Source organism: Salvelinus namaycush, chromosome 19 (genome assembly GCF_016432855.1).
Source record: "Salvelinus namaycush isolate Seneca chromosome 19, SaNama_1.0, whole genome shotgun sequence".
In the NCBI taxonomy this organism is placed as follows: domain Eukaryota; kingdom Metazoa; phylum Chordata; class Actinopteri; order Salmoniformes; family Salmonidae; genus Salvelinus; species Salvelinus namaycush.
Window position 1 is genome coordinate 6,580,513 of NC_052325.1, and position 288,358 is coordinate 6,868,870.

Consider the following 288,358-nt stretch of genomic DNA (forward strand, 5'->3'; position numbering starts at 1 on the left):
ATGTTTCTACAAAATGATTGAATTTGGCTCCTGAATGGCGGAGTGGTCTAAGGCACTGCATCTCAGTGTTAGACGTGTCACCACAGACACCCTGGTTCAAAACCAGCTGTATCACAACTGGCTGTGATTGGAAGTCCCATAGGACGGCGCACAACTGGCCAAGCGTTGTCTGGGTTTGGCCAATGTAGGCTGTCATTTGTAAATAACAATTTATTTTTAACTGACTTTCCTAGTTAAAATGTTTTTTTTTACCAATAACCAAGCCATGCTCCGAGACAGAATTGTGCCAAAGCACCGATCTGGGGAAGGGTACGAAAAATGTTAACAACTCAGTGGACTCCAATCTTAAATGGAAGAAGTTTGGAACCACAAAGACTCTTCCTAGAGCTGGTAGCCCGGCCAGAAGGGCCTTGGTCATGGAGGTGACCAAGAACACGCGCAAGTTCCTCTGTGGAGATGGGAGAACCTTCCAGAAGGACAAATCTCTGCAGCACTCCAACAATAAGGATTTTATTGTATAGTTGTCAGATGGAAGCCACGCCACAGTAAAAGGCACATGACAGCCTTGGAGTTTGCTTAAAGGACTCTCAGACCATGGAAAATTCTCTGGTCTGAAGAAACCAAGTTTGAACTATTTGGCCTGAATGCCAAGTGTCACGTCTGGAGGAAACCTGGCACCATCCCTACGGTGAAGCATGGTGGTGTCAGCATCATGCTGTAGGGATGTTTATCAGCAGCAGGGACTGGGGGACTGCTAGTCCGGATTGAGGGAAAGCTGAACGGAGCAAAGTACAGAGACCCTTGATGAAAACCTGCTCCAGAACTATCAGGACCTCAGACTGGGTCGAAAGTTCACCTTCCACCAGAACAACGACCCTAAAACACAGCCAAGGCAACGCAGGATTGGCTTCGGGACAAGTCTCTGAATGTCTGAGTGGCCCGGACTTAAACCCGATCGAACATCTCTGGAGAGACCTGAAAATAGCTGTGCAGTGACGCTCCCCATCCAACCTGACTGGATCTGCAGAGAAGAATTGGACAAACTCCCCAAATACAGCTTGTAGCGTCATACCCTAAAATCACTGGCAAAGGTGCTTCAACAAGGTACTGAGTAAAGGGTCTGAATACTTAGGAATCTCCAGAGTTTGGTGCGGTCTGCCCAACGCATCATCGGGGGCACACTGCCTGTCCTCCAGGACATCTACAATACCTGATGTCACAGGAAGGCCAAAAAGATCATCAAGGACATCCACCACCCGAGCCACGCCATCATCCAGAAGGCGAGGTCAGTACAGGTGCATCAAAGCTGGGACACAAGGCCCTCAGACTGTTAAATAGCCAGCACAAGCAGACTACCACCCAGTTATTCAACTCTGCACCTTAGAGGATGCTGCCCTACAGTCTGTACATAGTCATGGATTCCCTGGTCAGTTTAATAATGGAACACTAGTCACTTTAATAATGTTCACATACTGCTTTACTCATTTCATATCTATAAACTGTATTCAACTGTATTTTTTTTGTCAATACCACTCAGACATTGCTTGTCAAAATATTTATATTTTTTAATTCCCTTCTTTTACTTTTAGATGCGTGTGTATCATTGTGAATTGTTAGATACTACTGCACTGTTGGAGATAGGAACAAAAGTACTTTGCTTCGGCTGCAACATCTGCTGAGTATTTGTATGTGACCAATAAAATGTGATTTGTTTTTGATTTTGTAGTGCATTAAAGGTAGTAACCCTTTAAATGTAATGTTCAGTTAAATTATGTATTTAGATATTGGTTCCCTGACCCTGTAAGCAGTCTATGAACTAGTCTTAGTCTATGCCTCTCTGACATTGCTCATCCATATATTCATATATTCTTAATTCCAGTCTTTACTTAGATTTGTGTGTATTAGGTATTTGTTGTGTAATTGTTAGATATTGCTGCACTGTCAGAACTAGATGCATAAACAGTTCTCTACACCCGCAATAACATCTGATAAACAAATGTTTTTGACCAAAACAATTTTATTTGATTTCTAATGAGTGACTGCAATCAGTCAGTGCCAAGAAACAATAATGTTATCATTTTCAGACAAACACATTACTTCCTTCAGCACACTATTACAACAGTGTGACTGTGTTGGAATAAAATGTTCAATATATTTCCTTTAACGTCCTCTGTGTTGTGTGCTTATTGTTTAACCATTGATTTGTTCTAGGTCATTTATAGAACTTAAGGAGCATCAGGTACTGCTGGAATGTCTACCAATAGCATGTCCATCTTATTGTGATAAATTACACTGGTCACTGTTCAAAACATTTATAAAGTATTTAGAAAGTATGAATAGTCCTCACTTTAGATTAGGGACTGCAAAACTACTTTACTAATCATCAGTAAATGAGAATATTTATTAAACATCTTATGAATGATCTTCTGAATCATTATTACAGACTATAAAAGTTGTTAATAAATGTGTGAATAACCAGCTCATTAAAACAAATGTGGGAGTAATGATACATGAATGATGAATAAACTATTTACTATTCCATTATACATTCTTCATTACAAAGTGTTATTATAAAGGGTTGCCTATCTCTATTTGAATTCTGACTCCACAGCATCTGAGAGCTGCTCTGGTGTGACCCCTGACCTGGCAACATTTATGTAGTGGTGGTGAGATTAGTGGTAGAGTTCATACCCAGTATGTTGAGGTTGAACTGTCTGCTGTTGTCTCCTGCCCTTTTGTGCTTAATCATTAATTCATGTAGTAGTTTTTTTTATACATTTAGAATACCTATCTGACTAAATTTTAACAAATGTGGGAGTAATGATTAATAAATGGTGAGCAAACTGTAAATACCTTAGAAATGGTTTATTACTGAACGCTATTGTAAAGTGTTACCCATAATTGCATATTCTTACATTTGACCATCAACTACTTACACAATTCACTATTGAGTTATACTTGGGCGTTATCTGATACCGTGCATATTGTACATTTAAATTTTACTGCACTTGTTGAAGGTTTGCGCCCCAAATGAGCCACTAGACTCGAGCAGGGCAATTCCAGACCTCGGGGGCCTGATTGGTGTCACACTTTTCCCCCATCCCTCGCAAACACAGGTAATATGAAAACAATGGTACTATGAACGCCTTAAGTTCAGAGTTAAAATATGTTTAGCCGTCACTTTGAACCATGGATAAAAGAAAGCATAAATTATTGGATTAATTAAGGAATTAACAAGAGGCAGAAAGCCGATGATAACTGATAATAAATTAACAATTAAAAAAGAAAAAAAGAAAACAAATAGAAATGGAATCCAACAACAGAAATAGTTGACAATAACAATAGCTAGAGTTTTTGTTGCTTTTCTCTCAGACTTATTTGCCCGTACAGTTTTAACACCAGACACACTGGCAGCCTCTTTAGAAAATACATTTCTGGCCTGTGATCTGGCCACCACAAAGATTTTCATATAAAGTGTTATAATAATAGAGCATGGGACAATCATTGTAATTACAAGGTCAATAATATTAACCCAGATTGACCCTTCAGCAATAAAACATTCATTTAAACACCGACTGGGTACCTGTACATTTACAAAGTTTTTTATAATAGTAGCACGGTATATGATACAACAGCACCAGGTAATGGATATACAACACATAATTCTTGTTATTGTTATTTTAGAGTGGTACAATAAGGGATCACACACAGCAACATAGCGGTCAATAGATATCAAGACCAAATTGCCCAGAGATAAAGTAGTACATAAAAAAGTAACGTAGATCTGAAACACACAGAAATATTCCCCAAAATCCCAGCACTGTTCCATTACTGCTTCAGTCGTTACTGGTATCACAATCAGTCCCACGAGGAGATCTGACACAGCCAGAGAGAGGATGAGCAGGTTGGTTGGAGTATGGAGCTGCTTGAAGTGAGAGATGGAGATGATCACCAGTAGGTTCAAAAATACTGTAACTGCTGAAATCAATGAGAAGAAGATGTACAGTGTTATGTAGATAGATGTCGATAGCAAAGCCTTTCTGCAAGAAGAATTTCCGTCTTGAAAACAGTATTGAACATCTTCATGTTTCTCCATTTGTAATAAAATGTAAAAATGTTGAGGTCCTTCTCCTGCTTGGTCCTGTGTGTGACCCTGTCAGGTCCGCCTTCTGACAAACTCTGAGCTCTGCCTCTCTATTTATCCCTGAGTTACTGACAGAAACTCCCCTCTGCGGAGTCTCTCTGCACACACACACACACACACACACACACACACACACACACACACACACACACACACACACACACACACACACACACACACACACACACACACACACACAAACGTGAGCACACAAATGAACAAACGGTTGGATAAACAAATAATTAATGAAAGCATGATGTAATGTAATACGGGATTGGATGTTACTGTGCCCAGCTAGCCTGTCCTTCAGCCTTACTGATAGTTAGAGATGAGAGAAAAGGTACATTTCTCCAATTCAATTCAAATCAAATCAAATGTTATTTGTCACAAGCGACGATCAGGTGTGGACCTTACAATGAAATGCTTACTTACAAGCCGTTAACCAACGATGCAGTTTTAAGAAAAAATAAATGTTAAGTGAAAAATAGATAAGTAAAAAATAATAGTAACAAATAATTAGAGCAGCAGTAAATTAACAATAGCAAGGCTATATACAGGGTGTACCGGTACAGAGTCAATGGGCGGGGGCACCGGTTAGTCGAGGTAATTGAGGTAATACGTACATGTAGGTCGAGTTAAAGTGACTATGCATAGATAATAAACAGAGAGTAGCAGCACCGTAAAAGAGGAGGGGGGCAATGCAAATAATCTGGGTAGCAATTTGATTAGCTGTTCAGCAGTCTTATTGCTTGGGGGTAGAAGCTGTTAAGCAGTCTTTTGGACCTAGTCTTGGCAGTCCGGTACAGCTTGCCGTGCGGTAGGAGAGAGAACAGTCTATGACTAGGTTGGCTGGAGTCTTTGACAATTTTTAGGGCCTTCCCCTAACACAGCCTGGTATAGAGATCCTGGACGGCAGGAAGCTTGGCCCCGGTGATGTACTGATGTACTCATTACCCTCTGTAGTGGCTTGCGGTCGGAGGCCGAGCAATTACAAATACCAGGTAGTGATGCAACCAGTCAGGATGCTCTCGATGGTGCAGCTGTAGAACTTTTTGAGGATCTGAAGACCCATGCTAAATCTTTTCAGTCTCCTGAGGTGGAATAGGCTTTGTCGTGCCGTCTTCATGACTGTCTCAGTGTGCTTCGACCATGATAGTTTGTTTGTGATGTGGACACCAAGGAACTTGAAGCTCTCAACCTTTTTATTATTTTTTTTTATTTCAACTTTATTTAACCAGGTAGGCTAGTTGAGAACAAGTTCTCATTTGCAACTGCGACCTGGCCAAGATAAAGCATAGCAGTGTGAACAGACAACAACACAGAGTTACACATGGAGTAAACAATAAACAAGTCAATAACATAGTAGGAAAAAAGAAAAAAAAAGAGAATCTATATACAATGTGTGCAAAAGGCATGAGGAGGTAGGCAATAAATAGGCCATAGGAGCGAATAATTACAATTTAGCAGATTAACACTGGGGTGATAAATCATCAGATGATCATGTGCAAATAGAGATACTGGTGTGCAAAAGAGCAGAAAAGTAAATAAATGAAAACAGTATGGGGATGAGGTAGGTAAATTGTATGGGGATGAGGTAGGTAAACCTGCTCCACTACAGCCACGTCGATGAGAACGGGGGCGTGCTCGCTCCTCCTTTTCCTGTAGTCCACAATCATCTCCTTTGTCTTGATCACTGGCACCATACGTCCAGGTCTCTGACCTCCTCCCTATAGGCTATCTCATCTTTGTAGGTGATCAGGCCTACCACTGTTGTGTCATCGGCAAATTTAATGATAGTGTTGGAGTCGTGCCTGGTCATATGGTCATGCAGTCATGAGTGAACAGGGAGTACAGGAGGGGACTGAGCGCGCACTCCTGAGGGGCTGTGTTGAGGAGCAGCGTTGCGGATGTGTTGTTACCTATCCTTACCACCTGGGGGCAGCCTGTCAGGAAGACCATTCTATGCATTATTAATGGGAAAATATAGTAGGGGTGATGATTTGGCCACTTAAAGGTTTTTAAACATGGGAAATAGGATAACTATGCAGACTAACTGGTTTAGGTGATGTCAGTGCTCAGTTTAGAACATAATCCACAACCTCAGGAAACGAGATGGCACGTCACATGTCAGCTGGCTTGTGTAGGAAAGCTGACAGTAGGAAACTTGATGAGAGGGCATGACTTCATGGTGTAGACGCTTATAGCACATTCAATCAGAATTAATAGTGGAATTCCATAGGAACATTCCATAGACGTTTAGAAATGTCCATCTGAACTGAATTATGAACCATCAAGTCCAGGGACACGTTGTCTCAGTTACATCATGGGGACAAGTACTTTTTGTCAGACATCAGAACAACCAAAATGTATTCTGACCCAATCACCCATTGATGTTTTTTTAATGTGACTAGAAATGTGATTTCCAGTTCGGTTCAGTTGTATCGATCAGTGATCTCAAAAGCACTTCAAGTAATTAGGGGCAGTTCAAAATGTACTGGGAATATTTTCATTGAACTTCCCCTTGTACTGTAAAAACAAATGTACACACCCTCCCCCCTCATAGAGTTAACTCTAGATAATGCTTAGAAACGTGGTTATCGACATTGCCACTTCAGCATACTTTGTGGCACAGTCGATGCCACGAAGGGCTACGGGCCAGAAGTTTGAGGGATCACTGACCACCAAGGACGAGCTCAATCTCCTTGCATGTTTCATTAGGCCTACAACACGATGAGAGCTGGCAATTATAATCTAGGGGGATATTAGATATCCAACATTTTGATGCCAATCATATAAAATACATGGAACGCAACATAAGTTTTCACCAATAGTTTTCTTTGCCAATGCATGTGAAGGACCTCGGCGTTACTCTGGACCCTGATCTCTCTTTTGACAAACATATCAAGACTGTTTCAAGGACAGCTTTTTTCCATCTACGTAACATTGCAAAAATCAGAACCTTTCTGTCCAAAAATGATGCAGAAAAATGGGTGCGTCACATGCTTTTGTTACTTCTAGGTTAGACTACTGCAATGCTCTACTTTCCGGCTACCCGGATAAAGCACTAAATAAACTTCAGTTAGTTCTAAATACGGCTGCTAGAATCCTGACTAGAACCAAAAAATTTGATCATATTACTCCAGTGCTAGCCTCCCTACACTGGCTTCCTGTTAAGGCAAGGGCTGATTTCAAGGTTTTACTGCTAACCTACAAAGCATTACATGGGCTTGCTCCTACCTATCTTCCCGATTTGGTCCTGCCGTACATACCTACACGTACGCTACGGTCACAAGACGCAGGCCTCCTAATTGTCCCTAGAATTTCTAAGCAAACAGCTGGAGGCAGGGCTTTCTCCTACAGATCTCCATTTTTATGGAATGGTCTGCCTACCCATGTGAGAGACGCAGACTCGGTCTCAACTTTTAAGTCTTTACTGAAGACTCATCTCCTCAGTGGGTCATATGATTGAGTTTAGTCTGGCCCAGGAGTGTGAAGGTGAACGGAAAGGCTCTGGAGCAACGAACCGCCCTTGCTGTCTCTGCCTGGCCGGTTCCCCTCTCTCCACTGGGATTCTCTGCCTCTAACCCTATTACAGGGGCTGAGTCACTGGCTTACTGGTGCTCTTTCATGCCGTCTCTAGGAGGGGTGCGTCACTTGAGTGGGTTGAGTCACTGACGTGATCTTCCTGTCTGGGTTGGCACCCCCCCTTGGGTTGTGCCGTGGCGGAGATCTTTGTGGGCTATACTCGGCCTTGTCTCAGGATGGTAAGTTGGTGGTTGAAGATATCCCTCTAGTGGTGTGGGGGCTGTGCTTTGGCAAAGTGGGTGGGGTTATATCCTTCCTGTTTGGCCCTGTCCGGGGGTATCATCGGATGGGGCCACAGTGTCTCCTGACCCCTCCTGTCTCAGCCTCCAGTATTTATGCTGTAGTAGTTTACGTGTCGGGGGGCTAGGGTCAGTTTGTTATATCTGGAGTACTTCTCCTGTCTTATCCGGTGTCCTGTGAGAATTTAAATATGCTCTCTCTAATTCTCTCTTTCTTTCTTTCTCTCTCTCGGAGGACCTTAGCCCTAGGACCATGCCTCGGGACTACCTGGCATGATGACTCCTTGCTGTCCCCAGTCCATGGCCGTGTAGCCGCACACAGGCCTGAAATCACCATGCGCAATGCCAAGTGTTGGCTCGAGTGGTGTAAAGCACGCCACCGTTGGACTCTGGAGCAGTGAAAAACGCCTTCCCTGGAGTGACAAATCTGGATTTGGCTGATGCCATGGCTGATACCTGCCCCAATGCATGTTGCCAACTGTAAAGTTTGGTGGTGGAGGAATAATGGTCTGGGGCTGTTTTTCATGATTTGAGCTAGACCCCTTAGTTCCAGTGAAGGGAAATCTTAACACTACAGCATACAATGACATTCTAGACTTTGTGACAACAGTTTGAGGAAAGCCCTTTCCTGTTCCAGCATGAAAATGCTCCCATGCACAAATTGAGGTCCAGTTAGAAATAGGTTTGTTGAGATCTGTGTGGAAGAACCTGACTGGCCTGCACAGAGCTCTGACCTCGACCCCATTGAACACCTTTGGGAGGAATTGGAACGCCGACTTCGAGCCAGGCCTAATCGTCCAACATCAATGACAAACTTCACTAATGGTCTTGTGGCTGAATGGAAGCTGAATGAAAGTCCCAGCAGCAATTAGCCATCATCTACGACCAACTCCGTATTATTGCCCATGATTGTAATGCCCGGGGTGTATTGGAGGAAAGAGTCAGTAGCAGCTAGTAGGCCGGTGACGACGACCGCCGAGCACCACCCGAACAGGAAGGGGAGCCACCTTCGGTGGGAGTCGTTACAGTACCCCCCCCCTGACGCGCGGCTCCCGCAGCGCGCCGACACCTTCCTAGAGGGAAGTTACAACCCCTCCCCGTTCCACAACGGCCTTGGTCACATCTATCCGTAGATTTCCTGACCGACCTTCCCCCGTCTCAAGGGAATACTACGGTGCTGGTGATTGTGGATCGGTTTTCTAAGTCCTGCCGTCTCCTCCCGTTGCCCGGTATCCCTACAGCCCTGCAGACTGCGGAGGCATTATTCACCCACGTCTTCCGGCACTACGGGGTGCCGGAGGACATCGTTTCTGATCGGGGCCCCCAGTTCACGTCCAGAGTATGGAGGGCGTTTATGGAGCGTTTGGGGGTCTCGGTCAGCCTTACCTCCGGTTATCACCCTGAGAGTAATGGGCAGGTGGAGAGAGTGAACCAGGAGGTGGGTAGGTTTCTGCGGTCGTATTGCTAGGACCGGCAGGGGAGTGGGCGAGATATATCCCTTGGGCCGAAATGGCCCAGAACTCTCTACGCCACTCCTCTACTAACATGTCCCCCTTTCAGTGTGTATTGGGGTACCAGCCGGTCCTGGCACCATGGCATCCGAGCCAGACCGAGGCTCCTGCAGTGGAGGAATGGGTGCAGCGCTCCAAGGAGACATGGAGGGCCGTCCAGGAATCACTTCAACAAGCTAGTGGACGGCAGAAGAGGAGTGCTGACCGCCACCGCAGTGAGGCCCCCGTGTTTGTGCCGGGGGACAGGGTCTGGCTCTCGACCCGAAACCTGCCCCTCCGCTTGCCCTGCCGGAAGCTGGGTCCGCAGTGTGTAGGGCCCTTCAAAGTCCTGAGGAGAATAAACGAGGTGTGTTATCGATTACAACTCCCTTCCTATTATCGTATTAACCCCTCGTTTCATGTGTCTCTCCTCAGGCCGGTGGTAGCTGGTCCCCTGCAGGACGGTGAGGTACCGGAGGTCCCTCCTCCCCCTCTCGACATCGAGGGGTCCCCGGCGTATAGGATACGAGCCATTCTGGACTCAAGACGCCGGGTGAGGGGCCTGCAGTACCTCGTGGACTGGGAGGGGTACGGTCCGGAGGAGCGGTGCTGGGTCCCGGTGGGGGACATTCTGGATCCATCGATGTTGAGGGATTTCCATCGCCTCCATCCGGATCGCCCTGCGCCTCGCCCTCCGGGTCGTCCTCGAGGCCGGTGTCGGCGCGCTGCGGGAGCCGCGCGTCAGGGGGGGGTACTGTAACGACTCCCACCGAAGGTGGCTCCCCTTCCTGTTCGGGTGGTGCTCGGCGGTCGTCGTCATCGGCCTACTAGCTGCTACTGACTTTTCCTCCCCCTCCCTTTTTGTGAATTATTGACACCTGTTTGTGGTTAGGGTGATTTGTGGGGCTTTATTACCCAGCAGCCCGGCCTGCTGGGTGTGCGGGATTGTTTTGTGTACAGGTTGTACATGCTTGTGTGTCACGGTTCGTGTACGTTGTCTCATGGTATTTCGTGTTCTCGTTTATGTGGTGGAGCATTCATTTTAGAGTGGCGTCGTGTTCACCTGTTTGTGGTATTAAATTAGAACGCTACTCTGAACTCTCTGTCTCCTGTGTCCGTATATGTTTCCACACGGGACTGTATCGTTTGTTTGTAGTCGTGTACCTGTTCGTGCGTTCTTCGTTATATGTAAGTTCACATGTTTTAGGTCAGTCTACGTTCGTTTGTTGTTTTGTATTTTCCAAGTGTTTTTCGTGTTCGTCTTTGACTTCAGTTAATAAATCATTATGTCAAATTACCACGCTGCATATTGGTCCTCTGATCCTTCTCGCCTCTCCTCGTCTGAGGAGGAGGACGAAGTAGACGATCGTTACAATGATTTTGGAATGAGATGTTCAATGAGCAACTGTCCACATACTTTTGGCAATTTAGTGTCAAAGAAAGTTCAGGAAAATCTAGGAAACAGAACTAGAGAAACAGGAAGGTGGAAAAGAAGGCTGGTAAGACCTGACAAGACAAGACGAACTGGCAACAGACAAACAGAGAATACAGGTATAAATACGCAGGGGATGACGGGAAGATGGGCGACACCTGGAGGGGGGTGGAAACAAGCACAACGACAGGTGAAACAGATCAGGGTGTGACAATCGCACCTGTAATATCGCAAACGGACATGGCAGTTTCACCGATACGAATTCCATCTTTAAAGGGAAATGTCACTCAAAAACAAGAATCAAAGTGTCGACGGCCACAACATCATGATGATGCAAAATATTGTATGATGCAAAACGCATCGTACTGAATGATGATGTGGCCGGTGACACTTTGATTCTTGAAAGTCCAATATCTTGAAAAGTTGACATAAGACATACAAATCATTTTGGGACTGTATCAACAGTGGACTAGTAAAACAAATAACTAAAGATGGTTTTTGAGTGTAATTTCCCTTTAAGGGCATAATTGCTAACCTCTTGGCAGCTACACACTATTAGCCACAACCCAAGGTCAGCGGTGGAGCGCCACACAGCCACCCTGGGCTCTAATCGATTTGACACAATGCTGCAAAACTCGCACAGCCGTCAGCAACGCAGCCAAGGAGTACAGCCTGGAGGTATATGGTACGTAAACAACAACCTCAAAATGCTACAAAATGTAAATGTACAGTGTGTGTGTGTGTGTGTGTGTGTGTGTGTGTGTGTGTGTGTGTGTGTGTGTGTGTGTGTGTGTGTGTGTGTGTGTGTGTGTGTGTGTGTGTGTGTGTTTTAATACACAGTATGTGTGTTTTGTCCCTCCAGTTTTCCCCATTATCTGTGGTCAGAACCAGGTCCAGAACATGTGAGTGTGGTGGTGAACAACCCTGTGTCTCTAACCTGTGACATCCCTCTTCCTGCTGTCACCTGGCTGAATGATGGAAACACAACAGAGCAGGAGACCACAGCAGACACTTCAACCTCAACATACTGGTGATGAACACTACCACAACTCTCACTACTACTACTCCCACTACCACTACTCTCACCACTACCACTACTCTCACCACTACAACTACTCTCACTACCACTACTCTCACTACTACTACTCTCACTACCACTACTCTCACTACCACTACTCTCACCACTACCACTACTCTCACTACCACTACTCTCACTACTACTACTCCCACTACCACTACTCTCACTACCACTACTCTCACCACTACCACTACTCTCACTACCACTACTCTCACCACTACCACTACTCTCACTACCACTACTCTCACTACCACTACTCTCACTACCACTACTCTCACCACTACAACTCTCACCACTACCACTACTCTCACTACCACTACTCTCACCACTACCACTACTCTCACCACTACCACTACTCTCACTACCACTACTCTCACTACCACTACTCTCACCACTACCACTACTCTCACTACCACTACTCTCACTACCACTACTCTCACTACCACTACTCTCACTACCACTACCACTACTCTCACTACCACTACTCTCACCACTACCACTACTCTCACTACCACTACTCTCACTACCACTACTCTCACTACCACTTCTCTCACTACCACTACTCTCACTACCACTACTCTCACCACTACCACTACTCTCACTACCACTACTCTCACCACTACTACTACTCTCACTACCACTACTCTCACTACTACTACTCTCACTACCACTACTCTCACTACCACTACTCTCACTACCACTACTCTCACTAGCACCACTCTCACCACTACTCTCACTACCACTACTCTCACCACTACCACTACTCTCACTACCACTACTCTCACTACCACTACTCTCACCACTACTCTCACTACCACTACTCTCACCACTACTCTCACTACCACCACTCTCACCACTACCACTACTCTCACTACTACTACTCTCACTACCACTACTCTCACCACTACCACTACTCTCACTACCACTACTCTCACTACCACTACTCTCACCACTACTCTCACTACCACTACTCTCACTACCACTACTCTCACTACCACTACTCTCACTACCACTACTCTCACCACTACTCTCACTACCACTACTCTCACTACCACTACTCTCACTACCACTACTCTCACTACCACTACTCTCACTACCACTACTCTCACTACCACTGCTCTCACTACCACTACTCTCACTACCACTACTCTCACTACCACTACTCTCACCACTACTCTCACTACCACTACTCTCACTACCACTACTCTCACTACCACTACTCTCACTACCACTACTCTCACTACCATTACTCTCACTACCACTACTCTCACTACCACTACTCTCACTACCACTACTCTCACTACCACTACTCTCACCACTACTCTCACTACCACCACTCTCACCATTACTCTCACTACCACCACTCTCACCACTACTCTCACTACCACTACTCTCACCACTACCACTACTCTCACTACCACTACTCTCACTACCACTACTCTCACTACTAACACTACTCTCCCTACTACTACTCTCACTACCACTACTCTCACTACCACTACTCTCACTACCACTACTCTCACTACCACTACTTTCACTACCACTACTCTCACTACCACTACTCTCACTACCACTACTCTCACTACTACTACTCTCACTACCACTACTCTCATTACCACTACTCTCACTACCACTACTCTCACTACCACTACTCTCACTACTACCACTACTCTCACTACTACCACTACTCTCACTACTACCACTACTCTCACTACCACTACTCTCACTACTACCACTACTCTCACTACTACCACTACTCTCACCACTACCACTACTCTCACTACCACTACTCTCACTACCACTACTCTCACTAACACTACTCTCACTCCCACTACTCTCACTACCACTACTCTCACTCCCACTACTCTCACTACCACTACTCTCACTACCACTACTCTCACCACTACCACTACTCTCACTAATACTACTCTCACTACATCACTGATGCCAGGTCAGGGGTCACACCAGAGTCTTTTGGCATGTTAGATATGTCTATATTGACCCTGGATCATATTAAATATATGTGTTGATCCTGGATCATGCCCCATGAAATCAGGATGTGCCAACTCAGAGAGGCCAGGTAAAAAGAAATGTAGTTCTGTACTTGTGAAAATGTCTTGTAATTTGTCAGAAACACTACAGAGGATTGAGACTTGAGTGAGTTTAGGGGGGAGGATTAGTCTGAAAACCTACCTCTTAATGATTATCTTTATCAATAACACAACCCCCCCATGTGCTAAATGACTAAAATGTCAAATGTGTAGCAGAGGTGAGTCAGACACATGGTCTCGTAATGAGACCTGTTTAGGGGTGAGGGTTGTACTGAGGCTGAGGCCTAATGGAAGTTGTGCTCATGTAACCGGTGTGAAATGGCTAGTTAGCGGGATGCACGCTAATCACGTTTGAATCGGTGACATCACTCTCTCTGAGAACTTGAAGTAGTTGTTGCTTGCTCTGCAATGGTTGCGTTTTTTTTGGAGCAATAGGTAACGATGCTTCGAGGGTGACTGTTGTCGATGTGTGCAGAGGGTTCCTGGTTCGAGCCCAAGTAGGGGCGAGGAGAGGTACAGAAGGAACACTGTTACACTCACACAAACGACAATAGAGCTTTACTTAGGTTCACTTTGAATGCTTATGCTGTATTGGGGCCTTATTAGGGCCCTGGAGGAAAGCATTTGTGTGTCTCCAACACCTTTAATTGGTAGAATTCCTTAGAGTTTTGGACTTCATTGTTCCAGAGCCTTGCATACAGGGGATAACAGGACCCTCTGGTGTCAGAAACTTAAAAAAGTAAAACTAACATCATTAAAGAGTTACACAGTAGAGACAATATAGTCCCAGTGACATCAGACATCAGAACAGATTGAGTTTTGCTGATGCAATATGCTCTTTGAGAATCATGAGGACTAGAGAGGTGAAATGACAGTGTACTAGATGAATGTTTGCATGTGTGTGTGTGTGTGTGTGTGTGTGTGTGTGTGTGTGTGTGTGTGTGTGTGTGTGTGTGTGTGTGTGTGTGTGTGTGTGTGTGTGTGTGTGTGGATGACTGTGTGTGTTGTGTGTGTGTTTCTGGCTGACTGTGTGTGTTTGTTTGTGTGTGTGTGTGTGTGTGTGTGTGTTTGACACCTTTATTTGGTAGAGTGATATAAGTGTCATTATTACAGAGCCTTGCATATTAGTGCTAACAGGTCCCTCTTAAATCTGAGACCACAATATCTAATTAGACAAAAAATATGATTGGGTCAGAATACTGCAGGGTGATGTCTGGTAAATATTATGTGTCCCAATGATGTAACTGTCTCCCTCAACTTGAATCATTGTTTCATAATTCACTTCAGATGGACATTTGTACAAGTCTATGGAATGTTCCTATGAAATACTATTAGAACATACACCATAAAGATGTACCGTCTTATCAACTGCCTGACTGTTATTTTCTTATGCACTGGCCAAATGACACATGCCATGATGTGTCCTGTAGTTTCACAAGGCCATCCTTCCAAATCTTATTTTGTTGTCTTGAATATTGGAAGTCTAAAGAACTTCAGTTTGACATGTTGCATTTCAATAGCAGGGCTGGCTTCTAACGCTTGCCGTTAGTTTTGTATCTTATGATAGCTAGCTTGTTGCTGAACATTTTTCAGAAACATAACCTCTGTTTGGAGCTCCATCTATGCAAAATAGTTGATTGGTTTGATAAGTGACAACCTGTCACCAGTTCCCAGAACCTTTATAAAACCTTATGAAAGGGTTCTTTATGGCACCATGAAGGTTTCAATTAGAACCTTACGATCATGGTTCTTTACACCTTTAACTGTCTCTTCTTGAGAAACATGTTGAATTTCCAATAGTAAAAAAAAAAATCAACTTGATGTTGATTTTGGAAACAACCAAACTCTACCAGACAGTTGAGAAGTCAAGAGGGTCATACCAGCGATGCCGTTATAGAATGGCAATTTGCATAGCATTTTTACTAATCTCAACAATATTACAAAAATGACTTTAGGTCTATTTCCAATGGCTTTTACTCTGTATGTAGTTAAGCGTTGTTCAAATTGAATGAGGACTGATGTCAAATGTGTATAAAAAGCACGACTTCCGCCGAAGTTGGTCCCTCTCCTTGTTCGGGCGGCGTTCGAAGTCGCCGACCTTCTAGCCATCGCTGATCCTCTTTTCATTGTCCATTGGTTTTGTCTTGTCTTCCATCACACCTGGTTCCAATCCCATTCATTACATGTTGTGTATTTAACCCTCTGTTCCCCCTCATTTTCCTTGTCGGTGATTGTATGTTTGTAAGCTATGTGCAAGATATGATCTGGTGTGCGACGGGTTTTGTACCCAATTGTATTATTTTGGTTTTCTGAGTTTTTGAGCACTTATTAAACTGCTCTGTTTTATACCAAGTTCAATCTCCTGCGCCTGACTTCCCTGCCACCAGCACGCACCCTTACAATAAAGTATGTTAATTGCATATGTGTGTATGAAATGAATCAATTTTCAGGTGGGGTTGGTTTTCTTACATTTCAATTAATCCAGGTCCTTCCACCATGTTTTCACCATGGTCAGACTACATTTTTAGATAATATATGACAAAGTGCAGTTTTTATTACTATTATAGGTATTATTTTACAGGCGACCTTAAGTATGTATATTGATTCATTAATCCCATGGGTCATGAAATGCGGTTACACCAATATATGTTGCCTAATATAGTGTGTTGTCATCAATACTGCCTGACTGTTATTTTCTTGCATCAATTAACTTCTTTCAGCTAGGGGGCAGATTTTTATTTTATTTTTTTAATAACTTTCCCAAAGTAAACTGACTATTTCTCAGGCCCAGATCGTAGAATATGCATATAATTTACAGATTAGGATATAAAACACTCCAAAGTTTCCAAAACTGTCAAAATATTGTCTGTGAGTATAACAGAACTGATTTTGCAGGCGAAAACCTGAGGAAATCCAACCCGGAAGTGCATTTTTTATTTTTTATCCCTGTTTCATTGCCTGCCCCTCTTCCATTTAAAGGGGTATCAACCAGATTCATTTTCCAATGGCTGCCTCAGGCTGTGACCAGGCTTTAGACATAGTTTCAGGCTTTTATTTTGAAAAATGAGAGAGATTTTTCAAAACTAGTCAGGTGTCCTTTGATTAGTTCCTGCGCGGGAGAGGGGTAGCTCGACATTTCCTTTCTCTCTTTTATTGAATAGGTTACCGTCCGATTGAAATATTATCGATTATGTATGTTAAAAACAACCTGAGGATTGATTATAAAAAACGTTTGACATGTTTCTACGAACATTACGGATACTTTTTGGAATTTTCGTCTGCCTTTCAAGAACGGAACGAGGCTGTGGGTTTCTGAACATAACGCAAAAAAACAAATGGCGGTTTTTGGTTATAAAACTAATATTTATCGAACAAAAAGAACATTTGTTGTGTAACTGGGAGTCTCGTGAGTGCAAACATCCGAAGATTATCAAAGGTAATCGATTAATTTTATTGCTTTTATGACTTTCGTGACCATGCTAATTTGGGGCTAGCTGTTGTAGCATTGATTGATACACTCACAAAAGCTTGGATTGCTTTCGCTGCAAAGCATACTTTCAAAATCTGACACGATAGGTGGATTAACAACAAGCTAAGATGTGTTTTGGTATATTTCACTTGTGATTGCATGATTATAAATATTTTTAGTAATATTTTGCGCCTTGCAATTCAGCGGTTGTTTAGGAAAATGATCCCGCTAAAGGGATCCGTAGCGCAGAGAAGTTAAAGATGGAATTTGTATCGGTGAAACTGCCATGTCCGTTTGCGAAATGACATGTGCTATTGTCACACCCTGATCTGTTTCACCTGTCATTGTGCTTGTCTCCACCCCCCTCCAGGTGTCGCCCATCTTCCCGTTATCCCTTGCGTATTTATACCTGTATTCTCTGTTTTTCTGTTGCCAGTTCGTCTTGTCTTGTCAGGTCTTACCAGCCTTCTTTTCCACCTTCCTGTTTCTCTAGTTCTGTTTCCTAGATTTTCCTGAACTTTTTTTGACACTAAATTGCCAAAAGTATGTGGACAGCTGCTCATTGAAAATCTCATTCCAAAATCATGGGCATTAATATGGAGTTGGTCAACCCTTTTCCACTATAACAGCCCCCACTCTTATGGGAAGGCTTTCCACTAGATGATGGCTAATTGCTGCTGGTACTTCCATTCAGCCACAAGACCATTAGTGAAGTTGGTCAGTGATGTTGGGCGATTAGGCCTGGCTCGCAGTCGACATTCCAATTCATTCCAAAGGTGTTCGATGGGGTCGAGGTCAGAGCTCTGTGCAGGCCAGTCATGTTTTTCCACACAGATCTCAACAAAACTATTTCTGAATGGACCTCAATTTGTGCATGGGAGCATGTTTGTGCTGGAACAGGAAAAGGCTTTCCCCAAACTGTTGTCACAAAGTCTAGAATGTCATTGGATGCTGTAGTGTTAAGATTTCCCTTCACTGGAACTAAGGGGTCTAGCTCAAACCATGAAAAACAGGCCCAGACCATTATTACTCCACCACCAAACTTTACAGTTGGCGCTATGCATTGGGGCAGGTAGCGTTCTCATGGCATCCGCCAAATCCAGATTTGTCACTCCAGAGAAGACGTTTCCAACGTTTCCATGGCGTGCTTTACACCACTCGAGCCAACACTTGGCATTGCGCATTGTGATTTCAGGCCTGTGTGCGGCTACACGGCCATGGAAACCCGTTTCATGAAGCTCCTGACGAACAGTTCTTCTGCTGACTTTGCTTCCAGAGGCAGTTTGGAACTCGGTAGTGAGTGTTGCAATCGAGGACAGAGGATTCCCGCCTTCCCGTTCTGTGAGCTTGTGTGGCCTACCACTTTGCGGCTGAGACATTGTTGCTCCTAGATGTTTCCATTAAACTATAACAGCACTTACAGTTGACCGGGGCAGCTCTAGCAGGGCAGAAATTTTACGAAATTACTTGTTTGAATGGTGGCATCCTATGACGGTGCCACGTTGAAAGTCACTGAGCTCCTCAGTAAGCCCAATCTATTGCCAATGTTTGTCTATGGAGATTGCATGGCTGTGTGATCGAGTTAATACAACTGTCAGCAATGTGTGTTGCTGAAATAGCCCAATCCTCAAATTTGAAGGGGTGTCCCCATACTTTTGTATTTCTTTCACCAACATATGTATATTTGTATTCCCAATCATTTGAAATCCATAGGCCTAATGAATTCATTTCAATTGACTGATTTCCATATGAATGTATTCAGTAAAATCTTGCGTTTCTATTTTTGTTCAGTATAGAATAAGTCAAGTTATCCCTCTGTCACAGATTTTGATTTATACTGCCTTACTCTGGCCACTGAACATACTGATAGTAGCTGTCCTCTGTTTCACTCTGAAGGAAAACATTTTAAAACATGTAGCTCTATTCTCCAGCACTTTGGATATGAGATCAAATGTTTAATATGAGGTGACATTATAGAATGTCACCTTTTATTTCAGAGTATGTTCATACATGAAGGGCACTATTCGGCATATGCTGTATGATTGATGAGGATCTCCATATTGCAAATGTACGGTCCCTTACTAGACGTCTGCAAATGTTTTTAAAATAGGCCGACATCCTCGGGCCGTGCCCCAGGGCCAGATCTACCGGGAAGTCGTCGAATGAAGTCTCTCGGACATTTGGTTTCCGTATTATAATTATTATTATTTTTCAAGCTGTTTGGGAAAATTCCATTAGATAGTGAGGGGCTGCTTATTGCAAATGGACAAAACATCACCAAAGTGACATGGCCATTACTCCTAAACGGAAAAGACTTTGAAGACGAAACTCGGTGAGCACAGGTTTGGCCAAATGGGCTGTTAGCCCAGAAACAAGATGGCATCAAGGCCTCAATGCTTTTTGAGTTAAGGTCCATTTTCTGGGAATAAAGGTTAAAAATGTTCATAGAGAGTTAGTTTGACCGCTTCACGCCAAAGTACATGAACCTACGGTGTCAGGAAAAATAAAACCAGCCATTTATCTATCATCATTTAAGAGAATTCGTACAATGTACAATTGGTGATGGTTAATTAAATATATATATATTTTTTTTAAGTTACAGATCCAGTTGCAGCATGTTCAGAAGAATCCGTTAAGGCAGGTTTTGGAGCACTACGTGATTTCTGTGATTTTCTGAAATCACACACACACACAGTCAACGGGCAGTGACAGTGTGAGGCTTAGAGACACACAGAGCCTGCAATAAATCAAATCAAATCAAATTGTATTTGTCACATACACATGGTTAGCAGATGTTAATGTGAGTGTAGCGAAATGCTTGTGCTTCTAGTTCCGACAATGCAGTAATAACCAACAAGTAATCTAACCTAACAATTCCACAACTACTACCTTATACACACAAGTGTAAAGGTTACCTGCGTTCAAACTATCAAAGAACAGTCCGACCTAGAGCTCTGAAACGTTATATACATGTTCTAGAGCTTAACCTGTCTAGGACTGTTTGTCATTTTTCTCCACGAAGAAGAACTCTGCGCCAGCGAGAGAGGAAGAGGGACAGAAAAATCCTGTAGCTGGGGAGTCCCCAATTTAGGTCTCCATAGCTTTGGACTCTGGTCCAAACAGAAAGTACAGACGTCACCGGGGCGGCGTGGTGCTTGGGAGAAGGTCAATCCTGCAGTCATAGGGGCTGGCCCGGGACTTGCTGAACACCTCCCGGACGTCCTGGTACTCCGCGGGAAGGGCGGAGACGTCCAGAGCAACATCCAAGCCCCCAGGAAGACGTCCTGGGGCATGTTCTGCCGACTTCAGACAATGGCCGTGGCAGAACGGGCTCCAGCCCATGATAGCACCCGTAGACCAGTTGATGAGTGGATTGTGTCGATGGAGCCAGGATAATCCCAAATCCATGGGAATCTGGGGGGATGTGATGAGCAGGAATTGAATGGTCTCACTGTGAGAACACATAGGTTGATGGGAGTGGTGTAATGGGTGACCCGACCTATAGAGCACCCGTCCAGCACTCTAACATCCATGGGAATGGAGAGGGGCTGGGTGGGGATGTTCAGCTCCGAAGCCAGTGTGTCGTCCAAAAAGTTCTCATCGGCCCCAGATTCAATGAGGACCAAGAGAGATTTGGACTGGTTTCCCCACAGCAGAATGACCTGAAAAGGCGTGCAAGTAAGGGAAGCAGAAAAGTTCTCCGTACGGCCCACCGGAGTACTCGCTTCTACCGGTGAGCCTGGTCTGTTACCGGGCAAGAGGACACAAAATGACCAAAAGACCCTCAATACAGACAGCTCCTTGTGTTGATCCTGTGTTGCCATTCCGCTGGCGACAGCCCAGCTCTGCCTAGTTGCATTGGCTCGGGAAACAGTGCCTTGACTTTCTTCGATGACTCTCGAGGAAGGTCGGGAAAGCTCGAGTGCTCTCGGCAATGGGACCATCGGGGACTTCCGGAATGACTCGGAGATGAGGTGGAATCCCTGGACGTGCGAGCAAAATCGAAATTTCCACTCCATCCGTCGTTCCCGCAGTCGCCCATCGATGTGGATGGTCAAAGCGATGAGGGAGTCAAGATCCGTGGGTAACTCCCGAGAAGCAAGCTCGTCCTTAACCTATTCCGAGATGGCGTGCAGGCTACCCCCCAAACAACCCACGGAATTTCTCCAGCAGCATGTCCAACACCCGGTCATGGAGCTCAGCCAACGTTTGAACCCCCTCCATAAGACCACGAATCAATTCCTCGTGCCTACCAATGGAGACTCATTGGGAGGAGATGTCGTTGCACAGCTGGCCCGGGTCTGCTGGGTCAGTCATTCAGTCATGGCCAGTTCATACTATTAGGTATGAAGGTAAGACACAGATGCAGACAACGTCAAATTAACAATGGTTAAATAATCTAACAGGGGCAGGTAATAGACAGGTCAAGGCAGGCAGGGGTCAGTAAACCAGAGGTGGGCCAACGGTACTGGACGGCAGGCAGGCTCAGGGTCGGCAGAGGTCAATGATCCAGAGGGGCAGGCAGAGTGGTCAGGCAGGCGGGCTCAGAGTCAGGAAAAAAAGAGACTGGGGCAAGCAGGAGCTGAGGCAAAATCGCTGGTTGACTTGACAAACAAGACGAACTGGCAACAGACGAACAGAAAACACAGGTATTGTCACGCCCTGACCTTAGAGATCCTTTTTAAGTCTCTATTTTTGGTTTGGTCAGGGAGTGAGTTGGGGTGGGTATTCTGTGTTCTATGTTGTGTATTTCTTTGTGTTTGGCCGGGTGTGGTTCTCAATCAGAGGCAGCTGTCTATCGTTGTCTCTGATTGAGAACCATACTTAGGTAGCCTTTTTTTTTCACCTGTCTTTGTGGGAAGTTGACTTTGTTTAGGGCACATAGCCTTTGATCTTCACGGTTTGTTTGTAGTGTTTATTGTTTTGTTCGGCGTCTTGTTTAATAAAGGAACATGTACGCTCACCACGCTGCACCTTGGTCCTCTTTTTTCAACGGCCGTGACAGGTATAAATACACAGGGGATAATGGGGAAGATGGGTGACACCTGAAAAGGGGTGGAGACAATCACAAAGACAGGTGAAACAGATCAGAGTGTGACAGTTGAGGAGGTATAACTTGATTCAATGGCTAATCAGGATTTATTTAGAAAGAGTTGTTCTTTTATAAGTGCTTTTGAGATGATTGATTCAACTAAATGAAATGGAAATTTGAGAACCTTGCATCCTTTTTAAGTCTAAATTACATTTAGTCTTTATATGTTTAAATCAGAGAAAACAACACATCAGAAAAGGTAAACAACGTTAAGGGGTGATTGGGTCAGAATACAGTGTGGTTGTTCTGATGTCTGACAAATAGTATTTGTTCCAATGATTTAACTGAGACAAAGTCTCCATCAACTTGAAGAAGGATGGTTCATAATTCAGTTCAGATGGACATTTGTAAAAGTCTATGGAATGTTCCATATGGAATGCCACTATTAATTTTGACTGCATATGCTATAGTGCATACCCCATACTGCCCTGCAAAGGCTAAACGCTATAACTATGTCATTTATTTTACAGCAAAATCTGACTTAAAATAATTTTTCTGTCTATACAGAGAGCACTCTCTGATACCCCATTATATTTTCAGATCAAATGGCGTGTTCCTGTGTCAGGAAACAAATACCACATTAATCAGATAATATACTTGGCCATTATAAAATATCAAACTCAGAGATACTGCGTTTTGCCTTTGTAGGGAATCATGAATTTATGCCATTTCATCTTCTTCCCTAATGTCAAATTTCCTACACACTGACTAACTGACATGTCATCATTTTTTTTTTACCTTTATTTAACTAGGCAAGTCAGTTAAGTCAGTTGTGCACAGTGAGTTATGTGGCTCTAGAAGGTTCTCAGGCCGAGAAACATCCTCGTACATTTGCAATGACTTCAATTAATTTTGACCATAGCGAAAATGATGACATTTAGAAAAGTCCCAGAGTCACAAGACTAGGTGCATTGGAACCGCTTCGGCCCATAGATACGGACCCTAACGTTTCTGACCGATAGTTCTTTCAGGGACCCCGTAGCAACGCCCTGAAAAAGTGGATTTTCAGCACTAATTAACGTCACTACACGGGCTCCGAATCACCTATCGAGCCAAAACTCGGGATTCGGGGTTGCCTCAGCTAGAACTACACATAATGTCGGAGCTAGAACGTAACTACGTGTTTTACGTTTTTTTATTATGGTTTAAACAGAAGGCGCTGTGAATTTTGGGCCTGCTCTGAAAAATGTGATAGTTGGCATTTAAACGAGTTGGACAAAGTGGGTTTGGTGTCAGTATACATCAGTTTGGTGTCAGAATGATATCTTATTGACTGATGGACGCTGACTTGGTGGCTGACTTTTATCCATTTGCAATAAGTTTAAACAGTGATAAACCATCACCAAATTGACATGCAGAAATCATCCCCATCGAGCGATGGAGAGGAACCACTATCACTGCCCGGCCAGTCAATTGGGCATTTCTGCAGTATCTTAGAGCATGTCAAATTCGTGATGGTAAATGCCCATTGAAAGATATTGCAAATGGACAGTATATTTGCAATGTTTTAAATGAGGGATTTACCATCAGCAAATGGACATGCTGAAATCAACACCAACGAGCGATGGAGAGGAACCACTATCACTGCTCAACCATCCCGAGCTCAATGGGCCAGTCAATTGGGCATTTCTGAAGTATATTAGAGCATGTCAAATTCGTGATGGTAAATGCCCATTGAAACACATTGCAAATGGACAGTACATTTGCAATAAGTTTAAACAGTGATAAACTATTACAGCATTATTCGAAAAAATATATATTTTTATTTCTCATCAATCTACACACAATACCTCATAAACATTTTTTTTTGTCAATTTGCAAATGTATTAAACATAAAAACAGAAATACTTACATAAGTCTTCAGACCTTTTGCTATGAGACTCGAACTTGAGCTAAGGTGCATCCTGTTTCCATTGATCATCCTTGATGTTTCTACAACTTGATTGGAGTCTACATGTGGTAGATTCAATTGAGTGGACATGATTTGGAAAGGAACACACTATTGCGATTACTATTGCAACAACACATCATCAGTAGGGTAAAACTGTCTATATAAATTCTATATAAACATTGAATGTCTCCAAGACCACAGTGGTGTCCATCATTCTTAAATGGAATACGTTTTAAACCACTAAGACTCTTCCTAGAGCTGGTCGCCCGGACAGACTGAGCAATCTGTGGAGAAGGGCCTTGGTCAGGGAGGAAGAAACTCCCCCAATTCAGGTGTGCCGTCATAGTAATCGCTGACAAAGGTGCTTCAACAAGGTACAGGGTAAAGGGTCTGAATACTAATGTTGTAACGTTCTTCGTCGGGCGAAACAGAGGAGGACCAAGATGCAGCGTGGTGAGTATTCATTTTAATAAGAATACTTAAACAACAAACAAAACAATAAACCGACAAACGAACGAAAACGTAACAGTCCCGTAAAGTGAACACAAACACAAGAACACAGGAACAGGAACAATCACCCACAACCCACAATACAAAACAGGCTACCTAAATATGGCTCCCAATCAGAGACAACGACTGACACCTGCCCCTGATTGAGAACCATATTTGCCAAACACATAGAAACAGACAAACTAGACATACAACATAGAATGCCAACTCACATCACACCCTGACCAAACAAAACATAGAAACATACAAACCAAACTATGGTCAGGGCGTGACAGTACCCCCCCCCCCCCAAGGTGCAAGGTGCGGACTCCGGCCGCAAAACCTAAACCTATAGGGGAGGGTCTGGGTGGGCATCTGCCCGCGGTGGCGGCTCTGGCGCAGAATGTGGACCCCACTCCACCATAGTCTTAGCCCGCTTCAGTGGCCTCTCTGGAGCGGCGACTCTCGCCGCCGACCTTGGACTGGGGACCCTAATAAAGGGCCCCCCTGGACTGAGGAGCGCCTCCGGACTGAGGGGCGGCTCCGGACTGAGGGGCGGCTCCGGACTGAGGGGCGGCTCTGGACTGAGGGGCGGCTCCGGACTGAAGGGCGGCTCCGGCTCCGGACTGAGGGGTGGCTCCGGACCGAAGGGTGGCTCAGGCGCCTCTGGAAAAATGCTACCTAGATGGAAAAAAGCTGTCCTTGAAACAGTCTTGATATGTTCGTCAAAATAGAGATCAGGGTCCAGAGTAATGCCGAGGTCCTTCACAGTTTTATTTGAGATGACTGTACAACCATCAAGATTAATTGTCAGATTCAACAGACGATCTCTTTGTTTCTAGGGATCTAGAACTAGCATCTCTGTTTTGTCCGAGTTTAAAAGTAGAACATTTGCCGCCATCCACTTCCTTATGTCTGAAACACAGGCTTCCAGGAGGGCAATTTTGGGGCCACATTTCATCGAAATGTACAGCTGTGTGTCATCCGCATAGCATTGAAAGTTAACATTATGTTTTCGAATGACATCACCAAGAGGAAAAATTTATAGTGAAAACAATAGTGGTCCTAAAATGGAGCCTTGAGGAACACCAAAATGTACAATTGATTTGTTAAAGGACAAACCATTCACAGAGACAAACTGATATCTTTCCGACAGATGAGATCTAAACCAGGCCAGAACTTGTCCGTGTAGACCAATTTGGGTTTCCAATCTCTCCAAAAGAATGTGGTGATCAATGGTATCAAAAGCAGTACTAAGGTCTAGGAGCACGAGGACAGATGCAGAGCCTCGGTCTGATGCCATTAAGAGGCCATTTACAACATTCCCTAGTGCAGTCTCAGTGCTATGATGGGGTCTAAAACCAGACTGAAGCATTTTGAATACATTGTTTGTCTTCAGGAAGGCAGTGAGTTGCTGCGCAACAGCTTTTTCTAACATTTTTGAGAGGATGAGAGGAATGGGAGATTCGATATAGGCCGATAGTTTTTTATATTTTCTGGGTCAAGGTTGGGCTTTTTCAAGAGATTCTCTATTACTGCCACTTTTAGTGAGTTTGGTACACATCCGGTGGATAGAGAGACGTTTATTTTGTTCAACATAGGAGGGCCAAGCACAGGAAGCAGATCTTTCCCTAGTTTAGTTGGAATAGGGTCCAGAATGCAGCTTGAAGGTTTATAGGCCATGATATTTTCATCAATGTGTCAAGAGATATAATACTAAACAACGTGAGTGTCTCCCTTGATCCTAGGTCCTGGCAGAGTTGCGCAGACTCAGGACAACTGAGCTTTGTAGGAATATGCAAATTTAAAGAGGAGTCCGTAATTTGCTTTCTAATGATCATGATCTTTTCCTCAAAGAAGTTCATGAATTTATCACTGCTGAAGTGAAAGCCATCCTCTCTTTGGGAATGCTGTTTTTTAGTTTGCGACAGTATCAAAAATAAATGTTGGATTGTTCAAATTTTTCCTCAATTAAGTTGGAAAAATAGGATGATCGAGCAGCAGTGAGGGCTCTTCGATACTGCACGCTACTGTCTTTCCAAGCTAGTCGGAAGACTTCCAGTTTGGTGTGGTGCCATTTCCGTTCTAATTTTCTGGAAGCTCGCTTCAGAGCTCGGGTATTTTCTGTATACCAGGGAGCTAGTTTCAAATGACAAATGTTTTTAGTTTTTAGGGGTGCGACAGCATCTAGGGTATTGCGCAAGGTTAAATTGAGTTCCTCAGTTAGGTGGTTAACTGATTTTTGTACTCTGACGTCCTTGGGTAGGCGGAGGGAGTCTGGAAGGGCATCTAGGAATCTTTGGGTTGTCCGAGAATTTAAAGCAGGCATTTTGATGATCCTCATTATATAGTACCAGCAAAACACCAGTCTCAACGTCAACAGTGAAGAGGTGACTCTGGGATGCTGGCCTTCTAGGCAGAGTTGCAAAGAAAAAGACATATCTCAGATAGGCAAATAAAAAGAAAAGATTAACATGGACAAAAGAACACAGATATTGGACAGAGAAAGTCTGTCTAGAAGCCCAGCATAAAACAGTCGCCTCTTCACTGTTGACTTTGAGACTGGTGTTTTGCGGGTACTGTTTAATGAACCTCTAATTCCTCCCAAACCCGGATCCGGGAGCACCCCCATCAGTAAAAAAGCTGACTAGCATAGCCTAGCATAGCGTCACAAGTAAATACTAGCATCTAAATATCATTAAATCACAAGTCCAAGACACCAGATGAAAGATACACATCTTGTGAATCCAGCCATCATTTCTGATTTTTAAAATGTTTTACAGGGAAGACACAATATGTAAATCTATTAGCTAACCACGTTAGCAAAAGACACCACTTTTTTTACTCCACCAGTTTTTTACTCCATCAGTAGCTATCACAAATTCGACCAAATAAAGATATAAATAGCCACTAACCAAGAAACAACTTCATCAGATGACAGTCTGATAACATGTTTATTGTATAGCATATGTTTTGTTAGAAAAATGTGCATATTTCAGGTATAAATCATAGTTTACCATTGCAGCCACCATCACAACTCTCACCAAAGCGACTAGAATAACTACAGAGAGCAACGTGTATTACCTAATTACTCATCATAAAACATTTCTTAAAAATACACAGCATACAGCAATTGAAAGACACAGATCTTGTGAATCCAGACAATATTTCAGATTTTCTAAGTGTTTTACAGCGAAAACACAATATAGCGTTATATTAGCTTACCACAATAGCAAACATCACAACAGCATTGATTCAAGCCAAACATAGCGATAACGTATAAACCACCAAAAGATATTAATTTTTTCACTAACCTTCTCAGAATTCTTCAGATGACAGTCCTATAACATCATATTACACAATGCATATAGAGTTTGTTCGAAAATGTGCATATTTAGCGGCACAAATCGTGGTTATACAATGTGATTAATGGCCAAAACGTCAAGTAATCTGTCCGGCGCCATCTTGGAGAGGCACCTATTCTAATCGAAAACTATTCATAAACTTGTCTAAAAAAATACAGGTTGGACAGCAATTGAAAGACAAATTAGTTCTTAATGCAATCGCTGGGTTACATTTTTAAAATTAACGTTACTTCAAGCATACAGCGTGCGCTAAAGCGAGACGCACCGAAATTCATGGCGGAATTATTATTTGACATTTGTCAACATAAGTACGAATTAACAGCATAAAGACTGCTTACTATTAGCTGAGCTTCCATCAGAATCTTGGGCAAGGTGTCCTTTCTCCAGAACAATCGTCTTTGGGTTGAAAGATGTCCTCTTCTCCTGTCGAAATAGCAGCTAACAATAGCCACCCACTGGAGAGGTGTCCAACTCGTGAAAGCGCATGACAAAGAAATCCCAGAAAATCGCAATAAACTGCTATAAACTGCTATAAGTCGGTTTAAATTAACTACCTTATGATGTCTTTAACACCTATAACGAATAAAAACATGACCGGAGATATAGAACTACTAAAACGAAAGCGTTTGCAGGACGCCATTGTGATGTCTTCTTGCGCCAGGCGCACCGTTGAAAAGGACGGTACTTCCGTTCCACGGTCTTATATAGGGTCCCAGATTGCGCAATCCACTCCATTCAAATTCTCCCCGCTTACTGACATCTAGAGGAAGACGTATGCAGTGCATGTAGCCCGATGGCTTACATGGGGACTTATAAACTGACCTCAGAACAGGGACCTCGATTTCTGAAATCTCACTCCCTGACAGGAAATGTGCTGCAGAATGAGTTCTGTTTCACTCAGAGAAATAATTCAAACGGTTTTAGAAACTAGAGAGTGTTTTCTATCCAATAGTAATAATAATATGCATATTGTACGAGCAAGAATTGAGTACGAGGCAGTTTAATTTGGGAACTCATTTTTACAAAGTCGAAATGGCGCCCCCATAGGCTCAAGAGGTTAATGAACCTGCCAGATTTTAAAGTTAAGCCTTCGATACTGCTCAAATCAAATCAAATCAAATGGATTTATAAAGCCCTTCTTACATCAGCTGATATCTCAAAGTGCTGTACAGAAACCCAGCCTAAAACCCCAAACAGCAAGCAATGCAGGTGTAGAAGCACGGTGGCTAGGAAAAACTACCTAGAAAGGCCAGAACCTAGGAAGAAACTAGAGAGGAACCAGGCTATGAGGGGTGGCCAGTCCTCTTCTGGCTGTGCCGGGTGGAGATTATAACAGAGCATGGCCAAAATGTTCAAATGTTCATAGATGACCAGCAGGATTAAATAATAATAATCACAGTGGTTGTCAAGGGTGCAACAGGTCAGCAACTCAGGAGTAAATGTCAGTTGGCTTTTCATAGCCGATCATTCAGAGTATCTCTACAGCTCCTGCGGTCTCTAGAGAGTTGAAAACAGCAGATCTGGGACAGGTAGCACGTCCGGTCAACAGGTCAGGGTTCCATAGCCGCAGGCAGAACAGTTGAACCTGGAGCAGCAGCACGGCCAGGTGGACTGTGGACAGCAAGGAGTCAACAGGCCAGGTAGTCCTGTGCCAAATCAAATCAAATCAAATTGTATTTGTCACATACACATGGTTAGCAGATGTTAATGCGAGTGTAGCGAAATGCTTGTGCTTCTAGTTCCGACAATGCAGTAATAACCAACGCGTAATCTAACCTAACAATTCCACCACTACTACCTTATACACACAAGTGTAAAGGGATAAAGTATATGTACATAAAGATATATGAATAAGTGATGGTACAGAACGGCATAGGCAAGATGCAGTAGATGGTATAAAGTACAGTCTATACATATGAGATGAGTAATGTAGGGTATGTAAACATAAAGTGGCAAAGTTTAAAGTGGCTAGTGATACATGTATTACATAAAGATGGCAAGATGCAGTAGATGATATAGAGTACAGTATATACATATACATATGAGATGATTAATGTAGGGTATGTAAACATTATATTAAGTGGCATTGTTTAAAGTGGCTAGTGATACATTTTTACATACATTTCCATCAATTCCCATTATTAAAGTGGCTGGAGGTGAGTCAGTATGTTGGCAGCGGCCACTAAATGTTAGTGGTGGCTGTTTAACAGTCTGATGGCCTTGAGATAGACGCTGTTTTTCAGTCTCTCGGTCCCTGCTTTGATGTACCTGTACTGACCTCGCCTTCTGGATGATAGCGGGGTGAACAGGCAGTGGCTCGGGTGGTTGTTGTCCTTGATGATCTTTATGGCCTTCCTGTGACATCGGGTGGTGTAGGTGTCCTGGAGGGCAGGTAGTTTCAAATCAAATCAAGTTTATTTTATATAGCCCTTCGTACATCAGCTAATATCTCGAAGTGCTGTACAGAAACCCAGCCTAAAACCCCAAACAGCAAGCAATGCAGGTGTAGAAGCACGGTGGCTAGGAAAAACTCCCTAGAAAGGCCAAAACCTAGGAAGAAACCTAGAGAGGAACCAGGCTATGAGGGGTGGCCAGTCCTCTTCTGGCTGTGCCGGGTGGAGATTATAACAGAACATGGCCAAGATGTTCAAAATGTTCATAAGTGACAAGCATGGTCAAATAATAATCAGGAATAAATGTCAGTTGGCTTTTCATAGCCGATCATTAAGAGTTGAAAACAGCAGGTCTGGGACAGGTAGGGGTTCCATAACCGCAGGCAGAACAGTTGAAACTGGAATAGCAGCAAGGCCAGGTGGACTGACGACAGCAAGGAGTCATCATGCCCGGTAGTCCTGACGTATGGTCCTAGGGCTCAGGTCCTCCAAGAGAGAGAAAGAAAGAGAGAAGGAGAGAATTAGAGAGAGCCAAGATTTTCAAAATGTTCATAAATGACAAGCATGGTCAAATAATAATCAGGAATAAATGTCAGTTGGCTTTTCATAGCCGATCATTAAGAGTTGAAAGCAGCAGGTCTGGGACAGGTAGGGGTTCCATAACCGCAGGCAGAACAGTTGAAACTGGAACAGCAGCAAGGCCAGGTGGACTGGGGACAGCAAGGAGTCATCATGCCCGGTAGTCCTGACGTATGGTCCTAGGGCTCAGGTTCTCCGAGAGAGAGAAAGAAAGAGAGAAGGAGAGAATTAGAGACAGCATACTTAAATTCACACAGGACACCGGATAAGACAGGAGAAATACTCCAGATATAACAGACTGACCCTAGCCCCCGACACATGAACTACTGCAGCATAAATACTGGAGGCTTAGACAGGAAGGGTCAGGAGACACTGTGGCCCCATCAAACGGATGGATATAACCCCACGCACTTTGCCATAGCACAGCCCCCACACATCTAGAGGGATATCTTCTGTGCAACAAAAGTATGCTGAAGTGGCAATGTCGATAACCACGTTTCTAAGCATTATCTAGAGTTATTTCAATGAGGGAGGAGGTTGTGTACATTTTTTTACAGTACAAGGGGAGGTTTATTTGAAAATATTCCCAGTACATTTTGAACTGCCCCTAATTACTCTAAGTGCTTTTGAGATCACTGATCAATACAACAGAACTGAACTGGAAATCACATTTCTTAGTCACATAAAAAACATCAAAGGGTGATTGGATCAGAATACATTTTGGTTGTTCTGATGTCTGACAAAAAGTACTTGTCCCCATGATGTAACTGAGACAAAGTCTCCAACTTGAAGAAGTATGGTTCATAATTCAGTTCAGATGGACATTTCTAAACGTCTATGGAATGTGCCTATGGAATCCCACTATTAATTCTGATTGAATGTGCTATAAGCGTGTACACCATGAAGTCATGCCCTCTCATCAACTTCCCTACTGTCAGCTTTCCTACACTAGCCAGCTGACATGTGACGTACCATCTCGTTTCCCGAGGTTGTGGATTATGTTCCAAACTGAGCACTTAGACAGCTAGTCTGCACAGTTATCCTATTTCCCATGTTTAAAAACCTTTAAGTGGCCAAATCATCACCCCTACTATATTTTCCAATTAATAATGCTCAGAATGGTCTTCCTGACGGGCTGCCCCCAGGTGGTAAGGATAGGTAACAACACATCCGCAACGCTGATCCTCAACACAGGGGGCCCCTCAGGGGTACGCGCTCAGTCCCTTCCTGTACTCCCTGTTCACTCATGACTGCATGACCATATGACCAGGCACAACTCCAACACTATCATTAAATTTGCCGATGACACAACAGTGGTAGGCCTGATCACCTACAAAGATGAGACAGCCTATAGGGAGGAGGTCAGAGACCTGGACGTGTGGTGCCAGTGATCAAGACAAAGGAGATGATTGTGGACTACAGGAAAAGGAGGAGCGAACACGCACCCATTCTCATCGACGTGGCTGTAGTGGAGCAGGTTGAGAGCTTCAAGTTCCTTGGTGTCCACATCACAAACAAACTATCATGGTCCATGCACACTAAGACAGTCATGAAGAGAGCACGACAAAGCCTATTCCCCCCCAGGAGACTGAAAAGATTTAGCATGGGTCCTCAGATCCTCAAAAAGTTCTACAGCTGCACCATCGAGAGCCTCCTGACTGGTTGCATCACTGCCTGGTATTTGTAACTGCTCGGCCTCCGACCGCAAGGCACTACAGAGGGTAGTGAGTACGGCCCAGTACATCACCGGGGCCAAGCTTCCTGCCATCCAAGACCTCTATACCAGGCTGTGTTAGAGGAAGGCCCTAAAAATTGTCAAAGACTCCAGCCACCCTAGTCACAGACTGTTCCCTCTGCTACCGCACGGCAAGCGGTACCGGACTGCCAAGTCTAGGTCCAAAAGACTGCTTTAAAACTTCTTGTCAATATGGGTGCGCTGTTTCCACTTTGTAAAAAATCGTGCCCAAATTAAACTGCCTCGTACTCTATTCTAGATCGTACAATATGCATATTATTATTACTATTGGATAGAAAACACTCTCAAGTTTCTAAAACCGTTTGAATTATATCTGTGAGTAAAACAGAACTCATTTTGCAGCAAACTTCCTGACAGGAAGTGAAAAATCTGAAATCGAGGCTCTGTTCCAGGGCCTTCCTATTCAATTGCTTGAAATCTATGGATATACATGCACTTCATACGCCTTCCACTAGATGTCAACAGGCAGTGGGAGGTGGAATGGGGTGTCTAGTGATCTGAGGTCGAACAAGAGCTCTTGGAATGACATGACCACAATTTCCTTTGTCTACCAAGGCACGGGAAGGACATCAGCATTGGCTTCTGAAAAGCGTTCGGTATAGACGGCTAATATCTCCGGCTTTGATTTTATTTGATACATGTGATAATTTCATCGTAAAGTATGTTTTTTCAATATAGTTTTATCAGATTATTCAACGTTTATCGGGAGTTTTGGAGTTTTCCGTTCTCTGCGTTAGGTGAAGATGGACATCTTCGCGCCACCTGGCTAGCTAAGGTTGCTAATTCGACAGGAGAAGAGGACATTCTAAAACCAAACAACGATTTATTCTGGACAAAGGACTCCTTGTACAAGATTCTGATGGAAGCTCAGCAAAAGTAAGAACCATTTATGATGTTATTTCGTATTTCTGTGGAAAATGTTTAGTCCTATTTTCCTTCCTTTTTGCGGGCGCTGTTTCGCTATAACGTAAGCTGTTTGTTATGGTAAAGTTATTTTTAAAAATCTAACACGGCGATTGCATTAACTTTTACCGAACCTCAACCCCGTATCCGGGATCACCCCCCACCCCCCACACACTGATTAGCATAGCTAGCATAGCTTCACAAGTAGATAGTAGCATCTAAATATCATTAAATCACAAGTCCAAGACACCAGATGAAAGATACAGATCTTGTGAATAAAGCCACCATTTCAGATTTTTAAAATGTTTTACAGGGAAGACAAAATATGTAAATCTATTAGCTAAACACGTTAGCAAAATACACCACTATTCTAACTCCATCAGTTTCTTACTCCTTCAGGTGCTATCACCAATTCGGCTCAACTAAGATATTGATAGCCAATAACCTATAAAAAAAACCATCAGATGACAGTCTGATAACATATTCATGGTATAGGATAGTTTTTGTTAGAAAAAAGTGCATATTTCAGGTAGAAATCACAGTTTACAATTGCACCGACCATCACAAATCGACTAGAATTACTAGATAGAGCAACGTGTATGACCAATTTACTCATCATAAAACATTTCATAAAAATAGACAAAGCATAGCAATGGAAAGACCCAGTTCTTGTGATTTCAGACCATATTTCAGATTTTCTAAGCGTTTTTCAGCGAAAACACAATAAATCGATAAGTTAGCATACTACATGTGCAAACGTTACCAGAGCATCGATTCCAGCCAAAGAGCGCTATAACGTCAACATCGCCAAAAGATATTAATTTTTTCACTAACCTTCTCAGAATTCTTCCGATGACACTCCTGTAACATCATTTTACAACATACATATACAGTTTGTTCGAAAAGGTGCATATTTAGCCATACAAAACCGTGGTTACACAATAAAAATACTAGGAAATCAAGCCTCAATATGTCTGACGTCATCTATCAGAGTGATCTAGTTTAATTGAAAGCTAATCATATACTTGACTAAAAAATACAGGGTTGACAGGAATCGAAAGACAAATTAGTTCTTAATGCAACCGCTGATTTACATTTGTAAAATTATCCTTACTTTTCAATACAGGGTTCGCCAAGTGAAGCTACACCAAACAAAATGGCGAAATATGCGTTTAAAATATTTCGACAGAACAACAATTTATCATATTAAATATTGCTTACTATGAGCTGTTCTTCCATCATATTCTTGGGCAATGTATCCTTTCTATGTTATAAACGTCTTTTGGTCGATAGATGTCCTCTGTCCTTCGAAATATCCACTAACGATCGAACGGGATCCCAAAACGTGTCCAAAGTTTCAGAGTGCACAACAAAGAAATTCCTCAAAATCGCACTAAACGGATATAATTTCCTATAAAACGGTTTAAATTAACTACCTTATGATGTTTCTAAGTCCTATATCGAATTAAATTACAGACGGATACATTTCAAGTTGATAACCGAGCCTGTGAAAATGGCGTCCGGAGGTCCCTTCCTGCGTAAGGGCGAGCGTCGAAAGGGGGGCTACTCTCACTCCTTGGTCTTTTATAACCTCTGAGAGCTACGGAGAAGGCCCATTCCACTTCTCATTGGTTACTGACATCCAGGGGAAGGCGGGTGCAGTTCGTGTCGTTCCATAGGATAGACAGAGACCTTAAAAACTGATCTGAAACCAGAGCTTCGCTCTCAGACCTTTCACTGTCTGTCATGGATTTCGCTGTAGAAAGAGTTCTGGGTCACCCACAGACATCATTCCAACTTTGTATGAAACTAGAAAGTGTTTTCTTTCCAATAGAATTAATAATATGCATATTGTACGAGCAAGAATTGAGTACTAGGCAGTTTAATTTGGAGACGACAAAATGCTAATTCGGAACAGCACCCCCTGTAGTCGCAAGAAGTTAAGAACTAGTGTATCTTTCATTTGCTGTCCAACATGTATTTTTTAGTAAAGTTTATGATGAGTTCTTTGGTCAGATTAGGTGACTGTCCAAAATATCTCCGGATAATTTGGTGAATCGATGCTACACATTCACAACGTATAACCACGGTTTGCAGCTCTAAATATGCACATTTTCCAACAAAACATAAGTGTATTGTGTAACATGATGTTATAAGACTGTCATCTGATGAAGATGGTCAATGTTAGTGATTCATTTTATATATTTTGCTGGTTTTTGCGAATGCTATCTATGCGGTGAATAAATGCGGTTGTGTGTTTGACTATTGTGGTAAGCTAATATAATGCTATATTGTGTTTTCGCTGTAAAACACTTAAACACATACACATTCACAAGATGTGTATCTTTCATTTGCTGTACACCATGTATTTTTCATAAATGTTTTATGATGAGTATTTAGGTATTTCACGTTGCTCTCTGTAATTATTCTGGCTGCTTCGGTGCTATTTGTGATTGTAGCTGCAATGTAAAACTATGATTTATACCTCAAATATGCACATTTTCGAACAAAACATAGATTTATTGTATAACATGTTATAAGACTGTCATCTGATGAAGTTGTTTCTTGGTTAGTGACTAATTATATCTCTATTTGGTCGGTTTTGTGATAGCTACCTATGCGGTAAAAAAATTGTGAAAATATGCGGTTGAGTCTTTTGCTATTGTGGTTAGCTAATAGCAATACATATTGTGTTTTCGCTGTAAAACATTTTAAAAAACGGAAATGATGGCTGGATTCACAAGATGTGTATCTTTCATTTGCTGTATTGGACTTGTGATTTCATGATATTTATATGCTAGTATTTACTTGTGGCGCTATGCTAGGCTATGCTAGTCAGCTTTTTACTGATGAGGATGCTCCCGGATCAGGGATGGTGCTGAAGTAGAGGTTAACAGCTTCTACCCCCAAGCCATGACTGATGAACAGCTAATCAAATGGCTACCCAGACTATTTGCATTGCCCCCCTCCTCTTTTACGGTGCTGCTACTCTGTTTATTATCTTATGCATAGTCACTTTAACTCGACCTACATGTACGTATTACCTCAATTACCTCGACTAACTGGTGCCCCCGCCCATTGACTCTGTACCGGTACACCCTGTATATAACCTTGCTATTGTTATTTTACTGCTGCTCTAATTATTTGTTACTATTATTTTTAACTTATCTATTTTTCACTTAACATTTATTTTTTCTTAAAACTGCATTGTTGGTTAACGGCTTGTAAGTAAATATTTCACTGTAAAGTCCACACCTGATCGGCGCTTGTGACAAATAACATTTGATTTGATTTGAATTGGAGAAAATGTACCTTTTCTTTCATCTCTAACTATCAGTAAGGCTGAAGGACAGGCTAGCTGGGCACAGCAACATCCAATCCCGTATTACATTACATCATGCTTTCATTAATTATTTGTTTATCCAAACGTTTGTTCGTTTGTGTTTGTGTGTGTGTGTGTGTGTGTGTTTGTGCTCACGTCTGTGTGTGTGTGTGTGTGTGTGTGTGTGTGTGTGTTTGTGTGTGTGTAGAGAGATGCTGGGGAGGGGAGTGTCTGTCAGTAACTCAGGGATAAATAGAGAGTCAGAGCTCAGAGTTTGTCAGAAGGCGGACCTGACAGGGTCACACACAGGACCAAGCAGGAGCAGGACCTCAGCATTTTTACCTTTTATTACGAATGGAGAAACATGAAGATGTTCATTACTGTTTTCAAGACGGAAACTCTTCTTGCAGAAAGGTTTTGCTATCGACATCTATCTACATAACACTGTACATCTTCTTCTCATTGATTTCAGCAGTTACAGTATTTTTGAATGTACTGGTGATTATCTCCATCTCTCACTTCAAGCAGCTCCACACTCCAACCAACCTGCTCATCCTCTCTCTGGCTGTGTCAGATCTCCTGGTGGGACTGATTGTGATTCCAGTAATGACTGTAGCAATAATGGAACCATGCTGGGGTTTTGGGGAATATTTCTGTGTGTTTCATTTCTTCATTACTTTTTTATGTACTTCTTTATCGCTTGGCAATTTGGTCTTGATATCTATTGATCGCTATGTTGCTGTGTGTGATCCCTTATTGTACCACTCTAAAATAACAATAACAGGAACTATCTGTATTATATCCATTACCTGGTGTTGTTGTATCATATACGATGCTGTTATTTTTAAAAACTTTGTAAATGTACAAATACCCAGTAGGTGTTTGACAGAATGTGTTATTGTTGAAGGGTCAATCTGGGGTAATATAATTGACCTTGTATTTACAACGGTTGTCCCATGCTCTATTATTATAACACTTTATATGAAAATCTTTGTGGTGGCCAGATCACAGGCCAGAAAGGTATTTTCAAAAGAGGCTGCCAGTGTGTCTGGTGTTAAAACTGTACAGGCAAATAAGTCTGAGAGAAAAGCAGCAAAAACTCTAGCTATTGTTGTTTTCACCTATCTCATTTCCTGGATTCCATCTCTATTAATTTACTTTTTTTCTTCAGTTTTAGGTGATCATTTAATATCATATTTCACCAGTTATCTGGCACTTGTTAATTCCTTAATTAATCCAATAATTTATGCTTTCTTTTATCCATGGTTCAAAGTGACAGCTAAACTTATTTTAACTTTGAAGATAAGACGTTTATAGTTCCTATAATATGATTCACTAGTTCGGCAAACATAGGTTCGATATAGTTTTGTTCTACAATTGTTGTAATTATTTAATGTAACAATACACCGACATGACTTATCTCAGTGTTGTCATCATAGGTACATGTGGTGTTGATACAGAATGATTTGTCTGGATTGGATTGGAACGACTTGGAAAAGGCATAAGGCAGAAACTTGTTTTATAAAAGACATTGTAGTCCTTGTGGATTGTGTACTCCAAATACCTAAGTCTGTCGTTGTTCCGTTGTACTTATTGATAAATCCTAAGTATTCTAATAGTACATTTTGAGGACGTCATGAGTCATTCTATATGTTGTTTATCATCTCCCTCTAGTGGCTCAATTGTGACACAACGTCTTCATCAAGTGTATTAAAGTTGAAATGTACAATACTGCATGATATCAGATAACGTCCAGGTCTAAATAACTTCTGTATTGTGTAAGTAGTTGATGGTCAAATGTAAATGTAAGAATATGCAATTATGGGTAACACTTTATAATAACATTCAGTAATAAACCATTTGTAAGGCATTTCCGTTTGCTCACCATTTAATATTAAGGCCACATTTGTGAAATGTTACTAAGCTAGGTATTCTCACATTTATAAATAACTACTACAGTATATACATTAATTATTCAACACAACAGAGCAGGAGACCACAGCAGACACTTCAACCTCAACATACTGGGTATGAACACTACAACTACTCTCACTACATCACTGCTGATGTGAAATGTTACTCAGCTAGGTTTTCTCACATTTATAAATAACTACTCCAGTATATACACTGCTCAAAACAATAAAGGGAACACTTAAACAACACAATGTAACTCCAAGTCAATCACACTTCTGTGAAATCAAACTGTCCACTTAGGAAGCAACACTGATTGACAATACATTTCACATGCTGTTGTGCAAATGAAATAGACAAAAGGTGGAAATTAAAGGCAATTAGCAACACACCCTCAATAAAGGAGTGATTCTGCAGGTGGTGACCACAGACCACTTCTCAGTTCCTATGCTTCCTGGCTGATGTTTTGGTCACTTTTGAATGCTGGCGGTGCTTTCACTCTAGTGGTAGCATGAGACGGAGTCTACAACCCACACAAGTGGCTCAGGTAGTGCAGCTCATCCAGGATGGCACATCAATGCGAGCTGTGGCAAGAAGGTTTGCTGTGTCTGTCAGCGTAGTGTCCAGAGCATGGAGGCGCTACCAGGAGACAGGCCAGTACATCAGGAGACGTGGAGGAGGCCGTAGGAGGGCAACAACCCAGCAGCAGGACCACTACCTCCACCTTTGAGCAGGAGGAGCACTGCCAGAGCCTTGCAAAATGACCTCCAGCAGGCCACAAATGTTACACTGTGTTGTTTAAGTGTTCCCTTTATTTTTTTGAGCAGTGTACATTCATTATTCAGCCCAAGAGTGTAGGAGACAACAGCAGGCACTTCAACCTCAACATACTGGGTATGAACACTACCACTACTCTCACTACATCACTGCTGCCAGGTCAGGGGTCACACCAGAGCAGCTCTCTCAGATACTGTTTACTCTGAATGAATATAGAGATTGGGTAACACACTAACTAGTTTATAATCGATTAGTAAATAGTTTATTCATAATTTATTTTTATTTATTGTTTATTTATAAACAAATTTTATAGTATGTAATAATGATTCAGAAGATTCCATTCATCAGATGTTTAATGAATATCCTTATAAACCATTACCTGATCATGAGTAAAGTAGTTTTGCAGTCCCTAATCTAAAGTGAGGACTATTCATACTTTCTTAATACTTTATAAATGTTTTGAACAGTGACCAGTGTAATTTATCACAAGAAGATGGACATGCTATTGGTAGACATTCCAGCAGGACTTGATGCTCCTTAAGTTCTCAAAATGACCTAGAACAAATCAATAGTTAAACAATAAGCACACAACACAGAGGATGTTAAAGGAAATATATTGAACATTTTATTACAAAACAGTCACATTGTTGAAGTAGTGTACTGAAGGAAGTAACGTGTTTTGCCTGAAAATGATAACATTCTTGTTTCTAGGAAGTGACTGATTGCAGTCACTCATTGAAAAAATTTGTTTAGCCGATGTTATTGCGGGTGAGCGAAATGTTTATGCATCTAGTTCCGACAATGCAGCAATATCTAACAATTTCACAAAAAGTACCTAATGCACACAAATCTAAGTAAAGGACTGGAATTAAGAATATACGGATGAGCAATGTCAGAGCGGCATAGACTAAGAGCAGTTCATAGACTGGTTACAGGGTCAGGGAACCAATATCTAAATACATAATTTAACTGAACATTACATTTAAAGGGTTACTACCTTTAATGCACTACAAAATCAAATCCAAATCAAATGTTATTGGTCACATACAAATACTCAGCAGATGTTGCGGCTGAAGCAAAATACTTTTGTTCCCATCTCCAACAGTGTAGTAGTATCTAACAATTCACAATAATACACACATCTAAAAGTAAAAGAATGGAATTAAAAAATATAAATATTTTGACAAGCATTGTCTGAGTGGTATTGACAAAAAAAATACAGTTGAATACAGTATATACATATGAGATGAGTAAAGCAGTATGTAAACATTACCAAAGTGACTAGTGTTCCATTATTAAAGTGACCAATGATTCCATGTCTATGTACAGACTGTAGGGCAGCATCCTCTAAGGTGCAGGGTTGAATAACTGGGTGGTAGTCTGCTTGTGCTGGCTATTTAACAGTCTGAGGGCCTTGTGTCCCAGCTTTGATGCACCTGTACTGACCTCGCCTTCTGGATGATGGCGTGGCTCGGGTGGTTGATGTCCTTGATGATCTTTTTGGCCTTCCTGTGACATCAGGTATTGTAGATGTCCTGGAGGACAGGCAGGGTGCCCCCGATGATGCGTTGGGCAGACCGCACCACTCTCTGGAGTCCTAAGTATTCAGACCCTTTAATCAGTAACTTGTTGAAGCACCTTTTCCAGTGATTACAGGGTGTGACGCTACAAGCTAAGCACACCTGTATTTGGGGAGTTTGTCCCATTCTTCTCTGCAGATCCTGTCAGGTTGGATGGGGAGCGTCACTGCACAGCTATTTTCATGTCTCTCCACAGATGTTCGATCGGGTTTAAGTCCGGGCTCTGGCTGGGCCACTCAAAGACATTCAGAGACTTGTCCCGAAGCCAATCCTGCGTTGCCTTGGATGTGTTTTAGGGTCATTGTTCTGGTGGAAGGTGAACTTTCGACCCAGTCTGAGGTCCTGATAGCTCTGGAGCAGGTTTTCATCAAGGATCTCTGTAATTTGCGCCGTTCATCTTTCCCTCAATCCGGACTAATCTCTCAGTCACTGCTGCTGATAAACATCCCCACAGCATGATGCTGCCACCACCATGCTTCACCGTAGGGATGGTGCCAGGTTTCCTCCAGACGTGACACTTGGCATTCAGGCCCAAGAGTTCAATCTTGGTTTCTTCAGACCAGAGAACCTTGTTTCTCATGGTCTGAGAGTCCTTTAGGTGCCTTTTAGCAAACTCCAAGGCTGTCATGTGCCTTTTACTGTGGCGTGGCTTCCATCTGGCGACTATACAATAAAATCCTTATTGTTGGAGTGCTGCAGAGATTTGTCCTTCTGGAAGGTTCTCCCATCTCCACAGAGGAACTCGCTCGTGTTCTTGGTCACCTCCATGACCAAGGCCCTTCTCCCCAAGTGCTCTGGCCCGGCTGCCAGCTCTAGGAAGAGTCTTTATGGTTCCAGATTCTTCCATTTAAGATTGATGGAGTCCACTATGTTCTTGAAATGTTTCTTACCCTTCCCCAGATCGGTGCTTCGGCACAATTCTGTCTCGGAGCTCTACAGACAATTCCTTCGACCTCATGGCTTGGTTACTGCTCTGACATGCACTGTAGACACATCTCAAGGATGATCAATGGAAACAGGATGTGCTTTAGCTCAATTTCGAGTCACATAGCAAAGGGTCTGAATACTTATGTAAATAAGGTATTTCTGTTTTTATTTTTTTAACCTTTGAAAACATTTCTAAAAACCTATGTGGGGTATTGTGTGTAGATTGATGAGGGGGGAAAAAAATCACTTAATCAGTTTTAGAATAAGTCTAACGTAACGAAAAGTGGAACATGTCAAGGGGTCTGAATACTTTCCGAATGCACTGTATGTATGAAAATACCCTCAAATAAAAGGTGACATTCTATAATGTCACCTCAAATTAAACATTTGACCTCATTTCCAAAGTAAAGAATAAAGAGCAAGATTTCTTAGTGTTTTCCTGCAGAGAGAAACAGAGGACAGGGATTACTTTCAGTGTGTACAGTGGCCAGAGGAAGGCAGTATAATTCACAATCTGTGACAGAGGGATAACTTGACTTATTCTATACTTAACAAAAATATAAACGCAAGATTTTACAGTTACAGTCATATAAGGACATCAGTCAATTGAAATAAATGTGTTATTCCCTAATCTATGGATTTCACATGATTGGGAATACAGATATGCATCTGTTGGTCACAGATACACTATAAATACAAAAGTATAGGGAAACCCCTTCAATACAATCATGTGGGGCGGCAGGTAGCCTGGTGGTTGGAGCGTTGGGCCAGTAACCGAAAGGGTCCTAGATCGAATCCCTGAGCTGACAAGGTAAAAGTCTGTTGTTCTGCCCCTAAACAAGGCAGTTAACCCACTGTTCCTAGGTCCTCTTTGTAAAATAGAATTTGTTAATCTGGTTAAATAAAAAATATAAATAAATGTAAAGGCTGTTGATTGTGGCCTGTTGAATGTTGTCCCACTCCTCTTCAATGGCTGTACAAAATTGTTGGATATTGGCGGGAACTGGAACATGCTCCTGTACATGTCAATCAAGAGCATCCCAAACATGCTCAATATGTGACATGTCTGGGGAGTACGCAGGCTATGGAAGAACTAGGACATTTTCAGCTTCCAGAAATTGTGTACAGATGAAGACGGACATGCGTGAATTATCATGCTGAAACATGAGGTGATGGTGGCGGATGAATTGAACTACAATGGGCCTCAGGATCTCGTCACCGTATCTCTGTGCATTCAAATTGCCATTGATAAAATGGAATTGTGTTCGTTGTCCGTAGCTTATGCCTGTCCATACCATAAGTGCCCCATGGTGGCGGTGGGGTTAACACAATGTGGAAAAGGTCAAGAGGTCTGAATACTTTCCGAATGCACTGTATATCATAAGATAGTGTTGTCATTACAATTATTTTGAAGACCACAATATCCTTGACTATTTCAAAATGTTGAGTAATGGTTACAGAAATGTTTTACTTGCTATGACTGTGATATGCCTTCTTTTTTATCAACCTTGTTTGAATGCACTGACTGTACGTTACTAAGGACAAGAGCGCCCGCTAAATGACCAAAATGTACAAATGTAAACTTGCAAATAACACTGGGTAATATGTAGCTGCATAGGCAATTCCAGTAATATACTGTAAATTAGATTACAGTAACATATTTAGTACCATAAAATTAATTGCCATAAAATTGATTACAGTCACTGTACCGTAAAATAAATTACAGTATTACTGGCCAATTGCTTCCAGTAAGTTACTGTATATTTTATAGAAATGTTTTAGTGTGGTTCCAGTTGCACCTGCTGGGACAGCACCAGTCTGCGGTTGGCCTCGTGGCACCATATACAGGGACATGCTGAGGGCCTATGGGACCAGGAGGATCTTGGGATCTTCATTTCCAACTGAGCTACTCCCCGGCTGCAGGACGGACATGTTGAAAAACAGATGTTTCTCCACACAGCCGTGGCAGCTGCCGCTACAGCCTGACACCAGTCTACCTGCAAGGGACAGACAAAACATTAGGTTTCAATTTAGAATGTCAAATCAAATTTTATTAGTCACATGCGCCGAATACAACAGGTGTAGACCTTAGTGAAATGCTTAATTACGAACCAACAATTCAGACAATGCAGTTTCAAACAAATACAGATAAGAAAAACAAATAAAAGTAACAAGTAATTAAAGAGCAGCAGTAAAATAACAATACCGAGACTATATACAGGGGGGTACCAGTTAGTTGAGGTAATATGTACATGTAGGTAGATTTAAAGTGACTATGCATAGATAACAGAGTAGCAGCGGTGTAAAGGGGGGGGGGGGGGGGGGTGCACAAATAGTCTGGGTAGCCATTTGATTAGATGTTCATGAGTCTTATGGCTTGTGGGTAGAAGCTGTTTAGAAGCCTCTTGGACCGAGACTTGGCATTCTGGTACAGCTTGCCATGCAGTATTAGAGGGAACAGTCTATGACTAGGGTGACTGGAGTCTGACAATTTTTAGGGTCTTCCTCTGACACCTCTTGGTATAGAGGTCCTGGATGGCAGGAACCTTGGCCCCAGTGATGTACTGGGCCGTTCGCACTACCCTCTGTAGTGCCTTGCGGTCAGAGTCCGAGCAGTTACAATACCAGGCAGTGATGCAACCAGTCAGGATACTCTCGATGGTGCAGCTGTAGAACCTTTTGAGGATCTCCGGACCCATGCCAAATATTTTCAGTCTCCTGAGGGAAAATAGGTTTTGTCGTGCTCTCTTCACAACGGTCTTCATGTGCTTGTACCATGTTAGTTTGTTGGTGATGTGGACACCAAGGAACTTGAAGCTCTCAACCTGCTCCTCTGCAGCCCGTTGATGAGAATGGGGGATGTGCTCAGTTCTCTTTTTCCTGTAGTCCACAATCATCTCCTTTGTCTTGATCACGTTGAGGGAGAGGTTGTTGTACTGGCACCACACGGCCAGGTCTCTGACCTCCTCCCTACAGGCTGTCTCGTCATTGTTCAGGCCTACTTAATGGTGTTGGAGTCGTGCCTGGCCATGCAGTCATGGGTGAACGGGGAGTACAGGAGGGGACTGAGCACGCACCCCTGAGGGGCCCCTGTGTTGAGGATCAGCGTAGTGGATGTGTTGTTACCTACCCTTACCACCGGGGGGCAGCCCGTCAGGAAGTCCAGGATCCAGTTGCAGAGGGAGGTGTTTAGTCCCAGGGTCCTTAGCTTAGTGATGAGCTTTGAGGGCACTACAGTGTTGAACGCTGAGCTGTAGTCAATGAATAGCATTCTCACATAGGTGTTCCTTTTTTCCAGGTGGGAAAGGGCAGTGTGGAGTGCAATAGAGATTGCATCATCTGTGGATCTGTTGGGGCGGTAGGCAAATTGGAGTGGGTCTAGTGTTTCTGGGATAATGGTGTTGATGTGGGCCATGACCAGCCTTTCAAAGCACTTCACGGCTACAGACGTGAGTGCTACGGGTTGGTAGTCATTTAGGCAGGTTACCTTAGTGTTCTTGGGCACAGGCACTATGGTGGTCTGCATAAAACATGTTGGTATTACAGACTCGGACAGGGAGAGGATGAAAATGTCAGTGAAGACACTTGCCAGTTGATCAGCGCATGCTTGCAGTACATGTCCTTGTCATCCATCTGGCCCTGTGGCCTTGTGAGTAAGACCTTTTTAAACAGGTCAACATTCACATATCACGCTCTCCGCAGCCTCACACAGTCTTCCGGAACAGCTGCTCTCATGCATGCTTCAGTGTTATTTGCCTCGAAGCGAGCATAGAAGAAGTTTAGCTCGTCTGGTAGGCTCGTGTCACTGGGCAGCTCTCGGCTGTGCTTCCCTTTGTAGTCTGTAATGGTTTGCAAGCCCTGCCACATCCGACGAGAGCCAGAGCCGGTGTAGTACGATTCGATCTTTGTCCTGTATCGATGCTTTGCCTGTTTGATGGTTCGTCGGAGGGCATAGCAGGATTTCTTATAAGCTTCCAGGTTAGACTCCCGCTCCTTGAAAGCGGCAGCTCTATCCTTTAGCTCAGTGCAGATGTTGCCTGTAATCCATGGCTTCTAGTTGGGGTATGTTCGTACGGTCACTGTGGGGACGACGTCATCGATGCACTTATTGATGAAGCCAACGACTGATGTGGTGTACTCCTCAATATTCCAGTCTGTGCGAGCATAACAGTCCTGTCGCTTAGCATAACAGTCCTGTCGCTTAGCATAACAGTCCTGTCGCTTAGCATAACAGTCCTGTCGCTTAGCATAACAGTCCTGTCGCTTAGCATAACAGTCCTGTCGCTTAGCATAACAGTCCTGTCGCTTAGCATAACAGTCCTGTCGCTTAGCATCTGCTTCATCTGACCACTTTATTGATCTAGTCACTGGTTCATCCAGCTTTAATTTTTGCTTGTAGGTGATCTAGAGTTTTAATTCCCTCTGGTTGCACATTTAACATGCTGGTAGAAATGAGGTAAAATGGATTTAAGTTTCCCTCCATTAAAGTCCCCGGCTACAAGGAACGCCGCCTCTTTTCTTGCTCATGGCGGAATACAGCTCATTCAATGATGTCTTACCACCACAGACTGAGGCTGGCACTATGTAAACAGCTACGAAAAATACAGATGAAAACTAGGTAGATAGTGTGGTCTAAAGCTTATCTTGAGATACTCTACCTCGGGCGAGCAATAGCTTGAGACTTCCTTAGATATCGTACACCAGCTGTTATATACAAAAATAAATAGCCTGCCACCACTTGTCTTCGCAGGCGCCGCTGTTCTATCCTACCGATACAGCGTATAATCAACTAGCTGTATGTTGATAGTGTTGTCTTTCAGCCACAACTCCGTGAAGCATAAGATTAGCTTTGAATGTCGTGTTGGTAGTTTAATCTTCCGCATAGGTCATCGATTTTATTCTCCAAAGATTGCACGTTTGCTAGCAGAATGGAAGGAAGTGGGGGTTTATTCGATCGCCTACAAATTCTCAGAAGGCAGCTCGCCCTTTGGCCCCTTTTCACCCAAATCACGAGGATCTGGGCCTGTTTCCGAGAAAGCAGTATATCATTCGCGTCGGCCTCGTAAGACTCGTTAAAAGGAATAAAAGGATTCTGCCAGTCTGTGGTGAGTAATCGCAGTCCTGATGTCCAGAAGTTACTTTCAGTCATAAGAGATGGTAGCGGCAAAATTATGAACAAAATAAGTAAAAAAATAAGTTGCAAATAAACTAACATAAAAACACAATCGGTTGGGGACACGTAGAACGTCAGCCTTCTTCTCCGGAGCCATTTTAAGTCACAGTCAACATAGGCCTTTATCTGCAATAAACAAACCAAATGCTTTTTGACTTCGTCCCCCTCATTTCTCATTGGTTAATTTTGACCCAAAACCAATGGGAGTGAAGGAACTCCAGACGCAATCGTTTTGAGAAACCAAATGGTCTTAAATATCAAACCTGTTCAAAAATGGATTGTGTAGGCCCATGTAGCTCAATAATTGCTTGATCTCAAATTGAGTGTTTTGGACCTCATTATTCTAGAACCTTGCATACAGGTGATAACAGGACCCTCTGATGTGAGAAACTTAAACAAGTCAAACTAACATCATCATTAAAGAGTTGTTCACTTACCCACTACACTCTTAGAAAAAAAGAGTTCCACAAGGGTTCTTTGTGGCGGGATAAGGTTCTACCAAGAACCGTATGGATCAGAAGAACCCTTTTTGGGAAATCAAGAATGATTATTCGGAAGGCAAGAAGGGTTCTACATAGAACCATATATCATATTTCCCAGCATGCTCTATTGCAGAGAGCTTTGCAGAATTGTTTTACTGTAATGTCTGTAACTTATCAGTGATTGGTTGATACATTTTATACAACACAAAGATAACACTGTTTTCCAAACTAATCCAATCTACTAGTAATTGGATTTATAGCACCTGTTACTGAGATGGTTGTTCCAGTTTAGATGATTGAGGTAGTATCAGTATTAAATCTACTCTACCCTGGCAATCATTCTGAATGAAGATTGTGGGTAATTAAAGGGTAATAAGGCTGGTGGAACTGTACATAGAGGGTTCTAGAATGAACCAGTCAAAGATTCTAAGCTGAGACATAGAATAGTTTTAAGATAGTATGACTATGGATCATTTAGTTATTTAAAAAAAAAAATGTTTAGAATAAGGCTGTAATGTAACAAAATGTGTTAAAAGTAAAGGGGTCTGAATACTTTCCCAATGCCCTGTTTACATGGTAAAACAGATATTCCAAAATTACATCAAAAGGAAGCATGTTTTCAAGTGTGTCCTTTGTCTATTTGTTGGCACTAAAGTATTTCCATTTATTTATTAAACTGGTACGGGTCACCTTGAGGCGAGTTTCCTGAGTCTTGTGGGCGTTATACAAAACAACCGGAGTCTTAGTTATCGATGGTGGGGTCATATTAGTTCGTAGTCCAAACTATTCGGATACTACAGACAGATGTTGTGCCATCGGCGGTACCGACTTCAGACAAGGCCCGAGAAGCTTGTGGGCATAGAAGAGACGCTACAGACATTGTCGTGAAAATACCGATTTTCAGGATGTCTCCTGTAGCTCTGCTGCCGCAGACGCGACATCTGTGGATGCGGTGGATTGAAATGCAGCCTATGCCAAAAACCATATATCTCTAGCTTCAAGATGGATTTTGATGGGAAGGCTTGTTTTGGCATGGGCAGCACCATTGAGGGCGTTCACCATTTTTAAATAGTCAAACACGTTAACATCAAACACGCCACAGGATATACCCATTGGACTGTGGGCTCTGCTGGGAGTTTACCTCATAGCCTATGGGATATTCATTTGGCGAGGTGGAGGATGGTAAATGTGATCTGCATAACATACCTTTGTAACGCCTCCTTGTCTGTATACCTACAAACAGACACAAAAGTGAGCAGTTTAGTCATCTGCATCCAATACAGATATTCTTCAACATATCATTAGCTCTTTGTTGATGCATATCCATTGAATTGTGTCCCATTTTCTGTTTTAGAAAGATTTGCACAATTATGAAAAGCTAGATGGTATCATCATAAAACAATCATACAAGGGACAAACTTAAATTGAGGAGATCTTTACTTGATTCATAAGGTGTATTCATTTTTAAATGGTAAGACAGATGTATTAAAAAAATGCACTCAAATAAATAAAAAAGTGACATTCTATACTGTTGCCTGATATGAAAATGTTGAGCTCAAATCCAAATTGCTAGATTGAGTCAAGAGACACATTTTATTTTATTGTACTTTCACCACTTTTCTCCCCAATTGGTAGTTATAGTATTGTTCCATCGCTGCAACTCCCCTACGGACGCGCGAGAAGCTAATCATGCAGCAACAAGACATGAATTATGTGGATAATAATAAAATACATTTTTAATTAGCAAAACATGTCTGACATTTTAAAGTGGAAATTACAAACTTTAGAAGCCTTTTTAAACCTTGAATGCACTACAAGATTGCATTTCCTGCTCAGCAACAAAAGGGTGATCAAATTAAGATCCTACATCTGTATATGACAGAGAAGTAGGTATCCTCTATAAAGTCAATTTATATCTGCACTTTGTGTTAGGTAAAAAGTGTGCCTCGGCCAAACTGACAGATCATCTGTTGGAATAATACCAAAGCATTTTCATTACAGGAGAATCAATGAATAAGCGTTTTATTACAGGTAAAAAAAAAAGAAGACAATTCAAACTTCTCTAAAATCCACTCCACCAACCAGCCATCACACCTAATGCATTTCATCTGCAGCCACACTCATCCACCACCATGTCCTGGTAGTGACGTAGGACTACGTTGTCGTTGTTGTCGTAGTAGAGCATGGAGACAGGTGACAGGCGGATGGGTACACAGCAGGGCTGGGGTGTGCCGTGGGGGTCCAGGGAGTGCACCAGTGTCTGCAGGATGGCATGGTTGGTGCCATTCAGGCTCTCGCTCAGTGGGAACGGGCACTCTCCGTGGCAGTAGTTGGCCAGGTAGCCCTGCGGAGCGATGATCCAGTCCTGCCAGCCCACGTCCTTGAAGTCGATGTAGAGGCGGCGCGGCTTACACACGTTGCTGGGTGTAACCGGCAGGTAGACGGCGCTCCTCTTCTGCCGAGATCGGCACTGGAGTGGATTCAGGGATACAACCACCAGGGAGGCATGGAACTCTGGGAGGGTTACGGTCGGCCCTAAAGGGACAGCGTTCGCCAGGTTCTGGGCCATGAAGATGTCCGTCGCCTGGGTGTGGATGGGGTGTGGCTGCAGCTCCAGCACCAGGCCATAGTTATGACCCGGTTTACGCCAGTTCTCTGCCAGCGCTGTGAGGTCCAGGGTGAGGGATCCGGCCTCTGGTACCAGCTGCACCGACTGGGACAGCACCAGCCTGCGGTGGGCCTCGTGGCTCGCTCCTTTCAGGGTCGCACGCAACACCTTGTACAGGGACACGCTGAGCGCCTGTGGGCCCAGGAGGAACCTTGGTGTGCGGAACATGTCCCACTGGAACTTGATTTCCAGCTGCGCCAGAGAGAGCTGCTCCACGGGCTGCAGGACGGACATGTTGAAGAACATGTATTTCTCCACACAGTCGTGGCAGCTGCCGCTCCAGCCTGACACCAGTCTACCTGCAGAGGACAGACAAAACAATAAAAAGTCATTAGGTCTACACTCTAGAAGTAGGACCTAGGTTTCAATTGACAACTTCATTAGCATTGTGAAGCCTATAGCCAATAAACAAAGCAAATGCGTCGACTTTGTCCCCCTCGTTTATTTTTCATTGGTTAATTTACCGAGGTAAAGACAGTTTCAAGTTGGATATTCTACGGATATTCACGCTTTCAAACCTCTTGAGCCACGGACTCCAAATAAGTGTCATGATGTTGGAAAAATTGCACAGGTCTTATTTTCACAATTTTGACATTAATTCACTTACCAAAGCGAATAAACATGCGGAAATGTGAGCAGCATTTTGTATTCCTAGTTGATTTAGTTAGGGAGCGTCGACAAACTTATTTTACATTCAAATTTCAATAGCTCCTTGGTCATGTGACCTACTGACCTCAAACAAGGTTCAGAATGTCCACTGACTATACCGTCATATCGCACACTCTGATGTTTGTCTATTTTCATCTCATAATTATAATTTTTTTAAGTTAACAAATGTTCCAGCCTCGCAATAACTATCTTTCACATGGACACTGAAAATATCCGTAAATGTCTGTATGTGGAATGGATGAAGGACAGGAGGTGTTCGAACAGAGGTGCTTAAATGAAGGCACAGGTAGGCCTCATGAAAAACAATGTTTTATATGCTCTTTTTAATCACAGTATTAGGCAGTGATTTGTCAATCAGAGTGAGCTTGATAATGTGAAATAATCATTTTCATAGCATCACTTTCATATACTGTACATTAAGACATTAGAACGCAATTTACATAACCTGATAATGACTTGATATTTGAGTGCATTCACCACAAGCCACCTGCAGACAACTTACAAAATGCAATAGTGCATTTGAGGGTTTGTTTTTCTGATGAAAGTAGTTATTTGATGCACAGCCAACTATTTCTAACTGTAAAAATGTGTGAGTAAAATCCTTTTTCCAAAATTGATTTAGGTACATTTTTGTGAGGTATGAGGGTTGTGATATGGGTCATTTAATAGTAATCATTTAATGAATCAATACATTTCTATATTGGTTCATGCAGATACCGGGGAAGCATCAGGCCCAGTGTTTTTGGTTGACCCTGCTGGGCAGAATGAGAAGGAGGAATCAGAACACGCTGCATTCAAATTCAGGTAGAGTTATTCCATTGTACTGGATCTAATACATATTAGCATTTTACATACATTCATAAGTGTAATACTTTTTTATGCCATACTGTGACAGACTCACTGTCACAGTGCCATACTGTGACAGTGAAAGTGCCATACTGTCACTTTCAGACATGCGCAGAGCAGACTGAAAGGGGAAGGGTAGCTCTTGACTTGAACCACAGGGGTTCTCTGTAAAGAGAGAGAGTCATCCAAAAGGCACAGACACACCCCTTAACTTCCAGTTGGCACCGTTGACCTGTATGTATTCTCTCCTGATTGGCTCTGTGGTGCACAGTCTGGCAGTCTGACTAAAGTGCCAGAGGTATGAGGAGAGACATCCTTCTTTGTATTTATGGGAACAAATATTTCCTAACACTTTGAATCCTATTATTGGACAGTTAGAAGACAATACATCAATGCAAATTATTTAATTTTTTTACTAATTACTGTCCATGAGTAACCTCAACCTTGTGGGTCTTTGGGCCAATAAAGAGCCAACTCAATTCTACCACTGACTAGTCGCTCATGCCCCTATGAACAGGGACACAGGGCAATAGTTTTTCATCTAAACCAGTCCTTTTTTACTGGAGTACACTAACCCCTAATTGGGGCTCTTTTCTTGACACACAGTGGCAGTTTACCAGATAAGTCAGGTAGATCAAACAGTAGATTGTTGTAAGGGTGTATTACATCCTGTGCTGACCCCATTGTCATATCCATTCTGGATTCTGAGTGGTAATATCATTGCTGAAAAATGCCTGTATGTATGTATGTATATACATTTTCCGCCAAGACAGAACTGCCAAAGGGGGTGGAGTTGCAATCTACTGCAGAGACAGCCTGCAGAGTTCTGGCTTACTATCCAGGTCTGTGCCCAAACATTTCGAGCTTCTATTTTTTTAAATCCACCTTTCCAGTAATAAGTCTCACTGTTGCTGCTTGTTATAGACCCCCCTCAGCCCCCAGCTGCGCCCTGGACACCATATGTGAATTAACTGCCCCCCATTTATCTTCAGAGTTTGTACTGTTAAGTGACCTAAACTGGGATATGCTTAACAACCCGGCCGTCCTACAATCTAAGCTAGATGCCCTCAATCTCACAAATTATCAAGGAACCTACCAGGTACAACCCCAAATCTGTGAACTCGGGCACCCTCATAGATATCATCCTGACCAACTTGTCCTCTAAATACACCTCTGCTGTTTTCAACCTCAGCGATCACTGCCTGCGTTCGTAATGGGTCCGCGGTCAAACGACCACCCCTCATCACAGTCAAACGCTTCCTAAAACACTTCAGCGAGCAGGCCTTTCTAATCGACCTGGCCCGGCTATCCTGGAAGGATATTGACCTCATTCCGTCAGTAGATGCCGCCTGGTTATTCTTTAAAAGTGCTTTTCTCACCATCTTAAATAAGCATGCACAATTCATAAAATGTTGAACCAGGAACAGATATAGCCCTTGGTTCACTCCAGACCTGACTGCCTTTGACCAGCACAAACACATCCTGTGGCGTACTGCATTAGCGTAGAATAGCCCCCGCGATATGCAACTTTTCAGGGAAGTTAGGAACAAATATACACAGGCAGATAGGAAAGCAAAGACGAGCTTTTTCAAACAGAAATTTGCATCCTGTAGGACAAACTCCAAAACATTCTGGGACACTAAAATCCATGGAGAAAAAGAGCACCTCCTCCCAGCTGCCCACTGCACTGAGACTAGGAAACATTCACCACCAATAAATCTACGATTATCGAGAATGTCAATAAGCATTTTTCTACAGCTGGCCATGCTTTCCACCTGGCTACCCCTACCAAAAGCTCTGCACCCCCCACAGCAACTTGCCAAAGCCTCTACCACCCAAATCCAGATGGCTGATGTTCTGAAAGAGCTGCAAAAATCGGGACCCCAACAAATCAGCTGGGCTAGACAACCTGGACCATCTCTTTCTAGAATTATCCACCGCAATCGTTGCAACCCCTATTACTAGCCTGTTCAACCTCTTTTTCGTATCGTCTGAGATACCCAAAGATTGGAAAGCTGCCCCGGTCATCCCCCCTCTTCAAAAGGGGGGGGGGGGGGGGGGGGGGGGGGCACTCTTGACACAAACTGCTACAGACCTATATATATCCAACCCTGCCTTTCTAAGGTCTTCGAAAGCCAAGTTAACAAACAGATCACCGACCATTTCGAATCCCGCCGTACCTTCTCCACTATGCAATCTGGTTTCCGAGCTGGTCATGGGTGCACCTCAGCCACGCTCAAGGTCCTAAACGATATCATAACTGCCATCGATAAGAGACATTACTGTGCAGCTGTCTTCAATGACCTGGCCAAGGCTTTCGACTGTCAATCACCGCATTCTTTTCGGCAGACTCAACAGCCTTGGTTTCTCAAATGACTGCCTCGCCCGGTTCACCAACTACTTCTCTGATAGTTCAGTGTGTCAAATCGGAGGGCCTATTGTCCGGACCTCTGGCAGTCTCTATGGAGGTGCCACAGGGTTCAATTCTCAGGCAGACTCTTTTCTCTGTATAAATCAATGCCAATCAACTCTCCTTCCATGGCCTCCAACTGCTCTTAAATGCAAGTAAAACTAAATGCATGCTCTTCAACCGATCGCTGCCCGCACTTAGAATATGTGGACAACTACAAATACCTAGGTGTCTGGTTAGACTCTCCTTCAAGACTCATATTAAGCATCTCCAATCCAAAATTAAATCTAGAATCAGCTTGCTATTTCGCAACAAAGCATCCTTCACTCATGCTGCCAAACATACCCTCGTAAAACTGACCATCCTACCGATCCTCGACTTCGGCGATCTCATTTACAAAATACCCTCCAACACTCTACTCAGCAAATTTGATGCAGTCTATCACAGTGCCATCCGTTTTGTCACCAAAGCCCCATATACCACCCACCACTGCGACCTGTATGCTCTCGTTGGCTGGCCCTCGCTTCATACTCGGCGCCAAACCCACTGGCTCTAGGTCATCTATAAGTACTTGCTAGGTAAAGCTCCGCCTTCTCAGCTCACTGGTCACCATAGCAGCACCCACCCGTAGCACTCGCTCCAGCAGGTATACTTCACTGGTCATCCCCAAAGCCAATTCCTCCTTTGGCCGCCTTTCCTTCCAGTTCTCTGCTGCCATCGACTGGAACAAATTGCAAAAATCACTGAAGCTGGATACTCATCTCCCTCACTATCTTTAAGCATCAGCTGTCAGAGCAGCTTACAGATCATTGCACCTGTACATAACCCATCTTTAAATAGCCCATCTAACTACCTCATCCCCATATTGTTTTTTTATTTGATATTATTTATAACATGTTACGCTTTGTTTTATTTTAGATTGAATGTTTTGCATGTGTGTGTTTTTCTACATATATATTATTTTTCTCCTTTGCACCCCAGTATCTCTACTTGCACATGGTTCCATGTGCTGTGCCTAGGAATGAAGACACGAGTTCAACAGAGTAAAGAACACAAACTGGAAGTGCAGTCTTTGTTGTTGAACATGTATGCTATACCCCATTCACACTGAAGAGGCTCTGACATGTACATCAACCAGGGATAAAGAGAAAGTTAACACTGAAATGTTTCATACTTATTTGAAGTGTCTGTTGACATGTTGGAAAAGATTTAAGGTCTACAAGGTCTCTGTTTAATTTGTCAATATTACATTTTTATTCATTGATTTACTGGCCACCATTACTGTGGTTACATGTTCAGTATATGTATTGAACAGCAAACCCACTGCAGCCTACCTCACCAGCTCACTCTCCATTGGACAATTAATAACATGACTCTCGTACTTTGCCCTTTATGGTTGATATTAATGATGAAAGGAGATATTATATTTCTCTCGCCTATTGTGTACCACTGTTAAATACTGTGGTACTTGTCGATAAATATTAAATAAAAGAGTAAACACTGGACTGAACCCCCTAATTGTCAATCTAATATTAATGTACACCAATATAGAAGATACATGACTAGAGGTTATGCAATATGGGTGTATATCCACTGCACGCTTCTTTGGTGTGTAATTGACATGACCAAGGAGCTATTGAAATTTAAAACATTGAAAAATGTACATTACATTGCGTGATTTTAGAGTACACAAACAAGACTGCAATATATAGGGGTAGTCAGTGTACATTTTGCACCATGTTTGATGTCGGTAGGTCACAAGACCAAGGAGCTATTGAAATTTGAAATGTAGAAAAATGTAAAATCATGTGAGATGAAAATGGACAAACTAAAGGGTGTGCAATGTGTAGGCCCACTCAGTAGACATTCTGAACCCTGTTTGAAGTCACCAGGTCACATGACCAACACTGAAATTCAAAAATGTAAATAAATCGTTTAAAATAGTGCGAGATGTAAATCGACAAATGAAGTGTAAAGTTTTAGGAGTAATGGTTAAAAAAGTTACTGAAATTTGACAATTTAGATTTGTCACTATGTTGACGGTCCCTAACTGCTGTTGGTGGACTTAAGGAAAACGACAGGCGAATATCCGTCAAATATTCAACCCGAAACTGTCTTTACCCTCGGTGGTTTATTTTGGCCCCAAAACAAAGTGAGTGAAGGAACTCTTAAATAACTAACATGTTCGAAAATGGATTGTGTATGACTATGTTACTCAATAATGAATTGATCTCAAATTGTAATTTTGAGAATATTTTCAAACCCGATATTCCCTCTGTCATCCACTGATTTTAAAGGGGCAACCTGCCTTTCCCCCACTTAACATTCTGCTTGACTAGTTGGGCCCAAGCTTGCTGTACAACATTAAAACCTATTCAGTGTCTACAAACAGGCTCTCAAAGTGCTTGATAGGAAGCCCAATAGCCATCATCACTGTTACATCCTCAGAAAGCATGAGCTCCTGAGTTGGGAAAATCTTGTGCAATACACCGATGCATGTCTTGTATTCAATATCCTAAATGGCCTGGCTCCCCCTCCACTCAGTATTTTTGTTAAACAGAAAACCCAAACATATGGCAGCAGATCCACAAGGTCTGCCATGAGAGGTGACTGTATAGTTCCCTTAAGGAAAAGCACCTTTAGTATATCCGCTTTCTCTGTGAGGGCTTCCCATGTCTGGAATACACTGCCATCAGACACACATAACTGCACCACATATCACACTTTCACAAAATGCATGAAGACATGGCTAAAGGTCAATCAGATTTGTAAACATAATCCCTAGCTGTGTATTGCAGCTTTCCATGTTGTCTGTAGCTTGTGAGGTGTGGAAACACTGTTGCTTTTATGAATTTTGTCTTGCTGCTTTCTGTTCTATGTTGCTCTGTCTGTATGCTATGTCTTGCCCCATGTTGCTCTGCGTGTGCTCACTGCTCAATGATTGTCTATATTGTAATTATTTTTAATAACCTGCCCAGGGACTGCGGTTGAAAATTAGCCGGCTGGCTAAAACCGGCACTTTTACTGAAACGTTGATTAATGTGCACTGTCCCTGTAAAAATAAACTCAAATTCAACAATAACAGTGTTAACCGCGCCACGTTTTAGGTAAACAGCGGAGAAGATTTGGCTGTAGAAATGTAACCTAACCACTCAAATTCATACAGACGCAATGAAGGTCCATCCATTATATCACAATGATAGTTTTAACCATGTTTTCAGGCTATACAGTTTACAATTACATTTAGATGTTACTTAATTGTTTTACAAACAGGGTAAAACAAGCTTATATATTTGGGGTTTTGTAGAGGGTACAACCGTTGAACTAAACTCATGGGGCATTATTTCTCAGTTATATTAATCAATAATCAATGAGTAGCCTTTATATCGTTAATTTAAAAGTTTACAAAAATGAAAGTAACAATCGCAGTGACCATTTTAACCACACAGAACAAAGTACTATGGGCGAGCGGCATGATGGAAGGAAAGACAAAGGAATAAAACTCACCTTGATCCTGCACAAATCGAACAATGTTCCCGCGAACTCCATACTCAGACACCATGCACCGGTCGCTTTCGTGGGTGTCGTTCTCCCGGGTGCTGGTACGTTTGAACATCCTCCACAACACCGAGGGAACGCGGCGGTGTGCTGACGGCTTTGGCCGAGCTGAGAGACCCAACGAATTTAAAAACAAGCGCTCCTGAGTCTTCAAATCTTCTCCATTTCCTAAAGCAGACGCACTAATGGATAAAATAGCTAGGGCTAAAATAACCAAAGTCTCCATTCTTCGCGTTTGACCTGGATTTAGGCTTTTCTACAAACAAACTAGCCTAAACTACCGCGTGTGTTTTGCTTTTCTTTCTAATGTCTGTTACACATTTGCTTGTGAATTTAAAAGTTCCTGCGTGCCAATGTGTGATTGATCATTGGCGCTGATTGATTGGCATCCCGGATGGTTTCGATCAACACCTAGGTGCGAGACTGCATAGACAATCTATGCTAATGAGGACTTATCTCACAGATAAAGGGCATTTGACTAAAATCTACAAAAGTTACCTTCAAGTTAGCCTACCTCAATTATGCCTGCTTTTCTTGAGTTTCTATCATGATGACAGAATGAAAACAATTGTATTTCTGCTATCTCTATCCAAATTAATCTCTGAGGATCTTGACATTGTCTCATGTCTCCAGATGTAATGTTTCATATTTCTAGGGACACTAGAGGTGCTTATTTCCACTGTGATGATGCCAGGTTTCCCAAATTGGGATCAGGGAGCCAATGGCAATCATTCAGATGTGCTGTCCAATCCAATATCACAATATCACTGGTTCATTGATGATGATTTCCTGCATCAGTTAACAAGAGCCATGGCAATGGCTGCCTCCTCTGGGTCAGACACAAACTGGCCATAGACCAAACAAAACACTTTTTATTTAACAGTAATGAGTTATTTAACTCCCTACAGATGTGTGAAATATTACCAACAGTGATGGATATGTTATCTCCAGCAGGGCCATAGCTATATATGAGTAAATTTTTTATTTATTTTAAAATATATTTTAGGGACTCAGGGTCTCAAATGACTGGTCAGAGTTAGAATAGTAAAATGAACAGGGTGACGTTTAGAAACTCGATTGCACATCAGCAGTTTTGCTCTTGTTATGTGTCACTCACTGACAGACACTCAATTAGCCCATGTCAGTTAAAACATTTTTAGATTGGTCAATTAGTCAAGTTAGTCTAGCCAGCTATCTAAACTTGAAGTAATCATGGTCAAATTATCGACCTGGAACGTGCCCATGGGCACTGACCTCCAGTGGGCCCCCATTGATTTTGTTAGTCACTCTCACTCAGATATATTGGCATGGCATAAATCACGGAAAAGTGTGTAGAATTGCAGGGCATTTGCTGTAAAACTGCAACAGCAAAAGCAGTTCTGTAAAGCAAATGTATTTGTTTACCTTTTGTTAATAAAATAGTTTTTTCTGCTAACAGATCCATCTGTACGTATTCAATTATAGTTTTTAATCCCGGTTCTGAGTTAATGTGTAATGGCTAATTGTATAGCTAATAGGGTATGTGCAGTGCTAGGATTAGTTACTTGAAATAGTTATATATTATGCTGAACAAAAATATAAACGCAACATGTAAAGTATTGGTCCCATGTTTCATGAGCTGATATAAAAGATCTCAGAAGTTTTCCATATGCACAAAAAGCTTATTTCTCTCAAATTTTGTGCCCAAATTTGAGTGATTGGTGGTGCTTGGTGGTGGATGCATCATGTTATGGTTAGGCTTGTCATCAGCAAGGAATAGGGAGTTTTTCATGATAAAAATAAACAGAATAGATCTATGCACAGGAAAAATCATTGTGGAAAACCTGGTTGTCTGCTTTCCAACAGACACTGGGAGACAAATTCACCTTTCAGCAGGACAATAACCTAAAACACAAGGCCAAATATACACTGGAGTTGCTTACCAAGATGACATTAAATGTTCCTGAGTGGCCTTGTTACAGTTTTGCCTTAAATCTACTTACAAATCTATGGCAAGACTTGAAGATGGCTGTCTAGCAATGATCAACAACCAACTTGACAAGAGGTTGAAGAGTTTTAAAAAGAATCATGTGCAAATATTGTAAATTCCATGTGTGCAAAACTCTTAAACACTTAGCCAGAAGGACTCAGAGCTGTAAACGCTGCCAAAGGTGATTCTAACAAGTATTGACTCAGGGGTGTGAATACTTCATATTTAATTATCAATAAATGTTGGCATTCTATAATGTCGCCTCATATGAAAATGTTGATCTCAAATCCAAAATGCTGGAGTAAAGAGACAAATTGATTTTGTTTACTGCAGTGAAACCGAGAGGACAGGGATTGCTTTCAGTATGTGCAGAGGATGGCAGGGTAATCCAAAATCTGTGACAGGGATAACTTGACTTTACAAATGTAGGATCTTAATTTGAGCCAGTTTGTTACAGCAGGAACATAATCACGCAGCAACAAGACATGATTAATGTGGATTACAATTAATGGAAATTTTTTAGTAGGGCAAATCAATTCTTACATTTTAAAGTGTAAATTACAAACTTTAGACTCCTTGAATACACTACAAGTATGCATTTCCTGCTGGGAAGGGAAATTCTCAGCAATGAAAGAGTGATCAAATGAAGATCCTACATCTGTATATGACAGATAAGTAAATCTCTTTTATAAAGTCAATTTAAATCTGAACTTTCGGTTAAAGGTGAAAAGTGTGCCGGTGCCAAACTGAGAAGAGGCCAGTGGTGATTTTAGCATGTAAATCTTGGTTGGAAATTTAAAAAAATACAAATTAAAGTGAGATGCATGCCAGCAAAGCCACAACACAACACTAAACAATACATTAATTGCACTATAATGGTGACAAATGATGCCCACAAATGGCCTACATAAAGCTGTCCCAACATTTTACCACTGCTACACCTGTCTTTCAGCGGAGTCTTGTCTGGCAGCGAAACAGTTACTTCGGCCTCATTTACTGCCTTTAAAAAAAAACATCGCTGATATGGCTGACTTGCTTAAACAAATGTGGTTTCGAATGACAATTGAGGTGTACAAACTATGGCATAAGGGGACGACAAGTGGATAAGAGGCAATCCGGAATTTCGATTAAGACATTAATGAGCGAGCTAGGAAGGACGTAGTCAATATAACTATTTGTTGAGCACTTTTGATATGTAAAGCGACATAATTCAGAACATGGGCCGTTCTTACAGTGTTCTCCCTGTACACCAAGTCTGAACCGTAGGAAAAATAAAGGTGGCATATAAGCAGACAATGAAAACTCTTACAATATTCAATGATTACAGGCTACATGTGCACCACCAAGTCAGAACAGTAGGCAAAATTAAGAGGGGTCAATAGACCAAATTATTAGGGTGAGGCACATGAGCTACTAACGTCTTACTACACAACATACACTTAGTATTACTTTCTTAGCTACAGTATACATATCTCACTGGCATATTACATCATTTATGCAGCGGCATACAATACCTTTTTGGACTCACCTTGTTGTGCTGTGCTCACTTGAACAGGAAGGTGGCGCGGCGGTCCTTCATGGGCAAATTTTGTCATCAGTCTGGCATTCTCTGGATTTATGGTGCTTTCAAGACAAATGGGACCTCGGAAAAAAACAAGGTTGAACCATGATGACGTCATTGATCTTCAGAGACCGGATTTACAATTCCAAGTTGGATGACTGTTCAAATCGTATTTTCCCAGTCGTAGCTAGTTTATTCCCGACTTCAAGTTATCTTGAACTCACTGAAGTCAAGTTTTCGCCGTTCCGAGTTAATTGTTTTGAGCGCGGCACAAAACATGCTTCATTGACAGCATGGCCAATGTTGAATGTTTATCATTTTAAACTTGGAAAAGAACCCCTTAATCCCAGATTTGGGACCACACAGCCACTCCACAGAATAGCAGGCTAGGGATTGCTTTCCAATGCTGGCAGTTAGACACTGTCGTTGATTCCTTCCAAACCACTAATTGTTGAATTTGCGATTTTCAACTTGTTGTGTAATGTTTACGTCCAATGGCCGATGAGCACCGATATGTTTTATCTATAATTTATATTCATATGAAAAGGATCAAAAAGGATTTGCCAGTAGATTGTCGACTTGATTCAAGATGACTCTTAGCTAAGATTTTGAAAGTATGACATTGATCAGTCCAATCAAAGCTACTGTAGATATAATGTGAATTGACATAATTTTATCTGTGGCCAATGACCTTAAGCCTTCTTGGATGGGCACTTCTAATGTAACTATGGCAGCACCCAAGGGGCAAGAATTTTCAAGTTCTACCCTTGGATTTGGCGGTGACATAGTGTCCCCATGAGTGACAGAACACTGAGCCAATCACGGCGCAATGCTCCGTATTTTCTGCTGGCTTGCCCCACCACCACAGAAAGCACTGGGCTAGGCTGAAACACCTGCATTTTGGAGCTGCCTTACTCAAGAAAACAAAAAAAGAGACCATGTTTGTATGGTGCTTTATTGGCTCAATGATATATATATTTTTTTTTACAAAGTTTGCAAACTGATATAACACGTATTAATGCAAAATAACATGCAAAACAGGCAATCACCCACAGAAAATATATAAACTCAGCAAAAAAAGGAACGTCCTCTCACTGTCAACTGCGTTTATTTTCAGCAAACGTAACATGTGTAAATATTTGTATGAATATAACAAGATTCAACATCTGAGACATAAACTGAACAAGTTCCACAGACATGTGACTAACATAAATGGAATAATGTGTCCCTGAACAAAGGGGGGGTCAAAATCAAAAGTAACAGTAAGTATCTGGTGTGGCCACCAGCTGCATTAAGTACTGCAGTGCATCACCTCCTCATGGACTGCATCAGATTTGCCAGTTCTTGCTGTGAGATGTTACCTCACTCTTCCACCAAGGCACCTGCAAGTTTCCGGACATTTCTGGCGTGGGGAATGGCCCAAGCCCTCACCCTCCGATCCAACAGGTCCCATACGTGCTCAATGGGATTGAGATCCGGGCTCTTCGCTGGCCATGGCAGAACACTGACATTCCATTCTTGCAGAAAGTACAGGCCTCTGTGTAGCGCTCATTCCTTCGACGATAAACGCAAATCCAACCATCACCCCTGGTGAGACACAATCACGACTCGTCAGTGAAGAGCACTTTCCTGTCCTGTCTGGTCCAGCGACGGTGGATTTGTGCCCATAGGCGATATTGTTGCCGGTGATGTCTGGTGAGGACCTGCCTTACAAACAGACCTACAAGCCCTCAGTCCAGCCTCTCTCAGCCTATTGTGTACAGTCTGAGCACTGATGGAGGGATTGTGCGTTCCTGGTGTAACTCGGGCAGTTGTTGTTACCATCCTGTACCTGTCCCGCAGGTGTGATGTTCGGATGTACCAATCCTGTGCAGGTGTTGTTGCAGTGGCAGACCATGTGTGAGGAAGATCAGCTGTCTGTCCTGTCTCCCTGTGGCGCTCTTAGGCGTCTCACAGTACGGACATTGCAATTTATTGCCCTGGCCACATCTGCAGTCCTCATGCCTCCTTGCTGCATGCCTAAGGCACTTTCACGCAAATGAGCAGGGACCCTGGGTATCTTTCTTTTGGCAGCCCACGTCCTTGAAGTCGATGTAGATGAGGCGCGGCTTACACACGTTGCTGGGTGTAACCGGGAGGTAGACGGTGCAACTCTTCTGCCGAGAGCGGCACTGGAGCGGCTTCAGGATTACAACCACCAGGGAGGCATGGAACTCTTGGAGGGTTACGGTCGGCCCTAACAGGACGGCGTTCGCCAGGTTCCGGGCCATGAAGATGTCCGTCGCCTGGGTGTGGACGGGGTGTGACTGCAGCTCCAGCACCAGGACGTAGTTATGACCCAGTTTACGCCAGTTCTCTGCCAGCGCTGTGAGGTCCAGGGTGAGGGATCCGGCCTCTGGTTCCAGCTGCACCGACTGGGACAGCACCAGCCTGCGGTGGGCCTCGTGGCTCCCCTCAGGGTCGCATGCAACACCTTGTACAGGGACACGCTGAGCACCTGTGGGCCCAGGAGGAACCTTGGTGTGCTGCAAATTTCCCAATGGAACTTGATTTCCAGCTGTGCCAGAGAGAGCTGCTCCACGGGCTGCAGGACAGACATGTTGAAGAACAGATGTTTCTCCACACAGCCGTGGCAGCTCCCGCTCCAGCCTGACACCAGTCTACCTTCAGTGGACAGACAAAAGAATACATATTAGCTTCACACTCTAGAAGTAGGAACTACGTTTCAGTTTACAATATTTGGAAGGTCACAGTCAATATCGGCCTTTAGCTGCATCAATAAACCAAATGCTCTCTGACCTTGTCTCCTTTGTTTCCTTTTTCATTAAAACAACAGGAGTGAAGGAACTCCAGATGTAATTGTTTTCAAAAAAACTAAATGGTACAATATCTGTAAAATATCAAACATGTTCAAATATGGATTGTGTAGGCCCATGTAGCTCAATGACTCAATTAATATAAAAAAAAATGTAAACAGACATTCCCTCTGTCATCCACTGATCTTAAAAGGGGAAATCTGCCACCTTTTAGGAAACAGCCGAGGGATGTGGCTTTAGAAATGTAGCCTAACCACTCAAATTCATACAGACGCAACGAAGGCCCTTCCAGGATATCAAAATGATAGTTTTAACCATGTTCTCAGGCTATACAGTGTTGGTTTACAATGACATTTTTACAAACAGGGTAAAACAAGCTTATATTCTTTCTCTGTCTGTCCCACATTTGCTTGTGAATTTAAAAGTCCCTGCGTGCCCATGTGTGGTTGATCATTGGCGCTGATTGATTGGCACCCCGGATGGTTTCTATCGACACCTAGGTGCGAGACTGCATAGACAAGCTATGCTAATGAGGACCTATCTCATAGATAAAGGGCATTTGACTAAAATCTACAAAAGTTACATTCAAATTAGCCTACCTCAATTATGCCCACTTTTCTTGAGTTTCTATCAATATGACAGAATGAAAACAATTGTATTTATGCTATCTCTATCCAAATTAATCTCTGAGGATCTTGACATTAATCAAATCAAATCAAATGTATTTATATAGCCCTTCTTACATCAGCTGATATCTCAAAGTGCTGTACAGAAACCCAGCCTAAAACCCCAAACAGCAAGCAATGCAGGTGTAGAAGCACGGTGGCTAGGAAAAACTCCCTAGAAAGGCCAAAACCTAGGAAGAAACCTAGAGAGAAACCAGGTTATGAGGGGTGGCCAGTCCTCTTCTGGCTGTGCCGGATGGAAATTATAAAAGAACATGGCCAAGATGTTCAAATGTTCATAGATGACCAGCAGGGTCAAATAATAATAATCACAGTGGTTGTCGAGGGTGCAACATTTTTTACAATTTAGGTGTGGTAGATGTGAATGGACTTTAGGACGCTGAGTACAGTTTAGAGCTGAATCCAGTTTAGAATTGACATGTGAATAGTAGTAGTCCTGAATCCAGTTTAGAGCTGAATCCAGTTTAGAATTGACATGTGAATAGTAGTAGTCCTGAATCCAGTTTAAAGCTGAATCCAGTTTAGAGCTGAATCCAGTTTAGAGTTGAATCGAGTTTAAAGCTGAATCCAGTTTAGAGCTGAATCCAGATTAGAATTGACATGTGAATAGTAGTAGTACACCAGCACCAACCCTGACCCCCCCAAAAACACTGTAACGGCCGCGCCCCACACCCCTCCGTCTTATTGTTTACTGTTGTAGAGTGTTAAGAGAAACAACAGGGAGTCCATCTTGTGTTGTTTACTGTTGTAGAGTGTTAAGAGAAACAACAGGGAGTCCATCTTGTATTGTTTACTGTTGTAGAGTCTTGCTGAGAAACGACAGGGAGTCCATCTTGTATTGTTTACTGTTGTAGAGTCTTGCTGAGAAACGACAGGGAGTCCATCTTGTGGTGTTTACTGTTGTAGTCTTGCAGAGAAACGACAGGGAGTCCATCTTGTATTGTTTACTGCTGTAGAGCCTTGCAGAGAAACGACAGGGAGTCCATCTTGTGTTGTTTACTGTTGTAGGGTCTTGCAGAGAAACGACAGGGAGTCCATCTTGTATTGTTTACTGTTGTAGAGTCTTGCTGAGAATCGACAGGGAGTCCATCTTGTATTGTTTACTGTTGTAGAGTGTTAAGAGAAACAACAGGGAGTCCATCTTGTGTTGTTTACTGTTGTAGAGTGTTAAGAGAAACAACAGGGAGTCCATCTTGTGTTGTTTACTGTTGTAGAGTGTTAAGAGAAACAACAGGGAGTCCATCTTGTGTTGTTTACTGTTGTAGAGTGTTAAGAGAAACGACACAGAGTCCATCTTGTGTTGTTTACTGTTGTAGTCTTGCTGAGATTCGACAGGGAGTCCATCTTGTGTTGTTTACTGTTGTAGTCTTGCTGAGATTCGACAGGGAGTCCATCTTGTATTGTTTACTGTTGTAGAGTCTTGCTGAGAATCGACAGGGAGTCCATCTTGTGTTGTTTACTGCTGTAGAGCCTTGCAGAGAAACGACAGGGAGTCCATCTTGTGGTGTTTACTGCTGTAGAGCCTTGCAGAGAAACGACAGGGAGTCCATCTTGTGGTGTTTACTGTTGTAGTCTTGCAGAGAAACGACAGGGAGTCCATCTTGTATTGTTTACTGCTGTAGAGTCTTGCAGAGAAACGACAGGGAGTCCATCTTGTATTGTTTACTGCTGTAGAGCCTTGCAGAGAAACGACAGGGAGTCCATCTTGTGGTGTTTACTGTTGTAGTCTTGCAGAGAAACGACAGGGAGTCCATCTTGTATTGTTTACTGCTGTAGAGTCTTGCAGAGAAACGACAGGGAGTCCATCTTGTGTTGTTTACTGCTGTAGAGTCTTGCAGAGAAACGACAGGGAGTCCATCTTGTATTGTTTACTGCTGTAGAGCCTTGCAGAGAAACGACAGGGAGTCCATCTTGTGGTGTTTACTGTTGTAGTCTTGCAGAGAAACGACAGGGAGTCCATCTTGTATTGTTTACTGCTGTAGAGCCTTGCAGAGAAACGACAGGGAGTCCATCTTGTGTTGTTTACTGTTGTAGTCTTGCAGAGAAACGACAGGGAGTCCATCTTGTGTTGTTTACTGTTGTAGAGTCTTGCAGAGAAACGACAGGGAGTCCATCTTTTCATTGTCACATTTATTTACATCTTTCTGGATCCACAGGCTGAACACACACGTCTCCTCTTGGCCTTAACGAGGAGTTTGACTTGAAACCGTTTTTATAGTTACAATAAGTCTAAATTGTGTTTTATCCTAATTGAATATTGTATGTGTATGTATATTACTATAAATATTGATCACATTCTCTGTGTATGATCATATATTTTCATACATTGAATGTTAATATTGTGAAACTATGTTAAATTTAAACTATGCAAATTCGCCACTGGCGCCCTGTGCTCTTCACAGATGAAAGCAGGTTCACACTGAGCACATGTGACAGACGTGACAGAGTCTGGAGACGCCTTGGAGAACGTTCTGCTGCCTGCAACATCCTCCAGCATGACCGGTTTGGCGGTGGGTCAGTCATGGTGTGGGGTGGCATTTCTTTGTGGGGCCGCACAGCCCTCCATGTGCTCGCCAGAGGTAGCCTGACTGCCATTAGGTACTGAGATGAGATCCTCAGACCCCTTGTGAGACCATATGCTGACACATGTGTAACAGTATAACTTTAATCCGTCCCCTCGCCCATACCCGGGCGCGAACCAGGGACCCTCTGCACACATCAACAACGGTCGCCCACGAAGCATCGTTACCCATCGCTCCACAAAGGCCGCGGCCCTTGCAGAGCAAGGTGCAACACTACATCTAGGTTTCAGAGCAAGTGACGTAACTGATTGAAACGCTACTAGCGCGTACCCGCTAACTAGCTAGCCATTTCACATCCGTTACACTCACCCCCCTTTCAACCTCCTCCTTTTCCGCAGCAACCAGTGATCCGGGTCAACAGCATCAATGTAACAGTATAACTTTAAACCGTCCCCTCGCCCATACCCGGGCGCGAACCAGGGACCCTCTGCACACATCAACAACGGTCGCCCACGAAGCATCGTTACCCATCGCTCCACAAAGGCCGCGGCCCTTGCAGAGCAAGGGGCACACTACATCTAGGTTTCAGAGCAAGTGACGTAACTGATTGAAACGCTACTAGCGCGTACCCGCTAACTAGCTAGCCATTTCACATCCGTTACACATGCACATTTGTGGCCTGCTGGAGGTCATTTTGCAGGGCTCTGGCAGTGCTCCTCCTTGCACAAAGGCGGAGGTAGCGGTCCTGCTGCTGGGTTGTTGCCCTCCTACGGCCTCCTCCACGTCTCCTGATGTACTGGCCTGTCTCCTGGTAGCGCCTCCATGCTCTGGACACTACGCTGACAGACACAGCAAACCTTCTTGCCACAGCTCGCATTGATGTGCCATCCTGGATGAGCTGCACTACCTGAGCCACTTGTGTGGGTTGTAGACTCCGTCTCATGCTACCACTAGAGTGAGAGCACCGCCAGCATTCAAAAGTGACCAAAACATCAGCCAGGAAGCATAGGAACTGAGAAGTGGTCTGTGTCTTGCTAATTGCCTATAATTTCCACCTTTTGTCTATTCCATTTGCACAACAGCATGTGAAATTTATTGTCAATCAGTGTTGCTCCCTAAGTGGACAGTTTGATTTCACAGAATTGTGATTGACTTGGAGTTACATTGTGTTGTTTAAGTGTTCCCTTTATTGTTTTGAGCAGTGTATATATATATAGGACCGTTCACCCCCACCTGGGATATGGACGCCTGATGAAGACCTAGGGGTCGACACGTTGTTTATAAATAAATATCACCTGGCAGCAGCGTGCAACGTTCTCCTTCCTGTTTTCCAGGAGTTTTACCTACCGGTACAACTCCAGCACCTGAGGAAAGAACCTGGGAGTGCTTATGCTCTTCAGCTTTTCTACATTTTATTTACACAACAGTTTGTACAGTGGTCAGATGAGGGCAGTGTAACTACATTGTTAGTTATGGACTGTGGGTTTGGTGAGAATGGTGAAAGGCCAGCAGGAGACTGTTTGGTGAGAATGTGTACATAGCTGAGACATACAACCGTTTTGTGGGAAACACAATTTCCATCAGTTTGTGAGCATACCACAGTCACACACACACACACACACACACACACACACACACACACACACACACACACACACACACACACACACACACACACACACACACACACACACACACACACACACACACACACACAGGGCTTTGTTGCATTTGAGTTTAATACAGACATTTGAGGGAGGACAATATTGCCTTGGCTAATGTCTTAGTATGTCAACAGGGTTTGACAATGTGTGTCCTCTCCCTTTTCTGAGACCAAGTAGTCAAACATAGATCTATTCACTGAGTCAAAACACAGTCTGAAGAAGAAGAGGAGGACAGGGGAGACAACCCAGTCATCAGACAGATCTATTCACTGAGTCAAAACACAGTCTGAAGAAGAAGAGGAGGACGGGGGAGACGACCCAGTCATCAGACAGATCTATTCACTGAGTCAAAACACAGTTTGAAGAAGGGGAGGACGGGGGAGACGACCCAGTCATCAGACAGATCTATTCACTGAGTCAAAACACAGTTTGAAGAAGAGGAGGACGGGGGAGACGACCCAGTCATCAGACAGATCTATTCACTGAGTCAAAACACAGTTTGAAGAAGGGGAGGACGGGGGAGACGACCCAGTCATCAGACAGATCTATTCACTGAGTCAAAACACAGTGTGAAGAAGAGGAGGACGGGGGAGACGACCCAGTCATCAGACAGATCTATTCACTGAGTCAAAACACAGTCTGAAGAAGAAGAGGAGGACGGGGGAGACGACCCAGTCATCAGACAGATCTATTCACTGAGTCAAAACACAGTGTGAAGAAGAGGAGGACGGGGGAGACGACCCAGTCATCAGACAGATCTATTCACTGAGTCAAAACACAGTGTGAAGAAGAGGAGGACGGGGGCAGACGGAAAGCATATGTCAAGACATCAGCAGGTTGTGGTGTGTCTAGTTCATCAGGGCTCTACTGATGTGAATGTGTCCGCTCGGGGGCTAGTCCAGCTAGCAGAGCCCACAGTCAGAGTCCATAGTCTGATCTCAGAACAGCTACTTTTGGGTCCCAACCAAACTTAGAGCTCCAGAACAGCGGAGCCCCACAGGAGGTCTGGGGCAAGAGGTGATGGTGATGGGTGTTGACCAACCACCAGGATCACGTAGCGTTGATCTCTAGAACGTGGCCATCCGTAGAGGGCAGCACCAGGACCTGGCATCCCTGGCTGTGGTTGAACACCTGTCCCGGGCTGAAGGGCTCCAGGCGAGGCATGGGGAGAACCCTGGACTGCTGCTCCCCGCTGCCCACAGAGTGGACAGTTCCCTGGCTACGGATGCTGGCCGTGTCCCCCTGGTCGTCCAGAGGCCGGACCAGCAGGGAGAGGGTGTCGTTTTCTACACAGCCGTCTGTGAACAGAAGGGTAAAGGGGAGTTAGCACCTGGCACAATGCATAATAAACAATTAAAAACATACATTTATGTCAATGGTTGATTTGCATGAATATTCCATATACACATGTCAAGTTAGGATTTAGCCCTGTGAGAGTCAAGCCTCTGTGAGAGTCAAGCCACTGTGAGAGTCAAGCCACTGTGAGAGTCAAGCCACTGTGAGAGTCAAGCCTCTGTGAGAGTCAAGCCACTGTGAGAGTCAAGCCTCTGTGAGAGCCTGAAGGAGGGAGGTAGGACTCCCCTGTATCAGGTTGGCTGGCGGAGTTGGCACTGGGAGGTAGGTACTTAAACACCTCGATGTCAGGGAATGGCAGGTGGCCAGCGAACAGGGGCATCAACTCAACCTGTACCCTGTGGTTGGCATTAGCATCCATTGGCATGGACACCAGCCCTGAGCTTCTGCCATACACCACCCAGCTACTGCTGCCGTCTGCCACTGGGGGAGAACAGAGATGGGTTTAATGGCTCACCACACACACACACACACACACACACACACACACACACACACACACACACACACACACACACACACACACACACACACACACACACACACACACGACTATAAAGTAAACCCACTTTATGAGTTTATGCACACTTACCTTTATACATGAGCTTGGTGGAGCAGACCTCCTCTGTCTCTGTCTGCCCTTTCTTCTCTGTCCCTCGATCATCCTCATCATCCTCAGGTTCAGCCAGTCGTGTGATGGACATCTCCAGCCCACAGAGGGAGCCAGAGTGACAGTTTTGTTGACCAGCCGCAGGCATGATCTCTGTCCTCACACTGTACAGTGTCTGCAACACAACACACCAGGGTTGGGCTCAATTTTGAATTCAGGAACTGATTTGAATTTAAAAGAAATTAACAACTTTTGAAAAACATATTTTCTACTTTTCAGTTTACTTTCTGAATTGACTGACTAATTACAATTGACCCCAACCCTGCAGAACACAGATATAAAGTAGAACACAGATGTAGAACACAGATGTAGAACACAGATATAAAGTAGAACACAGATGTAGAACACAGATATAAAGTAGAACACAGATGTAGAACACAGATATAAAGTAGAACACAGATGTAGAACACAGATATAAAGTAGAACACAGATGTAGAACACAGATATAAAGTAGAACACAGATATAAAGTAGAACACAGATGCAGAACACAGATATAAAGTAGAACACAGATGTAGAACACAGATATAAAGTAGAACACAGATGTAGAACACAGATATAAAGTAGAACACAGATATAAAGTAGAACACAGATGCAGAACACAGATATAAAGTAGAACACAGATGTAGAACACAGATATAAAGTAGAACACAGATGTAGAACACAGATATAAAGTAGAACACAGATATAAAGTAGAACACAGATGCAGAACACAGATATAAAGTAGAACACAGATGCAGAACACAGATATAAAGTAGAACACAGATATAAAGTAGAACACAGATGCAGAACACAGATATAAAGTAGAACACAGATGTAGAACACAGATATAAAGTAGAACACAGATATAAAGTAGAACACAGATGCAGAACACAGATATAAAGTAGAACACAGATATAAAGTAGAACACAGATGTAGAGTGAAACACAGGTGTAGAGTGAAACACAGGTGTAGAGTGGAACACAGGTGTAGAGTGGAACACAGGTGTAGAGTGAAACACAGGTGTAGAGTGGAACACAGGTGTAGAGTGGAACACAGGTGTAGAGTGAAACACAGATGTAGAGTGAAACACAGACGTAGAGTGGAACACAGACGTAGAGTGGAACACAGGTGTAGAGTGAAACACAGACGTAGAGTGAAACACAGACGTAGAGTGAAACACAGGTGTAGAGTGGAACACAGGTGTAGAGTGGAACACAGGTGTAGAGTGAAACACAGATGTAGAGTGAAACACAGATGTAGAGTGAAACACAGGTGTAGGGTAGAACACAGGTGTAGAGTGGAACACAGTAGGGTAGAACACAGGTGTAGAGTGGAACACAGATGTAGAGTGGAACACAGGTGTAGAGTGAAACACAGATGTAGAGTGAAACACAGACGTAGAGTGAAACACAGGTGTAGAGTGGAACACAGATGTAGAGTGAAACACAGGTGTAGAGTGGAACACAGGTGTAGAGTGGAACACAGTAGGGTAGAACACAGGTGTAGAGTGGAACACAGGTGTAGAGTGGAACACAGTAGGGTAGAACACAGGTGTAGAGTGGAACACAGTAGGGTAGAACACAGGTGTAGAGTGGAACACAGGTGTAGAGTGGAACACAGGTGTAGAGTGGAACACAGTAGGGTAGAACACAGGTGTAGAGTGGAACACAGTAGGGTAGAACACAGGTGTAGAGTGAAACACAGGTGTAGAGTGAAACACAGGTGTAGAGTGGAACACAGGTGTAGAGTGAAACACAGACGTAGAGTGGAACACAGGTGTAGAGTGAAACACAGGTGTAGAGTGGAACACAGGTGTAGAGTGAAACACAGACGTAGAGTGGAACACAGTAGGGTAGAACACAGGTGTAGAGTGGAACACAGGTGTAGAGTGGAACACAGGTGTAGAGTGGAACACAGGCGTAGAGTGAAACACAGGTGTAGAGTGGAACACAGGTGTAGAGTGAAACACAGACGTAGAGTGGAACACAGTAGGGTAGAACACAGGTGTAGAGTGGAACACAGGTGTAGAGTGGAACACAGGTGTAGAGTGGAACACAGGTGTAGAGTGAAACACAGGTGTAGAGTGGAACACAGGTGTAGAGTGGAACACAGGTGTAGAGTGAAACACAGGTGTAGAGTGGAACACAGGTGTAGAGTGGAACACAGGTGTAGAGTGGAACACAGACGTAGAGTGAAACACAGACGTAGAGTGGAACACAGGTGTAGAGTGAAACACAGATGTAGAGTGGAACACAGATGTAGAGTGAAACACAGGTGTAGAGTGGAACACAGGTGTAGAGTGGAACACAGACGTAGAGTGAAACACAGGTGTAGAGTGAAACACAGGTGTAGAGTGGAACACAGATGTAGAGTGAAACACAGGTGTAGAGTGAAACACAGGTGTAGAGTGGAACACAGGTGTAGAGTGAAACACAGGTGTAGAGTGAAACACAGATGTAGAGTAGAACACAGGTGTAGAGTGAAACACAGGTGTAGAGTGGAACACAGGTGTAGAGTGAAACACAGGTGTAGAGTGAAACACAGGTGTAGAGTGAAACACAGGTGTAGAGTGGAACACAGGTGTAGAGTGGAACACAGGTGTAGAGTGGAACACAGATGTAGAGTGAAACACAGGTGTAGAGTGGAACACAGGTGTAGAGTGGAACACAGGTGTAGAGTGGAACACAGTAGGGTAGAACACAGACGTAGAGTGAAACACAGACGTAGAGTGGAACACAGGTGTAGAGTGGAACACAGGTGTAGAGTGAAACACAGACGTAGAGTGGAACACAGTAGGGTAGAACACAGGTGTAGAGTGAAACACAGGCGTAGAGTGAAACACAGACGTAGAGTGAAACACAGACGTAGAGTGAAACACAGACGTAGAGTGGAACACAGGTGTAGAGTGGAACACAGGTGTAGAGTGGAACACAGGTGTAGAGTGGAACACAGGTGTAGAGTGAAACACAGGTGTAGAGTGAAACACAGGTGTAGAGTGGAACACAGGTGTAGAGTGGAACACAGGTGTAGAGTGGAACACAGGTGTAGAGTGGAACACAGGTGTAGAGTGGAACACAGGTGTAGAGTGGAACACAGACGTAGAGTGAAACACAGACGTAGAGTGGAACACAGGTGTAGAGTGAAACACAGGTGTAGAGTGGAACACAGACGTAGAGTGAAACACAGGTGTAGAGTGAAACACAGGTGTAGAGTGAAACACAGGTGTAGAGTGGAACACAGACGTAGAGTGGAACACAGACGTAGAGTGAAACACAGGTGTAGAGTGAAACACAGGTGTAGAGTGGAACACAGGTGTAGGGTAGAACACAGTAAAAATTGTAAAAAAAGAAACAAAAGTAGCTGTTTAGCAAAAAGCTAAAGCAATAATTTTGCTATGACTGTCTGGGAGTGGTCTAAATGAGGGGCATAATTGGACGAGCCTAATGGGAGGGATATGGAACCTGAAAACTAGCTGTTATTAGTGGAGAGGTTTGAAACTCTGTTATTGGTCTATTAACTTACATGGCCTGGTGATGTCGCCAGGCATACCAAAACTCCACCCATGCAAATCTGCTGATTAGTAGGACCTGTGTAGATTGTATTTTCAATCAGAAATGACCAGGAAATAAACACTGATGAAAATGTTTCACACTTTTACAGTGTTAGTTTCATCAGCTGTTGTACAATATGATACAAAACACAGGTAAAACAGAACTTTGACTGCACTGGGCCTTTAAGCTGACAGGATCAGGTAGGTACCAGGTACATTAGGCTACTCACTGTCACTCTCTCCAGTTGAAACGCGTAGTGGTAGGGTTTGAAGGCTGACACTTCCTCAGAAGCAGAAGAGAAGCTGGCAGAGAACACACACTGTAGACAGAGTGGCATGTTTTCCTTCCACCTCACATCCCATACGTAGTACAGACTCTGCTTACTGTACACCAACTATATACAGAGAAAGAACCACACACTGCTTACTGTACACCAACTATATATAGAGAGAGAACCACCTTACATCAAGTGAAAGTTACAAAAGTGAAGATCTTAAATCTGTGATGAAAATAGGGCTATTGGAATATTGCTGATATTAAGACTTGTCAGATGTATGGTTCTTATGATGGCTCATTGTTAAGTTACCTGTTGTGCTTTAGTGTTGAGGGACTGCAGCTCCAGAGAGGACTCACGATGTTTCTCTGTTAGCCTCTGGTCCATCAGGTGAAAGTTCACATCTGACACGTTCTGCAGGCACACCTGGATGTACTTCCTGTGAGTCAAGTCAAAGGGTAGCGGTCAAAAGGTCAAATTCTTTCAGATCTACAAACAGAAAACCAGCGGTACCCCGGACCTCGTAGGGTAAGATTTGAATACTAGGTGTTGTTTTTCCCCGGGTTACCTGTTCCCTGCTGACAGTAGTGAGGGTTTACCTGTTCCCTGCTGATAGTAGTGAGGGTTTACCTGTTCCCTGCTGACAGTAGTGAGGGGTTGCCAGTTCCCTGCTGACAGTAGTGAGGGTTTACCTGTTCCCTACTGACAGTAGTGAGGGTTACCTGTTCCCTGCTGACAGTAGTGAGGGGTTACCTGTTCCCTGCTGACAGTAGTGAGGGTTTACCTGTTCCCTGCTGACAGTAGTGAGGGGTTAGCTGTTCCCTGCTGACAGTAGTGAGGGGTTACCTGTTCCCTGCTGACAGTAGTGAGGGGTTACCTGTTCCCTGCTGATAGTAGTGAGGGTTTACCTGTTCCCTGCTGATAGTAGTGAGGGTTTACCTGTTCCCTGCTGACAGTAGTGAGGGGTTATCTGTTCCCTGCTGATAGTAGTGAGGGGTTACCTGTTCCCTGCTGATAGTAGTGAGGGTTTACCTGTTCCCTGCTGACAGTAGTGAGGGTTTACCTGTTCCCTGCTGATAGTAGTGAGGGTTTACTTGTTCCCTGCTGATAGTAGTGAGGGTTTACTTGTTCCCTGCTGACAGTAGTGAGGGTTTATCTGTTACCTGCTGATAGTAGTGAGGGGTTACCTGTTCCCTGCTGACAGTAGTGAGGGTTTACCTGTTCCCTGCTGACAGTAGTGAGGGTTTACCTGTTCCCTGCTGATAGTAGTGAGGGTTTACCTGTTCCCTGCTGATAGTAGTGAGGGTTTACCTGTTCCCTGCTGATAGTAGTGAGGGTTTACCTGTTCCCTGCTGACAGTAGTGAGGGTTTACCTGTTCCCTGCTGACAGTAGTGAGGGGTTACCTGTTCCCTGCTGATAGTAGTGAGTGCTTGGCCTTAAAGGGGATGTAGAAGGTGAGGGATATTGGAGTGGAGTAGATGGACCAGGGACAGTCTATAGACATCTGTGCACAGAGAACAGACAGAGACAATGACAGAATATGTTACTTGTCTCCATTCAAAATAAGCCATCCAATTCTTTATAAATGAAGAAAAATAATATTTGACTTGACAATGTACAGTCGTGGCCAAAAGTTGAGAATGACGCAAATATTAATTTTCACAAAGTCTGCTGCTTCAGTTTGTATGATGGCAATTTGCATATACTCCAGAATGTTATGAAGAGTGATCAGGTGAATTACAATTAATTGCAAAGTCCCTCTTTGCCATGCAAATGAACTGAATCCCCAAAAACATTTCCACTGCATTTCAGCTCTGCCACAAAAGGACCAGCTGACATCATGTCAGTGATTCTCTCGTTAACACAGGTGTGAGTGTTGATGAGTACAAGGCTGGAGAGCACTCTGTCATGCTCATTGAGTTCGAATAACAGACTGGAAGCTTCAAAAGGAGGGTGGTGCTTGGAATCATTGTTCTTCCTCTGTTAACCATGGTTACCTGCAAGGAAACACGTGCTGTCATCATTGCTTTGCACAAAAAGGGCTTCACAGGCAAGGATATTTCTGCCAGTAAGATTGCACCTAAATCAACCACTTATCGGATCATCAAGAACTTCAAGGAGAGCGGTTCAATTGTTGTGAAGAAGGCGTCAGGGCGCCCAAGAAAGTCCAGCAAGCGCCAGGACCATCTCCTAAAGTTGATTCAGCTGCGGCATCGGGGCACTACCAGTACAGAGGTTGCTCAGAAATGGCAGCAGGCAGGTGTGAGTGCATCTGAACGCACAGTGAGGCGAAGTCTTTTGGAGGATGGCCTGGTGTCAAGAAGGGCAGCAAAGAAGCCACTTCTCTCCAAGAAAAATATCAGGGACAGAAAAAAGCTTGTCCGGAGAAGACAACGTGAGCGCTACCATCAGTCCTGTGTCATGCCAACAGTAAAGCATCCTGAGACCATTCATGTGTGGGGTTGCTTCTCAGCCAAGGGAGTGGGCTCACTCACAATTTTGCCTAAGAACATAGCCATGAATAAAGAATGGTACCAACACATCCTCCGAGAGCAACTTCTCCCAACCATCCAGGAACAGTTTGGTGACAAACAATGCCTTTTCCAGCATGATGGAGCACCTTGCCATAAGGCAAAAGTGATAACTATGTGGCTCGGGAAACAAAACATCGATATTTTGGGTCCATGGCCAGGAAACTCCCCAGAACTTAATCCCATTGAGAACTTGTGGTCAAACCTCAAGAGGCGGGTGGACAAACAAAAACCCACAAATTCTGCAAAACTCCAAGCATTGATTATGCAAGAATGGGCTGCCATCAGTCAGGATGTGGCCAAGAAATGTTAATTGACCTCATGCCAGGGCGGATTGCAGAGGTCTTGAAAAAGAAGGGTCAACACTGCAAATATTGACTCTTTGCATCAACTTCATGTAATTGTCAATATAAGCCTTTGACACTTATGAAATGCTTGTAATTATACTTCAGTATTCCATAGTAACATCTGACAAAAATATCTAAAGACACTGAAGCAGCAGACTTTGTGGAAACTATTTGTGTCATTCTCAAAACCTTTGGCCACGACTGTAGACGAAATGCATAACAAAGCCTGAAAGTCATTGAAAATCACTACCTACGTTATTTATCCTGCATTGCTATTAACAAGATCATGTATTGTGCAAACATATCTCAGTACCCTCTGGTTGATGGCGGTCATGTGGTTATCGGGGAGGTTGTAGCTCCGGGGCCGGTGGCGTATCTCTCCGTTTGTGAGTCTCTGGTTCTCGGGCCGGACTGGGTCAGAAGGGATGACACACAGTACCTCCAGCTGAAACTCCAGGGTGTGATAGGGAGGGGTGGGAGGTAGAGAGATACAGGTCACTTTGTCAGACGACTGGATGAACAGAACACTCTCATCCACACGCTCTGCAGAGGAGACGAGAGGGTGAGGACAGAGGAAGAGAGAGAGAAAAAAAAATGAGATACTCAGTGAGGGATGAGGAAGGATGATTGGTGCGGAACTAAGTTGAGAAGGAAGACACGGACGAGCAGAAAACTACAGCTAGGATCAGGATACAACTTAGGGTGCTTTCACATGTCCGGATCCTGGAGCATTTAGTGCGCTCATCCGAGCCATAAAGCATGTGTGAAACGCAAACGAACCCTGGCTGAAACGAGTGCCAGGTATTGTGACGCGGCAGCGCAATTCGCGTGTAACTTTTCGTTCATTGTAAACAAACTAGCTTGCTAATAACATCGTGTAGAATTATGCAAATCGCATCCTGAAACTGTTATTTTCAGGCCTTATTTTTAAAACTTATTTTTTTTTAGAATTCATTTTTTTTGTTGTAGAAATGCTCCAGGATACCGAACCAGGGAACCGAATTTCATATGTGAAAATTTCTCACGATTCCTCTGTTCTGACCTGCAGTGCTGTTGAGGATGGTAGCAGGGCAGGAGGAGGAGGTGAGGATGGGCATGCTATCTATGTTAGTGAGCTGCAGGGCGTCTCCCTTCTTCACAGTGTAGTGACCTGTCTGCAACCTGACCTTTGCCCTCTGGGGGAGGCCTGCCAGCAGCTGGTCTGAGACAGAGACAGTGTGTGTTTTTGAAAATGGTCATTTCAAACATTGTATTTAACATTTTTAATACATGACAGTCACCAAAAACAATATAAATATTTTTTTAAACACTAAATGCATTACACAAAACAGCAATGAAATTGTCCTATATCAAAATCATAGGACAAAGGGTAAAATCACACTTAAGAGGAAAGGAAGGAAAACACAGTATGGACAGTGGTGGAAAAAGTACCCAAAAGCCAAACTGTAGTAAAAGTAAAGATACCCTAATAGAAAATGACTCAAGTAAAAGTACCCCAGTAAAATACTACTTGAGTAAAAGTCTAAAAGTATTTGGTTTTAAATATACTTAAGTTTCAAAAGTAAATGTAATTTCAAAAATATCCTTAACATATACTTAAGAATCAAAAGAAAAAGTTAAAGTATAACGCATAAATCATTTCAAAGTCCTTATACAGTTGAATTTGGAAGTTTACATACATCTTAGCCAAATACATTTAAATTCAGTTTTTTTTATTACAATTCCTGACATTTAATCCTAGTAAAAATTATCTGTCTTAGGTCAGTTAGGATCATCACTTTATTTTAAGAATGTGAAATGTCAGAATAATAGTAGAGAATTATTTATTTCATCACATTCCCAGTGGGTCAGAAGTTTACATACACTCAATTAGTGTATGGTAGCATTGCCTTTAAATTGTTTAACTTGGGTCAAATGTTTCGGGTAGCCTTCAACATGCTTCCCACAATGAATTTTGGCCCATTCCTCCTGACAGAGCTGGTGTAACGGAGTCAGGTTTGTAGGCCTCCTTGCTCGCAAACAATTTCAGTTCTGCCCACAAATTTTCTTGAGGATTGAGGTCAAGGCTTTGTGATGGCCACTCCAATACCTTGACTTCGTTGTCCTTAAGCCATTATGCCACAACTTTGGATGTATGCTTGGGGTCATTGTCCATTTGGAAGACCCATTTGCGACCAAGCTTTAACTTCCTGACTGATGTCTTCAGTCCCTCCTGCAGCAAAGCACCCCCACAACATGATGCTGTCACCCCCGTGCTTCACGGTTGGGATGGTGTTCTTCGGCTTGCAAGCCTCCCCCTTTTTCCTCCAAACATAACGATGGTCATTAAGGCCAAACAGTTCTATTGGCACCATGGTATAGCCGGAGGACAGACAGCTTCTGTCCTCCTCTGGGTACATTGACTTCAATACAAAACCTAGGAGGCTCATGGTTCTCACCCCCTTCCATAGACCTATACAGTAATTATGACGACTTGCAGAGGACGTCCTCCAACCTATCAGAGCTCTTGCAGCATGAACTCACATGTTGTCCATCCAATCAAAGGATCAGAGAATGAATCTAGTACTGAAAGCATAAGCACTGCAGTGCATAAAATGTGGTGAGTAGTTGACTCAAAGAGGGAGAGGGTACTTTTTTTTCTCAGTTTACCTTTCACTTACTGCTCATTTAAGCCTACTCAACATCCTGACTCAAACAGAGAGGAATGCTATATATGTTGGCTAGCAAGCTAGGCTATCCAACACTGTAACTCTTCCAAGTCAAGGTAAGCTTTCGGTTTTATACATTTTTTGCCACCGGGGTCCGCAGATTCTGTTGCAAAATGTTTCTTAAAGGGATACTTCTGGATTTTGTCAATGAGGCCCTGTATCTACGTCCCCAGAGTCAGATGAACTCGTGGATACCATTTTTATGTCTCCGTGTCCAGTAAGAAGGAAGTTAGAGGTGTGTGCTAGTACAGGTGTTATTATATCAGTAACTTGAACTGTGTGTATCATAGACAACATTTGAGTCTTTCAATTAGTAGTTGTTTAATCTGTTTTAACAAACCTATTTTTATTTTTGTACTTGTATCTATTTTTTTTGTGGTTTGTTTTTCATATAAGCTCTTGGATTCCAACCATACCTGTATACCGTTTTATTAAATTTCGTTTTTATCTGTATTGTTGTCTATCACTTGTTTTCTTTGGTGCAAATAACTCAAACTAAATGTGTCAGAGAGAGAGAGAGAGAGAGAGACCTGTTAGGGGCTCCACAGTGAGCTGGGACTCCTGAGAATAGACCTCATAGTGGACCAGAGGAGAGATGTGAGGGAGGATAAACTGGACCTGGCCCACTGTGGCACACAGCTGACGCAACGTATAGGTACCCAGCTCCTGACTCTACACCGGGGGAGAGAGAGGGAGGGAGAGAGAGAGAGAGAGAGAGAGAGGGAGAGAGAGAGAGCGAAAGGGGGAGGGAGAAAGAGGGAGAGAAAGGGGGAGGGAGAGAGGGAGAGAAAGAGGGAGAGAGAGAGGGAGAGAAAGAGGGAGAGAGAGAGGGAGCGAGAGGGGGAGGGAGAAAGAGGGAGAGAGAGAGAGGGAGCGAGAGGGGGAGGGAGAAAGAGGGAGAGAAAGAGGGAGGGAGAGAAAGAGGGAGGGAGGGAGAGAGAGAGGGAGGGAGAGAGAGAGAGAGAGGGGGAGGGAATAAGAGGGAGGGAGCGAGAGAGAGAGGGGGAGGGAGAAAGAGGGAGGGAGGGAGTGAGAGAGAGAGGGGGAGGGAGAAAGAGGGAGGGAGCAAGAGAGAGAGAGGGAGCAAGAGGGAGAAAGAGAGGGGGGGGAGAGAGGGAGAGAGAGAGAGAAAGAGAGATAAGAGTCAATGGACAATCTACAATCTCATGTGATAATGACGTCCTATATTTGCAGTAACAGCCCTGTCCTGTGGAAGAGGACAATCACAGCATTATAATAAGGGTCTTACTGGTACACTGAAGACAATGCTGTTGTTGCCCGGCAGCAGAGTGACATCACCGCTCATTAGCATATTTGCCCCGTCATCCATGACAACAGGAACTGGGCTGACAAGGTTGGGCGTGTCCGGTGACGGGCTGCTGTCATGACGACGCATGACCAGGTGTGTGTTCTTACACACCATGCCGGTGGAGTTGAGGCTACGAGGGTCCGAGGGGCTGCAGTCCTGGATCTCTTCCAGCTCCGGAGAAGGACCAGCAGCGGAGGGTGGCATCGCTGAGGAGTTACCCAGGGGGAAAAGCACCGTCTCTGGGTATGGCCGTCTCTGTGGCCCCCTGGTCTTCCCGTTAGTCTCTCCCTGCTCCAGGTTTAAGTGAACACTGGCAGCCAGCTGCTCCAGAGGCACGGCCACAGGCATCAAGCTGCGCAGACACAACTCCACCTGCAGGGCGGTGCCAGAGTGCACCGTGGCTGTTGCCGGGCGGAACTGCAGCTGCTTGAGCTGGGCGAAAGAACTCATACTGAGCGTCACCTTCTGGGCTGTAGAGGGATAAGAGGTGAAGGGAGAGAGAGACAGGGGCACGGTGAAATATAATAACGTGTCAATGATCTACATCAGGGATCCAACACTAACCTAGCACACCTGACACGTTCAGCAGGACGCAACGTTCTGGAACTTTCCGTTAGAAATATGTTACGTGGAACAAACACGCCTCTCTGACATGTAGAATAAGGAATCACGTCGGCTCGAAATCAACGGCATTTCTAATCCGCAAACATTCAAAAACGTTTGGCGATGGGGTTGGAGCGAAAACCTACAGGACAGGAGAGTAGCTCTCCAGGAACAGGGGTAGACCTGAACCATGTTGACTGACTAAAATAATCTGCTATGACTGGCTGCTTACCCTTGCTGTCTGTTGATTGGTTGGCGAAAGTCAGGATCTCCTGACAGAAGTGAATCCTTTCCTCATTGGTCAGATTGGCATCACCTGCCAACAAGGCACTTGTCTGCAGGTAGCTAAGGGTGGGTTGTCAAGGAAATAAGCAGCCAATGGGCAATGAGAACAAGAGCTACAATATGCAAAATAAATTGGTCCTTCAGACTAGCTTATAGTAAACACCCTTTGCTATTTGTTGTAGTTTTCTTCTTATTTGTTTTTATTCAAAATTGTGTGTTATGACTCCTGCAAAATGAATTGCCTCTCTGAGGACATCAAAGTTCTCTGAATCTGAATATAGAAAAAGTGAATGGCATTCATTCAAAGTGATTACATAATGGCAACAATTTACATATTTGGCATTACACTTTTCTACTCATTACATCCAGTGAAGGTTCCTGCCTTCCAGGGAGTTTTTCCACTGTGCTCCTGCCTCTGCCTTACTGGCTCTTTGGGGTTTCATTGATTGGGGATACGTCTCTGTCTTCCCCTGCAGTTTCTGGCACTCGGCCATCTGCTTCCTGGTGTGAGTGACAAGTAGGCTCCACCCCTCTGACACGTATGACCTCAGAGCATTCTGCAAGAAGCTCTCCGCCTGCTCAGGATCACCCTTCCTCCTTATCGCACACACACACGCACGCACGCACATACACGCACACGCACACGCACACACACACACACACACACACACACACACACACACACACACACACACACACACACACAATGAAGTTACTAGATGTCCTGTACTTGACAGAAGACGGTAGAAAGACATTTCCAGGCGGAAGTGGAATGATGACCATCACGGTCTCTTACATGTAGAACTCAGCCAGGCTCTTCCCAACGAGCCCCGCTGACCTCATCCTGCCAATGGCCCTGTACATCTCCACAGCAGCATGGGACAACTCCTGATGGACAGATAGAGGATGGAGGGAGGGAGGGAGGAAAGGAGGAAAGGAGGGAGAGAGGAATGGAGGGAAAGAGGAAAGGAGGGAAGAAAGGAGGGATGGAGCGAGGGAATTAGGAAAGGAGGGAGGGAGGGAGGCAGGGAGGGATGGAGCGAGGGAATTAGGAAAGGAGGGAGGGAGGGAGGCAGGGAGGGAGTAGAGAGGGAAGGAAGGAGGGAGGGAGGCACAGGGGGATAAATTGATGCCGTTTAGTTTAATGAATCAAGCCAACATACTTTTATCTGACAGCCTGTAACCACATACAAACCAACATGATTCATATCTGAACTTACAAGATAATGTCTCTCAAATGCCTCCACAGAAGACAGGGCCTCCTTCAGTTTTTTATAAGGGCTCTGCAAGCTGTGGACTGAAAGAGGTAGGAGAGAAGAGGACTAGGACAAGTGAGGAATTGATCCCACTGGAGGAGTGCTCTGTACGTTGCTGTAGCATTTGGCTCAGAACCTATATCTCATCCCGTCTGCTTCGTCAACGCCAATCTACTTAGAGCCCATATCGAGCTAATGTTGTTTCCCATTAAAATGTTTACGGTTTTATTCCTGCCTATAATTTGTATACTCCCCAATGACACCCCACCCCCTCACCAGTCTCAGCCTTCTCATCCCCCAGTCCAGCCAGCAGGTCCACAGTTCGGTTCAGCTCCAGAGACAGCGGACCCTTCTCTGACACCAGACCACACATATAGCCCAGAGACTTCAGCTGGGAGAGGGAGGGAGGGAGGGAGGGAGGGAGGGAGGGAGGGAAGAGTTGGGTTTGAAAGAAGTTAAGAAAATAAACAATATGAACTTTAAAAAAATATATTTTACCTTTATTTAACTAGGCAAGTCAGTTAAGAACAAATTCTTATTTTCAATGACAGCCTACCGGGGAACAGCGGGTTAACTGCCTTGTTCATGGGCAGAACGACAGATTTTCACCTTGTCAGCTCGGGGATTCAATCCAGCAACCTTTCAGTTACTGGCCCAATGCTCTAACCGCTATGCTACCTGCCGCCCCGCTAGGCTACCTGCCTTGGTTCAAGGTGAGTAGTTATGAGGTACATTTATATTAGTTAGAATATAATAATGTTGTGCGACCTTCAACCAATCAAATAAAATGTATTTTATAAAGCCCTTTCTACATCAGCAGATGTCACAACGTGCTTTACAGATACCCAGCCTAAACCTCCAAAGAGCAAGCAATGCAGAGGCAGAAGCACAGTGGCTAGGAAGCCTACCTTGTCAGTAGCATAGGCCCACAGGCCCACAGTGTGGGAGACATTAGCCTCTAGCTGGGCCTGGTCACAGCAGCCTTCTATACGGTGCAGCACCTCCAGGCAGCTGAGGAAGACCCAGCAGTCTAACGCACCCTCCAGCATAGACACCTACACAACAACAACAGTTTAGCTAACAGCACACTGCAAAACACTTGTAATTAAACAGAGAAAAAACATCTGTGAAAAAGAGAGAGAGAGAAAGAGACAGCGAAGGAGCGAGAGAGAGAGAGAGAGAGACAGAGAAGGAGCGAGAGAGAGACAGAGAGACAGAGAGACAGCGAAGGAGCGAGACAGAGAAACAGAGAGACAGCGAAGGAGCGAGAGAGAGAGACAGCGAAGGAGCGAGTGAGAGAGAGACAGAGAGACAGCGAAGGAGCGAGAGAGAGAGAGACAGCGAAGGAGCGAGAGACAGAGAGAGACAGCGAAGGAGCGAGAGAGAGACAGCGAAGGAGCGAGAGAGAGAGACAGAGAGAGACAGCGAAGGAGCGAGAGAGAGACAGAGAGACAGCGAAGGAGCGAGTGAGAGAGACAGAGACAGCGAAGGAGCGAGAGAGACAGAGAGACAGCGAAGGAGCGAGAGAGAGAGACAGAGAGACAGCGAAGGAGCGAGAGAGAGAGACAGAAAAGTGAGGCCGAAGCGGCGAGAAAACTCCACCCCATCACCACCCAGTAACCCTTCCCCCATCACCACCCAGTAACCCTTCCCCCATCACCACCCAGTAACCCTTCCCCCATCACCACCCAGTAACCCTTCCCCCATCACAACCCAGTAACCCTTCCCCCATCACCACCCAGTAACCGTACCCCATCACCACCCAGTAACCCTTCCCCCATCACCACCCAGTAACCGTACCCCATCACAACCCAGTAACCCTTCCCCCATCACCACCCAGTAACCCTTCCCCCATCACCACCCAGTAACCCTTCCCCCATCACCACCCAGTAACACTTCCCCCATCACCACCCAGGAACCGTATCCCATCACCACCCAGTAACCCTTCCCCCATCACCACCCAGTAACCCTTCCCCCATCACCACCCAGTAACCCTTCCCCCATCACCACCAGTAACCATACCCCATCACCACCCAGTAACACTTCCCCCATCACCACCCAGGAACCGTATCCCATCACCACCCAGTAACCCTTCCCCCATCACCACCCAGTAACCCTTCCCCCATCACCACCCAGTAACCCTTCCCCCATCACCACCCAGTAACCCTTCCCCCATCACCACCCAGTAACCGTACCCCATCACCACCCAGTAACCCTTCCCCCATCACCACCCAGTAACCGTACCCCATCACCACCCAGTAACCCTTCCCCCATCACAACCCAGTAACCCTTCCCCCATCACCACCCAGTAACCCTTCCCCCATCACAACCCAGTAACCCTTCCCCCATTACAACCCAGTAACCCTTCCCCCATCACAACCCAGTAACCCTTCCCCCATCACAACCCAGTAACCCTTCCCCCATCACCACCCAGTAACCCTTCCCCCATCACAACCCAGTAACCCTTCCCCCATCACCACCCAGTAACCGTACCTCCAGCAGGCATAGCTCCTGGACACAGTTATGCAGCAGCTCCAGGGCTCTTTGTGTCACCTCCCAGGGCCTCTGGAGGAAGATGAGCAGGGTACACTGACGACAGAACAGGTAGCTGCGTAGCTCCAGCAGGCTAGCCTGCCCGCTCTGGATCCCATCTCTCTTCTCCATGTCTATGGGGCGCCGCAGGAGCAAGCCAGTCCATCTCTTCACCGGGGAGCAGAAGGAACCCAGCCAGTTGGCCCCGTCTACACACAGACACAGAGACGAGCAGAAAGACACAACTAGATGCTGATTTTAATCTATTGAGTCGCTGAATTATAAAGCTTGAGTTATTTTTTGGGTATTTTTTGGGGGGGGTATTTTATTAGGATCCCCATTAGCTGTTGCGAAAGCAGCAGCTACTCTTCCTGGGGTCTACACAAAACATGAAGCATGACATAATACAGAACATTAATAGACAAGAACAACTCAAGGACAGAACTACATCAATATTTTAAAAAAGGCACACATAGTTTGTGTTGATATGTAGACTATCTAGGTCAGATAGGGGAGAGGCATTGTGCTGTGAGGTGTTGCTTGATCTATTTATTGAAACCAGGTTTGCTGTTTATTTGAGCAATATGAGATGGAACAGAGTTCCATGCAACAATGGCTCTATATAATACTGTACACTTTCTTGAATTTGTTCTGGATTTGGGGACTATGAAAAGACCCCTGGTGGCATGTCTGGTGGGGTAAGTGTGTGTGTGTCAGAGCTGTGTGTAAGTTGACTATGCAAACAATTTGGGATTTTCAACACATTAATGTTTCTTATAAAAAGGAGTGATGCAGTCAGTCTCTCCTCAACTCTTAGCCAAGAGAGACTGGCATGCATAGTATTTATATCAGCCCTCTGATTACAATGAAGAGCAAGACGTGCCGCTCTGTGAGAGGCAGTTTGTGGCACTTATTTATTTATTATTACCCCTTTTTCATGTTGGCCAATTGGTAGTTACAGTCTTGTCTCATCGCTGCAACTCCCGTATGGACTCGGGAGAGGCGAAGGTCAAGAGCCGTGCGTCTTCCGAAACACGACCCAGCCGAGCCGCACTGCTTCTTGACACAATGCCCGCTTAACCCGGAAGCCAGCCGCACCAATGTGTCGGAGGAAACACCTGGAGACCGTGTCAGCGTGCATATGCCCGGCCCGTCACAGGAGTCGCTAGAGCGCGATGGGACAAGGACATCCCTGCCGGCCAAACCCTCCCCTTACCCAGACGACGCTGAGCCAATTGTGGGTCTCCCGGTTGCGGCCAGCTGCGACAGAGCCTGAACTCGAACCAGGATCTCTAGTGGCACAGCTTTAGACCACTGCACCACACGGGAGGTGGCTATATATTTATGTGGTCCTTTAGCTCAATTGGTGGAGCATTGTGTTTGCAAAGCCAGGATTGTGGGTTCGATTCCCGGGACCACCCGTCCGTAAAACGTATGCGCGCATGACTGTAAATTGATTAGGATTAAAGTGTCTGCTGAATGGCATATAATATTATACAGTACCTTCGGAAAGTATTTAGACCCCTTGACTTTACCACATTTTGTAACGTTACAGCCTTATTCTAAAATGGATTAAAAACATTTTATCCTCATCAATCTACACACATTACCTAATAAAGACAAAGCAAAAACACGTATTTAATTATTTTTGCTACATCCCCAAAGCATGATGCTGCCACCACCATGCTTCACCGTAGGGATGGTGCCAGGTTTCCTATAGAGATGACGCTTGTCATTCAGGCCAGAGAATCTCGTTTCTCATGGTCGGAGAGTCTTTAGTTACATTTCGGCAAACTCCAAGCGGGCTGTCATGTGCCTTTTACTGAGGAGTGGCTTCCGTCTGGTCACTCTACCATAAAAGCTTGATTGGTGGAGTACTGCAGAGATGGTTGTCCTTCTGGAAGGTTATCACATCTCCACAGAGGAACTCTAAAGCTCTGTCAGAGTGACCATCGGGTACTTGGTCACCTCCCTGACCAAGGTCCTTCTCCCCCGATTGCTCAGTTTGGCCAGGCGGCCAGCTCTAGGAAGAGTCTTGGTGGTTCCAAACTTCTTCCATTTAAGAATGATGGAGGCCAATGTGTTCTTGTGGACCAAAAATGCTGCATTTTCTGGTACCCTTCCCAGATTTGTAACTCGACACAATCCTGTCTCGGAGCTCTACGGACAATTCCTTCAACCTCGTGGCTTGGTTTTTGCTATGACATGCATAGTCATCTGTGTGACCTTATATAGACAGGTGTGTACCTTTCCAAATCATGTCCAATCAATTGAATTTACCACAGCTGGACTCCAATCAAGTTGTAGAAACATCTCAAGGATGATCAATGGAAACAGGATGCACCTGAGCTCCATTTCAAGTCTCAGAGCAAAGGGTCTGAATACTGGTGTAAATGTGTTACAAATCTGTTATTTGTTTTTATTAAATTAGAAAAAATGTCTAAAAACCTGATTTTGCTTTGTCATGATGGGGTATTGTGTGTAGACTGATGAGGGAAAAAACAATTTAATCAATTTTAGAATAAGGCTGTAATTGTAACCTAACAAAATGTGGAAAAAGTCAAGGGGTCTGAATACTTTCCAAAGACACTTATTAGATGACTTATACCTGAGCCCTATACCTGAGCCCGAGGACCTGAGCCCTAGGACCATGCCTCAGGACTACCTGGCATGATGACTCCTTGTTGTCCCCAGTCCACCTGGCCGTGCTGCTGCTCCAGTGTCAACTGTTCTGCCTGAGGCTATGGAACCCTGACCTGTTCACTGTGATTACTATTATTTGACCATGCTGGTCATTTATGAGCATTTGAACATCTTGGCCATGTTCTGTTATAATCTCCACCCGGCACAGCCAGAAGAGGACTGGCCACCCCTCATAGCCTGGTTCCTCTCTAGGTTTCTTCCTAGGTTTTGGCCTTTCTAGGGAGTTTTTCCTAGCCACCGTGCTTCTAAACCTGCATTGCTTGCTGTTTGGGGTTTTAGGCTGGGTTTCTGTACAGCACTTTGAGATATCAGCTGATGTAAGAAGGGCTATATAAATACATTTGATTTGATTCTAAAGCGTGAGAGGGAGTGTCTATACATGTACCTCCAGCCCCGAAGTTGAGAACATACTGAGTGAAGAGCGCGTCCAGCTCGTCGTACTGGACCAGGGCATCCTCACACTGCTGTAGCATCTCAAACACAAAGGCCAACTCCTCCTGCACACAACAAAACACACAACACATCACACGTGATCAAACCTACATCTCAAACACAAAGGCAAACTCCTCCTGCACACAACAAAACACAGATCAGATACACACAACACATCACACGTGATCAAACCTACAGTTCAGAAACTGATTAGTACACACACACACACACACACACACACACACACACACACACACACACACACACACACACACACACACACACACACACACACACACACACACACACACGTTCAAAAGTTGAGGGTCAGCATCCCGGAGTCGCCTCTTCACTGTTGACGTTGAGACTGGTGTTTTGCGGGTGCTATTTACTGAATTTGCCAGTTGAGGACTTGCGAGGCGTCTGTTTCTCAAACTAGACACTCTAATGTACTCGTCCTCTTGCTCAGTTGTGCACCGGGGCCTCCCACTCCTCTTTCTATTCTGGTTAGAGCCAGTTTGCGCTGTTCTGTGAAGGGAGTAGTACACAGCGTTGGACCAGATCTTCAGTTTCTTGGTAATTTCTCACATGGAATAGCCTTCATTTCTCAGAACAAGAATAGACTGGTGAGTTTCAGAAGAAAGTTATTTGTTTCTGGACATTTTGAGCCTGTAATCGAACTCACAAATGCTAATGCTCCAGATACTCAACTAGTCTAAGGCCAGTTTTATTGCTTCTTTAAATCAGAACAACAGCTTTCAGCTGTGCTAACATAATTGCAAAAGGGTTTTCTAATAATCAATTAGCCTTTTAAAATGCTAAACTTGGATTAGCTAACACAACGTGCCATTGGAACACAGGAGTGATGGTTGCTGATAATGGGCCTCTGTACGCCTATGTAGATTTTCCATTAAAAATCAGTTGTTTCCAGCTACAATAGTAATTTATAACATTAACAATGTCTACACTGTATTTCTGATCAATTATATGTTATTTTAATGGACCAAAAAATGTGCTTTTCTTTCAAAAACAAGGACATTTGTAACGGCAGTCTAGCTCTTCCTCCTCCTCGGACGAGGAGAGGCGAGAAGGATCGGAGGACCAATGTGCAGCGTGGTAAGTTTCCATGATTGAATATACACGAAGACAAGACACTATACAAAATAACAAACGAACTAACCGTCACAGTCCCGTGTGGCACAAACACTGACACAGGAAACAACCACCCACAAAATCCCAACACAAAACAAGCCACCTATATATGATTCTCAATCAGGGACAACGATTGACAGCTGCCTCTGATTGAGAACCATATTAGGCCGAACACAGAAACAGACAAACTAGACACACAACATAGAATGCCCACCCAGCTCACGTCCTGACCAACACTAAAACAAGCAAAACACATAAGAACTAGGGTCAGGACGTGACAACATTTCTAAGTGACTCCAAACTTTTGAATGGTAGTGTATACACTAATATATATATATATATATAAACACACACACACCCTCTTCTCCCTGTATAAAACCCAGATTCACCTGAGACATGCTCTCACCTGAGACACAAAGACTGGCAGGTACAGACCTACCTGTACCATGAAGTAGTCACAGAAGCTCCAGCCGGGCTGATTGCGTTTCTCCCGGAGGGTGCGCATGTCCTCCTCGAAGCGTCCCAGGTTCTGAGTGAAGGACATCAGCAGTAGAGTCCTCAGCTTCAGCAGGAAGGCACTCCACGACTCCTGAGACCTGGACGAATCCTTTAGAGGGTCTGACAGAACCACACAACTAGGTGAGAAAGAGAGAGAGAGAAGGAGAGAAGGAGAGAGAGGAGAGAAAAAGAGAGAGAGAAGGAGAGAGAGAGGAGAGAGAAGGAGAGAGAGAGGAGAGGAGAGAGAAAGAGAGAGAGAGGGGAGAGAAAAAGAGAGAGAGAAGGAGAGAGAAGGAGAGAGAGAGAGAGAGAGAGAGAGGAGAGAAAAAGAGAGAGAGAAGGAGAGAGAGAAGGAGAGAGAAAGAGAGCGAGAAGGAGAGAGAAAGAGAGAGAGAAAGAGAGAGAGAGAGGAGAGAGAAGGAGAGAGAGAGGAGAGAGAAGGAGAGAGAGGGGAGACATTTGTATCTGATCTGTCAGAACAGTTCTTTCTTCTGGCTATTTGTGTTTCTCATTTCCAGCGTCCATTTTGTTTGTATCTTGTGTTGTAAAGTGTGTCCATGTTGTTTGTATCTTGTGTGTCTCACCGGTCATTCTGCTTGTTACAGAAGTCGTTGCGGATCTTGTCCACTAAGGAGGAGCGAGGCAGGATGTTGGTCTTGTTCTTCTTCTTGGCGTCGCTGGTCTCCACGACAACGATGACCCAGTCAGCTGACCCGTGGAGCCGCAGGTTGCCCTGCCACCTCATCATGTTGTCCCTGACTGACGCCTTGTACACCTTTATGTCCTAGAGGGTTTATTGACAGTTCATTATTCAATCATAAAGTTGTTTAGAAATAATTTCTAATCTGTTAGAACTCATTGGTTAGTCCTTTCTGAACCCATAATAATAATAATAATAATAATAATAACAATAACAGCAATAATAATAATATTAACAATAATAATAACAATAATAATAACAATAATACCAACCATAACAACAACAATAATAATAATAAACAATAACAACAGCAATAATAATAAAAACAATAATACCAGCAATAACACTATAATTAACAATAACCGTAATAACAACAATAATAATAATATTAACAATAATCACAACAATAACCACATCAATATTAACAATAATTATAATAACAACAACCACAACAATAATAACAGCAATAACAATAATAATAATATTAACAATAATCACAATAATAACCACATCAATATTAACAATAATTATAATAACAACAACCACAACAATAATAACAGCAATAACAACAATAATAATAACAATAACAATAATAACAATAACAACATTAATAATAACAATAACAACATTAATAATAACAATAACAATAATAACAATAACAACATTAATAATAACAATAACAATAATAACAATAACAACATTAATAATAACAATAATAACACTAATAATACTAATAATAACAATAATACTAATAATGACATTAATAATAACAATAATAACAATAACAACATTAATAATAACAATAACAATAATAACAATAACAGCATTAATAATAACAATAACAACATTAATAATAACAATAACAATAATAACAATAACAACATTAATAATAACAATAATAACAATAACAACATTAATAATAACAATAACAACATTAATAATAACAATAATAACACTAATAATACTAATAATAACAATAATACTAATAATGACATTAATAATAACAATAACAATAATAACAATAACAACATTAATAATAACAATAACAACATTAATAATAACAATAACAATAACAACATTAATAATAACAATAATAACAATAACAACATTAATAATAACAATAACAACATTAATAATAACAATAATAACACTAATAATACTAATAATAACAATAATACTAATAATGACAATACTAATAAAAGTAATAATAACAATATCAGCCATAGTAATAATAATAATAACAATAATAATAACAACAATATCGGCAATAACAATCATAGTAATAATTATAATAATAACAATAACAACAATAATAACAATAATATTAATAATAACAACAATAATAATAATAACAATAACAATGAGGTATGTTTTGTGTGTTCACTGTTCAGACAATCATAAAGTAACTCTCTCACATTACGAGTAAAAACAAAACAAAACGCTATGTATCTCCAGTCCCTTTTCAGGGCATCAAATGCCAGGAAATAGTAGTGTTGCAAACCTCTATAGGAGTCATTACTATGAATGAATGACATTTACTCTTTAATGAGTCCAACAGCCTTGATATACTAAAGTGCTTCTAAAAAAAAAAGGCTCTCTGCAATAGCTATCCATGTCGGCCACGAGTCGCTGACTGGACTGTACTTAAAACAAGTGAACCGCCCTTTTAGTACATCAACAAATGTCTGTTTCCTCAGCACTTTTCCACTGATCTCCCTGAACAAACTGAGGGGCCAGCCAGGTTACTTACTTACTTACGTACGGACGGACAGACAGACACTCAGGAGAATAGTAGAGGAATCCTCCTGAGACTAAATGCAAACTATATTTGAACCAGCTGGAATACACAACATGTAATGTGTTGTGTCTGTCAGCCATCCATCTGCTGCCTGCACTGAGAATAATACTAATAATCCACTCTGGATCCAATCATCTAGCTAGGCTGTTACATCCCACCGGTTATTTAATGGAGGGTAGAGTAGAATTTATGTGTGTGTGTGTGTGTGTGTACACGTGTGTGTACACGTGTTCAAGTCCCCACAAGAATAATAAACAAACTAAAATTTGACCAACTGGGGAACTTTTGTTAGTCCCCACGAGGTCAAATACTATTTCTAGGGGGTTTAGGGTTAAGGTTAGATTTAGGGTTAGAATTAAATTAAGGGTTAGCAGCTGGGGTTAATTTTAGGGTTAGGTTTTTGGGTTAGGGTTAAAGGGTTAGGGAAAATAGGATTTTGAATGGGACTGAATTGTGTGTCCCCCACAAGGTTAGCGGTACAAGAATGTGTGTGTGTGTGTGTGTGTTTACAGTAAAACGGGCACAGCACCACGTACACAGCAGTCTGTCCAGTAGATATGGAGGAAGGGGAAAGTGAGGAGGGCTTTGTTTCCCTCTTTAGGGAGGAGTTCCTCTTTGAACTGGACAAAGTTGGCCTCTAAATGGATCGTCCTTGGTGCTCGTCCATACGACCTGAGATCAACAACGGGGAAAAGATTACGATATAGTGGTTCTATAAAGGAGTTTATACATTATAATGCTTATACACCGAGATGCTCTTATCTAGCATGGACCAGAAAGCCAACATTTAGTCGACAAAGTCATTCAGCAGTACCAACAAAAAAAATAACTGTTTCAATTAGACCAATTACTTGTCAGCACTCACCTCCTCCATTCCATTGGTTCCCTGGGAAGCTGCTGGGCCAATGGGGTGTAGAGAGAAGTGAACAAGGCCTGGTCCCCAGCGCCTTGTGGAGAGAGGGGGGAGATTAGGGAAGAGGAGGGTTGTAAAGGAAGGAAGGAGGAAAGAGAGTGAGGGAAGAAAGAGAGAGAATGAGGGGAACAGAAAATCCCCTGATACCCAATAAGTACCTGTCAACACAGGATTATATGTTCATTTAAAATAGCCAGTTGAACTTCAGGACTGGATTGAATAGCCCTGCCCTATGATCCAGCTACAGACTCAATACGCCCTGCTGGCTATCACCCCTCTGTCCTGGTGTTGTTTCCAGACACGTCAACCTTTCCTTGTGTGGTTAAAGGTTGATATGACAGGGGGTACCCCATCCCCCAACAGACTCCCAGAACCAACCTTTCCTTGTGTGGTTAAAGGTTGATATGACAGGGGGTACCCCATCCCCCACCAGACTCCCAGAACCAACCTTTCCTTGTGTGGTTAAAGGTTGATATGACAGGAGGTACCCCATCCCCCACCAGACTCCCAGAACCAACCTGTTCCTGTGTGGTTAAAGGTTGATATGACAGGAGGTACCCCATCCCCCACCAGACTCCCAGAACCAACCTTTCCTTGTGTGGTTAAAGGTTGATATGACAGGGGGTACCCCATCTCCCACCAGACTCCCAGAACCAACCTGTTCCTGTGTGGTTAAAGGTTGATATGACAGGGGGTACCCCATCTCCCACCAGACTCCCAGAACCAACCTGTTCCTGTGTGGTTAAAGGTTGATATGACAGGGGGTACCCCATCCCCCACCAGACTCCCAGAACCAACCTTTCCTTGTGTGGTTAAAGGTTGATATGACAGGGGGTACCCCATCCCCCACCAGACTCCCAGAACCAACCTTTCCTTGTGTGGTTAAAGGTTGATATGACAGGGGGTACCCCATCCCCCAACAGACTCCCAGAACCAACCTTTCCTTGTGTGGTTAAAGGTTGATATGACAGGAGGTACCCCATCCCCCACCAGACTCCCAGAACCAACCTTTCCTTGTGTGGTTAAAGGTTGATATGACAGGGGGTACCCCATCTCCCACCAGACTCCCAGAACCAACCTTTCCTTGTGTGGTTAAAGGTTGATATGACAGGGGGTACCCCATCTCCCACCAGACTCCCAGAACCAACCTGTTCCTGTGTGGTTAAAGGTTGATATGACAGGAGGTACCCCATCCCCCACCAGACTCCCAGAACCAACCTTTCCTTGTGTGGTTAAAGGTTGATATGACAGGAGGTACCCCATCCCCCACCAGACTCCCAGAACCAACCTTTCCTTGTGTGGTTAAAGGTTGATATGACAGGGGGTACCCCATCCCCCACCAGACTCCCAGAACCAACCTTTCCTTGTGTGGTTAAAGGTTGATATGACAGGAGGTACCCCATCCCCCACCAGACTCCCAGAACCAACCTTTCCTTGTGTGGTTAAAGGTTGATATGACAGGGGGTACCCCATCCCCCACCAGACTCCCAGAACCAAATTCTGTGTCTCGGTAACAGCATTCTGTTGTTACTTAGACAACAGCAAAGCAAAGCCCACTGCTGGGCATTCGGGACTAAGAAACAGAACAGGGCTTGACATAATGAAGCTGTGGGAATATTCTAATACACTTGTGGTACACATGCACTGGGAGAATGTAGTATGTCCCTTGTGAGGCTTCTATTGCTGCTGTTTTGTGTGTCTGTCACAGGCAAACAGCCATTGGACTTCAAATCTAATTGACCTTTCAATCATACAAGTGCTGTAAGGCTGCGCTGCACCATAACGCTGAGACTTTGCCCTTGTAAATAGGGCTGTTCAGAGACCAACGCTGTATAGCTCTGCTAGTACATCCTGTTGTCGCCTCTAATAGTAAAACTGCACACAGCCCTTGTATGGTCCCCACAGAGAGAACAGCCCTGGTATGGTCCCCCCAGAGAGAACAGCCCTGGTATGGTCCCCCAGAGACAACAGCCCTGGTATGGTCCCCCAGAGACAACAGCCCTGGTATGGTCCCCACAGAGAGAACAGCCCTGGTATGGTCCCCACAGAGAGAACAGCCCTGGTATGGTCCCCACAGAGAGAACAGCCCTGGTATGGTCCCCACAGAGAGAACAGCCCTGGTATGATCCCCCAGAGAGAACAGCCCTGGTATGGTCCCCACAGAGAGAACAGCCCTGGTATGGTCCCCCAGAGAGAACAGCCCTGGTATGGTCCCCCAGAGAGAACAGCCCTGGTATGGTCCCCACAGAGAGAACAGCCCTGGTATGGTCCCCACAGAGAGAACAGCCCTGGTATGATCCCCACAGAGAGAACAGCCCTGGTATGGTCCCCCAGAGAGAACAGCCCTGGTATGGTCCCCACAGAGAGAACAGCCCTGGTATGGTCCCCACAGAGAGAACAGCCCTGGTATGGTCCCCACAGAGAGAACAGCCCTGGTATGGTCCCCACAGAGAGAACAGCCCTGGTATGGTCCCCACAGAGAGAACAGCCCTGGTATGGTCCCCACAGAGAGAACAGCCCTGGTATGGTCCCCACAGAGAGAACAGCCCTGGTATGGTCCCCACAGAGAGAACAGCCCTGGTATGGTCCCCACAGAGAGAACAGCCCTGGTATGGTCCCCACAGAGAGAACAGCCCTGGTATGGTCCCCCAGAGATAACAGCCCTGGTATGGTCCCCACAGAGAGAACAGCCCTGGTATGGTCCCCACAGAGAGAACAGCCCTGGTATGGTCCCCACAGAGAGAACAGCCCTGGTATGGTCCCCACAGAGAGAACAGCCCTGGTATGATCCCCACAGAGAGAACAGCCCTGGTATGATCCCCACAGAGAGAACAGCCCTGGTATGGTCCCCACAGAGAGAACAGCCCTGGTATGATCCCCACAGAGAGAACAGCCCTGGTATGATCCCCACAGAGAGAACAGCCCTGGTATGGTCCCCACAGAGACAACAGCCCTGGTATGGTCCCCACAGAGAGAACAGCCCTGGTATGGTCCCCACAGAGAGAACAGCCCTGGTATGGTCCCCACAGAGAGAACAGCCCTGGTATGGTCCCCCAGAGAGAACAGCCCTGGTATGGTCCCCACAGAGAGAACAGCCCTGGTATGGTCCCCCTAGAGAGAACAGCCCTGGTATGATCCCCACAGAGAGAACAGCCCTGGTATGGTCCCCACAGAGAGAACAGCCCTGGTATGGTCCCCCTAGAGAGAACAGCCCTGGTATGATCCCCACAGAGAGAACAGCCCTGGTATGGTCCCCCTAGAGAGAACAGCCCTGGTATGGTCCCCACAGAGAGAACAGCCCTGGTATGGTCCCCACAGAGAGAACAGCCCTGGTGTGGTCCCCACAGAGAGAACAGCCCTGGTATGGTCCCCCCAGAGAGAACAGCCCTGGTATGATCCCCACAGAGAGAACAGCCCCGGTATGGTCCCCCTAGAGAGAACAGCCCTGGTATGATCCCCACAGAGAGAACAGCCCTGGTATGATCCCCACAGAGAGAACAGCCCTGGTATGGCCCCCAGAGAGAAGAGAACTGAAGCTCATAAACAAACACTAAGGTTTTCTGGCTACAATGGAAATGATGACAGTTCGTATCAAGCATACCGGAGGTCATTCTACTTATATTTGAATCACTGACTTCCTCATCCATTCATCCCTCAAATGAAGTATAGGAAACCTATAGGCTGCCAGTAGTATAGCTGACTAAACTCAATGATTTATGATGGAGACGTGCGGCGACTAGTGGCGGCGGACTAGAGCTCCGACGTCTTATAAAATTACGTTTTCTAATCAAGAACGACTGATTTTCAGCACCCAGAGAATAGCACGCAATTACACAAAACAATCAGTCGTTTTTTATTATTATTATTTTTTTCTACGCAATTTTATGTGACGTCGGAGCTCCACACTAGTCGCCGCACAATAAATTGCAGAGTTGAGTTTAAAATCGGGCTACTAGAAGTATGGTATATTAAGCCCATAGGCTACCAACCCAGCCAGGTCACCTGTGATACAAGTCAGTATTCGACGTACATCCATGTTAGATGGGCGTTGGGAGATTACGTGGAAACGGGATAATAGGGGCAACAGTGAGCGCTGTTACCTTAAAATAGGTTGCAGTTTTGCAAGGTCCTTACGGACGGGGATAGTGGATGGGAGTCTTTGTCCGGCGCCAAAAGTTGCATGTTTCGAATCCAGTGATAGAAAGTTGTTTTTTGAGATTTTTGTTTTAAATCTGTCCCAAAACCTTAACCATTCGGAGTTAATGCCTGACCTTACGATTTCAGAGTTAATGCCTAAAACTTAACCTTAAACAGTTTGACATTTGATGTTCGGAACAACTTTGAAATGTGACTTTTGAGAAACATTTTTTAACCTAATTCTGACGTGACTGTGAGAGCTTGTTGACCAGTCAGGGTGGTCCAGGGACAAGCAGGCCGGAGCTGTCAAGACCACCAATAGGGTCAAACCTTAAAATAACTTTTCTGAGAAGCTCACTTGAAAGGCCAACAGAGGAGTTTCTCCCAACACACACACACACTCAGTGGTGGAAAAAGTACCCGATTGTCATACTTGAGTAAAAAATAAAGATACCTTAATGTCTCAAATAAAAGTGAAAGTCATCCAGTAAAATAACTGGAGTAAGTCTAAAAACTATTTCGTTTTAAATATACCTCAGTATTAAAAAGTAAATGTAATTGAAAAAATTAAAAAGTATAAATCATTTCAAATTGCTTTGAATGCAAACCCGACGCCACGATTTTCTAGTTTGTTTTTTAAAGGCGTATTTACGGATAACCAGGGGCACGCTTCAACACTTCCATATCATTTACAAACGAAGCATTTGTGTTTAGTGAGTCCGCCAGATTAGAGGCAGTAGAGATGACCAGGGATGTAAGTGGAGCATTTTTCTGTCCTGCTAAGCATTAAAAAATGTAACAAGTACTTTTGGGTGACAGGGAAAATGTATGGAGTATAAAGTACATTATTTTCTTTAGGAATGTAGTGACGTAAAAGTACAAGTTGTGAAACATATAAATAGTAAAGTACAGATACCAAAAAAACGACTTAAGTAGTACTTTAAAGTATTTTTACACCACTGCTCACACTGTAGCCACTGTCTGTATATAGCCTAAAGACTTATTCATTTGTGTGGCCCCCGGCTAAGCTAGGTGTTATGTATCCAGTCTGAAGCAGGTGCATTTTTGCATGATGACAGCAGGTTGATGAAACTGCATCACGAGCTGTGGCGTAAGGAGGACAGCAAATATTATCTGTCTACATTAGCTGATATAGTAGCGTAGTCTAATGCATATCTCATCATAAAATGATAAGGAAAGACACGGTGATATTGTTCAATTAACGTTTTCAATTTGTCAAGCGGCGACGGTCACTGTCCTGCAAGAAATGGTGCTGACGTTACAAAGCCAGCCCTTCTTTTAAGGCCACTGATATGCGGCGGCAATTGGCTGCCTTGCCTGAGCTCAGTGTCAAACTCACAAACCTCGCTACAAACAGCTGTCCGGCTGAATAAAACGACTGCAACGTCATCCCACCAACAAAACACTCACATGTCACAATCGGCTTGTTCTCCATTGTGTATATAATGGGCTTCTCCTCTTGAGGCTCCATCGTGGATTCTGATAGTCAGTGGTAGCCCCCCATGTCATGTAAAAATCCGGTTTGTTTTTAGTAAATGCTTATGCATGCAAACAGTCGTGGGGTGTAATCATTAGTCCAAACAGTTGCAAACAGTTGCGTTTAGCAACGAAAACGTTAGTTTCAATTGGACAAACTCAGATAGGTCCCTCCCCATTTCGTTCCGTTTTCTTCCGTTTAAAAAGGTTTTTCAACAGAATCTTAATGAATACGCCACTGATGTATGGCTGGGGCTGCGTCCACTGGCCGTGTCCCGTTACACTTCCTGGAACACACCTTCACTCTACTACGTAGGCTATGCGCAATTTAAAGGGAACGCGGAAATAGAATGCTGCAGCAGCTGATGGCTCCTCTGGATGGCTCACTAAGTGAAAATGTATAAATGTCTAACAGAATCCTTTCTCATGTGGTGTTCCCAACTGGAAACATCCAATCAATAAAATGTACCTTTTAAATAGATTTGTTCAAATATATGGAGGTTTGATTACAATGACTATTCGGAATGACTATTTTAAATTACTGTAGTAGCATTGATGTAAAGTTATAATTGACTAGTAGGTGGCAGGTAGCCTAGCGGTTAAGTGTGTTCGGACAGTAAGTGAAAGGTCACTGGTTCAAATCCCAGAGCTGGCAAAGTGGAAAAATCTGCCGCTCTGCCCTTGAGCAAGGCAAATTAACCCTCAATGACTACTGGTCCCTGGATGTTGATTATGGCAGCACCCCACAACTCTCTGATTCAGAGGAGTTGGGTTAAATGTGTTAGACACATTTCAGTTGAATGCTTTCAGTTGTGGAACTGACTAGGTATCCCCCCTTTGCTATGTCTGTCGATTCATGTATAATAGAATGTATTACCGGAGTGCAAAGTCTAGGACAAAAAGGCTTCTCAACAGTTTTTACCCCCAAGCCATAAGACTCCTGAACAGGTAATCAAATGGCTACCCGGACTAGTAGCGAGTCCGAGTACCCAGACTCGCTACTGTCTTTTCACTGTTGTTTTTATTTCTTACTTACCTATTGTTCACCTAATACCCTTTTTGCACTATTGGTTAGAGCCTGTAAGTAAGCATTTCACTGTAAGGTCTACAACTGTTGTATTCGGCGCACGTGACAAATAAACTTTGATTTATTACTATCTCTATTTATTACTAACGTGTATTACTATCTGCTCCCCTATCAAGGTAAAATGGCTATGTCGTCATGGTACGTTGGTTAGCACTTTCCTGTCAAGGTTGGTGCAGAAAAAGAGTAGTTTCTTGTGGTTTTACAATGCATTTGGAAAGTATTCAGACACCTTGACTTTTTCCACATTTTGTTACGTTACAGCCTTATTCTAAAATTGATTAAATCATTCCCCCCCCCCCCCCCCCCTCATCAATCTACACACGAATGCCCACAATGAAAGTGAAAACAGGTTTTTAGACATTTTTGCAAATGTATTAATAATAAAATCCAGAGACTCAAAATTGAGCTCAGGTACAGTACATCCTGTTTCCACTGATCGTCCTTGAGATGTTTCTACAACTTGATTTGAGTCCACCTGTGGTAAATTCAATTGATTGGACATGATTTGGAAAGGCAGACACCTGTCTATATAAGGTCCCACAGTTGACAGTGCATGACAGAGCCATGAGCCACGAAGTCAAAGGAATTGTCCGTAGAGCTCCGAGACAGGATTGTGTCGAGGCACAGATCTGGGGAAGGGTACTAAAACATTTCTGCAGCATTGAAGGTCACCAAGAACACAGTGGCCTCCATCATTCTTAAATGGAAGAAGTTTGGATGAGGTAGGATTAGCCAGTCTGGTCCCACGATGGAGGGAAACACCAGCATGGTGATCAGCAGGTCTGCCATCATAAACAGGTAGTCATGTCGCCCACAGTGGTGAAGATATGCACAGAGAACCAGAAGAAGTAGAAGTACTGGTGCCTCAATGAGGCGAATACAAGGTTGGAGTCGATCCAGCGTTCGGACCCGAAGCCGATGTACAGACAAGCCTTCCAGCACGAATATGTGTAGAGCATAAGCTTGGAGAGATGAGACCAGGGGTGAGGGTCAACCCCTGGTGAGGGTCAACCCCTGGTGAGGGTCAACCCCTGGTGAGCGTCAACCCCTGGTGAGGGTCAACCCCTGGTGAGCGTCAACCCCTGGTGAGGGTCAACCCCTGGTGAGGGTCAACCCCTGGTGAGGGTCAACCCCTGGTGAGGGTCAACCCCTGGTGAGCGTCAACCCCTGGTGAGCGTCAACCCCTGGTGAGGGTCAACCCCTGGTGAGGGTCAACCCATGGTGAGGGTCAACCCCTTGTGAGGGTCAACACCTTGTGAGGGTCAACTGCTTCCTGTGCACCTCCCACCAAACGTGGCCATGGACTGAATGGAGACCAGAACCTCCTACTCTGACAGTGGGTTTTGACCAGAGGCGGCGCCTCCTCTTGACAACACTTCGCTACAATGCTTCGCTTCGCTTGAAATTTGAATATAGCTAAACCTTTTCTACCGCTCCTCTAGCAGAGGTCGTACCGCTCAGCTTCCCACAATCCCTCTCACATTTCTCTGCGTGCCCTCATTGGAAATTAATGGAGGTGGAACTTCTCCTGCCGTATCCACTGTAGCATCTTCCTCAACAGGAAGCGTGCTCCAGGAAACCAGCAGGGGGAAGCAAAACACAGATACAGTCTTGGTCAGAGTAGTTCATATCCAGAGAAATATAAATAAAACATTTCATTACTAAGCCTTGGAGTCATCATAAAAGAAAAGCCAACTCTCTCTCCCTCCTCTTGCAGAATTCAGTCATTGGCTCTCCACAATATATCTTTTCACGTGTTTTTAAATGCATTAACAAGCAGCACAAAGGATTATTTCCAACCCACCACTGGTAGACACACACACACACACACACACAGGGTTCCATCTGTTAAAAAATCTATATTTGATGATGGTACCAGCCATATACAGTGTTACAGTTTTTTTCAATTGTTTAAGCACAATTTTGAAAACAGGGCCCGGTTTGTCAAAACACTACACACAATTAGCACAACCCTACACCAAAGTAGCACAACACTTCAGATCATTTGCAAAATGGAACACTTTTGTCAAAACTATACACGACTTCATAAAAATGATATTTTGTTACCATACGAAACACACACATTTCATATGACTTCAATCTTTTTGAACCAGTTACACACTGCTGTTGCTAACCTAAAACACTTTTAGCAAGTCTAATTGTCAGTGATTAGAGTACTGTAAATGAAGTACACAGAGAAAGTGCAACTATACAAACACTACACAAGACCAATGCTGCAGACTGAGGAAAATATCATTTATTTCTCTCCATATACCCAAATCAGTCAACATGTCAACATGGAGAATCACAACAAAACATGTCCCAGTTTTCATGCTACTACAGTAGTGTGCATAACACTGTTAGCTCAGCAAACAGACAAACGTACAATACTGTATCCAGTACAGGTTACAATTACAACAACAACAAACATAAAAAATAATCAGAAAAAAACTGACAATATTGTACAGAAAATACTACAGTAAACAAACTATACATTATCTCTTCGCCTAGCTGGATCTGGCCAGAGAATTTCATCAACATCACAAGCAATATCGTCATTAGCAAGACAACGCGGGAAGAACCGTCTTGCATGTCGAATCCATCCTTGGACAGCTGCGGCGTCGACTTGGTCACAGGCGTCCTCCATGGCCTGAATGAGGGGTACCTGAGCCCTCTCTGAATTCCGCTCAAAAGGCACTCGATAAAGTTGTTTCATTTCAACCTGATGTCTTTTCAGGATGCGTGCCAGTGTTGACTGAGAGACCTGATGGACATTATTGAAAATGGCATGGTCACCGATAATGTTGGCTTGTAGTTCTCTGAGCCTGATAGCATTATTGGCCAAAACCATGTTTATTATCTCTCTCTCTTGTTCTTGCGTGAATATGGGCCCCCTTCCTCCTTGTCGTTCCCGACCCTCAATCCTATGTAGAGAATAATACATGTAACTTACTGTATAATGTCACAGGAAGGGGTATCACAAGTGCGGATATGGTGCATACAATAAGCGGCTGATTACTGTAACTGTAGACAGATCTTCTTTTACCTGTTTTCCTGTCGAAAAGTCCTTATGACAGATGCCACTGTATATCTGCTAAGATTTGGCTGAACTCTCAGTCCAGCCTCCCTCAGCGTCAATCCGTGGTTCACAACATGGTCCACTAGTGTTGCAAGAATTTCATTTGATAAGTTTGGTCCTCTTCTTCTTTGTGCACGTTCTCCTCCTGCTTCAGGTCTTCCTTGACCTCTGGCTCGGCCTCTGCCTCTTCCTCTACCTCCTTCTCCTCCTCTGTGTACTCCTCCTCTCACCCTCACTCTTCTTCTGACTCCTTCCATTTTGGTTGAAGGCAGGTGAACCTACCTGCTGCATTTTTATAGTGCTTAAACCTGATTGGTGTGTCTACAATTTAGCTATCATGTGTTTGTGCACCTGATGGCTGTGTTTAACAGATTGGCTCATAGGTGTGGTAATTTGACAGTCAGTGCTTTGGAATTGCAAGGAAGTGACATCATGATATACTTCTGTGTCTGATGTATACAAGTGTGTTTAGTGTTTTGCAAATCACTGTGTGTAATGTTTTGCAAATAGTGTGAAGCTGACAATGTGCTTACAGTTGTGCAAATCTAGCCTTGTGTTTTGCTCCTTGAGTGTAAGGTTTTGCTAATTGTGGGAAAAGTTACATTTTAGTGTGTAAGCAATCGTAAAAAACTGTAAACAAACAAAATATACAGTGCCTTCAGAAAGTATTCACACCCCTTGACTTTTTCTCATCTCTGTATCCCAAACATACAATTATCTGTGAAATAATTGGTCAGAGAAGTAGCCGAGTGTAAGCCACAGTGCCAGGTAGGATTCATCTATTGCCGGGAATCATGTCTCATAAATGTTCAGAGAAGTAGTTGGTGAACCAGGCGAGGCAATCATTTGAGAAACCAAGGCTATTGAGTCTGCCGATGAGGATGTGGTGATTGACAGAGTCGAAAGCCTTGGCCAGGTCAATGAATACGGCTGCACAGTATTGTTTCTTATCGATGGCGGTTATGATATCGTTTAGGACCTTGAGCGTGGCTGAGGTGCACCCATGACCAGCTCGGAAACCAGATTGTATAGCGGAGAAGGTACGGTGGGATTAGAAATGGTCTGTGATCTGTTTGTTAACTTGGCTTTCGGAGACCTTAGGCAGGCAGGGTAGGATAGATATAGGTCTGTAGCAGTTTGGATCAAGAGTGTCCCCCCCCTTTGAAGAGGGGGATGACCGCAGCTGCTTTCCAATCTTTGGGAATCTCAGACGACACGAAAGAGAGGTTGAACAGGCTAGTAATAGGGGTTGCAACATTTTCGGCAGATCCTTTTAGAAAGAAAGGGTCCAGATTGTCTAGCCCGGCTGATTTGTAGGGGTCCAGATTTTGCAGCTCTTTCAGAACATCAGCTGACTGGATTTGGGAGAAGGAGAAATGGGGAAGGCTTGGGCGAGTTGCTGTGGGGGGGTGCAGTACTGTTGACCGGGGTAGGGGTAGCCAGGTGGAAAGCATGGCTAGCCGTAGAAAAATGCTTATTGAAATTCTCAATTATAGTGGATTAATCGGTGGTGACAGAGTTTCCTATCCTCAGTGTAGTGGGCAGCTGGGAGGAGGTGCTCTTATTCTCCATGGACTTTACCGTGTCCCAGAACAATTTTGAGTTTGTGTTGCAGGAAGCAAATTTCTGCTTGAAAAAGCTAGCCTTGGCTTTTCTAACTGCCTGTGTATATTGGTACGGCTAAAGGCTATCAGAACTGGTCGTCTATTACGTTCAGAACAGAGTGTAAAAGGAGCAGGTTTCTGGGCGCGATAGAATAGATTCAAGGCATAATGTACAGACAAAGGTATGGTAGGATGTGAATGCAGTGGAGGTAAACCTAGGCATTGAGTAATGATGAGAGATATGTGGAAGGGGGAACTAAATGGTTGGTTAAGGCATATTGAGCAGGGGTAGAGGCTCTACAGTGAAATGGGACAAAAATCACTAACCAGGACAGTAATGGACAAGGATTACTACGAAGACAACACCATTCTGTATACCTCTGGCCCTTCTTTGGACATTGTGTTAACCAACCTCCTGATAGAACCTCCAACCTCCAGACGAGCTTCAATGCCATACAACTCTCCTTCCGTGGCCTCCAACTGCTCTTAAATGCAAGTAAAACTAAATGCATGCTCTTCAACCGATCGCTGCCCACACCTGCCCGCCCGTCCAGCATCACTACTCTGGACGGTTCTGACTTAGAATATGTGGACAACTACAAATACCTAGGTGTCTGGTTAGACTATAAACTCTCCTTCCAGACTCACATTAAACATCTCCAATCCAAAATTAAATCTAGAATCAGCTTCCTATTTTGCAACAAAGCATCCTTCACCCATGCTGCCAAACATACTCTCGTAAAACTGACAATCCTACCAATCCTCGACTTTGGCGATGTCATTTAAAAAATAGCCTCCAACAATCTACTCAACAAATTGGGTGCAGTCTATCACAGTGCCATCCGTTTTGTCACCAAAACCCCATATACTACCCACCACTGCGACCTGTACGCTCTCGTTGGCTGGCCCTCGCTTCATACTCGGCGCCAAACCCACTGGCTCCAGGTCATCTACAAGTCTCTGCTAGGTAAAGCCCTGCCTTATCTCAGCTCATTCACTGGTCACCCCCAAAGCCAATTCTTCCTTTGGCCACCTCTCCTTCCAGTTCTCTGCTGCAAATGACTGGAACGAATTGCAAAAATCACAAAAGCTGGAGACTCTTATCTCCCTCACTAGCTTTAAGCACCAGCTGTCAGAGCAGCTCACAGATCACTGCACCTGTACATAGCCCATCTGTAAATAGCCCATCCAACTACCTCATCCCCATACTGTATTTATTTATTTATCATGCTCCTTTGCACCCCAGTATCTCTACTTGCACATTCACATGTGCATATGTATGTGTATGTGTAACGGATGTGAAATGGCTAGCTAGTTAGCGGTGGTGCGCGCTAGCAGCCTTTCAGTCGGTTACGTCACTTGCTCTGAAACCTAGAAGTAGTGGTTCCCCTTGCTCTGCAAGGGCCGTGGCCTTTGTGGAGCGATGGGTAACGACACTTCGTGGGGGACTGTTGTTGATGTGTGCAGATGGTCCCTGGTTCGCGTTGGGGCGAGGGGACGGACTAAAGTTAAACTGTTACATATGTATGCATGTATGTATGTGTACATGTATATACATACATATATATATTCTCTGCACATCTACCATTCCAGTGTTCAATTGCTATATTGTAATTACTTTAACACCATGGCCTAATTATTGCCTTACCTCCCTTATCCTACCTCATTTGCACACACTGTATATAGACTTTTTCTACTGTACTATTGACTGTATATTTGTTTATTCCATGTGTAACTCTGTGTTGTTGTATGTGTCGAACTGCTTTGCTTTATCTTGGCCAGGTCGCAGTTGCAAATGAGAATTTGTTCTCAACTAGCTGACCTGATTAAATAAAGGTAAACATCTTAAAACACACCTGTTGATCATGCTGGTCTGTCTCCATGGAGGGGAGCAGGTGACTCTCCAACCAGACAGCAGACTCCAGGGACCAACTAGTGCTATCCTGCAGCAAATACTTAGTTCATTTGATGGGGCATAAACTATAAACCAATCAAGTTGTAGCCAATGATTGTGTTAATTGAGCTAAATTATAATATTGTAATGAAACGGCAGGGAGCAGGTCTCGAACCCTCGGCCTTCTAGCCCGAAGTCCAGAGAGCTATCGCCTGTGCCGTAAATGCAAGCTCAAGCGGCAGAGTAGATATCCGCGCTTATAAACCCAGGGTCGTTAAAGTATACTCTACAGTCCTCCTCTATGTAACCCTCACTCACCCACACAATCTGATACATTTATACGGATCTATGCAGCTCCAACATGACTATTATGCGTTAGGAAAATGTATTTTGTCCCACACACAACATGCCTGACAGGTTATAAATGTGCACGAGTGTCTTTCAGATAGGACGTTCCCCTTTCAAGGGCGGCGGAGAAAGGGTACCGGGAGTAGCGGCAAATCTGTGGTAGCGGTTTTTTAAAAACGTCACAGCGTCCCTTGCGTGTGGGTGTGTGACCACTGATGTATGTATGTGTGACAGAGGAAGATGGCAGCGAAAAGAGAGAATGATTGTGAAATCAGAAAATGGTTTGTTATTGTCTAAAAGAGTAATCTATGCGACAAAGTATAATTTTTTTTAGGCGATCTTGTTTGCGTTCGTGGGTAGTTTTTTTGTAATATTGGCTCCATTTGTACAGTACACCCTGATTGACTGACAGTGGATTTGCCCGTATAGCCACCGTTAGCATTTTGGCTAGCTAGCAAGCTAAGTTGTTTCTTGGAAATCACTGCTCCACAGCAGCTTGCCATTTTCGGAGGGTGAAAGTACTGCAAACCTACCCGTGAGTATTTGACTGTTCAACTGAAATACTTTGACTTTTACTTGCTAACGTTATTTAGCTATTTACATTCAGCTAAGTCTGCAAGTATCAGATTTGTTTCTAACGTTAAATCGCTGAAGGAGACATCGCTATATTAGCTAGGTAGCTAGCTTGTTTTTTTGAAATGCACTGCGCTGACACACAGCAGCACTTAGCTGGCTTGCTACAGTACGTGGGAATGCAGTAGCTACGTGATATGTTATGCAAACGAGCAGTAGGCATGCACATCAACTGTTTATATTAACGTTAGGCATTTATATACTTGGCTAACTAGCCAGCACATTTTCCAAATTGTTGTAATTGTTAACGTTAGTAATGCTGAAACTAGCTAGCTTGTTGTTGAATACTCAGAAATTATAAACGATTAACGTTAACGTTACTCAACAATGCCATGGTAGTACACTTAAATCTGGGATTCTGAAATTTAGTGTTATGTTATGTTTGGTATGGTTACATAAAACAGAAGTTGACTTAAGTCAAAAACTAAAGGAGGGTGGATTGGTGGTTGAACGTCTAGCAACCCAAAAGGTGTGTGTTCGAATCTCATTAGACAGCTTCAGCATTTTAACACGTTTTAAAATAAGTAACCTTTTGGACATTTTGCAAAACACCATACAAATTGTAATGGTTCTACATCAGTTTCCAGAGATAGATTTACATAGAGTCCCAAGTTCATTATGTCCCAGTTATAATTTAACATATTTGCCTCTAGAAATGTGTAAACATTCACTGAAGTCGCTAGCAAGTTTACTAGATTGCTACAGAATCTGGGTCTGACTATAATTCCTCAGCAACGTCAAGTTGGTCTTGAGAACATGGCTGAGCTTTCCAGGTCAGGAGGTTTTTGAGATGGACTTGACATGCTTGCCACTCAATAATGTATCATGCGGGCACATGTCCCGTGGCCAGGCCAGCGGCAAGGGAGAGAGAGGGAGACCTTTTCCTTACACGGTGTGCACACCTTTTGACCAGAATCTTGTGGGCCCTGTTCAAAAGTAGTTCAATTTAGGGTTCCATTTCAGACGCAGATACAGTGTTCAGTAAACATGACTGTGGTCAGTTAGCTTCTCTTGGAAAAATATTTTCCCTACCTCTACGTTCTATCCTCTACGTTCTATCCTCTACGTTCTATCTTCTACGTTCTATCTTCTACGTTCTATCTTCTACGTTCTATCTTCTACGTTCTATCTTCTACGTTCTATCTTCTACGTTCTATCTTCTACGTTCTATCCTCTACGTTCTATCTTCTACGTTCTATCTTCTACGTTCTATCCTCTACGTTCTATCCTCTACGTTCTATCCTCTACGTTCTATCCTCTACGTTCTATCCTCTACGTTCTATCCTCTACGTTCTATCCTCTACGTTCTATCCTCTACGTTCTATCCTCTATCTGGCCATTGGTGAGGGATAGGTGCTCAAACTTACCTTTTTCAGTCGTGATGAGCGCTTAAAAAAAAAAATCCTGTTTAGCTTCGTGTCAGTTATTTAAAACATTATCAAGGTTTACGGTTTAGATTATTATTTTTTAAATTCACTAGGCATTGTGTGGGTTGAATACTGTAACGACAAAGGATAAAACAATACGTCCCATGATGGTAGTAACTGCTTATCACTTATCAACTATTATATTCACTTTACTTTGATAAAATATTTCAGTTGTGTTTATTACATTACATTACATTTTGTTTTATTTTACTTTTATTTATTTCCAAGTCATATCATCCCTATAGAGCTGCTGCCTATGCTTTCTGACTAAATTACTTTTTAGTAGTTCTTCAAAGTAAATAAGACATACTTTTATGACTGCTGAATACCAATTATCAATCACTTAGAGCAAGTACAGTTGAAGTCTGAAGTTTACATACACTTAAGTTGGAGTCATTAAAACTCTTTTTTCAACCACTCCACAAATTTCTTGTTAACAGGCCTTGAAATACATCCACAGGTTCACCTCCAATTGACTCAAATAATGTCAATTAGCCTATCAGAAGCTTCTAATGCCATGACATAATTTTCTGGAATCTTCCAAACTGTTTAAAGGCACAGTCAACTTAGTGTATGTAAACGTCTGACCCACTGGAATTGTGATACAGTGAAATAATCTGTCTGTAAACAATTGTTGGAAAAATTACTTGTGTCATGCACAAAGTAGATGTCCTGACCGACATGCCAAAACTATAGTTTGTTAACAAGAAATGTGTGGAGTGGTTGAAACACTTAGGCTGGAGTCATTAAATCTAGTTTATGTAAACTTCAGACTTCAACTGTATATGAGAATTCTGTTCCTTGACTGAGCGTTTCCACACCATAGTGACCACAGAGCTCATCACTAAGATATGGGCTCTGGGACTAAACACCTCCCTCTGCAACTGGATCCTGGACTTCCTGACGGGCTACCCCCAGGTGGTAAGGGTTGGCAACAACACATACGGGCGGTAGGCAATCCTCAACATGGGGGCCTCTCAGGGGTGCGTGCTCAGTCCCCTCATGTACTACCTGTTCACCCACGACTGCGTGGCCAAGCACGACTTCAGCACCATCATTAAGTTTGCTGACGACACAATGGTGGTAGGCCTGATCACCGACAATGATGAGACAGCCTATAGGGAGAAGGTCGGAGACCTGGCAGTGTGGTGCCAGGACAACAACCTGAAAAGAGACTGAAAAGATTTGGCATGGTCCCCCAGATCCTCAATGTTCTACAGTTGCACCACTGAGAGCATCCCGACCGGTGTCTGGTGGAAAGCAGACTGAACCTGGTTTTCCTCTCTGATTTTACCTCTGGTTTGTTCCAATCTGTTTTTTTTATCCTGAAAAACTCCCCAGTCCTTAACGATGACAATCATACCCATAACATGATGCAGCCACCACTATGAAGAGTGGTACTCATTAATGTGTTGTATTGCATTTGCCCCATACTCATTAGGGGCGTGCCGAGGACAAAACAAGTATTGTAACGGATATGTAAAATTGTCTGAATACGATTATGAGATGAGTATTATTTGTTGTTGTTGTAATTTATCCGCGGTTGGAAAAAGCATGTTTTCAGCTGCCAGCACGCATTTCTCTCACTCAATCCGTGTGAAGCGCTGTGTTCTCTAAACAACTATTGGATAGTTTCTTCTGTAAAGAAACGGGCGGGGTACCGATTGAGCCTACTGTAACGATTGGATTAGAACAAGCCGCTCTCATTTCCCCAGACACGCGCACTGCTCTGTTTCACCACACTCAGTCATTCTTATCAGGGCATAAGTTTCCTCTTCTCCAAACATAGTGTATGAATCTGTAGCTAGTCATTGTTGTTCAAACTAGAAATTTCCTGTCGGCTGAGGCCATATGGTTGTTTTAGTCTGTCTAATTGGCGTTGTTTAGTAGGCCTACTTTGTCTGTCCGTATAATTATTCCATTGACGTCTGTTGTGAGCTTTGCTATTATTATTTATTCTTGCCCAGTCATGTTTACTGAGCAACAGATCATTATGGGGGGAAAAAAGACACAGATCGTTTCTTTTGATTTTACAAATGTGGCATAAGTGTCCGCAGAGAAAAGCTTTGCTCCTCTCCAAAGTGAAACAATATGGAGCAAGCAAATTAGCCTAGCTTCTAAATCTGTGTCTAGAATACATGCAGACAGTAGTAGCCAGCCATGCAAGGGGCCTATGTATTTGCCGATTCCGTTGATAATTGAATAAGACTAAGTAAAGTAGTCATGTGCATTTTCATCTCTCGGGTTCAATTTAACAATGTGTCTGAGTGAATGAACACAATGAATGATGCGGCTCTGAGATGCGGCCTGAGTAATGGTACAATCATGCTCACTCCAGGGTTGAGGATTTACCGGCATTTAAAAGCACACTTCTGAGTTTTCCAATCACCAGTAAATCCAATTACGAGTATCAAGTTTGATAAAAACGGATATGATTACGATGAGATCGACACGTCCGGTATCCATAACATGATGCAGCCACCACTCTGTTTGTAAATATGGAGAGAGATACTCAGTAATGTATTGTAAATATGGAGAGAGATACTCAGTAATGTATTGTAAATATGGAGAGAGATACTCAGTAATGTATTGTAAATATGGAGAGAGATACGCAGTAATGTATTGTAAATATGGAGAGAGATACGCAGTAATGTATTGTAAATATGGAGAGAGATACTCAGTAATGTATTGTAAATATGGAGAGAGATACTCAGTAATGTATTGTAAATATGGAGAGAGATACGCAGTAATGTATTGTAAATATGGAGAGAGATACTCAGTAATGTATTGTAAATATGGAGAGTGATACGCAGTAATGTATTGTAAATGTGGAGAGAGATACGCAGTAATGTATTGTAAATGTGGAGAGAGATACTCAGTAATGTATTGTAAATATGAAGAGTGATACGCAGTAATGTATTGTAAATATGGAGAGTGATACGCAGTAATGTATTGTAAATATGGAGAGTGATACGCAGTAATGTATTGTAAATATGGAGAGAGATACGCAGTAATGTATTGTAAATATGGAGAGAGATACTCAGTAATGTATTGTAAATGTGGAGAGAGATACTCAGTAATGTATTGTAAATATGGAGAGAGATACTCAGTAATGTATTGTAAATATGGAGAGAGATACTCAGTAATGTATTGTAAATGTGGAGAGAGATACGCAGTAATGTATTGTAAATATGGAGAGAGATACTCAGTAATGTATTGTAAATATGGAGAGAGATACTCAGTAATGTATTGTAAATGTGGAGAGAGATACGCAGTAATGTATTGTAAATGTGGAGAGAGATACGCAGTAATGTATTGTAAATATGGAGAGAGATACTCAGTAATGTATTGTAAATGTGGAGAGAGATACTCAGTAATGTATTGTAAATGTGGAGAGAGATACGCAGTAATGTATTGTAAATATGGAGAGAGATACTCAGTAATGTATTGTAAATGTGGAGAGAGATACTCAGTAATGTATTGTAAATGTGGAGAGAGATACTCAGTAATGTATTGTAAATGTGGAGAGAGATACTCAGTAATGTATTGTAAATATGGAGAGAGATACGCAGTAATGTATTGTAAATGTGGAGAGAGATACGCAGTAATGTATTGTAAATATGGAGAGAGATACTCAGTAATGTATTGTAAATGTGGAGAGAGATACTCAGTAATGTATTGTAAATATGGAGAGAGATACTCAGTAATGTATTGTAAATGTGGAGAGAGATACTCAGTAATGTATTGTAAATATGGAGAGAGATACTCAGTAATGTATTGTAAATGTGGAGAGAGATACTCAGTAATGTATTGTAAATGTGGAGAGATACTCAGTAATGTATTGTAAATATGGAGAGAGATACTCAGTAATGTATTGTAAATATGGAGAGAGATACGCAGTAATGTATTGTAAATGTGGAGAGAGATACTCAGTAATGTATTGTAAATGTGGAGAGAGATACTCAGTAATGTATTGTAAATGTGGAGAGAGATACTCAGTAATGTATTGTAAATGTGGAGAGAGATACGCAGTAATGTATTGTAAATATGGAGAGAGATACGCAGTAATGTATTGTAAATATGGAGAGAGATACGCAGTAATGTATTGTAAATATGGAGAGAGATACTCAGTAATGTATTGTAAATATGGAGAGAGATACTCAGTAATGTATTGTAAATATGGAGAGAGATACGCAGTAATGTATTGTAAATATGGAGAGATACGCAGTAATGTATTGTAAATATGGAGAGAGATACGCAGTAATGTATTGTAAATATGGAGAGAGATACTCAGTAATGTATTGTAAATATGGAGAGAGATACTCAGTAATGTATTGTAAATGTGGAGAGAGATACTCAGTAATGTATTGTAAATGTGGAGAGATACTCAGTAATGTATTGTAAATATGGAGAGAGATACTCAGTAATGTATTGTAAATATGGAGAGAGATACTCAGTAATGTATTGTAAATGTGGAGAGAGATACGCAGTAATGTATTGTAAATGTGGAGAGAGATACTCAGTAATGTATTGTAAATGTGGAGAGAGATACTCAGTAATGTATTGTAAATGTGGAGAGAGATACTCAGTAATGTATTGTAAATGTGGAGAGAGATACGCAGTAATGTATTGTAAATGTGGAGAGAGATACTCAGTAATGTATTGTAAATATGGAGAGAGATACGCAGTAATGTATTGTAAATATGGAGAGAGATACTCAGTAATGTATTGTAAATATGGAGAGAGATACTCAGTAATGTATTGTAAATGTGGAGAGAGATACGCAGTAATGTATTGTAAATGTGGAGAGAGATACGCAGTAATGTATTGTAAATGTGGAGAGAGATACGCAGTAATGTATTGTAAATGTGGAGAGAGATACTCAGTAATGTATTGTAAATGTGGAGAGAGATGCGCAGTAATGTATTGTAAATGTGGAGAGAGATGCGCAGTAATGTATTGTAAATGTGGAGAGAGATACTCAGTAATGTATTGTAAATATGGAGAGAGATACGCAGTAATGTATTGTAAATATGGAGAGAGATACGCAGTAATGTATTGTAAATGTGGAGAGAGATACTCAGTAATGTATTGTAAATGTGGAGAGAGATACTCAGTAATGTATTGTAAATATGGAGAGTGATACTCAGTAATGTATTGTAAATATGGAGAGAGATACGCAGTAATGTATTGTAAATATGGAGAGAGATACTCAGTAATGTATTGTAAATATGGAGAGATACTCAGTAATGTATTGTAAATATGGAGAGAGATACTCAGTAATGTATTGTAAATGTGGAGAGAGATACTCAGTAATGTATTGTAAATATGGAGAGAGATACGCAGTAATGTATTGTAAATATGGAGAGAGATACGCAGTAATGTATTGTAAATGTGGAGAGAGATACTCAGTAATGTATTGTAAATGTGGAGAGAGATACTCAGTAATGTATTGTATTGGATTTGCCCCAAACATAACATGTTCTATTTGGGACCAAAAGTTTTTTTGCAGTATTACTTTCGTGCCTTGCAGCAAATATATTTTTTATTCTGTACAGACTTCCTTCTTTTCACTGTCAGTTAGATTAGTATTGAGGAGTAACTACAATGTTGATCCATCCTCAGTTTTCTCCTATCACAGCCATTAAACTCTAACTGTTTGAAAGTCACCATTGTAGAGGTCGACCGATTATGATTTTTCAACACCGATACCGATTATTGGAGGGCCAAAAAAGCCGATACCGATTTAATCGGCCGAATTTATTTATTTATTTGTAATAATGACAATTACAACAGTACTGAATTAACACTTTTATTTTAACTTAATATAATACATCACTAAAATCAATTTAGCCTCAAATAAATAATGAAACATCTTCAATTTGGTTTAAATAATGCAAAAACAAAGTGTTGGAGAAGAAAGTAAAAGTGCAATATGTGCCATGTAAAAAAGCTAACGTTTAAGTTCCTTGCTCAGAACATATGAAAGCTGGTGGTTCCTTTTAACATGAGTCTTCAATATTCCCAGGTAAGAATTTTTAGGTTGTCGTTATTATAGGAATATTTATCTCTATACCATTTGTATTTCATATACCTTTGACTATTGGATGTTCTTTAGTATTGCCAGTGTAACAGTATAGTTTCCGTCCATCTCCTCGCCCCTACCTGGGCTCGAACCAGGAACACATCGAAAACAGCCACCCTCGAAAGCATCGTTATCCATTGCTCCACAAATGGAGCCCTTGCAGAGCAAGGGGAACAACTACTTCAAGGTCTCAGAGCGAGTGCCGTCACCGATTTTAAACGCTATTAGTGGTCACCCCGCTAACTAGCTAGCCATTTCACATCGGTTACACCAGCCTAATCTCGGGAGTTGATAGGCTTGAAGTTATAAACAGCTCGATGCTTGAAACACAGCGAAGAGCTGCTGTCAAACGCACGAAAGTGCTGTTTGAGTGAATGCTTACGAGCCTGCTGCTGTCTACCACCGCTCAGTCAGACTGCTCTATCAAATATCAAATCATAGACTTAATTATAACACACAGAAATACGAGCCTTAGGTCATTAATATGGTCGAATGCGGAAACTCTCATTTCGAAAACAAAACGTTTATTCTTTCAGTGAAATACGGAACCGTTCCGTATTTAATCTAACGGGTGGCATCCATAAGTCTAAATATTCCTGTTACATTGCACAACCTTCAATGTTATGTCATAATTATGTACAATTCTGGAAAATTAATTACGGTCTTTGTTAGGAATAAATGGTCTTCACACAGTTCGCAACGAGCCAGGCGGCCCAAACTGCTGCATATACCCTGACTGCTTGCACGGAACGCAAGAGAAGTGACACAATTTCCCTAGTTAAAAGAAGGTCATTGTAGCAGGCAATATTAACGAAATATGCAGGTTTAAAAAATATATACTTGTGTATTGATTTTAAAGAAAGGCGTTGATGTTTATGTTTAGGTACACATTGGTGCAACGACAGTGCTTTTTTCGCGAATGCGCTTGTTAAATCATCACCCGTTTGGAGAAGTAGGCTGTGATTCGATGAGAAATTAACAGGCACCGCATTGATTATATGCAACGCAGGACAAGCTAGATAAACTAGTAATATCATCAACCATGTGTAGTTAACTAGTGATTATGTTAAGGTTGATTGTTTTTTTGAAGATAAGTTTAATGCTAGTAAGCAACTTACCTTGGCTTCTTGATTCACTCGCATAACAGGTAGTCAGCCTGCCACGCAGGCTCCTCGTGGAGTGCAATGTAATGCAGGTGGTTAGAGCGTTGGACTAGTAACCGGAAGGTTGCAAGATTGCATCCCAGATCTGACAAGGTAAGGTAAGGTAATCTGTCGTTCTGCCCCTGAACAAGACAGTTAACCCACCGTTCTTAGGCCGTCATTGAAAATAACAATGTGTTAACTGACTTGCCTAGGCAAATAAAGGTTTAAAAAAAAATTGGCCCACAATCAGTGTCCAAAAATACCGATTACCAATTGTTGTGAAAACTTGAAATCGGCCCTAATTAATCGGCCATTCCGATTAATCGGTCGACCTCTACACCATGGTTAACAACTGAGGAAGGACGCCTGTATATTTGTAGTGACTGGGTGTATTCCATCCAAAGTGTAATTAATAACTTCACCATGCTCAAAGGGCTATTCAATGTCTGCTTTTAAAAAAAAAAGTACTCTTCTACTAATAGGTGCCCTTCTTTGTGAGGCATTGAAAAACCTCTCTGGTCTTTGTGGTTGAATCTGTGTTTGAAATTCACTGCTCGACGGAGTGACCTTACAGATACTTGTATGTGTGGGGTACAGAGATGAGGTAGTCATTCAAAACCATGTTAAACACTTATTGCACACAGAGTGAGTCTATGCAACTTATTATGTGACTTGTTAAGCACATTTGTACTCCTGGACTTATTTAGGCTCGAGAGGTTGAGATCTTATTGGCTCGAGACGTTTCAGCTTTTGTTAAATAGAAACATAATGGAAAACATAATTCCACTTTGACATGGAGAATTGTGTGTAGGCCTGTGACACATCTCAATTTTAAACAATTTTTTAAATTGACTAACAACAAAATTAGGAAAAAGTCAAGGGGCACTGTATGATGATGGGTCAGCCGCTGTTGAACATGTTTCACCTAAACTGCTCCTAGGTTTGAGGGTCAGCCGCTGATGAACATGTTTCACCTAAACTGCTCCTAGGTTTGAGGGTCAGCCGCTGATGAACATGTTTCACCTAAACTGCTCCTAGGTTTCAGGGTCAGCCGCTGATGAACATGTTTCACCTAAACTGCTCCTAGGTTTGAGGGTCAGCCGCTGATGAACATGTTTCACCTAAACTGCTCCTAGGTTTGAGGGTCAGCCGCTGATGAACATGTTTCACCTAAACTGCTCCTAGGTTTGAGGGTCAGCCGCTGATGAACATGTTTCACCTAAACTGCTCCTAGGTTTCAGGGTCAGCCGCTGCCAAAATACCTCACTTTCCTCAGGCAGGCTAACATTACTCACTACTGCGCTGTCGGTCAGTGTGTACAGAAAGGTTTAGTTCTGTTCACTTATTGATGACCTCTGTCTTACTGGGATACATTTTATTTGCTGTCTCATCCCCCTTATTGTTACTAACATTGGAATCTGAGCAGCTGAACTTTGAACTTACCGACATTTTACGCCACTGAAGACTGTTTAACCTGAAAAATGAAATCACCTTTGATTGTAACCGGTTACGTAGTTCTTCTTCTCTTATTTACCGACGTTAGCCCAGGGACCGAATGGTTGACTTTATGGTTTTATGTCTGAAATGTTGAGCCTTCAGCTTGGCTGCATCTTGTTGTTGTTAGCTGTATCATGGTTTTAGTTAGCTGGTGATATCTGGCTTACATTTTTTTGGGGGGGGGGGACCATGATTTAAAGAGCTACTATTTTTATTTCTCAACTGGTAATTGATGCGCGCTTCCAAATTGATTCGCCATTCAAATGCAACGGAGGTAGTATGCATTTTGTAAACGTATAGCTACTTAATAGTTTGAAACCTGAATGTTTTACTACATATATTAGGAGACATGTTTTAATTTGACTTTGCGATTGAAACCGGAAGCCTAATTGCTCTCATGTTCTATTGGTTTTCTAACTGTCTTTATCCGGTATCCAAACAAACAGTCGCACGTAGCCTACTGCTTTGTGCACATTGCTGCGCTAATAATGTTAAACTATTTTTATCAACATTTCTGAACTCATTGCTTTTTAACATTATTTTTATGTTTTGTGTAGCTGTACTGGTTGTAGGGATTTGAGATCATTAGTTGCACAACTTCGTCGACAAGCTGACTAATAGAATAATAGGTAAACGCTTCTACTATGAGAGTAGTAGTAGATTGACAGGCTCATAGGCGGTGGATCCATAAGGCTAGGGAAGCTAAGCTTTCCCTAAGTAAATTATCGAAATTATATAGCCTAATTAGCCGTCTGCTGTGTCTACAGAAATAAATACAATAATTCAAAATAGGATACTAAAGCCTGTTTTGAGCTTCCCATAGCCTTAAAACAAAAAAAATATGTTGTACATTATTTATTTGATTAAAGTGTCATCTTCAGGATGCCCAGCCCACGTGAGCTTTATTACACTCTGTTTGCTTTAGCACACACACACACACACACACACACACACACACACAGTGCCTTTGGAAAGTATTTAGACCCCTTGACTTTACCACATTTTGTTTCGTTACAGCCTTATTCTAAAATGGATTAAATAGCCCCCCCCCCCATCAATCTACACACACTACCCCAGAATGACAAAGCAGAAAGCACCTTGGGCAGTGATTACAGCCTTGAGTCACACCTGTATTTGGGGAGTTTCTCTCATTCTTCTGTCAGGTTGGATGGGGAGTGTCGCTGCACAGCTATTTTCAGGTCTCTCCAGAGATGTTCAAGTCCGGGCTCTGGCTGGGCCACTCAAGGACATTTCAGAGACATATCCCGAAGCCACTCATGCAATGTCTTGGCTGTGTGCTTAGGGTTATTGTCTTATTGGAAGGTGAACCTTTGCCCCAGTCTGAGGTCCTGAGTGCTCTAGAGCAGTTTTTCATCAAGGATCTCTCTGCACTTTGCTCCGTTCATCTTTCCCTTGATCCTGACTAGTCTCCCAGTCCCTGCTGCTGAGAAACATCCCCACAGCATGATGATGCTGCCACCACCATGCTTCTGCATAGGGATGGTGACAGGTTTCCTCCAGATGTAATGCTTGGCATTTAGGCTGAAGAGTTCAATCTTGGTTTCATCAGACCAGAGAATCATGTTTCTCATGGTCTGAGAGTCCTTTTGGCAACCTCCAAGCAGGCTGTCATGTGCCTGTTACTGAGGAGACACTTCCATCTGGCCAATCTACCATAAATGCCTGATTGGTGGAGTGCTGCAGAGATGGTTGTGCTTTCCAGATGAAGATGAAATATTGCTATATGCCTGGCTGGGCTTCTACTTTTTACTTAGTCACAATTCAGCAATCCTCTGGTGTTTTGCCGCACGGGCTGTCCAAATTGCAAGCCCTTCCGACTGTAGGTCAATGTGATTTTTTATTTTTATTTTTTTAAACAATCCACAATTATTTTATTTTAAGAATCTAATGATCCTCTGTGGCCAAATCATGCTTTCTGGTGTAGTAGCCTATTTTGAATGATTTTTATTTTTATTTTTTTAGACAGGATTAGGCAAATTAGGCTCTATAATTTTGGCAATTTACTTTAGGTGAAGCGTAGCTTTTGGACGAACCACCTATGTCTGTAGAGGACTTGTGATGGAGTTTTTTTTTAAACAAATGGCTACTGGATTAATGCTAATAATCATGATTCTGTCAGGTAAGCATAGGCTACTTTTGTAGTTCAATCAATCAATCAAATTGATTTATAAAGCCCTTCTTACATCAGCTGATGTCACAAAGTGCTGTACAGAAACCCAGCCTAAAACCCCAAACGGCAAAGCAATGCAGGTGTAGAAGAACAGTTACCTTTTCAAAATTGCCTTTCCATCTACCCGAAGACGGTTAAGCTCTCATTAGCGTCGCTCACGGCTACACAGTGATAGACATATAGGGCCTACGCGTACTGCACACACATGGACCGGGATGTTCCGTTGCTGCCTCTTCAGAAAGTCGCTTTATTTTTGGTCAATTGCACATTACTGTTTGAATAAATCATAATAAAAAAATACCAAATTGTGAACCAAAAAACTAAAGTGACCCTGGTACACTTGTTTTCACTGGGATCCTCACTAGCTACTAGTTGAAATGGTTGCAAGTGCGACTGTTTTGGTCACGGTATCGAACCCTGCCGGTCTTCACTTGATCTCATTTACAGGTTATGCATTGCCACAATGTTTGTTTTTCAAATTATGTATTTGATTAAAACAAATTATTTAACTAGCCGCATGCCCACATTGGCTGCTATGTGGAAAAACACAAAATAAAATAAATGAATGTTCTAGAACACTAAAGGCTAAGTGGATTTTGGGTTAGCAAGAGGCTGTTTAGCTGTAGTCAACATGTGATTGTAGAGTTTGCTAAACAAATACCAAACTGGATTGATGAAAAATTATTATGATATCATTCTTCCATTTAAGCATAGGCAACTTTAATTAACATTTAGTTGAGATGGCTGTCCCAAAAAAAAACATTTAATCTACCAGAAGACTTTTTTCATTAGCATCATCGCTAACGGCTACTCAAAGTGGTAGATGTGTTTTTAAAAAAGTTTTTATTTAACCTTTATTTATCTAGGCAAGTCAGATTTAAGAACAAATTCTTATTTACAATGGCGACTTACACCGGCCAAACCCAGACGACGTTGGGGCCAATTGTGCGCTGCCCTATGGGACTCCCAATCACGTACGGTTGTGTACAGCCCAGTGATACGTTGCTGCAAATACAATTTAACTAATGCATTCTGTTCATGTCTTTTGATGAACTTGGGGCAAATTTTAATACATTTTCAATACATTTAGTTGATTTCAACACGGTTTAATATCGTTGAATTCCATTTTAATGCCTAGATTCCGTGAGCCCAAATTATCATTTTGGCATGAGGATCTCCACTACCTGCTATTGCCTCAGTGATGATTCATCATTTTCATTGAATGTTTTAATCATTTAAGATAATCGCCAAAAAACCTAGGCCTACCAGTAGCCATATACAAATTAGGGAGCCAAATGAATGATGCGATTCGGTAGGCTACCCTGACTGAGACGAGTCACTCACTTTAATGTCGCTGTCTAGTGACGTCTAGGTAAAGGCAACTAAGGAAATCCTTTGGTTGACTTGTCCCGACGCGATACCATGGACATATAATTACGATGTATGATTTTATGAAATGGCGACGGGATATAGGAGATTCTAAGACACTGCATCTCAGTGCCAGAAGGCGTCACTACAGACCCTGGTTCGATCCCGGGCTGTATCACAACCGGCCATGATCGGGAGTCCCATAGGGCGGCGCACAATTGGCCCAGCGTCTTCCGGGTTTGGGGAGGGTTTGGCCGGGGTAGGACAGGTGACCTATCCTATCAATAGATCGCTAAAAGATGCATATCGTTCATTCTAGCGGGAGATGGCTCAACGGACTATCGAATTTAAACTTTTCAAATTAAAAGTAGCCTCGTTACGATGGGGGGGGGGGAGGGAGTAGCTGGCTCAAAATTAGTCTTACAGCACTAATGGAAAACACAGCCTATGGTTGTTGTCTAGGCTGGTGAATATCATATGGGTTCCCAGAGGAGCGCCAGTGGGAAGGAAGGAACCAGACACCGCCTCCACACCGCCTGCTGTAGCCGTACTGTTTGCAGCCAGACTGGTATAATGTCGGGTGTACACTACATGACTTTGAAACTCCTAACATCGCTGATCCTCTCACATTAAACGTCTTGCCTGTGTTTTAGTTTTTTTGTTGTCTTGGTGCGCTTACCAAACGATCTGGCACAGACGGGTCACACACTACAGGATTCTCCATACCACGCTGTCTCACCAAAACAATCTGGTGATGTGATTTAACGTAGCTAGAACATGGGGTGGCAGGTAGCCTAGTGGTTAGAGTGTTGGCCCAGTAACCAAAAGTTTGCTGGACCGAATCCCTGAGCTGACATTTAAAAAGAAATCTGTGGTTCTGCCCCCAGACAAGGCAGTTAACCCCCGGTAGGCCGTCATTGTAAATAAGAATTTGTTCTTAACTGATTTGCCTAGTTAAATAGAACGAGCTGTGGCTCAAAGCAGCCTAAACATTTTCAGTCAGACATTCACGTTTGCCATACCAGAATTTTAAATATCTAGCCAACATTTTGAATTGCATGTGAACTTCAGAGCTGTAACGATTTGACACTTTGGTTCAATTCAAGTAGAAACACGTACTAGCACTAATCGCTCCTGCTGGAGAGTCTACACATTCTGGGTGATGTGAAACAACATCATCATCGTCTTACTGGCTTCTTCTCTGGCAGGCTCTCATTGGCTATTGCTGATCAGTGTTCTCAAAACGTGTTGCACATCTCAACACTACAAGAGCTTTGCGTATTTTGTTTCAGATTTTTTTTTTTTTATCAAACATGTTCAGAAACTATCAGTCTGGGACTGCTCAAAGACTTGATTGGTAGCCCTCCGATTGCGTCTGTGACCACGCGCTCTGAGTAGGCAACGACATGGAGGATTTTGGCTCTGATCTCAAACTGGTCTGGGACAGCTAAATCATGTTGTGTACACCCAGCTTAACACCTTCTGTGTCACCTCTGTCTGTGTTTCTCTCTGCCAGACTAGACCTGTGTAGTACAATACACCGGCTTACCAGCTTATAACCAAACCCTCTCCTCTCTGTCTAGGTGGTGGTTGACTTTCAGTCTTGGGAGAGCAGTTGGGGCTAAGGAAGACTAAGCCAATCGCTGCTGGTTGGTGACTTCCTTGAAAAGCCAGCGTTGGACTGGAGCAGCCAGCTAGGGCCATGAGCCAGGGCTTCCTCCTCCCTCTGTGGACCAGAGCCAAAATGGAGGTTTAGCCCAGACAGACGCTGAGCAAGTGTTCAGGTAATATGGTGTTTTTTTTGTAGAACCTGTCTCTCTCTCTCTCTGTACAAGTGATGTAAGCAAACCTCTATGAATCATAGTGACTCTCTGAGGCGCTACGATAACCTACTTTATCTCCCAGCAGCCTTTGCTCTCCTTCTCTCTCGTCCTGAGCCAAGTATAGCAGTCAGTTGTTTTGTCGTGATTTGGAACGTGGAAATGTGTGTGTGTGTGTGTGGGGAAATGTTCAAGACATCGACTGCTTCTGTGAAGAATGTAGATCGATGAGATGGTATAATGGTATGGAGATTATGCTGTCTGTGGTCCCACAGGTAATATCCCCCGGATATTAAAGACAAATCACTCCTATGTTCACTCTCAGTTTCTTTTTTAAAAGTTGTGTTAAATTTGTCCTGTCTGAGTCACAGAGCAATACATTCCTCTCTAACTCTGTCTTGATCCCAGCTCTCTACTTTGACGTCAGTCACGAGTGACTGAGTGGCCTGTACATTTTTCTAATCCCTATTTGCTATAAGCAATAGCTTCAGCAGAACAGTAAGTAGTACTGGGAACCCCACACAGAGTACTGACTGTCCTTTTAAGCTCTATATGACTCTAAATGGCTCTATGCTCCCCATAACTACGGTGATGACACTAACGCTGGGATGAGACATTTGGCTACATCAGTTTTGCTTGTTACACAAACCTCACGAAGTGAACTTCCCCTGTCTGTGTGGGCTGGGGCCCCGTGCTGCTCTTCTGGGTTAGCATGGGGGTCAGCAGGGGCATAGGCTGCTCACCTCACCTCTGCCCTACGTACAGCCAATAGCCTCCCTCACACAGCCCATTAGAAACAGGGGGAGCTGTGGGGCGAGGGGTTGAGGTCAATTCAAATTGAAGGCAGTCAATTTAGGATGTAAACTCAAATTCGACTTCAGGGGACCACTGAGGTAGAGGTGTGTGTGTATATATATATATATATATATATATATACTGAACAAAAATATCTAAATACGACATGCAACAATTTCAACGAGTTACAGTTCAGGAAATCAGTCAATTCAAAATAAATGTATTTTGGCCCTAATGAATGGATTTGTCCAGTTGGGAAAGGGCAGTGTGGAGTGCGATTGCATTATCTGTGGATCTGTTGGGGTGGTATGCGAATTGGAGTGGGTCTAGGGTTTCCGGCATGATGGTGTTGTGAGATATGACTAGCCTTTCAAAGCACTTCATGGCTACCGACGTGAGTGCTACAGGGTGGTAATCATTTAAGTAGGTTACCATCGCTTTCTTGGTCACAGGGACTATGCTGGTCTGCTTGAAACATGTAGGTATTACACTCGGTCAGGGAGTGGTTGAAAATGTCAGTGAAGACTCTTGCCATTTGGTCCACGCATGCTTTGAGAACAAGTCCTGGTAATCCGTCTGGCCCTGCGGCCTTGTGAATGTTGACCTGTTTTTAAAGGTCTTGCTCACATCGGCTACGGAAAGCACGATCACACAGTTGTCCGGAACAGCTGGTGCTCTCATGCATGCTTCAGTGTTGCTTGCCTGAAAGCGAGCATAAAAGGCATTTAGCTCGTCTGGTAGGCTTGCACCACTGGGCACCTCGCGGCTGGGTTTCCCTTTGTAGTCCGTAATAGTTTTCCAGCCCTGCCACATCCGACGAGCGTCAGAGCCGGTGTAGTACGATTCAGTCTTAGACCTGTATTGACGCTTTTTGTCTGTTTGATGATTTGTCTGAGGTTATAGCGGGATTTCTTATAAGCATCCGGATTAGTGTCCTGCTCCTTCAAAGGGGCAGCTCTAGCCTTTAGCTCGGTGCGGATGTTGCCTGTATTCCATGACTTCTGGTTGGGAAATGTACCTTTGAACCAGCAGTTCGACACAAACAACAACAGAGTTACACATGGAATAAACAAACATGCAGTCAATAATACAGTAGATAAAGTCTATATACAGTATATGCAAATGAGGGAGGTAAGGCAATAAATAGGCCATGGTGGCGAAGTAATTACAATATAGCAATTAAACACTGGAATTGTAGATGTGTAGAAGATGAATGTGCAAGTAGAGATACTGGGGGGCAAAGGAGCAAGATAAATACAGTATGGGGATGAGGTAGGTAGATAGATGGGCTATTTACAGATGGGCTGTGTACAGGTGCAGTGATCTGTGAGCTGCTCTGACAGCTGGTGCTTAAAGCTCGTGAGGGAGATATGAGTCTCCAGCTTCAGAGATTTTTGTAGTTCGTTCCAGTCATTGGCAGCAGAGAACTGGAAGGAGAGGCGGCCAAAGGACGATTTGGCTTTGGGGGTGACCAGTGAAATATACCTGCTGGAGCGCGTGCTACGGGTGGGTTCTGCTATAGTGACCAGTGAGCTGAGATAAGGCGGGGCTTTACCTATCAGAGACTTGTAGATGACCTAGAGCCAGTGGGTTTGGTGACGAGTATGAAGCGAGGGCCAACCAACGAGAGCGTACAAGTCACAGTGGTGGGTAGTATAGGGGCTTTAGTGACAAAACGGATGGCACTGTGATAGACTGCATCCAATTTGTTGAGTAGAGTGATGGAGGCTATTTTGTAAATGACATCGTCGAGGATCGGTAGGATGGTCCGTTTTAGGACGGTATGTTTGGCAGCATGCGTGAAGGATGCTTTGTTGCGAAATAGGAAGCTGATTCTAGATTTAATTTTGGATTGGAGATGCTTAATGTGAGTCTGGAAGGAGAGTTTACAGTCTAACCAGACACTTAGGTATTTGTAGTTGTCCACATATTCTAAGTCAGATCCGTCCAGAGTAGTGATGCTGGACGGGCGGGCGGGTGCGGGCAGCGAACGGTTGAAGAGCATGCATTTAGTTTTATTTGCATTTAAGAGCAGTTGGAGGCCACGGAAGGAGAGTTGTATGACATTGAAGCTCGTCTGGAGGTTAGTTAACACGGTGTCCAAAGAAGGGCCAGAAGTATACAGAATGGTGTCGTCTGGGTAGAGGTGGATCAGAGAATCACCAGCAGCAAGAGCGACATCATTGATGTATACAGAGAAGAGAGTTGGCCTGAGAATTGAACCCTGTGGCACCCCCATAGAGACTGCCAGAGGTCCGGACAATAGGCCCTCCGATTTGACACACTGAACTCTATCAGAGAAGTAGTTGGTGAACCAGGCGAGGCAGTCATTTGAGAAACCAAAGCTGTTGAGTCTGCCGATGAGGATGTGGTGATTGAGTCAGAGTCAAAAGCCTTGGCCAGGTCAATGAAGACGGCTGCACCGTAATGTCTCTTATCGATGGCGGTTATGATATCGTTTAGGACCTTGAGCGTGGCTGAGGTGCAGATCTTTCAGAACATCAGCTATCTGGATTTGGGAGAAGGAGAAATGGGGGAGGCTTGGGCGAGTTGCTTTGGGGGGTGGGTTACTGTTGATCGGGGTAGGGGTAGCCAGGTGGAAAGCATGGCCAGCCGTAGAAAAATGTTTATTGAAATTCTCAATTATCGTGTATTTATCGGTGGTGACAGTGTTTCCTATTCTCAGTGCAGTAGGCAGCTGGGAAGAGGTGCTCTTATTCTCCATGGACTTTACAGTGTCCCAGAACATATTTGAGTTTGTGTTGCAGGAAGCAAATTTCTGCTTGAAAAAAGCTAGCCTTGGCGCTCCTAACTGCCTGTGTATGCAGAACGCTGCTGGATGTTTTTGTGCTGCTCAAGGCCATAGTCAAAGCTTTCTTTTTAAGTTTGGGTCAGTCACAGTGGTCAGGTATTCTGCCTGTTAATGGGCCAAATAGCATTCTAGTTTGCTCTGTTTTTTTTGTTATTTCTTTCCAATGTGTCAAGTAATTGTATTTTACTTTTCTCATGAGTTGATTGGGTCTAATTGTGTTGCTGTCCTGGGGCTCTGTGGGGTCTGTATGTGTTTGTGAACACAGCCCCAGGACCTGTCTGTCTGTCTGTTTGTCTCTGTGTCTGTCTGTTGTAATTAGGCTAACCTCTGTATTGTAATAACCCTAACCTCTGTGTCCCTGCAGTGCTGCGGGTCCTCTGCCTAGGCATGGAGTGGCGTTGGCTGCAGACTGGATGACAGGGTCTTCAGGGAGAGCCGACGCGCGTCCCCCTGCACAGACACCCAACCCCCTAACTGACCACCACTGACCCGTTACCACGGTGACACTGACACCGAAGTACAGCCTCACCCCTGCAACCACAGCAGAACCCCCCCCCCCCCCCCCTTTTCCTCATCCCCCTCTATCTGGACTCTCCTTACCCCCTCCTCCTTTCCTGACCCCCCCCTTCCTCCTCCTTTCCTGACCCCTCCCCTTCCTCCTCCTTTCCTGACCCCTCCCCTTCCTCCTCCTTTCCTGACCCCCCCCCTTCCTCCTCCTCTTTTCCTGACCCTCCTCCTCCTCTCCTGAACCCTCTCTCAACCCCTTCCTTCTCTCCTACCCTGTACTTCATGTGCCAGGGCCTCTCTCCCCCTCTTCTCTGAACCCTGATCTCATCCTTGACCCCTTTGGTCAGGATGAGCTGGCTGAGCCGGCTGACCCCTCGAGGTCCGGGGGGCAGGTCCAGTAGGAACGTGGCACCCTCCAGTCCCTGTACTGCTGACCCAGAGACCTGCCTCATGGTGTTTGAGAACCACTGGAGACAGGTGAGACTTCGAACACTCAAATCTGTACTAATTTATGGACTGGTTTAGACCTGGGATACCAGATGGGTGCAATTTTAATTATCAGTTAGAACAGAAAACCAGCATTAGTCTGGACTTCCAGGGTAGGATTTGAATACCCCTGCTCTAGCTACAGTATATCTACATCTCTGTATATGCATCTCAGGGCAAGAGGCATCACTACAGTCCCTGGTTCGAATCCAGGCGGTATCACATCCGTCCGTGATTGGAAGTCCTATAGGGCGGCGCAATTGTCCCAGCGTTGTTCTGGTTGGCCCTGGGGCAGGCCGTCATTGAAAATAAGAATTTGTTCTTAACTGACTTGTCTAGTTAAATGAAAGTTGAATAAAGGTTAAATAAAAGTTAAATTAAAGAAATGTAATTAAAATCCACCTACACACATCCACCTACAAAATCCACCTACACATAGTCTAAACACAACGTTCGATCGCACGTTGCCGAGACGCGTTCGATCGCACGTTGCCGAGACGCGTTCGATCGCACGTTGCCGAGATGCGTTCGATCGCACGTTGCCGAGACGCGTTCGATCGCACGTTGCCGTGACGCGTTCGATCGCACGTTGCCGAGACGCGTTCGATCGCACGTTGCCGAGACGCGTTCGATCGCACGTTGCCGAGACGCGTTCGATCGCACGTTGCCGTGACGCGTTCGATCGCACGTTGCCGTGACGCGTTCGATCGCACGTTGCCGTGACGCGTTCGATCGCACGTTGCCGTGACGCGTTCGATCGCACGTTGCCGTGACGCGTTCGCGCCACGTTGCCGAGACGCGTTCGCGCCACGTTGCCGAGACGCGTTCGATCGCGCGTTGCCGAGACGCGTTCGAGCGCGCGTTGCCGAGACGCGTTCGAGCGCGCGTTGCCGAGACGCGTTCGAGCGCGCGTTGCCGAGACGCGTTCGAGCGCGCGTTGCCGTGACGCGTTCGAGCGCGCGTTGCCGTGACGCGTTCGAGCGCCGTTCACGTATGACTAAATCACTTTGGATAGAAGCTTCTGCTAAATGACAAACACACGACATGACGTACACCTGCTCGTTGAACACCTCATTCCAAAATCATGGGATTTAATATGGAGTTGGTTCCCCCTTTGCAGCTATAACAGCTTCCACTTGATGTTGGCACATTGCTGCAGGGACTTGCTTCCATTCAGCCATGAGCATTAGTAAGGTCGGGCACTGATGTTTTCGGCGATTAGGCCTGGCTCGCAGTTGGCGTACCAATTCATCCCAAAAGTGTTCGATAGGGTTGAGGTCAGGGCTCTGCTGGCCAGTCAAGTTCTTCCACACCGATCTTGACAAACCATTTCTGTATAAACTTCGCTTTGTGCACAGGGGCATTGTCACGCTGAAACAGGAAAGGGCCTTTCCCAAACTCTTGCCACAAAGTCTAGAATGTCATTGTATGCTGTAGCGTTAAGATTTCCCTTCACTGGATCTAAGGGGCCTGAACCATGAAAACAGCCCCAGACCATTTTTCCTCCACCAAACTTTACAGTTGGCACTATGCATTGGGGCAGGTAGCGTTCTCCTGGCATCCGTCAAACCCAGATTTGTCCGTCGGACTACCAGATGGTAAAGTGTGATTCATTACTCCAGAGAGCGCGTTTCCACTGCTACAGAGTCCAATGGTGGCGAGCTTTACACCACTCAAGCCGATGCTTGGCATTGCGCATGGTGATCTTAGGCTTGTGTGCGGTTCCTCTGCCATGGAAACCCATTTCATGAAGTTCCTGAAGCACAGTTCTTGTGCTGACGTTGCAGTGAACTTTAGTAGTGAGTGTTGCAACTGAGGACAGACTTTTTTTTCTTGCTACACGCTTCAGCACTCGGCAGTCCCATTCTGTGAGCTTGTGTTGCCTGACACTTCGCGGCTGCTCCTAGACGTTTCCACTTCACAATAACAGCACTTACAGTTGACCGGGGCAGCTCTAGCCTCGCAGAAATATGACAAACTGACTTGTTGGAAAGGTGGCATCCTATGACAGTGCCACGTTGAAAGTCACTGAGCTCTTCAGTACAGGCCATTCTACGGCCAATGTTTGTCTATGGAGATTGCATGGCTGTGTGCTCAATTTTATACACCTGTCAGCAACGGGTGTGGCTGAAATAGCCAGATCCAGTTATTTTGAAGGAGTGTCCTCAGACTTTTGTGTATACATAGTGTATATTGATAGATACACATTTGAAATCTGCCAACAGGAAGCTCTTCCATCATAATGCTACACTCTGCCTGCCAAACAGCCTGTACAGGAAGTAATAAGGCTATGGTTGACCCTGTCAAAGCTGTTGCTCTCCCCTCTCTCTGCCTCTCTCTCTCTCTCATTAACTCTGTTCTCTCTCTCTCTGCCTCTCTCTCTCATTAACTCTGTTCTCTCTCTCTCATTAACTCTGTTCTCTGTTATCTCTCTCTCTGCCTCTCTCTGCCTCTCTCTCTCATTAACTGCTCTCTCTCTCTCTGCCTCTCTCTGCCTCTCTCTCTCATTAACTGTTCTCTCTCTCTGCCTCTCTCTCTCATTAACTCTGTTCTCTCTCTCTCTGCCTCTCTCTGCCTCTCTCTCATTAACTCTGTTCTCTCTCTCTCTGCCTCTCTCTCATTAACTCTGTTCTCTCTCTCTCTGCCTCTCTCTCATTAACTCTGTTCTCTCTCTCTCTGCCTCTCTCTCATTAACTCTGTTCTCTCTCTCTCTGCCTCTCTCTCATTAACTCTGTTCTCTCTCTCTCTGCCTCTCTCTCATTAACTCTGTTCTCTCTCTCTCTGCCTCTCTCTGCCTCTCTCTCATTAACTCTGTTCTCTCTTTCTCTGCCTCTCTCTCTCATTAACTCTGTTCTCTCTCTCTCTGCCTCTCTCTCTCATTAACTCTGTTCTCTCTCTCTCTGCCTCTCTCTCATTAACTCTGTTCTCTCTCTCTCTGCCTCTCTCTCATTAACTCTGTTCTCTCTCTCTCTGCCTCTCTCTGCCTCTCTCTCATTAACTCTGTTCTCTCTCTCTCTGCCTCTCTCTCATTAACTCTGTTCTCTCTCTCTCTGCCTCTCTCATTAACTCTGTTCTCTCTCTCTCTGCCTCTCTCTCATTAACTCTGTTCTCTCTCTCTCTGCCTCTCTCTCATTAACTCTGTTCTCTCTCTCTCTGCCTCTCTCTGCCTCTCTCTCATTAACTCTGTTCTCTCTTTCTCTGCCTCTCTCTCTCATTAACTCTGTTCTCTCTCTCTCTGCCTCTTTCTCTCATTAACTCTGTTCTCTCTCTCTCTGCCTCTCTCTCTCATTAACTCTGTTCTCTCTCTCTCTGCCTCTCTCTGCCTCTCTCTCATTAACTCTGTTCTCTCTTTCTCTGCCTCTCTCTCTCATTAACTCTGTTCTCTCTTTCTCTGCCTCTCTCTCTCATTAACTCTGTTCTCTCTCTCTCTGCCTCTCTCTGCCTCTCTCTCATTAACTCTGTTCTCTCTCTCTCTGCCTCTCTCTCTCTCTCATTAACTCTGTTCTCTCTCTCTGCCTCTCTCTCTCATTAACTCTGTTCTCTCTCTCTGCCTCTCTCTCTCATTAACTCTGTTCTCTCTCTCTCTGCCTCTCTCTCTCATTAACTCTGTTCTCTCTCTCTCTGCCTCTCTCTCTCATTAACTGTTCTCTCTCATTAACTCTGTTCTCTCTCTCTGCCTCTCTCTCTCATTAACTCTGTTCTCTCTCTCTCTGCCTCTCTCTCATTAACTCTGTTCTCTCTCTCTCTGCCTCTCTCTCTCATTAACTGTTCTCTCTCTCTCTGCCTCTCTCTCTCATTAACTCTGTTCTCTCTCTCTCTGCCTCTCTCTGCCTCTCTCTCTCATTAACTCTGTTCTCTCTCTCTGCCTCTCTCTCTCATTAACTGTTCTCTCTCTCTCATTAACTCTGTTCTCTCTCTCTCTGCCTCTCTCTGTCTCTCTCTCTCATTAACTCTGTTCTCTCTCTCTCTGCCTCTCTCTCTCTCATTAACTCTGTTCTCTCTCTCTGCCTCTCTCTCATTAACGCTGTTCTCTCTCTCTCTGCCTCTCTCTGCCTCTCTCTCATTAACTCTGTTCTCTCTCTCTCTGCCCTCTCTCTGCCTCTCTCTGCCTCTCTCTCATTAACTCTGTTCTCTCTCTCTCTGCCTCTCTCATTAACTCTGTTCTCTCTCTCTCTGCCTCTCTCTCTCATTAACTCTGTTCTCTCTCTCTCTGCCTCTCTCTCTCATTAACTCTGTTCTCTCTCTCTCTGCCTCTCTCTGCCTCTCTCTCATTAACTCTGTTCTCTCTCTCTCTGCCTCTCTCTGCCTCTCTCTCATTAACTCTGTTCTCTCTCTCTCTGCCTCTCTCTGCCTCTCTCTCATTAACTCTGTTCTCTCTCTCTCTCCTCTCTCTGCCTCTCTCATTAACTCTGTTCTCTCTCTCTCTGCCTCTCTCTCTCATTAACTCTGTTCTCTCTCTCTCTGCCTCTCTCTGCCTCTCTCATTAACTCTGTTCTCTCTCTCTCTGCCTCTCTCTCTCATTAACTCTGTTCTCTCTCTCTCTGCCTCTCTCTCTCATTAACTCTGTTCTCTCTCTCTCTGCCTCTCTCTCATTAACTCTGTTCTCTCTCTCTCTGCCTCTCTCTCATTAACTCTGTTCTCTCTCTCTCTGCCTCTCTCTGCCTCTCTCTCATTAACTCTGTCTCTCTCTCTCATTAACTCTGTTCTCTCTCTCTCTGCCTCTCTCTCTCTCATTAACTCTGTTCTCTCTCTCTGCCTCTCTCTCATTAACGCTGTTCTCTCTCTCTCTGCCTCTCTCTGCCTCTCTCTCATTAACTCTGTTCTCTCTCTCTCTGCCCTCTCTCTGCCTCTCTCTGCCTCTCTCTCATTAACTCTGTTCTCTCTCTCTCTGCCTCTCTCATTAACTCTGTTCTCTCTCTCTCTGCCTCTCTCTCTCATTAACTCTGTTCTCTCTCTCTCTGCCTCTCTCTCTCATTAACTCTGTTCTCTCTCTCTCTGCCTCTCTCTGCCTCTCTCTCATTAACTCTGTTCTCTCTCTCTCTGCCTCTCTCTGCCTCTCTCTCATTAACTCTGTTCTCTCTCTCTCTGCCTCTCTCTGCCTCTCTCTCATTAACTCTGTTCTCTCTCTCTCTCCTCTCTCTGCCTCTCTCATTAACTCTGTTCTCTCTCTCTCTGCCTCTCTCTCTCATTAACTCTGTTCTCTCTCTCTCTGCCTCTCTCTGCCTCTCTCATTAACTCTGTTCTCTCTCTCTCTGCCTCTCTCTCTCATTAACTCTGTTCTCTCTCTCTCTGCCTCTCTCTCTCATTAACTCTGTTCTCTCTCTCTCTGCCTCTCTCTCATTAACTCTGTTCTCTCTCTCTCTGCCTCTCTCTCATTAACTCTGTTCTCTCTCTCTCTGCCTCTCTCTGCCTCTCTCTCATTAACTCTGTCTCTCTCTCTCATTAACTCTGTTCTCTCTCTCTCTCCCCTCTCTCTGCCTCTCTCTCTCATTAACTCTGTTCTCTCTCTCTCTGCCTCTCTCTGCCTCTCTCTCATTAACTCTGTTCTCTCTCTCTCTGCCTCTCTCTCATTAACTCTGTTCTCTCTCTCTCTGCCTCTCTCTCATTAACTCTGTTCTCTCTCTCTCTGCCTCTCTCTCTCATTAACTCTGTTCTCTCTCTCTCTGCCTCTCTCTGCCTCTCTCTCTCATTAACTCTGTTCTCTCTCTCTCTGCCTCTCTCTCATTAACTCTGTTCTCTCTCTCTCTGCCTCTCTCTCTCATTAACTCTGTTCTCTCTCTCTCTGCCTCTCTCTCTCATTAACTCTGTTCTCTCTCTCTCTGCCTCTCTCTCTCATTAACTCTGTTCTCTCTCTCTCTGCCTCTCTCTCTCATTAACTCTGTTCTCTCTCTCTCTGCCTCTCTCTCTCATTAACTCTGTTCTCTCTCTCTCTGCCTCTCTCTCATTAACTCTGTTCTCTCTCTCTCTGCCTCTCTCTGCCTCTCTCTCATTAACTCTGTCTCTCTCTCTCATTAACTCTGTTCTCTCTCTCTCTCCCCTCTCTCTGCCTCTCTCTCTCATTAACTCTGTTCTCTCTCTCTCTCTGCCTCTCTCTGCCTCTCTCTCTCATTAACTCTGTTCTCTCTCTCTCTGCCTCTCTCATTAACTGTTCTCTCTTTCTCCCCTCTCTCTGCCTCTCTCTCTCATTAACTCTGTTCTCTCTCTCTCTGCCTCTCTCTCATTAACTCTGTTCTCTCTCTCTCTGCCTCTCTCTGCCTCTCTCTCATTAACTCTGTTCTCTCTCTCTCTGCCTCTCTCTGCCTCTCTCTCATTAACTCTGTTCTCTCTCTCTCTGCCTCTCTCTGCCTCTCTCTCATTAACTCTGTTCTCTCTCTCTCTCTCTCTCTCTCTGCCTCTCTCTCTCATTAACTCTGTTCTCTCTTTCTCCCCTCTCCCAGCGCTGAGCTGACTAGGGCTTTTAGCTTAATGTGTGTAGGGGGAGGGTTATTATGTGTATGGAGAGTGGATGCACTTTCCATGTCTTTCAGCCTTTATTGTATGTGGGGATCAGTTGAAGTGCCTGGATAGTGTGTGTGCCTGCCTGTCAAGGCTGGACCAGTCTGTCAACCGTTATCAGCTCCCATCAGTAGAGTATTGATCATCCCTTTTAGTCTCTAACTGCCGGTCACGTCATGCCAACAGAGGCTATTTTGTTACCAGCAGAAGCAGCATCTCAAGGTCTCTACTGGCCCGTCACTGTCGGCGTCTCAAGGTCTCTACTGACCCGTCACTGTCGGCGTCTCAAGGTCTCTACTGACCCGTCACTGTCGGCGTCTCAAGGTCTCTACTGACCCGTCACTGTCGGCGTCTCAAGGTCTCTACTGACCCGTCACTGTCGGCGTCTCAAGGTCTCTACTGACCCGTCACTGTCGGCGTCTCAAGGTCTCTACTGACCCGTCACTGTCGGCGTCTCAAGGTCTCTACTGACCCGTCACTGTCGGCGTCTCAAGGTCTCTACTGACCCGTCACTGTCGGCGTCTCAAGGTCTCTACTGACCCGTCACTGTCGGCGTCTCAAGGTCTCTACCGACCCGTCACTGTCGGCGTCTCAAGGTCTCTACCGACCCGTCACTGTCGGCGTCTCAAGGTCTCTACCGACCCGTCACTGTCGGCGTCTCAAGGTCTCTACCGACCCGTCACTGTCGGCGTCTCAAGGTCTCTACCGACCCGTCACTGTCGGCGTCTCAAGGTCTCTACCGACCCGTCACTGTCGGCGTCTCAAGGTCTCTACCGACCCGTCACTGTCGGCGTCTCAAGGTCTCTACCGACCCGTCACTGTCGGCGTCTCAAGGTCTCTACCGACCCGTCACTGTCGGCGTCTCAAGGTAGCCTGAACCAGGGTCTGTAGTGATGCCTCTAGCACTGAGATGCAGTGCCTTAGACAGCCGCGCCACTCAGGAGCCCCTATATATCTGTCTTGTTTCACTGCTTGTACAAGTGGGTAACCTGTACGACTGTGCGATCAAAATATGTGTTTTGCATATCCCGAATCTCCCTCAGTCACCCTATGTGAGTGGGTTCACGGACAGGGATCAGCCATTATTGATGGTGACCCTGTAGCAATTAGGGTTAATTGCCTTGCTCAAGGGCAGATGGACAGATATTTCACCTTGTGGGCTCAGGGATACGATGGAGGAACGTATTGTCTGTAGTCTGCTGTACATGGAGGAACACATTGTCTGTAGTCTACTGTACATGATGGAGGAACATATTGTCTGTAGTCTACTGTACATGATGGAGGAACATATTGTCTGTAGTCTACTGTACATGATGGAGGAACATATTGTCTGTAGTCTACTGTACATGATGGAGGAACGTATTGTCTGTAGTCTACTGTACATGGAGGAACATATTGTCTGGTCTACTGTACATGGAGGAACATATTGTCTGTAGTCTACTGTACATGATGGAGGAACGTATTGTCTGTAGTCTACTGTACATGATGGAGGAACGTATTGTCTGTAGTCTACTGTACATGATGGAGGAACGTATTGTCTGTCTAGTCTTCTGTACATAATGGAGGAACGTATTGTCTGTAGTCTACTGTACATGATGGAGGAACATATTGTCTGTAGTCTACTGTACATGATGGAGGAACATATTGTCTGTAGTCTATTGTACATGATGGAGGAACGTATTGTCTGTAGTCTACTGTACATGGAGGAACATATTGTCTGGTCTACTGTACATGGAGGAACATATTGTCTGTAGTCTACTGTACATGATGGAGGAACGTATTGTCTGTAGTCTACTGTACATGATGGAGGAACGTATTGTCTGTAGTCTACTGTACATGATGGAGGAACATATTGTCTGTCTAGTCTTCTGTACATAATGGAGGAACGTATTGTCTGGCTGTAGTCTACCGTACATGATGTAGGAACGTATTGTCTGGCTGTAGTCTATTGTACATGATGGAGGAACATATTGTCTGTAGTCTATTGTACATGATGGAGGAACGTATTGTCTGTAGTCTACTGTACATGATGGAGGAACGTATTGTCTGTAGTCTACTGTACATGATGGAGGAACCTATTGTCTGTAGTCTACTGTACATGATGGAGGAACGTATTGTCTGTAGTCTACTGTACATGATGGAGGAACCTATTGTCTGTAGTCTACTGTACATGATGGAGGAACCTATTGTCTGTAGTCTACTGTACATGATGGAGGAACATATTGTCTGTAGTCTATTGTACATGATGGAGGAACATAGTGTCTGTAGTCTATTGTACATGATGGAGGAACATAGTGTCTGTAGTCTACTGTACATGATGGAGGAACATAGTGTCTGTAGTCTACTGTACATGGAGGAACATCGTGTCTGTAGTCTACTGTACATGGAGGAACATAGTGTCTGTAGTCTACTGTACATGGAGGAACATAGTGTCTGTAGTCTACTGTACATGGAGGAACATAGTGTCTGTAGTCTACTGTACATGGAGGAACATAGTGTCTGTAGTCTACTGTACATGGAGGAACATAGTGTCTGTAGTCTACTGTACATGATGGAGGAACATAGTGTCTGTAGTCTACTGTACATGATGGAGGAACATAGTGTCTGTAGTCTACTGTACATGATGGAGGAATATATTGTCTGTAGTCTACTGTACATGATGGAGGAACGTATTGTCTGTAGTCTACTGTACATGGAGGAACATATTGTCTGGTCTACTGTACATGGAGGAACATATTGTCTGTAGTCTACTGTACATGATGGAGGAACGTATTGTCTGTAGTCTACTGTACATGATGGAGGAACGTATTGTCTGTAGTCTACTGTACATGATGGAGGAACGTATTGTCTGTCTAGTCTTCTGTACATAATGGAGGAATGTATTGTCTGTAGTCTACTGTACATGATGGAGGAACATATTGTCTGTAGTCTACTGTACATGATGGAGGAACATATTGTCTGTAGTCTATTGTACATGGAGGAACGTATTGTCTGTAGTCTACTGTACATGGAGGAACATATTGTCTGGTCTACTGTACATGGAGGAACCTATTGTCTGTAGTCTACTGTACATGATGGAGGAACCTATTGTCTGTAGTCTACTGTACATGATGGAGGAACGTATTGTCTGTAGTCTACTGTACATGATGGAGGAACATATTGTCTGTAGTCTACTGTACATGATGGAGGAACGTATTGTCTGGCTGTAGTCTACCGTACATGATGTAGGAACGTATTGTCTGGCTGTAGTCTACCGTACATGATGTAGGAACGTATTGTCTGGCTGTAGTCTATTGTACATGATGGAGGAACATATTGTCTGTAGTCTATTGTACATGATGGAGGAACGTATTGTCTGTAGTCTACTGTACATGATGGAGGAACGTATTGTCTGTAGTCTACTGTACATGATGGAGGAACCTATTGTCTGTAGTCTACTGTACATGATGGAGGAACCTATTGTCTGTAGTCTACTGTACATGATGGAGGAACCTATTGTCTGTAGTCTACTGTACATGATGGAGGAACCTATTGTCTGTAGTCTACTGTACATGATGGAGGAACCTATTGTCTGTAGTCTACTGTACATGATGGAGGAAAATATTGTCTGTAGTCTACTGTACATGATGGAGGAACATAGTGTCTGTAGTCTACTGTACATGATTGAGGAACATCGTGTCTGTAGTCTACTGTACATGGAGGAACATAGTGTCTGTAGTCTACTGTACATGGAGGAACATAGTGTCTGTAGTCTACTGTACATGGAGGAACATAGTGTCTGTAGTCTACTGTACATGGAGGAACATAGTGTCTGTAGTCTACTGTACATGGAGGAACATAGTGTCTGTAGTCTACTGTACATGATGGAGGAACATAGTGTCTGTAGTCTACTGTACATGATGGAGGAACATAGTGTCTGTAGTCTACTGTACATGATGGAGGAACATAGTGTCTGTAGTCTACTGTACATGATGGAGGACATAGTGTCTGTAGTCTACTGTACATGATGGAGGAACATAGTGTCTGTAGTCTACTGTACATGGAGGAACATAGTGTCTGTAGTCTACTGTACATGGAGGAACATAGTGTCTGTAGTCTACTGTACATGGAGGAACATAGTGTCTGTAGTCTACTGTACATGGAGGAACAGTGTCTGTAGTCTACTGTACATGGAGGAACATAGTGTCTGTAGTCTACTGTACATGGAGGAACATAGTGTCTGTAGTCTACTGTACATGGAGGAACATAGTGTCTGTAGTCTACTGTACATGGAGGAACATATTGTCTGTAGTCTACTGTACATGGAGGAACATATTGTCTGTAGTCTACTGTACATGATGGAGGAACATATTGTCTGTAGTCTACTGTACATGATGGAGGAACATATTGTCTGTAGTCTACTGTACATGATGGAGGAACATATTGTCTGTCTGTAGTCTACTGTACATGATGGAGGAACGTATTGTCTGTAGTCTACTGTACATGATGGAGGAACGTATTGTCTGTAGTCTACTGTACATGGAGGAACGTATTGTCTAGTCTACTGTACATGGAGGAACGTATTGTCTGGCTGTAGTCTACTGTACATGATGGAGGAACACATTGTCTGTAGTCTACTGTACATGATGGAGGAACATATTGTCTGTAGTCTACTGTACATGATGGAGGAATATATTGTCTGTAGTCTACTGTACATGATGGAGGAATATATTGTCTGTAGTCTACTGTACATGATGGAGGAATATATTGTCTGTAGTCTACTGTACATGATGGAGGAACATATTGTCTGTAGTCTACTGTACATGATGGAGGAACATATTGTCTGTAGTCTACTGTACATGATGGAGGAACATATTGTCTGTAGTCTACTGTACATGATGGAGGAACACATTGTCTGTAGTCTACTGTACATGATGGAGGAACACATTGTCTGTAGTCTACTGTACATGATGGAGGAACACATTGTCTGTAGTCTACTGTACATGATGGAGGAACACATTGTCTGTAGTCTACTGTACATGGAGGAACACATTGTCTGTAGTCTACTGTACATGGAGGAACATATTGTCTGTAGTCTACTGTACATGGAGGAACATATTGTCTGTAGTCTACTGTACATGGAGGAACATATTGTCTAGTCTACTGTACATGGAGGAACATATTGTCTGTAGTCTACTGTACATGGAGGAACATATTGTCTGGTCTACTGTACATGGAGGAACATATTGTCTGGTCTACTGTACATGATGGAGGAACCTATTGTCTGGTCTACTGTACATGATGGAGGAACCTATTGTCTGTAGTCTACTGTACATGATGGAGGAACCTATTGTCTGTAGTCTACTGTACATGATGGAGGAACATATTGTCTGTAGTCTACTGTACATGATGGAGGAACATATTGTCTGTAGTCTACTGTACATGATGGAGGAACATATTGTCTGTAGTCTACTGTACATGATGGAGGAACACATTGTCTGTAGTCTACTGTACATGATGGAGGAACACATTGTCTGTAGTCTACTGTACATGATGGAGGAACATATTGTCTGTAGTCTACTGTACATGATGGAGGAACATATTGTCTGTAGTCTACTGTACATGATGGAGGAACGTATTGTCTGTAGTCTACTGTACATGGAGGAACATATTGTCTGTAGTCTACTGTACATGGAGGAACATATTGTCTGTAGTCTACTGTACATGATGGAGGAACATATTGTCTGTAGTCTACTGTACATGATGGAGGAACGTATTGTCTGTAGTCTACTGTACATGATGGAGGAACGTATTGTCTGTAGTCTACTGTACATGGAGGAACATATTGTCTGTAGTCTACTGTACATGGAGGAACATATTGTCTGTAGTCTACTGTACATGGAGGAACGTATTGTCTGTAGTCTACTGTACATGGAGGAACGTATTGTCTGGCTGTAGTCTACTGTACATGATGGAGGAACATATTGTCTGTAGTCTACTGTACATGATGGAGGAACGTATTGTCTGTAGTCTACTGTACATGGAGGAACATATTGTCTGTAGTCTACTGTACATGGAGGAACATATTGTCTGTAGTCTACTGTACATGGAGGAACGTATTGTCTGTAGTCTACTGTACATGGAGGAACGTATTGTCTGGCTGTAGTCTACTGTACATGATGGAGGAACATATTGTCTGTAGTCTACTGTACATGGAGGAACATATTGTCTGTAGTCTACTGTACATGGAGGAACATATTGGCTGTAGTCTACTGTACATGGAGGAACGTATTGGCTGTAGTCTACTGTACATGATGGAGGAACGTATTGGCTGTAGTCTACTGTACATGATGGAGGAACGTATTGGCTGTAGTCTACTGTACATGATGGAGGAACGTATTGGCTGTAGTCTACTGTACATGATGGAGGAACGTATTGGCTGTAGTCTACTGTACATGATGGAGGAACGTATTGTCTGGAGTCTACTGTACATGATGGAGGAACGTATTGTCTGTAGTCTACTGTACATGATGGAGGAACATATTGTCTGTCTGTAGTCTACTGTACATGATGGAGGAACGTATTGTCTGTAGTCTACTGTACATGATGGAGGAACGTATTGTCTGTAGTCTACTGTACATGATGGAGGAACGTATTGTCTGTAGTCTACTGTACATGATGGAGGAACATATTGTCTGTCTAGTCTTCTGTACATAATGGAGGAACGTATTGTCTGGCTGTAGTCTACCGTACATGATGTAGGAACGTATTGTCTGGCTGTAGTCTACTGTACATGATGGAGGAACGTATTGTCTGTAGTCTACTGTACATGATGGAGGAACGTATTGTCTGGCTGTAGTCTACTGTACATGATGGAGGAACGTATTGTCTGTAGTCTACTGTACATGATGGAGGAACGTATTGTCTTGCTGTAGTCTACTGTACATGATGGAGGAACAGCCCCCACAAACACCTTAGCACTATGGGAAAGAGTAGTTTTATCTGTGACAGCATCAGTAGTTATCTACCTACCGCTGGCAGACATGTTTACATCTGGTAAGTTTTATCAGTGTTATTTAGAAGGTAAATGTTGGCATAGAGGTAGCACTATAGTTAGTTAATGTTAGCATAGAGGTAGCACTATAGGTAGTTAATGTTAGCATAGAGGTAGCTCTATAGGTAGTTAATGTTAGCATAGAGGGAGCTCTATAGGTAGTTAATGTTAGCATAGAGGGAGCTCTATAGGTTGTTAATGTTAGCATAGAGGTAGCTCTATAGGTAGTTAATGTTAGCATAGAGGGAGCTCTATAGGTAGTTAATGTTAGCATAGAGGGAGCTCTATAGGTAGTTAATGTTAGCATAGAGGGAGCTCTATAGGTTGTTAATGTTAGCATAGAGGTAGCTCTATAGGTAGTTAATGTTAGCATAGAGGGAGCTCTATAGGTTGTTAATGTTGGCATAGAGGGAGCTCTATAGGTAGTTAATGTTGGCATAGAGGGAGCTCTATAGGTAGTTAATGTTAGCATAGATGTAGCACTATAGTTAGTTAATGTTAGCATAGAGGTAGCACTTCCATGCTAGTGATAATCATCACGTTCTCTGCTGTTGCTGCTGGCTGTTTTGACACTTTTTAGAAGCCACATTTGTGGGTTTTGTAGGTATAGCAAGTTATAGCAAATTGTAGGTATAGCAAGTTCTTACAGACAGTGGACGTTCTCAGGGATGAAATGTGCCCCGCAGATTGACCAGGAGACACCCAATTCGCCCGCCTCATTTTCACAAATGATTTGTGCCGCTTTTTATACGTTTTTAATTTATCGCGTGACGCTGACCACAAAGCGTTGTGTGGGATTGTTTCTGAAGTTAGAGCTGATTTGGAGATCGTCAAACCCAATTTGTAGAACAACGTTACAATATTATAACAATGAATTTAAGAGTTTGTTATTTGGGAATGTTTTCTTGGAGTGCTCGAAGCTACTATTATATGTGTGTCTGGCATTAAGAAATAGTTGTTACAATGACTTTTAACACCAGAAGAAAGTCCCCCCCCTACTAACCCTCCAACACCACATCCAGATACACCTGGTCTCCCATCCAGGACCGACCAGGACCGACCAGGACCGACCAGGACCGACCCTGCTATGTTGCTTTATTAAATGTGCCGGGGGAAAAATACAGACAGAGGTGTTTGATCACAATCGTGTTATTATTGAAAATGTTTAAATAAAAACCTATTTATTTAGATTTTTTTTTTGTTGTTGCACATTTCAAAATGATTTCCTTTTGTAATATAATTTTTTTGCTCCATTTGGGTTTACGTTTTTGCTTTCAATATCATCATTTTTATTTTCAATACTAAGAATTTTGTTCTCGACTTCAGAAGTTTTGCTTGATCTTAATGGCACCAAAGTAACTCAATACGAGCTTCCTGCTAATCAGCACATCAATGAGTCAACAACAGACACTCATGGTAACTCAATCTCACACACTTGGGGTTTCACACACAACACTGTGTGTTTTGTCAATTAGATTTTTTTGTTGTTGTAAATTTCACTATGTGAACAAGTCTCAGAAGTTGATTGGTTGATGCCCAATGCAGGTACTAATTAGTGATGCATGTGACATCCAGCCAACCCACAGGACACTGAGGATAAAAAAATAAAAAAACATCTCTCTCCCTCCTCTACAGGTGTCCTGGGTGCTGGAACAGCGGGATCCGTCAAGCTCTAGTGATGACCTCACCGCGGTGCGGAACCACACCGACCAGATGCTGTGCCTCCTGGCCGAGGAGCGACCGGGGGAGTGTGAGGGACCCTCCGGGGCGGTAACGTCCGGTAACGTCCCCCCCATTGGCCCCATCCTGGACCTGGTGGTGTCTGAGAACGTCCTGGAGCGTGTGGTGCAGTGGCACCTGAGGCGCGGCCTGGACCCCGACAGCCAGGGGGCGCTACTCAAGCTGTTTGAGATGCTGATAGGCCAGTCTCAGCAGCCCTTGCTCCAACACAAGGCGGTGCTGCAACCTCTACTGGGTCTGCTGGGGGCCTGTGCTGAGCCCCAGCTGGGCTGCCCTCCCTCTCTGGAGAACAGCCTCGTGCTGCTGCTCAACCAGGTGGGTGGAACAGATTGGTTGATTGTTATTGGGGGAAAAGATGCTCTGAGCACAACTCAGAGGATAACACCTGAAAGCAATTCCACTTGTTTCCAACGTGGTCCCTGATGGAATACACAGAAGGCAGACAAAAGAAAATTAAAAACAGTGCAAAGGAAAATAAACATTGTGGCTCAATGGAGGCGTGGCTGACATGAGATGGTTGGAGGCGTGGATGGCATGAGGTGGATGGAGGCGTGGGTGACATGAGATGGTTGGAGGCGTGGGTGACATGAGATGGTTGGAGGCGTGGGTGACATGAGATGGTTGGAGGCGTGGCTGACATGAGATGGTTGGAGGCGTGGCTGACATGAGATGGTTGGAGGCGTGGCTGACATGAGATGGTTGGAGGCGTGGCTGACATGAGATGGTTGGAGGCGTGGCTGACATGAGATGGTTGGAGGCGTGGCTGACATGAGATGGTTGGAGGCGTGGCTGACATGAGATGGTTGGAGGCGTGGCTGGCATGAGATGGTTGGAGGCGTGGCTGACATGAGATGGTTGGAGGCGTGGCTGACATGAGATGGTTGGAGGCGTGGCTGACATGAGATGGTTGGAGGCGTGGCTGACATGAGATGGTTGGAGGCGTGGCTGACATGAGATGGTTGGAGGCGTGGCTGGCATGAGATGGTTGGAGGCGTGGCTGACATGAGATGGTTGGAGGCGTGGCTGGCATGAGATGGTTGGAGGCGTGGCTGGCATGAGATGGTTGGAGGCGTGGCTGGCATGAGATGGTTGGAGGCGTGGCTGGCATGAGATGGTTGGCATGAGATGGTTGGAGGCGTGGGTGGGTGGCATGAGATGGTTGGAGGCGTGGGTGGCATGAGATGGTTGGAGGCGTGGGTGGCATGAGATGGTTGGAGGCGTGGGTGACATGAGATGGTTGGAGGCGTGGGTGACATGAGATGGTTGGAGGCGTGGGTGGCTGACATGAGATGGTTGGAGGCGTGGCTGACATGAGATGGTTGGAGGCGTGGCTGACATGAGATGGTTGGCATGAGATGGTTGGAGGCGTGGGTGGCATGAGGTGGGTGGAGGCGTGGGTGGCATGAGGTGGATGGAGGCGTGGGTGGCATGAGGTGGATGACATGAGATGGTTGGAGGCGTGGCTGACATGAGATGGTTGGAGGCGTGGCTGACATGAGATGGTTGGAGGCGTGGCTGACATGAGATGGTTGGAGGCGTGGCTGACATGAGATGGTTGGCATGAGATGGTTGGAGGCGTGGGTGGCATGAGGTGGGTGGCATGAGGTGGTTGGAGGCGTGGGTGGCATGAGGTGGATGGAGGCGTGGGTGACATGAGATGGTTGGAGGCGTGGGTGGCATGAGGTGGATGGAGGCGTGGGTGACATGAGATGGTTGGAGGCGTGGGTGGCATGAGGTGGGTGGCATGAGGTGGTTGGAGGCGTGGGTGGCATGAGGTGGGTGGCATGAGATGGTTGGAGGCGTGGCTGACATGAGATGGTTGGAGGCGTGGCTGACATGAGATGGTTGGCATGAGATGGTTGGAGGCGTGGGTGGCATGAGGTGGATGGAGGCGTGGCTGACATGAGATGGTTGGAGGCGTGGCTGACATGAGATGGTTGGAGGCGTGGCTGACATGAGATGGTTGGCATGAGATGGTTGGAGGCGTGGGTGGCATGAGGTGGGTGGCATGAGGTGGATGGAGGCGTGGCTGACATGAGATGGTTGGAGGCGTGGCTGACATGAGATGGTTGGCATGAGATGGTTGGAGGCGTGGGTGGCATGAGGTGGGTGGCATGAGGTGGTTGGAGGCGTGGGTGGCATGAGGTGGATGACATGAGATGGTTGGAGGCGTGGCTGACATGAGATGGTTGGAGGCGTGGGTGGCATGAGATGGTTGGAGGCGTGGGTGGCATGAGGTGGATGGAGGCGTGGGTGGCATGAGGTGGATGACATGAGATGGTTGGAGGCGTGGCTGACATGAGATGGTTGGCATGAGATGGTTGGAGGCGTGGGTGGCATGAGGTGGGTGGCATGAGGTGGTTGGAGGCGTGGCTGACATGAGGTGGTTGGAGGCGTGGCTGACATGAGATGGTTGGAGGCGTGGCTGACATGAGATGGTTGGCATGAGATGGTTGGAGGCGTGGGTGGCATGAGGTGGGTGGCATGAGATGGTTGGAGGCGTGGCTGACATGAGATGGTTGGAGGCGTGGGTGACATGAGATGGTTGGAGGCGTGGCTGACATGAGATGGTTGGCATGAGATGGTTGGAGGCGTGGGTGGCATGAGGTGGGTGGCATGAGGTGGTTGGAGGCGTGGGTGGCATGAGGTGGATGGAGGCGTGGGTGACATGAGATGGTTGGAGGCGTGGGTGGCATGAGGTGGATGGAGGCGTGGGTGGCATGAGGTGGATGGAGGCGTGGGTGGCATGAGGTGGTTGGAGGCGTGGATGGCATGAGATGGTTGGAGGCGTGGCTGACATGAGATGGTTGGCATGAGATGGTTGGAGGCGTGGGTGGCATGAGGTGGGTGGCATGAGGTGGTTGGAGGCGTGGGTGGCATGAGGTGGATGGAGGCGTGGGTGACATGAGATGGTTGGAGGCGTGGGTGGCATGAGATGGTTGGAGGCGTGGGTGGCATGAGATGGTTGGAGGCGTGGGTGGCATGAGATGGTTGGAGGCGTGGGTGGCATGAGATGGTTGGAGGCGTGGGTGGCATGAGATGGTTGGAGGCGTGGGTGGCATGAGATGGTTGGAGGCGTGGGTGGCATGAGATGGTTGGAGGCGTGGGTGACATGAGATGGTTGGAGGCGTGGGTGGCATGAGATGGTTGGAGGCGTGGGTGGCATGAGATGGTTGGAGGCGTGGGTGGCATGAGATGGTTGGAGGCGTGGGTGGCATGAGATGGTTGGAGGCGTGGGTGGCATGAGATGGTTGGAGGCGTGGGTGACATGAGATGGTTGGAGGCGTGGGTGACATGAAATGGTTGGAGGCGTGGGTGACATGAGATGGTTGGAGGCGTGGGTGGCATGAGATGGTTTGAGGCGTGGGTGGCATGAGATGGTTGGAGGCGTGGGTGACATGAGATGGTTGGAGGCGTGGGTGACATGAGATGGTTGGAGGCGTGGGTGACATGAGATGGTTGGAGGCGTGGGTGGCATGAGATGGTTGGAGGCGTGGGTGACATGAGATGGTTGGAGGCGTGGCTGACATGAGATGGTTGGAGGCGTGGGTGACATGAGATGGTTGGAGGCGTGGGTGGCATGAGATGGTTGGAGGCGTGGGTGACATGAGATGGTTGGAGGCGTGGGTGGCATGAGGTGGATGGAGGCGTGGGTGGCATGAGGTGGATGGAGGCGTGGGTGGCATGAGGTGGTTGGAGGCGTGGATGGCATGAGATGGTTGGAGGCGTGGCTGACATGAGATGGCTGACATGAGATGGTTGGAGGCGTGGCTGGCATGAGATGGTTGGAGGCGTGGCTGACATGAGATGGTTGGAGGCGTGGCTGGCATGAGATGGTTGGAGGCGTGGCTGGCATGAGATGGTTGGAGGCGTGGCTGACATGAGATGGTTGGAGGCGTGGGTGGGTGGCATGAGATGGTTGGAGGCGTGGGTGGGTGGCATGAGATGGTTGGAGGCGTGGGTGGCATGAGATGGTTGGAGGCGTGGGTGGCATGAGATGGTTGGAGGCGTGGGTGACATGAGATGGTTGGAGGCGTGGGTGACATGAGATGGTTGGAGGCGTGGGTGGCTGACATGAGATGGTTGGAGGCGTGGCTGACATGAGATGGTTGGAGGCGTGGCTGACATGAGATGGTTGGCATGAGATGGTTGGAGGCGTGGGTGGCATGAGGTGGGTGGAGGCGTGGGTGGCATGAGGTGGATGGAGGCGTGGGTGGCATGAGGTGGATGACATGAGATGGTTGGAGGCGTGGCTGACATGAGATGGTTGGAGGCGTGGCTGACATGAGATGGTTGGAGGCGTGGCTGACATGAGATGGTTGGAGGCGTGGCTGACATGAGATGGTTGGCATGAGATGGTTGGAGGCGTGGGTGGCATGAGGTGGGTGGCATGAGGTGGTTGGAGGCGTGGGTGGCATGAGGTGGATGGAGGCGTGGGTGACATGAGATGGTTGGAGGCGTGGGTGGCATGAGGTGGATGGAGGCGTGGGTGACATGAGATGGTTGGAGGCGTGGGTGGCATGAGGTGGGTGGCATGAGGTGGTTGGAGGCGTGGGTGGCATGAGGTGGGTGGCATGAGATGGTTGGAGGCGTGGCTGACATGAGATGGTTGGAGGCGTGGCTGACATGAGATGGTTGGCATGAGATGGTTGGAGGCGTGGGTGGCATGAGGTGGATGGAGGCGTGGCTGACATGAGATGGATGGAGGCGTGGCTGACATGAGATGGTTGGAGGCGTGGCTGACATGAGATGGTTGGCATGAGATGGTTGGAGGCGTGGGTGGCATGAGGTGGGTGGCATGAGGTGGATGGAGGCGTGGCTGACATGAGATGGTTGGAGGCGTGGCTGACATGAGATGGTTGGCATGAGATGGTTGGAGGCGTGGGTGGCATGAGGTGGGTGGCATGAGGTGGTTGGAGGCGTGGGTGGCATGAGGTGGATGACATGAGATGGTTGGAGGCGTGGCTGACATGAGATGGTTGGAGGCGTGGGTGGCATGAGATGGTTGGAGGCGTGGGTGGCATGAGGTGGATGGAGGCGTGGGTGGCATGAGGTGGATGACATGAGATGGTTGGAGGCGTGGCTGACATGAGATGGTTGGCATGAGATGGTTGGAGGCGTGGGTGGCATGAGGTGGGTGGCATGAGGTGGTTGGAGGCGTGGCTGACATGAGATGGTTGGAGGCGTGGCTGACATGAGATGGTTGGAGGCGTGGCTGACATGAGATGGTTGGCATGAGATGGTTGGAGGCGTGGGTGGCATGAGGTGGGTGGCATGAGATGGTTGGAGGCGTGGCTGACATGAGATGGTTGGAGGCGTGGGTGACATGAGATGGTTGGAGGCGTGGCTGACATGAGATGGTTGGCATGAGATGGTTGGAGGCGTGGGTGGCATGAGGTGGGTGGCATGAGGTGGTTGGAGGCGTGGGTGGCATGAGGTGGATGGAGGCGTGGGTGACATGAGATGGTTGGAGGCGTGGGTGGCATGAGGTGGATGGAGGCGTGGGTGGCATGAGGTGGATGGAGGCGTGGGTGGCATGAGGTGGTTGGAGGCGTGGGTGGCATGAGATGGTTGGAGGCGTGGCTGACATGAGATGGTTGGCATGAGATGGTTGGAGGCGTGGGTGGCATGAGGTGGGTGGCATGAGGTGGTTGGAGGCGTGGGTGGCATGAGGTGGATGGAGGCGTGGGTGACATGAGATGGTTGGAGGCGTGGGTGGCATGAGATGGTTGGAGGCGTGGGTGGCATGAGATGGTTGGAGGCGTGGGTGGCATGAGATGGTTGGAGGCGTGGGTGGCATGAGATGGTTGGAGGCGTGGGTGGCATGAGATGGTTGGAGGCGTGGGTGGCATGAGATGGTTGGAGGCGTGGGTGGCATGAGATGGTTGGAGGCGTGGGTGGCATGAGATGGTTGGAGGCGTGGGTGACATGAGATGGTTGGAGGCGTGGGTGGCATGAGATGGTTGGAGGCGTGGGTGGCATGAGATGGTTGGAGGCGTGGGTGGCATGAGATGGTTGGAGGCGTGGGTGGCATGAGATGGTTGGAGGCGTGGGTGGCATGAGATGGTTGGAGGCGTGGGTGACATGAGATGGTTGGAGGCGTGGGTGACATGAGATGGTTGGAGGCGTGGGTGGCATGAGATGGTTTGAGGCGTGGGTGGCATGAGATGGTTGGAGGCGTGGGTGACATGAGATGGTTGGAGGCGTGGGTGACATGAGATGGTTGGAGGCGTGGGTGACATGAGATGGTTGGAGGCGTGGGTGGCATGAGATGGTTGGAGGCGTGGGTGACATGAGATGGTTGGAGGCGTGGGTGGCATGAGATGGTTTGAGGCGTGGGTGGCATGAGATGGTTGGTGGCGTGGGTGGCATGAGATGGTTTGAGGCGTGGGTGGCATGAGATGGTTGGTGGCATGAGATGGTTGCAGGCGTGGGTGGCATGAGGTGGTTGTAGGCGTGGGTGGCTACTGTTGAGCTGTTAAACCTTTTGTAATTCATATAATGTTAGCCCTGTTCATTGTGTCACGTCGTTTTGTGTGTGTTTATGTTTCATGAAAAGAAAAATATATTGTGATCTCAACATCACCAGATCTGTGTGTCGATGGCGCGGGCTCCTGCTGTGTTGGAGCTGTTGTTCAGGACGGCCCCGGTGCAACACGGGCCTACCAACCTGCTCATCTTCTCCCTGCTGGTTCCCTTCATCCACCGTGACGGAGCCATCGGACAGCAGGCCCGCGACGCCCTCCTCCTCGTCATGGCAACCTCCGCCAGCAACCAGGGAGTGGCACGCTACATTGCAGAGAACTCCTACTTCTGCCCGGTGAGGGATTTATTTAATGTATTTATATTTAACTTTTATTTAGGCAGTAGTCCCATTGAGACCAAGGTCTCTTTTTCAAGGGAGCCCTGCATTACAACAGCAGAAAGCAATTACACGTGAAAAGTTAGACACAAACTGAACTAATGGGGGTAAGGGTGGTATGGGACATGGCTCTTTCTGTTCTTTCGCTGTTGGTGTGAAGAATACCTTAGTTCTGGATTATCCTGATTTCAGTGTGACAGGATTATCAGGAAAACCCATAGCAAGAACAAATACGTTAACATGTTTAAACTAGGGATGCACGATCTATCGGTGAACATATCGGAATCGGACGATATTAGCTAAAAATGCCAACGTCGATATCGGCCCGATGTCTAGTTTAACGGCGATGTGGAAAAACCGGTGTCAAAGTTGGCGTGCATACCTATATAACGTAGGTAACATGACGTAATGAAGCCACGTAAAAAATGTTGCGCTACACCTGCAACACAGCATTCCTAAACTAGCCCACAATGTCTGCTGTGTGGATCGAGCAGTCAACAAGTCCAGCAGCAATGTCTGCTGTGTGGATCGAGCAGACAACAAGTCCAGCAGCAATGTCTGCTGTGTGGATCGAGGTTGGCTCTGTAATGACTGGTTAGGGTCTGTAATGGCTGGTTAGGGTTGCTGTGTGGATGTGTGGTCTGCTGTGTGGATCGAGCAGTCAACAAGTCCAGCAGTCATTTGAAAGAGTACGAACATTTCAGTGAGACAACTCAAAGGTGAAATCCGCTAATGCCAAGATAATGGGAATTCATTACCCTTGACAATCAACCGTTCTCTGTCGTGGGTGATGTCGGCTTTCGCCAACTGGTTGATCACCGTTACACACTACCAAGTGTGCTATTTTTCAGATGTTGCCCTACCGGAGATACACAGTAATAGCGTAACTGCTATTAGTTTCAACGACATACTATGGAACGCCGTTTGGGTCTTTGCGTGTCAAAAAAGATACAGTAGCACTGTCAAAGATGTACAAAAAATAGTCTGCAAACACCGCCCACGACTTCACTAACAAAGTGCTACATGTTTAAACCCATGATTCAGTATTGCCTCCACTAACTTTCTCTCTGTGGGTTTGTGGACTGCTTGTATCTCACTAAGGATCTGGAACGACTGTCTGTTTCCCCTCTGGCGGACACATGTTGATCCCCCGGTGATGATGATGATGATGGTGTATCTAGTGTATTTAGACTTTGAAACCAATACCAGGTTTTAGTATCACAATACTCGATACCGAAACGATACCATGACAAAAGAAGAAAGCGGGAAACAAAGAAAGCTTTTCAAGGATATATATATTATATATATACACTGCTCAAAAAAATAAAGGGAACACTAAAATAACACATCCTAGATCTGAATGAATGAAATATTCTTATTAAATACTTTTTTCTTTACATAGTTGAATGTGCTGACAACAAAATCACACAAAAATTATCAATGGAAATAAAATTTATCAACCCATGGAGGTCTGGATTTGGAGTCACACTCAAAATTAAAGTGGAAAACCACACTACAGGCTGATCCAACTTTGATATAGTGTCCTTAGAACAAGTCAAAATGAGGCTCAGTAGTGTGTGTGGCCTCCACGTGCCTGTATGACCTCCCTACAACGCCTGGGCATGCTCCTGATGAGGTGGCGGATGCTCTCCTGAGGGATCTCCTCCCAGACCTGGACTAAAGCATCCGCCAACTCCTGGACAGTCTGTGGTGCAACGTGGCGTTGGTGGATGGAGCGAGACATGATGTCCCAGATGTGCTCAATTGGATTCAGGTCTGGGGAACGGGCGGGCCAGTCCATAGCATCAATGCCTTCCTCTTGCAGGAACTGCTGACACACTCCAGCCACATGAGGTCTAGCATTGTCTTGCATTAGGAGGAACCCAGGGCCAACCGCACCAGCATATGGTCTCACAAGGGGTCTGAGGATCTCATCTCAGTACTTAATGGCAGTCAGGCTACCTCTGGCGAGCACATGGAGGGCTGTGCGGCCCCCCAAAGAAATGCCACCCCACACCATGACTGAACCACCGCCAAACCGGTCATGCTGTAGGATGTTGCAGGCAGCAGAATGTTCTCCACGGCATCTCCAGACTCTGTCACGGCTGTCACATGTGCGTGTGAACCTGCTTTCATCTGTGAAGAGCACAGGGCGCCAGTGGCGAATTTGCCAATCTTGGTGTTCTCTGGCAAATGCCAAACGTCCTGCACGGTGTTGGGCTGTAAGCACAACCCCCACCTGTGAACGTCGGGCCCTCATACCACCCTCATGGAGTCTGTTTCTGACCGTTTGAGCAGACAAATGCACATTTGTGGCCTGCTGGAGGTCATTTTGCAGGGCTCTGGCAGTGCTCCTCCTTGCACAAAGGCGGAGGTAGCGGTCCTGCTGCTGGGTTGTTGCCCTCCTATGGCCTCCTCCACGTCTCCTGATGTACTGGCCTGTCTCCTGGTAGCACCTCCATGCTCTGGACACTACGCTGACAGACACAGCAAACCTTCTTGCCACAGCTCGCATTGTTGTGCCATCCTGGATGAGCTGCACTACCTGAGCCACTTGTGTGGGTTGTAGACTCCGTCTCATGCTACCACTAGAGTGAAAGCACCGCCAGCATTCAAAAGTGACCAAAACATCAGCCAGGAAGCATAGGAACTGAGAAGTGGTCTGTGGTCACCACCTGCAGAACCACTCCTTTATTGGGGGTGTCTTGCTAATTGCCTATAATTTCCACCTTTTGTCTATTCCATTTGCACAACAGCATGTGAAATTTATTGTCAATCAGTGATGCTTCCTAAGTGGACAGTTTGATTTCACAGAAGTGTGATTGACTTGGAGTTACATTGTGTTGTTTAAGTGTTCCCTTTATTTTTTTGAGCAGTGTATATATAAAATTCGGGAATTTATTCTTTTTAAAGGACCACATAGACATTTAGGAGCACAATGAAAGTTTGAGTTGTTTCAATGATGGTGATAATAAAGGACCAAAAGACCATGAATAAATGTTTTTGGAGTGTTTCCATGCTCAATCAAGCACAATGTACACTCAAATATTTGAGTCACGTAGGTGAGTAAAAAAAATTCAGCTGCCCCTTGAAAGGGCGGATGGGGGGGGGGGGGATTAAGAGATCTTGCAAGGACAAAGTCACACTTCAGTAGACTTCTGGGTTCATTTGACCAACTTCTGTGCCTGTGTGCTTCTGGAAATGAGCCTTTCAGCACTTCACTCACAGTGCACTACTCCCCGGGCACTAATGTAGAGGAAAGAGATGAGTAGGATGGTGCCAGGTTTCCTCCGGACGTGACGCTTGGCAATCAGGCCAAAGAGTTCAATCTTGGTTTCATCAGACCAGATAATCTTGTTTCTCATGGTCTGAGAGTCCTTTTAAGTGCCTTTTTGCCAACTGCAAGTGGGCTGTTGTGCCTTTTAATGAGGAGTGGGTTCTGTCTGGCCACTCTACCATAAAGGCCTGATTGGTGCAATTCTGCAAGGCTCTCCTATCTCCACAGAGGAACTCTGTCAGAGTGACCATCGGGTTCTTCATGACCAAGGCTCTCCTCACAATTGTTGTGTTTAGACAGGCGGCCAGCTCTAGGAAGAGTCTTGGTGGTTCTAAACTTCTACCATTTTAAGAATGATGGAGGCCACTGTGTTCTTGGGGGGCCTTCAATGCTGCAGAATTGCTAAATGGCATAATTATTATTATTATTTACATTTGACATTTTAGTAATTTACTAAATTACTAAATCTACCTCTATGCTTATCCAGAGCGACTTACAGTAGTGAGTGGATACATTGTTTTGTACTGGTTTCCCGTGGGAATCGAACTGAGTCACACGGGACCATTATTATATTGTCTATACTACAGTCAGTAGCCTAATCCATGTGAAAGCAACACAGACATGTTTGTTGACCTGCTCCCTGCTGTTTCATTACAATATGTTTAGTCTACAAATGTTTATTGAAATAACATTTGCACAATGAGCACTTGTCTGTCAAATACGTCCTTACAGTTGCTGGTTTGCTAGCTAGCGATTTTTTGTTGTTGTTGCCATATTAGTATAGACAGGACATTGGTCAAAATAACAGACAGGTATCAATAACGAGCTGAAAACGATTAACCTCCGATTCCCCACTATGCAGCTTCTTTTCATTGTTGCTCATAACACACACTTTCCAGCCACATCGACGTGCACATCTTTTTCGTTACATTGACAGCCAACCCATCTATAATTTAATGGACATATTTTGTTAGGTTTGATACATTTTTCGTTAGGACAAATCAAGTCCGACATTTTTTTAAAGTGGGAATGAACAACTTTTAGAAGCCCTTTTTAAACCTCGAATAAACTACAAGTTTGCATTTCCTGCTGTACAGGAAAATACTCATCAACAAAAGTGATGAAATGTAGATGTAGGATCTTCATTTCATCTCATTGTTTGGATTAGATTAAAGGGCAGGAAAGCATGAGTTTTTACTCACTAATGTAACAACAGTGTGGTCAAATACTTATTAGTTGTAGTCACGATCTGGTTGCCCACAAGTACATAGTTATGTTGTGTTATTACACATATTTATTAAATAATTTCTGGATATCTTCTAAACTACCCACAATGCACTATTTCTCTACTCTGTGCTACTGAGTTTGAGTGCTAGCTCAAGCTGGCTAACGTTAGCCACTAGCCATGCTAGCATGCAATTACATTCCAGACCAAGTGTTAGCGGTGATGAGCTACAATCCACCAATCTCAGGAAGTGTGATGTAAACAAGAAGCAGATGGGGAACATGCTGCATCATGTGTTCTAGCAGGTCTCCAGTATTTGGGCTCAAGCTTGCCGACCATAACCGTAGTGGTTGACTAGGCTGGCTGGCTAGCTAATGGTTAGTTGGCTTAATAGATAGTGTTAGCTGTCTGGCTAGCTTGCTGGGTAAGATAATTGCATATAGCAAAAGTTATGCATTTCCAAAACGTTGGAACGCTAGGTGTTGATAGCATTTGGCTGACGCTGGTAGGGCTAACGTCAGCAGGCTGGTATAGGGCTAACGTCAGCAGGCTGGTAGGGGGCTGACGTCAGCAGGCCGGTAGGGGGCTAACGTCAGCAGGCCGGTAGGGGGCTAACGTCAGCAGGCCGGTAGGGGGCTAACGTCAGCAGGCCGGTATAGGGCTAACGTCAGCAGGCCGGTATGGGGCTGACGTCAGCAGGCTGGTATAGGGCTAACGTCAGCAGGCTGGTATAGGGCTAACGTCAGCAGGCAGGTATAGGGCTAACGTCAGCAGGCCGGTATAGGGCTAACGTCAGCAGGCTGGTATGGGGCTGACGTCAGCAGGCTGGTATAGGGCTAACGTCAGCAGGCTGGTATAGGGCTAACGTCAGCAGGCAGGTATAGGGCTAACGTCAGCAGGCCGGTATAGGGCTAACGTCAGCAGGCCGGTATGGGGCTAACGTCAAGCAGGCCGGTAGGGGGCTGACGTCAAGCAGGCCGGTAGGGGGCTGACGTCAAGCAGGCCGGTAGGGGGCTGACGTCAAGCAGGCCGGTAGGGGGCTGACGTCAAGCAGGCCGGTATGGGGGCTGACGTCAAGCAGGCCGGTATGGGGGCTGACGTCAAGCAGGCCGGTATGGGGGCTGACGTCAAGCAGGCCGGTATGGGGGCTGACGTCAAGCAGGCCGGTATGGGGGCTGACGTCAAGCAGGCCGGTATGGGGGCTGACGTCAAGCAGGCCGGTATGGGGGCTGACGTCAAGCAGGCCGGTATGGGGGCTGACGTCAAGCAGGCCGGTATGGGGGCTGACGTCAAGCAGGCCGGTATGGGGGCTGACGTCAAGCAGGCCGGTATGGGGGCTGACGTCAAGCAGGCCGGTATGGGGGCTGACGTCAAGCAGGCCGGTATGGGGGCTGACGTCAAGCAGGCCGGTATGGGGGCTGACGTCAAGCAGGCCGGTATGGGGGCTGACGTCAAGCAGGCCGGTATGGGGGCTGACGTCAAGCAGGCCGGTATGGGGGCTGACGTCAAGCAGGCCGGTATGGGGGCTGACGTCAAGCAGGCCGGTATGGGGGCTGACGTCAAGCAGGCCGGTATGGGGGCTGACGTCAAGCAGGCCGGTATGGGGGCTGACGTCAAGCAGGCCGGTATGGGGGCTGACGTCAAGCAGGCCGGTATGGGGGCTGACGTCAAGCAGGCCGGTATGGGGGCTGACGTCAAGCAGGCCGGTATGGGGGCTGACGTCAAGCAGGCCGGTATGGGGGCTGACGTCAAGCAGGCCGGTATGGGGGCTGACGTCAAGCAGGCCGGTATGGGGGCTGACGTCAAGCAGGCCGGTATGGGGGCTGACGTCAAGCAGGCCGGTATGGGGGCTGACGTCAAGCAGGCCGGTATGGGGGCTGACGTCAAGCAGGCCGGTATGGGGGCTGACGTCAAGCAGGCCGGTATGGGGGCTGACGTCAAGCAGGCCGGTATGGGGGCTGACGTCAAGCAGGCCGGTATGGGGGCTGACGTCAAGCAGGCCGGTATGGGGGCTGACGTCAAGCAGGCCGGTATGGGGGCTGACGTCAAGCAGGCCGGTATGGGGGCTGACGGCAAGCAGGCCGGTATGGGGGCTGACGTCAAGCAGGCTAGCTGGCTAGCAACCTTGCAAATTGACTTGTAACAAATTAATTCATAAAGTCTTTGCTTTTAAGTTGGCTGAAAAAATGTATTGAAACCAGTATCACGATACCAGAATTTTGTCTTCGTACCGATACCAGGTTTAGTCTCACGATACTCTATACCAAAACGATACTCGATACCATCACGATACATCGATACCATCACGATACTCGATACCATCACGATACTCGATACCACCACGATACATCGATACCACCACGATACATCGATACCACAACGATACTCGATACCACCACGATACTCGATACCACCACGATACTCGATACCACCACGATACATCGATACCACCACGATACATCGATACCACCACGATACTCGATACCAAAACGATACTCGATACCGCCACGATACTCGATACCGCCACGATACTCGATACCGCCACGATACTCGATACCGCCACGATACTCGATACCGCCACGATACTCGATACCGTCACGATACTCGATACCGCCACGATACTCGATACCGTCACGATACATCGATACCGTCACGATACTCGATACCGTCACGATACTCGATACCGTCACGATACTCGATACCACCACGATACTCGATACCACCACGATACTCGATACCACCACGATACTCGATACCACCACGATACTCGATACCACCACGATACTCGATACCACCACGATACATCGATACCAAAACGATACTCGATACCATCACGATACATCGATACCATCACGATACTCGATACCACCACGATACTCGATACCACCACGATACTCGATACCACCACGATACATCGATACCACCACGATACTCGATACCACCACGATACTCGATACCACCACGATACTCGATACCATCACGATACATCGATACCACCACGATACATCGATACCACCACGATACATCGATACCACCACGATACATCGATACCACCACGATACATCGATACCACCACGATACATCGATACCACCACGATACATCGATACCACCACGATACTCGATACCATCACGATACATCGATACCAAAACGATACATCGATACCATCACGATACATCGATACCAAAACGATACCACGGCAAGAAAATAAGGCGTAATTGCCAGTCACAGAATGGCACTTGGTCTTTCGAGTTCAATATCATTTCACTTTAAATGTTAGATTTTTGAACGGATTAATTTAATGAATCAATTATAACGTCATACAATCAATTTGACTTAGTTTTTTACCAGTCTAACTACATAACATAATCGAAATCATGTATTTAAATGGTACATCTCTGTTGATAAACTGGGTAAATTCAAGATGTAGCCTAGGCCTATTCACAATACAGGTGAGTGAATATTCCATTGGAGTGTGTACATGCATTGATTTATTGAACTTGTTTTGGCAAATGTTTTTCATCGGAGGCTACAGATGGAAAAACAATTAGTTTAACTTCCATTTGGGACATATTTTATTGTACTGATCAACATTTAAGACCCATGATGTCATTCACACACAGTCAGTGAGGCTAGAGCAAAGATGATTTTTTATTTTTTTATTTCACCTTTATTTAACCAGGTAGGCTAGTTGAGAACAAGTTCTCATTTGCAACTGCGACCTGGCCAAGATAAAGCAAAGCAGTGTGAACAGACAACAACACAGAGTTACACATGGAGTAAACAATAAACAAGTCAATAACATGGTAGAAAAAAAGAAGAGAAAAAAAAGAGAATCTATATACAATGTGTGCAAAAGGCATGAGGAGGTAGGCAATAAATAGGCCATAGGAGCGAATAATTACAAGATTACAAGATGATCTTGACTGGGAGAGACGTGAGGCGGGGGAGACGAAGTCCCCAACATTTTTTGGGTGACAATCTGCTTTAATCAGCAATATTTTGTTACTGTATCTTGATGTTGGTTTCAGCTGTAAGCTAGTAAGGAAAGTTGGCCTACAAACCTTGAAGGTCATGTTTTTTTCCTTCTTGATTTGTAGTGTTCTAGCCTGTACTGGACATTGTTTTGGAAACAGTAAATAACCGTTTCAACATCTCTACATGCCGTGGTGCATTATTCAGTGGTTCCTCGTGGCAGGCTAGAGATGAGTGAGTGGAGCAGGCACGGTGTCAGATTTGCTCCTCTCTCCATCAGTAGACAACGTAAAAACAGAAGTACTTTTTAAAGTAACTAAAATTCTAGTACCGAAACGTTTTCCCACGTTCTAGTATCGAAAAAAGTACCGAAGTTTGGGTTTACTGTGCAACGTTACTCATGAGTGCAAGCGATTTTGGTTTAAATTTGAAGTTTTGTTGGAGTTTACGTTATAGGTACACTTCACTTCCACTTCCTGTAAAAATATTTTAGGCCATGACTTTGGAATTCTGATTAGTTTTATGTCGTGACTCCAATTAATAGAGAAGGGAGGTCACTTTGCATTGGGACGTTTGATGCCTATTCACTTGTCTGGCTTACTGGTGATTACATCTGTTCAGCTTACTGTGTAATGACTGGTTAGGGTTGGCTCTAATGACTGGTTTAGGGTTGGCTCTGTAATGACTGGTTTAGGGTTGGCTCTGTTATGACTGGTTTAGGGTTGGCTCTGTTATGACTGGTTAGGGTTGGCTCTGTAATGACTGGTTTAGGGTTGGCTCTGTAATGACTGGTTAGGGTTGGCTCTGTAATGACTGGTTAGGGTTGGCTCTGTAATGACTGGTTTAGGGTTGGCTCTGTAATGACTGGTTTAGGGTTGGCTCTGTAATGACTGGTTAGGGTTGGCTCTGTAATGACTGGTTAGGGTTGGCTCTGTAATGACTGGTTTAGGGTTGGCTCTGTAATGACTGGTTAGGGTTGGCTCTGTAATGACTGGTTTAGGGTTGGCTCTGTAATGACTGGTTTAGGGTTGGCTCTGTAATGACTGGTTTAGGGTTGGCTCTGTAATGACTGGTTAGGGTTGGCTCTGTAATGACTGGTTAGGGTTGGCTCTGTAATGACTGGTTTAGGGTTGGCTCTGTAATGACTGGTTTAGGGTTGGCTCTGTAATGACTGGTTAGGGTTGGCTCTGTAATGACTGGTTAGGGGTGGCTCTGTAATGACGGGTTAGGGGTGGCTCTGTAATGACTGGTTAGGCTCTGTAATGACTGGTTAGGGTTGGCTCTGTAATGACTGGTTAGGGTTGGCTCTGTAATGACTGGTTAGGGTTGGCTCTGTAATGACTGGTTTAGGGTTGGCTCTAATGACTGGTTAGGCTCTGTAATGACTGGTTAGAGTTGGCTCTGTAATGACTGGTTAGGCTCTGTAATGACTGGTTAGAGTTGGCTCTGTAATGACTGGTTAGGGTCTGTAATGACTGGTTAGGGTCTGTAATGACTGGTTAGGGTCTGTAATGACTGGTTAGGGTCTGTAATGACTGGTTAGGGTTGGAGAACAGTGAGCCTGTGTGTCTGGGACCCCAGAGACACCCCTCACCCTTCATACACCCCCTCGACCCCCTCCAGCCTGGCAGGGCTCAGGGTGACATCATCACCTCGTCCCTAATCTCTAATGCCGCCTGTCTGTTTGCTGTGTGTAATGCCGCCTGTCTGTTTGCTGTGTAATGCCGCCTGTCTGTTTGCTGTGTGTAATGCCGCCTGTCTGTTTGCTGTGTGTAATGCCGCCTGTCTGTTTGCTGTGTGTAATGCCGTCTGTCTGTTTGCTGTGTGTAATGCCGCCTGTCTGTTTGCTGTGTGTAATGCCGCCTGTCTGTTTGCTGTGTGTAATGCCGCCTGTCTGTTTGCTGTGTAATGCCGCCTGTCTGTTTGCTGTGTGTAATGCCGTCTGTCTGTTTGCTGTGTGTAATGCCGCCTGTCTGTTTGCTGTGTGTAATGCCGCCTGTCTGTTTGCTGTGTGTAATGCCGCCTGTCTGTTTGCTGTGTGTAATGCCGCCTGTCTGTTTGCTGTGTGTAATGCCGTCTGTCTGTTTGCTGTGTGTAATGCCGTCTGTCTGTTTGCTGTGTGTAATACCGTCTGTCTGTTTGCTGTGTGTAATGCCGTCTGTCTGTTTGCTGTGTGTAATGCCGCCTGTCTGTTTGCTGTGTGTAATGCCGTCTGTCTGTTTGCTGTGTGTAATGCCGCCTGTCTGTTTGCTGTGTGTAATGCCGCCTGTCTGTTTGCTGTGTGTAATGCCGCCTGTCTGTTTGCTGTGTGTAATGCCGCCTGTCTGTTTGCTGTGTGTAATGCCGTCTGTCTGTTTGCTGTGTGTAATGCCGTCTGTCTGTTTGCTGTGTGTAATGCCGCCTGTCTGTTTGCTGTGTGTAATGCCGCCTGTCTGTTTGCTGTGTGTAATGCCGCCTGTCTGTTTGCTGTGTGTAATGCCGCCTGTCTGTTTGCTGTGTGTAATGACGCCTGTCTGTTTGCTGTGTGTAATGCCGCCTGTCTGTTTGCTGTGTGTAATGCCGCCTGTCTGTTTGCTGTGTGTAATGCCGTCTGTCTGTTTGCTGTGTGTAATGCCGTCTGTCTGTTTGCTGTGTGTAATGCCGTCTGTCTGTTTGCTGTGTGTAATGCCGCCTGTCTGTTTGCTGTGTGTAATGCCGCCTGTGTCTTTGCAGTATGTGGTTGGCTCTCCTCCCTTCCCTGTAACCCTTCTCTTGTCCTCTCCTGTACTGTGTTGTGTACTCCACTATGACGAAATCATGTATGAGCTTCAGTCTGATCTCCTTAACAGAGAGGATCAACAGAGTTGTAGACCAACGGGGGGGGGGGAGACTTTTTAATACAGTCACACACACACACACACACACACACACACACACACACACACACACACACACACACACACACACACACACACACACACACACACACACCTCTTTGACACCTACCTTTGTCTTCCTGTTCATGAATCAACTCAAACAAGACTGACTGCGGTCCAAACACTTAAAATAATTTCCAAAAGATAACCAAACAGAAACATATTTACTTTTTAACGAGACGTGTTTGTGCATTAGTGGTACAATTTGTAACTTATTTGCATTCGTATTTTACTTACACTTGTATGTTGACTTCTCCATTGATGTTGTTTTTAAGTTTTCATTGACTTTTCTTAGCGGATGTACAATCGTGGTGAATTGAATTATGGGAAGTTTCAGGCCCCGGGATGACATTATTATACACTCGCAAAGCCCACTAAAAACGAGGGCTGAGGGGCTTACGTTGCAAATTTCCCTTGCTTGGCTAATCATTTGGACCACCCGCCAAGATGGCGACAGGGATTCCCCCCCAAGGGCATAAGGCGAGGGTAAGTGGACGAGGGTGTGTCTTAAGTGTTTGGACCGCAGGCCCCTAGTAGTCACCAAAGTTCCAGACCACATTTTTAAAGGCACATGCACACATTATGTAAGCAACATGACATATTTTTCCTGCTATTAAATTAGATTACTTTCTTATAATAAAATCAACATTTTCCTCTGTTTTTTTAAATAGTTTTGAATTTGATTTCTCCCAAAGCCCAGTTCATTCATCGTGGTCTAATATTTAGATGGACGAAGGTGTGTCTTTTTAAGTATTTGTGGACCGCAGCCTCTGATTCTTTGCTCTCTCCTCTCCTGTGCAAAATGCTGTTTCTCTCTCCCCTGCCACGTTACTGTCAACCCCAGCTATATAGCCTAGTTTGCAACGACAAAGTTAAACAAAGTACTCTTGTCTTTGCTGTTTGTCTGAGACCTTCCCATGGTGTGTGGTTAGTTTACCCAGGTTGCATTTCAGACTTAACCACCAGTCAGGCTCTTGCGTAACACCCACATCCGGCGCCGACAGATGGCCGCCTTGCTTCGCGTTCTTAGCACAAGCATTTCGCTACACTCGCATTAACATCTGCTAACCATGTGTATGTGACCAATAAAATTTGATTTGACAAGGTAAGTGAGGTGAAGTAGACAAACAAATCCATTGGCTTCCTGTACTCACCTATTCCATTGGCTTCCTGTACTCACCTATTCCATTGGCTTCCTGTACTCACCTATTCCATTGGCTTCCTGTACTCACCTATTCCATTGGCTTCCTGTACTCACCTCTTCCATTGGCTTCCTGTACACACCTCTTCCGTTGGCTTCCTGTACTCACCTCGTCCGTTGGCTTCCTGTACTCACCTCGTCCGTTGGCTTCCTGTACTCACCTCTTCCATTGGCTTCCTGTACTCACCTCGTCCGTTGGCTTCCTGTACCTTCCTCTTCCGTTGGCTTCCTGTACTCACCTCTTCCGTTGGCTTCCTGTACTCACCTCTTCCGTTGGCTTCCTGTACTCACCTCTTCCGTTGGCTTCCTGTACTCACCTCGTCCGTTGGCTTCCGGTACTCACCTCGTCCGTTGGCTTCCGGTACTCACCTCGTCCGTTGGCTTCCGGTACTCACCTCGTCCGTTGGCTTCCTGTACTCACCTCGTCCGTTGGCTTCCTGTACTCACCTCGTCCGTTGGCTTCCTGTACTCACCTCGTCCGTTGGCTTCCTGTACTCACCTCGTCCGTTGGCTTCCTGTACTCACCTCGTCCGTTGGCTTCCTGTACTCACCTCGTCCGTTGGCTTCCTGTACTCACCTCTTCCATTGGCTTCCTGTACTCACCTCGTCCGTTGGCTTCCTGTACTCACCTCTCCCAGATTCCTCTCTGAACCGTTTGATTGAACTTGTCTGTCTGTCCGACGCTCCAATGCTCGACGAGTCCAAATCAACAGCAACTACCAGGGAGAAGTTTCCTTTCTGTTACTGAATAGTTTTTTATTTATTATATTTAACCTGTATTTAAACTAGGCAAGGCAGTTAAGAACAAATTCTTAATTACAATGACGGCCTACACCTCTGACCCTGAAGAAGTCCCCTGCTGTCTGCCAGTCCCCTGCTGTCTGCCAGTCCCCTGCTGTCTGCCAGTCCCCTGCTGTCTGCCAGTCTCCTGCTGCAATTGTATCCAGTTACAGGCCAGTCCAGGCTGTGTTGTTGGTGTAACAGACTGGCAGCTCTGAGAGAGAGAGAGGTCTGGCCACATGGCCTGCTGTGCTGTGACCTGGCTGCTCTCTCAGATGTGGTGTGGCTTTGCTCTGGGCAGCAGATCTGTGCTGGACGGACGCTGTGCTCTGCCTCTTGGCGGTCCTCCCCAAATCTGTGCCAATGAACTCATGGATGAGCTTGCATAAGAGGGAGAGGTTGTGCGTGTGTAAGTGTGGGAACAGGCCAGCTCCAGCTGAGACCATAACCCCAGAACAGGCCATCTCCAGCTGAGACCATAACCCCAGAACAGGCCAGCTGAGACCATAACCCCAGAACAGGCCATCTCCAGCTGAGACCATAACCCCAGAACAGGCCAGCTGAGACCATAACCCCAGAACAGCTCCAGCTGAGACCATAACCCCAGAACAGCTCCAGCTGAGACCATAACCCCAGAACAGCTCCAGCTGAGACCATAACCCCAGAACAGCTCCAGCTGAGACCATAACCCCAGAACAGGCCAGCTGAGACCATAACCCCAGAACAGGCCAGCTCCAGCTGAGACCATAACCCCAGAACAGGCCAGCTGAGACCATAACCCCAGAACAGCTCCAGCTGAGACCATAACCCCAGAACAGCTCCAGCTGAGACCATAACCCCAGAACAGCTCCAGCTGAGATCATAACCCCAGAACAGGCCAGCTGAGACCATAACCCCAGAACAGCTCCAGCTGAGACCATAACCCCAGAACAGCTCCAGCTGAGACCATAACCCCAGAACAGGCCAGCTCCAGCTGAGACCATAACCCCAGAACAGCTCCAGCTGAGATCATAACCCCAGAACAGGCCAGCTCCAGCTGAGACCATAACCCCAGAACAGCTCCAGCTGAGACCATAACCCCAGAACAGCTCCAGCTGAGACCATAACCCCAGAACAGCTCCAGCTGAGACCATAACCCCAGAACAGCTCCAGCTGAGACCATAACCCCAGAACAGCTCCAGCTGAGACCATAACCCCAGAACAGCTCCAGCTGAGACCATAACCCCAGAACAGCTCCAGCTGAGACCATAACCCCAGAACAGCTCCAGCTGAGACCATAACCCCAGACCAGGCCAGCTCCAGCTGAGACCATAACCCCAGAACAGCTCCAGCTGAGACCATAACCCCAGAACAGCTCCAGCTGAGACCATAACCCCAGAACAGGCCAGCTGAGACCATAACCCCAGAACAGGCCAGCTGAGACCATAACCCCAGAACAGCTCCAGCTGAGACCATAACCCCAGAACAGCTCCAGCTGAGACCATAACCCCAGAACAGCTCCAGCTGAGACCATAACCCCAGAACAGCTCCAGCTGAGACCATAACCCCAGAACAGGCCAGCTGAGACCATAACCCCAGAACAGGCCAGCTGAGACCATAACCCCAGAACAGGCCAGCTGAGACCATAACCCCAGAACAGGCCAGCTGAGACCATAACCCCAGAACAGGCCAGCTGAGACCATAACCCCAGAACAGGCCAGCTGAGACCATAACCCCAGAACAGGCCAGCTGAGACCATAACCCCAGAACAGCTCCAGCTGAGACCATAACCCCAGAACAGCTCCAGCTGAGACCATAACCCCAGAACAGCTCCAGCTGAGATCATAACCCCAGAACAGCTCCAGCTGAGACCATAACCCCAGAACAGCTCCAGCTGAGATCATAACCCCAGAACAGCTCCAGCTGAGATCATAACCCCAGAACAGCTCCAGCTGAGATCATAACCCCAGAACAGCTCCAGCTGAGATCATAACCCCAGAACAGCTCCAGCTGACACCATAACCCCAGAACAGCTCCAGCTGACACCATAACCCCAGAACAGCTCCAGCTGACACCATAACCCCAGAACAGCTCCAGCTGACACCATAACCCCAGAACAGCTCCAGCTGACACCATAACCCCAGAACAGCTCCAGCTGACACCATAACCCCAGAACAGGCCAGCTGAGACCATAACCCCAGAACAGGCCAGCTGAGACCATAACCCCAGAACAGGCCAGCTGAGACCATAACCCCAGAACAGGCCAGCTGAGACCATAACCCCAGAACAGCTCCAGCTGAGACCATAACCCCAGAACAGCTCCAGCTGAGACCATAACCCCAGAACAGCTCCAGCTGAGACCATAACCCCAGAACAGCTCCAGCTGAGACCATAACCCCAGAACAGCTCCAGCTGAGATCATAACCCCAGAACAGCTCCAGCTGAGACCATAACCCCAGAACAGCTCCAGCTGAGACCATAACCCCAGAACAGCTCCAGCTGAGACCATAACCCCAGAACAGCTCCAGCTGAGACCATAACCCCAGAACAGCTCCAGCTGAGACCATAACCCCAGAACAGGCCAGCTGAGACCATAACCCCAGAACAGCTCCAGCTGAGACCATAACCCCAGAACAGGCCAGCTGAGACCATAACCCCAGAACAGCTCCAGCTGAGACCATAACCCCAGAACAGCTCCAGCTGAGACCATAACCCCAGAACAGCTCCACCTGAGACCATAACCCCAGAACAGCTCCAGCTGAGATCATAACCCCAGAACAGGCCAGCTGAGACCATAACCCCAGAACAGCTCCAGCTGAGACCATAACCCCAGAACAGGCCAGCTGAGACCATAACCCCAGAACAGGCCAGCTGAGACCATAACCCCAGAACAGGCCAGCTGAGACCATAACCCCAGAACAGCTCCAGCTGAGATCATAACCCCAGAACAGGCCAGCTGAGATCATAACCCCAGAACAGGCCAGCTGAGATCATAACCCCAGAACAGGCCAGCTGAGATCATAACCCCAGAACAGCTCCAGCTGAGATCATAACCCCAGGACAGGCCAGCTGAGACCATAACCCCAGAACAGCTCCAGCTGAGATGATAACCCCAGAACAGGCCAGCTCCAGCTGAGATGATAACCCCAGATCAGGCCAGCTCCAGCTGAGATGATAACCCCAGAACAGGCCAGCTCCAGCTGAGATGATAACCCCAGAACAGGCCAGCTCCAGCTGAGATCATAACCCCAGAACAGGCCAGCTCCAGCTGAGATCATAACCCCAGAACAGGCCAGCTCCAGCTGAGATCATAACCCCAGATCAGGCCAGCTCCAGCTCAGATCATAACCCCAGAACAGGCCAGCTCCAGCTCAGATGATAACCCCAGAACAGGCCAGCTCCAGCTGAGATGATAACCCCAGAACAGGCCAGCTCCAGCTGAGATGATAACCCCAGAACAGGCCAGCTCCAGCTGAGACCATAACCCCAGAACAGGCCAGCTCCAGCTGGAGTAATGAAGGTGCAGATGTCAGGCTATAAATGCCAGGGGTTTACCTCCCACTACAGATCCGAGTGCAGCACTGTGCATCAACTAAACTCAGCAAAAAAAGAAACGTCTTCTCACTGTCAACTGTGTTTATTTTCAGCAAACTTAACATGTGTAAATAGTTGAATGAACATAACAAGATTCAACAACTGAGACATAAACTGAACAAGTTCCACAGACATGTGACTAACAGAAATGGAGTAATGTGTCCCTGAACAAAGGGGGGGTCAAAATCAAAAGTTACAGTTAGCATCTGGTGTGGCCACCAGCCTCATTAAGTACTGCAGTGCATCTCCTCCTCATGGACTGCACCAGATTTGCCAGTTCTTGCTGTGAGATGTTACCCAACTATTCCACCAAGGCACCTGCAAGTTCCTGGACATTTCTGGGGAGAATGGCCCTAGCCCTCACCCTCCGATCCAACAGGTCCCAGACGTGCTCAATGGGATTGAAATCCGGGCTCTTCGCTGGCCATGGCAGAACACTGACATTCCTGTCTTGCAGGAAATCATGCACAGAACGAGCAGTATGGCTGGTGGCATTGTCATGCTGGAGGGTCATGTCAGGATGAGCCAGCAGGAAGGGTACCACATGAGGGAGGAGGATGTCTTCCCTGTAACGCACAGCGTTGAGATTGCCTGCAATGACAACAAGCTCAGTCCGATGATGCTGTGACACACCGCCCCAAACCATGACGGACCCTCCACCTCCAAATCGATCCCGCTCCAGAATACAGGCCTCGGTGTAACGCTCATTCCTTCGACGATAAACGTGAATCCGACCATCACCCCTGACAACCGCGACTCGTCAGTGAAGAGCACTTTTTGCCAGTCCTGTCTGGTCCAGCGATGGTGGGTTTTTGCCCATAGGTGAGATTTGTTGCCGGTGATGTCTGGTGAGGATCTGCCTTACAACAGTTCTACAAGCCCACAGTCCAGCCTCTCTCAGCCTATTGTGGACAGTCTGAGCACTGATGGAGGGATTGTGCGTTCCTGGTGTCTCGGGCAGTTGTTGTTTCCATCCTGTACCTGTCCCACAGGTGTGATGTTCAGATGTACCGATCCTGTGCAGATGTTTTTACACATGGTCTGCCACTGCGAGGACGATCAGCTGTCTGTCCTGTCTCCCAGTAGCGCTGTCTTAGGCATCTCACAGTACGGACATTGCAATTTATCTGTAGTCCTCATGCCTCCTTGCAGCATGCCTAAGCCACGTTCATGCAGATGAGCAGGGACCCTGGGCATCTTTCTTTTGGTGTTTTTCAGAGTCAGTAGAAAGACCTCTTTAGTGTCCTAAGTTTTCATAACTCTGATCTTAATTGCCTACCGTCTGTAAGCCGTTCCACAGGTGCATGTTCATTAGTTGTTTATGGTTCATTGAACAATCATGGGAAACCGTGTTTAAACCCTTTACAATGAAGATCTGTGAAGTTATTTGGATTCCTTTTTTTTTTCTTCTTTTTTTAAAATACATTTTACCCCCTTTTCTCCCCAATTTTCGTGGTATCCAATCGCTAGTAATTACTATCTTGTCTCATCGCTACAACTCCCGTACGGGCTCGGGAGAGACGAAGTTTGAAAGCCATGCGTCCTCCGAAGCACAACCCAACCAAGCCGCACTGCTTATTTAACACAGCGCGCCTCCAACCCGGAAGCCAGCCGCACCAATATGTCGGAGGAAACACCGTGCACCCGGCCCCCTTGGTTAGCGCTCACTGCGCCCGGCGCGATGAGACAAGGATATCCCTACCGGCCAAACCCTCCCTAACCCGGACGACGCTAGGCCAATTGTGCGTCGCCCCACAGACCTCCCGGTCGCGGACCCAGAGACTCTGGTGGCACAGCTAGCGCTGCGATGCAGTGCCCTAGACCACTGCGCCACCCGGGAGGCCCCAGTTATTTGGATTTTTGAAAGAATTATCTTTAAAAGACAGGGTCCTGAAAAAGGGAATTTTTTTGCTGAGTTTAGATTATTACTTTTTTGTATTTTATTAGGATCCCCATTAGCTGTTTTTTGTATTTTATTAAGATTCCCATTAGCTGTTTTTTGTATTTTAATAGGATCCCCATTAGCTGTTGCGAAAGCAGCAGCTACTCTTCCCGGTGTCCACACAAAACATGAAGCATGACATAATACAGAACATTAATAGACAGGAACAGCTCAAGGACAGAACTACACACAGTGTACATATCAATACATACACACAAAGTAGAGGGCCTAGAGAGCTGCCCTGCGGTACACCACACTTTACATGTTTGACATTCGAGAATTTTTTTATTTTTATATAATTTTGAATTTTTTGCTTGATAAACTTGGAGGGGCAAATGTAATATTTTGTAAATATTTTTGCTAAAAAAACTGACTGTAAAGAAATGCTGTCCACCGGACTGTCTGTGTTGGCTAGCTGCTCTCTAAGGGGCTGTGGCGTTATTAAACCAGTCAGGCATGACCAGATTAAACGGGGAACACATTTGCCTGTAGACACTGTCCTGAGACCTGTTTTCCAATGCATGTGTATATCTCCCAGAAAGGTAATCTTTCTACCTCCCTTTATTTGATCAGAAAATAGATAATTAATACATGGACTGTTAATATTCACCGCTGAATGTTTGTGATGTGCTGCTGACATGCTTGCTTTCCCTTATATTTGACACAGCCTTGTCAAAATGAATCTTTCGCCTCTTAATTCAGTCCTAAACATCCACGTACCTCTTCCCCCGTCCAGGTGCTGGCCACGGGCCTGAGTGCTCTCTACTCCTCCCTGCCGAGGAAGATAGAGGTACGGGGAGATGACTGGCACGCTCTGCGCAGGGAGGACTGGATGGGCGTGTCCTCTCTGGTGCTCTTCATGAACTCTCTGGAGTTCTGTAACGCTGTCATCCAGGTGGCTCACCCCCTGGTCCGCAGACAGCTGGTCGACTACGTTCACAACGGATTCCTGGTCCCTGTCATGGGACCCGCCCTACACAAGGTAGGGGGGGGGGGGACTCTCTGATTGGCTAGCCTGAGCTGATTGATTGAGTTTATTAGATGGTTAAAAGTAGTAGCTACTAGGCTGCTCCAGCCGGAGACAACGCACAAAAACGTGATTTTTATTACTCTTCTCGTTAAAACATGTCATTTTGGCTGCCAGCATCAGAATTGTTTATTTTAATATTTAACATCTCCCCCCAGTCATCTGTAGATGAGATGATAGCCAGTACAGCCTACCTGGACCTGTTCCTACGCAGCGTCACGGAAACAGCTCTCCTTAAAACCTTCCTGCGTTTTATCCTCATGCATCGCCACGACAACGACACCATCCTGGACACATTGCTAACTCGCATCAGCAGCAACTCAAGGGTCAGTACTATAGTATTGTGAGTGTACAGTACTGAGGGTTCTCTGGGAGGGAGAAGTTGACATTTTCCAGTCATTTAGCAGACCATCTTATCTAAAGCCATTTTTATAGTTATAGTGTCATCAAAAGGTAGCTAGGTGAGACAACCACATCCATATCAGTTGTCGTAAGTAAAATTTATTTTAAAAATGATGTAGGAAATGGGGACTGAAATGGGAGGGGCTTCTACATCTGCATTGCTTGCTGTTTGGGGTTTTAGGCTGGGTTTCTGTACAGCACTTTGACATCAGCTGATGTAAAAAGGGCTTTATAAAATACATTTGATTGATTGAACGCATATATATATTGCAAGCACGTATTTGGCGTCCATCCTGTGACTCGTTCGCTCTCCACCCTGCAGCTAATGTTCTGGTGTCTGAGTCGGTTTCTCTCCTACAGCTGTCTAATGTTCTGCTGTTTCTCTCCTACAGCTGTCTAATGTTCTGCTGTTTCTCCATGTTTCTCTCCTACAGCTGTCTAATGTTCTGCTGTTTCTCTCCTACAGCTGTCTAATGTTCTGCTGTTTCTCCATGTTTCTCTCCTACAGCTGTCTAATGTTCTGCTGTTTCTCCATGTTTCTCTCCTACAGCTGTCTAATGTTCTGCCGTTTCTCTCCTACAGCTGTCTAATGTTCTGCCGTTTCTCTACTACAGCTGTCTAATGTTCTGCTGTTTCTCCATGTTTCTCTCCTACAGCTGTCTAATGTTCTGCTGTTTCTCCATGTTTCTCTCCTACAGCTGTCTAATGTCATGCTGTTTCTCTCCTACAGCTGTCTAATGTTCTGCTGTTTCTCTCCTACAGCTGTCTAATGTTCTGCTGTTTCTCTCCTACAGCTGTCTAATGTTCTGCTGTTTCTCCATGTTTCTCTCCTACAGCTGTCTAATGTTCTGCTGTTTCTCCATGTTTCTCTCCTACAGCTGTCTAATGTTCTGCTGTTTCTCCATGTTTCTCTCCTACAGCTGTCTAATGTTCTGCCGTTTCTCCATGTTTCTCTCCTACAGCTGTCTAATGTCATGTTGTTTCTCTCCTACAGCTGTCTAATGTTCTGCTGTTTCTCCATGTTTCTCTCCTACAGCTGTCTAATGTTCTGCCGTTTCTCTCCTACATCTGTCTAATGTTCTGCCGTTTCTCTACTACAGCTGTCTAATGTTCTGCTGTTTCTCCATGTTTCTCTCCTACAGCTGTCTAATGTCATGTTGTTTCTCTCCTACAGCTGTCTAATGTTCTGCTGTTTCTCCATGTTTCTCTCCTACAGCTGTCTAATGTTCTGCTGTTTCTCCATGTTTCTCTCCTACAGCTGTCTAATGTTCTGATGTTTCTCCATGTTTCTCTCCTATAGCTGTCTAATGTTCTGCTGTTTCTCTCCTACAGCTGTCTAATGTTCTGTTGTTTCTTCATGTTTCTCTCCTACAGCTGTCTAATGTTCTGTTGTTTCTTCATGTTTCTCTCCTACAGCTGTCTAATGTTCTGCTGTTTCTCCATGTTTCTCTCCTACAGCTGTCTAATGTTCTGCTGTTTCTCCATGTTTCTCTCCTACAGCTGTCTAATGTTCTGCCGTTTCTCTCCTACAGCTGTCTAATGTTCTGCCGTTTCTCTCCTACAGCTGTCTAATGTTCTGCTGTTTCTCCATGTTTCTCTCCTATAGCTGTCTAATGTTCTGCTGTTTCTCCATGTTTCTCTCCTACAGCTGTCTAATGTTCTGCCGTTTCTCTACTACAGCTGTCTAATGTTCTGCTGTTTCTCCATGTTTCTCTCCTACAGCTGTCTAATATCATGCTGTTTCTCTCCTACAGCTGTCTAATGTTCTGCTGTTTCTTCATGTTTCTCTCCTACAGCTGTCTAATGTCATGCTGTTTCTCTCCTACAGCTGTCTAATGTTCTGCTGTTTCTCCATGTTTCTCTCCTACAGCTGTCTAATGTTCTGCTGTTTCTCCATGTTTCTCTCCTACAGCTGTCTAATGTTCTGCTGTTTCTCCATGTTTCTCTCCTACAGCTGTCTAATGTTCTGCTGTTTCTCCATGTTTCTCTCCTACAGCTGTCTAATGTTCTGCCGTTTCTCTCCTACAGCTGTCTAATGTTCTGCTGTTTCTCCATGTTTCTCTCCTACAGCTGTCTAATGTTCTGCTGTTTCTTCATGTTTCTCTCCTACAGCTGTCTAATGTCATGCTGTTTCTCTCCTACAGCTGTCTAATGTCATGCTGTTTCTCCTACAGCTGTCTAATGTTCTGCTGTTTCTTCATGTTTCTCTCCTACAGCTGTCTAATGTCATGCTGTTTCTCTCCTTCATCTGTCTAATGTCATGCTGTTTCTCCTACAGCTGTCTAATGTTCTGTTGTTTCTTCATGTTTCTCTCCTACAGCTGTCTAATGTTCTGCTGTTTCTTCATGTTTCTCTCCTACAGCTGTCTAATGTTCTGCTGTTTCTTCATGTTTCTCTCCTACAGCTGTCTAATGTTCTGCTGTTTCTTCATGTTTCTCTCCTACAGCTGTCTAATGTTCTGTTGTTTCTTCATGTTTCTCTCCTACAGCTGTCTAATGTCATGCTGTTTCTCTCCTTCATCTGTCTAATGTCATGCTGTTTCTCCTACAGCTGTCTAATGTTCTGTTGTTTCTTCATGTTTCTCTCCTACAGCTGTCTAATGTTCTGCTGTTTCTTCATGTTTCTCTCCTACAGCTGTCTAATGTTCTGCTGTTTCTCCATGTTTCTCTCCTACAGCTGTCTAATGTTCTGTTGTTTCTTCATGTTTCTCTCCTACAGCTGTGTATGGTGTCTTTGAGCCTGTTTAGGACTCTACTCTCTCTCAACTGTGAAGACCTCATGTTGCAGCTCGTTCTCAGGTAGAAACTGTGTGTGTTGTGTTACTATACTACTGCTGCTACTACTGAGAATGTAACAGTGTATTGTTGTCCTACAGCATCTTTTAAGATTCTACTTGTAATGAAAAAACACCTTTATAAATGAAATCTATTATTATTTTCATGACAGGTATCTGCTGCCCTGTACCCATGTGATGTTGAGTCAGAGGCGTGCTGTCAGGGACACTGATCTCTATGGTAAATCAGCCGACAAGTTCCTGTCCCTCATCCCAGACTGCTGCCGTCTGAGCACAGTGCCCTCTGCTGAGCAGGAGGAAGAACCTGCCCTTTGGGGGAAAGGTACCTGACTGACGGGCCACTAACCATGGTTTCTACTGAACATTTCACTCATTCAAGCAGATGCTCTTATCCAGATTAATTTACAAATGTACCTTTTTTCAATACACAATACAAGCATAAGAAACAGTGTGTGTTTAAACCATGATGCTGGGTTAAAGATTTGGACAGAGTTGAACTTCACTTTAAATACACGTTATACATTATGAAGTTTTATGGAGATGTTTTTTTTATTTTTATCAATGTTTAAAATATATACGCTGAACAAAAAAAATAAACGCAACATGTAAAGTCGTACGTCCAACCGGCCTCACAACCGCAGAATACGTGTAACCACGCCCAGGACCATCACATCCGGCTGCTTCACCCCACGAGTTGCTGAGGAGTATTTGTCTGTAGTACAGCCCTTTTTGAGGGGGAAAAACTCATTCTGATTGGCTGGGCCTGGCTCCCCAGTGGGTGGGCCTCGCTGCCAAGTGGGTGGGCCTATGTTCAACCATGCCCACCCATGGCTGTGTGCCCCTGCCCAGTCATGTGATATCCATAGATTAGGACCTAATCTATATATTTCTATTGGCTGATTTTTTTTCCTTATCTGAACTGCAACTCAGTAAAATCTTTGAAAATGTTGCATGTTGTGTTTTTATATTTTTGTTCAGTTATAAGTAGTGAGTCACAAACAAAAGATGTTGTCCATATATAGAATTTAACTTTTCAAGGGATACTTGGGGATTTTGGCAGAGGCCCTTTTATCTACTTTGACTGAGTCAAAAAGTCTGTAAACTGAGTTGTGTTTTACAGATCCGTTTTGTGCAGATTTATGATACGGAATCCAGATTAGGAACTCTTCCGTTTTCCTAAAAATAATATCAAAGTGAATACACTCAGAGGCCAGTTTATTAGGTACGTCCATCTAGTACCGGGTCGGACCCCCCTGTTTCTATGAAGGGACGCACCTGGTCAGCAACAACCTGGTCAGCTGTGGCGTTCAAACGTCGCTCAATTGGTATCAAGGGAGCTAACGTGCGCCAGGAAAACATTCCTCACACCGTTACACCCCCACCGTCCAGCCTGTACCGTTGACACCAGACAGGATGGGTCCATGGACTCATGCTGATTACACCAAATCCTGACTCTGCCATCAGCATGACGCAACAGGAACTGGAGCCTCTTCTTCTTGTTTCTAGCTGACAGGAACCCGGTGTGGTCGTCTGCCCACTGGAGCCTCTTCTTCTTGTTTCAAGCTGACAGGAACCCGGTGTGGTCGTCTGCTGCAGTAGCTCATCTGTGACAAGAACAGATGAGTCGTGTGGTCCGAGATGCCTTTCTGCACACCACTGTTGTACTGCACCGTTATTGGCCTGTTTGTGGCCCGCCTGTTAGCTTGAACCATTCTAGCCGTTCACCTTTGACCTCTCTCATCAACAAGCTGTTTTTGTCCACAGGACTGCTGCTGACTAGATGATTTTTGTTTGACTACAATGGGGGGAGCCCAAGAAAAGGAAGCTAGGAAAGACCAAGAAAAGGAAGCTCGGAAAGACCAAGAAAAGGAAGCTAGGAAAGACCAAGAAAAGGAAGCTAGGAAAGACCAAGAAAAGGAAGCTAGGAAAGACCAAGAAAAGGAAGCTCGGAAAGACCAAGAAAAGGAAGCTCGGAAAGACCAAGAAAAGGAAGCTCGGAAAGACCAAGAAAAGGAAGCTCGGAAAGACCAAGAAAAGGAAGCTAGGAAAGAAAGAGAGCTTGCCTCACGGGACTCGTCTGTAGCGCTGATGTGCCAACTTCTGTCTGTTGCGTCCGAACCGTTTGGGCCACTAACTAATATGATCCCACTATGGAAAGGGGAGACTCTCACAAACATGTCACGGGACTCTATCTGACGGTAACCCATACAAATTAATGGAAGTAGTTTTGTGGCAAATAAGGGGTGAAAAACATATATGTACTTGCTGATCTTATATTTCCTAGATATAGTGAAAGGGGGATACCTAGTCAGTTGTACATTTAACCCAACCACTCTGAATCACAGAGGTGCCCATAATCGACATCCACGGCGCCCAGGGAACACTGAAGGGAACTGCCTTTCTCAGGGGCAGAACGACAAATTTTTATCTTGTCAGTTCTGGGATTCGATCCAACAACCTTTCGGTTACTGGCCCAACGTTCTAACCACTAGGCTACCTGCTGGTTACTGGCCCAACGTTCTAACCACTAGGCTACCTGCTGGTTACTGGCCCAACGTTCTAACCACTAGGCTACCTGCTGGTTACTGGCCCAACGTTCTAACCACTAGGCTACCTGCTGGTTACTGGCCCAACGTTCTAACCACTAGGCTACCTGCTGGTTACTGGCCCAACGTTCTAACCACTAGGATACCTGCCGGTTACTGGCCCAACGTTCTGACCACTAGGCTACCTGCCGGTTACTGGCCCAACGTTCTAACCACTAGGCTACCTGCTGGTTACTGGCCCAACGTTCTAACCACTAGGCTACCTGCCGGTTACTGGCCCAACGTTCTAACCACTAGGCTACCTGCCGGTTACTGGCCCAACGTTCTAACCACTAGGCTACCTGCTGGTTACTGGCCCAACGTTCTAACCACTAGGCTACCTGCTGGTTACTGGCCCAACGTTCTAACCACTAGGCTACCTGCCGGTTACTGGCCCAACGTTCTAACCACTAGGCTACCTGCCGGTTACTGGCCCAACGTTCTAACCACTAGGCTACCTGCCGGTTACTGGCCCAACGTTCTAACCACTAGGCTACCTGCTGGTTACTGGCCCAACGTTCTAACCACTAGGCTACCTGCTGGTTACTGGCCCAACGTTCTAACCACTAGGCTACCTGCTGGTTACTGGCCCAACGTTCTAACCACTAGGCTCCCTGCTGGTTACTGGCCCAACGTTCTAACCACTAGGCTACCTGCTGGTTACTGGCCCAACGTTCTAACCACTAGGCTACCTGCCGGTTACTGGCCCAACATTCTAACCACTAGGCTACCTGCCGGTTACTGGCCCAACGTTCTAACCACTAGGCTCCCTGCTGGTTACTGGCCCAACGTTCTAACCACTAGGCTACCTGCCGGTTACTGGCCCAACGTTCTAACCATTTATGAATGTGTTATTTAATGTGTTTCTATGGGCTATAGTAGGAAAAGCCAAATTCAATATAAAAGGAAACTATATGGGCATATTTAAAAAATTATTTTTGTTTGTAAGTTGCATTATGTTACACAACGCCTCATGTTTGACTCACTACTTAGATTTGATTTATCTCAATGTTGTAAATGTTTATCTACATAAAGTAGAACCATGACTAATGTCCCTGTCTGCCTCTGTCTGTTTCTCCCTCCCTGTCTGTCTGTCGCCCTCTGTCTGTCTGTCGCCCTCTGTCTGTCTGTCGCCCTCTGTCTGTCTGTCGCCCTCTGTCTGTCTGTCGCCCTCTGTCTGTCTGTCTGTCTGTCTCCCTCTGTCTGCCTGTTTCTCCCTCTCTGCCTGTCTGCCTGTCTGCCTGTCTGTCTGTTTCTCCCTCCCTGTCTGTCTGTAGTCCTGAACAGTCCCAGCTCAGAGTCTCCAGTACACCACAAACCCAGCACTCCGTCCCGCTTGGCCCTGTTCATGCGCCAGCAGAGCACTGGAGGAGGGCCCTCCACCCCCTCCCCCACCGAGACGGTCCCCTCGTCGCCTGGTGCCGGCCCCAACACCCCCCTGTCCCCAGATAGCCCCATGCACCCCGTCCCAGAGGGGCTGGACTGGGAGTCGGGGTACCTGGAGTACCTCAGGGACGCACGTAGGGGGGTAGAGCTGTGCTCCTGGGCCTGCCGGAACTGGTCAGCCCCCTACGACGGAGAGGACCCCTCACCCAACACGGCCCCTCTACCTCCCCCGCCCCCCACCTCCAACCCTTCCCTGGCCATGTTCCCAGAGCACTTCTCCTTCCAGCAGGGTGGAGGAGGAAATGGAGGTAGTACCTCCCCCGGCCAGCAGAGGGCAGCGGTGGTGGCAGCAGCGCGGTCAGAGTGGTCCAGTACAGAGAGGGACAGTGGAGAGTGGGACGTCACCATCGGTAAGAACAGCTGTATCAGCCTCACACCCCGCACCAAGAAACGCAGCCTGCAGAGAGAGGATGTCCCCCTCCCCAAACCTCTCCATCTCCCTCCTGATTCTGCCTCCCTCCCTGACCCCTCCGCTGCTCCCCACCACCACTCCGCCCCCACCAAGGGCCCTCAGCAGGCCATCATAAATGGGACGTTGTTGGGGGGGCAGGGGGACGGGTGTAGGGACAGCCAGGATGGAGGGATGGAGGTTAAGAAGGTGAAGAGAGAGTTGGGCGAGCAGCGGCACCCTACTGGGGGGGACTCTAGTCAGAACGGGGGGGTGGGTGCCTGCCCTGCCCAGTCCTGCGGGTCCCTACAAGGCTTCTACAGTGAAGGGAATGGGAGTGGGGCTGCGGAAAGCTCCAGAGGTCTTCCACCACACAAACCGAGTCACGCCCAGACTCAGTCTGCTCCACTGCTCTCAGAACCCCGTACCAACTCCTCCAACGACAGGCTGACCCTCCATGCTGCAGCACCTGGCCCTGGATCGAGACCTCCAGAGGCAATGCTCTTTCACCAGTCAGAAGCAGTGGAGCGACTGATCTCTGAGCTCCTGGATGGGGTCGGACCGGGGGAGGGGGGCCAGCAGGGGCCTGGAGACTCCAACGGCCAGGGCATCAGCATCGAGGCCTTCACCCAGGAACTCCGGGAGCTGGAGGAGAGAGTGAGGGAGAGGAGCAGGGGGGTGGGGCTGCTCAGACAGCTGGAGGAGACCACCAGAGACCCCCACTCAGAGGAACCACCGCCCCCCTCTCCCCTGGACGCTGACCTGATGGGGAGCGGGGTAGGGGCTGGCGTTGTGGGGGTGTTCAGCCCTGCCAGGCCTCTAGGACAACCATCCACTCAGCCCTACACAGGTGAGAAAGACGACCAGAAAGCAGAAGGGTTTTTGTGTCTATTGTCTACTGTTTATCTGCTGTTTACTTGCTTATGTGTGTTAAGATGTTAGTATATTTTGAATTGGTGCTCGAGGTCGGATGCTGTTCCATTATTTAATTATTTTGATGTTGGTTTAATGTTTTCTTTTGGTTGACTTGCTCTGTTGATGTTTGACGTTGCACAGGAAGTTAATATAGACGGTTGCTTCCTTTTGATATTTAGTCTTGCCTGTTTTTTTTGTTGGTTTTTTTGGATCTTGACTTCCATTAGTGTGCATGTACACCTTCCCTCCCTCCATTCTCTCTCCCTCGCTCTCCTCTGTCTCCTTCCCGTTCTCTTCCTCGTTCTCCTTCCCGTTCTCTCCCTCGCTCTCCTCTGTCTCCTTCCCTTTCTCTTCCTTGCTCTCCTCTGTCTCCTTCCCGTTCTCTTCCTCGCTCTCCTCTGTCTCCTTCCCTTTCTCTTCCTTGCTCTCCTCTGTCTCCTTCCCTTTCTCTTCCTCGCTCTCCTCTGTCTCCTTCCCGTTCTCTTCCTTGCTCTCCTCTGTCTCCTTCCCGTTCTCTTCCTTGCTCTCCTCTGTCTCCTTCCCTCTCTTCCTTGCTCTCCTCTGTTCTCTCCCTCGCTCTCTGTTCCTCCCCCAGGGAGTTCAGATTTAAATGAACTGTTCGCTAAATCTGGTGCAACGTATCACTTCTCACTTCTGAGACGTGTGTTTTGTTGTACATTTATTTTGTCCCTGTTTCAAATAAACAAAATATCTCTCCCTCTCTCTCTTGCCCCCCCCTGCAGGTCCGTTCATGGTGGTTCTGTTTGCCAAGCTGGAAAACATGCTCCAGAACTCTCTGTATGTAAACATCCTGTTGACGGGTATTCTGGGCCAGCTTGCCTGCTACCCTCAGCCCCTGCTCCGATCTTTCCTCCTCAACACCAACATGGTGTTCCAACCCAGCGTCAAGTCTCTCATACAGGTAGGAAGTATGACTGCGTTCCCTAACTCTAACCCAGCGTCAAGTCTCTCATACAGGTAGGAAGTATCACTGCGTTCCCTAACTCTAACCCAGCGTCAAGTCTCTTATACAGGTAGGAAGTATCACTGCGTTCCCTAACTCTAGCCCAGCGTCAAGTCTCTCATACAGGTAGGAAGTATCACTGCGTTCCCTAACTCTAACCCAGCGTCAAGTCTCTCATACAGGTAGGAAGTATCACTGAGTTCCCTAACTCTAACCCAGCGTCAAGTCTCTCATACAGGTAGGAAGTATCACTGCGTTCCCTAACTCTAACCCAGCGTCAAGTCTCTCATACAGGTAGGAAGTATCACTGCGTTCCCTAACTCTAACCCAGCGTCAAGTCTCTCATACAGGTAGGAAGTATCACTGAGTTCCCTAACTCTAACCCAGCGTCAAGTCTCTCATACAGGTAGGAAGTATCACTGCGTTCCCTAACTAACTCAGCGTCAAGTCTCTCATACAGGTAGGAAGTATCACTGCGTTCCCTAACTCTAACCCAGCGTCAAGTCTCTCATACAGGTAGGAAGTATCACTGCGTTCCCTAACTCTAACCCAGCGTCAAGTCTCTTATACAGGTAGGAAGTATCACTGCGTTCCCTAACTCTAACCCAGCGTCAAGTCTCTCATACAGGTAGGAAGTATCACTGCGTTCCCTAACTCTAGCCCAGCGTCAAGTCTCTCCATATGCTGACCACACCGCTAGCATCAAGTGCGCGAGCGTTGAAAAATAAATGTACATGTTATTCAAACATTGCACCCACACTGCTCGAGCTCGTCAACGAGCGTCTGCATAGCCAGGTGCTGAAATAGAACTGGATTCTAAGTCCCGCCTTCTCCCATCTCATTGGTTGTTAGGAGCATATACCCACTTGGGTGATTGAAAGATGAACTGAGGTCCAAACTCCAGTACAATTGGTGGTGGTAATGTACCTTTATATGGCGGTTGGCAACCAACTTTAAGTCCACAGAAGAAGAAGAAGCCTGAAGGAGGAGAGATTACTAGACACAAACTGTTTCCCCTTTTATCTGTGGATTAATTGGCGGAGTAGAGGACCTTGTGCATTTCAGGTAAAATATCAACCCAATGTTTATACCCCAGGACAAAATGAGCTAGCAACAGCAAGCTAGAGAAATGGACATGAATGTTCAATGCTTTTTGACCTGTCCCCAAATTAATTTATTTGGTTCAGAGTTCGTTTTGGTATTTCAACCTGCGTTTCCTGGTCACGTCTGGTGTGGGTGGACAAAATCAACATGCGCGTGGTGGTGCACGTGAACGAGGGACTGGTCAGCATGTCATACTGATAGGAAGGATCACTATGTTCCCTAACCTTGCTTCCCTCCCCTGCCTCCTCTCTCTCTCCCCTGCCTCCTCTCTCTCTCTCCCCTGCCTCCTCTCTCTCTCTCCCCTGCCTCCTCTCTCTCTCTCCCCTGCCTCCTCTCTCTCTCTCCCCTGCCTCCTCTCTCTCTCTCCCCTGCCTCCTCTCTCTCTCTCCCCTGCCTCCTCTCTCTCTCTCCCCTGCCTCCTCTCTCTCTCTCCCCTGCCTCCCATGCCTCATCTCTCTCTCTCCCCTGCCTCATCTCTCTCTCCCCTGCTTCCTCTCTCTCTCTCCCCTGCTTCCTCTCTCTCTCTCTCCCCTGCTTCCTCCCTCTCTCTCTCTCCCCTGCCTCCTCCCTCTCTCTCTCTCTCCCCTGCCTCCTCCCTCTCTCTCTCTCCCCTGCTTCCTCTCTCTCTCTCCCCTGCCTCCTCTCTCTCTCTCCCCTGCCTCCTCTCTCTCTCTCCCCTGCCTCCTCTCTCTCTCTCCCCTGCCTCCTCTCTCTCTCTCCCCTGCCTCATCTCTCTCTCTCCCCTGCCTCCTCTCTCTCTCTCCCCTGCCTCATCTCTCTCTCTCCCCTGCCTCATCTCTCTCTCTCCCCTGCCTCCTCTCTCTCTCTCCTCTCTCTCCCTCCTCTCTCTCTCCCCTGCCTCCTCTCTCTCTCCCCTGCCTCCTCTCTCTCTCCCCTGCCTCCTCTCTCTCTCCCCTGCCTCCTCTCTCTCTCCTCTCTCTCTCCTCTCTCTCTCCCCTGCCTCCTCTCTCTCTCCTCTCTCTCTCCTCTCTCTCTCCCCTACCTCCTCTCTCTCTCCTCTCTCTCTCCTCTCTCTCTCCCCTACCTCCTCTCTCTCTCCTCTCTCTCTCCTCTCTCTCTCCCCTACCTCCTCTCTCTCTCCTCTCTCTCTCCTCTCTCTCTCCTCTCTCTCTCCCCTACCTCCTCTCTCTCCCCTACCTCCTCTCTCTCCCCTACCTCCTCTCTCTCCCCTACCTCCTCTCTCTCTCCCCTGCCTCATCTCTCTCTCCCCTGCCTCATCTCTCTCTCCCCTGCCTCATCTCTCTCTCCCCTGCCTCATCTCTCTCTCCCCTGCCTCATCTCTCTCTCCCCTGCCTCATCTCTCTCTCCCCTGCCTCATCTCTCTCTCCCCTGCCTCATCTCTCTCTCCCCTGCCTCATCTCTCTCTCCCCTGCCTCATCTCTCTCTCTCCCCTGCCTCATCTCTCTCTCTCCTGCCTCCTCTCTCTCTCTCTCCTACCTCCTCTCTTCTCTCTCTCTCCCCTACCTCCTCTCTCTCCTTCTCTCTCTCTCCCCTACCTCCTCTCTCTCCCTCTCTCTCCCATGCCCCCTCTCTCTCCCCTGCTTCCTCTCTCTCTCCCCTGCCTCATCTCTCTCTCCCATGCTTCCTCTCTCTCTCCCCTGCCTCATCTCTCTCTCCCCTGCCTCATCTCTTCTCTCTCTCTCCTACCTCTCCCCTCTCTCTCTCCTACCTCTCTCCCCTGCCTCCTCTCTCTCTCCTACCTCTCTCCCCTACCTCTTCTCTCTCTCCCCTACCTCCTCTCTCTTCTCTCTCTCTCCTACCTCTCTCCCCTATCTCCTCTCTTCTCTCTCTCTACTACCTCTCTCCCCTACCTCCTCTCTCTCCTACCTCTTTCTCCTACCTCCTCTCTCTCCCCTACCTCCTCTCTCTTCTCTCTCTCTCTCCCCTGTCTCCTCTTTCTCCTACCTTCTCTCGCTCTCCTACCTCTCTCCCCTACCTCTTCTCTCTCTCTCCCCTACCTCCTCTCTCTTCTCTCTCTCTCCCCTACCTCCTCTCTCTTCTCTCTCCCTCAGGTCCTGGGCTCAGTGAAGAACCGCATCGAGACGTTTGCAGCGTCCCATGAGGATTTCCCTGCCATGTTGAAGAAAGCCCAGCGCTACCTGGCTGCCAGGGGCAAGGTGGATTGGGCGGACTCACCCATGGGGATGCCCACACTGCGACGCTCTGATTCTCTGGGTGAGTGAGAGGACCACGGACACATGCAGACAGACACACACACAGTGTATAGTAGCCCATTGGAGGGCTAGAGAGGATGAATAATGCAGCCAGGCTGTGATTGGGGGAAATTGGGTCATCTGTTCTGTTCACAGGGTTACTGGATAGTGTAGGCAGCAGATGAGATTATTACATTTTATCAAGACGCCCATCTCCTCACCAGGGTGAATCAGGCTCAAACGGGCCTGTCTGTGTTCTGGCCACATAAACAAAACGGTTGAAGGCAGCCGAGTGGCGGTCTAAGACACTGCATCTCGGTGATAGAGGCGTCACTACAGACACTCTGGTTCAAATCCAGGCTGTATCACAACCGGCTGTGATTGGGAGTCCAATATGGCGGCGCTCAATTGTCCCAGCGTCGTCCGGGTTTGCCCGGGGTAGACTATCATTGTAAATAAGAATTTGTTCTTAACTGACTTGCCTAATTTAAATAAAGGTTAAACAAAATTTGTTAAATAATGAAACCTTGTCTATATCTGCGTCTGTCAGATGGCACGGCAGCGCAGCGGTCAAAGGCGGTGCAGCGGTCAAAGGCGGTGCAGCGGTCAAAGGCACGGGGAGGGTTTGGCCCGGCGTTGTCCGGGTTAGGGGAGGGTTTGGCCCGGCGTCGTCCGGGTTAGGGGAGGGTTTGGCCCGGCGTCGTACGGGTTAGGCGAGGGTTTGGCCCGGCGTCGTCCGGGTTAGGGGAGGGTTTGGCCCGGCGTCGTACGGGTTAGGGGAGGGTTTGGCCCGGCGTCGTCCGGGTTAGGGGAGGGTTTGGCCCGGCGTCGTACGGGTTAGGCGAGGGTTTGGCCCGGCGTTGTCCGGGTTAGGGGAGGGTTTGGCCCGGCGTCGTACGGGTTAGGCGAGGGTTTGGCCCGGCGTTGTCCGGGTTAGGGGAGGGTTTGGCCCGGCGTCGTACGGGTTAGGGGAGGGTTTGGCCCGGCGTCGTCCGGGTTAGGCGAGGGTTTGGCCCGGCGTCGTCCGGGTTAGGGGAGGGTTTGGCCCGGCGTCGTCCGGGTTAGGCGAGGGTTTGGCCCGGCGTCGTCCGGGTTAGGCGAGGTTTGGCCCGGCGTCGTCCGGGTTAGGCGAGGGTTTGGCCCGGCGTCGTCCGGGTTAGGCGAGGGTTTGGCCCGGCGTCGTCCGGGTTAGGCGAGGGTTTGGCCCGGCGTCGTCCGGGTTAGGCGAGGGTTTGGCCCGGCGTCGTCCGGGTTAGGCGAGGGTTTGGCCCGGCGTCGTCCGGGTTAGGCGAGGGTTTGGCCCGGCGTCGGGATTTCCTTGTCCCATCACGCTCTAGCAACTCCTTGTGGCGGCCCGGGCGTCTGCACTCTGACTTCGGTCGACAGCTGGACAGTGTTTCCTCCGACACATTGGTGCGTCTGGCTTCCGGGTTAAGCGAGCAGTGTGTCAAGAAGCAGTGCGGCTTGGCAGGGTCGTGTTTTGGAGAACGCGTGGCTCTCGACTTCAGCCTTGTAAGGGAGTTGCAGCGATGGAACAAGACTGGAACTACCAATTGGATATTAGGAAGAAAAAGGGGTAAAAGCGAGAAGAAAAAAATGAATTTGACATGTTTGGGTTATTTACTTCTCTTCTGTTATTAGTCTACCTGTCCTATCCTGTCTTATCAGTCTACCTGTCCTATCCTGTCTGTTATCAGTCTACCTGTCCTATCCTGTCTGTTATCAGTCTACCTGTCCTATCCTGTCTGTTATCAGTCTACCTGTCCTATCCTGTCTGTTATCAGTCTACCTGTCCTATCCTGTCTGTTATCAGTCTACCTGTCCTATCCTGTCTGTCTGTTATTAGTCTACCTGTCCTATCCTGTCTGTTTGTTATCAGTCTACCTGTCCTATCCTGTCTGTCTGTTATTAGTCTACCTGTCCTATCCTGTCTGTTTGTTATCAGTCTACCTGTCCTATCCTGTCTGTTTGTTATCAGTCTACCTGTCCTATCCTGTCTGTCTGTTATCAGTCTACCTGTCCTATCCTGTCTGTTTGTTATCAGTCTACCTGTCCTATCCTGTCTGTTATCAGTCTACCTGTCCTATCCTGTCTGTTTGTTATCAGTCTACCTGTCCTATCCTGTCTGTTTGTTATCAGTCTACCTGTCCTATCCTGTCTGTTTGTTATCAGTCTACCTGTCATATCCTGTCTTATCAGTCTACCTGTCCTATCCTGTCTGTTTGTTATCAGTCTACCTGTCCTATCCTGTCTGTTTGTTATCAGTCTACCTGTCCTATCCTGTCTGTTTGTTATCAGTCTACCTGTACTATCCTGCCTGTCTGTTGTCAGTCTGTCTGTTGTCAGTCTACCTGTCCTATCCTGCCTGTCTGTTGTCAGTCTACCTGTCCTATCCTGCCTGTCTGTTGTCAGTCTACCTGTCCTATCCTGCCTGTCTGTTGTCAGTCTACCTGTCCTATCCTGCCTGTCTGTTGTCAGTCTACCTGTCCTATCCTGCCTGTCTGTTGTCAGTCTACCTGTCCTATCCTGCCTGTTGTCAGTCGTCCTGTCCCGTCTACCTGTCTGTCTTTTGTCAGTCTACCTGTCCCATCCTAACCAATGTCTGTTGCGTCAGTCTACCTGTCCTATCCTTTCTGTATTTTGTGTGTATTTTGTGTCAGTCCAGCTATCCCGTTGTCTCACCTGTCCTATCCTGTCTGTCATTCTACCTGTCCATCTTTTGTCAGTCTCCCTGTCCTATCCTTTCTGTATTGTCAGTCTACTTGTCCTATCCTGTCTGTCTGTTAGGATAGGACAGGTAGACTGACCCAACAGACATTGGTTAGGATAGAACAGGTCTTCTGACAAAAGATGGACAGGTAGAATGACAGACAGGATAGGGCAGGTAGACTGGCCCGACAGACAGTGGTTAGGACAGGTAGACTGACCCGACAGGCAGTGGTTAGGACAGGTAGACTGACCCAGCGACTATCTGTCTGTTGGGTCATTCTACCTGTCCTATCCTAACCACTGCCTGTCGTGTAAGTCTACATGTCCTAACCACTGTATGTCTGTATGTATTTGTCAGTCTATCTGTCCTATCCTGTCTGTGTCAGTTTCCCTGTCCTATCATGTGTCTTTTGTCAGGGTACCTGTCCTATCCTAACCACTGTCTGTGGTGTCCATCCGCCTATCCTGTCTGTCAGTCTACCTGTCCTATCCTGTCTGTCTTTTGTCAGTGTACCTATCCTGTCTTTGTCAGTCTACCTGTCCTATCATGTGTCTTTTGTCAGTGTACCTGTCTGTCTGGTGTCAGTCTACCTGTCCTGTCTGTCTGGTGGCAGTCTACCTGTCCTGTCTGTCTGGTGGCAGTCTACCTGTCCTGTCTGTCTGGTGGCAGTCTACCTGTCCTGTCTGTCTGGTGGCAGTCTACCTGTCCTGTCTGTCTGGTGGCAGTCTACCTGTCCTGTCTGTCTGGTGGCAGTCTACCTGTCCTGTCTGTCTGGTGGCAGTCTACCTGTCCTGTCTGTCTGGTGGCAGTCTACCTGTCCTGTCTGTCTGGTGGCAGTCTACCTGTCCTGTCCTAATCACATGCTGTGTCTCTATCTATTCTCCAGTGAAGAGCCGGAAACCCTCACTAGGCGACCTGATCCTTCGCCACACCAACAGCCCCACGCGGGCACGCCACGCCGCCCAGCTCGCCCTGGCCCACGTACGAGACGGCGGCCAATCGCTGCACAGTGCCCTGTTCCGGGGCGGGTCAGGGGCGTCGGGGCTGGAGAAGCAGGCAGAGGCTCTGAGGGTGAAGAACGCCGTCTACTGCGCCGTCATCTTCTCTGAGTTCCTCAAGGAGCTGGCCGCTCTGGCCCAGGAGCACGCTGTCTCCATGCCCTTCCTCCAGAGCCACGATACTGAGGAGTGATGCTGTCTGTCTCCATGCCCTTCCTCCAGAGCCACGACACTGAGGAGTGATGCTGTCTGTCTCCATGCCCTTCCTCCAGAGCCACGACACAGAGGAGTGATGCTGTCTCCTTGCCCTTCCTCCAGAGCCACGACACTGAGGAGTGATGCTGACTCCATTCCCTTCCTCCAGAGCCACGACACTGAGGAGTGATGCTGTCTCCTTGCCCTTCTTCTAGAGACACGACACTGAGGAGTGATGCTGTCTGGCTCCTTGCCCTTCCTCCAGAGCCACGACACTGAGGAGTGATGCTGTCTCCTTGCCCTTCCTCTAGAGACACGACACTGAGGAGTGATGCTGTCTGGCTCCTTACCCTTCCTCCAGAGCCACGACACTGAGGAATGATGCTGTCTGTCTCCTTGCCCTTCCTCCAGAGCCACGACACTGAGGAGTGATGCTGTCTCCTTGCCCTTCCTCTAGAGACACGACACTGAGGAGTGATGCTGTCTGGCTCCTTGCCCTTCCTCCAGAGCCACGACACTGAGGAATGATGCTGTCTGTCTCCATGCCCTTCCTCCAGAGCCATGACACTGAGGAGTGATGCTGTCTCCTTGCCCTTCCTCTAGAGACACGACACTGAGGAGTGATGCTGTCTGACTCCTTGCCCTTCCCCCAGAGCCACGACACTGAGGAATGATGCTGTCTGTCTCCTTGCCCTTCCTCCAGAGACACGACACTGAGGAGTGATGCTGTCTGACTCCTTGCCCTTCCTCCAGAGCCACGACACTGAGGAGTGATGCTGTCTGTCTCCATGCCCTTCCTCCAGAGCCACGACACTGAGGAGTGATGCTGTCTGTCTCCATGCCCTTCCTCCAGAGACACGACACTGAGGAGTGATGCTGTCTGTCTCCATGCCCTTCCTCCAGAGCCACGACACTGAGGAGTGATGCTGTCTGTCTCCTTGCCCTTCCTCCAGAGACACGACACTGAGGAGTGATGCTGTCTGACTCCTTGCCCTTCCTCCAGAGACACGACACTGAGGAGTGATGCTGTCTGTCTCCTTGCCCTTCCTCCAGAGACACGACACTGAGGAGTGATGCTGTCTGACTCCTTGCCCTTCCTCCAGAGCCACGACACTGAGGAGTGATGCTGTCTGTCTCCTTGCCCTTCCTCCAGAGACACGACACTGAGGAGTGATGCTGTCTGACTCCTTGCCCTTCCTCCAGAGCCACGACACTGAGGAGTGATGCTGTCTGTCTCCTTGCCCTTCCTCCAGAGACACGACACTGAGGAGTGATGCTGTCTCCTTGCCCTTCCTCCAGAGCCACGACACTGAGGAGTGATGCTGTCTGTCTCCTTGCCCTTCCTCCAGAGCCACGGCACTGAGGAGTGATGCTGTCTCCTTGCCCTTCCTCCAGAGTGACACTAAAGGTCGCAACCTGATTTCAACCCTCCTCCCAGAAGATTGAGAAGCATTGGATTGGTTGTAAGCGTTGTCTGGAGTTAGTTTTTCCACCGTTGTTAAATCTAGTGTACATGACGTCTGGGCCTGTCTCCACAAAGCATCTAAAAGACAGACAGGGGTTAGGATAGGGCAGGTAGACTGACACAGACAGACAGGATATGACAGGTAGACCGACAGACAGACAGGATATGACCGGTAGACTGACACAAAAAACAGACAGGGCAGGTACACTGATTAGGATAGGACAGGTAGACTGCCACAAGACAGACAGGACAGGTAGACTGACGACAGACCGACAGGATAGGATAGACAGATAGGACATACAGACTGATTAGGATAGGACAGGTAGACTGACACAAGAGACAGTGGTTATTATAGGACAGGTAGACTGACACAAGACAGTGGTTAGAATCGGACAGGTAGACTGACACAAGAGACAGTGGTTATTATAGGACAGGTAGACTGACACAAGACAGTGGTTAGAATCGGACAGGTAGACTGACACAAGACAGTCAGTGGTTAGAATCGGACAGGTAGACTGACACAAGACAGTGGTTAGAATCGGACAGGTAGACTGACACAAGAGACAGTGGTTATTATAGGACAGGTAGACTGACACAAGACAGTGGTTAGAATCGGACAGGTAGACTGACACGAGACAGTGGTTAGAATCGGACAGGTAGACTGACACAAGACAGTGGTTAGAATCGGACAGGTAGACTGACACAAGACAGTGGTTAGAATCAGACAGGTAGACTGACACAAGACAGTGGTTAGAATCAGACAGGTAGACTGACACAAGACAGTGGTTAGAATCAGACAGGTAGACTGACACAAGAGACAGTGGTTAGGACAGGTAGACTGACACAAGAGACAGTGGTTATTATAGGACAGGTAGACTGACACGAGACAGTGGTTAGAATCGGACAGGTAGACTGACACAAGACAGTGGTTAGAATCAGACAGGTAGACTGACACAAGACAGTGGTTATTATAGGACAGGTAGACTGACACGAGACAGTGGTTAGAATCGGACAGGTAGACTGACACAAGAGACAGTGGTTATTATAGGACAGGTAGACTGACACGAGACAGTGGTTAGAATCGGATAGGTAGACTGACACAAGACAGTGGTTAGAATCGGACAGGTAGACTGACACAAGACAGTGGTTAGAATCGGGCAGGTAGACTGACACAAGAGACAGTGGTTATTATAGGACAGGTAGACTGACACGAGACAGTGGTTAGAATCAGACAGGTAGACTGACACAAGAGACAGTGGTTATTATAGGACAGGTAGACTGACACAAGACAGTGGTTAGAATCAGACAGGTAGACTGACACAAGAGACAGTGGTTATTATAGGACAGGTAGACTGACACGAGACAGTGGTTAGAATCAGACAGGTAGACTGACACAAGACAGTGGTTAGAATCAGACAGGTAGACTGACACAAGACAGTGGTTAGAATCAGACAGGTAGACTGACACGAGACAGTGGTTAGAATCAGACAGGTAGACTGACACGAGACAGTGGTTAGAATCAGACAGGTAGACTGACACGAGACAGTGGTTAGAATCAGACAGGTAGACTGACACGAGACAGTGGTTAGAATCAGACAGGTAGACTGACACAAGACAGTGGTTAGAATCAGACAGGTAGACTGACACAAGACAGTGGTTAGAATCAGACAGGTAGACTGACACACGAGACAGTGGTTAGGGCAGGTAGACTGACACACGAGACAGTGGTTAGGAGAGGGCAGGTAGACTGACACACGAGACAGTGGTTAGAATCAGACAGGTAGACTGACACGAGACAGTGGTTAGGAGAGGACAGGTAGACTGACACACGAGACAGTGGTTAGGGCAGGTAGACTGACACACGAGACAGTGGTTAGGACAGGTAGACTGACACAAGACAGTGGTTAGGAGAGGGCAGGTAGACTGACACACGAGACAGTGGTTAGGACAGGTAGACTGACACGAGACAGTGGTTAGGAGAGGACAGGTAGACTGACGGTGAACTAGCATCGGTTTAGACTTTTACATCATAATGAATAAGATTGTATGGACAGATCCTAGATCAGCACTCCTTCTCTAGGACACTGTGACCATATATGGGACAGATCCTAGATCAGCACTCCTTCTCTAGGACACTGTGACCATGTATGGACAGATCCTAGATCAGCACTCCTTCTCTAGGACACTGTGACCATGTATGGACAGATCCTAGATCAGCACTCCTTCTCTAGGACACTGTGACCATATATGGGACAGATCCTAGATCAGCACTCCTTCTCTAGGACACTGTGACCATGTATGGACAGATCCTAGATCAGCACTCCTTCTCTAGGACACTGTGACCATATATGGGACAGATCCTAGATCAGCCCTCCTTCTCTAGGACACTGTGACCATATATGGGACAGATCCTAGATCAGCCCTCCTTCTCTAGGACACTGTGACCGTGGGCCCTGACCTCATGGTACAGCTGCCATTTACTCCCTTCCACCTGCAGGGGGCAAAGTGGACCACTGATGGGGCTGAGCGCTGCAGTGAAGAGACGAGAGGGAGGGGGGACAGTTCATTCGGACAATGTGAAATCAAGAATGGAAATGGAATATATATATATATACACACACACTAAATGTCAATAGATCTTGGAGAGGGGTCTGTAGAGTCCATAGCAGGGTGGTAGTGTAGAGCAGCACCACATATGTACATGGTGCAGAGTCCGCTCTTTCCACTCTCCCCTCTAGTGAATGATGCTCATCAGACATGTTAAAGCTTCCGTCTTTTAGAAAATCTGACAACAACAAAAAAAAGACCCACAACCTTAAATTTTCCCTGTTCGGTACAGAATTTGCGGAGCGTTGAAACTGGTTTAAGTAAACTCTGATATTCCGCTTTTTATCGTCTCCACTGTAGTGGACACAACAGGAAGGGAACTGACCAATGGGCTCAGAGCATCTCAAGAAGACAAACCTTTTTTTTGTTTTTAAACTCATCACCTCAGCTTGTGAGATTTTAACAGGGAGCGGGGAGAGGAGGTGGTCTGGAAAAGGGGGGGTGACAAGAGAAAGGACCCCTTCCCCCCCCCGTACTGAGTACTGGAAAACTAAAGGGGATTGTGATATTTGTATTTTCAACCTCTGTTCATGTTTTATCATTTTAGATTTAATTGTTTTTATTTATAAATGAAAAAAAATTAAGACCAATATCAATGCCATGTGGGAGCAAAATATGTGTGAGCGCCGTGCATTCTATGGTCCTGCACCTGGTGTTGCCAGTCTATTTGGTCATGCACCTGGTGTTGCCAGTCTATTTGGTCATGCACCTCACCTGGTGTTGCCAGTCTATTTGGTCATGCACCCGGTGTTGCCGGTCTATTTGGTCATGCACCCGGTGTTACCGGTCTATTTGGTCATGCACCCGGGGTTGCCGGTCTATTTGGTCATGCACCCGGTGTTGCCGGTCTATTTGGTTATGCACCTGGGGTTGCCGGTCTATTTGTTCATGCACCCGGGGTTGCCGGTCTATTTGGTCATGCACCCGGGGTTGCCGGTCTATTTGGTCATGCACCCGGGGTTGCCGGTCTATTTGGTCATGCACCCGGGGTTGCCGGTCTATTTGGTCATGCACCCGGGGTTGCCGGTCTATTTGGTCATGCACCCGGGGTTGCCGGTCTATTTGGTCATGCACCCGGGGTTGCCGGTCTATTTGGTCATGCACCCGGGGTTGCCGGTCTATTTGGTCATGCACCCGGTGTTGCCGGTCTATTTGGTCATGCACCCGGTGTTGCCGGTCTATTTGGTCATGCACCCGGGGTTGCCGGTCTATTTGGTCATGCACCCGGGGTTGCCGGTCTATTTGGTCATGCACCCGGGGTTGCCGGTCTATTTGGTCATGCACCCGGGGTTGCCGGTCTATTTGGTCATGCACCCGGGGTTGCCGGTCTATTTGGTCATGCACCCGGGGTTGCCGGTCTATTTGGTCATGCACCCGGGGTTGCCGGTCTATTTGGTCATGCACCCGGGGTTGCCGGTCTATTTGGTCATGCACCCGGGGTTGCCGGTCTATTTGGTCATGCACCCGGGGTTGCCGGTCTATTTGGTCATGCACCCGGGGTTGCCGGTCTATTTGGTCATGCACCCGGGGTTGCCGGTCTATTTGGTCATGCACCCGGGGTTGCCGGTCTATTTGGTCATGCACCCGGGGTTGCCGGTCTATTTGGTCATGCACCCGGGGTTGCCGGTCTATTTGGTCATGCACCCGGGGTTGCCGGTCTATTTGGTCATGCACCCGGGGTTGCCGGTCTATTTGGTCATGCACCCGGTGTTGCCGGTCTAGTTGGTCATGCACCCGGTGTTGTCATAGGAAAGGCTGTGTTTCTGTTGTATAAAAAACACTGCAGTGCTTAAAGGTGTGTGTACTACAAAGCAGGATCAATGAGTTAGCCAGGCCTAAATATTCTGAAACGTTTTCCTTTGATAGAAGGATAACCTTGAAATTGGCATGGTCTAATTAACTCAACCAAAACTTGTATCCAAGTTTAGATTTATTAATGAATTAGAATAGCAGTAGTTATTTCTTGTTGCTTATCAAAGTTAGCTGGCTAACTCATTGATCCTGCTTTGTAGAGTCTACCCCTCTTGTTGCTTATCAAAGTTAGCTGGCTAACTCATTGATCCTGCTTTGTAGAGTCTACCTCTCTGAAGGTTCAGTGTGGGACAGAGGATGGGAAGGTTCATCGGTAGTCTGAGACTGGGAGAAACCCGTGTTTACCTCGGGAGATATTGGTTCCTCTACAAAAGCTTTACATTTTGTTTAATGTGACTACATTTAGTTTCCTGTTTGCAATTAACCAAACTGACGTTCCGTCCATCAAATCTGTTGTTGTGTGAAATAGGCTCCACAGTTTGTTTTTGGGCTCTCTAAACCCTGGGAGAATAGGGTCCCAGTCCTAAGGGTCAGTATCAGTTTAGTCTCTCTTAGCGAACATTCCACTCCTTGCCGTTACCATCTTTGGCACATGAAATGGAGTATTTTGCCACACCCGCAATAACGTCTGCTAAACACGTGTACGTGACAATTAATATGTTGATTTGATTTGTGTATAGGGAGTGGATACGCTAGAGGCTGGTACCCAGGCTAACGATAACCTTGGAGCTAGCCTAACTAAGAGACTGGTACTCAGGCTAATGATAACCTTGGAGCTAGCCTAACTAAGCATGATGCGGTCTTAAACAGTAATACTTAACCTTACATAGGTAATATACATATATAAAAGGTGTCATTCTGAGGTACCAAGTTAAAGATGTGACCTTTTTCTTCTCTCTGGGGAAACTAGTCTGTAGAAACTTTAACCATGTCAGTGTTTCCGTGGATCTAATATTGATTAGTATGCGTCGTGTTGAGAAGCTAGCCGCCCACACAGTGTTTGAAGCTTTGCCAAGACACTTTAATTACTTTCATTTCCTTTTTTTTCAACTTTTTTTAATCTAGGGTTTGAGGTTGTTTTTGTGTGTGTGTGTGTGTGTGTGTGTGTGTGTGTGTGTGTGTGTGTGTGTGTGTGTGTGTGTGTGTGTGTGTGTGTGTGTGTGTGTGTGTGTGTGTGTGTGTGTGTGTGTGTGTGTGTATGAGTGCATGTGAAAGTCCATCTCTAACCCTGCCTCTATGTTGTCAATAACGTGGCTCAACATTCTCTCTGATCTGTCAGTGAAACAACTGTTTTTGCCATTTTTTTTCAGAACATCTGTCAGAATTTACATGGATATGCCAAAACTCTGGTCGACAGGTACGACTCTTGACTTTGACGTTTGATGAAAGCCGTGGCTACAGTAGTTCCCTTAATATCCAACGCTGTTACTCTTATTCTGGGCATGTATAACTCTCCAGAATTGAATCTTCAGAATTGACGATATTCCCCAAGTCCTCAACAGCTACATACAGATGTTTGAAGAGTGGAAAAAATACAGTAATTCAATAAAAAGATGTATGAACAAGAAAATCTATGAGAAGTCGCTAGTTCCACAAGTAGGTTCTGGGTAATCTGTGCTAGACTGAGAATAGAGAATCAAGCTGTTTCTGTGTTGAAGAGGGAGGGAGGGAGGGAGAGAGTAAATTACTGCAGTGTTTTCCAAAAACACCATCCGTCCCTTCAGCTGTCCATCCAAACCTTCTGTCTGTCTGTTCGTTCACCTCCAATGTGTCCCTTTCGTTTCGGTTTTATTTTGTCTCAATACATTGTGCAAGAAAAAAGGATTTTACAGTTGGTGACCCCTCTTAAGGTCACAAACTGTACCCTGGCAATGACCAAATGATTATCTCTTAACCGTTATCTATTTCATTTGATCAGACATCAAATCAGTCACTCTAAGTCCGATTTTAACTTTGTATGAATATTTTTCTGTGAAAGAATTGCTTGTTAAAGGTGTGTGAGTTCGTTTCACTGTCCTTTTATTAGACAGTTCACTGTTCTCTTGAAGCAACCCCATCCACAACAACGCAATCCTATAATAAGTGTTGAGTTAAATACATCTGGGTTTCGGGGTGGCTACAGCCAGTAGCTGGATCAGGTGTTTTCACCATGTTAGCATTTTCATTTTCCTTTTATTGTAAATTTAAGAAATTCATGCAACTATTTCAATTGTATTGATTGGTGATTTGTGAGCATGTTCAGCTCTTTCTAGGTTTTGTCTTGTCGTGTGTGTGTGTGTGTGTGTGTGTGTGTGTGTGTGTGTGTGTGTGTGTGTGTGTGTGTGTGTGTGTGTGTGTGTGTGTGTGTGTGTGTGTGTGTGTGTGTGTGTGTGTGTGTGTGTGTGTGTGTGTGTGTGTGTGTGTGTGTGTGTGTGTGGGGCAGTAGTCTTCCTCAGCCATTCATCTCTCACTCATACAGCCATCTCTCTGGAACTGCCAGTCAGCCACTCCACATAATGACATGCATCTCTCTCACTCATACAGCCATCTCTCTGGAACTGCCAGCCAAGCCACTCCACATAATGCCATGCATCTCTCTCACTCATATAGCCATCTCTCTGGAACTGCCAGCCAGCCACTCCACATAATGACATGCATCTCTCTCACTCATACAGCCATCTCTCTGGAACTGCCAGCCAAGCCACTCCACATAATGCCATGCATCTCTCTCACTCATACAGCCATCTCTCTGGAACTGCCAGCCAGCCACTCCACATCTCTCTCACTCATACAGCCATCTCTCTGGAACTGCCAGCCAAGCCACTCCACATAATGCCATGCATCTCTCTCACTCATACAGCCATCTCTCTGGAACTGCCAGCCAAGCCACTCCACATAATGCCATGCATCTCTCTCACTCATACAGCCATCTCTCTGGAACTGCCAGCCAGCCACTCCACATAATGCCATGCATCTCTCACTCATACAGCCATCTCTCTGGAACTGCCAGCCAAGCCACTCCACATAATGCCATGCAGTCGAGGTTTGGAAAAAGATCCTGTGATGTAACTTCCTGACTTCCTATTATATTTACTGCCTGTCATATTCAAACTATGTTGGAGAGGATGTAGTTACTGTTCCCAAATGGCAAGACACCACAAGAGAGTTGAACATCTCACTGTGATTATCTAATCAATGAGCTGATGAGGATGGATTTATGGTTCTCATCAGTATTGTATCCGTGTGTGTAATATTTTTTTTTTTTTTTTAAGATTTAAGTTTCAAACTATTTTGATTTAAGTTTCATTTTCTGGAAATTGTCTGTCGGCTGTTCTTTCTCACTTTTCTTTTCTTTCTTCCTGTATTGTGAAATGATAGACTTGCCCAGATAGATCTCTCCTGGAATCTATGCAAATATGTTCTGGTGTCCTAACGCCAAGGCTGAAACGGGAGATGGACTGAGTTGACGTGTAAATAATGTATAAACCAATGGGTCTTTTAGAAATACAGGGGCATGTGAATTAATCAAGAGGACTGAATGAAACACATGCAAAATGAATGTCTGAAATATTTTTATATAATTTAAGAGAGGGGAAAGAAAATATAACATGAGAAACAAAATCAAAAAAAAATGTATGGGGGGAAAAAATCTGTAAGGAACACACAAAAAATAAAGGGAACGTTTTTATTCATTTATAAATGTTTTACCTAGCCATATGAATTGTGTCATGATATTTCTTTATTTCGTCAATTAAGCTTCTGACACACCACACAGAACAGTTGATGAACAGATGAGCTTCTCACCTAGAATTGAGCTTTTTCCGTCTTTCACCTGTTATTGTGAGTGAATCTCATGCATGTCGAGAACGTTCACCACTGTCAGTGTGTTGGTTAATCTAGAACATTCACCACGGTTAGTGTGTTGGTTAATCTAGAACGTTCACCACGGTTAGTGTGTTGGTTAATCTAGAACGTTCACCACGGTTAGTGTGTTGGTTAATCTAGAACGTTCACCACGGACAGCGTGTTGGTTAATCTAGAACATTCACCACGGTTAGTGTGTTGGTTAATCTAGAACGTTCACCACTGTCAGTGTGTTGGTTAATCTAGAACATTCACCACGGTTAGTGTGTTGGTTAATCTAGAACATTCACCACGGTTAGTGTGTTGGTTAATCTAGAACATTCACCACGGTTAGTGTGTTGGTTAATCTAGAACATTCACCACGGTTAGTGTGTTGGTTAATCTAGAACGTTCACCACGGTTAGTGTGTTGGTTAATCTAGAACATTCACCACGGTTAGTGTGTTGGTTAATCTAGAATATTCACCACTGACAGTGTGTTGGTTAATCTAGAATATTCACCACTGACAGTGTGTTGGTTAATCTAGAACATTCACCACTGACAGTGTGTTGGTTAATCTAGAACGTTCACCACTGTCAGTGTGTTGGTTAATCTAGAACGTTCACCACTGTCAGTGTGTTGGTTAATCTAGAACATTCACCACGGTTAGTGTGTTGGTTAATCTAGAACATTCACCACGGTTAGTGTGTTGGTTAATCTAGAACATTCACCACGGTTAGTGTGTTGGTTAATCTAGAACATTCACCACGGTTAGTGTGTTGGTTAATCTAGAACATTCACCACGGTTAGTGTGTTGGTTAATCTAGAACGTTCACCACGGTTAGTGTGTTGGTTAATCTAGAACGTTCACCACGGTTAGTGTGTTGGTTAATCTAGAACGTTCACCACGGTTAGTGTGTTGGTTAATCTAGAACGTTCACCACGGTTAGTGTGTTGGTTAATCTAGAACGTTCACCACGGTTAGTGTGTTGGTTAATCTAGAACATTCACCACGGTTAGTGTGTTGGTTAATCTAGAACATTCACCACGGTTAGTGTGTTGGTTAATCTAGAACGTTCACCACGGTTAGTGTGTTGGTTAATCTAGAACGTTCACCACGGTTAGTGTGTTGGTTAATCTAGAACGTTCACCACGGTTAGTGTGTTGGTTAATCTAGAACATTCACCACGGTTAGTGTGTTGGTTAATCTAGAACATTCACCACGGACAGTGTGTTGGTTAATCTAGAACATTCACCACGGACAGTGTGTTGGTTAATTTAGAACATTCACCACTGACTGTGTTGGTTAATCTACAACATTCAACACTGACTGTGTTGGTTAATCTACAACATTTACCACTGTTAGTGTGTTGGTTAATCTAGAACATTAACCAACACACCATCCGTGGTGAATGTTCTAGATTAACCAACACACTAACAGTGGTGAATCTAGAACATTCACCACTGACTGTTGGTTAATCTAGAACATTCACCACTGACTGTGTGTTGATTGATCACCTGTGTCAATCGGGAACTGTCCAACGTGGCCCGCTACCAAGGACTGTGGGCTCTCATCCTCCATGGCCGACGAGAGTAAGACATTTAAGAGTGTTAACCTTCGCAAGGCTGCAGGCCCAGACGGCATCCCTAGCCGTGTCCTCAGAGCATGTGCAGACCAGCTGGCTAGTGTGTTTACGGACATATTCGATCTCTCCCTATCCCAGTATGCTGTCCCCACACGCTTCAAGATGTCCACCATTGTTCCTGTACCCAAGCCCAAGAAGGCAAAGGGAGCTGAACTTAATTGACTATTGCCCCGTAGCACTCACTTCTGTTATCATGAAGTGCTTTGAGAGGCTAATTGAGGATCATATCTCCACCTTACCTGATACCCTAGACCCACTACAATTTGCTTACTGACCAAATAGATCCACATGCAATCAACCATCACACTGCACACTGCCCTATCCCATCTGGACAAGAGGATTACCTATGTAAGAGTGTTATTCATTGACAACAGCTCAGCATTCAACACCATAGTACCCTCCAAGCTCATCATTAAGATGGAGGCCCTGAGTGTGAACCCCATCCTGTACAACTTGGTCCTGGACTTCCTGATGGGCTGCCCCCCCAGGTGGTGAAGGTAGGAAACATCACCTCCACTCTGCTGATCCTCAACACAGGGGCCACACAAGGGTGCGTGCTCAGCCCCCTCCTGTACTCCCTGTTCAACAATGACTGCATGGCCATGCACGTCTCCAACTCAATCATCAAGTTTGCGGACGACACAACAGTAGTAGGCCTGATTACCAACAATGACGAGACAGCGTACAGGGAGGAGGTGAGGCCCTGGGAGAGTGGTGCCAGGAAAATAACCTTTCACTCAACGTCAACAAAACAAAGGAGATGATTGTGGACTTCAGGAAACAGCAGAGGGTGCACCCCCCCCCCTATCTACATCGACGGGACCGCAGTGGAGAAGGTGGAAATCTTCAAGTTCCTCGGCCTACACATCACTGACGATCTGAAATTGTCCACCCACACCGATAGTGTGGTGAGGAAGGCGCAACAAATTTGGCTTGGCCCCTAAAACCCTCACAAACTTTTACAGATGCACAATTGAGAGCATTCTGTTGGGCTGTATCACCGCCTGGTACGGCAACTTAACCACCCGCAACCGCAGGGCTCTCCAGAGGGTGGTGCGGGCTGCACAACGCATCACCAGGTGCAAACTACCTGCCCTCCAGGACACCTACAGCACCCGATGTCACTGGAAGGCCAAAAAGATCAGCAAGGACATCAACCACCACAGCCTGTCCATCCTGCTATCATCCAGAAGGCGAGGTCAGTACAGGTGCATCAAAGCTGGGACCAAGAGACTGAAAAACAGCTTCTGTCTCAAGGCCATCAGACTGTCAAATAGCCATCACTAGCCAGCTTCCACCTGGTTATGCAACCCTGCACCTTAGAGGCTGCTGCCCTATATACAGTTGAAGTCGTAAGTTTACATACACTTAGGTTGAAGTCATTGAAACTAGTTTTTCAACCACTCCACAAATTTCTTGTTAACAAACTATAGTTTTGGCAAGTTGGTTAGGACATCTACTTTGTGCATGACACAAGTAATTTTTCCAAAATATTTTTTACAGACAGATTATTTCACTTATAATTCACTGTATCACAATTCCAGTGGGTCAGAAGTTTACATACACTAAGTTGAGTGTGCCTTTAAACAGCTTGTAAAATAAAAGATAATGATGTCATGGCAAGCTTTTGGTAGGCTAAATGAGTCAATTGGAGGTGTACCTGTGGATGTATTTCACGGCCTACCTTCAAATTCAGTGCCTCTTTGTTTGACAACATGGGAAAATCAAAAGAAATTAGCCAAGACCTCAGAAAAAGATTGTAGACCTCCACGAGTCTGGTTCATGCTTGGGAGCAATTTCCAAACACCTGAAGGTACCACGTTCATCTGTAAAATCAATAGTACGCAAGTATAAACACCATGGGACCACGCAGCCGTCATACCGCTCAGGAAGGAGACATTTTCTGTCTCCTAGAGATGAATGTACTTTTGTGCGAAAAGTGCAAATCAATCCCAAAACAATAGCGAAGGACCTTGTGAAGATGCTGGAGGAAACAGGTACAAAAGTATCTATATCCACAATAAAACGAGTCCTATATCAACATAACCTGAAAGGCCGCTCAGCAAGGAAGAAGCCACTGCTCTAAAACCGCCATAAAAAAGCCAGACTACGGTTTGCAACTGCACATGGGGACGAGGATCGTACTTTTTGGAGAAATGTCCTCTGGTCTGATGAAACAAAAATAGAACTGTTTGGCCGTAATGACCATTGTTATGTTTGGAGGAAAAAGGGGGAGGCTTGCAAGCCGAAGAACACCATCCCAACCGTGAAGCACTGGAGTGGCAGCATCATGTTTTGGGTGTGTTTTGCTGCAGGAGGGACTGGTGCACTTCACAAAATAGATGGCATCATGAGGAAAGGGAAATTATGTGGATATATTGAAGCAACATCTCAAGACATCAGTCAGGAAGTTAAAGCTTGGTTCGCAAATGGGTCTTCCAAATGGACAATGACCCAAAGCATACTTCCAAAGTTGTGGCAAAATGGCTTAAGGACAACAAAGTCAAGGTATTGGAGTGGTCATCACAAAGCCCTTACCTCAATCCTATAGAAAATTTGTGGGCAGAACAGAAAAAGCGTGTGCGAGCAAGGAGGCCCACAAACCTGACTCAGTTACACCAGCTCTGTCAGGAGTAATGGACCAAAAATCACCCAACTTATTGTGGGAAGCTTCTGGAAGGCTACCCGAAATGTTTAACACAAGTTATACCATTTAAAGGCAATGCTACCAAATACTAATTGAGTGTATGTAAACTTCTGAGCCGCTGGGAATGTGATGAAAGAAATAAAAGCTGAAATAAATCATTCTTTCTACTATTATTCTGACATTTCACATTCTTAAAATAAAGTGGTGATCCTAACTGACCTAAGACAGGGAATTTTTACTAGGATGAAATGTCAGGAATTGTGAAGAGTTTAAATGTATTTGGCTGAGGTGTATGTAAACTTCTGACTTCAACTGTACATGGAATCACTGGCCACTTTAATAATGAAACACTAGTCACTTTAATGTTTACATACTGCTTTACTTATCTCACGGTAGAATAGAATACAGTATATACATATATTTTAGTCAATGCCACTCCGACATTGCTCAATCTAATATTTAAGTATTTCTTAATTCCATCATTTGACTTTTAGATTTGTGTGTATTGTTGTGAATTGTTAGATACTACTGCACTGTTGGGGGTTACACCAATGCCATGATTACTGTATATATATGTGATAACCTTTGTATGCTTGCAATGCGCAAATGATGGGAAAACACTGGGTAAATGGAGATGTACTGCTTTAGTTCTCAGGCTGAGAACGGCCTGCTCCTGCTGATAGTCACACGGCCTCAAGGCCGAGATAGTAGAGCTGAGAAACCACAGTGGAGACATGTTTTTCTCATCTTTGATACTTTTGCATCTAATCCAATGCAACAATGTTAAGATATGATTGACGGTAGGTTATCCACATCAACTAGTATAAAGAGTGTTGTCTCCTGTTTCGCCACAAAGATCTTTACTATAGACTACTGAGGTATTCTGTGTGTGAATCTCTGTCTGCAATTGCGTTTTATTACTAAAGAGTTTTATACCAAGGTTCCTGTGTCTGTGTCATCTATCTGGAAGACTGGATTGTTAAAGGAAACTTACATCACCCCATGCAAAGGACCACCCAACACCAGGAACAAAAGTATTTCACTACACCTGCAATAACATCTGCTAAATATATGTATGCATCTGACCAATAACATTTGATTTGATTTGGTGTCGCGGTAATACGTTCACCGTAACAGTCCTAATCCTGATCATAGTACTGATCATCCTGACAGACTGTCTAGTACTGATCATCCTGACAGACTGTCTAGTACTGATCATCCTGACAGACTGTCTAGTACTGATCATCCTGACAGACTGTCTAGTACTGATCATCCTGACAGACTGTCTAGTACTGATCATCCTGACAGACTGTCTAGTACTGATCATCCTGACAGACTGTCTAGTACTGATCATCCTGACAGACAGACTGTCTAGTACTGATCATCCTGACAGACAGACTGTCTAGTACTGATCATCCTGACAGACAGACTGTCTAGTACTGATCATCCTGACAGACAGACTGTCTAGTACTGATCATCCTGACAGACAGACTGTCTAGTACTGATCATCCTGACAGAGAGACTGTCTAGTACTGATCATCCTGACAGAGAGACTGTCTAGTACTGATCATCCTGAGAGACTGTCTAGTACTGATCATCCTGACAGACAGACTGTCTAGTACTGATCATCCTGACAGAGAGACTGTCTAGTACTGATCATCCTGACAGAGAGACTGTCTAGTACTGATCATCCTGACAGAGAGACTGTCTAGTACTGATCATCCTGACAGAGACTGTCTAGTACTGGTCATCTTGACAGAGAGACTGTCTAGTACTGGTCATCTTGACAGACTGTCTAGTACTGATCATCCTGACAGACTGTCTAGTACTGATCATCCTGACAGACTGTCTAGTACCTGCATATCATATGATTAAAGTTTCATGCTCGTCTGTTGACGTGTCCTTCTCATCAACATTCTCCAAACCACTACCCTCTCCTCATCAAACCAAATCCACTGAAGGAAACAAACCTATAAAACAGAAGAAGAAGTAAACAGCTGTCAGGGCAGATGAATTCCTTCACTTTGTGTGCCGACTTGGAAACTGGAGGAGTTTGGGCTGTCTCCTAGCAACACCAAACAAGAAAACAAAAGAGAGAAGTTGAGAGAGAGAGAGAGAGAGAACGTTAGAGTTGAGTGGTCATAAAGGACAACAGTGTGTGGGGGTGGAACAGGTGTTGGATACCTAGGAACAGGTAAGGTAATTCTGTTTATATCATAATATATTTTTTAAGACAGACAGTTCATGACTTTAGATTATATAACTTAATGAAATGCTTATGGTATTCGATGGTAATTGGGGTATGGTGCCATTTATGTATTAGTTTAAATTAGTGAAATATACTAAAGGCGCCCTGACCAAATTCACATAGAAATGTGCGTTATAGATCTGTCATTCTCATTGAAAGCAAGTCTAAGAGCTCTGTTCTGTGTGTGAATTTAGTTTTTTGCCTCTTTAGACTGTCTCTGTCAGAATGAACAGCACCTGACCATCTGTCAGGATTTTATGCACCAGCTTCAAACAGCTAAAAATGCAATATTTTTGGTTATGGAAAATATATTTCACATTAAATGAAATGAGGAAAATTATTAGAATTTTATCAACCAGGAAATGGCAGAGTGATTTCTGCATAATGTGTCTTTAAGGTTTAAATGTTTCTAAATATATTCATATTTCATGCTTCAAAGGACAAGCAATTATAATAAAATACAAACAGTGTTCAAAGTACAAATAAGAGACAGTTATTTACAATGTTATTCTCCTCTCACTTGTTGTGCCTACAGATGAAATAATATCTATCCATCTAGCAGACGCTATTGTCCAAAGTGACCTACAGCCATGAGTGTATACATTTTACATACGGGAGGTGCCGGGAATCAAACCCACTATCCTAACATTGCATGCGCCATTCTCTACCAACAGAACTACAGATGTAGGAACTTAATTTGAGTCAGTTTGCTACGGCAGGAAAATGATCCTGCAGCAACAGGAAATGTGGAATATAATTAATTAAAGTTTTTGTAGGGGTTGAAACATTTTTTTTGTTAGAGCAAATCAAGTCTGACATTTCAAAGTGGAAAATACAAACTTTAGAAGCTTTTTTAAACCTTTGAATACACTACTAAGTTTGCATTTCCTGCTGTGCAGGAACATGTTCTGCAACAAAAGTAATCAAATTACGATCCTACATCTGTATGGCTGTCAGAGAGAGAGAGTGTGTGTGTGTGTGTATTACTCACACAACATGATGTTGCAGCAACAGGACCTTCTCATCTATAATGTAGGGTGGTAATGTAAGGAGAACCCTGTGATGTCAAGAGAGGGACTCGCGCTGTCATAGGCCGACTGCCACATAGCCTGACTGACAGACACCCACCCTTAGCAAACATGGCTGTCTCATAGTCGCCTGACATAACCTGAGATAGTCTCTGCTCATCAGTGGTGTAGTGTCTGCTGATTTACATAAAGTTTTATTCAAATGAGTGAGTTTTTATTTGCTTCATTTCCATTTTAGAATTGAATGAGGTGAGATTGTAGTAGGATTTCTCATTTAGTTCCTCTCGTCAAAGTGTTATAAGATAAGATCACGGAGGCACTACCGTAACATCTGCTGAGTGTTGTGTTTCCCAGACAGGATTTCTATACCTACACCGTGGTTTGCCCAAGAAGAAGAAATATAATTGTAATATTTTATAACAAAGTCTATAAAGTGATATCATTTATTCCTACGTAGCATCAGTAGGTAAAATCACTGGGGAAAGCCAGAAAAAAAAAAGAAAAGAAACTGGAGCTGCCTCCACTATTCCAGCACCATTTCAACTTCATCAAATCATCTCTGCTTAGTCTAAAAGGTGACAACTAAAACATACAAAAAACTATTTAGTCCAATCGACGTAAGCTAAATGTGATGTGGCTGTCCATGGTTCTGTGAGTGTGTAAGTAGGAAAAACATGTTGAATCACCCTCTTTGCACAGAAACACCAATGCCATCCGCCCCTCTTTCATGTTGTCTAAATGGTCTATGACTCTGTCATACAGTACAGCCTTACATTTGTGTTGTTGTCCTAGGCTACCTGGCTAAAATGCTTTCTCGCAAGCCTAACTTCCTTTCATGGGCAACGATCCACCAGGCCAGCTAGTTAACATTAGCTAGTTAGCTAGTTAACATTAGCTAGTTAACATTAGCCTACTACATTGAACGTCCATCCTCTCAGGGTCACAATGTATGAATTAATGGTTGCGTCAGAATCCACGTTATAATCCTTGGCCAGTACGGAGAATTAAGTAAAACCATAGTCCAAATACCTATCACCATCTATGGCTAATTTAGGAAAGGGACAATTTTAGCTAGCTAGCAACCGGAGGACAACTGAACGAGATGCAACAATTTAAGTTGTTTCTGTGAATGACGTATTTCTCTTGAATCGATGCGATAGGAGTGAAGTCAAATCCAAACTGGTTTCCCTTGACGCTTTTTGTTGGTCCGCCAGAACCATTCACAGTTGAGCGCACTCAGTTTAGCTCAACGCTGATTGGTTATTATTATTATTATCAAGAGGCCAAATACTCGCTGGCTTTCTCTTGCATTCAATGCTACAGGTGGCAACAATGATTTGTCTTGTCAAATCATATGGTCATTGTCCTGCCAAATATGGTAGCCTACCCATCCAAAAAAATGTCCATCACTATTACTCACAATTGGGGCTCCCGAGTGGCGCAGCGGTCTAAGACACTGCATCTCAGTGCAAGAGGCGTCACTGCATCACATCACACGGCTGTGATTGGGTGTCCCGTAGGGCGGCGTACAATTGGCCCAGCGTCTTCCGGGTTTGGCTGGGGTAGTTGTTCCTGTTCCCCAGTAGGCCGTCATTGTAAATAAGAATTTATTGTCTGGTTAAATGAAATTGAATTGTCTGGTTAAATGAAAAAAACAATGTCATCCTTGTTTGGACCAAACGGCATCAGATAGATGGCCTACACATAGAGAGACAGAGGGGTGCTGTTACGCTCGCTCGGAAGCTTTCTCAATGACACACAGCCTCTTGCGAATTGAAGGACAATTATGAAGACACGGAGAGACGAAAGATAAAGATTATTTTTTGTCAATTTTTGGGGGAAGCCTGGCAACCCTTTGCATCCATAAATACACACCACTGTGTATATTCGTGCGTTCTGTTATCTCCTCGTCACATGGCTGTTCCCAGGGGCATCGTTCTGTTATCTCATCACATGGCTGTTCCCAGGGGCATCGTTCTGCTATCTCCTCATCACATGACTGTTCCCAGGGGCTTCGTTCTGTTATCTCCTCATCACATGACTGTTCCCAGGGGCATCGTTCTGCTATCTCCTCGTCACATGGCTGTTCCCAGGGGCATCGTTCTGTTATCTCCTCGTCACATGGCTGTTCCCAGGGGCATCGTTCTGCTATCTCCTCGTCACATGACTGTTCCCAGGGGCTTCGTTCTGCTATCTCCTCGTCACATGGCTGTTCCCAGGGGCATCGTTCTGCTATCTCCTCGTCACATGGCTGTTCCCAGGGGCATCGTTCTGTTATCTCCTCGTCACATGGCTGTTCCCAGGGGCATCGTTCTGCTATCTCCTCGTCACATGACTGTTCCCAGGGGCATCGTTCTGCTATCTCCTCGTCACATGACTGTTCCCAGGGGCATCGTTCTGCTATCTCCTCGTCACATGGCTGTTCCCAGGGGCATCGTTCTGCTATCTCCTCGTCACATGACTGTTCCCAGGGGCATCGTTCTGTTATCTCCTCGTCACATGGCTGTTCCCAGGGGCTTCGTTCTGTTATCTCCTCGTCACATGACTGTTCCCAGGGGCTTCGTTCTGTTATCTCTTCATCACATGGCTGTTCCCAGGGGCATCGTTCTGTTATCTCCTCGTCACATGACTGTTCCCAGGGGCTTCGTTCTGTTATCTCCTCGTCACATGGCTGTTCCCAGGGGCTTCGTTCTGTTATCTCCTCGTCACATGACTGTTCCCAGGGGCTTCGTTCTGTTATCTCCTCGTCACATGACTGTTCCCAGGGGCTTCGTTCTGTTATCTCTTCATCACATGGCTGTTCCCAGGGGCATCGTTCTGTTATCTCCTCGTCACATGACTGTTCCCAGGGGCTTCGTTCTGTTATCTCTTCATCACATGGCTGTTCCCAGGGGCATCGTTCTGTTATCTCCTCGTCACATGTCTGCTCCCAGGGGCATCGTTCTGCTATCTCCTCATCACATGACTGTTCCCAGGGGCATCGTTCTGTTATCTCCTCGTCACATGACTGTTGCCAGGGGCATCTTATTGTCATAATACAGCAGGCAGGCAGATTGGAAGAACAAACATCTTTCTTTCGCTGATGTTTCTCATAGTCAGTTTGTTGTAGTTCATGAATAAAATATCAAAGCCAGGCTCTCCTCAGTGATGTCTAATTTCTCCAGGCGAGGAGAAGGGGGAGTAATGTCACTGACTTGGGGACCTGTATTAGATGTTTGGTGGTGACACTCTAGGCTGACTAGCTTCACCTCCCTCTCTGGTCTGACTAGCTTCACCTCCCTCTCTGGTCTGACTAGCTTCACCTCCCTCTCTGGTCTGACTAGCCTCACCTCCCTCTCTGGTCTGACTAGCTTCACCTCCCTCTCTGGGCTGACTAGCTTCACCTCCCTCTCTGGTCTGACTAGCCTCACCTCCCTCTCTGGTCTGACTAGCTTCACCTCCCTCTCTGGTCTGACTAGCCTCACCTCCCTCTCTGGTCTGACTAGCTTCACCTTCCTCTCTGGTCTGACTAGCTTCACCTTCCTCTCTGGTCTGACTAGCCTCACCTCCCTCTCTGGGCTGACTAGCCTCACCTCCTTCTCTGGTCTGACTAGCTTCACCTCCCTCTCTGGTCTGACTAGCTTCGCCTCCCTCTCTGGTCTGACTAGCTTCGCCTCCCTCTCTGGTCTGACTAGCTTCACCTCCCTCTCTGGTCTGACTAGCTTCACCTCCCTCTCTGGTCTGACTAGCCTCACCTCCCTCTCTGGTCTGACTAGCTTCACCTCCCTCTATGGTCTGACTAGCTTCACCTCCCTCTCTGGTCTGACTAGCCTCACCTCCCTCTCTGGTCTGACTAGCTTCACCTCCCTCTCTGGTCTGACTAGCTTCACCTCCCTCTCTAGTCTGACTAGCCTCACCTCCCTCTCTGGTCTGACTAGCCTCACCTTCCTCTCCTGGCTGACTAGCTTCACCTCCCTCTCTGGTCTGACTAGCTTCACCTCCCTCTCTGGGCTGACTAGCTTCACCTCCCTCTCTGGGCTGACTAGCTTCACCTCCCTCTCTGGGCTGACTAGCTTCACCTCCCTCTCTGGGCTGACTAGCTTCACCTCCCTCTCTGGTCTGACTAGCTTCACCTCCCTCTCTGGTCTGACTAGCCTCACCTCCCTCTCTGGTCTGACTAGCCTCACCTCCCTCTCTGGTCTGACTAGCCTCACCTCCCTCTCTGGTCTGACTAGCTTCACCTCCCTCTCTGGTCTGACTAGCTTCACCTCCCTCTCTGGTCTGACTAGCTTCACCTCCCTCTCTGGTCTGACTAGCTTCACCTCCCTCTCTAGTCTGACTAGCCTCACTTCCCTCTCTGGTCTGACTAGCCTCACCTTCCTCTCCTGGCTGACTAGCTTCACCTCCCTCTCTGGGCTGACTAGCTTCACCTCCCTCTCTGGGCTGACTAGCTTCACCTCCCTCTCTGGGCTGACTAGCTTCACCTCCCTCTCTGGGCTGACTAGCTTCACCTCCCTCTCTGGTCTGACTAGCTTCACCTCCCTCTCTGGTCTGACTAGCTTCACCTCCCTCTCTGGTCTGACTAGCTTCACCTCCCTCTCTGGTCTGACTAGCCTCACCTCCCTCTCTGGTCTGACTAGCCTCACCTCCCTCTCTGGTCTGACTAGCTTCACCTCCCTCTCTGGTCTGACTAGCCTCACCTCCCTCTCTGGTCTGACTAGCCTCACCTCCCTCTCTGGTCTGACTAGCCTCACCTCCCTCTCTGGTCTGACTAGCCTCACCTCCCTCTCTGGTCTGACTAGCTTCACCTCCCTCTCTGGTCTGACTAGCTTCACCTCCCTCTCTAGTCTGACTAGCCTCACCTCCCTCTCTGGTCTGACTAGCCTCACCTTCCTCTCCTGGCTGACTAGCTTCACCTCCCTCTCTGGTCTGACTAGCTTCACCTCCCTCTCTGGGCTGACTAGCTTCACCTCCCTCTCTGGTCTGACTAGCCTCACCTTCCTCTCTTGGCTGACTAGCTTCACCTCCCTCTCTGGTCTGACTAGCCTCACCTCCCTCTCTTCTATCTAGAGGATACTGACTCTGTCTCCATTTGAAATGCTAATAGATTTCTCAATGCCAATGCACTCTCTCTCTCGTTCTCCATCCCTCCCCTCTTTCTCTTCTCCTCTCTCGTTCTCCTCCCTCTTTCTTTTCCCCTCTCTCGTTCTCCCCCCTCCCTCCCTCTCTCTTTCTTTTCCCCTCTCTCGTTCTCCCCCCTCCCTCCCTTTCTCTTTCTTTTCCCCTCTCTCGTTCTCCTCCCTCCCTCGCTCTTTCTTTTCCCCTCTCTAGTTCTCCTCCCTCCCTCCCTCTCTCTTTCTTTTCCCCTCTCTCTCGTTCTTCTCCCTCCCTCTCTTTCTTTTCCCCACTCTCTTGCAGGCTACTGTCTCTTTCAACAGCGACTGTATATCATCTTTCCATAGGCATACAGTCCTGTTTGCAGTGTGGCAACAGGTGTAACTGCATGCAGGGGGTAAATTGTCTTGGTGGAATTTCTTCCATGGAACAATACTAATTGGCTTATATACACTAAACAAATATATAAACGGAACACTAAATTATTTTACTGACTTGGATGAACAGTACTAGACAGTCTCTCTGTCAGGATGAACAGTAAGTCAGTATATAAGGGAATCAGTTCATTTAAATAAATAAATAAGGTCCTAATCTATGGATTTCACATGATTGGGAATACAGATATGCATCTGTACGTCACAGATACCTTTAAAAAAAAGGTAGGGCGTGGATCAGAACCAGTCAGTATCTGTTGTGACCTGATCTCCTTCGCATAGAGTTGATCAGGCTGTTTGTGGCCTGTGCAATGTTGTCCCACCTCCTCTTCAATTGCTGTGTGGAGTTGCTGGACATTGGCTGGAACTGGAACACGCTGTCGTACACAACGATGCAGAGCACCCCAAACATGCTCAATGGGTGAATGTCTGGTGAGCATGCACAGTTCGTGCAGAAGTTCTTTGGTTGTGCAAACCCACAGTTCCATCAGCTGTCCGGGTGGCCGGTCTCAGACGATCCGCCAGGTGATGAAGCCGGATGTGGAGGTCCTGGGCTGGCGTGGTTACACGTGGTCTGTGGTTGTGAGACCGGTTGGACGTACTGCCAAATTCTCGAAAACGACGTTGGAGGCGGCTTATGGTAGAGAAATGAACATTCAATTCTCTGGCAACCGGTCTGATGGACATTCTTGAGACATCTGTGGCGTTGTGTTGTGTGACAAAACTGCACATTTTTAGAGTGGCCTCTTATTGTCCTCAGCACAAGGTGCACCTGTGTAATGAACATGCCGTTTAATCAGCTTCTTGATATGCCACACCTGTCAGGTGGATGGACTTTCTTGGCAAAAGGAGAAATGCTCACTAACAGGGATGTAAACAAATGTGTGCACCAAATTTGAGAGAAATACGCTTTTTGTGTGTAAGGAAAATGTCTGTGATCTTTTATTTCAGCTCATGAAATATGGGACCAACACTTTACATGCTGCGTTTATATTTTTGTATAACCCTAACCCTAACCCCTAACCCTAAGCACAGATGTTGCTGTTCTGTTGATATGGTGTTGGTTGATAACAGTAAGGAAAGTCCAGCAGGTTTGTGAATATCTCTTTTCTGTGTGTCTGGGAGAACAGTGTATTGAAGAGTCTGCCTGCGGTAGAGAGATCAGCATATGGTGCCTGTCACAATGAGTCTGTCAGCTATACAAGAACAGGATGCTGCAGGTCTTTAACAACATACACACACACACACACACACACACACACACACACACACACACACACACACACACACACATTACGTGCTGAATCCAAAATGTATGTGACAGCCATAGTCAGACAGATCATGGGTCAATACTGTACGAGTTCAGATTATTTTGCAGTAATTAGTTGACATGCTATGGAATGACATAAGTCAAAGGCATTCAAAACATTTTAACTGATTTTTTTTTTCTCTTCTTTTTCTTTTCTCAGGGTAAGGAGTGACTTCGTTGCAAGGCTGAGATCTGGTAGCAGGAAGGCCTGCTCATACTGTGGCTCTGACACCCTAGCCTCCACCCCTTGGTCTGCCATTATGTTCCCCATCCGTCCCCACAGCCCCAGTCCCTTGGGTCAGTCCGACACAGAGACCCCAGAGGAAGACCACCTAGCCCCCATCTCCCCCTCCCTCCTGACCTGCTGGGCCACCCAGGCCCTGCGTGACCTGGCCCGGGGGGAGACAGAGCTGCGACGGCTGCTGGAGCGCCAGGTGGCTGAGACAGAGGGAGTGAGCAGGGGGCTAGAGCGTGCCATACTAGGGGCGAGACGGGAGGAGCGGCGTCTGCTGGAGAGAGTGGAGCAGGACCACCGGGACACCCAGCGCAGGCTGGAGCAGCTGCAGAGGGAAAATGCTGCGGCCGCCCGCGTTAGTCAGGCCCTGTTGGACCAGAGGCTCCGTAAGGTCGCCCAGCTGCGGGAGCTGATCCAGAGAAGTGGTCAGGGCCAGACGGGGCCCGAACAGAACCTCCTGATCAGAGGGGTCGCCGACCTCCTCCAGCCCTGGGAGATCTCCCTCTCCCTGAAGAAGGTGAGCTTCAGACCCAGCTCCCAGCCCAATTTCGTGACCTTCGGGGAGATCAGATTCCAGGAGCACAATCTCTGTCTTAATGTGGGGGGTTGTGGGCCAGAGGGACAGTTTTGTGCCCTACACTCTGGGGAGCACTGTGGGAATGCCCAGCACGGGGGTGCAGGGGAAGTGAGAAGTACCCCCGATGGAGGGACTGGGCCGGGGCAGGATGTGACCTCACCAACAGGCAGTGGGAACCTGAGGGTTGTCAGGAAGATCCGCCTCTCTGCCAGGAGTGACGAGGAGTCCGGAGAAGAGAAGAAGTCATCCACTAAAAGGAGACGCTGGCCTCCTAAGAAGGAGCCCTCTGATAGGGAGTCATCCCAGGATGAGGAGATAGAGTCCCCTATATCTCAACCACGAGAAGAGGACCTCTTCCTGGCCGTCCCCGCGTCGCTTAGCAACGGAAACTCTGAAGAGGACTTGAGGCACAGGACGAACAATTTCGGCGGCCGGCTGGGTTACGGGGTCATGAGCAAGAGGAAGCAACGCACCCTGGTCATGGTCTCTGGCCGTGAGCCCTGCTCCTCACTGGAGCACAGCAGCCTCAGTCCCTGCTGGAGCCTGGACAGCCAGGATGGAGGAGACAGCAGAAGCAGAGTGAGACAGAGTGAGTTCCCCAGGGGAGCGCCGTCTCCTAGCTACAGAACAATGGGCTCTCCCTCTCCTAAGGTCAGTCCTAGGGAGCCACTGACCAGCTATAGCTGCATGGACCTCACCTCCAGAGAGTGCCCTCACTCGTGCCTCAGCGTGTCCTCTGATGACCACCAAATGGGCCCCACAGGGGACTCTGGTCATCCTCTTTCCCCAGCCGACAGCCTGGATTCCTGCTACACCTTCATAGTCAGCTCCCCCCGGGATCACAGCCTTAGAGGCTCCCTGAACCACGACCCCCGCCTGTCCAAGTCAGCGGCAGACTTGTCACGCAAGACCCGCCCACTGATCAACAGTGGGAGGGGGGAGCATGTGGGGGCCTGGAGGGTGAACAGGAGCAGCCTGACCTCCACCACCACCTCCATCCCCTCAACACTAAGCCGAGGACACACCGTCTCTGAGGGTCTACAGAGCCCCTCCGGGCGCAGAGACTCTGGGGTGTGGGGCCCAGTAGCCAAGAGGCAGAGTGGGATTATAGAGAGTACCAGCCGGGTGAGCAGGTGTCTCTCCATGTCGGTCATAGACTCTGCCTCTCAGGAGCAGCAGGGGAGAGGCTGGGGGGAGAGAGGAGAGCCTGCTCTGACGGAGATGGAAGAGGAAAGAGGCCATCTCCAGCCCCAGCTTGGGTGTCTGATCCGTCAGTTTGGTAAACAAGGCTCCGGCCGTGCCGACCTCACCCTGCCCAGCGGGGTCCACGCCACGCCCCAGGGGCAACTTTTCGTGGTGGACTGTGGGAACGCCCGCGTCCAGGTGACCGACCCGCGAGGGAACGTTCTCCAGCAGGTGACCTCCACGACCTCCGAGGGCTCCGTCCGACGCTGCCGGAACTACTTCGACATCGCCGTCAACGCCAAGGGCCTGATCGCTCTGAGCTGCGCAGCGGAGCGCGCACTCCTGGTGTTCAGCCGCCACGGCCGTCTGCTCCAGACCTTCGGCGGGTTGGGGATGGGCGCCGCCAAGGATGAGCTGGAGGCCCCCCGGGGTGTGACGGTGACCCGGCTGGATGAGTTCCTCGTGGCGGACATCCGGAAAGGCACCCTGACCACCCTCAAGCTGGACCCCAAGACGGGCTCTCGGCTGGAGCGCACAGTGGTGACGGGTTTCCACAGGCCCTACCTGGTGGCTGCCTGCCTGAGCTCTGGCCTGGTGGCCGTGTCAGAGAGGGGTAGCGAGACGGGCCGGGAGCCCTGCGTCAAGGTGCTGGAGCCGGGCTGGAACACAGTGAGGGTCCTGGGGGTGTGTGCCGGCATGGGGCCTGTCCTGACCAACCCTTGGGGGATCTGCATAGACAGGGATGGAGATGTGGTGGTGGTGGACTGGGGCAGGCAACACAGGGTGGTGATGTACCCAGCCCAGGGGGTAGGCAGGCCTATAATCACCCAGGGGCTGAGCAGCCCACGAGGCCTGGCCCTGCTTCCTGAGGGGCATCTAGTGGTGTCAGACAGCATGCACCACTGTATCAAGATCTACCGGTACAAGTGATGTCACCAGAACACGGTGCAGCAATAACACTCCCACAGAATTATGAGAAGGGGACTTCATGTTTCTTTGTTATATGCTGAGACTTGTCTTTTCACCATAACCAAATGTGAACTGTTTTTGAAGTAACACAGTGTAGAGTATTATTTCCTGTAATTTCAGCTAGCCTGTTCTCTGTCTACAAAGTTCTCCGTCTATAGCCCTTAGGGATGATAACCTACATGATTGAATCATGCCCTGCAGATGTCAGCAGTGAGACATCAAAATCCAATTCATAAAGTCTTTCCCTAGAATCAAACCGTTTGGAATATCAAAGTTTACAGTAGTTCCCAAGGGCACTGTAATCAGAGTAAACACAAACATACTGGAAACTGATGTCATCAGCGTCACTGTCATGTGATTACTCATAAATGCTTACCATTCGTTACATTCAGATGTTGTTAAAGTTGAGAAGACTCTTGTACTATTTCCCTGTTCAATGTGATTTTCTGTTTGCTGTGTAAAATATATATATATATATATGTTCTTGAGTTATCTGGAATCTTGTCACAGTTGTCCTTAGTATTTCTGGAATCTGGGGAACAGTTCTATAATTTTCTACACTGTCGTGGCGTTATATTCTGACAGCGTGACAATCCTGTAGGCTGGAGGCTGTATACCTCCCTTCCCACTCAGCTTCAATCACAGCTTGTCTTTCTCTCACAGCAACAAAAAAAACAAAAAAAAAACAGCACATGCGTATTCTCCATTCTAGGATGGATTTACTGTGATAAATAACTCAAGTAACTTCCAACAATGACTCTGCTGTCCAACTCCTCTCCTCACTCGTGTGTGTGTGTGTGTGTTTCTGAATGTCTGCGATATGAAAGATGTCTCACAGAGGAAGCCGCTGCATCGTGTTACTAAGGATTAACCTCCAAAGTGTGAAAATGCTAATGTGTTCATCCAGAATAAACATCAGAGGCATCATGACACATCAAGAAGTGTGTGTTATTTTTGTGTTAGCTTTTTTATTGTAGTTAGTCTCGTGGCTTATCTTCTTTTTAAACTTAATTACTAGGCTTTCTCTGAAATCTCTCCCATAACAGCACATTTTCTCTAGCACATTATCTGCATATTTAAACAATACAACTTTAGCTTTTCATTTTTTTTGGCAGCGTTTGCATTGTGCACAGATCAACTCCCCACTTCCACCCTAAATGATTGATTTACTGTGTAGGCTTAACGGAATCCCTACAGACTCGTCTGACCCGACAGATTTGACCTTTTCTGTAAAAAATATAAATCAAAAATGGACCCAATTCCAGCCTCCGAACGTCAGAAGACAACTTTCTGAGCAGGTGAAGCTCGAAAAAATTTGGACCGTGAAGAACGAGGTGAGAGAGTGTGAGAAAATCCTGTAAAAACATCATGTTTTAGAGCTGGGACACACAGCCAGGGTGAAGAATGAGATTCAAACCAGTTCCACCTGTCCTCCACATGCACCTCTGCTGGAGATGTAAAATGCAAAGCGATGTGATTTGCAAAAGTAATATTTAAACGTCACTTTTATGGAAAAGTGCACCTCTGCTGGAATGTAAAGTGCCGTGATTGCAGGTGTACTGCTGCTCTACACCCACCATGGACAATCATTGTCTGTCTGCAGGGGGTGAATGGGATTTTGAGACTGTACATCTTCCTGCCAGTGCTGTTTTTCTCCAGAGGCTAGAGAGGAGGCTCAGTTGGCAACTCCAGGATAGAGGGTTCAATTCCCAGGGCCACCCATACGTAAATTGTATACGAAATATAAATATATGCACAAAATCACTTTGTATCCAAGTCTGCTAAATAGATTTTATTATTATTATTATTATTATTATTATAGAATCATCCCTGAGACAGAAACCCACTCCCTCTCTCATAAATACCCAACACAGCAGTCTGTGGGTTCCATGGGATCCATTACAATTTATGCCCTACTATATATTGAAATGGTGTTTGTTTCTCACTCTTTGGGTCTGGGATGAAAAATAAAGAGGGGTATTGAGTGATAAATTATGAGTAGTGTTGTTTGCTTCCTTTACTCACAGTGGGAATAGGAGTTTGTGTGTCCTCATGTAAATGTGTTTGTTAACGGAGAGATGCTGCACCTCTCCTGCTAATGCATATCTGTTCATCCAGGATAAAGATCACAGATGCATCATAACACAACACAGAGTTGCAAAGAAAATATCTCAGACTGGACAATAAAACTGACCAATAAAAAAAAGAAAAGATTAAGATGGGTGAAAGAACCCAGACACTGGACAGAGGAACTCTGCCTAGAAGGCCAGCATCCCGGAGTCGCCTCGTCACTGTTGACGTCGAGACTGGTGTTTTGCGGGTACAATTTAATGAAGCTGCCAGTTGAGGACTTGTGAGGCATCTGTTTCTCAAACTAGACACTGTAATGTACTTGTCCTCTTGCTCAGTTGTGCACCGGGGCCTCCCACTCCTCTTTCTATTCTGGTTAGAGCCAGTTTGCGCTGTTCTGTGAAGGGAGTAGTACACAGCGTTGTACCAGATCTTCAGTTTCTTGGTAAATTCTCGCATGGAAAAGCCTTCATTTCTCAGAACAAATTCAGAAGAATGTTCTTTGTTTCTAGCCATTTTGATCCTGTAATCGAACTCGCAAATGCTGACGCTCCAGATACTCAACTAGTCTAAAGAAAGACAGTTTTATTGCTTCTTTAATCAGAACAACAGTTTTCAGTTGTGCTAACATAATTGCAAAAGGGTTTTCTATTGAATAATTAGCCTTTTAAAATGCTAAACTTGGATTAGCTAACACAACGTGCCATTGGAACACAGGAGTGATGGTTGCTGATAATGGGCCTCTGTACACCTATATAGATATTCCATAAAAATCTGCCGTTTCCAGCTACAAAAGTCATTTACAACATTAACAATGTCTACACTGTATTTCCGATCAATTGATGTTATTTTAATGGATTTATTTTTTTGGCTTTTCTTTCAAAAACAAGGACATTTCTAAGTGACCCCAAACTTTTTGAACGGTATTGTACATACGGCCCTAAGAGTTATGCAGAGTTGTGCAGAGTTGGTAGAATCTTATTCAAAATATTTCATAGCTGTAATGGCTGTCAAAGGTGCTTCTACCAAGTATGAACTCTGGGGAGTGAAGACAGACGCAATCAAGACATCATTTGTTTTTTCTAATTGTTTTATTACATTGTATTTATTAAATGTTCTATATAAAAAAAAATATATTTCACTGTGAAAATGTGTAGATCTGTAGGAAACAATCCAATTCAAAGGCAGCAAAATGTGAAAAGCTGTGTGAAGGGGTGTGTAGACTTTCACTGGGCACTGTTTGAGTGTGTGCTGTTTTGTAATTCAGCAATATATCCGGGTAAGCAGCTTTGTGACTATGTGCTTTAATAAAAACCATATGTGTGTATTGACAGAGCTTCCAGTATGTATGTACGTGGGTGGCAGTGGGCAGGTTGTCTTTTGTACTGTAGCTGTCTTGCCGTAGGGGATCTTGGAGTAGTGAGTGGGGAGCTAACCGGTGGAAAAGACCAATAAAAACTGCAGCTTCTTCATAGGTAGCTGTTCCCAGTACCAGTCACATGTTCTGTCTGCAACTTCCACTCAACCCTTCTGTTGGAGCAAAGGGAAGGAGACTGGGCCAGTCAAATTCCTACCCAGCTAGCACATAACGTTCAGAGAACCTTTTGTGTTTCTTACAGCTTGGTGAGAGAGTGGTTGTCATATGGTAATTTTGCATGCAACCTTCTGACAACTTTCTGGGAATGATGCCGGATAGTTGCTTGGCTTTGGAACATTCTCAGCACATTTAAGTAACTTGACAAACATTTTATGTTCTTGGGCATTTCATAACTAACAAGGTTACCTAAAAGTTAAAAAATGGTTATGTTTCATTTAAATTTTGGTAATGTTCTAGGAACGTTCTCCAAATGGTTTGGCAATGTTCTCAGATAGTTCAGAGTACGTTTTAAGACAGGTTCCTTCCTCCTACACAACATATTCAATATTTTACTAAAGTAAAGTGAATAAATGATGATTAAGTGATAAGCAGTTACCACCATCATGGGACTTGTTTTATTTTTTGTTGTTACAGCATTCAACCCACGCAAAGTATAGTGCATTTAAAAAAATAAAATATTGAAACCTCTGGGAATTTCAGGACTTCAGCATAACGTTTCCTACAGGTTTCCTCATGGTTCTATTTGAAGTCATGTTTTCAAAGTGTTCCGGAGAACGTTATAACTTTCCATAAAAATCACAATAAAACTTTAGTAATGTTCAGGAGAGCTCTCTCTGTCCTCTATGTTAAGTGTGTTCAGGTGTGTTGGCCGCGTCCACTAATTGGCTACACCTGATCTTAAAGAGCGTTTGTTTCCTTTGAAATGGGGTCTGTTTGAATAGACTAAAAGTATATTCTTTGTATGCTCCATCCTGGTGACGCAGTGGACTAATTCCATGGAGAGAAAAAAATAAGATAATAGGTTTGAATCTCACTGATGAAAAATAAATGTGTTTGCATGATTCATGTCTAAGGAAATGCATTTCCATGTGTCCTATCTGTGCTTGGAGTTAGAACATTAACCCAAAATAAGCTAGCAGTGTTATTAAAAGTCTTATTGAATCATTCAGTGAAAGTTTTAAGTTATTCAAAAAGCTTTAATTTCCGTTGTCAGAACGTTGTCAGAGCGTTAATAAAACCTCCCAGGAAAACTTTTGAAGGAACCAAAGCAAAACGTTGTCAGAACTTCCCTGCAACCTATTCCGTTTTACCAGTCAGGGAACATATGGCTTCGTTCCCGCAACCAATGTGAAACCAAAAACATACGTTCCCACAAATTCCAAGGAACCAAATGTGCTAGCTAGATACTGTAAAATACTTCCCTTATTCTTAGAGCTAGGCTTCAACTGTCAACAAGTTAGGAGGCACACTACTTGCACTGTGTATGAGTTACTGCAATCTCTTTCGTTTACTGAACCGCCAACTGAATTTTACTCTGCCTGGAGTACCCCTGAACTACCCACTAATGTGCATTTTACCACTAAGCCTATGGTCTCATGAGTCTTCTTAGCCTATCCACAAGGGGTACTTAAAACCTCTTGTCAATAGGGGGTGCAATTTGCACTTTGGGAAAAAATCGTGCCCAAATTAAACGGCCTCGTGCTCTGTCCTAGATCATATGATATGCATATTATTATTACTATTGGATAGAAAACACTCTGAAGTTTCTAAAACTGTTTGAATTATATCTGTGAGCAAAGCAGAACTCATTTGGCAGCAAACTTCCAAACCTTAAGTGAAAATTCTGAAAATGGGTCTCTGTGTCAGGCCCTGCCTATTCAATTGCCTTGTATTTAAGAGTATGCATGCACTTCATACGCCTTCCACTAGATGTCAACAGGCAGTAGAATGTTGAATGGGGTGTCTAGCTTGATATGAGACCGGATGAGAGCTTTTGGAGTGACAGGTCGTGCTCTTTTGGCAGTAATCCACTGCGCACCAGGGACCCTGCACATTGTCTTCTGAAATGCGTTTGGTATACACGACGAAATGCTCCGGCTCGGACTTTATTGGATACATATGAGAAAAACATCATAAAGTAGGATTTTTCAACCGAGTTGGACCAGTTTATTCGACGTTTATTGTGAATTTTGGAATTTTTCGTTCCGTGCGTCAAGCTTTCATGGACACGTGAGCACCATTATGCTAGCCAAAGTTGCTAATTCGACAGAAGAAATGGACATTTTAAAACCAAACAACGATTTATTCTGGAACCAGGACTCCTTGCACTACATTCTGATGGAAGATCAGCAAAAGTAGGAGAATATTTAATATGTTATTTCGTATTTTTGTGGTTTATGTTGGCTGTAACATGGCGGAGATTATCTGGGCGCTGTCTCACAATACTGCATTCTGTACGTTGTACTAAAGTTATTTTTTTAAATCTATCACAGCGGTTGCATTAAGAACCAGTGTATCTTTCATTTGCTGTACAACATGTATTTTTTAGTAAAGTGTATGATGAGTTTTTTAGTTAGATTACGTGACTGTCCAAAATTTCTGCGGAGAATTTGGTGCATCATGGCTACGTATTCACAATGTAAAACCACGATTTGTAGCTCTAAATATGCACATTTTCGAACAAAACATAAATGTATTGTATAACATGATGTTATAAGACTGTCATCTGATGAAGTTGTCCAAAGGTTAGTGATTCATTTTATCTCTGTCGGTTTTGTGAAAGCTATCTTTGGCGTTCTGTGTTGTGGCTACTGTGTTGTGCTATTGTGCTGAGCTAACAAATATATATGTGGTGTTTTCGCTGTAAAACATTTTAAAAATCGGAAATATTGGCTGGATTCACAAGATGTTTATCTTTCATTTGCTGTACAACATGTATTTTTCATAAATGTTTTATGATGAGTATTTATGTATTTCACGTTGCTCTCTGTAATTATTCTGGCTGGATTGGCGCTACATGGCTACATATTCACAATGTAAAATCAGGATTTGTACCTCTAAATATGGACTTTTTCGAAACAAAACATACATGTATTGTATAACATGATGTTATAAGACTGTCATCTGATGAAGTTGTTCAAGGTTAGTGATTAATTTTATCTCTATTTGTCGGTTTTGTGAAAGCTATCTTTGCGGTGAAAAAATGCGGTTCTGTGTTGGGCTATTGTGCTGAGCTAACAAATAAATATGTGGTGTTTTCGCTGTAAAACATTTTAAAAATCGGACATGTTGGCTGGATTCACAAGACGCTTATCTTTCATTTGCTGTATTGGACTTGTGATTTCATGATATTTATATGCTATTATTTACTTGTGGCGCTATGCTAGGCTATGCTAGTCAGATTTTCTGATGACAGTAATCCCGGATCCGGGAGGGTGATTCCAGAAAAGGTACCAACCCCTGGTTGGGAACCAGTGACTTGCTGTACATTATATTATTCTGTCTTCAGTACTGTGACTAGCAGGTCTGGGTGTCGGTCTATTTTCATTCCACTTCGAAGAGGAGACAGTGAAGCCAGTTACTGAGGCTGGCACCAAAAACAGGAGGCAGTGAAGCCAGTTACTGAGGCTGGCACCAAAAACAGGAGGCAGTGAAGCCAGTTACTGAGGCTGGCACCAATAACAGGAGGCAGTGAAGCCAGCTACTGAGGCTGGCACCAATAACAGGAGGCAGTGAAGCCAGTTACTGAGGCTGGCACCAATAACAGGAGGCAGTGAAGCCAGTTACTGAGGCTTGCTCAGTTGTGCACCGGGGCCTCCCACTCTTTCTATTCTGGTTAGGGCCAGTTTGCATTGTTCTGTGAAGGGAGTAGTACACATCGTTGCACGAGAGCTTCAGTTTCAGTTTCAGACCATAAGCCTCTTATCAGTCAGTTGAATGTAATGAAAGCAGTGCCATAGATGGCATCTCCTAGAATAATGAGGTGGGAAGTAACACTACGAGCGTATGAGTATGTTATTACTTACAGAGCAGGCAAGGACAATGGTAATGCAGATGCTCTCAGCTGCCTCCCTCTCCCAGACTATCCAAGCAGTCCGCCTCCAGAGGAACGAGTGCTGATGTTGGACCAGGAGAACAGCCCACTGATGACCTCCCAGCAAATCCAGAGCTGGACAGTGAAGGATCCAGTCCTATCGAGGGTCCGTGACTTGAGGAGGTGGCCAGATCACAATGTGGGACCCGAGTTTGCTCAATACAAACAGAGACGGCACGAGCTCAGTGTCCAGGACGGCTGTGTAATGTGGGGAGCACTGTGTCATCGTTCCAGAGAGGACACACAGCGATGATGGAGTAGCTACATCAGAGTCATCCAGGCATGACCAGGAGCTACACGTGGAGGTCTAATATGGACTCTGACATTGAAAGGAAGGTCAAGTCAAGCACCACATGTCAAGAGCAAAGGAAAACACCTGCTAGTGCACCACTCCATCCATGGGAGCGGCCCAGTAAGACCTGGAGAAGGCTACACATAGACTATGCAGGATCGTTTCACGGGGAAGATGTTTTTGTTGTGATAGTAGACGCTCACTCAAAATGGCTCGATTGTATATCCAATGAGCTCAGCTACATCTGCTGCTACCGTGGAGTGTCTCAGGAACAGTTTCAGTATTCAATGGCATTCCAGAGATGATTGTTTCAGACAACAGCTCAGTGTTTTGTGTGTGAGAACAATAAGGAGCTCATGACAAAGAATGGAATCACACACGTCCCTTGGACACCACACCATCCTCTCCCGAATGGTTTGGTAGAGAGAAACGCTCAGATGTTCAAAGAGCTAATGAAAAAGAGAGCAGGCAACTCGTTGGAGACGAAACTGAGCTGAGTGTTGTTTAGCTATCGTGTCACGCCACAGTCAACCACCGGACTTTCACCGGCTGAGATGATGACGGGGAGGAATTTGAGGTGCACCTTAGACTTGATACACCCAGACCTAAAGAGTAAGGTGCAGGCTAAGCAAGCAGGACAGAAAACTTACCATGACAAACATGCAAAAGCTTGCAGTTTTGTAGTCAGAGACTCAAGTGTATAGCAAGAACTTTGAGTATGGACCTAAATGGATACCAGGGTTGGTTCAAGAAATCACAGGGCCTGTGTCGTACACTGTGCTAGTGGGGGATGGTAGAGGAGCACGTAGGCACGTTGATCAGCTGTTCAGCAGACAGGAAACAGATTACGCAGAGCCAGTGACACGCAGCACAGAACTCAGTCCAGCAGGCGAGGAGTTACCACAGGAAACAGGTACTCCACGGCCACCAACGGAGAATGCACTTGTTAAGGAATCCAACAAACGTTCACCTAGAGGGGAATTGCGATGCTCTCAAAGAGTTAGGAAACCTCCAGCTCATTTTGGAGAGTTTGGAAAGTAAAGGAGATATTTGTTTCTCATGGGCTGGAACGTGCCCTTGTCTCCTTTAGGAAGTAAGGTAGTCTACCCTTGCTTCCAATAAACAAATGTGAAATGACAATTCAATTATTGAATCAGTTGTTCAGTTGATAAGAAACACACTGGAAGGTTATGTTATTGATGCTAAGTGAAGAGATTACTTACCAGTTACTTACCATGAGAATGGTTACTGTTATTGTTGTTGGAATACTCATACAGTAGGTGTTAAATCTGAAAATGTTAAACTAACCGAGAGTTAGTTCAGATTTTTGGGGGGAGTGATAAATGATGCTGGCTCATCTAACCAATAGGCGGTGCTATTTATTTTTTATTTAACCTTTTATTTAACTAGGCAAGTCAGTTAAAGAACATATTCTTATTTACAATGAGGTCCTAGGAACAGTGGGTTAACTGGTCTAGGAACAGTGGGTTAACTGCCTTGTTCAGGGTCAGAGCAACAGATTTTTACCTTGTCAGCTCGGGGATTCGATCTAGCAACCTTTCGGTTACTAGTCCAACGCTCTAACCACTAGGCTACCTGCTGCCCCACTAGGCTACCTGCTGCTATCACTAGGCTACCTGCTGCCCCACTAGGCTACCTGCTGCTATCACTAGGCTACCTGCCGCCCCGCTAGGCTACCTGCCGCCCCGCTAGGCTACCTGCCGCCCCGCTAGGCTACCTGCCGCCCCACTAGGCTACCTGCCGCTATCACTAGGCTACCTGCCGCCCCGCTAGGCTACCTGCTGCCCCACTAGGCTACCTGCCGCCCCACTAGGCTACCTGCCGCTATCACTAGGCTACCTGCTGCCCCACTAGGCTACCTGCTGCTATCACTAGGCTACCTGCCGCCCCGCTAGGCTACCTGCCGCCCCGCTAGGCTACCTGCCGCCCCACTAGGCTACCTGCCGCCCCACTAGGCTACCTGCCGCCCCGCTAGGCTACCTGCCGCCCCGCTAGGCTACCTGCCGCCCCACTAGGCTACCTGCCGCCCCACTAGGCTACCTGCCGCCCCACTAGGCTACCTGCCGCCCCACTAGGCTACCTGCCGCTATCACTAGGCTACCTGCCGCCCCGCTAGGCTACCTGCTGCCCCACTAGGCTACCTGCTGCTATCACTAGGCTACCTGCTGCCCCACTAGGCTACCTGCTGCTATCACTAGGCTACCTGCCGCCCCGCTAGGCTACCTGCCGCCCCACTAGGCTACCTGCCGCCCCACTAGGCTACCTGCTGCTATCACTAGGCTACCTGCCGCCCCACTAGGCTACCTGCTGCTATCACTAGGCTACCTGCCGCCCCACTAGGCTACCTGCCGCCCCACTAGGCTACCTGCCGCCCCGCTAGGCTACCTGCCGCCCCACTAGGCTACCTGCCGCCCCACTAGGCTACCTGCCGCCCCGCTAGGCTACCTGCTGCCCCGCTAGGCTACCTGCTGCCCCACTAGGCTACCTGCTGCTATCACTAGGCTACCTGCCGCCCCGCTAGGCTACCTGCCGCCCCACTAGGCTACCTGCCGCCCCGCTAGGCTACCTGCCGCCCCACTAGGCTACCTGCCGCCCCACTAGGCTACCTGCCGCCCCACTAGGCTACCTGCTGCTATCACCGGTCCTAGGATGGTAACCGTTCTGTGAGCAATAGAGAGAGTTAGTTGAGTATTGGTCTCCATGATAGATAGCGGTGTAAATCAGTTCCTAATGAATGACAAGTAAAGATTACATCCTGTGTACGCGATGGGTTGGACGATACCTTTCCAGTCAATCATCTATAAAAAAAAAAATGGATACTCATATGTTGGTCTATTCAAGATAGTGCAGAATGATTCACCTTTCTGGTTTTATGGTTACAAAGTCTGTGGAGCGCAATGCAATTCAACTTCTGGAAATGGTTCCGATCGTGTTCATTAAAACACAGGCCTATTTGGGAGCAGTGTAACGGTGAGTGGACACCCTTTCTCTTTATATTGGATCTTTTGTCCAGCTACTGTGAAAAGTTTGGATGTGTGTAAAATCCTTTCCATAGTCTGCGTTGTTTTAATATTATAGGCCCACGGGGGAGAAATGATGGTGCCTGTAAGTTTGATCGAGCCTATTTAAAACAGGTTGTTGTTTCGTTTTGTTTAGAATTTGATTAGAATTATTAGTTATCTTTTTATGCCTTATCATTAATTATTTTAATCTTCCTTATTGACAGTGTTTGGGCATGTCAATGCCTCAGCCGTAATGTAATTTACAGTACGCCTAGCCCCTGTATCAGTGTGAATACTATTGAAGACATTCAATTACTTAGAACAATGTGGACTGCAAATGGGTTCAAGTTCAACGTATTTAGCAAAGATACAGTAGGTCTACATTTTGTTATTTTGTTTCTGTAAGCCATTGAACAAAACTAGAACGGACTAACATTTGGAATTGAGTTGATTCCAAGACGTTGAAGCCTCAACACAACCTCTTTTAGTCTACTGCTCTCTGTTTATCGTATAGGCACAATCACTTTATCCATACCTACATGTACATATTACCACAACTAGCCCGACTAACCGGTGGCTGTACATAACCTTGATACTGTCATAGCCTCGCTACTGTTATAGCCTCGCTACTGTTACAGTCTCGCTACTGTATATAGCCTCTCTACTGTATATAGCCTCTCTACTGTATATAGCCTCTCTACTGTATATAGCCTCTCTACTGTATATAGCCTCTCTACTGTATATAGCCTCGCTACTGTATATAACCTCACTACTGTATATAGCCTCACTACTGTTACAGCCTCACGACTGTATATAACCTCACTACTGTATATAGCCTCACTACTGTTACAGCCTCACTACTGTATATAACCTCACTACTGTATATAGCCTCACTACTGTATATAACCTCACTACTGTATATAGCCTCACTACTGTATATAACCTCACTACTGTTACAGCCTCACTACTGTATATAGCCTCGCTACTGTATATAGCCTCTCTACTGTATATAACCTCACTACTGTTATAGCCTCACTACTGTATATAGCCTCTCTACTGTATATAACCTCACTACTGTTACAGCCTCACTACTGTATATAGCCTCGCTACTGTATATAGCCTCTCTACTGTATATAACCTCACTACTGTTATAGCCTCACTACTGTATATAGCCTCTCTACTGTATATAGTCTCTCTACTGTATATTGCCTCACTACTGTATATAACCTCACTACTGTATATAACCTCACTACTGTTATTTTCCACTGTCTTTTTTACTGTAGTTTTTATATCTTTACTTATCTATTGTTCACCTATTACCTTATTTTTTTTACTTAAAATTGCACTGTTGGTAAGCAAGCATTTCACCGTTGTATTCCGAGCACGTGACAAATAAACTTTGATTTGAAGTTGTATAATTCTTCAAAGTTGTTTATTCATCTCACCAACGCCAACATGTGCACCGAGACATGTGATACTAAAAATAGCAACAACAAAAAATGCTGACGCACCCTTGAACCTGTAGCATTACCGCCCGCGCTTAGATTTACCATTGTGTTAGTTGAAATAGAGCCCTCTCTCTCTTTCATTCTCACTGGCATTAATCAAACTGGCCTGTCTTCAGGTCGGTGGAATTAAGGCTGTGTTTTCTCTCTCTCTCTATTTGAAGAAGTTACGCCAGCTATCAGGGCAGCTGAGTTTTCCTGACCTGATGGTAGCTGGCCTGTGAGCAAACTTTGTCTCTTTTCATCTCTGTCTGTGTGACATTAACATGCTATCTATAACACCTCAGACTCTTTCGACAGGTGTGTGCGCACGCACACACACACACACACAAATAAACAAATGAAGGCACACGACCACAAGCAGTGTTTGATATTAATTACGCCATGTCTGCAATTTTAATCATGCCATTATACCGTTAAATATGAACAAAATGAAAAATACTAACAAAAACAAAGGGAAGTAATTAGGCCGGATCATGATTTTTTATTAATTGCTAGCTACACAATCCCTCCTTCTCTCTCTTTCTAATCAATCTCCTCTCTCTTTCTAATCTATCGTCTCTCTCTAATCTATCGTCTCTCTCTAATCTATCTTCTCTGTCTTTCTAATCTATCTTCTCTCTCTCTCTAATCTATCTTCTCTGTCTTTCTAATCTATCTTCTCTCTCTTTCTAATCTATCTTCTCTCTCTCTCTTCTCTGTCTTTCTAATCTATCGTCTCTCTCTAATCTATCTTCTCTGTCTTTCTAATCTATCTTCTCTCTCTTTCTAATCTATTTTCTCTGTCTTTCTAATCTATCTTCTCTCTCTTTCTAATCTATCTTCTCTCTCTTTCTAATCTATCGTCTCTCTCTAATCTATCGTCTCTCTCTAATCTATCGTCTCTCTCTAATCTCTCTTCTCTGTCTTTCTAATCTATCTTCTCTCTCTTTCTAATCTATCGTCTCTCTCTAATCTATCGTCTCTCTCTAATCTATCGTCTCTCTCTAATCTATCGTCTCTCTCTAATCTATCGTCTCTCTCTAATCTATCTTCTCTGTCTTTCTAATCTATCTTCTCTCTCTCTCTAATCTATCTTCTCTCTCTCTCTTCTCTGTCTTTCTAATCTATTTTCTGTATTTATTTTTCAAGTCATCATTAGCAGTCCATTCCAACAGTGTCACTCAGTGTGCTAGAGTATTGAGCCTGCTGGTTGGTTTATGTCTAAACCAACCAGTGTTTGACCAGCGTTACTGACTGTAGGTTAGTGTCAGGCCTTGGCAGGCCAGTTGTGTTTTCTGCTGAGTGTAGGCCAGGTCAGGCCTTGGCAGGCCAGTTGTGTTTTCTGCTGAGTGTAGGCCAGGTCAGGCCTTGGCAGGCCAGTTGTGTTTTCTGCTGAGTGTAGGTTAGTGTCAGGCTTTGGCAGGCCAGTTGTGTTTTCTGCTGAGTGTAGGCCAGGTCAGGCCTTGGCAGGCCAGTTGTGTTTTCTGCTGAGTGTAGGTTAGTGTCAGGCTTTGGCAGGCCAGTTGTGTTTTCTGCTGAGTGTAGGCCAGGTCAGGCCTTGGCAGGCCAGTTGTGTTTTCTGCTGAGTGTAGGTTAGTGTCAGGCCTTGGCAGGCCAGTTGTGTTTTCTGCTGAGTGTAGGCCAGGTCAGGCCTTGGCAGGCCAGTTGTGTTTTCTGCTGAGTGTAGGTTAGTGTCAGGCTTTGGCAGGCCAGTTGTGTTTTCTGTCGACTGTAGGCCAGGTCAGGCCTTGGCAGGTCAGTTGTGTTTTCTGTCGACTGTAGGCCAGGTCAGGCCTTGGCAGGTCAGTTGTGTTTTCTGCTGATTTGTTTGGCTTGGCCAGCCAGAGATAAATGTTGCCAGACTCCACGCTGGTTAACACAATACCTGCCATGTCCCAGGTTCAAAACATTAGTCCCAGTAAAGACCAAGATCAAGGCATCACACACTACATGAACAAAAGTACGTGGACACCTGCTCGTCGAACATCTCATTCCAAAATCATGGGCATTAATATGGAGTTGGTTCCCCCTTTGTTGCTGTAACATCCTCCACTCTTCTGGGAAGGCTTTCCACTAGATGTTGGAACATTGCTGTGGGGACTTGCTTCCATTCAGCAACAAGAGCATTAGTGAGGTCGGGCACTGATGTTTGGCGATTAGAACTGGCTCGCAGTCGGCGTTCCAATTCCAGATTCGTCCGTCAAACTGCCGGATGGTGAAGCGTGATTCATCACTCCAGAGAACGTGTTTCCACTGCTCCAGAGTCCAATGGCGGCGAGCTTTACATCACTCCAGAGAACGTGTTTCCACTGCTCCAGAGTCCAATGGCGGCGAGCTTTACACTCCAGCCGATGCTTGGCGTTGCGCATGGTGATCTTAGGCTTGTGTGCGGCTGCTCGGCCATGGAAACTAATTTCATGAAGTCCCCGACTAACAGTTCTTGTGCTGATGTTGCTTCCAGAGGCAGTTTGGAACTCGGTAGTGAGTGTTGCAACCGAGGACAGAGGATTTTTACTCTCTATGCTCTGCTGCACTCGGCCTTCCCGTTCTGTGAGCTTGTTTGGCCTACCAATTTGCGGCTGAGCCGTTGTTGCTCCTAGACGTTTCCACTTCACAATAACAGCACTTACAGTTGAACGGGGCAGCTCTAGCAGGGCAGAAATTTGACGAACTGACTTATTGGAAAGGTGGCATCCCATGAAGGTGCCACGTTGAAAGTCACTTAGCTCTTCAGTAAGACCATTCTACTGCCAATGTTTGTCTATGGCTGTGTGCTCGATTTTATACACGTGTCAACAACGGGTGTGGCTGAAATAGCCAAATCCACAAATTTGAAGGGGTGTCCACATACTTTTGTATATATAGTGTAAGTGCCCTCATACAGACAGTATAATCATTGCTTTTAAAACAGCATGGGTGTGAAAAAGTGCTCCGGCATAAAACCAATCTTAAATCCTGTGAGAGTGTGTTGTTGTGGGTTTGCTTGCCCATTTAATCTTGTCTGAGTAAGAGCCCTTTCATAAGAGTCTGTTACTCTATTGCACCACTGTGGTGGATTTGATGAAGGCTTTTGATCGTAGAGTAGAAATGTTTGGTTTCTGCTTCTGAAGAAGTCCATTCATGATTGGTTAAGTATCAAACCCTGGTGAAACCCACAGCCTTGTGTTGGGCCCACAGAGATACAGCACTAGAGGTGACTCAATAAGGGCTTTCTTTCTAAAGGGGACAAGTATGTATGTGTCACAGAGCTGTCTCTATCACTGGTCTGTCTCTATCACTGGTCTGTCTCTGTCTCTGGTCTGTCTCTGTCTCTGGTCTGTCTCTGGTCTGTCTCTATCTCTGACCTGGTCTGTCTCTGTCTCTGGTCTGTCTCTGGTCTGTCTCTGTCTCCATCTCTGTTCTTTCTCTGGTCTGTCTCTGTCTCCATCTCTGGTCTGTCTCTGGTCTATCTCTGTCTCTGGTCTGTCTCTGTCTCTGGTCTGTCTCTGGTCTGTCTCTATCTCTGGTCTGTCTCTGGTCTGTCTCTGTTCAATCTCTGTTCTTTCTCTGGTCTGTCTCTGTCTCCATCTCTGGTCTGTCTCTGGTCTATCTCTGTCTCTGGTCTGTCTCTGTCTCTGGTCTGTCTCTGGTCTGTCTCTATCTCTGGTCTGTCTCTGTTCAATCTCTGTTCTTTCTCTGGTCTGTCTCTGTCTCCATCTCTGTTCTTTCTCTGGTCTGTCTCTGTCTCCATCTCTGGTCTGTCTCTGGTCTATCTCTGTCTCTGGTCTGTCTCTGTCTCTGGTCTGTCTCTGTCTCTGGTCTGTCTCTGGTCTGTCTCTGGTCTGTCTCTGTCCCTGGTCTGTCTCTATATCTGGTCTGTCTCTATATCTGGTCTGTCTCTATCTCTGGTCTGTCTCTGGCTCTGGTCTGTCTCTGGTCTATCTCTGGTCTGTCTCTGGCTCTGGTCTGTCTCTGGCTCTGGTCTGTCTCTGGCTCTGGTCTGTCTCTGGTCTATCTCTGGTCTGTCTCTATCTCTGGTCTGTCTCAGGCTCTGGTCTGTCTCAGGCTCTGGTCTGTCTCAGGCTCTGGTCTGTCTCAGGCTCTGGTCTGTCTCAGGCTCTGGTCTATCTCTGGTCTGTCTCTGGTCTGTCTCTGTCTCTGGTCTGTCTCTGTCTCTGGTCTGTCTCTGTCTCTGGTCTGTCTCTGTCTCTGGTCTGTCTCTGGTCTGTCTCTGTCTCTGGTCTGTCTCTGGTCTGTCTCTGGTCTGTCTCTGGTCTGTCTCTGTCTCTGGTCTGTCTCTGGTCTGTCTCTGGTCTGTCTCTGGTCTGTCTCTGGTCTGTCTCTGTCTCTGGCCATTTTAGAACAGTCCCGTGACTCATGCTGTGTCTAAAGACAAACAAACAAAAACCGACTGTTGGAGAATGAGTGCACAACTGGTAAATTGTCGCTTATAGATCTGTCAGTCTGCCCTGCAGAGACTTCTATGTCAGTAACGTTGAAGGCGTCTGGCTAGTATTACTCAGCCAGCTAGAAGGATGAAGTAAGAAGCTAACATTAAAACGGACCCTGACCTCAGCAGGAGCAGAAAAGAGGCTACTAAGTTCTCATTCTAACTTTACTTTACAGAGAGCAGGCTACTGAGACAGACAGTGATGTGGCACTCAGTGGTGAGGCTGAGGCAGACTGCAATGCATTCTGGAGAAAGAAGAAGAGGAGGCAGACAGAGAGGAGGCAGACAGAGAGGAGGCAGACAGAGAGGAGGCAGACAGAGAGGAGGCAGACAGAGAGGAGGCAGACAGAGCGGTTAGCACAGTGGTTCCCAAACTTGGGGTCAAGGGCCCCGTGAGAAAATCTGTACTAGCCTTATCGAACAAGCAAAAAATAAATATGAATGTCTCCACATGGCCTATCTTCCATATCGTCCAACATTAAAATGCAAACAACACAACTCTAAAAATGTCAGACGTTTTCATTTTGTCGCTGATGCTACGTGTCAGTGTTAAACCTTCTCTCATAACTCCCCCCTTTCAGAGGTATGACATTACAACTGTATAGCTAATGGCCTCGGTGTTTACAGATGGCCTGAGGTGAATGAAGCAGCCGAGGGGTTAATGATGGGTTGTTCTCCAAATAGCATTTCAAGGTAATGAGCTTCACGACCCCCCCCCCCCCCCCCCCCCCCTCTTCCAGAACCTCACTTAAACTCAAAACCCTAGTTACAGCCTTGGGTGGGATGACCAGAGGGTGGACTGGAGAGATCTCTTCCTCTCTCATCTTCCCTGCTGAGGGTGGAGAGGAGAGGGTGGGATGACCAGAGGGTGGAGCAGAGAGATATCCCTTCCTCTCTCTCATCTTCTCTGCTGAGGGTGGAGCGGAGAGGGTGGGATGACCAGAGGGTGGAGCAGAGATATCCCTTCCTCTCTCTCATCTTCTCTGCTGAGGGTGGAGCGGAGAGGGTGGGATGACCAGAGGGTGGAGCAGAGATATCCCTTCCTCTCTCTCATCTTCCCTGCTGAGGGTGGAGCGGAGAGGGTGGGATGACCAGAGGGTGGAGCAGAGAGATATCCCTTCCTCTCTCTCATCTTCTCTGCTGAGGGTGGAGCAGAGAGGGTGGGATGACCAGAGGGTGGAGCAGAGATATCCCTCTCTGCATCTTCTCTGCTGATGGTGGAGCGGAGAGGGGGGGATGACCAGAGGGTGGAGCAGAGATATCCCTTCCTCTCTCTCATCTTCTCTGCTGAGGGTAGAGCGGAGATATCCCTCTCTGCATCTTCTCTGCTGATGGTGGAGCGGAGAGGGTGGGATGACCAGAGGGTGGAGCAGAGAGGGGGGGATGACCAGAGGGTGGAGCAGAAATATCCCTTCCTCTCTCTCATCTTTTCTGCTTAGGGTGGAGGAGTGGAGAGGGGGGGATGACCAGAGGGTAGAGGGAGAGATCATCTGCCCTGTAAGAGCCTTATTCACTGTGAAAATGTCCCTCGTCCACTTAGAACCTAAAACAGAGAATGCTGTCATTAAAATTCCAAACATTCCTCCAAATGTACCACATGAAAGAACAGGACACTGCGGACAGGACACTGCCGACAGGACACTGCCGACAGGACACAGTGGCTGCTGGTTTTATGGTTTTATGGTGCCATCCTTGAGAGGCCACGTGTAATGGACCAATTCTGGGTTTAAAGGCGGTTTTACATAATACCACTGCAGACTTGACTTTCACTGTGGGGAAGATCAATATGATCAAATATAAAATGGACCGAATGGACAGAAAGTACGGCCAACTGGAGTTGTGTTTTTGAGTAGGAGGTGGGTGAGAATTGATTTCTGACATAACAGCACTCCACACTCAGCATCTCCTGAAGACTCACACAATGAATGATTGCCTACACACCGGGGTCCCTTAGTCCCTTTCCTTAATGCTAGTGTTAAACTTAGTCTACTCCCTTTCTTTCTTCTGTGATAGACAGGTACTCACCGTAGGTGTCAGTAGTTCACTCCCTCTTGTATAAGGCAGCGCTGGTGGGCCCTTCAAACTGCAGCTTGATAGCCTGTTTCAGGTTGAGCTGGGGGTCCGTGGTCGTCATGACCACCATGCAGGCAGCAGATAAGGCACTACTGGACTTTATAGACATCTTCTGGTTCTCCTCCCGTGTCTCTCTCTGGGCCGGGCTCTGGAGCTCGTAAGGGTAGCCCATAGGGAGACAGTTCCTGTTTTTGGGGCCATCTTGTCCAGGCGTCACCCCTAGAGAAGCCATGACAGAGTTCCACCTCCCCCCTTCGTACTGAGACCTCTCCTCCTGGATCAGGCAGGGGGGTTTGTGTTTACTGGGATAGTCGAACCCTATTGGGCAGCCTTTGTAAGGCTGCTCAGAGTCATGTACCGTGGCCGTGACTGTGCAGAGGGTGGGTGGAGGAGGGCTGGCCTTAGGGCATCGGGCCCTGCGGCTGCTGCTGTGCAGGCTGCCATGGGCGGAGTCTGGCGGAGGCAGGGTGGAATGGCGAAATCGGCTGCGGGGGAGGGAGTGCTGCTGGATCTGCTGGGTGAAAGACAGGCTGTCAGCGGGGACGGTCTGCACCGTGGCCAGGGAGTGGGCTGTTGAGGAGGATGTCTGGGAGCTCTGGATGGAGTGGAAGTGCTCGGCTGTGGAACCTGGGGAGCAGGAGGCCGAGGCTGAGGAGACCGAGGCTGAGGAGGTGGAGGCGCCAGCCTCGTTACTCTCTGAGCAGGTTGAGTACAGGATCTTCACAGTGGATGACTTGGGCGACCGGGTGTTCGATTGGGGCAGAAGGCCTGAGTACGGTTTGGCTCCGTAGCTCTCCAGCATCCTGACGATGGTGAAGTGGCCCCGCTTTCCGGCTACCTTGACGGGGCTGCGGCCGTACTTGTCTATGTGGTCTGGGTTGGCTCCTCTCTCCAGCAGCATAGCCACAATGTTGGCGTGGCCCTCCTGAGCCGCGATGCTAAGTGCCGTGGCCCCCTGCTGGCGGCAGGCCAGATCCACGTTGACCCCGCTGACCTCCAGGAGTAGACAACCAGGCGCCACATGACCGCGCCAGGCTACAGAGTGCAGGGGGGGTCGTCCCTCCCCATCCTGGGCATTAGGGTCCGCCCCATGGCTCACCAGCAGCCCCACCGCCTCCAGGTTGCCCTGCCAGGTGGCCACGTGCAGCGCCGTACGCCCCTCCATGTCCCGGGACTCCAAGGGCACACCCCCTTTCTCTATGAGGAGGGCAGCCATGTCCAGATGTCCCTCCAGAACCAGGAGGTAGAGCAGCGGACGGCCCTCTGCGTCCCGTACGTCCGTGTCCGTGCCCCGCCTCATCAGTAGCTCCACCACCTCAGCGTGGTCCTCCAGGGCGGCGGCGCTCAGCGCAGAGTGGCCGTCGTACGCCCGGTGGTCGATGGGTGAGCGGTGGTCCAGCAGCAGCCTCACCGTGCCACAGTGGCCCTCCTGCGCGGCCAAGATGAGGGGCGTCCGTCCCTCGATGTCCATCTCTCCGACACGAGCCATGCTCCCACTCTCCATCAGGATGGCACAGATCCCCCGGTGGCCCTCGCACGCGGCGGCGTGCAGCGGGGTCCAGCCCAGATCATCTTTATGGTTCTCATCCAGCCCTCGGTCCAGGAGAGCTCTGACCACCTCCACGCTGCCCTGTGCTGCTGCCAGGCTCAGAGCTGTACGACCCTCCCCATCGATGCTATCCACCGTAGCGCCCCAGAACAGCACCCTGCCCACTGTCTTAGCATGGCCCATGGCGGCAGCCGCCAACAGCGGGGTGACAGCAGCAGCAGAAGCGGCGGCGGCATGTAGCCCGGCACTCTCGTCTACGTCGGCCCCAGCCTCTAATAACAGTTCTACCACCTCCTCGTGACCTTCATATGCCGCCAGCAGCAGAGGGGTCATCCCATTCCTGTCCCTGTGCCCCGGGTCAGCCCCTCTCTCCAACAGCAGGCTGGCCACGTCTCCATAACCTTTGACCCCGGCTGCTGTGGGCACACAGAGCGCAGCCACGGACAAGGCAGTACGTCCGTCTCCATCGGCCAGGTCGACCTCTGCACAGTGGTCTAGCAGGATCTCTACTGCCTCCCTGTGTCCCATGTAGGCGGCAGCGATCAGTGGCGTGCGGCCCTCCCGGTCTGCCATGTCCACCTGCGCTTTGTAGTCCAGCAGTGTGAGGAGGATCTCCTCATGACCCCCCCAGGCTGCCGCCCTCAGCGCCGACCGGCCCTCTGCATCACACCCGTCCACGTTCGCCCCCGCATCTAGCAGCAGGTGCACTGCCTCAGTGTGACCCGCCCAGGCCGCTGACCGTAAGGCTGTCCAGCCCTCGCTGTCCGCGTGTTCCACCATCCTCACGGCGGCCTCCGGCTGCTGACCCCTGGCCCAGTCCAGCAGCATCCCCAGCACCTTAACATGGCCCTGCCTGGCAGACAGCATCAGGGGTGTCTGGCCCTGGTGGTCACTGATCAGAGGGTCAGCCCCTCGGGACAGGAGCAGGACGGCCACGTCGGCTGAGCCTGCGTGGGCCGCGCTGGCCAGCAGGGTGCGTCCGTCTGAGGGGTCGGTCCGGTTCACACTGACCCCGCTGTCCAAGAGCACCCTCATTGAGTCCTGCCTCTCCAGCACCCGCCGGATGATGGTCCCCCCTTGTCCGGCACAGTGTACCCCCGTGCTGGGGCCTCTGTCTGGGGCGCAGGAGGGAGGGAACACCCCACTCTTCATCAGCAGCTGGAGGACCTCCTGCTTGACCAGGACAGGGGGCTGAGAGGCAGGGGAAGAGGGGTATGAGGAGCTAGCCAGAGGGGGCACATCTGCCCACAACAGCCATAGGGCCAGGAGGGCAGGTTTGTCCTTGTGCATGCCTGAGCTGATCAGGTGCGAGCCCATCTGACAGGTGTCCTCTGTGTTAAGGTGTGGGGCGCGCAGGGTGAGAGCCATGGCCAGCATGGTGTGTCCCTCAGACACGCTACACAGATACTTCTGGGTGCAATACTTCACGTCCGTCAGCCACTCTGCAAAACTAGCATGGAACAGAAGCTTGCTGCCTCCCGGCCCATCAATGAGCAGCGTAGACAAAGCCTTTAGCCTGCTCTGGAAGTCCATAGGGCTGAGGGACATGTCTTGGGTCCAGGTGGCGGTGTATATCTCCTGGGTAGTGAAGGGCCTAGGGGAGGCTAGGAGGGCGTTAAGGAGGGGCCTGACCTCAAGGAACAGGCACCTGGGGAAGAGTCTCTGGCAGAGCCACAGGTAGAGGCCGTTGAGGGTCCCGGGGATGTCTCGGATCTCCCGGAGCCCAACCAATGCCCCCGCCACGCCGTCTAGCACCTGCTCCAGAAACAGGAAGCAGCCGCCACTTTTGATGTGCAGCAGGTTGAGCATGTCGGCTGTCTCGGGGGTCAGCTGACGGCGGAGCGCCCCTTCCTGGTCCAGCCTCCTCAAGATGTACTGCTGCACGTCCCGCACTGGCGCCGGCTTCCGCAGGTCATCCAGACACAGCTTACGGAAACCTGGAGGAGAGAGAGCAAGAGAGAGACAGAAAGAGAGAGAGGAGAGAGACTTATTGAAACTCACTTAGATTATTTTTCTGTTTTAGGAAGAGGTATTGGACTTCCCTGCAAAGACAGATGTATAACGTGCATTGAACTGCTGTCAGGCCAGGGAATCAGTTGAAGTCGGAAGTTGACATACACCTTAGCCAAATACATTAAAACTCAGTTTTTTTTTACAATTGCTGATATTTAATCCTAGTAAAAATGCCCCGTTTTAGGTCAGTTAGAATCACCACTTTATTTTAAGAATGTGAAATGTCAGAATAATAGTAGAGAGAATGATTTATTTCAGCTTTTATTTCTTTCATCACAATACCAGTGGGTCAGAAGTTTACATACACTCAATTAGTATTTGGTAGCATTGCCTTTAAATTGTTTAACTTGTGTCAAACGTTTAGGGTAGTATTCTACGAGCTTCCAACAATAGGTTGGGTGAATTTTGGCCCATTCCTCCTGACAGAGCTGGTGTAACTGAGTCAGGTTTGTAGGCCTCCTTGCTCGCACACGCTTTTTCAGTGCTGCCCACAAATTTTCTATAGGATTGAGGTCAGGGCTTTGCGATGGCCGCTCCAATACCTTGACTTTGTTGTCCTTAAGCCATTTTACCACATCTTTGGAAGTATGCTTGGGGTCATTGTCCATTTGGAAGACCCATTTGCGACCAAGCTTTAACTTCCTGACTGATGTCTTGAGATGTTGCTTCAATATATCCGCATACTTTTCCTACCTCATGATGCCATCTATTTTGTGAAGTGCACCAGTCCCTCCTGCAGCAAAACACCCCCACAACATGATGCTGCCACCTCCGTGCTTCACGGTTGGGATTGTGTTCGTTGGCTTGCAAGACTCGCCCTTTTTCCTCCAAACATAACGATGGTCATTATGGCCAAACAGTTCTATTTTTGTTTCATCAGACCAGAGGACATTTCTCCAAAAAGTACGATCTTTGTCCCCATGTGCAGTTGCAAACCGTAGTCTGGCTTTTTTTTATGGCGGTGTTGGAGCAGTGGCTTCTTCCTTGCTGAGCTCCCTTTCAGGTTATGTCGATATAGGAATCGTTTTACTGTGGATATAGATACTTTGTACCTGTTTCCTACAGCATCTTCACAAGGTCCTTTGCTGTTGTTCTGGGATTGATTTACACTTTTCGCACCAAAGTACATTAATCTCTAGGAGACAGAATGCTTCTCCTTCCTGAGTGGTATGATGGCTGCCTGGTCCCATGGTGTTTATACTTGCGTACTATTGTTTGTACAGATGAACGTGGTACCTTCAGGCGTTTGGAAATTGCTCCCAAGGATGAACCAGACTTGTGGTCTACAATTTTTTTTCTGAGGTCTTGGCTGATTTCTTTTGATTTTCCCATGATGTCAAGCAAAGAGTTTGAAGTTAGGCCTTGAAATACATCCACAGGTAGACCTCCAATTGACTCAAATGATGTCAACTAGCCTATCAGAAGCTTCTAAAGCCATGACCTCATTTTCTGGAATTTTCCAAGCTGTTTAAAGGCACAGTCAACTTAGTGTATGTAAACTTCTGACCCACTGGAATTGTGATACAGTGAATTATAAGTGAAATAATCTGTCTGTAAACAATTGTTGGAGAAATGACTTGTGTCATGCACAAAGTAGATGTCCTAACCGGCTTGCCAAAACTATAGTTTGTTAACAAGACATTTGTGGAGTGGTTGAAAAACGAGTTTTAATGACTCCAACCTAAGTGTATGTAAACCTCCGACTTTAAATGTATGTATATATATATGTATATATATATATACACTATATATACATACGTATGTGGAGAGGCTATTTCAGCCACACCTGTTGCTGACAGGTGTATAGAATTGAGCACACAACCATGCAATCTCCATAGACAAACATTGCCAGTAGAATGGCCCGTACTGAAGAGCTCAGTGACTTTCAACTGACTGAGGCCCTGTCATAGGATACCACTTTTCCAACAAGACCGAGTTCCATACTGCCTCTGTAAGCAATGTCAGCACAATACCTGTACGTCGGGAGCTTCATGAAATGGGTTATTTGGATTATTTAAGCCCATGATTTCGGAATGAGATATTCGACGAGCAGGTGTCCACATACATTTGTTCATGTAGTGTGTATATATACAGTACCAGTCAAAAGTTTGGACACACCTACTCATTCAAGGGTTTTTCTTTATTTTTACTATTTTAAACATTGTAGAATAATAGTAAAGACATCAACACTATTAAAATACCCATATGGACTCATGTAGTAACCGAAAAAGTGTTAAACAAATCTAAATATATTTTAGATTTTAGATTCTTCAAAGTAGCCACCCTTTGCCTTGATGACAGGTTTGCACACTCTTGGCATTCTCTCAACCAGCTTCATGAGGAATGCTTTTCCAACCGTCTTGAAGGAGTTCCCACATATGCTGAGCACTTGTTGGCTGCTTTTCCTTCATTCTGCAATACAACTCATCGGAAACCATCTCAATTGGGTTGAGGTCGGGTTATTGTGGAGGCCAGGTCATCTGATGCAGCATCATCACTCTCCTTATTGGTCAAATAGCCCTTACACAGCCTGGAGGTGTGTTTTGGGTCATTGTCTTGTTGAAAAACAAATGATAGTCCCACTAAGCGCAAACCAGATGGGATGGCGTATCGCTGCAGAATGCTGTGGTAGCCATGCTGGTTAAGTGTGCCTTGAATTCTAAATAAATCACCAACAATGTCACCAGTAAAGCACCCCCACACTATCACACCTCCTCCTCCATGTTTCACGGTGGGAACTAGACAAGCGAGATCATTTGTTCACCTACTCTGCATCTCACAAAAACACGGCGGTTGGAACCAAAAATCTGAAATTTGGACTCATCAGACCAAAGGACAGATGCCCACTGGTCTAATGTCCACTGCTTGTTTTTCTTGGCCCAAGCAATTCTCTTCATATTATTGGTGTCCGTTAGTAGTGGTTTCTTTTCAGCAATTCGACCATGAAGGCCTGATTCACGCAGTCTCCTCTGAACAGTTGATGTTGAGATGTGTCTGTTACTTGAACTCTGTGAAGCATTTATTTGGGCTGCAATTTCTGAGGCTGGTAACTCTAATGAACTTATCCTCTGCAGCAGAGGTAACTCTGGGTCTTCCTTTCCTGTGGCAGTCCTCATGAGAGTCAGTTTCATCATAGCGCTTTCAAAGTTTTAATAATTTTACGGGTTGACTGACCTTCATGTCTTAAAGTAATGATGCACTGTCGTTTCAATTTGCTTATTTGAGCTGTTCTTGCCATAATATGGACTTGGTCTTTTACCAAATATGGCTATCTTCTGTATACCACCCCTACCTTGTCACAACACAACTGATTGACTCAAAGGCATTAAGAAGGAAAGAAATCCCACAAATTAACTTTTAACAAGGCACACCTGTTAATTGAAATGCATTCCAGATGACTACCTCATGAAGCTGGTTGAGAGAATGCTAGCTAAAAAATTAACTATAATGCCAATCCGTAGATTAACGTTAGTAGCACCCCGATCTCCTTCGCAAAATCTTTTCCGTCTCTTTCTCCTGGAGTAAATCCCACTCGTCCGACTAATGAAAGAGAAATTCTTCATCCAATTCAAGGTGAGTAATCGCTGTTCTGATGTCCAGACGCTCTTTTCAGTCATAAGAGACGGTAGCAGCAACATTATGTACAAAATAAGTTACAAATAAAACAATAACAAAAAATAAAAAATAGCACGGTTGCTTTAAGAGCCCATAAAATGGCAACCATCTTTCGTGGTGTTGTGCAGGATTGTGTTGGTGTCAGAGCTCTACAGTATTTAATGGTGTTGAGCAGGATTGTGTTGGTGTCAGAGATCTACAGTATTTAATGGTGTTGAGCAGGATTGTGTTGGTGTCAGAGAACTACAGTATTTAACGGTGTTGAGCAGGATTGTGTTGGTGTCAGAGAACTACAGTATTTAACGGTGTTGAGCAGGATTGTGTTGGTGTCAGAGCTCTACAGTATTTAACGGTGTTGAGCAGGATTGTGTTGGTGTCAGAGCTCTACAGTATTTAACGGTGTTGAGCAGGATTGTGTTGGTGTCAGAGCTCTACAGTATTTAATGGTGTTGAGCAGGATTGTGTTGGTGTCAGAGCTCTACAGTATTTAACGGTGTAGAGTAGGATTGTGTTGGTGTCAGAGAACTACAGTATTTAACGGTGTTGAGCAGGATTGTGTTGGTGTCAGAGCTCTACAGTATTTAATGGTGTTGAGCAGGATTGTGTTGGTGTCAGAGCTCTACAGTATTTAACGGTGTTGAGCAGGATTGTGTTGGTGTCAGAGCTCTACAGTATTTAATGGTGTTGAGCAGGATTGTGTTGGTGTCAGAGCTCTACAGTATTTAACGGTGTTGAGCAGGATTGTGTTGGTGTCAGAGCTCTACAGTATTTAATGGTGTTGAGCAGGATTGTGTTGGTGTCAGAGAACTACAGTATTTAACGGTGTTGAGCAGGATTGTGTTGGTGTCAGAGCTCTACAGTATTTAATGGTGTTGAGCAGGATTGTGTTGGTGTCAGAGAACTACAGTATTTAACGGTGTTGAGCAGGATTGTGTTGGTGTCAGAGCTCTACAGTATTTAACGGTGTTGAGCAGGATTGTGTTGGTGTCAGAGCTCTACAGTATTTAACGGTGTTGAGCAGGATTGTGTTGGTGTCAGAGAACTACAGTATTTAACGGTGTAGAGCAGGATTGTGTTGGTGTCAGAGCTCTACAGTATTTAACGGTGTTGAGCAGGATTGTGTTGGTGTCAGAGCTCTACAGTATTTAACGTGTTGAGCAGGATTGTGTTGGTGTCAGAGCTCTACAGTATTTAATGGTGTTGAGCAGGATTGTGTTGGTGTCAGAGAACTACAGTATTTAACGGTGTTGAGCAGGATTGTGTTGGTGTCAGAGCTCTACAGTATTTAATGGTGTTGAGCAGGATTGTGTTGGTGTCAGAGCTCTACAGTATTTAATGGTGTTGAGAAGGATTGTGTTGGTGTCAGAGCTCTACAGTATTTAATGGTGTTGAGCAGGATTGTGTTGGTGTCAGAGCTCTACAGTATTTAACGGTGTTGAGCAGGATTGTGTTGGTGTCAGAGCTCTACAGTATTTAACGGTGTTGAGCAGGATTGTGTTGGTGTCAGAGCTCTACAGTATTTAACGGTGTTGAGCAGGATTGTGTTGGTGTCAGAGCTCTACAGTATTTAACGGTGTTGAGCAGGATTGTGTTGGTGTCAGAGAACTACAGTATTTAACGGTGTTGAGCAGGATTGTGTTGGTGTCAGAGCTCTACAGTATTTAACGGTGTTGAGCAGGATTGTGTTGGTGTCAGAGCTCTACAGTATTTAACGGTGTTGAGCAGGATTGTGTTGGTGTCAGAGAACTACAGTATTTAACGGTGTTGAGCAGGATTGTGTTGGTGTCAGAGCTCTACAGTATTTAACGGTGTTGAGCAGGATTGTGTTGGTGTCAGAGCTCTACAGTATTTAACGGTGTTGAGCAGGATTGTGTTGGTGTCAGAGCTCTACAGTATTTAATGGTGTTGAGCAGGATTGTGTTGGTGTCAGAGCTCTACAGTATTTAATGGTGTTGTGCAGGATTGTGTTGGTGTCAGAGAACTACAGTATTTAATGGTGTTGAGCAGGATTGTGTTGGTGTCAGAGCTCTACAGTATTTAACGGTGTTGAGCAGGATTGTGTTGGTGTCAGAGCTCTACAGTATTTAATGGTGTTGAGCAGGATTGTGTTGGTGTCAGAGCTCTACAGTATTTAACGGTGTTGAGCAGGATTGTGTTGGTGTCAGAGAACTACAGTATTTAACGGTGTTGAGCAGGATTGTGTTGGTGTCAGAGCTCTACAGTATTTAACGGTGTTGAGCAGGATTGTGTTGGTGTCAGAGCTCTACAGTATTTAATGGTGTTGAGCAGGATTGTGTTGGTGTCAGAGCTCTACAGTATTTAATGGTGTTGAGCAGGATTGTGTTGGTGTCAGAGAACTACAGTATTTAACGGTGTTGAGCAGGATTGTGTTGGTGTCAGAGAACTACAGTATTTAACGGTGTTGAGCAGGATTGTGTTGGTGTCAGAGCTCTACAGTATTTAACGGTGTTGAGTAGGATTGTGTTGGTGTCAGAGCTCTACAGTTTTTAACGGTGTTGAGCAGGATTGTGTTGGAAATAGAGTCTCTCTCTCCTCTCCAGAACGGACGTCTTCAGATGTCACCCACCCTGTGATAATGAGAGTGTGGGGTGTTTCTGTGCTTTGTTAAAACGAATGTAGTGCTGTGTGGGCAGTAAGAACTGGCATTCAGCACGCCTGACAAGGACAGGAATACAATGGTTGGTCCCCTCGCTGCTTTGTTCCTGATCACGCCACAGTTGATCAAAATTAGCATTTTCTAACACTACCCACATTCTAATGGCATTCAAATGTATTTTTGTTTTGTTGACCTTTTGTAGAAAAGCCTGACTTGAGATAGTGTCCATGCTATATGCTTGTAGAAAAGCCTGACTTGAGATAGTGTCCATGCTATAGGCTTGTAGAAAAGCCTGACTTTAAATATTGTCCATGCTATATGCTTGTAGAAAAGCCTGACTTGAGATATTGTCCATGCTATATGCTTGTAGAAAAGCCTGACTTTAAATATTGTCCATGCTATAGGCTTGTAGAAAAGCCTGACTTGAGATATCGTCCATGTTTTATGCTTCAGGCTGGCAGGTACTCTAGTGGTTAGAGCATTGGGCCAGTAACCGAAAGGTTGCTGGATTGAATCCCCGAGCTGACATGGTACAAATCTGTCATTCTGCCCCTGAGCAAGGCAGTTAACCCACTGTTCACCGGGCGCTAAAGACGTGGATGCTGATTAAGGCAGCCCACCGCACCTCTCTGATTCAGAGGGAATTCAGTTGAAGGCATTCAGTTGTACAACTGAAAAGCCTAGCAGAAAAGCCTGATTTGAGATATTGTCCGTGTTGGAAACACATAGACTCTGTCAGCTGATGACCCTAAGGGCACTACAGCTGTTCCAATCACCTTTACAGTAAACAACCATGTTAGGCTGTGTATTGGCAAGAACGGTGGCGGATAACTTTGTTTCATGTTTACAAAAGCTAGTAAAATACTAATTCAACCGGTCTGGGTAGCAGCCTGAGGGGGTGCTTTCAAACACAAGCCATCTCACTCCACATACAGTACCAGTCAAACGTTTGGACCTACTCATTCAAGGGTTTTTCTTAATTTTTTACTATTTTCTACATTGTAGAATAATAGACATGACAACTATGGAATAACACATATGGAATCAAGTAGTCACCTTGTTAAAAGTTAATCTATGTAATATCTTTCCATCTTAATGCATTTGAGTCAATCAGTTGTGTTGTGACAAGGTAGGGGTGGTATACAGAAGATAGCCCTATTTGGTAAAAGACCAAGTCCTTATTATGGCAAGAACAGTTCAAATAAGCAAAGAGAAACGACCTTCGATTATTACTTTAAGACATGAAGGTCAGTCAATGCGGAACATTTCAGGAACTTTGAAAGTTTCTTCAAGTGCTGTCGCAAATAACCATCAAGCACTTTGTTGAAACTGGCTCTCATGAGGACTGCCACAGGAAAGGAAGACCCAGAGTTACCTCTGCTGCAGAGGATAAGTTCATTAGAGTTACCCGCCTCAGAAATTGCAGCCCAAATAAATGCTTCACAGAGTTCAAGAAACAGACACATCAACTGTTCAGAGGACACTGTGTGAAACAGGCCGTCATGGTCAAATTGCTGAAAAGAAACCACTACTAAAGGACACCAATAAGAAGAAGAGACTTGCTTGGGCCAAGAGATGTTTGGTTTCAACCACCATGTCTTTGTGAGACGCAGAGTAGGTGAATGGATGATCTCTGCATGTGTAGTTCCCACCGTGAAGCATGGAGGTGTGATGGTGTGGGGATGCTTTGCTGGAGACACTGTCTGTGATTTATTTAAAATTCAAGGCACATTTAGTGGGACTATCATTTGTTTTTCAACAGGACAATGACCCACCATGTGGAAACTCCTTCAAGACTGTTGGAAAAGCATTCCAGGTGAAGCTGGTTGAGAGAATGTCATCAAGGCAAAGGGTGGCTACTTTGAAGAATCTCAAATTTAAAATCTATTTTGATTTGTTCAACACTTGAGAGGAATATTTACACCTGCATTGCTGTTTGGGGCTTTAGGCTGGGTTCAGCACTTTGTGACATCAGCTGATGTAAGAAGGGCTTTATAAATACATTTTACAGAGACAGTCCACACATACCTGAGAACATCTTACACACAGCCTTGTTCTGTCTGCGTACAGAGCAGACCAGGAGCAGCCAGCTGGGGAAGAGGTGCTGGTGGCTAGACAGGAGCTCTGAGATAGAGCTGTACCTCCCTGGAGCCCCAGCACTGCAGGACCCATCACCGACCCCATACTCACACCCCGAGTCCAGGGAGTCCACAACCAGAAACAAGGGCTGCCCTGGAGGAGGGAGGCCCAGCAAAGGCAATAACACTGCCCTGGAGAGAGAGAGAGAGAGAGAGAGAGAGGAATGTAGCTGGTATTTCATCACACGTTGTAAATTAACAGATCAGATTTTCATTTTATTTATTTAACTAGGCCTGTCAGTTAAGAACAGATTCTTGTTTACAATGTCGGCCTAGGAACAGCGGGTTAACTGCCTTGTTCAGGGGCAGAACGCCAAATATTTACCTTGTGAGCTCGGGGATTCGATCTAGCAACCTTTCGGGTTACCGGCCCAACGCTCTAACCACTAGGCTACCTTCCGTCCCAAATAGCTGCAGTAATATACATAATTGCATCGTTCAGTGACTGACTGTCTGAACACGAATGTCCATGGTTGAAGCTACTGTAATGAAACATAGTGAAGGCTGGTGTCATAAAGGGAGAACAGAACTGTGGTATCAACCGTGGGGTTTTTCCTGAGGAAACAGCTTCTACATTCACCAGGGCTATGGGTGTTACATCTGTCCTGCTCAGGCAAGCCTTTCAGCCCCACTCGCCCTGGTTCAACTCCCTCACCCAGTCTCACTCCCTAACCCTGTCTCCCTAGGCCAGGGTAGAGTGATCCAGTGACTCAGGTCTAAAGAAGCTCTGGGATTTCCTGTACCGCCCTGGGCACACACACACACACACACACACACACACACACACACACACACACACACACACACACACACACACACACACACACACACACACACACACACACACACACACACACACACACACACACACACACACACACACACACACACACACACACACACACACACACACACACACACACACACACACACACACACACACACACACACACACACACACACACACACACACACACACACACACACACACACACACACACACACACACACACACACACACACACACACACACACACACACACACACACACACACACACACACACACACACACACACACACACACACACACACACACACACACACACACACACACACACACACACACACACACACACACACACACACACACACACACACACACACACACACACACACACACACACACACACACACACACACACACACACACACACACACACACACACACACACACACACACACACACACACACACACACACACACACACACACACACACACACACACACACACACACACACACACACACACACACACACACACACACACACACACACACACACACACACACACACACACACACACACACACACACACACACACACACACACAGGACTGTAGTCTCTGCCAGCCTTCTTATCAAAAGCCCTGTTCTACAGCTGTAGATTTACTAACTATAGCATAGTAACAACAGACACAGTAGATGTACTAACTACAGCATAGTAACAACAGACACAGTAGATGTACTAACTATAGCATAGTAACAACAGACACAGTAGATTTACTAACTGTAGCATAGTAACAACAGACACAGTAGATTTACTAACTGTAGCATAGTAACAACAGACACAGTAGATTTACTAACTGTAGCATAGTAACAACAGACACAGTAGATGTACTAACTACAGCATAGTAACAACAGACACAGTAGATTTACTAACTGTAGCATAGTAACAACAGACACAGTAGATTTACTAACTGTAGCATAGTAACAACAGACACAGTAGATTTACTAACTGTAGCATAGTAACAACAGACACAGTAGATTTACTAACTGTAGCATAGTAACAACAGACACAGTAGATTTACTAACTGTAGCATAGTAACAACAGACACAGTAGATTTACTAACTGTAGCATAGTAACAACAGACACAGTAGATTTACTAACTGTAGCATAGTAACAACAGACACAGTAGATTTACTAACTGTAGCATAGTAACAACAGACACAGTAGATTTACTAACTGTAGCATAGTAACAACAGACACAGTAGATTTACTAACTGTAGCATAGTAACAACAGACACAGTAGATTTACTAACTGTAGCATAGTAACAACAGACACAGTAGATTTACTAACTATAGCATAGTAACAACAGACACAGTAGATTCACTAACTGTAGCATAGTAACAACAGACACAGTAGATTTACTAACTGTAGCATAGTAACAACAGACACAGTAGATTTACTAACTGTAGCATAGTAACAACAGACACAGTAGATTTACTAACTGTAGCATAGTAACAACAGACACAGTAGATTTACTAACTATAGCATAGTAACAACAGACACAGTAGATTTACTAACTATAGCATAGTAACAACAGACACAGTAGATTTACTAACTGTAGCATAGTAACAACAGACACAGTAGATTTACTAACTGTAGCATAGTAACAACAGACACAGTAGATTTACTAACTGTAGCATAGTAACAACAGACACAGTAGATTTACTAACTGTAGCATAGTAACAACAGACACAGTAGATTTACTAACTGTAGCATAGTAACAACAGACACAGTAGATTTACTAACTGTAGCATAGTAACAACAGACACAGTAGATTTACTAACTGTAGCATAGTAACAACAGACACAGTAGATTTACTAACTGTAGCATAGTAACAACAGACACAGTAGATTTACTAACTATAGCATAGTAACAACAGACACAGTAGATTTACTAACTGTAGCATAGTAACAACAGACACAGTAGATTTACTAACTGTAGCATAGTAACAACAGACACAGTAGATTTACTAACTATAGCATAGTAACAACAGACACAGTAGATTTACTAACTGTAGCATAGTAACAACAGACACAGTAGATTTACTAACTGTAGCATAGTAACAACAGACACAGTAGATTTACTAACTATAGCATAGTAACAACAGACACACCTGGACAGGACACCTCTACAGGGTTCTATAGTCCTCTGGGACGGAGGTGGGCTTCACACCATACTTAGGCCATGTGACATCCACGCAGTGTACTGTGTGTGTGTGTGCGTGCGTGTGTGTGACATAATGAGGGCGATGACACGATGGTGCTGTATTTTGTTTTAACACCGTCTCTCACACCTGGTAGTACAGTACAACACGCTGCAGCAGAAACCTAACGAAGTGATAAATGTGACACGTTAAAACGTTTTGTGTGTAAACACATATATAAAGTGTTTGATAGGTTGAGACTGTGTTAAAAAGAAGAAGGTACTATTCACAGAGAGAGCTGAATAACAGCCTTGGTCATTCACAAACATTCAACAATGGAGTAACACTCCTACGCTTCAATGATCTCTCTTAGAAGTATCCAAAGGAAGGTGTCAGCTAATGTAAACGTAAGATATAGTCTAGTGAACACAATTGTAAAAGTCTCCCTCCCCTCCCCCACTACTCACGCTGAACAATACACTAAGCTCAAGTTTTATGTAAAAGCACTTAGTGCCTTTTGAGAGAGGGGATTTGAACGCAGGCTCCAGTCTAAAACCATTTAGATCACAGGCTTTATCACACTTATGGTATAAGTGGAGCACACCCTGTGTATGTGAGCACACGCCGTGTGTGCACAGAACCAGGTTAATGACCCTTTAATTGACTCAGGGCTTCCTGCCCCATCCTGTCATCGTGGTACTGGCCCGAAGGCTGACCTTTGAACCCACAGCCCTGCTGTGATTGTACAGTGTAAGCTAAGCGGGTTGTTATATGTTGTTAACGACTCTAATGGCTACAGCTATCATTTATATGGTGTTAACGATGCTAATGGCTACAGCTAGCATTAAATGTTGTTAACGACTCTAATGGCTACAGCTAGCATTTATATGGTGTTAACGATGCTAATGGCTACAGCTATCATTTATATGGTGTTAACGATGCTAATGGCTACAGCTAGCATTTATATGTTTTTAACGACTCTAATGGCTACAGCTAGCATTTATATGGTGTTAACGATGCTAATGGCTACAGCTAGCATTTATATGTTGTTAACGACTCTAATGGCTACAGCTAGCATTTATATGGTGTTAATGATGCTAATGGCTACAGCTAGCATTTATATGGTGTTAACGACTCTAATGGCTACAGCTAGCATTTATATGGTGTTAACGATGCTAATGGCTACAGCTAGCATTTATATGTTGTTAATGACTCTAATGGCTACAGCTAGCATTTATATGGTGTTAATGACTCTAATGGCTACAGCTAGCATTTATATGTTGTTAACGACTCTAATGGCTACAGCTAGCATTTATATGTTGTTAACGACTCTAATGGCTACAGCTAGCATTTATATGGTGTTAATGACTCTAATGGCTACAGCTAGCATTTATATGGTGTTAACGATGCTAATGGCTACAGCTAGCATTTATATGGTGTTAATGATGCTAATGGCTACAGCTAGCATTTATATGGTGTTAACGAATTCAAATTCAAGGATCCTCTGTATATGCTTTCACCATCACTCCAAGCTCGTGTTTCCTCTGATAGTGTTCACATGACAGTGGCTCAACCGCAGCCACTTTCTCTCACTCAGGCTCCGAATGCACACAGCTCCCTCCACGCATTTTTCATGTCTTTGTTCTTTTTTTCTGAAAGGACGTGTCGTAAATAGCATTGTAGCATTCATTCATACTGGAGGACCATTGTGAGAGCGTTGAATGGCTTGTCTTATTAGGGGAGAAATAAATAAATAAATAAACCAAGGAAGCGAGACAATCACTTGCTTTTTTTTCTGTGGTACTTTTGGCCCTCTTTGTTTGACTGAGCAGCACTAGCAGTGACAGGCTTTTAGAAGTACAGTGTAAATAGAATCTGAATGTCAATGCAATTTTTATTTAACCTTTATTTAACTAGGCAAGTCAGTTAAGAACAAATTCTTATTTACAATGATGGCCTACCAAAAGGCAAAAGGCCTCCTGTGGGGACGGGGGCTGGGATAAAAAAGTAATATATATAAATACAAATATATAGGACAAAACACGCATCACGACAAGAGAGACAACACAACAGTACATAAAGAGAGAACTAAGACAACAACATAGCAAGGCAACAACACATGACAACAACATGGTAGCAACACAACATGGCAGCAGCACAACATGGTAAGAGCACAAAACATGGTACAAAAATGATTGGGCACAGCCAACAGCAGAAAGGGCAAGAAGGTAGAGACAACAATACATCATGCAAAGCAGCCACAACTGTCAGTAAGAGTCCATGATTGAGTCTTTGAATGAAGAGATGGAGATAAAACTGTCCAGTTTGAGTGTTTGTTGCAGCTCATTCCAGTCGCTAGCTGCAGCGAACTGAAAAGAGGAGCGACCCAGGGATGTGTGTACTTTGGGGACCTTTAACAGAATGTGACTGGCAGAACGGGTGTTGTATGTGGAGGATGAGGGCTGCAGTATATATCTCAGATAGGGGGGAGTGAGGACTAAGAGATGACCAGTTTACAGAGGAGTCTAGAGTGCAGCGATATGTCTTATAAGGAGCAATGGTGGCAAATCTGATGGCCGAATGGTAAACTCCCTGTTATCTGTAGGAAGTAGTCTAGGACAGTTAACTAGGAGAAGCTTGATGGTTGTGTAATTTATTTCACTTTCCAAATACATTATGCTAATACGACTATTCATATGTTACTGTGAAAGTGTGACTATTATGTCAAATCAAGCAATGGGTATTTTTCCCAGACGTACTTATCAATCTGAGTGACTCAATGTTTGAGTTTGACAACCCTTGAAATGTCTCTATAGAAATGTCACATCCGCTTCTGCAGACAATGTATTGAATTCACATCAAAGCAGAGCAATTCACAAAGCCGTCTAGATAAGTTGATTAGTAATGCTAGAGAGTAATAGAGGGGGTATAGAGTGCAGACCTTTTGAAGGTGTCATCCGGGTCCCTCTGGCAGTGTAGGGGCTCCAAGGTGGGAGCCACCAAGGGGGTGTCCAGTGTGTCCCTGTACCCCAGGGGGAGGAGGGGGCTGACCCTCAGCTGATCCACCAGGCCCAGGACAAACCTCCACACCGCCATGCTCCTCCCATCCTCCCGCTGGCAGAAGTGAAACCCCAAACAGCGGGGTGCCAGCCCGACCCCCAGCCCTGCGTCCGATGTGGGCCATACTGCCTCCGTGCATAGGGCTGTCTTCCCTGCCCCGGGCCCCCCAGTTACCAGGACCCCCGGGGGCCGGCCAGGAGTGGACCTGGCCTCCAGACAGCGCCGGAGCTTTTCCAGGGCCCATTCCCGGCAGTAGAAGCGGCGGCCCCGTAGCAGGCTGGTGCTATGGCTGCTGCCACTCATCGGGCCCCTGGGAACCAACCAGGAGTCACTCCACCACGGGCCCAACGTCCCATACTTCTCTCTTCAGTTCCTCTTGTACTTTTGCTTTTGATATGAATGGACAATTGTAGACTATTATATGGATTATACACCTCTGGCAGCTTTGGTAGTGTCAGGATACTTTCCTTGAGTGTCCTAAAAGTTCTGCGTCAGATGTTATGTTCTAGTGGCTCCTCCAGGTACCATCCTAGTCCCTTAATCCTTCCCCTGTGGTCAATTAGGATCAGTCCTCTGGACACTCAGGTGTGTGGAGTGAGATCCTTTAGTCTCTCCACAGGTTCCTCCAGTCAATCAGTGTGTCCCTGCCATCTCAACCGGGGTCCGCAGGTGAGAAATACAAGGAAAAGGTTAATGGATAGAAAACAGAATAGAGCTGCGGCTGCTACACGGTTCCAGTACCGACTCTGTTTTTCACACTGCTGCTCCTCTCCTCTGTCTGAGATAGAGAGAGAAAAAAAAAGAGAGAGAGACAGAGAGAGTGTCAGACCATGAGAGATTGCGACGAGGGATCACCCCAGATAAGATATCCTTGTTCTGCCTCCCTCCGTGCTGCTGCTGCTGAAAGTCCTGCTTTCTCTCGTTGCGATTCCTACATTTGTCTCAAAGTTTCTTCCCTCTCCGTACAGTTGCCTCAGATGAAATTCCCTCCTCTTTCACACGCCCTCTCCTTCCCTCCCTCCCTCTCTCTCCCTTTCCCCCCCTCTCTCTCCCTCTCTCCCTCCCTCCCTCTCTCTCTCCCTCCCCCTCTCTTTCTCTCCATCCTTCCCTCCCTCTATCCTCCCCCCCATTTCTCAGCATGTCAGGGCATGTATTGAAGCAGAGTGGCATTTAAACTGTGAGTCAGAGACAGGGAGGGAGAGTAACGAAAAGAAGAAGAGAGAGCATATTGGAACGTGAGCGATCTAAAGAGAGGAGGAGTTGGATTGCTTGTTTGGGGTCAAAGTTCATCCACAGCAGCATGCTATAACTGAGGCTTTCACACCGCTCCTGGGTCCCTCCTGTCCAGGGATTGGCTCAGGGAGGGAGGGAGTATGTGAATGAGCTCCAGAACTCCTGTATAAGTACACCTCACATGGTTATTATTAAACAGATGTGATGAAGCAGAACCCATGCTGCTGTTATTGCAGGATTCAGGATGGAACCAACCTTTAACTAAGTTGCTGACAAAGCCACTTTATGTAGTCTGACTGTTTCCACATTTTGTGAGGAAAGCCATGCGAGGCTCAGAGAGGTGTTTTCAAAAATGCTACTTTCGAGTTTTTAACAGTTATATCATTGTTTTATTATGAACTATCTATGAGGTAATGTAAAAAGAAAATACATGAATTTGGTCATTCTCTGTGACATCCAGAGAATCTAGGGTATTTGTTCAAAGCCCTCTGTGAAGACTTAACTAGTCTATGGAAGAATGTCAATTACATTATATTACTTCAGTGAATCAATCCATAATGTATCAAATCAATACATGAACCAATCAATCAATTAATCAATCAGCTTCTTTCAACTCAAAAGGCCCTATAGGGTACTGAGTCTTGTAGAATCTGTTTAACTTCTACTTGCACACAATCCCGGATCCGGGAGCACCCCCATCAGTAAAAAAGCTGACTAGCATAGCCTAGCATAGCGTCACAAGTAAATACTAGCATCTAAATATCATTAAATCACAAGTCCAAGACACCAGATGAAAGATACACATCTTGTGAATCCAGCCATCATTTCTGATTTTTAAAATGTTTTACAGGGAAGACACAATATGTAAATCTATTAGCTAACCACGATAGCAAAAGACACAACTTTTTTTTCCCACCATTTTTTTCCTGCATAGGTAGCTATCACAAATTCGACCAAATAAAGATATAAATAGCCACTAACCAAGAAACAACTTCATCAGATGACAGTCTGATAACATATTTATTGTATAGCATATGTTTTGTTAGAAAAATGTGCATATTTCAGGTATAAATCATAGTTTACCATTGCAGCCACCATCACAACTCTCACCAAAGCAACTAGAATAACTACAGAGACCAACGTGAATTACCTAAATACTCATCATAAAACATTTATGAAAAATACACAGCGTACAGCAAATGAAAGACAAAGATCTTGTGAATCCAGACAATATTTCAGATTTTTAAGTGTTTTACAGCGAAAACACAATATAGCATTATATTAGCTTACTACAATAGCCAACCACACAACAGCATTGATTCAAGCCAACAATAGCGATAACGAATAAACCAGCAAAAGATATACATTTTTTCACTAACCTTCTCAAACTTCTTCAGATGACAGTCCTATAACATCATATTACACAATACATATAGAGTTTGTTCGAAAATGTGCATATTTAGCGGCACAAATCGTGGTTATACAATGAGAATAGTAGCCAAGCTGCCAACAATATGTCGGGAGAAATCTTGGGAGAGGCACCTAATCTAATCAGTAACTAAATTTAAACTTGACTAAAAAATACAGGTTGGACAGCAAATGAAAGATACATTAGTTCTTAATGCAATCGCTGTGTTAGATTTTTAAAATTAACGTTACTACGACATACAGCGTGCGTTAAAGCGAGACCGCACCGAAATTAATGGCGGAATATGAGTTTTACATTTTTCAACAGAACACCGAATTAACATCATAAATAGTTCTTACTTTTTGATGAGCTCCCATCAGAATCTTGGGCAAGTTGTCCTTTTTCCAAAAGAATCGTTGCTCGGTTGTAGATTGTCGCCTTCAACGTTGGAATTAGCAGTAAACATTAGCCATGTGGGCCAGACGTGCCCAACTCACTAGAACGCAGCACAAATAAATACCCGTTAATAGCAATATACTGATATAAACTGATATAACTCGGTTTAAAATAACAACATTATGATGTCTTTAACACCTATATCGAATAAAATCAGAGCCGGATATATCTAAGGGTTATAACGGGAGCTTTCTAGAACGCCATCCTGAGGTCTGTCTTGCGTCATGGCGAAGGGAAGAAAGAGAGGACCCCACGTTGCCAGCCCATTTATAAGGCCTCAGATCTGCCTAGCAACTCCATTTCAATTCTCACTATTTGCTGACATCCAGGGGAAGGCGTATGCAGTGCATCTCAACCAATAGAAGACATGCAAATTAATAAACCGACCTCAGAACAGCCTGCAGATTTCAGATTTCTCACTTCCTCATAGGAAAATTGCTCCAACTCGAGTTCTGTTTTACTCACAGATATAATTCAAACGGTTTTAGAAACTAGAGAGTGTTTTCTATCCAATAGTAATAATAATATGCATATTGTATGAGCAAGAATTGAGTACGAGGCAGTTTAATTTGGGAACGAAATTATTACAAAGTGCAAACAGCACCCCCTATTGAGAAAAGGTTTTAAGTCACTTCCTGTGGTGGAAGGAACAGCTATGTACCTGATGGGTAGTTCACAAAGCGGCCTGACCACATGATCTGTCGGTCTGATCACATGACCTGGCCCGAAATGAGGAAGATAATAGAAACCAGGCGAAACTGAGGACGCACGGATGAGATAGAAACTAGCAGCAAAAAAAAAGGAACATTGTCATTTCAGCTTGCTTGCCAGAGTGAATTCTATTGTAAGTAGTTAGCTAACTAAAAAGGTTTGAGAAAAGCTACATAGCTACATCATACCATACGTTTGACATACGATTATTTTGTAGCTAGCTAGCTAAATCCGTGTACTAGCTAACTAACTTAGCTAGTAGTAACAGTAGTGAGTTAGTCCAATATGTACGCTGCTTAATGGGCCCCCTTGCCTGCCTAAATTGTAATGCGTTAGCTAGCTAGCTCAGAACCACGTAGCTACACAACACGACCAAAAGTATGTGGACACCAGTCGGAGTTACAATTCATCCCAAAGGTGTTCGATGGGGTTTGAGGTCAGGGCTCTGTGTAGGCCAGTCAAGGTCTTCCACACCGATCTCGACAAACCATTTCTGTATGGACCTCACTTTGTGCATGGGGGGGATTGTCATGCTGAAAGAGGAAAGGACCTTCCCCAAACTGTTACCACAAAGTTGGAAGCACAGAATCGTCTAGAATGTCATTGTATGCTGTAGCGTTAAGATTTCCCTTCACTGGAACTAAAGGGCCCAAACCATAAAAACCTCCCCAGACCATTATTCCTCCTCCCCCAAACGTTACAGTTGGCACTATGCATTGGGGCAGGTAGCGTTCTTCTGGCATCAGCCAAACCCAGATTAGTCCGTCGGACTGCCAGATGGATTAAGATGGCGCCGACAGACATGGTCGCCTCACTTCACATCCTTAGGAAACTATGCAATATATATATATTTTTTTTATGGATTTGATTTGAAGAGTGATTCATCACTCCAAAGAACGTGTTTCCACTGGCATGATTCATCACTCCAGAGACCGTGTTTTCACTGCTTCAGAGTACAATGGCGGCGAGCCACTCCAGCTGACGCTTGGCATTGCGCATGGGGATCTTAGGCTTGTGCGCGACTGGTCAGCCATGGAAACCCATTTCCTTGTATTTCTAGCAGGACAGAAATTTGACAAACTGACTTGTTGGAAAGGTGGCATCCTATGACGGTGCCACATGGAATGTCATTGATCTCTTCAGTAAGGCCAGTCTACTGCAAATGTTTGTCTGTGGAGATTGCATGGCTGTGTGTGTTACGTTCGTTTAGAGATGGATTAGACCAAGGTGCAGCGTGGTAGGCGAACATCTTACTTTTATTAAAATGAACACCGAAAAACAACAAAATACAAAACGAACATAAAGTTCTGGAGGCTACACAGCAACTATACAAAATCAAGATCCCACAAACTAAGGTGGGAAAAAGGCTGCCTAAGTATGATCCCCAATCAGAGACAACGATAGACAACTGCCTCTGATTGGGAACCATACCAGGCCAAACAAAGAAATAGGAAAACTAGATTGCCCACCCTAGTCACACCCTGACCTAACCAAAATAGAGAATTAAAAGGATCTCTAAGGTCAAGGCGTGACAGTGTGCTCGATTTTATAAACCTCTCAGCAACGGGTGTGGCTAAAATTGCCGAATCCACTCATTTGAAGGGGTGTCCACATACTTTTGTATATATAGTGTATTTATTACAGCTAGCATCACTAAGCAAAGACAGCTCAAGTGACCGCCTAAATTGCCTATAGTATCATCAGAAATTGTCATCAGTCACTTATTTTGTCCACCCTCGTGCATCCACAGGAAAAGACAAACAATATTCCAGCACTTGGAACAAGTGTGTGATGAGGATTTCAAGTGTGTTGAGTAGGAAATCCCGGCCGGGGGGGGGGGGGGGGGGCACGCAGACGACGATGATGTCACATGATGTATGATGTCACCAGAATCAAAAGATAGATGGCTGTATCTTCTACTGTCGCCGTGTAAAGGGGATTCCATTGTCTCTTTCAAACAGTGATTGAAATTCAGTTAATATAACAACCAATTGTTTCCAGAAGCTTCTTGTATAAATGCTTTCCTTCTTCATAGGCTAGTTATTTGTGGTTATGTATTGATGTTGAGCCCAATGTATTTATTTAAATGTTTTATATAAAAAAAAATGCATAGTTAACATATCATCACATTTCTTAAATGTAGACTTATTTTTCCCCCAAAAAAATCTATAAACATTTTTGTCAGCAGTGATGTTGTGTTTTTACCAATACATTCCTCTTATACTGATCAGATGTGTGCAGGACCATGTGATCACTTTAAGCAGTTGATTGATAGTATCTTTACCTTTTTACTCTCATAATGTTCACTGTAAGGGCAATAGGCTTACATCTAGTGGGGCATTGGAACATACTGTAGCACACAGAGCAGTAGGATATTGAACAATGCTCTGAAAATCTAGACTCTGATATTAAACTTTGATATTTAGATAGTTTAATTCCATAGATGTTAACATTTTACACATAATAAAACAGCCCGAAGGAACACCTTAGGCAGATTGTTTGATCAGTGAGCTATGCAGAGGAAGTGACTCATAAACAGCGTGAAGTGAAGGCTTGTCTACTTAACTTTGTATAAACATATTTTTTATGAATGTACGTTTGTGCAAACAATGAGACACAATAAGACAAGTCAGCTAGCTGGTAGATACGCAAATTAAACATTTACAATTGCTGTTACAATGGCTAGTCTAGCCCGTTAGCTAGCTAGAGCAAACAGCTGTGCTGTGATGAAGTCAGGTGTAAACAAATCTGCGGGTTCTTGGCAGGTCACATGATCAGACCAGCAGCTCATGTGTTCAGGCCAGCTGTGTGAACTTAGCACTACCTGTACCAGATATGTTAACAACTATCTTAGTCTCCATTCAGGGAAGCAGGGAGCTGCCTGCCATTAGACTGACAGTGTTTATTTTTTATTACCTTTACACGACCCCCGAAAATTTCTAGTAGCCGTTTTACTCTAGAGTGTCAACAACACAACCCTTCCATTCAACTGAGGCAATTAATAGATACTGTAAAAGCTTTGACTTCGAATGATGAACCCTTGAAATTGAAACAACTACTTTGTTGTTACATAGGCTAGGAAATTTAGATAGACTTTTCAACTTTGAAATGTCTTTCTTAAATGACCATTACATAGCCTATGTCAATAGAGAGAAACAATATTGACGTCTTTTTGTAGGCATTAATTCCGCCTCTCCAGCCGACGCCTGGCATTGCTCATGGTGATCATGTTACCAGGAAATGTGGTTTCTATAGGTGGTTTCTATAGGTTTTTCTATAGGTGGTTTCTATAGGTTTTTCTATAGGTTTTTCTATAGGTTTTTCTATAGGTCGTTTCTATAGGTGGTTTCTATAGGTGGTTTCTATAGGTTTTTCTATAGGTGGTTTCTATAGGTTTTTCTATAGGTTTTTCTATAGGTGGTCTCTATAGGTTTTTCTATAGGTTTTTCTATAGGTTGTTTCTATAGGTTTTTCTATAGGTGGTTTCTATAGGTGGTTTCTATAGGTGGTTTCTATAGGTTTTTCTATAGGTGGTTCCTATAGGTTTTTCTATAGGTTTTTCTATAGGTGTTTCTATAGGTCGTTTCTATAGGTGGTTTCTATAGGTGTTTCTATAGGTCGTTTCTATAGGTCGTTTCTATAGGTAGTTTCTATAGGTCGTTTCTATAGGTGGTTTCTATAGGTGGTTTCTATAGGTAGTTTCTATAGGTTGTTTCTATAGGTTTTTCTATAGGTGGTTTCTATAGGTGGTTTCTATAGGTGGTTTCTATAGGTTTTTCTATAGTGGGTTTCTATAGGTGGTTTCTATAGGTAGTTTCTATAGGTAGTTTCTATAGGTGGTTTCTATAGGTAGTTTCTATAGGTGGTTTCTATAGGTAGTTTCTATAGTGGGTTTCTATAGGTAGTTTCTATAGGTTGTTTCTTTAGGTAGTTTCTATAGGTGGTTTCTATAGGTGGTTTCTATAGGTGGTTTCTATAGGTAGTTTCTATAGGTAGTTTCTATAGGTGGTTTCTATAGGTCGTTTCTATAGGTGGTTTCTATAGGGTTTTCTATAGGTTTTTCTATAGGTTGTTTCTATAGTGGGTTTCTATAGGTGGTTTCTATAGTGGGTTTCTATAGGTAGTTTCTATAGGTTGTTTCTTTGTACAGAAGAATGTGCTCTCAAGAGACAAGAAAAAGGTAGTTGCTGATTGGTGCTTTTTACATTTGATACACAGTGCTGAAATACATAGGTTTATATACGGGAAAAGGTTTATTTGGTGCATAGTAGTTTGTGTGTGTGTGTGTGTGTGTGTGTGTGTGTGTGTGTGTGTGTGTGTGTGTGTGTGTGTGTGTGTGTGTGTGTGTGTGTGTGTGTGTGTGTGTGTGTAGGTGGGGTACTGATTGCTTTAAGGGGACATATCTCCTTTCCTGACTCCCTGTGCCAAAAGGATGTATAAATAGCGGGAATGTATCATAGCAGGAAATCCTCTCACAGCCGTGTGTTTCTGTCTGTTTGGGAACAGGAACAGGAAGGAACTCAGCCAAGAATGGAGGGAAGAGTCCAACTGAAAGAGAGGACTCTCTGGCTTCCTACACCTGCACTGGCATTCATTCAGTCATTTACAGTACTTCTTTGGATGCACACACTAGCACAGAGATGGGCAACTAGTGCAATTTTTAAATGTGGCTGTTCATAAGTAGTTTCTCGTTATGTAAGTCACTGACAGTCACTCAATTAGCCCAGCTAACATTTTTTAGATGGGTAAGTTAGCTAGCTAGACTATTTAAACCAGGGACAACAGTCACATTAAAAATTATGGTCGAATTACCAACCTGGGGGGGCATTGATTTTGTTAGTCACTCACTCAGATATCATATTAAAACTGCAAATAATTCTCTCCACCATGTGGCAAAATGTGTAGAATTGCAGAAAAGTTGCTTTAAAAACGGCCACATTTTCTCTATGCCCCCCATGGCAAAATGTGTAGAATTGCAGGAAAGGAACTTCAAAACTATCAAGAGGGGGGCCACTAAAATGCTGAGCTCACAAGTATGTCAATATGTCCTTTGATCGTTTTTGGTGAAAAGTAGTGTATCATTTATTCTATTTGGGCTCCATATCTATTTTTAATTCTAACAATTCAGACTCATTCATAAACCACATTGTGTAATAATTAAGTGATAATGCCCGAATAAGCCATTGTTAGTCTAAAAGAAATGTGAGATAATGTCTAGACGCTTTTTATAGCGGAGATCAAGTTTATAAATTGCCTGGCTGGGCTGATGAGTCAGTGGATTGCACAGTCAGATGAAACAGAGTAAATAGACATTTTAACGTCATAGATTTAGCCGGTGTTAACTTGTGAAATAGACACTGGTTGGAATGCAGTTTTAACCAATCAGCATTCAGGATAAGACCCACCCGTTGTAAAATGATGTAATAAACACAGGTGAACGATCATTGCAACATTCCACTGGACTGTTATCTCTTTCTACCGGGCTTTCCTGAAGCCTGAAGCATATCACAAGCGAAGCTAGCGGTGTGAGTCAAGGTTTCAAGAATGAGTCAAGGCTTCAACTAGAAAAAACAGCTGAATTTGACCCCGAGATGTGGGAGCAGGTCACGCCATGTCTCTCCTCATTTGCACAATGTTTACTGTATCTGTACCTTAACGGTTTGATATCTTCTCTCTCTCTCTCTGCCTCAAGGTTTCCATCTGTTGTGTTGAGAATTTCTTCACTTCTCTACAGTGACATACAGAATACACTGACTATACCAAACATTAGGAACACCTTCCTAAGATTGAATTGAACCTCCCCTCCCTTTTACATTCAGAACAGTGTCAATTCGTCGGGGCATAGACACTACAAGTTGTCAAAAGCGTTCCACAGGGATGCTGGCCCTTGTTGACTCCAATGCTTCCCACAGTTGTGTTAAGTTGGCTGGATGTCCTTTGGGTGGAGGACCATTCTTGATACACAAAGGAAACTGTAGAGGGTGAAAAACCCAGCAGCTTTGCAGTTCTTGACACAAACCAGTGCGCTTGGCACCTACTACCACATCCTGTTCAAAGGCACTTAAATCTTTTGTCTTGTCCATTCACCCTCTGAATGGCACACATACACAATCCATGTCTCAATTATCTCAATGATTAAAAATCCTTCTTTAACCCGTCTCCTCCCCTTCATCTACGCTGATTGAAGTGGACTTCTTGTCAATAGGGGGGCGCTGTTTTCACTTTGGAAAAAATCGTGCCCAATTGAAATGGCCTCGTACTCTTTTCTAGTTCATACAATATGCATATTATTATTACTATTGGATAGAAAACACTCAGAAGTTTCTAAAACTGTTTGAATTATGTCTGTGAGTAAAACAGAACTCATTTTGCAGCAAACTTCCATGCAGGAAGTGAAAAATCTGAAAACGAGGCTCTGTTTCAGGGCCTGCCTATTCAATTGCCTTATATTTATCGATATGCATGCACTTCATACGCCTTCCACTAGATGTCAACAGGCAGTGGAAGGTGGAATGGGGTGTCTAGCTTGATCTGAGGTCGAACAAGAGCTTTTGGAGTGGCAGGTCAGGAATTTCCTTTGTCTACCAAGGCGCGCGAAGCACCTCGATATTGTATTCTGATAAGCGTTCGGTTTACACGGCGAATATCTCCGGCTCTGATTTTATTTGATACATGTGATAATAACATCGTAAAGTAGGTTTTATCAGATTATTCAACGTTTATTGGGACTTTTGGAGTTTTCCGTTCTTTGCGTCGAGAGAAAATGGGAACGTTATCAACATTGGCTAGCATTGTGGCACGAATTCGACAGAAGAAAAGGACATTCTAAAACCAAACAACGATTTATTCTGGACCAAGGACTCCTTGTACAAGATTCTGATGGAAGCTCAGCAAAAGTAAGAACAATTTATGATGTTATTTCGTATTTCTGTGGAAAATGTTGATTCCTATTCTCCGCCGTTTTGGCGAGCGCTGTCTAGCAATAACGCAAGCTGTTTGTTATGGTAAAGTTATTTTTAAAAATCTAACACGGCGGTTGCATTAAGAACCAGTGTATCTTTCATTTGCCATACAACAAGTATTTTTATGTAAAGTTTATGATGAGTTCTTTGGTCAGATTAGGTGAGTGTCCAAAATAGCTCTGGACATTCTGGGGAAATGTTGCTACATATTCACAATGTATAACCACGGTTTGCAGCTCTAAATATGCACATTTTCGAACAAAACATAAGTGTATTGTATAACCTGATGTTATAAGACTGTCATCTGATGAAGTTGTTCAAGGTTAGTGATTAATTTTATATATTTTGCTGGTTTTTGCGATAGCTACCTTTTGCGGTGAATAAATGCATTTGTGTGTTTGGCTATTGTGGTAAACTAATATAATTCTATATTGTGTTTTCGCTGTAAAACACTTAAAAAATCGTAAATATTGGCTGGATTCACAAGATGTTTATCTTTCATTTGCTGTACACCATGTATTTTTCATAAATGTTTTATGATGAGTATTTATGTATTTCACGTTGCTCTCTGTAATTATTCTGGCTGCTTCGGTGCTATTTGTGATGGTAGCTGCAATGTAAAACTATGATTTATACCTCAAATATGCACATTTTTCGAACGAAACATAAATGTATTGTATAACATGTTATAAGACTGTCATCTGATGAAGTTGTTTCTTGGTTAGTGACTAATTATATCTCTATTTGGTCGGTTTTGTGATAGCTACCTATGCGGTAGAAACATGGTGAAAATATGCGGTTGAGTCTTTGGCTATTGTGGTTAGCTAATAGAAATACATATTGTGTTTTCGCTGTAAAACATTTTAAAAATCAGAAATGATGGCTGGATTCACAAGATGTTTATCTTTCATTTGCTGTATTGGACTTGTGATTTCATGAAAATTATATTATATGATATCCCTGTCCCGTTAGGCTAGGCTATGCTAGTCAGCTTTTTTGATGAGGAGGATCCCGGATCCGGGAGAGAGAAGTGGTAGAGGTTTTAACAAGTGACATCAATAAGGGATTCACCGGGTCAGTCTGTGTCATGGAAAGAGCAGGTGTTCTTAATGTTTTGTACACTCAGTATAGTCTATACTCACTGTGTATATCACTTCCATCTCAGTAGGGTTAAACCATTTTTAATGATGTCAGTAAAGGAATTATACAATGTTATTTGATGTTGTAGTTGTCATTAACATCCCTTTCACAGGTCATGCTTAGATAAGAATACATGTACATTTTTCACATATGTTAATACATTTATGTACACTATGTTACTCGGTCTCTTAAAGGGATAGTACACACAAATTACTAAATGACACATTTGTTTCGCTACCCTGTAAGCAGTCTACGGAAAAGGTATGACAGTAATCCATGGTTTGGTTTACATTTCCACATGCTAACATTTTAGCATTTGCGGTACAAATCCCCATTCAAGTCAATGGGACCGATATTAGCATATTTTTGCGCATCATGTTCAAATAAAGTAAAATAAAATAACATTGTATTGGTCACATACACATGGTTAGCAGATGTTATTGCGAGTGTAGTGAAATGCTTGTGCTTCTAGATCCAACAGTGCAGCAGTATCTAACAGGTCATATCTAACAATTCCATAACAAAATCTAATATCTAACAATTTACACAACAAAACCTAATACACACAATCTAGTAAAGGAATGGGATGAGAATATATAAGTATAAAATATATGGATGAGCAGTAACAGAGCAGCTAAGATGCAATAGATAGTATATAATAGATAGTGTAGGATGCAGTATATACATATGAGATGAGTAATGCGAGATATGTAAACATTCCTAGAGTGGCATTATTAAAGTGACTAGTGTTCCATTTATTAAAGTGGCCAATGATATCAAGTCTGTAGCTAGGCATCTATTAGTGACTTTAATCCATTTGAGATACCTTTTGGATGATTTGGACAAACAATCCTCCTCAGAGGAGCCATCACTGATGCATACAGTACATAACACCTACAGAATTATACTGCCGGTCAAAAGTTTTCTAACACCTACTCATTCAAGGGTTTTTCTTTATTTCTACAATTTTCTACATTGTATAATAATAGTGAAGACATCAGAACTATGAAATAACACATATGGAGTCATATAGTAACCAAAAGAAATACAAACAAATCAAAATATATTTTATATTTCAGATTCTTCAAATAGCCACCCTTTGCCTTGATGACAACTTTGCACACTCTTGGCATTGGAGTGGGAGGCCCCGGTCCACAACTGAGCAAGAGGACAAGTACATTAGAGTGTCTAGTTTGAGAAACAGATGCCTCACAAGTCCTCAACTGGCAGCTTCATTAAATAGTACCCGCAAAACACCAGTCTCAACGTCAAAAGTGAAGAGGCGACTCCGGGATGCTGGCCTTCTAGGCAGAGTTCCTCTGTCCAGTGTCTGTGTTTTTTTGCCCATATGGCTTTTTCTTTGCAACTCTGCCTAGAAGGCCAGCATCCCGGAGTCGCCTCTTCACTTTTGACGTTGAGACTGGTGTTTTGCGGGTACTATTTAATGAAGCTGCCAGTTGAGGACTTGTGATCCCTCCAACATGGTATCCTTCCGCTCGGCAGCTCACTGCGGTGGACTCTGATCAGGCTCAACCCCTTTAACAGGAAGGAGCGAGATAGCCACTTCGATAGGGTCCTCAAACATGTTCTCATCACCAACAGTTGACAGTGTCGGTGTTGTTTTGGGTGCCGGCCGTGAGAGTTGAACTATCGCTGGAGTGGCCCGCTGGAGTGGCCCGCTGGAGTGGCCCAGCGGAACCAACAGTGAAGCAATGGCTCGTCGGAGCCAGAAACGGTTGAAGTAAGATAGGATTTTGTTACTCTCATCTGAGGGAGACGTCTAGTCTCCCAAGGTAGATCACCTTCCGTGAGGGGGTCAGGTGACTCTTCTCCTCATTTATGGTGAGGCCCAGAAATCGAATGTGGTTCAAGAGGGTCCTCGTGTCCGTTGTGGCCTGTTCCCTGTTCCCAGTTACTCCTTCAGTAGAATGTGTCACCACAACAAAAAGGCAAAAGCCGGCGGGCCAGCTGAAAATGCTGCACTAACAGTGTCCACCCTACAATGTGAGAGTCCGGTCGGATAGACCCTGGACGAGAACTCTGTCATCATAGTAAATGAAAACTGATAAAGCTTTCGTATTGTCTGCGTCTGTGAAAAGTGTCCATTGCCCTAGCCATTAGGCCATTGCCCTAATCCTCTAGTTCACCCGCAACAGCAAGAGGGGCTTCTGTGGACAACTGTAATGGCCGGTTGACGTGTCTGTCAGACACGTTATAAGGTCTGTTTGTGTTTGTGACAGAGCCCCAGGACCAGGACTCTTGGTCAGAATGAGGGGTCAGGATGTAGGTTGACACTCCTTTCATCTGAACTCATTGGGAAACATTCAGTCAACCAGGGTGCCAATACTAGAAAACCCTGAGACAGAGGAGACAGAACTATAGCAGCGGCATCGGAATTCATAGCCTTTCATCACTGTACTCAGTGCTCATGGGAACTCCATTTGCCTCTCTCAGTTTGGCCTTTGGGCTTGTGAGAAGCTGCCATTGCCAGCGACAAGTACCTCAAGATGACTGCAGGAGGGCCACCATTCTTTTTATTTTTTTATTTAAAAAAAAAAAATTTAATCCCCTTTTCTCCCCAATTTTCGTGGTATCCAATCGCTAGTAATTACTATCTTGTCTCATCGCTACAACTCCCGTACGGGCTCGGGAGAGACGAAGGTCGAAAGCCATGCGTCCTCCGAAGCACAACCCAACCAAGGAGGAAACACCGTGCACCCGCCCCCCTCGGTTAGCGCGCACTGCGCCCGGCCCGCCACAGGAGTCGCTGGAGCGCGATGAGACAAGGATATCCCTACCAGCCAAACCCTCCCTAACCCGGACGACGCTAAGCCAATTGTGCTTCGCCCCACGGACCTCCCGGTCGCGGCCGGCTGCGACAGAGCCTGGGCGCGAACCCAGAGACTCTGGTGGCGCAGCTAGCGCTGCGATGCAGTGCTCTAGACCACTGCGCCACCCGGGAGGCCGGGCCACCATTCTTAGACGCAGTCCTGCTGCCTGTGGGCAGGGACACCTCGCATTTTCTCAAGCCGAAAAGCCATACTTGAAATGGTCGTTTCTCTCTGTGGGAAGAAGATATGTGTAGTGTACACCCTGCAGAGTAACAAAACAAGATGGCAACCCCAAGCTACACACTGCATAAGACCAGCATTGTAATCTAGCTGTTATGTGAGTTTCTAAAGGGAAACTAGGATAGTTACTGTCTGTACTGTAAAGTCATGTAACAGAATTGTAGCAAACCCAGCTATATACTGAAACCCTCAGTGTAGTAGAGCTGAGATGTGAGTTTCAAGGGGAAACTAGCTAGGATGGTTACTGTATGTACTGTAAAATAGTGTAACAACAATTATCGCAACCCAGCAACTGTGTGAGAAAAAAAAACAGTGTAATGTCACTATGGTTGGGCTAACATAAACTCAACAAAATACTGGAGAATGAAGCTAACAGTGTAATATTACTGTGTCTATAGTATTGTAACGACCCTGGGTCCCACTTCTGACACCAGTGTAATGAAACAGGCAGGGAGCAGGTCTCGAACCCTCGACCTCCTAGCCCGAGGTCCGGCGCGCTATCGACTGTGCCGCAAAAGCATGCTCGTGCGGCAGAGTAGATATCCGCGCTTATAAACCCAGGGTCGTTACACTATACACTGTACGATAGTATAGAAAGGAAACTACAGTATCAGATTAAGAACAGTTACATTCCTGATTTGCTTTAGCCAACATGTTGGAGTTAATTTATTGTTTCATTATTTTAAAGGCCTTCTTTGTAACTTCTATTTATAACAAAATGCTTGAATGAAATTATCAGACCAAAAGATGAGGACACAACAGTTCATCCTGACACAAAGACTAAAGTTTGACATTTATTACTCAGACCTGATTTGCCCTGACAGAAATGCATCAACGCCCTACAAATATGCCAATTTATTATAATCCACATAATAAACAAAACAACCTTATAGTAGGTGATCATTTATGTACCATATGTCAATAGAAAGAAGCATACAGTATTTTTTGTGTGTGTGTGGAGTGGTTAAAAAACACGTTTTAATGACTCCAACCTACATGTCTGTAAACTTATTTTTTATTTATTTAACTAGGCAAGTCACTTAAGAACAAATTCTTATTTACAACGACTGCCCAGACGACGCCAGGCCAATTGCGCGCCGCCCTATGGGACTCCAAATCACGTCCGGTTGTGATACAGCCTGGATTCGAACCAGGGTGTCTGTAGTGATGCCTCAAGCACTGAGATGCAATGCCTTAGACCGCTGTGCCACTCGGGAGCCTTTCAACATCTTTGTGTTTTCCTTTAATAAAATAATGATAAAAACCAGATGGAGTAGATGTGCTCAAGGATGCCCTCTGGTGTTCAACAACAAAACAGCAGGATTGGTCAGGAGCCTATAAAACGGGCGCTATACATTTCAGTGCCATACAGGTATTTAGTAACCTGTTAGAGGTAAGATAGTAGCGAGCAGGAGTTAGGAGTTTGATAGTTACTCATGACCAACTCTCCTTGCGTGCAAGAGGAAAAAGGTTTACAAAGTTGGGGAGCCCAACACCAACCTGGAGTGGTAAACCAAACCCCTGAAGGAAGAGATGGGAGTGGAGGGCCCTATCGACGCTGACTTCGTGTGTCAGGACCACCACATCGCTCACGTCATTAAAGGTTAATGTGGGACCTATACTCACCTACAGGTTACTATATACAGGGTCAGTTCCAGTACCATATTTACAATGTACAGGGATACTGGAGTGATACAGGTAGATATATATATATAGGGGTAAGGTGACTAGTCTTCAGGATGTGAGTGTGTGTGTGTGTGTGTGTGTAGAGGTTGTATAAATGTGTGTGCAAGCAAATTAAATTAGTGTGTGTGTGTGTGTGTGTGTGTGTGTGTGTGTGTGTGTGTGTGTGTGTGTGTGTGTGTGTGTGTGTGTGTGTGTGTGTGTGTGTGTGTGTGTGTGTGTATGTGTTGGAGTGTCTGTGTGTTGGTCTGTGTGTGTGTGTGTGTGTGTGTGTGTGTGTGTGTGTGTGTGTGTGTGTGTGTGTGTGTGTGTGTGTGTGTGTGTGTGTGTGTGTGTGTGTGTGTGTGTGTGTGCTGGAGTGTCAGAGCGCGTCAGGGTGTAGACTCCTGTGAGTGTTCATAGAGACAGTACACAAATACAAGGGTCAACAGATTCTGTTCGCTATTTAGCTATTCTTATGGCTTGAGGATAGAAGCTGTTCAGGAGCCTGTTGGTGTCAGACTTGATACACCTGTACCACTTTCCGTGCGGAAGCAGAGAGAACAGTCTATGGCTTGAGTGGTTGGAGTCTTTAACGATTATCCGGACCTTCCTTTCACACCGCCTGATATAGAGGTCCTGGATGGCAGGGAGCTCGGCCCCAGTGATGTACGGGTCGTAGAGCCCGTAGTGATGTCTGCACCACCCTCTGTAGCGCCATGCGATTCGGGCGGTGCTGTTGCCAATCCAAGCTGTGATGCAGCCAGTCAAGATGCTCTTAATGGTGCAGCTGTAGAGCTTTGGGGAGTTGAGGTCCCATGCCAAACCTTTTCAGCCTCCTGTGAGGTAAGAGGCATTGTTGCGTGCGTGCGTGCGTGCGTGCGTGCGTGCGTGCGTGCGTGCGTGCGTGCGTGCGTGCGTGCGTGCGTGTGTGGACCATTTAAAGTCTTTAGTGATTTGGACACTGAGGAACTTTAAGCTCTCAACCCGTTCTACTGCAGCCCCGTCTACGTGGTTGGGGGCAAGCTCGCCCCACCATTTCCTGTAGTTGTCTTGGGTCTAAAGTGTCTGGGGTGATGGAGTTGATGTGTGCCATAACCAGCCTCTCAAAGCACTTCATGATTATAGATGTGAGTGCTACAGGGTGGTAGTCATTGTGGCATAACCAGCCTCTCAAAGCACTTCATGATTATAGATGTGAGTGCTACAGGGTGGTAGTCATTGTGGCATAACCAGCCTCTCAAAGCACTTCATGATTATAGATGTGAGTGCTACAGGGTGGTAGTCATTGTGGCATGAAGCCTTAGAGTTATTTGGGAACAGGAATGATGGTGGTCATCTTGAGATGTGGGGATTACAGACTGGGACAAGGAGAGGTTGGAAATGACAGTGTAGATGCCTGCCATGCTCTAAGAACACGCCATGGAATACCGTCCGGCCCTGAGGCTTTTACGAGTGTTGACCTGGTGAAAGACTCAGGTCGGCCTCGGAGAGCCGAGATCCTCTGGGTCGGTAGGGGCCCCCACGCACAGCACGGTGTTGTTATAGTCGAATAATTAATACAATTAAATGTATTGAGTTCTTCTGGTAGAGAGGCATCGTTAGGCAGATCCGGGTCTTCATTTGTAATTAGTAATGGACTGTAGTCCCTGCCACATGCGTCAGAGCCTGTGTAATATGATTCCACCAAGGGAGGCTGGTGAGAGGAGCTATAGGAGGACAGGATCATTGTAATGGCTGGAATGGAAACCGCCACTGTGGGGACAACATCACCAATGCATTTCTTAATGAAGCTGGTGACGGAGGTGGTTAGCTCTGAACATATTCCAATCAGCGCTAGCAAAGCAGTCCTGCAGCATTGTGTCTGATTCTGATGACCTTTCCTCGACGGAGCGAGTAACGGGTACTTCCTGTTTGAGCGTCTGCTTGTAAACAGGAAGCAGGAGTACAGAGTCATGATCTGATTTGCCGAATGGGGGACGAGGGAGGGCCTTGTATGCTTGCTTGTAGGTAGAATAACAGTGGTCTAGGACCTTATCACCCCTAGTGGAGTTGGAGACGTTGGCGTTGGAGAAATTGGGCATCACGTGTTGTAATGACGTGGAATTACATTTGCAGGCAACTAGAAAAGAAAAGCAGACTTTTTTTCTTGCAAGTTTTCCTGCTTGTTTATAGCCTCGTACAGTTTGTTAAGTGCCAGCTTGTTATTTTTCTTGTCCTTACGTGGAATGTCTATTACGTTCATGATAACAGTTTAAAACTCCCTTGGGAGGTAGAATTGTCGGCATTTGACCATCAAGTTTAACAGGACGGGTGAAAAATGTATTGATGGATCTGATGTTAAAAAGTTTTTGTCGGTTATAAGAAATTATAGCGGATACATTTAGTGAAAATACAAGTAAAAATAAATGCCAAAAATTATCACAAAATAGCAAAGTTGGGTCAGAGCTCGCAAAACGGCGGTCATACAGTATGGGGCCATGCTTCGCCATATTTCGTTTATGTCGAGCGGACCTGATACGATACCTAATCGAATAACTTTTTTAAAACATTACAGTAATTATCGCCAATAAACTATTTTAAATATCTTCCAGGTCACATGTACTGTACATTTATGTGAGACAAAATATATTTTTTTTACCTTCAGGTTACTAATAAAAGGTCACGTTGACACAGACACAAAACCTATTGTTGTATTTTCATGACATGATAGCTAAAATAATTCTGTCAAATAAGTATTTCACTGCATGACCTAACTGAAACATGCCATGCCAGGTGTCACATTTGCTGGCCACTGTCACTAGCGTCATGACAGCAACACTAGCTGGATGCTATCCACATTAAGACTTCCGGTTTCGGGATTCTGCCTTCAAAATAAAAGTTTTCCGATAAAACCTTGGAGAATGCTAGAGGCCTCTAGTGACCAATGGGCAGCGCCATTGAGGGCTTCCGCCACTTTAATGAAGCCAACTGGGTGGGACTTCCAACTTAATTGGCTGATCCCTCTTGGTGACCCTGTTGCAGTCATGTCCAACCGGGTCATCAGGAGAAATCAGCCAATCGGTAAGAAGAAAATGGACTACTTCAAAATGGAGATTACCTCAATGGTGCTACCCATGCTGTCTGAGAGGCTATAATGGCACAGAGTCCTCTATCTCTATGGGTAAAACGCTATGCGTATGATACGAAATCAATCTTTTTTTGCAGCTTTGCATAGTGCATAATGTTACAAATTATGTAAATATATACAGTACCAGTCAAAAGTTTAGACACACCTACTCATTCCAGGGTTTTTCTTTATTTGTACAATTTTCTACATTGTAGACTAATAGTGAAGACATCAAAACTATGAAGCAACACATATGGAATCATGTAGTAACCAAAAAAGTGTTAAACAAATCAAAATATATGTTAGATTTGAGATTCTTCAAAGTAGCCACCCTTTGTCTTGATGACAGCTTTGCACACTCTTGGCATTTTGACAAACGGTTGGCGCTTAAGGAAATGTATGTCAAGAACATAATAATAGCCTACTAGTAAAAAATATACAATTACAATTAAAATATATATATATATTTTATTGTATAATTCTTGTTTATTTACTGGTACTATTGTTCAAGGATGCAATTTTGAAATGTGATGTTTAAGAAATGTCACTGTATTTTTATGTGCTGCACGGTACAGGAAAAACAAATGATTGTGTGTCCATAAAACCAGGGTCCAGTCTACTCACTACGGTCCTTAGACTACAAAACAGATGAGTGAATAAGAAGCTAGGTCATAGTAAGTGTTGCTGGACTTTTACTGTGGTCAAATAGGTTGTATGGGCACCTGGACACTATGCAGTACAAATGTAGCACCGTAGAGAGAACCTTACTACCTGTCTCAGCTAAAGTGGGTGGGAAATACTCAAGTAGGGTCTCTACTAACCAAATATGATTTGTTTTTGAGGGGGACTGTGTCGTACATATCCAGCAGCACTTGGTTCTCCACCCCCACCATAGCCCCCAATGCAATACACTGTCCATGGGATACTTATTGAACTGTAGAGAGAAAACTGAGACCCTACTGAATATTTCACTCCTACCAGGTGTAACAGTGTAGCTTCCGTCTCTCTCCTCGCCCCTACCTGGGCTCGAACCAGGGACCCTCAGCACACGTCGACGACAGCCACCCTCGAAGCATTGTTACCCATCGCGCCACAAAAGCCGCGGCCCTTGCAGGGCAAGGGGAACAACTACTTCAAGGTCTGAGAGCGAGTGACTTCACCGATTGAAACGCTATTAGCGCGCACCACCGCTAACTAGCTAGCCATTTCACATGGGTTACACAGGCACACCAATTTTAAGCTGTTTGACCACAGTAAAACGCCAGCAACAAAGCTCCATTAAATAAAAATAGATACATATATTCTACAGACCATACTGAGTACTCCCCACCCCACTTTTACAGAATCATTGTTTCTCTATAAGCCAATATATAATGCATATATAGTGATTTGGGGGCATTTATTTGACCTTGGAACGTGTTTTAAAATCCACAATTAATGCACATTTCAGTTAAATATGAACAAATGAGTCATTGTTAATGTTTAGACAATACTTTTTCATACATCATTAATAAATACAGGTTAATGACACTTTTCTAATATTACGTGAGGGACTGTTATTTTGAACATTTCCGAAATTCCGTTACCCGGAAGCACTATTTCATTTTCGCTGTCGAGACGCTGATGCCACTGTCCGGCATCTTGTGCGCGTTTGTCAGGAGGTCTCTGTCTGGTTTGTGTACAACTCTGTAGTCAACTATGTTTGCTTTAAGATCACTAGCATTTAAATCGGTTCCATTCCTAGGGAAATCACAGTTGGTAACCTCGGGGCTTCATACGAGTGCCAGTTGGAGCGGGGCGAAAGTTGCAGTTGTAAGTAAACCTGGATCAGATGTAGTGTGTCGAGTAGTGGGCTAGCTACATGATTAATGTGTGCCAAGTCAGTTCTGACCAGCTGAATGTAGTATCGGAAATCCCTAGCTGAGAATCGTTCAACTCCACTCTCTTATATTGAGGTGTTGTTGAGTTTTGATAAATGATCGCACGATTTGTTAGCAACATTGAGTCAACCAGTCGTTTGCAGCTTTTTAGCAACGCTAGTATTTACACACCAAGGTTGCTAGGAATTAACTTGCAAAGTCAGAAATGAAATACAATGTCATTTCAATTCACACTGCCGATTCTTCTTCTTCGATGTGGTTTAACGGCAGTTGTCATCCAATAAATGTTGCATTAACGGCCACCTATTAGACTGGGGTATAACTCCCTTATACTTTGCATAATTAAACAAAATTAAAAATAAATACCATACTCCACTATTTAAATATATTTAGTCCTACTTCATGCCAACAGCCTGAAACGAGGGGACACCACCACTTAACACACCCTGTAACTCTTCTGAGGTCATGTCTCACATCCAAATATCTCTGCAGCTGCCACCACAACCTCTATGTTCATAACCTCTAACTGTTCTGGCCCTGCAGTACAGTTGATAACCGTTACTATAAATGCCAAAAATCTAATCTTACGGAAACATATATCACTTGTTGGTTTATCCCTCTGTACGGGTACAGATCTCCTACTCACACCACTCCTCTCAGGATCCCTCCCCCTTGACCCATCTTCCTCTACTTTCTTCACTGCCTCAGTATATGACAACTTCTGCACCACTCTAACCCTGAAAACCTCAACCTGCCTCTCTCGCACGGGACGTTTCTGATCCCCAGCCCCATGGTCACCCGTACAATTAGCATATTCAACTACTTTCCCCAATGCTACACGATCCTTTGTCTTATGCCCTTATGCACACTTCTCACACCTAGGAACCTCCCTCCTACACACTGCTGCCACCTGCCCATAAGCTTGACACCTGTAACAACGTAATGTAATCGGAACAAAAGCTTGTATAGGACAACTTATATATCCTAACAAAACTTTGTTCGGGGAAAGACTCAACATCAAAACAACAGACAATGACTCTTCTGTTTCACCACTCACACCACCCTGTCTGCGTCGCACCAAACGACGAGCATCATAAACACCGGGAATCTTTCACTTCAGTTGGTCAGCTTTCACATTTACCGCTACCTCGGTAATCACTCCTTTCAATGGCACCCTTTTCTTGAGAGCAAAACAATTCACATCTCTTCCCCCCCCCCCCCCCCATTCGATTAACACGGAGCGCCTACTCCCTCTGACCAGCAGAAACACAAACAATTATCACAAGACCACTTCTGGTTACCTTCACCGATTCCACAGCACCCAACTCTGTTTTCACCCACCCTGAAACCACAAATGGATCAGCCAAAAGGCAAGGGTCCACTTTTTCCAAAAACTTCACTCCTACTGTCACAGACTTTTCTTCATCCTGACCCTTGGTTACAAGCCTCGGGCTATGAGAAATTCACCACACCTACTACCTCCGATACTTCTCCCTCATTCACTTCAATTTCTCCTGTAGGGTTGTGATAGGTCCATTTGCTGTCATCTAGTGGACTTTTTGCTTAATTGCCCTCAGCTATGTTTAGACTTTTGTTGTTCATGTTTTGCTGTGTTCTAGTGTACTATGGAATATATTGCTTTCTTATTCTAGACACTTCTCCCAGTCATATTTAAGGTTAGAACTACCTTTTAGTGTTCTGATACTTCTAGCTTGGAGTTGTATTTTTATGATAACATAGCTACAGTATTTCACTTTTTAATGTGTATAGTATTGCTTACTAGGTGTGTCCAATCAATTTCTAACCTCCCTCTTCAAATTAGGGCTAATTGGAAAAGCTGTTCAAAAGAGGACATTCTATTATTTTTTGTACTCCGTGACGAAGGCCATGCAGCCGAAACACGTCGAATTAATAAAAACTTTGTTTCTATTGAACATGCCATACAAATAAAGTCATTTTAATTAATTATATGAAGAGTGCCATGGTCCTCCTTTCTTTTTGATCTGTGGTATTGTGTTGTGACAAACTGCACATTTTAGATTGGCCTTTTATTGTCCCCAGCACAAGGTGCACCTGTGTAAGGATTATGCTGTTTCATGGGAAATGTCTGGGATCTTTTTATTTCAGCTCATGAAACACGGGACCAACACTTTACATGTTACGTTTTATATTTTTTGTTCAGTATAGTTTTGTTCTTGGGAGTTGATCTATTTTTGCAATCATTTGCCATAAGATAATGAATAATTTGTTGTGAAGTGAACTTGTCATATTAATGTACGTCATGTTAACAGGTGCTGTCTGGCTGTGGTGTTTATGACGGAACAGAAATCCATGAAGCATCAGCGTGAGTAGACCTATTTCCATTCTATTTCAAGTCTTACAGAATACAACATGCTATATCCATTCTATTCCAAGCCTGTCTTACACTATACAACATGGTATTTACTTGCCTGACAAGATGGCTAAACCAAACATACATTTAAAATTATTATAATACATTTTTTTAATTTAACCTTTTATTTAACTAGGCAAGAAAGTTAAGAACAAATTCCTATTTACAATGGCGGCCAAACCCGGACGACGCTGGGCCAATTGTGCGCCGCCCTATGCATGTACCAGTCGCCTGTGAGAAGTGGACCAGCAGAAGGTGGCATCTAACCTGATTCACACGGTGAACAAGAGGTGCTACATCATTCTCACTGATGTGTGTGTGTGTGTGTGAGACAGGATCCTGGTGCACCTGAGCAGGGGCGGGGCCGAGGTCCAGATGTACGCCCCTGACGTGTCCCAGATGCATGTCATCGACCACGGGAAGGGAGCGCCAGTTGAGAACGAGTCCAGGAACGTCTTATCAGAGTCCGCACGCATCGCTAGGGGCAACATCACAGATCTCGCCAAACTCAGCGTCGGCGACCATGACGCCATCATCTTCCCAGGGGGCTTTGGGGCGGCAAAAAACCTGTAGGTGGAACAGCGTTGTCATACCACATTGTTAAAAAAAACGTTAATTCATATCATTCATGTTAAGTATACCTGCTGTACAAACACTTTGAGCTTCTGCATGGGCATCTCAATGTTTCTCTCTCTGTCCCTCTCAGATGGATTTGTTTTGCTTGTCTTGTGTGGCAGGTCGACGTTTGCCGTGGACGGTCCAGACTGCAAGATCAACGCAGATGTGGAGCGTGTCCTGAAGGACTTCCATAAGGCAGGCAAACCTATCGGGTCAGTGCTGTCGTCGTGTGTAATACTGTGCTTGTTGGGGATTGATCTCGGGTTAACCAGAACAAAAATATTGTGTAATCTGATCAGATGCTTGATTATATTTACGTAGCCTGTCCAAGAGCGACTAGGGATTGAGTGCCCCTTGTAACGAATACATTTTGGGTGTATCTCAGTAGTTTTAAAGTGGCTTCCTATTCTTGTATCATTTTCTTCCATTCACACTCATTTGAAGTTAAACAGTATTGGAAAGCAATCAGATGGATGCCTGTAACAGGGATTTGCTTTCACATGCCCACATCTTTCACGACATCAGGATAGATGAAGGAAAGGAATGAAAGGTGTTTTAGAAAACTAACATCTACTATCAGTTTGTGTTCTAGGTTAAGATGAGAGGATTCTAGTATCAGTTTGTGTTCTAGGTTAAGATGAGAGGATTCTAGTATCAGTTTGTGTTCTAGGTTAAGATGAGAGGATTCTAATATCAGTTTGTGTTCTAGGTTAAGATGAGAGGATTCTAATATCAGTTTGTGTTCTAGGTTAAGATGAGAGGATTCTAATATCAGTTTGTGTTCTAGGTTAAGATGAGAGGATTCTAATATCAGTTTGTGTTCTAGGTTAAGATGAGAGGATTCTAATATCAGTTTGTGTTCTAGGTTAAGATGAGAGGGTTCTACTATCAGTTTGTGTTCTAGGTTAAGATGAGAGGATTCTACTATCAGTTTGTGTTCTAGGTTAAGATGAGAGGATTCTAATATCAGTTTGTGTTCTAGGTTAAGATGAGAGGATTCTAATATCAGTTTGTGTTCTAGGTTAAGATGAGAGGATTCTAATATCAGTTTGTGTTCTAGGTTAAGATGAGAGGATTCTACTATCAGTTTGTGTTCTAGGTTAAGATGAGAGGATTCTAGTATCAGTTTGTGTTCTAGGTTAAGACAAGAGGATTCTACTATCAGTTTGTGTTCTAGGTTAAGATGAGAGGATTCTAATATCAGTTTGTGTTCTAGGTTAAGATGAGAGGATTCTAATATCAGTTTGTGTTCTAGGTTAAGATGAGAGGATTCTAATATCAGTTTGTGTTCTAGGTTAAGATGAGAGGATTCTACTATCAGTTTGTGTTCTAGGTTAAGATGAGAGGATTCTAGTATCAGTTTGTGTTCTAGGTTAAGATGAGAGGATTCTAATATCAGTTTGTGTTCTAGGTTAAGATGAGAGGATTCTAATATCAGTTTGTGTTCTAGGTTAAGATGAGAGGATTCTAATATCAGTTTGTGTTCTAGGTTAAGATGAGAGGATTCTAATATCAGTTTGTGTTCTAGGTTAAGATGAGAGGATTCTAATATCAGTTTGTGTTCTAGGTTAAGATGAGAGGATTCTACTATCAGTTTGTGTTCTAGGTTAAGATGAGAGGATTCTAGTATCAGTTTGTGTTCTAGGTTAAGACAAGAGGATTCTACTATCAGTTTGTGTTCTAGGTTAAGATGAGAGGATTCTACTATCAGTTTGTGTTCTAGGTTAAGATGAGAGGATTCTAGTATCAGTTTGTGTTCTAGGTTAAGATGAGAGGATTCTAATATCAGTTTGTGTTCTAGGTTAAGATGAGAGGATTCTAATATCAGTTTGTGTTCTAGGTTAAGATGAGAGGATTCTAATATCAGTTTGTGTTCTAGGTTAAGATGAGAGGATTCTAATATCAGTTTGTGTTCTAGGTTAAGATGAGAGGATTCTACTATCAGTTTGTGTTCTAGGTTAAGATGAGAGGATTCTACTATCAGTTTGTGTTCTAGGTTAAGATGAGAGGATTCTAATATCAGTTTGTGTTCTAGGTTAAGATGAGAGGATTCTAATATCAGTTTGTGTTCTAGGTTAAGATGAGAGGATTCTAATATCAGTTTGTGTTCTAGGTTAAGATGAGAGGATTCTACTATCAGTTTGTGTTCTAGGTTAAGATGAGAGGATTCTAGTATCAGTTTGTGTTCTAGGTTAAGACAAGAGGATTCTACTATCAGTTTGTGTTCTAGGTTAAGATGAGAGGATTCTACTATCAGTTTGTGTTCTAGGTTAAGATGAGAGGATTCTAATATCAGTTTGTGTTCTAGGTTAAGATGAGAGGATTCTAATATCAGTTTGTGTTCTAGGTTAAGATGAGAGGATTCTAGTATCAGTTTGTGTTCTAGGTTAAGATGAGAGGATTCTACTATCAGTTTGTGTTCTAGGTTAAGACAAGAGGATTCTAGGATCCCTAACTCGTTGTATAAATGAGGAAGAGTTATTTTATTTATTGTGTTTTATTTAACCTTTATTTAATCAGTGAGTCATACTGAGACCAATGTCTGTTTTACAATGAGCCCTGAATTACAGAAATTATAGAAAATACTCACATCAAAAAATAAAACCAAAATGCAAACAGACAGAAGAACACAGTCATGAAAAAACAATTTATAAGTAATAAGGTCCTCAATCAGCTTTCTGAATTGACCTAGAGACACCAGAACATCACATTCATCAGTAATAAGGTCCTCAATCAGCTTTCTGAATTGACCTAGAGACACCAGAACATCACATTCATCAGTAATAAGGTCCTCAATCAGCTTTCTGAGTTGACCTAGAGACACCAGAACATCACATTTTAAGAACATTTGTTCCAGAAGAAGATTGTTCCAGAAATATGGTGCAAAAAAAACTAAAATCTGAATGATCTAACTGATGAGTTACCCATCCCTGAGACCAGGTGTGGGTTAGCTTTTTGTGTCATGAATCTTGTTTTGGAGGCAGCTCTGCATAGTGGCACTAGCTAGCACAGCCACAAAGTCATACAATCTGATTTTAAACCTGACCTTAACCGCACTGCTAGCCTTAACCACACTGCTAACCTTAACCACACTGCTAGCCTTAACCACGCTGCTAGCCTTAACCACGCTGCTAGCCTTAACCACGCTGCTAGCCTTAACCACGCTGCTAGCCTTAACCACGCTGCTAGCCTTAACCACGCTGCTAGCCTTAACCACGCTGCTAGCCTTAACCACGCTGCTAGCCTTAACCACGCTGCTAGCCTTAACCACGCTGCTAGCCTTAACCACGCTGCTAGCCTTAACCACACTGCTAGCCTTAACCACACTGCTAGCCTTAACCACCAAATGACCAAAAAGCTATTTTTTGTTTGTTTTCAAACTGCGTATAGTAGCTCATATGCTTAAAGGTTAGTAATGATGTTAGGTAAAGTGGGAGTTTTTGTAAAAAGTATTTATAAATTAAAACATATCAATGTATCCACCTATGTGACATCAGAGGGGGCCAACCTCTAAACTAAGCTGGTCACATGGAATTAGTACATTGTCCTAACCTGGCTATATTTAACCTAGGTTGTGCTGTATCTCTCCTGTGTTGGCTGCCAAGCTGCTTCCTGGGGTAGAGGTGACGGTGGGGCATGAAGAAGAGAAGGGGGGCAAGTGGCCCTATGCTGGCACTGCTGGGGCTATTAAGGCTCTGGGAGCCAAGCACATCATCAAGGAGGTCACCATATCCTTTCACATGATGGATTATAAATACCGAACACAAATAGAGACGCGACATGCAACAAATACTCTAGTTACAGTTGATATAATGAAATCAGTGAACTAAAATACATGAATTAGGCCCTAATCTATGGATTTCACATGACTGGGAATACAGATATGCATCTGTTGGTCACAGATACCTTACAAAAAGGTAGAGGCATAGAAAAGGTAGAGGCAGATCAGAAAACCAGTCAGTATCTGGTGTGACCACCATTTGCCTCATGCAGCATGACACATCTTCACAGAGTTGATCAGGATGTTGATTGTGGCCTGTGGAATGTTGTCCCACTCCTCTTCAATGGCTGTGCGAAGTTGCTTGATACAGGCGGCTACTTGAACATGCTGTCGTACACGTCGATCCAGAGCATCCCAAACATGCTCAATAGGTGACATGTCTGGTGAGTATACAGGCCATGGAAGAACTGGGACATTTTCAGCTTCCAGGAATTGTGTACTGATCGTTGAGACATGAGGCCATACTGAAACATGAGGTGATGGTGGCGGATGAATGGCACAACAATGGGCATCAGGATCTTGTCACGGTATATCTGTGCATTCAAATTGCCACCGATAAAATGGAATTGTGTTTGTTGTCCATAGCTTATGCCTGCCCATACTGTTGACATCAGCAATTAAACACTTTACATATTGCATTTTATATTTTGGTTTAATACTTTGGTTTTGCCCTCTAACTCAGTTGGTAGATCATGGCGCTTGCAATAGTGGGTTAAACTCCCATAACCACCCATACGTTATAAATGTATTTTTTTAACTAGGCAAGTCAGTTAAGAGCAATTTCTTATTTACAATGACAGCCTAGTGGGGAACAGTGGGTTAACTGCCTTGTTCAGGGGCAGAACGACAGATTTTTACCTTGTCAGCTCAGGGATTCAATCCAGCAACCTTTTGGTTACTGGCCCAACGCTCTAACCACTAGGCTACCTGCCGCTCCAATTGTAAATATGTTAAATACTACATATATTACAACATTTGTCAAAGGCAGTGTGAAAAGTATGCTACAAATTTACTGCACTCAACTGAAAGTGAATATGTAATTTAAGCTTTGCTGTTTTGATGTGTGCTTTTGATTAGCCTCTGTATCCCTGTCTGTGTGTGACCCTTGACCCTGAGTGTCATCACGAGGCCCATGTAGACCAGAAGAACAAGGTGGTGACATCACCAGCCTTCATGTGTGAGACCCAGCTGCACCTGATCTTCGACGGCATCGGAGCCATGGTAACCAACGTCCTCAAACTCAGTGGAAAGTGAAAGAGCAGAACACACAATAGTAGTTTATAACTAAACATCATACCAAATAGCAATGTTGTCCAACACAAATCCACTTCACCACTAAACTATATCGAAGGAGTGTGCTCGTTATGTTGTTTTACAGCTCTCAACACAGTATTTGTCAAAAGCTTTAGATTTTATTAAATGTGCCAGTATTCAATAGAAATAATTATTTTGTATGTTTTTTCTGGACATCTAGAGAATATTAATTTATTATAATAATAAACTACTTTATTCTGCTAACTGCATACAGGTACATTTCCCTGTTATAGGAATGGAATGGAATTCTAGAGTTGTAATTTGGAGAAGCGCTACTAGTTCCTGTATTGTCCAGCAGAGGGCGCTAACAGGCCATTGGCCACTCGGTTCCAATGCAAACGTGTTGAGATTCCTCTCTCTCTCATTCAAAGATTCAGAGCAGGTGTAAGAATTTATTAACTTTAAAATCATCTGTGTTTCTAGGCGAATAAGCTATAAATATCTCAACCGCTGAAATCAGATTTTTTTTTTTAAGTATTTCATTCAGACTTGGAGAGGACTTGCACTAAGGAAAGGCAGTGTTTAGGAAATGGCTTTGTTTACCTGGAGTCGTGCATATTGTCATTTAACTCATGTCTGTTGAATAAAGAGATGTCGTCAGTGTACTCACGTTTTATTTATTTAACCTTTATTTAACTAGGCAAGTCAGTTAAGAACACATTCTTATTTACAATGATGGCCTACCAAGATGCCTCCTGCGGGGACGGGGGCTGGGATTAAAAATAAAAAATAAATATAGGACAAAACACACATCACGACAAGAGAGACAACACTACATAAAGAGAGACCTAAGACAACAACACAGCATGGCAGCAACACAACATGGTAGCAGCACAAAACATGGTACAAACATTTGGCATAGTCAACAGCACAAAATTCAAGTGACAACAATACATTACACAAAGCAGCCACAACTGTCAGTAAGAGTGTCAATGATTGCTTCTTTGAATGAAGAGATTGAGATAAAACTGTCCAGTGAGTGTTTGTTGCAGCTCGTTCCAGTCGTTAGCTGCAGCAAACTGAAAAGACGAGCGACCCAGGGATGTGTGTGCTTTGGGGACCTTTAACAGAATGTGACTGGCAGAACGGGTGTTGTAGGTGGAGGATGAGGGCTGCAGTAAATCTCTGATAGGCCTCACTCCCCCCTAAGAGGGTTTTATAAATAAGCATCAACCAGTGGGTCTTGCGACGGGTATACAGAGATGACCAGTTTACAGAGGAGTATAGAGTGCAGTGATGTGTCCTATAAGGAGCATTGGTGGCAAATCTGATGGCCGAATGGAACATCTAGCCGCTCGAGAGCACCTTTACCTGCCGATCTATAAATTATGTCTCCGTAATCTAGCATGGGTCATCTGAATCAGGGTTAGTTTGGCAGCTGGGGCGATTACGATAGAGGAAACCAAGTCTACATTTAACCATAGCCTGCAGCTTTGATATGTGCTGAGAGAAGAATAGTGTACTGTCTAGCCATACTCCCAAGTACATGTATGGGGTGACTACCTCAAGCTCTAAACCCTCAGAGGTAGTAATAACACCTGTGGGAAGAGGGGCATTCTTCTTACCAAACCACATGTCCTTTGTTTTGGAGGTGTTCAGAACAAGGTTAAGGGCAGAGAAAGCTTGTTGGACACTAACAAAGCTTTATTGTAGAGCATTTAACACAAATTCCTGGGGAGGGGCCAGCTGAGTATAAGACTGTGTCATCTGCATATGAATGGATGAGAGAGCTTCCTACTGCCTGAACTATGTTGTTGATGTAAATTGAGAAGAGCGTGGGGCCTAGGATTGAGCCTTGGGTTACTCCCTTGGTGACAGGCAGTGGCTGAGACAGCAGATTTTCTGACTTTATACACTGCACTCTTTTGAGAGGAACGTAGTTAGCAAACCAGGCCAAAGACCCCTCAGAGACACCAATACTCCTTAGCCGGGCCACAATAATGGAATGTTGTACTGTATTTGGCCAAGTCAATAAAAATAGCAGCAAAACATTGCTTAGAATCTATGGCAATGGTGACATCATTGAGGACCTTTAAGGTTGCAGTGACACATCCATAACCTGAGCGGAAACCAGATACATACCAGTGAGAATACTATAGACATTAAGAAAGCCAGTCAGTTGATTGAGTTTTTACAACACTTTTGATAAACAGGGCAAAATAGAAATAGGTCTATAACAGGATCCGCTTGATCTCCCCCTTCAAGTAAAGGACGAACCGTGGCTGCCTTCCAAGCAATGGGAACCTCCCCAGAGAGCAGAGACAGGTTAAAAAGGTCAGAGATAGGCTTGGCGATGATAGGGGCAGCAACCTTAAAGAAGAAAGGGTTTAAACCTTCTGACCCAAATGTTTTTTTGGGGGTCAAGTTTAAGGAGCTCCTTTAGCACCTCGGACTCGGTGACTACCTGCAGGGAGAAACTTTGTAGCGGGGCAGGGGAAAAAGGGGGAGGAGCATCGGGGCTAGTCACATTAGAAGGGGTGAGGGATGAGGAAATATTGGACGGGCAAGGAGGCATGGCTGAGTCAAATAGGAATCCTGACTTAATGAAGTGGTGATTAAAGAGCTCAGCCATGTGCTTCTTGTCAGTAACAACCACATCATCATCATTAAGGGAGATGGGCAGCTGTGAGGAGGAGGGTTTATTCTCCAGGTCTTTAACCGTTTCCCAGAACTTCTTGGGATTAGACCCACAGAGAGAGAATTGCTCCTTAAAGTAACTAACTTTGGTCTTCCGGATAGCCTGAGTGCACTTATTTCTCATTTGCCTGAACAAGAGCCAGTCAGCCTGAGTATGCCTGTGCCGAGCCTTTCACCAAATGCAATTCTTGAGGTGGAGTAACTCTGCAAGATCACGGTCGAACCAGGAGCTGAACCTGTTTTGAATTCTAATTTTCTTTATGGGGGCGTGTTTGTTAACAAAACCACTAAAAAAATCAAAAAAGAAGGTCCAAGCGTGCCGCTCTGTTCTGGGCCAGCTGCAACTTAACTAGGTCTTTCCTTGCAGCACTGGACCACACGACTGGACAATAATCAAGATTAGACTAAACTAGAGCCTGCAGAACTTTCTTTTTGGAGTGTGGTGTCAAAAAAGCAGAGCATCTCTTTATTACAGCCAGACCTCTCCCCATCTTTACAATCATTGATTCTATATGTTTTGACCATGACAGTTTACAATCTAAGGTAACGCCAAGTAATTTGGTCTCCTTAACTTGCCACACCATTCATTATCAGATTCAGCTTAAGGTCTAGAACTTAAGGAAAGATTTGGAAAAAAGAGATGTCGTCAGTGAAAGTCATATCTGTGGAATAAAGTGATGTGGATTAAAGGCAGCAGCTACTCTTCCTGGGGTCCAGCAAAATTAAGGACGTTTATACAATTTTAAAAACATTACAACACATTCACAGATTTCACAATACACTGTGTGCCCTCAGGCCCCTACTCCACCACTACCACATATCTACAGTACAAAATCTGTGTGTACGTGTGTGTATAGTGCGTATGTTATCGTGTGTGTGTGTGTGTGTGTGTCTGCCTATGTTTGTGTTGCTTCACAGTCCCCGCTGTTCCAGAAGGTGTTTTTTTATCTGTTTTTAAAAATCTAATTCTACTGCTTGCACCGGTTACTTGATGTGGAATAGAGTTCCATGTAGTCATGGCTCTATGTAGTACTGTGTGCCTCCCATAGTCTGTTCTGGACGTGGGGACTGTGAAGAGACCTTGTGGGGTATGGATGGGTGTCTGAGCTGTGTGCCGGTAGTTCAAACAGACAGCTCTGTGCATTCAACATGTCAATACCTCTCATAAATACAAGTAGTGATGAAGTCAATCTCTCCTACACTTTGAGCCAGGAGAGATTGACATGCAAAAATGTCAACTGCATTCATCACATGCCTTGTTGATAGTGCTGTTAAGAATGCAGAGCAGCGCTTTATTATGGACAGACTTCTGCCCATCTTAGCTACTGTTGTATCAATATGTTTTGACCATGACACCATGACAATCCAGAGTTACTCCAAGCAGTTTAGTCACCACAACTTGCTCAATTTCCACATTTTTTTTGTTGAGGTTTAGGGTTTAGTGAATGATTTGTGCCAAATACAATGCTTTTAGTTTTAGAAATATTTAGGGCTAACTTATTCCTTGCCACCCACTCTGAAACTAACTGCAGGTCTTTGTTCTGTGTTGCAGTCATTTCAGTCACTGTAGTAGCTGACATGTATAGTGTGAGTCATCCACATACATAGACACACTGGCTTTACTCAAAGCCAGCTGCTCTGGGGAATTCCCGATTCTACCTTGATTATGTTGGAGAGGCTTCCATTAAAGAACACCCTGGCATTTCTATATTTTCTGTAGATGTTATAACTTTGTATTGCTACCACTGTATCATCAAATGTATTGTCTAAGTGAGTTTCAGTGATAGTCAGAATATGAACGTCATCTGTTACCAGCAAGTTATTGATTTCATGAACCTTGTTTCTTAAGCTTCGTATGTTAACGTGGGCTATTTTCAGCACTTTTCTTCTGGGATGCTGACTTGTTTTCATTGCTTTACTGGGAAGCGAAGCAGCAGTAGATATTCTCATGTTATTTATGTTAGTGCAGGGTGAGCTGCACACAGTGGACTTCCTCCTAGGGCACACCGCCTCAGTGCTAACAGTGTAAATCTGGTTCATAGGCACATTATTACTGCATACAATAGCTGTAGGATCAGCAGAGGGATTCAGGGCTGTTAGAGGGACATAAATTAGGTTACTTACATTGTGTCTTCCAACGCCTCTGGTATAATGTACATTTGCTGAAGCATTATGACAACTCAGCAACACAATGGTAGGGATTAACTGAGTTGGGCTTGGGTCATTGATAAGTCATTGTCTCAATGCAGCCTTATAGTGCTGTGAAATGATCCCCCAAATGATTTGGGTGGATCCCATCCTACTTATAAAACCTGTTTTGTTTCCAAAAGGTATCAAAATTGTCAACAAAAGTTACACGTATTGAGCTGTAATAATCACATAGCTATTTGTGAAGAGAAAGAATCCTGCTAAATTATTTTAATGCCACGATTCAGAGAAGGGCACAGGACCAGATATGATGGGTCTTTTGTTAGTGTCTAGCAGAGACAATCAGCTCTTTAAAATCCAGTTTCAACTGTTCAGAGCTGCCCTTAAAAACGTCATTAAAACCCACATGGACTAGGATAGAATTGATGTCCTGACGTAGTACATTCAGGAGCAGCTTAGTAATTTCACTTACTGAAGCTGCAGGATAGGACATTGTTTTTGCACCAGGAATGGTCACTTTTCTTACCATGGAACTGCCCAAAATCCTGGCTGGCGAGAAGGACGAGGAAATCCGCCCACTCCCACGCTTCACAGGACTCGGGGAGAACCCTTTGTGGACGGGCGAGAGGCAGTTGAACCCGTTGCTTCCGGCGTCTGGTACAGGCCTCAGACAGATGGAGAATCCAGAGCAGGGACGGAAGGTTGTCGACTTCGAAATCAAAAGGAGTAGGCACTGCGGCCGCAGACGCAGGCGCCCCCAGCGACAAAGGAGCAGGAAGATAAGGCTCCAGGACGGCAAAACTATTCAATCAAATTTATTTCAATCAAATTTATTTATAAAGCCCTTCTTACATCAGCTGATGTCACAAAGTGCTGTACAGAAACCCAGCCTAAAACCCCAAACAGCAAGCAATGCAGGTGTAGAAGCACGGTGGCTAGGAAAAACTCCCTAGAAAAGGACAGAACCTAGGAAGAAACCTAGTGAGGAACCAGGCTATGAGGGGTGGCCAGTCCTTTTCTGGTTGTGCCGGGTGGAGATTATAACAGAACATGGCCAAGATGTTCAAATGTTCATAGATGACCAGCATGGTCAAATAATAATACTCACAGTGGTTGTCAAGGGTGCAACAGGTCAGCACCTCAGGAGTAATTGTCAGTTGGCTTTTCATAGCCGATCATTCAGAGTATCTCTACTGCTCCTGCTGTCTCTAGAGAGTTGAAAACAGCAGTTCTGGGACAGGTAGCCGCCCGGTGAACAGGTCAGGGTTCCATAGCCGCAGGCAGAACAGTTGAAACTGGAGCAGCAGCACGGCCAGGTGGACTGGGGACAGCAAGGAGTCATCAGGCCAGGTAGTCCTGAGGCATGGTCCTAGGGCTCAGGTCCTCCGCGAGAGAGAAAGAAAGAAAGAGAGAGAAAATTAGAGAGAGCATAAGACAGGAGAAATACTCCAGATATGACAGACTGACCCTAGCCCCCCGACACACAAACTACTGCAGCATAAATACTGGAGGCTGAGACAGGAGGGGTCGGGAGACACTGTGGCCCCGTCCGATGATACCCCCGGATATAACCCCACAGGCAGGATATAACCCCACCCACTTTGCCAAAGCACAGCCCCCACACCGCTAGAAGGATATCTTCAACCACCAACTTACCATCCTGAGACAAGGCCGAGTATAGCCCACAAAGATCTCCGCCACGGCA

General features: G+C 45.1%; 7 protein-coding genes and 1 long non-coding RNA gene across 8 annotated transcripts; 4 read left to right on the forward strand and 4 right to left on the reverse strand.

Annotated features, from left to right (window-relative positions):
- Positions 1–2,348: 2,348 nt before the first annotated feature.
- Positions 2,349–4,096, reverse strand: LOC120063656 (trace amine-associated receptor 13c-like). The gene is made up of 3 exons (XM_039013952.1): positions 3,409–4,096; positions 3,156–3,258; positions 2,349–2,415 (listed from the first exon to the last, which is right to left on the reverse strand). The coding sequence occupies exons 1-3, from the start codon at positions 4,094–4,096 to the stop codon at positions 2,349–2,351; spliced, it is 858 nt and encodes a 285-aa protein (XP_038869880.1).
- Positions 4,097–20,973: 16,877 nt separating this feature from the next.
- LOC120063657 (trace amine-associated receptor 1-like) lies at positions 20,974–40,688 on the forward strand. The gene is made up of 5 exons (XM_039013953.1): positions 20,974–21,166; positions 37,751–38,036; positions 38,484–38,550; positions 40,017–40,125; positions 40,678–40,688. The coding sequence occupies exons 1-5, from the start codon at positions 20,974–20,976 to the stop codon at positions 40,686–40,688; spliced, it is 666 nt and encodes a 221-aa protein (XP_038869881.1).
- Positions 40,689–50,232: 9,544 nt separating this feature from the next.
- Positions 50,233–66,605, reverse strand: gdf3 (growth differentiation factor 3). The gene is made up of 4 exons (XM_039013954.1): positions 66,569–66,605; positions 63,860–64,306; positions 58,225–58,447; positions 50,233–51,091 (listed from the first exon to the last, which is right to left on the reverse strand). The coding sequence occupies exons 1-4, from the start codon at positions 66,603–66,605 to the stop codon at positions 50,233–50,235; spliced, it is 1,566 nt and encodes a 521-aa protein (XP_038869882.1).
- Positions 66,606–69,554: 2,949 nt separating this feature from the next.
- Positions 69,555–100,847, reverse strand: LOC120064106 (trafficking protein particle complex subunit 10-like). Its single transcript, XM_039014457.1, has 23 exons — positions 100,662–100,847; positions 95,046–95,127; positions 94,717–94,852; positions 92,267–92,466; positions 91,624–91,819; positions 89,986–90,097; positions 86,859–87,106; positions 85,274–85,420; positions 84,642–84,756; positions 84,330–84,406; positions 83,906–83,997; positions 83,566–83,706; positions 83,057–83,169; positions 82,162–82,691; positions 81,443–81,584; positions 79,247–79,405; positions 78,518–78,747; positions 76,730–76,830; positions 75,638–75,764; positions 75,281–75,445; positions 71,443–71,635; positions 71,084–71,273; positions 69,555–70,800 (listed from the first exon to the last, which is right to left on the reverse strand). The coding sequence occupies exons 1-23, from the start codon at positions 100,720–100,722 to the stop codon at positions 70,548–70,550; spliced, it is 3,810 nt and encodes a 1,269-aa protein (XP_038870385.1). The 5' UTR covers positions 100,723–100,847; the 3' UTR covers positions 69,555–70,547.
- Positions 100,848–108,980: 8,133 nt separating this feature from the next.
- On the forward strand, positions 108,981–128,982 carry LOC120063878. The gene is made up of 3 exons (XR_005478553.1): positions 108,981–109,274; positions 124,669–124,869; positions 128,877–128,982. It is a non-coding gene; the product is annotated as an uncharacterized LOC120063878 (long non-coding RNA).
- Positions 128,983–129,266: 284 nt separating this feature from the next.
- LOC120063659 (FTS and Hook-interacting protein homolog) lies at positions 129,267–197,781 on the forward strand. Its single transcript, XM_039013955.1, has 12 exons — positions 129,267–129,496; positions 144,669–145,088; positions 151,363–151,593; positions 171,259–171,504; positions 171,708–171,875; positions 174,670–174,749; positions 174,898–175,067; positions 178,608–180,014; positions 180,823–181,001; positions 184,181–184,343; positions 187,918–189,687; positions 195,419–197,781. The coding sequence occupies exons 1-11, from the start codon at positions 129,368–129,370 to the stop codon at positions 188,220–188,222; spliced, it is 3,498 nt and encodes a 1,165-aa protein (XP_038869883.1). The 5' UTR covers positions 129,267–129,367; the 3' UTR covers positions 188,223–189,687; positions 195,419–197,781.
- Positions 197,782–234,115: 36,334 nt separating this feature from the next.
- Positions 234,116–252,434, reverse strand: LOC120063660 (ankyrin repeat domain-containing protein 50-like). Its single transcript, XM_039013956.1, has 3 exons — positions 252,013–252,434; positions 245,970–246,211; positions 234,116–237,633 (listed from the first exon to the last, which is right to left on the reverse strand). The coding sequence occupies exons 1-3, from the start codon at positions 252,432–252,434 to the stop codon at positions 234,116–234,118; spliced, it is 4,182 nt and encodes a 1,393-aa protein (XP_038869884.1).
- A 21,068-nt stretch (positions 252,435–273,502) lies between these two features.
- On the forward strand, positions 273,503–282,473 carry gatd3a (glutamine amidotransferase like class 1 domain containing 3A). The gene is made up of 6 exons (XM_039014458.1): positions 273,503–273,695; positions 276,055–276,107; positions 276,491–276,724; positions 276,893–276,985; positions 280,345–280,501; positions 281,680–282,473. Exons 1-6 carry the CDS (start codon positions 273,582–273,584, stop codon positions 281,806–281,808), a joined length of 780 nt encoding a protein of 259 aa, XP_038870386.1. The 5' UTR covers positions 273,503–273,581; the 3' UTR covers positions 281,809–282,473.
- Positions 282,474–288,358: the final 5,885 nt, after the last annotated feature.

Excerpts from the sequence above, each read along its gene's own strand:
- LOC120063656 (XM_039013952.1), bottom strand. The coding sequence starts at position 4,096 with ATGGAGAAACATGAAGATGTTCAATACTGTTTTCAAGACGGAAATTCT. Across the intron at positions 3,259-3,408 it reads ATTTTCTAAAGAGGCTGCCA|TTATCATCGGCTTTCTGCCT; the intron begins GTGTGTCTGGTG and ends ATTTATTATCAG. Across the intron at positions 2,416-3,155 it reads GCTAAACATATTTTAACTCT|TAAGATGTTTAATAAATATT; the intron begins GAACTTAAGGCG and ends GAAGATCATTCA.
- LOC120063657 (XM_039013953.1), top strand. The coding sequence starts at position 20,974 with ATGGGTGACCCGACCTATAGAGCACCCGTCCAGCACTCTAACATCCAT. Across the intron at positions 21,167-37,750 it reads TGACCTGAAAAGGCGTGCAA|CAGTTACAGTATTTTTGAAT; the intron begins GTAAGGGAAGCA and ends CATTGATTTCAG. Across the intron at positions 38,551-40,016 it reads TCTTTTATCCATGGTTCAAA|TGTACATTCATTATTCAGCC; the intron begins GTGACAGCTAAA and ends TTTTTTGAGCAG.
- gdf3 (XM_039013954.1), bottom strand. The coding sequence starts at position 66,605 with ATGGACTCTGTGTCGTTTCTCTTAACACTCTACAACA. Across the intron at positions 64,307-66,568 it reads TCTCTTAACACTCTACAACA|GTGCTCAGCGTGTCCCTGTA; the intron begins GTAAACAACACA and ends CTGGGCCCACAG. Across the intron at positions 58,448-63,859 it reads CCAAAAGAAAGATACCCAGG|GAAATGGAGAAGATTTGAAG; the intron begins GTCCCTGCTCAT and ends CGTCTGCTTTAG.
- LOC120064106 (XM_039014457.1), bottom strand. The coding sequence starts at position 100,722 with ATGGAGCCTCAAGAGGAGAAGCCCATTATATACACAATGGAGAACAAG. Across the intron at positions 71,636-75,280 it reads TTCAACTGGAGAGAGTGACA|ACACTGTACAGTGTGAGGAC; the intron begins GTGAGTAGCCTA and ends GTTGTGTTGCAG. Across the intron at positions 71,274-71,442 it reads CACCAAGCTCATGTATAAAG|TGGCAGACGGCAGCAGTAGC; the intron begins GTAAGTGTGCAT and ends GTTCTCCCCCAG.
- LOC120063659 (XM_039013955.1), top strand. The coding sequence starts at position 129,368 with ATGAGCTGGCTGAGCCGGCTGACCCCTCGAGGTCCGGGGGGCAGGTCC. Across the intron at positions 151,594-171,258 it reads AGAACTCCTACTTCTGCCCG|GTGCTGGCCACGGGCCTGAG; the intron begins GTGAGGGATTTA and ends TCCCCCGTCCAG. Across the intron at positions 171,505-171,707 it reads TGGGACCCGCCCTACACAAG|TCATCTGTAGATGAGATGAT; the intron begins GTAGGGGGGGGG and ends ATCTCCCCCCAG.
- LOC120063660 (XM_039013956.1), bottom strand. The coding sequence starts at position 252,434 with ATGAGTGGCAGCAGCCATAGCACCAGCCTGCTACGGGGCCGCCGCTTC. Across the intron at positions 246,212-252,012 it reads CCGGATGACACCTTCAAAAG|GGCAGTGTTATTGCCTTTGC; the intron begins GTCTGCACTCTA and ends CTCTCTCTCCAG. Across the intron at positions 237,634-245,969 it reads TGTGTGTAAGATGTTCTCAG|GTTTCCGTAAGCTGTGTCTG; the intron begins GTATGTGTGGAC and ends TCTCTCCTCCAG.
- gatd3a (XM_039014458.1), top strand. The coding sequence starts at position 273,582 with ATGTTTGCTTTAAGATCACTAGCATTTAAATCGGTTCCATTCCTAGGG. Across the intron at positions 276,986-280,344 it reads AAGGCAGGCAAACCTATCGG|GTTGTGCTGTATCTCTCCTG; the intron begins GTCAGTGCTGTC and ends TATTTAACCTAG. Across the intron at positions 280,502-281,679 it reads ACATCATCAAGGAGGTCACC|GAGGCCCATGTAGACCAGAA; the intron begins ATATCCTTTCAC and ends GAGTGTCATCAC.